The following is a 269,943-nucleotide window of genomic DNA, read 5'->3' as shown; positions in this document are numbered from 1 at the left end:
GTGTGGCTTTATTATTAGACAAAATAGACTTCAAGACAAGAAATATTATCAGAGATAAAGAGAAACATTTTATAATGATAACAGAGTTAGTTCATCAGAAAGACCTTACAATCCTAAATTTGTATATGCCTACTCACATAAACTTTAAAATATATAAAGCAAAATGAATAGAACTAAAGGAGAAATGAATAAAGCCACAATCACGGGTGGATAATAGACTTTGAGTCATAACAGATCACTGATAGTTTAGCTCGTAATCATCTCTGGATTGGCTAATAACATAGCCCAGAAAGAATGGGACACACACACACACAAATCTCCTTTGATTCTGGGAGAAGGTGAAGGACAGGCCTCAGATTTATATGGCAGTGAGAAATTGGTGGAAGTTGGGCCAACAGGTTAGTTCTAGGGCCATATGGGAGAGAAAGTCCAAAAGGAGAACTGATGACAACAAAGGGGTGGGGGGAGGTTTGAATGGAATTAGGAAGAGTATGACCTCAGTTTCAATACCCATTTCAACACTTATTCAGTAATCCTCAACCAGTCACTAAACTTCTAATATTTTGGCATTTTAAAAAATGGAGGAAATGATTTCTGCCTTATGTGTGGATATGGGAGTTAAACACATAATACATGTGAAGAGTGCTGGCAATCCAATATCTCCCCTCTTTCACACTGTTTCCTGATAGGGACCCACATACTCAAGATTTCTGCAAATAACCAGGAAATGAATTGGACAGGGATCCCAAGATCTAAATCACCGTAGAAGAAGGAAAAATAACTTACCTAGTCCCAACAAGGTATGGAGAACCCCAAAACAGCCCAGTCTCTAGGAGGCCTGGCTACTCTTTCCTTTGGCAAAGTGAAAACAGCTCCATGATAGTTCTTAGTTTCCTTCAATAGAACCTGTTCTAGTGTTCTCCCTACGGATCTACATGCATGTGCTGTCTCAAGGAATTAAAACCGTCTCAAGAAATTTACTAGAATTTTAATTACCCAGACCCTTTGGCGGCCATCAGTTCATTGACTGACCTCCAGACAAGACCTCATATAAAATTTCCCTCAAAGATGGATCTCTTTCTTCAAAACTTGCAGAGAAAGCTAAATTCTTCCCTCCTTCCTTGAAAGTACATTTCAGTGTCTCCTTTTCACAGGCAGAAAGTTCTTCCTGCCTTACCTAAATAGCTATGAAACAAGGCAGAGTCCTATAAAGCTGAAACAGAGTTACAATGCACTGTAGAGGCTGAGGGGAGGAAGAGCCTTTACAGGCTTTGGGAAACAGGGACAAATTATAAAGCGGCATTTATTCCTGGCCTTATAGAATGGGCAGGGTTTTGGCCCATGTGAGGAGGGGATTGCAAATGGATCAAAAGCTGGATAGGGAATGCAGAGCCTGCTGGAGAAGGACAGATGATGGTCAGGGCCATGGGGAACAGGAGGAAGGAGAGAAGGAAAGGTGACGCCATATTGTGGAGGACCCCACACACCAGAAAGAAAACTGTTGGCTTTATTTGGTAGGTAATGTGGCGCGATGTGGCGAGAGGGGGTTTGCAGAAATAGGTGGTGAGAGCTGAATTTCAGGGAGATTGATGTAGCAGAGAGATTCGAAAGGTGGAAGAAAGAAGTGGGGAGAGAGGTGAAAGGTCAGTTAGGAAGTCCTTTCAACCATTCAGAAAAGAGTTCCTGAGAGGCTGAATATTGGTGAAAATGCTGGAAACGAAGGTGAGAACCAGACTGAGGCCTTGAGCACAGAAAGCCTCCTAATTCATCTGTATGGACAGGGCCTGACTCTCAGTAACTATTTCTTGAATCCGAGTTGCTGTGCAGCTATGAGATTGTGGCTAAAAAGAGGTGAGGAGGAAAGAGGAATGAAAGGGGATAATGTAAAAAAGAAAGAGCGAATGTACAGTTGTCCCTGGGTATCCACATGGTATTAGTTCCAAGACCCAACTCCCCCACATACCAAAATCCATGGATGCTCAAGTCCCTGATATAAAATGGCATAGTATTTGCCTTTAACCTACGCACATCCTCTCTTATACTTTAAATCATCTCTAATTACTTATAATACCTAATACAATGTAAATGCTGTGTAAATAATTATTATACTGTATTGGGTTTTTATTTGTATTATTTTTTATTGTTGTATTGCTATTTTTTATTGTTTTTTTTTTTTTTCAAATATTTTTTTCTCTGTGGTTGGTTAAATCCTTGGCCACAGAACCCATGGACAGGGAAGACTGACTGTAATAGATAGTAATTAAATAGAGAGAGCTCTATCTCAAGACTCATTTCAACAGTTTCTGACTCAAGGCTCTTACAATCACTACTAGTTAAATAATTCTAAGCACGTGTCCAATTGATAGTGGGTCACATTCTATCTTTGCGCCTGAGGGACATTGCATTTACTTGATCTTATTATCCCAAAGAGCTGCCATACAGACCAAATTAAAGGAAACCTAGAGAAGTGTATTTTAAGCATATTGTCACAATGAACTCACTTTGTTGAGGATCTATATGTACCAAGCATTGTGTTAAACACTTTACGTGAATTATCTTATTTAATTTTTAACTACCCTAAAAGTAGATGCAACTATTCTCTTTTAACAGATTAAGAAACGGAGGTTTAGTTGAGTCACAAAGCCGGGATTTGAGGACAGGCAGTTTGATTCCAGAGCATGGACTATCTTCCCTAGCACTCCTTCTAAGCAAGAAAATGCACCACAACTGGAGCACTCCTCTGCCATTTATTTACAAACAAATGTCATGTCGTCAGAGAAGTCTTTTCTATGAGTGGTTGTTCCAAGTCAGAGCTTCCCCTTCAGACATTCTGCTCTAAGAAGGTGTAAAAGCACCCTTTCCTTCTGAAGGAGGGTTTGGTGGGAGAGCGCCAGCCTGCCATACCAGGAAGTACGTATTGGTGTGTCAATTTGGGTTTTTGTTGCAAGCAACAGAAGTGAATTAACAATGTTAACAAGGGGATAAAATAATTTAATGGGAGAAAAATTAGAAAAGCTGAAGGATTAGGACTGGAGTAGCTCCAGGCTCTAAGGGCAGTCTCTTCAGGGGGCCTCTGCCTAGGGGAATCAATAACCACCATCTTGGTTTTACAGACTCCACTCGAGAGAACACCTGATTGGCCAGGCTTGGGTCTTGTGGCCATCACTTAACTAGGGGATGGCAGGGCAGTCTCACCAAAAGGGCCCACCCATACGGAAGAGGGAATTCCCCCAAAGAGAAGCTGGTTCTGTTACCAGAAAAGAGGGGAATGAATGCTGGGCAGACAAAAACAGCAGGTGCCCATGACCTTGTGGGAAGTTTCACACATTTGAGCTGCAGCTGTGCCCAGGTGTATGCAAAAGCATCATCCTGATCCTTGTGGTACTACATGAAGAGTTGAAAAAGTGACTCTCCATGCTGCACTAGCAGCTCTAGATTTAGTTAAAGTCATCTATTACAGTGTCATTAGGCAAGTAGCACATGAAATCAACTAGGAACATTTCATTTTAAACTTTGCTGATTTTTCAAATTTGCTTTGCATTCTTGGTAATGATTTCTTGCTCCAGTTTTATGCCTTCTCAGATAAAGTGCCATCATACATGATGTTGGCCCCATTAAACATGAAGTAAGCATTATTTATGATATAATTAGAGTTATGAAGCATTAAAAATAGGAAAGAAAATTATTTCCATAGACCTTTTTCTAAAACTTAGAAGCTGAGGCTTGTCAGACTTTTCCTTTTCTCATGCCAGGAGGTAGTGAAGACTGTTGGGGCAAAACTGGTCAATAGCTGAGGAGTCTCTTGCTTGCATTATCACTTGGAAGTGCTTGGATATTTCCCAGATTCCACCTTAGAAGGATAGGGTCCTGGTCAAACTCAACCTTCTTTGACAAGTTGAATAGCAGTGAGGCCTCTTATATGTGGGTTTTAACCTTATGGGGAGGTTAAATGGGTCAGCCATTGTAAACTGGAATTCAAGGATAACTCAGGATACAGACCAGGTGGCAGACGACTAAGAAAGACTCAACTAGATTAGTGCAGTACTGTACTTTATCAGCATGTGAAACATATATTAATGCTTATGTAAAACCAGTGTGTTTTCCTTCCTTCCTTTTTTTCTTTCTTTCTTTCTTTTTGTCTAACCCTCCTTTATACTGACAAACATGGTACAGAGATGCTTAGGGAAAAGTTGCATTGAAATAGAGGTGGGAACTCAAGAAAAAAGTAAAACAGAAAGAAAATGGTAAGCAAATTTTAGATTTCCAAACAATGAAGTCACTTTAAGAATCATAATAACAATGAGATAAAACTTAAGTAAATAAAAAATTTTAAGGTTCAAATAATAAAAGTGATTTACTTTGTTTTTATCTCATATTTTTCAACTCAATAATAGTTATCCTGAAATGATTATAGTATTCACTTAGCACTTTTAAAAAGTCCTCTGCCCTTAGGCAGATTGCACTGGTCATCATGAAGATTGATACCTTAGACGCTGCTACCATTGACCAACATGGTTCCTGTTGACTGAGAGGCTAGGGGAAGACAGTAAGGAATAATGACCACACAGCAGGAGAGACAGTCATGTCTTAAGTGTTCCTACCTTTCACCCTTCACACTTTCCTGATGCTGACAACTGGAGGGCATTTCTCCAACTTTTACAGATATTTCCCTTGACCTGCTCCTTCAATAGGTCTTCCTGCTTGGGCTGAGGTACTTGGTACAAAGAAATTTTCCTTTGTCCTTGATCTGCAGCTAGAAATCATAACTAATGGTGATTAACATCCATGAGCTAAGAAGTGAATATATTCCACCTTACAATGAGGAAATGTATGCTCAGAAAAATTAGATAACTTTAATGAAGTCACATACCTGCTAACTGATAAAGACAGAACTTGAACTTAAGTCAATCTAACTCAAGAATCCATTATTAAATGTCATGCTTTACTTTTCTAGCTAAATTCTTCTATTTCCTCTAGCAAAATTCTCTCTAATTAGAAAGTATAGATAGGTCATTCTCAGGAAACCAGACCTCCAAGCCTTTCTGAGCATGGGCTCCAAATTGTATACTATCTTTGCCATTAAGAAACCCCAAACCGAAAAGTAAAACAAAAGTTGCATCAAGCCAGACATGGTGGCACATGCCTGTAGTTCTAGCTACTCAGAAGGCTGAGGCAGGGGGATTATTTGAGCCCAGGAGTTCAAAGTCCAGCCTGGGCAACATTAAAAAATAGAACTGGTGAATATAGGGCCCGAGCAGAGAACGCTATGAAACAACTCTAACGCACACATGTGACTCTCGTGGAAAAAGAGATTCAAGGAACCTAGCCCACAGACCTAAGAAATAGGATAATTCACACCCAACAAACTACAGATCGTAGAGTAATTTTAATTTGAAAATTGGTCTGAGGGACCCTCAAAATAAATGTTTAAAATGTTCAGAGAGATGAAGAAATAGAATTCACAAAGTAAGAACAAAAGAACAGGATGAGTTGGGGAAAAAACCAGTATGTATATATCCCAGACAATAACAAATATTCTCACTAAAATAAAAAAACTCAACAGACAAGTTAAACAATAGATTAAACATAGAAAATATGAACAAGAAGTTAAGAGACATGGAAAATAGATCTAAAAGTTCCTGAAGGAAAAAACAGAACGGCAGAAAATCAATATTAAAAGATATCCTGACTTGGAATTTCCCAGATTGTTTTAAAAGTTTTATCAGATTAAAAAAGCACATCAACTTCTCTTCAGGATAAATAAAAACAAATCTACAAAGAGACCCATGAGAGCAAAATAGCAGACCATCAAGGACAAATAGAAGAATCTTAAATGATACCAGAGAGAAAAGACAGATTATCAACAGAAAAACAACAATCAGACTGACCATGAATTTCTCATGAATAATAGATGCCAAAAGAAAATGAAATAAAATCTTTAAAGTGCTAAGAAAAAATAACTGCCAACCAAGAATTCTATGTCATAATGTGGCAGAGGTAATGCCGTGAATTCACTAAACATTCCTCCTGGGCAAACAGGATGACTACATTTCTCAACTTCTTTGGGGCTATGCAATTGGATTTCTGGCCAACATGATACAATAGAAGTAATGTGCACCACTTCTAGGTTTGTCTGAAAAAACACACACACATACACATACACACAAACATGCTAAATAGCCAATAGACTCCCTGGAAAGAACTCAGTGTGGCAGAATCATAAAATGAAAACAGCAAGGATCTCTGAGGCACTGGTTGGAGGGAAGCTACTCAAGAGAGCCACCTGACACGTTAGACTAAGACATGAATGAGAATTTCATTTTAATTGTGTTAAGCCACAGAGATTTAACAATGAAGGTGATAGAGAAGAAAAGGCAGGAACTGGGCACAGTTGACCATTGTGAAGACTGATCTGAACATTGAGACAGCAGCTAGACAGTGCTATTGATCTTTCTATTTATTTATTTATTTTTGAGACTGGGTCTCACTCTGTTGATCAGCCTGGAATGCAGTGGCACAGTCATGGCTCACTGTAACCTCAAGCTCCTAGGTTCAAGTCATCCTCCCACCTCAGCCTCCTGAGTAGCTGAGACTGCAGGTGCACACCAACTTGCCTGGCTAATTTTTTAAATTTTTTGTAGATATAGAGTCTTGCTATGTTGCCGAGTCTGGTCTCAAATTAATGGCTTCAAGCAATTTTCCTGCCTGGGCATCCCAAATTGCTGGGATTACAGGTGTGAGCCATCATGCCTGGCCTATTGATCTTAATATACTAGACAAACAATTATTCAAGGATGAAGGTAATAGCCAGGTGTGGTGGCATGCACCTGTAATCCCAGCTACTTGGGAGGCTGAGGCACGAGAATCATTTGAACCTGGGAGGTAGAAGTTGCGGTGAATCAAGATCATACCACTGCACTCCAGCCTGGATGACAGAACAAGACTGTCTCAAAAAAATAAAAATAAATAAATAAATAAAGTAAAAAACAAAAGAAGGTTAAATGTGACCAGATTCATTCCAAAAAAATTACTAATAAATATATCTCAGAAAAAAGGAAATGAATCCAGAAAAAAGGTAAGGGAAGCCAGTTGCAATAGTGAGCAAAGATATCAGTTGTTAAGTGTTACTAGTGCTAAATAAATATTGACTTATAAAACAAAGTAGAAATAAAACACTTGATTAAAATGTAGAAAATTGAAGAAGAGGATGCAGAAAGAAATTTAAGCATGCCTAGTTTCTTGTATTATTTAGGAGATGAGTAAAAATATTGATTGTCCTTAGACTTTGTTAGAGTGATGTTTGAAATTTGAGTTTTACCACCAAGAGAACACAGGGTAAGGCATAGGTCAACATGGCCCAGTGTGAGTTTCTATGTCCCAGGGAACCCTCATAACTGTTTATCTTGTTTTCTTCTTACTGTAATCCTCCAATACTGGCAACCGGCTCAGTAAACATTGAACAAATGAAACAATTGGGAATGGGGATGGGAAGGATAAAATACAACTGTGAACCAGCTGAATCAAATATGTGCTCTATACTCAAATCCCGATAACCCCCTGGCTAAAATGCCATAGTTATCACTCTTAAAGAGCAGAGAACAGGCCAGGTGCAGTGGCTCACACCTGGAATCCCAGCACTTTAGGAGGCTGAGGCAGGAGGATAACTTGAGCCCATGAGTTCAAGACCAGCCTGGGTAACATAAAGAGATCCCGTCTCTACGAAAATAATAAAAAATATTAGCCAGGCATGGTGGTGCGTGCCTGTGGTCCCAGCTACTTGGGAGACTGAGGCAGGAGGATTGCTTGAGCCTGGGAGGTTGAGGCTGCAATGAGCCATGATCACACCATTGCACTCCAGCCTGGGTGACAGAGCAAGACCCCATCTCCAAAAAAATAAAAAATTTTAAAAAGCAGAGAATGGTTTGGCAGCTTCTCAAAATGCTAAACCTACAGTTACCATATGAGATAGCATTTCCACTCAGGTATATACCCAAACACATGAAAACAAATATCCACACTAAAACTTGCACAAAAGTATTCCTAGCAGCATTTTTTCCCAATAGGCAAAAAGTGTAAACGACCCAAATGTTCATCATATGATGAATGGATAAACAAAGTGCAGTTATTCACACAGTGGAACGTTAGACAACCATCAAATGGCATAAAGTACTGACACATAATACAACATAATGAACCTTGAAAACATGCTAAGTGGAAGAAGCCAGACACAAAATACCATATATTGCATGACTCCATTTATCTGAAATATCTAGAATAGGCAAATCACAGAGTTAGAAACTAAATTCATGGTTGCCAAGGATTGGGGGAGTAGGCGAAATGGGGGGTAATTGCTCAATAGCATGACATTTCCTTTTGGGCTGATGAACATGTTCTAAAATTAGATTTTGGTGATGGTTGCACAACTCTGAAAATACTAAAAACCATTGAACTGTGCACTTTCAGTGGGTGAGCTGTATAAGAATCATATCTCAAAAAGCTGTTTTTAAAAAAGTACCTAGCCTGGCATGGTGGCTCAAGCCTGTAATCTCAGCCACTGGGGAGGCTGAGGCGAGAGGATTGCTTGAGGCAGGAGTTTGAGACCAGTCTGGGCAACGCTGTCTCTACAAATAATTTTTTTTTAATTAGCTGGGCATGGTGGTGTGCACCTGTATTCCCAACTACTTGGGAGTCTGAGGCAGGAAGGATTCCTTGAACCCTGGAGTTCAAGTCTGCAGTGAGCTATGATGGCACCACTGCACCCCAGCCTGGGCAACAGAGTGAGACCCTGAGACCCTGTCTCTAAAAAAGGAAAAAGAAAACAACCTAGATTTCCCCCTACCCAAAACACACTACAGAATATCTGAGATCAAACTGCAAAAAAGAAATAGAGGCCGGGCGCAGTGGCTTACACCTGTAATCCCAGCACTTTGGGAGGCCAAGGTGGGCGAATCACGAGGTCAAGAGTTTAAGACCAGCCTGGCCAACATGATGAAACCCCATCTCTACTAAAAATACAAAAAATTAGCGGGGCATGGTGGCACGTGCCTGTAGTCCCAGCTACTCGGGAAGCTGAGGTAGGAGAATTGCTTGAACCTGGGAGGCAGAGGTTGCAGTGAGCCGAGATCAAGCCACTGCACTCCAGCCTTGGTGACAGAGCGAGACTCTGTCTCAAAAAAAAAAAAAAAAAGAAAAAAGAAATAGAATATTGTTTTTGACTTTGAAATAAACATTACTAGTTTACTTCATGTATATGTTTTAATGTATCCTGAAATGTATTTAATGTATATTTTAAAATAAAAAAGCAAAGAAGACCTAAACTAATAGATATTTCTTTTCCCAGCAAACCATAGCTAATTCCAGTGGATACTCAGCCTGCCACTTACCTTGTGAAATCGAATGAGGCCGGGCTAGACCTGGCAGCAAGTACTATTCTATACGCCATATATTTTAACTGTGAGAGCTCAAGTCAAGTCATAAACCTACATTTCCATAGATCCCAGACAAAAATAAACACAGACTATTATTTCTAATCCTTCCTCTCTGCTTTTCTCAGAGTGCTGATTAGATTGCATATTCTATGAAAGGATGAGTTCAATCTTTTCTAAAGTATTTCCTCACGGGTTCATCTGTGATTAAGGGTATAAGTTTTTCCCATTTGAAAGATGCATGATCCAGCTGTTCTTTTTGTCTGCCGCAACTTCTTGTTAGCCTTTCTGGAACTAAAGAGAGAAAAATAATGTTTGACTATAGTGACCTGAACATGTCCCTCCCAAACGAGAAGAGGGTCTTTTGTATGTACACCCAAGATAATAGCTTTTTTTAACCAGTAGTGATCTGTCATTCTAATTCTCTGTTACAATTTCGAAAGTTGTTGCGTATTTTATCTTTTAGGTCTTTAAAAATTCCATCCGTTTTGGCTAATGTGAAATGTCATACATGGAGGCCTGATAAGTTGAGAGCTAAATGTTTTAAGACCTCTCAAGTAATAATCACTAAGTACTTCATTTTCAAACATACACCATTCATTTGCGGCTGCAGAATAAAATGCTCATCACAGAGTCACACCACTGGCCCCAGGCCAGATTTTTCATCTTGGACCTTTGGTACATTTGGACTCCTCAAGCAACTAGCTATCTCCCTGGGCCTCCCAGTTTTTGCCTTTCATGGTAGGTGGAGGACCACCGTATGTAAAAACGAGGCAGAAAAAGCCTTTCTCCCTCTGCACAGAAATCCAGAGGAGCCATTTCTCAATAAACATCTAGGTCACCTCCAGGGCAGTGGAGGGTGTGTGAGGAGCTGCGCCCGCCTGGGTCCCCTCCTGCAGCTCCTGCTGGAAAGGCTGTCCAGAACACCCTGGGGAATTCTTATTCAAAGGGTCCAGGTTAACACTGTCTGCATCCCCAGGGATCCCCCTACACTCACAGGCTGGCTGATTTCCAAGAACTACCAATCCTCAGCCCTGTCCTAGAGGCAACCAATTTAATTTATATCAAAAAGAAAATTTAAAAAGCTTGTCACATAATCCAAAATAATCAAATGACATATGGACTTGAGTCAATGAATAGCTCTCATACAGGAAACAAGGCAGGCAGACCTGCTGACTGGCTGGGGTCTGGCTGAAATCTGAATTCAAGTTTAACGGGAAAATCAACTTTTCTCCTGGTGAAAGGACAGGAAAGTCAGGCCAGTATTTACTAGGCTGCGGATCTCCAAGTTTCAACCACAGGAAAGGTTCAAACAGGAAGGCAAAAATCTTTCTAGACAGAAAAACTATTCTCATAATGCGTATAAGCTTAAATGAAAAAAAGGAAGGTGCTGAATGGTGTCTAAATGTGCCAACTTTTGGTTTTAAAAATTAGGAATAGAAATATATGTTCCTACTTGCTTGATTTTGCATAAAAAACTCTGAAAGGATACACTAATAACTGATAAAAGCAGTTACTTGATTTGGGAGTGAAGAACTAGGAGGACAGAGATCAGGAGTAAGAGCTGGACTTTTCATCTATATCTTTTGCGTATGTATTTTTATTACTGTTTAACCATGTGTGAGGAAATGCTCTAGGTGCTATAGGAAATATGAGCAAAGAAAATTGATCCCTTAAGGAGCTTACATTGTAGTGAAAGACAACAAGTGTAAACACATAAAAATAAGTACATTAGATGATCATAAAAATAAAAAAGTAGAGAAGGGTAAGGGGGCTAGGAGTTAGGAGAGGAACAGTTTGCAGTAATTAAAAAAGGTGATAGAGGAGGCTCATCACGGTTAGATCTGCAGTGATTTGTGGGAGGTGATGGGGTGGAAATATGAATCTTTAGGGGAAGAGTGTGTCAGGCAGAGGGAACAGCTTTGGTGGTGGCTCTCAACTGAGGACAATTTTGCCCTTTAAGGGGCAACCAGAGATGACTGAAAACATGTTTGATTGTCATGACTGCAGAGGATGCTACTGGCATCCAGCGGGTAGAGAGAGGACAGGATCCTGCTAAACATTCTACATTCCACAGGACAGCCCCCACAACAAAGAATTGTCCAGCCCAAAATGTCAGTAAGAGCTACTGCGAGGACATCTACCCAGTAACTGCCTATCCAGTGTCGGACTGACATCACCCTCGTTGTTGATCCTTGTAGCCAAAAATAATCATTTCAAAACAATTATGTAATCCTCTTCATTTTTCCTTTAAAACCTTTTATCTTATCTTACCTCCTTGAATACGCACGTAGTTTACTATGGCACACATATTCCCATTGCAATGCCCTATTTCCGAGTAAATATGATTTTTGTAACACCCTATTCTAAAGATACTTATTCAGGAGGAGGACATTGCAAGGGGGAATTGCAATGCCCTCTGTTTGTTATTTAGATTGACAGTTCACAAGGCTACTTCTTTACAACAGTGCTCATACTTCCTCTTATCATGCACAGCAGTATTTGAAAGGTCCTTCATTCCTCCTCTCCACCATCTCTAGCCTCATTACAAAGCATAGCTTCACAAAAATTGCAGAAACTACCATTGTTGGGGCTCTATTCTGTTCTTAGTTAAGAATGGAGGGCCGGGCACTGTGGCTCATGCCTGTAACCCCAGCACTTTGGGAGGCTAAGGCGGGAGAATCACGAGGTCAGAAGTTTGAGACCAGCCTGACCAATATGGTGAAATCCAGTCTCCACTAAAAATACAAAAATTAGCTGAGTGTGGTGGTATGTGCCTGTAATACCAGCTACTTAGGAGGCTGAGGCAGGAGAATTGCTTGAACCCAGGAGGTGGAGGTTGCAGTGAGCTGAGATCGCGCCACTGCACTCCAGCCTGGGTGACAGTCAGACTCTGTCTCAAAAAAAAAGAATGGAGAAAAAATCAAAAACAGAATATTATCTTGTTGATAACTAAACCTCAGGTTGTGGGGGTCAGGTCAAAAAGAAATGGGAAAGATGGAAGCAAATCGAAGTAATGAAGAGGGAGGTGGTTTTCTTTCCTTTTCAAGGAAAAAGAGGGATTGGTGTCTCTGCAGAGGTAGAGAGCAGAATGCAGACTTCAAGTCTCCCATCTCTGTTGACTCAGTCAGTGATCAGAGACTCTAGAAAAATCCTGGAGTTTCCTATCCTTTTTGTCTCCTTGTTACTGTTTTCCCATTTGTGGCTACCTAGTAATTGCTCTATAATTTTTTTTTTTTCTTTTGAGACTGAGTTTTGCTCTTGTTGCCCAGGCTGGAGTACAGGCATGCGCCACCACACCCAGCTAATTTTGTATTTTTTGTAGACATGGGGTTTCTCCATGTTTGTCAGGCTGGTCTCAAACTCCCAACCTCAGGTGATCCGCCCACCTTAGCCTCCCAAAGTGCTGGGATTACAGGCGTGAGCCGCCGCGCCTGGACTTGCTCTATAATTGTTTAGCAGAACCACTGCAAAACAGAACTGAATGACGTGAGGACTCTTCTCAGCATTTCTAGAACCAAAGTATCTACTGGTAGGCTGGAAAACACAAGGTTTATTTGAGTAAGAGTGACTGGTTTCGTTTAACTGGAATATCACTCAGGTTTGAGAGAGTAATGAACAATAAAATTGGTTGCTGGGGTGATATTAAAATATTTAATAACCACTATGGTTATAAAAATGAATACATAAACTGACATATTTCGGACACTTGAAAATATATCCCCTTGTAATCATAAGTGAACTAAATCAGATGTGTGTGTGGAGCCATATGGCAGTCGTTAAGAGCACAAGCTTTAGTGTCACATCAACCCAGGTTTCAATCCTGTCCCATACTAATTTTTACCAGCTTTGAGACCTCAGGCCAATTATTGAAGTGCTTGAGCCCCAATTTCTACAGCTGTAATATGGAGGTGATGACAACATATCACCTCAACAATATCACTCATAGAAATGCTGAGAGGATTAAAAATATAATGTAAGTAAAATACAAGGCCTAGCAATAGTAAGTGCTTAAGAAGGCCCATGTTATTAACATTAAAGTAATTATTTTGCATTCTTTCTATGCCAAGACAATAAACTTCTCAGTTATTTCTTATAATTTTTGTCATTACCACTGTCATTACCAATCTTTGCTTTTACAAAAATTACCTGAGTAAGGACTTTCTGTCTGAATCATCTGGATAACTGCATGGCTTTGGCTAGAATGGTCTGGTCAGAAAGAGAGGTTAGGAGGCAGCTCCCTGTCGGCTGTCTCAAGGTATGAGTAATAAAAGCCAGCGTCCAGATGAGGACACTGGTTTCCATAATGCTGGAAAATGGAAGTGTTCTATCTCTGTACAGAGACATAAATAAAGGGAGAAGATATATTTAATGAGCCATTTTAAAATGAAGTAAACATAAATAATAATGAATTGAAAAAAGGCTCCAAGATCTTGTGTTAAATCAGAAAAACAAGGTATGGAGCCATGTAGGTGTGTATGCACACATACACGTATGTTGTAGATGCATGGAATATCTCTGAAGGGATACATAAAAAATAGGTTCCTTCCCCCTGGGAAGGAAAACTAAGGGATAGGGTCAGAAATGGGGAGTGGACTCACTTTTCATTGAATGTGCTTTTCTACTTAGATTTTTTTATCACATACCTTTACTTTAATCAAAAATAATTTTTAAAATTATAAACAAAAAAATGGCATGTAAAATGCATCAACAAAAAAGCTCTACCTATACTAGTTAAAACATAAAATGCTAAGGTCTAGGAATATCAGGTGTTGACAAGAATTGGGAGAAATACAAACTCTTACCTTTTTCTCCTGGAAGTCTAAACTGGCACTCATTTTAAAAAGCAATTAAGCAATAACATAATGGTAAGGTTAATAATGTGCATGCCTTACAATTTCACTCTTAGACATATACCTAAAGAAATTCTCACATGGCCTGGTGCAGTGGCTCACTCCTGTAATCCCAGAACTTTGGGAGGCCAAGGTGGGTGGATCCCTTGAGCTCAGGAGTTATAGAGACAAGCTTGGGAAACGTGATGAAACCCATCTCTACAAAAAATACAAAAACTAGTCGGGTGTGGTGGGGCGTGCCTGTAGTCTCAGCTATTCAGGAGGCTGAGATGGGAAGATTGCTTGAGCCTGGGAAATATTGTGCCAATGTACTCCAGCCTGGGCAACAGAGCAAGACCCTGTCAAAAAGAAAAAAAGAAAACAAAATCATCAGTTGGGCGTGATGGCTCACACCTGTAATCCCAGCACTTTCGGAGGCTGAGATGGGCAGATTGCTTGAGGCCAGGAGTTCAAGACCAGCCTTGCCAACATGGTGAAACCCCATCTCTACTAAAAATACAAAAATTAGCCAGGCATGGTGGTGGGCGCCTGTAATCCCAGCTACTCAGGAGGCTGAGGCAGGAGAATCACTTGAACCTGGAAGGCGAAGGTTGCAGTGAGCTGAGATCACACCACTGCACTCCAGCCTGGGGAACAGAGTGAGTCCGTCTCAAAAACAAAAAAAGAAAGAAATTCTCACATATATATTGTATTTAAGGACATGTTAAATGTTCACAGCAGTATTGTTTATCAATAGGGGAAGTGACAAAAATAATCTATAGCATAATTATGTATTGTAATACTGTACAGCAGTTAAAATGAATGAACTAGGTGTACATAATCAATGTGAATTCAAAAATATAATGTTACAAACCACTGCTCAATGAAATAAAAGAAGATACAAACAAATGGAAGAACATTCCATGCTCCTGGGTAGGAAGAATCAATATTGTGAAAATGGCCATACTGCCCAAGGTAATTTATAGATTCAGTGCCATCCCCATCAAGCTACCAATGACTTTCTTCACAGAATTGGAAAAAACTACTTTAAAGTTCACATGGAACCAAAAAAGAGCCCGCATCGCCAAGTCAATCCTAAGCCAAAAGAACAAAGCTGGAGGCATCACGCTACCTGACTTCAAACTATACTAGAAGGCTACAGTAACCAAAACAGCATGGTACTGGTACCAAAACAGAGAGATAGATCAATGGAACAGAACAGAGCCCTAGAAATAACGCCACATATCTACAACTATCTGATCTTTGACAAACCTGACAAAAACAAGCAATGGGGAAAGGATGCCCTATTTAATAAATGGTGCTGGGAAAACTGGCTAGCCATATGTGGAAAGCTGAAACTGGATCCCTTCCTTACACCTTATACAAAATTAATTCAAGATGAATTAAAGACTTAAATGTTAGACCTAAAACCATAAAAACCCTAGAAGAAAACCTAGGCATTACCATTCAGGACATAGGCATGGGCAAGGACTTCATGTCCAAAACACCAAAAGCAATGGCAACAAAAGCCAAAATTGACAAATGGGATCTAATTAAACTAAAGAGCTTCTGCACAGCAAAAGAAACTACCATCAGAGTGAACAGGCAACCTACAAAATGGGAGAAAATTTTCGCAGCCTACTCGTCTGACAAAGGGCTAATATCCAGAATCTACAATGAACTCAAACAAATTTACAAGAAAAAAACAAACAACCCCATCAAAAAGTGGGCGAAGGACATGAACAGACACTTCTCAAAAGAAGACATTTATGCAGCCAAAAAACACATGAAAAAATGCTCATCATCACTGGCCATGAGAGAAATGCAAATCAAAACCACAATGAGATACCACCTCACACCAGTTAGAATGGCAATCATTCAAAAGTCAGGAAACAACAGGTGCTGGAGAGGATGTGGAGAAATAGGAACACTTTTACACTGTTGGTGGGACTGTAAACTAGTTCAACCATTGTGGAAGTCAGTGTGGCGATTCCTCAGGGATCTAGAACTAGAAATACCATTTGACCCAGCCATCCCATTACTGGGTATATACCCAAAGGACTATAAATCATGCTGCTATAAAGACACATGCACATGTATGTTTATTGCGGCATTATTCACAATAGCGAAGACTTGGAACCAACCCAAATGTCCAACAATGATAGACTGGCTTAAGAAAATGTGGCACAGATACACCATGGAATACTATGCAGCCATAAAAAAGGATAAGTTCATGTCCTTGGTAGGGACATGGATGAAATTGGAAATCATCATTCTCAGTAAACTATCACGAGAACAAAAAACCAAACACCGCATATTCTCACTCATAGGTGGGAATTGAACAATGAGAACACATGGACACAGGAAGGGGAACATCACACTCTGGGGACTGTTGTGGGATGGGGGGAGGTGGGAGGGATAGTTTAGGAGATATACCTAATGCTAAATGACGAGTTAATGGGTGCAGTGCACCAGCATGGCACATGTATACATATGTAACTAACCTGCACATTGTGCACATGTACCCTAAAACTTAAAGTATAATAATAATAAAAAAAAGAAAAAATACATATAATGTTTAATTTTTTTAAGTTGTAAAACAACCCATTGAGTATAGTACCATTTATGTACCATATAACACATAAACACCCCCAAATAATTCTATATATTATATGCAGGTACATGCATTTGTAGTTAAAATACAGAAATATTCAAGGGAAATATACATCCTAGGCCCCATGGCAGCAGCTACCTAAGGTGAGCGGGGCAGGAGGGAATAAATTGTGAAGAGGTGGGAATGGGGGCTAATTATGTCTGTAATTGTCTGTAATATGACATCAACCAGGATCTGTGAGGTTGGGCCAGGTTTGAACTCTGTTTTGAATGAACACCTGGTTGTTTTGCCCAGGAGCAGACACACAATTTGTGGATGAGACAGTGTTGTTCACTGCAGGGCATAGCTCTGGGAGTTGGAACCTGGCTTGAACCCCTGGGAGGGCACCCTGTCTCTTTAGTAGGTATTTAACTTCTGGGTGCCTCAATTTCTCCATCTGCAAAATGAAACTACTGATAATACCTAACTCATGGGATTGCTATGAAGATTCAAGGAGAAAATAAATGTAAAATACTTAAAGCAAAGCCTGGCACATAATACGTGCTCAGGAAGCATTAGCTATTCTTGTTAGACAGCTGTGAGCCAAGTCAAGAGCTCCTTCCTGCCCACCTCCTTCCTGGAGGAGACAGCAAACAGCAGATTTCCTAAGAGAGGCCCAAAGAGGGCTGATGTGTTGGACAGTGACGTTCCCTGAGAGAAAGCACAGACATCCCCAGGGGCCTGATGGAGTGCCACCACCTTCAAGGAAGGCTGTCTCAGGAAAGGACATTACAGGCAGTGAAGTCAGTAAATGAGAAGATAACACTTGCAGATAATGGCCCCGGGTTGTTCAAACATCTCTAACAGAAACTGAGCATCAAGACAGAATCTCTGTGATCTTAAGTATGCAGCTGGTTTATAAGGGAAACATTTTCAACTCTGTTTTAAAAATTTGGCTTTTAACTTATGTGATAATTGGAACCTAGGAGCAACCTGTTGGGATAATTTGTTCATGAGGTTTCTAAACCTCTGGAGGCTTTGAATATATGGAAAAATAAGATCATCACATCCCCCAAAAATACATCATACCCTCCCATTATAAGGCAGCTTCTGAGGTCCAGATTTGAGCATACTGTTGGTGACATAAGGACAGAGCCAGGTGCAATGAAGAGTGAAACTTAGCAACAAACGATCTGGGAAATAATAGTAATATCAGTAAATCAGTGGCTAATATTCATTCTGTGCCAGGCACTGTGCTAATTATTTTTGGATGAATTATCTCATCCAATCCTTAGAATCTCTGTGAGGAAACTGAGGCAATGAATCATCAGGTAACTTGCTTGAGACCTAGTAGAGCCAAGTCCCGACTGTGAGCTCCTGGGCCGGTCACCCCACCTGGATCTCAGTGGCTTCCTCTGTAAAATGAAGAGTGGACTAGATGATTTCAAAGGACCCTTGTAACACTTAGATTTCATGTTGCTATGAAATTGTCACCCCCTTCCATTAATTTTTGATGGGGAAAAAAAGCCTTTCATAATACAGTTTGCCTAAAAAGAGTAGGCTCCTTCCCTAATATTATTATTAAATAAAAATTTGAGTGTTTTGGTCAGAAAACATAAGGGCTCTGTACAGCCACATATACAACAGTGCTTGTGTTTAGGGGTTTTTAGGGGGTGCTGTTAGGGGGAGGGAAGGAGACAGAGCAGGCAATTGTGCAGGAGGAGTGAGGTACTGGTTTCTGGAAAATCAAGAAAGTATCTCCTGCTTAAAATCATCAGTTCCACTAAACCAGGATCCCTGAAAACCAACCTTGTGACCTTCTGCTGGGAATACTAAATGAGCCCCCAAGGTCTTTAGAAATATGGGACTTACAAATAAGGCCAAATATTTCACCTCTGATTCTGATGAAAGGTTTATGAGCCCCAGAATAGTTCAAGCACGACATGTCTGGATTGAATATTTGGTGCGCACTTAACACCAACGGGTTTCAGAGGCTTCGTGTTTCACAACCAAACTTTGGCAGAACTGTGTTAGTTACCTGATACCCATGGTAGGGGACATTTTCTCACTTCTTGGTGCCATAAATAGTGCAGGCTCCTGTCTGTGGCATATGTGAGTTAATTAGCCACATTAAGCTTCAGGATTTGCTGGCATTGCTGTCCCTTGATTTTGCGACCATAGAAAAGAAGGCTATGAAGATGATGACATGCAGCCGACTGAGGTTCTGACAGGGTAACTGTTGGGAGGAGGGTTCCAGAAATTTCAGTATAGGTGTTCTGGAGCTAGAGATGTGGCCAGTCAGGATCAGGTTTCAGAGATCAGACCCTCTTCATTCTGACATGCTGCTAAACAGGCCTTGGTCATAGGCTAGAACATGAAAATAGAGGACAGAGCCAGAAATAAAATCCCCTGGATCTCAGAGAAGAGTCCGTTCTCTTTGGACATAAAAGAGCAAAGCTGGCACTGATTTGTTCTCAAATCACTACTTCATCTCATGAGATCTATGTCTTTAGGAAACATACAAGTAGGAATTAAAGGCAAGCAACATGAAGGCCATCAACACAACTCCTTCTAAAAGAGAATGGCCTTGAAGATGAGTGGCAGATGACAGTTTACAAAGCCCTTCTTCACACATAAAGTACTTGTTTCATGTTCAACAGAGAGATGAGAGTCAGTCTCCTCACTCCAAGGTTGTTGATGTCAACTACTTCTGGCTGCTTTTATTCCCATTCACTGGGTATTTAAGTACCTACTGTGTATAAGAAGCCCGGAAGAAAACAGAGATGAATAAGACAATACAACCTCAGGCTTAAACTAACGATGAACCTGAAGCATGGAGGAGAGAGAGTAGAGGAGGAAATGGTTCTGCTGCTTGGGGGGTGGGGGCCTGAGAAGATTTCCCTTTGGAGCCCTTGTTCAGAGGCAATGGAAGAGTTGCCCAAATAAAGTTGGCAGGAGGGAAGTGTATGTGTCCAAGGAGGGAAGGTGAAAATGGAAGAACATTCTAAGAAGTGGAACTGGAAGCAAAGGCACACACCAAAACCACATGATACAGTCAGGACCAAGAAACCCAGGACAACTGGACATGGGCAGACTGGGAACGTGGTGGGAGAGAAAGTTTAACAGATCAGCCTGTGAATGCCATGCTAACAAGTTTCTACAACTCAAAAGAAGAACAGATTTAAAGAAGCCCTTTCTGGCTCCCTAAGACTTGTTTTGTTTTGTTTAAGTTTTTAAAATTTCTTTTCTTTCTTTCTTTTTTTTTTTTGTTTGAGATGGGGGCCTCACTGTGTTGCCCATGCTGGTCTTGAACTCTGGGCTCAAGCAGTCCTCCAGCCTCGGCCTCACAAAGTGCTGGAATTATAGGTGTGAACCACCATGCCTGGCCTAAAATTTCTTTTCAAACTGATAAATAATAATTTTTATATTTATGAGGTACAATGTGATATTATGATACATGTATACACTGTAGAATGACTAAATCAGGCTAATTAACATACTTATCACCTCACATACTTACCCTTTCTTTGTAGTGAGAACATTTAAAATCTACTCTTTATCAATTTTGAAATACACGATATATTATTATTTTTATTTTGTTGGTTTGCTTTTGTGACAGGGTCTCACTCTGTTACCCAAGCTGGAGTGCAGTGGCACAATTACAACTCACTACAGCCTCAACCTCCCAAGCTCAAGCAATCCTCCACCCTCAGCCTCCCAAGTAGCTGGGACCACTGGCTCATGTCCAGCTAATTTTTAAAATTTTTTGTAGAGACAGGATCTCACTATGTCGCCCAGGCTGGTCTCAAACTCCTGGACTCAGGCAATCCTCCCACCTCAACCTCTCAAGTAGCTGGGGCTACAGACACATGACACCACAGCCAGTTGATTTTTTACTTTTATTTTATGTAGAGACAGGGTATTCCTATGTCTCCCAGGCTGCTCTTGATCTCCTAGGCTCAAGTGATCTTCTTGCCTTGGCCTCCAAAAGTGCCAGGATTATAGGTGAGAGCCACTGTGTCCAGTCACAATACATTATTATTATCAACTATAGTCACCATGCTGTGCAATAGATCACTAGAACTCATTTCTCCTGTCTAACTGGCACTTTGTACCCTTTGACTAACCTCTCCCGTTTCCACATCCTCCCCATGCTCAGCCTCTGGTAACCACCATCCGCCTCTCTACTTCTGAGTTTGACTTTTTTAGACTCCACATGTAAGTGAGATTACATAGTATTTGTCTTTCTGCTCCTGGCTTATGTTACTTAGCATAATGTCCTCTAAATACATCCATGTCATAAGTAAAACATGTTTTTAAGGGTTTTCTTCCTTTCTTTCTTCTCCATTTTTTCAAGAAGTTGGCTTTCTAAAATTCTCAGAGACCAAAACATTTCTCAGAGGCCAGCAACTGCATAGATAATCTCACTTTAAGAAATAAATAAGGCTGGGCGCAGTGGCTTATGCCTGTAATCCCAGTACTTTGGGAGGCCGAGGCAGGTGGATCTCTTGAGGTCAAGAGTTCAAGACCAGCCTGGCCAATATGGTGAAACCCCGTCTCTACTAAAAATACAAAAATTAGCTGGGTGTGGTGGTGTGTGCCTGTAATCCCAGCTACTCACGAGGCTGAGGCAGGAGAATTGCTTGAACCCAGGAGGCAGAGGTTGCAGTGAGCCAAGATCACACCACTGCACTCCAGCCTGGACAACAGAGTGAGACTCTGTCTCAAAAAAAAAAAAAGATACTTTCAAAGAGCAAAAGCAAAAAGAATGAAAGGAAGGGCAGACATTTGTCTGACTTCTCCTTAACGCCCTCAGCCTGGTTTCATGCGGCATGGGCAAGCAGCCAGAATCCTTGTTCATGTTTAGACTTGTGTTCAGCAGAGATGCAGGCTGCCCTGTTTCTTCCTTACCAGGAGTATCACTCCCCATGGTGCCCTCCCTAGCTCAGAAAAATAGCTCCGGCACTGAAGATGCAGGCTCAAAGCCGAAGAGAGCTCTCCACCGGGGAGCCAGGGATCCTGGAATCCACCCAAGGGCTGGCTCCACTCCACATCTCACTGAAGGTTATAGCCTGATGGGCACTGAAGACCCCCGGTACAAGGAGGAGTTTCCTTCCCTGAGTGACCCATATCAGTCTCAGCTGAGTCCAGGCTTTAAACTAAGTATGTTCTGCCTGGGTTAGGGCTTCCAGGAGCACTCTGAAAGATATCAAATTATACCCATATCAAATTGTATCTGCATAAGCACTTGCTCTTCTTCAGAGCTCCTCCACATCTAGTACCTTTCATGATCCCAACGACAACCCTGGTGGCTGGCAGAGGTGTTACCATTCTAACTTGGAAAATGAGGCCCAGGTTATAGAATCTACCCAAAGTCACACAGCAGAATTCAAACCCAGCACGTCTCATTTTAAAAGCATTGCCATTTTAACATTGCTTTAAAGCAATAATCAGCAAACCATGACCTGGGCATGAGCCAAATCCAGCTCACTACCTGATTTTGCAAGTAAAGCTTTATCTGAGTATGGCCATGCCCATTCACTCTCGAATTGTCCATGGCTGCCTTCACAGTGCAGAATTGAGTAGTTCCAACAGAGACCATATGGTCCACAAAACCTGAACTATTTTCTTTTTGTTGTTGTTGTTGTTGAGAAACAGAGTTTTGCTCTTATCGCCCAGACTGGAGTGCAATGGTGTAATCTCGGCTCACTACAATCTCTGCCCCCTGGGTTCAAGCGATTCTCCAGCCTCAGCCTCCTGAGTAGCTAGTATTATAGGAGTATGCCACCAGGCCTGGCTAATTTTTGTATTTTTAGTAGAAATGGGGTTTCACCATGTTGGCCAGGCTGGTCTCAAACTCCTGACCTCTGGTGGTCCACCCACCTCAGCCTCCTAAACTGCTGGTATTACAGGCATGAGCCACTGTGCCCGGCCAACCTGAACTATTTTCTAGCTAGTTCTTTTCAGAAAAAATTTACTAACCACTGTTCTGAAGTATTATTTTACTACTTTAAAAAATTGAAATAATCTGGTATACACATATTAACAGGACTGACCACATATTGGCCACAAGGATGTTGTCTCTTGAAGAAAGGAAAAGTACCACTTACTAGCTGTGTGGCCTTGAGAATACTTAACTTTTCTAAGCTTCATTTTCCTCATTTGTAAAAGGGACATAATAATAGTATCTACTTCTCTTAGTCTGCTCGGGCTGCTGTAACAAAATACCACAGACTGGGTGGCTTAAACAACAGAAATCGATTTATCACAGTTTTGGAGACTGGGAAATGCAAGATTAAGGTGATGGCCAATTCAGGTTCTGGAGAGGAACCTCTTCCTGGCTTGTAGATGGCCAACTCATATGGTAGGGGTTGGAGAAGGTGTTCTCTGGTGTCTCTTCTTATAAGGACACTAATTCTATTAAATTATTGTCCCACCCTTATGATGTCATTTAACCTTAGTCACCTCTTAAAGGCCCTTTCTCCAAATACAGTCACACTGGAGGTTAGGGCTTCAACATATGAATCTTGGGGCCACAGAATTCAGTTAATAGCACTACTTCACAGGGCTTTTGTAAAGGTTAAATAAAGTAATGAATATAAAAAGATTAGCATAGACTCTGGCATTTAGTAAGAACACAATAACAGTAAAAAGTATCGACTCTGACTTGTTAACAAAATACATAGAAAAAGCACAGTGCTTAAAGTCAGAGGACTTGTTTGATCTTGAGCAAGTCACTCAACCACTCTCACTTCAGTTTCCTAATCCACAAAGTGGGATTGCACAAAACCTGAAGAATAGTGCCTTAACATATGAAATGTATTTTTTTAATTTATTTGGTGTGTTGGCTTCTATTCAATTGCTTGTCATTTCATGATTACAAGATGGCTGCAGCACCTCAAGCCATTTCATCTACATTCCACACAAGAAGATAGAAGTAAAGGCAAGGCACAGGCCAGCTGGATTTGTCTGTTTTTACCAGAAAAACAAAAGTTTTCCCAGAAACTGTGTCCAACAGACTTCCACTTATGTTATGGTCATAACAGTGTCACATGGCTACTCTAACTGGAAAATAACTATGGAGAAGGGGTTTCTGTCAGTGTTTGCCATAAAATAGGTTTTCTAAAGAAAAATCAGTATTCACATACCCATATTATTGTGGTTGCACTAGAGATGACAAGGAAGCCTTATTGTAGGGTCACCAAGGATGGTCACCTTCATCATATGTGGTCACTGGTAACCTCTACTAAGAGCAATCTGATCTACAAAAAGTATCAAGAACTGACTTGAGAAAGAGAGAAAAGGGACACTTAGCCAAATCTGAAAAGAAAAAAAAAAAAACCACTACAGCACATGCAATAGTAGACAGAGAGGCTGGCTTCCTCTGTTTAGGTAACGAGGATGTCTCCATCCTGTCCGCCTTCCTCCTAGCAGGCCTTATTTTCACAGAGAAAATTTGGGCAGTCTCAAGGGAAACATGACTCACCCCCGGTTCATATCACTCCTAACCAAGCCACAGTGAGAAGTCCCAAGCCCTGATCTGGTGCCTTGTCCTCCTCCAAAGGCTAAAAGGCTTTTTCATGAGTCAGGCAGGTGACTAGATCTCAGCCAGAAAATCTCATTCCCACAAAGGAAGGATCAAGGTCACAGAAGGCAGAATAAGCATTATGTAAAGCACGGAATCTAGGCAGAGTGGGGAGTCTTCATGCCATGGGGAGAGAAAATGTCTAAATAATGCTGCAGACATTCCAAAAATCTTCAGCTCCTGAGGGGTAGAGAAGAGGTGGCCAACTCAATGTTTTTCATGAGTCTTGTCATGAAGGATCAGTGGCTTCTTTTTTATCTACAAGCGAAAGCAAACCAATGACCGAGCCATGTTTATTCCGGGAGGTTTCATGCAAATATTTTAAAATTCAGCTTTTGTCAAGCTGGTTTAACTAGGAAAGCTTAGTTGGAAGAATATGCTAATAAGTCATTAAAGTGCACTCATATCATGCCATATGGTACACTTGAAACATAAAACACTGGGTTCTATTCTTTGGTCAGGGCCACTGATAAAAGAGAGCCCTGGGGAAAAGATTGTTGCCCTGTCAACCCACACTTTATATGCTAACTCTGATTCTAGGGGCTTGTTTGTTCTGAGGAGGCTTGGCAGATATCTGTAAATGGCACTCCATTTGAGAAAAGGATTGCAGATAATGTGTTCATCTAAAACCCAAGCTGGCAGAAATATGCTTGCATGAATTCAGTTTCTGGGGTGGCTTTTGTTTTGCTAATTATTCGTAAGCTTTTTGATAATTATACTCTAAGCTCCATATCTATTATTTCTGGTCTTTAAAATACAATCATTTAAAAATGAAATATACTTCAGAGGGGTACATATGACAGGTAAACAGATTATACATTGATAGTATGCGTTAGTGGATGTCTTTAATATGCAAGTCAGGCCTAGGGAGATGTACTGGATTCAGAAACTCAACTTGGCAGTTTGGGTGTTTAATTGCACTGTGGCCTGTGGACTGCATTTGAGGAAATGTGCAGATGCATGCAGAAACCCAATGCTCAATCCCTGGCTGCAGCCTCACTTCCGAACTCATCCCACAACCTGGCAATTCAGAGAGGGGAGATGAACTCAGTCCCCAGAAGTACCACCAAAGTTAAGACAGCTTCTGCTCAGCACTGGGTTATTTAGGAAAATATATATTTAGAAACTTCAGGACAGGGACTCTGCTTTTTACTTTTGCTTGAACCACAGTGTTCACTTCTGGCCCTGAGCACTTGGCACATGATTAATAAGTCAAATAGGTTTGTCACAATGTCTCACCTTGACATCCTATGGGGGAGTTTTTAAAAAAGTTATTTGGAAAGAAGATTCTGTCTTGTAGTCTATGGGAGCAAAAGATGAAAAGAAGAAAGAGAACCACTGCCAAGCACTTTGCCCATGATGGAAAGAGGTTTCCTGAGAAAGTCCACTGGCTGCAGGGCTTCCTGGACTGCACGCCGGCCAAATCCAGGCAGAGGATGGAGGCAGAACAAATTTAAAACAGGATTAAGACTTGGATCTTCTGGATTCCCAGAACGAAGCAGCATACCAATTATTTGTACTAATAAATTACATAAGCCTACCACTGATCAATTAATAAGAAGTATGCCTTCGATTTTTTTACCTCCATGATTACAATTTCTGAGCAATGCCTACATAGTAACTATAGTTATAAGAACTACTATAGGCCGGGCACAGTGGCTTATACCTGCAATCCCAGCACTTTGGGAGGCCGAAGTGGGCGGATCATGAGGTCAGAAGTTTGAGACAAGCCTGGCCAACATAGTGAAACTCCATCTCTACTAACAGTACAAAAAAATTAGCCAAGTGTTGGCCAGGTGTGGTGGCTCACACCTGTAATCCCAGCACTTTGGGAGGTCGACGTGGGCAGATCACGAGGTCAGGATATTGAGACCATCCTGGCTAACATGGTGAAACCCCAAACCCTGTCTCTACTAAAAAAAAAAATTAGCTGGGCATGGTGGCACGCGCCCGTAGTCCCAGCTACTCAGGAGGCTGAGGCAGGAGAATTGCTTGAACCCAGGAGGTGGAGGTTGCAGTGAACCGAGATCACGCCACCGTACTCCAGCTTGGGTGACAGAGACTCCGTCGCAAAAAAAAAAAAAAAAAATAGCCGGGCGTGGTATAAAACCAGCTACTTGGGAGACTAAGGCAAAGAGAATCGCTTGAACCTGGGAGGCAGAGGTTGCAGTGAGCTGAGATCGCGCCACTGCACTCCAGCCCAAGCGACAGTACAAGACTCCATCTCAAAAAAAAAAAAAAAAAAAAAAGAACTACCATAACTGCCTATACAATAATAACTCCACCTCCCTAGATATAGTGTTAAATTAAAAAGCAATTTGTAAAACCATGTCTAATATGGCGCCATTTTATTATGATTACTTTTCATCACATCCAAATTGGTTGGGTTTTGGGTGGGGAGTTCCCAATGACAAATAGACTACATGCTCAAACAAGTTCAAACACAAGAGTTAGCACTAAATGTCAGCTCCTGTGATCCCCTCCCCACACAACTACCAGAGATAACTAGAGGTAACAGTTTAGCAGATTTTCTTCCACACTTTATCTGTCAGGTAGGATTTTTATGGTAAGCATTTCTGAGATGGAGGGTGTGTGTATGTGTGTATGTGTGTGTCTTAATAAGCATGTGATGCTGTTATCTGAAACAACAGTAAGCCTATACAATTTAAGAAGAAAAATTTTTCCATCTTTTCCAAAATTTTCCAAAAATCCAAAAGGTGCAGTACAAAGAAATAAAGCATTTTTAAAGTCACCAAAATTCTCTGTTAACAGTTCTGCATAATTCTGATTCCTCTGTTATCCCCAAGAGTTCAGGTGAGCATTCAAAAATCACCAAAACCTAGAGGTTTCTGCATAACCAGGTACCTGGGACTCCTTTGAATATAATTACAGGAACCAAAATATGACCTGTGGTTTGCACCTTCCTCCTCAGAGAGATGACAGTCCCTGCGGTCACCCTTGTTGCTGCCTTCCTGGATCACTGCAACCGCTGCCTGCTGGAGCCCAGTGGAGTGTCCAGAACATCAATGTGGAGATGGATTCGTCTCCCTGCTCCCAGCTTCCATCCCCATGGACCCTTTCCGTCCTCCCGGCCAGATTAATCTCAGAGGGCGATGGGAGGAGACGGCTGGAGCGCAGGTTTGGAACCAGAGACCTCAGTGTCAACTTCTCAGTGCTCCTCCACTTCCTGGCTACAGAGTTGCTTAAATTAGATAAACTACAAAACGAGAGACAACCAGCCATTTTGTGCCTCCTCATGAAAATATACATCACGACCTCTAAGTATTGTCACCAAAAGATGGACTTGGAATGTGATCGAGCCCTTGTAAACAGCCAGCACTACCAGTTTACAGGAAAACAAAGGGGAGGGAAACACATTGCACTAAAGAAGGGCATGCATCAGCCAACTTCAGAATGTGCAAACACTCAGGACGGATCCTAGTTTCTTCAACAAATAATCTCCAAGGGAAAAAAGGAAACGGAGGAGGAGCTTTTCAATTAAAAGGGACTTAAGAGACATAACAACCACTTTCAATGTATACGCTTTATTTGGATTGTGATTGAAACAAAAGAAATTATTTGTTTTTAATATATGTGACAATCAAGCGAATGTGAACAATGGCTGGATATTTGATGACATAGATATTAAGGAATTATTATTAATTCAGCAACAATAATAGTACTGTGGTTTTTTTTTTTCTAAGACACAGTCTCGGTCTGTCAACCAGGCTGGAGTGCAGTGGCGCAATCTCGGCTCACTGCACCCTCCACCTTCTGGGTTCAAGCGACTCTCCTGCCTCAGGCTCCTGAGTAGCTGGGATTACAGGTACATGCCACCGCACCTGGCTAATTTTTATATTTTTAGTAGAGATGGGGTTTCACTATGTTGGTCAGGCTAGTCTCGAACTCCTGACCTTGTGATCTGCCCGCCTCGCCCTCCCAAACTGCTGGGATCACAAGCGTGAGCCGCTGTGCCCGGCTTCCCACTGTAGTTATTTTTTTTAAGAGTCTTTATCTTTTAAAGACATACATTGAAATATTTGTGGTTGAAGAGATGTGACAACTGGGATTTCCTTCAAAGTAATTACTGGAGGGATGATAAAGGGGATATCAATGAAACAAGATTGGCCATAAGTTGACAATTGCTGAAGCTAAGTGATGGATACATGGAGAGTTTATTATACTATTTTCTCTTTTTTTGTATATGTTTGTAATTTTCCAATTTTCTTAATCTTTTTTATTGTTTTCATCCTGTACTTTCTGGGATTCTGGATTGTATTTTTGTATTTCATGTATCATTTAACATGCTCCTCTGTTCTCTGCTGGCCTGTAACCTATTGGTAGTATTTAGAGACTTGACGCCATAGAAGCTCTATTTTTGGCAAGAATACTTTATGGGTGATTTTTGTACTTTTATCAAGAGGCACATAATAGTCCATAATAAAAACATTTCTTAAAGCTGAAAAATGAAGATGCTTCCTGGAGAGATAATTTTGAGATGAAATTATTTATGTAAGTAAAAGACCAAGCACAGAGCTTGGCACATCATGGGTGCTTTACAGGTGTCAGATTTCTTCCCTCAACCTATTAATAAGCTCTCTAATAATGTCCATGATCTATTGGATCAAGATTTAAGTACACATAGAATTCCAGATCTCCCATGATCTGTTCCTGGTTTACCTTTCTGTCTAGTCTTATTGCCTTCCTCTCTTTAAACACACACACACACACACACACACACACACACACACACACACACACACACACACTGCATTCATTAACCTCATTCCTTAGCTTACACCAGTTCCCCCACTTGAGATGTCCTCCTTGCCTACTCTCTGCCATCCTTCAAGACTCAGGTCAAGCCCCATCTCCTTCAGGAGAATATCGTGATCTTACAAGCCTGGTTATACCTCCCTTAATGCTGCCTTGAATTGTTGTTCAGCACTTACATTAATAAACTTCCCATGAAATGAGCTACTTCTCCAATAGCCCAGGGCAGGGCAGTTCACTGGCCCTGCTTATGTCTTTCATGACAGTCTGCACCATGCACACAGCAGCATGCCACACATGTTTGCCAAATTAAGAGAGGAAATAATTAACCAGGAAATAGCTTCAACTTTAATAGAGGAGGGCAAACTGCCCAGTCACACATAAACAGATGCTCAATTTGGGGAAGAGGAGGAATATACGAAGATGTTTTTATCTCACCTGAAAGAGAAAATACCTGCCAAAATGTCCATTTTTACTTCACTAATCTCATCCTAAATTTCATGTATGAAGAAGTCAGAAATTTCCCAGGCCCTAAAATTAGTGAGTTCAAGATTAGTGGACAAGATTGAATAAAATAAAGTGGCAAACTCAAGTGTCTGAACACACAGTTTGGGTCACCAACTATGACTGGATGGGGAGGGAAAGGGGGATTAAAGTGCATATACGGGTCCATATGAACCAACAGCCCCACAATCATTTCAGAGGACAGCTACCCCTGTTCCAGCAAGATGTGCCTTGAACCTACCTAAATGTTGAAGTCATGAAGAAGTCATGACTGCCTGAGTCATAAGGCGGCAAAGGGACTCTGGAACATTCTATGGTTAAGGAGTCAAAATCCAGCCTCTTCTCTTTTTCTCCCAAGACCCAGAGAGGTCTCCAGGCAGCCAACAGACCCCTGTTGGACAATAATGACCTTGAGATGACCCTGAAGTCTCCATAGCTCTTTGCCATATAATTAGGAGAGGTAGCTCTGGGAGGTTAGAATGTTTGTCTCACCTACAAAGAGACTTAGACTCCCACACAATAATAATGGGAGACTTTAACACCCCACTGTCAACATTAGACAAATCAACGAGACAGAAAGTTAACAAGGATATCCAGGAATTGAACTCAGCTCTGCACCAAGTGGACCTAATAGACATCTACAGAACTCTCCACCCCAAATCAACAGAATATACATTTTTCTCAGCACCACATCACACTCATTCCAAAATTAACCACATAGTTGGAAGTAAAGCAATCCTCAGCAAATGTAAAAGAACAGAAATTATAACAAACTGTCTCTCAGACCACAGTGCAATCAAACTAGAACTCAGGATTAAGAAACTCACTCAAAACCGCTCAACTACATGGAAACTGAACAACCTGCTCCTGAATGACTGCTGGGTACATAACGAAATGAAGGCAGAAATAAAGACGTTCTTTGAAACCAACGAGAACAAAGACACAACATACCAGAATCTCAGGGACACATTTAAAGCAGTGTGTAGAGGGAAATTTACAGCACTAAATGCCCACAAGAGAAAGTAGGAAAGATCTAAAACTGACATCCTAACATCTCAATTAAAAGAACTAGAGAAGCAAGAGCAAACAAATTCAAAAGCTAGCAGAAGGCAAGAAATAACTAAGATCAGAGCAGAACCGAAGGAGATAGAGACACAAAAAAACCCTTCAAAAAATCAATGAATCCAGGAGCTGGCTTTTTGAAAGGATCAACAAAATTGATAGACCACTAGCAAGACTAATAAAGAAGAAAATAGAAAAGAATCAAATAGACGCAATAAAAACTGATAAAGGGGATATCACCACCGATCCCACAGAAATACAAACTACCATCAGAGAGTAGTATAAACACCTCTATGCAAATAAACTAGAAAATCTAGAAGAAATGGATAAATTCCTTGACACATACAACCTCCCAAGACTAAAACAGGAAGAAGTTGAATCCCTGAATAGACCAATAACAGGCTCTGAAATTGAGGCAATAATTAATAGCTTACCAACCAAAAAAAGTCCAGGACCAGACGGATTCACAGCCGAATTCTACCAGAGATACAAAGAGGAGCTGGTACCATTCCTTCTGAAACTATTCCAATCAATAGAAAAGGAGGGAATCCTCCCTAACTCATTTTATGAGGCCAGCATCATCCTGATATCAAAGCCTGGCAGAGACACAACAAAAAAAGAGAATTTTAGACCAATATCCCTGATGAACATCGATGCAAAAATCCTCAATAAAATACTGGCAAACCAAATCCAGTAACACATCAAAAAGCTTATCCACCATGATCAAGTGGGCTTCATCCCTGGGATGCAAGGCTGGTTCAACATACGCAAATCAATAAATGTAATCCAGCATATAAACAGAACCAAAGGCAAAAACCACATGATTATCTCAATAGATGCAGAAAAGGCCTTCGACAAAATTCAACAGCCCTTCATGCTAAAAACTCTCAATAAATTAGGTATTGATGGGACGTATCTAAAAATAGTAAGAGCTATTTATGACAAACCCACAGCCAATATCATACTGAATGGGCAAAAACTGGAAGCATTCCCTTTTAAAACTGGCACAAGACAGGGATGCCCTCTCTCACCACTCCTATTCAACATAGTGTTGGAAGTTCTGGCCAGGGCAACAGGCAGGAGAAAGAAATAAAGGGTATTCAATTAGGAAAAGAGGAAGTCAAATTGTCCCTGTTTGCAGATGACATGATTGTATATTTAGAAAACCCCATCGTCTCAGCCCAACATCTCCTTAAGCTGATAAGCAACTTCAGCAAAGTCTCAGGATACAAAATCAATGTGCAAAAATCACAAGCATTCCTATACACCAATAACAGACAGACAGAGAGCCAAATCATGAGTGAACTCCCATTCACAATTTCTTCAAAGAGAATAAAATAACTAGGAATCCAACTTACAAGGGATGTGAAGGACCTCTTCAAGGAGAACTACAAACCACTGCTCAATGAAATAAAAGAGGACACAAACAAATGGAAGAACGTTCCATGTTTATGGATAGGAAGAATCAATATTGTGAAAATGGCCATACTGCCCAAGGTAATTTATAGATTCAACGCCATCCCCATCAAGCTACCAATGCCTTTCTTCACAGAATTGGAAAAAACTACTTTAAACTTCATATGGAACCAAAAAAGAGCCCGCATTGCCAAGACAATCCTAAGCCAAAAGAACAAAGCTGGAGGCATCATGCTAACTGACTTCAAACTATACTACAAGACTACAGTAACCAAAACAGCATGGTACTGGTACCAAAACAGAGATATAGACAAATGGAACAGAACAGAGCCCTCAGAAATAATACCACACATCTACAACCATCTGATCTTTGACAAACCTGACAAAAACAAAAAATGGGGAAAGGATTTCCTATTTAATAAATGGTGCTGAGAAAACTGGCTAGCCATATGTAGAAAGCTGAAATTGGATCCCTTCCTTACACCTTATACAAAAATTAATTCAAGATGGATTAAAGACTTAAATGTTAGACCTAAAACCATAAAAATCCTGGAAGAAAACCTAGGCAATACCATTAAGGATGTAGGCATGGGCAAGGACTTCATGTCTAAAACACCAAAAGCAATGGCAACAAAAGCCAAAATTGACAAATGGGATCTAATTAAACTCAAGAGCTTCTGCACAGCAAAAGAAACTACCATCAGAGTGAACAGGCAACCTACAGAATGGGAGAAAATTTTTGCAATCTACTCATCTGACAAAGGGCTAATATCCAGAATCTACAATGAACTCAAATAAATTTACAACAAAAAAACAACCCCATCAAAAAGTGGGCAAAGGATATGAACAGACACTTCTCAAAAGAAGACATTTATGCAGCCAACAGACACATGAAAAAATGCTCATCATCACTGGCCATGAAAGAAATGCAAATCAAAACCACAATCAGATACCATCTCACACCAGTTAGAATGGCGATCATTAAAAAGCCAGAAAACAACAGGTGCTGGAGAGGATGTGGAGAAATAGGAACACTTTTACACTGTTGGTGGGACTGTAAACTAGTTCAACCATTGTGGAAGACAGTGTGGTGATTCCTCAAGGATCTAGAACTAGAAATACCATTTGACCCAGCCATCCCATTACTGGGTATATACCCAAAGGATTATAAATCATGCTGCTATAAAGACACATGCACATGTATGTTTATTGCAGCACTATTCACAACAGCAAAGACTTGGAACCAACCCAAATGTCCAACAATGATAGACTGGCTTAAGAAAATGTGGCACATATACACCATGGAATATTATGCAGCCATAAAAAAGGATGAGTTCATGTCCTTTGTAGGGACATGGATGAAGCTGGAAACCATCATTCTGAGCAAACTATCTCAAGGATGGAAAGCCAAACACTGCATGTTCTCACTCATAGGTGGGAATTGAACAATGAGAACACTTGGACACAGGGTGGGAAGCATCACACACTGGGGCCTTTGTGGGGTAGGGGGAGGGGGGAGGGATAGCATTAGGAGATATACCTAATGTAAATGACGAGTTAATGGGTGCAGCACACCAACATGGCAGATGTATACATATGTAACAAACCTGCATGTTGTGTGCATGTACCCTAGAACTTAAAGTAGAATAATAATACTAATAAAAAATCAGACACAAGTTTGTTCCAACCAGAAACAGACTAGTGTTTGCCTGCAGTCCAAAAAAAAAAAAAAAAAAAAAAAGAACGTTTGTCTCAGCAGAGTCACGCAGTCACGCAGCAGAAGCATACTGGGCCCAAAAATGTTTGTCTCACCGGTTGAATTTTAGCTATGATTATTTTTTAGTAATACTAACAATAGAGCATCCTAAGTCTCTTACATGGTATCGTTCCATGGTGCCTGGCATGTAATGTGCATCTATGTCCCAGCTTACCAAAGGCTCAAGGGCAGAATCTGATGAAAGTGTAGCCCTTCCCCTAAGAAAAATATGCATATACATACAAAATGTCACATATCATTTTATATATGTTTCTGAAATGGCATTTAAGCAACTAGTTTACTCCCTCACAGTCCCACCAAATCTGCTTCTTACCATTTAGGAACAGTGAAATACTATTTCTTTACAAAAAAATGAAACCTCCCAAAAGCATATCACATTCCCTCGGAGAACATGTCACATTCCTTGCTTTCATGCTGTAACAATTCTCCAACATTTCAAGAACTATTTGAAACAATGGTCAGGGTCAAGTGGCCTTTGTAAGAACTTTGGGCAATCTTGGATGATTCTTAATAAAGCAGTCATTATTTTTTCATGAGGGCGAAAATCCACACCACTTAATAGAATATGTTGAGTAAAGGCCTAATAGATCACGGGGCTGTGAACGTGAGGCTGAAAATAGAGTGATATTGATTTGGGGGACTGATCTAAGGGAGCAGTTAAGGGACCCTCTATGAGTATATCTTACTCCAGGCTTGACCCCTTTTGCTTCCCTAGTACAGTCCAGAAGAAGTATTTTGGCAGTCACAGTCAGTTATTAATGGAGTGACAAAAAGAGGGCACAATTCGCAAAGTCACTTTCTGCTGTGCCAAATTCTCCATTGTTAAAATGGCTCCTTACTTCCTCAGGCACTAAATTCACAAAAGATTCATCCATTTCCCTGTAGCCATGTTTTTACTGCAGTTCCGAAACAAAATCATCATGATGTTCCCTATTATCTTAACTGCCCATAGTTGATAACTTTCCTAATTAGCACTACACATGTTTAAGTCTCTCTAATTACTTAATGATGGTCACCAGGTAATCCATAATAGCAATTACATATCTGAACTGTCATGGACTATTGGACAAATATGTAATGAGGCATTATAAAAGCATTTAAAATGTAACGCTAATTAGAAAGGTTATCAAATAAGATACCACAATAGGGAACATGTTGGGATTTTTATTGCCAAAAAGAAGGGAAATGGTTCTTATTAGGACTTAGATTCTGTGAATGTAAGAAGAAAATCAAAGGATGTGGAGAATTATCTGCAGCCAGATACATGGATTTAATGCAAGGTTCTTGTTTTATTTACCCATTTATTAGACAAGCAACAATTATGGGTAAATAAAACTGCATTTTTCTGAGTACTAAAAGCTAATACCAAAAAAATAAGGAAGACTATATTGCTTGCTTCTGCCCTTGGGAATCCTGATATCTGGTTGAAGAGACAGGTTGTAGAGAAATAGAATTACTGGAGGCCAACGAACTAATTGCAATTGATATTGTCACCATACAAAACAGTCTGTAGGCTGGGCACGGTGGCTCATGCCTGTAATTCCAGCACTTTGGGAGGCCGAGGTGGGTGGATCACGAGGTCAGGAGTTTGAGACCAGCCTCAGCAACATGATGAAACCCCGTCTCTACTAAAAATACAAAAAAATTGGCCAGGCATAGTGGCACATGCCTGTAATCCCAGCTGCTCAGGAGACTGAGGCACAAGATTTGCTTGAACCCTGGAGGTGGAGGTTGCAGTGAGCTGAGATCACACCATTGCACTCCAGCCTGGGTGACAGAGTGAGACTGTGTCTCAAAAAAAAAAAAAAAAAAAACAGTCTGTAATTCAACTATGTTCAAAGCATGAGAAAAAATGACAAAGACTTCCATATGAGACAAATTTCAAGAAAGTTCTTGAAAGGGTTGGAGAGTAGAAGTAGCTGTGCGTCAACAGAAAGCCAAAGAGAAAGTATCACAGATTGATACAATTGAGAGTTTGCAAGAGAAAAGCTCAAGAAAGGACACTGGGCATGGAATCAGAGAACTTAGGTTCAAATCCCAGCTCTGCTTCTTACTAGTTTTTTATCTTGAACAAGGAAACCCCTCTAACTCTTAGTTTCATATTAGAGAAATGAGGATAATAAAACCAATCTCATGGGTTGGTTGTAAAGATTAACTTAGTGAACACGGGCGAAAGCATCATGTTTAACAACATGTTTGACATAGAAGGCATAATGGATGCTTTTTAGATGAATAACCAAGCTGTTGCCAGAAGTTGAAATAAGTAGTGTTTAAAGACTAGTAAAGCCATATGCTTGTACAAGTAGAGTTGGTTCGTCTGATAGAATTCCTTGAATACAAGGCAGAATCACTTTGGTTTGTTCAGAATCCACCACCAGTTCTTGCATAGGGATGAGGGAAGGTAGCCACGATATTGTCCCGACAGTTATAGGAAGACTGGATGGAGAAAGGATCAGCCAAGGACTGGGAAACTAAAGGGCTCTTTGAGTGTTTAGACATGAGGAGATGCAACTGCAAGCAAATGGAGTTATTAATCAAAAGAGAGAGACAGAGGGAAGCAATCGCAGTTGAAGATTAAGTATGGTAGTAATCTGCATAAAGTTACTACTCAGCACTATCACCCTAGTCCAAGCCACCAACTCCTGTTTTTAAAAATTTTTGTGAGTACATAGTAGGTATATGTATTTATGGAGTACATGAGATATTCTGATACAGGCATGCAATGCATAATCATATCAGAGTAAATGGGATATCCATCACCTCAAGCATTTATCCTTTGTGTTACAAACAAGTCAGTTATACTCTTTCAGTTATTTTTAAATGTACAATTAAATTATTATTGACTGTAGTCACCCTGTTGCCTGCTGTGCTATCAAATACTAGGTCTTATTCATTCTTTTTTTTTTTTTTTTTTTTGAGGCTGAGTCTTGCTCTGTTGCCCAGGCTGGAATGCAGTGGCGCAATCTCTGCTCACTGCAACCTCCGCCTCCCAGGTTCAAGCAATTCTCCTGCCTCAGCCTCCCAAGTAGCTGGGATTACAGGCACATGCCACTGTGCCCTGCTAATTTTTGTATTTTTAGTAGAGACAGGGTTTCATCATGTTGGCCAGGCTGGTCTTGAACTCTTGACCTCAAGTGATCCACCTGCCTCAGCCTCCCAAAGTGCTGGGATTACAGGCATAAGTCACCACCCCTGGCCTTTATTCATTCTTTCTAACTATTTTTTGTACCCATTAACCATCCCTACCTCCCCCAACCCCCACCCCCACTAGCCTTCCCAGCCTGTGGTAATCAGCATTCTGCTCCCTATCACCATGAGTTCAATTGTTTTAATTTTTAGCTCCCATAAGTAAGTGAGAACCATGCAAAGTCTGTCTTTCTGTGCCTGGCTTATTCACTTAACATAATGGCATCCAGTTCCACCCATATTGTTGCAAATGACAGGATCTCATTCTTTTTAGGGTTGAATAGTACTCCATTATATATATGTACCATATTTTCTTTATTCATTCATTGTTAATAGACACTTAAGTTGCTTGCAGATCTCAAGCTACCAACTCCTGCCTTGACCCCATGAGAGCCTCCAGGTTAGTTAGAAATGCTTTCAGCTACAGGTAACAATTTAGGTGATTATTAGTGGCTTAAATAATAAAAGTATTTAAGTGTTTCTAGATCAAGAAGTATGGACAAGATGGCTCCAGTGTTTGTTCAGTGGTTCTGTGCCTGTGTCTCTAACTTTCTTGATCTTTCCCTTGTGGTCACAAAATGGCTGTCAGCTATTACTGTTTCAATGGCAGAAAGCAAGGGCACATGGCAATGGCGAGAAGGGCCAGCTCTCATATTATATCTGTTCCTTTTATCAAGAAACACAGACTCTTTTCCAGAAGGCTCCCAGTAGACTTGTTTTATGGTTCAGAGGTCAGATCTAGCTGCAGGGGAGGTTGGAAAAGTAAAAAGTAGGTTTCCAGGGCTGGGTGCCGTGGCTGCCTGTAATCCCAGCACTTTGGGAAGCTGAGGCAGGCGGATCATCTGAGGTCAGGAGTTTGAGACCAGCCTGACCAACATGGCGAAACCCTGTCTCAACTAAAAATACAAATAATAATAATAATAATAATAATAATAATAATAATAATAATTAGCCTGTAGTCCCAGCTACTCAGGAGACTGAGACAGGAGAATTGCTTGAACCCAGGAAGCGGAGGTTGCAGTGAGCCAAGATTGCTGCTGCACTCCAGCCTGGGCAACAGAGCAAGACTCTGTCTCAAAAAAACAGACAAACAAAACAAACAAACAAAACAAAACTAGATTTCCAGACAGTATGGTGGGAGGAGCAAAGAGACTAGGGATTACGTTTAGATAGCCAACCAACAGCATCTTCCAGAACAGGGGTGTCCAAACTTTTGGCTTCCCTGGGCCACATTGGAAGAAGAATTGTCTTGGGCCACACATAAAATACACTAACCCTAATGACAGCTGATAAGCTATAAAAAAATTGCAAAAAACTCTCATAATGTTTAAGAAAGTTTACAAATTTGTGTTGGTCCGCATTCAAAACTGTCCTGAAAAAAAAAAAAAAAAGCCGTCCCGACCCACATGTGGCCCATGGGCTACAGGTTGGGCAAACTTGTTCTAGAGCTTCCTAACTAGTTCCTTGCTTCCAGACTTGCTCCCCAAAGCCCATTTTCTACACAGCAGTCAAAGCATTCTTTTAAAAATGTACTCTGACCTTATTGTTCCCTTACTTAACACTATTCAAAGGTTCTCTTTTTACTTAGATTAAGTCTGAACTCCTTCCTCAGCCTACCATGCCCTGCACTATCATCTGAGCCCTGTCCTGTTCTTCTGACTGTACTTCTCATGCCCATCTCCTAACTCACTATTTCATGCCCATGATGACCTTCTGTCAGTCCCGCTTCAGAGACTCTGCACCTGTTTCCTCTTTGGGGATAATTTCCCTTCCCATATTTCACCCAGCAGCTCCTTCTTACAGCAGGTCTCACCTACAGACTACACTATTTAAAGTAGGGTTTGTGGACTCAAATCCCATTATTCTCTTTCACCAAATCTTGTTTATTTCCTTAGTTGCACTTATCACAATGCTTAATTTCACTTATTACAACTAGTCATTATTTTATGTTTGTATTCTTATTGTCTGCCTCCGCCACTAGGATGTGAGCTATAGGAAGATGAATATCACCTTCTTGTTCACCCTTTTATGACCACCTTTCAGCACAGTACTTGACACATCATAAGTGTTCAGTAAATATTAGCTGAATGAACAAACACATTCTCAAGAATTGGGGCCAAGTGCAGTGGCTCATGCCTGTAATCTTAGCACTCTGGGAGGCTGGGTGGGAGGATCACTCAAACTCAGGAGTTCAAGACCAGGCTGGGCAACATAGTGAGACCTCATCTCTACAAAAAGTTGAAAAATTAGCCAGGCATGGTGATACACACCTGTAGTCCCAGCTACTTGGGAGGCTGAGGTGGGAGGATCACTTGAGCCCAGGAGGTTGGGGCTGCAGTAAGCCCTAATCACTCCACTGCACTCCAGCCTGGGAAACAGAGCAAGACTCTGTCAAAAAAAAAAAAAAAAAAAAAAAAAGAACTGGTCTTAGATGATGAGAGGAGGAAAAAGAAGCAGAAGGTAATCAAAGGCATAAGAAGATATGCTCAAAGGAGTATATCTCATAGGCCAGGGGAAGATATGGCTTCAGGAGGGTAAGGGTAAGATTCACCAATATCAGATGCCATGAAAATATCAAAGAGAAGAAAGAGTTAACAACATCAATGGATTTGAGTTGGGGGAACAAGTGGTGAGTTGGGTCTAAAAGTTATATAGGCAGTGCATGTTGTATCTCTTGCTTAAAGAGCCTCAAAATCAAAGAGATAATGTAATGGCCCTGAAAGTAAATGGTTTGCTTTCCTTCTTGGATCCAAGAGACACTATATGTACCTTTTTTATGCTTCAATTTTCCGACTATGAAGCAGCAAAAGAAATTTTTAAAATCTTCCTCCCTACCTTGGTGGGATACCTTGAACATCAAGTAACAGACATAAAATAATTTAAGCACCCAGGATGCTAAAAAACAGAATGTTTTAATACTAATCCAGGAGACAGATGTGTAATTGGAAAAGGACCCAAAACAAGCATGTTCATTCTTCTCCATTGGAATAACCAGTCCCTCCATATTATTCCATAATCTTTACTGCACTCTAAATCTACTCCGCCTAATATAACTTCCATACTTAATTATTACTAGTAGGTTGGCACAAAAGCCACACAAGTTTTGAGTGGAGAGACTTTCAGAGTAATTGCCCATAAAGTTTTATCCTTTTCATTTAATTGTCATGTGGTATGATTCAAGTCATCACAAGAGGAGCAGAGACAATTCGGAGACACTGCCTATGAATCATATTAGAATGGAACTTGGTGAAATTTAGGAAAGAATATTTGAGGGAAATCAGAAATGTCTGATGGCCGTCCTTCCCGAGTTATCCTCATAGCACAAATTCATGTGGCTATTTCCATTATACATCCATGAACTCTAAAATATTATCCTACATACTTTTAGAAAAGTCAACAGAAATAAATGCCTTACCTTCAGATCTACAGAGTAGGTTTTATTTGCACAACATCAAAATTGTTTCTCGTGAATAGCCCCACAGATGGAGGAAAAGGTGGATCAGAGGTTAGGTGGCCAAGATTCCATCTACATCCTTAACTGTGACAAGACCAAAGAACTCCACTAGGTCTTAGTAAAAGTAAGGGTCTACCTAAATAGTCTGTTACTTAAGTCTATCTAAAAATTAATGAGAGCACAGCCTTTAATTATAGCATAAAATGACATTTTGGAAATTAAAGTATGCTTTTCTTCATTGAAAAATTTAGTAAATGAATTGAGGGAAAGGATAGCTGGTCACTGTGGAGGTATAAATTAGAGGCCAAAAGGAAGAAATGTCTCAATAACAAAAATATAAAGAGATAGAGGAAAAAAGATAAAAGGCATAACGGATATCTATTTTGTGAGTAATAGGAATTCTAAAGGGAGAAAAACCAATGAAAGAGAGGTAATGATTAAACAAATGGAAGGAATATTCCTTAGTCTGCAGCTTAAAAGGGCACACCAAGTTACTGGCAAGTTCAGTGATAGAAAGCACACACCTGGGAATATCACTCTAAGATTCCTGGACTCCAAGGATACAAAGGAAAGCTTGTCAGCTTTTAGACAGAATGAATAACTCACAAAGGACGCAGGCTGACACCGGATTTCTTTTCCTCAACACAGGAATCTGAAATAACATCACAGGTTTTCTAAGAAAGGCTATTGTCTTTCAAGATGTCATTCACCTATAGAGGCGAAAGGATGATATTTCCATTTATGGAAGGACTAAAAAATATATCACCCATGGGCCTCATCTGAGGATATTATGGTCTAGATTAGAACAGAAATCACTAAATACCTCAGCCTAACCTAGGAGATGAGAGCAGAGGATGAGTGGGAAGGGAAGAAAAAGACTTCAAAGACCTCATCTGGAAGAGGAAGGAAACAGAGAAAGAGGGATAGGAAAGTAAAGGTCTGATTTATGTTGAAGGAAATGGGGTCAGGGGGATATAACATCTTATCAAGGTACAAAGTAAGCTTTTTTTTTTTTTTTTTTTTTTTTGAGACGGAGTCTCACTCTTTCGCCCAAGCTGGACTGCAGTGGCGCTATCCCGGCTCACTGCAAGCTCCGCCTCTTGGGTTCATGCCATTCTCCTGCCTCAGCCTCCCGAGTAGCTGGGATTACAGGCGCCCACCACCACGCCCGGCTAATTTTTTGTATTTTTAGTAGAGACGGGGTTTCACCGTGTTAGCCAGGATGGTCTCGATCTCCTGACCTCGTGATCCGCCCGCCTCGGCCTCCCAAAGTGCTGGGATTACAGGCGTGAGCCACTGAGCCCAGCTGCTTTTCACTTTCTATATAGATTGATCTTTTTACTATAAGACATATTTTCTAAATTTTCATATTATCTAAAAAACTAGATAATTGAAAATGCACGGGCCAGGCACAGTGGCTCACACCTGTAATCCCAGCACTTTGGGAGGCCAAGGCAGGTGGATCACCTGAGGTCGGGAGTTTGAGACCAGCCTGACCAACATGGAGAAATCTTGTCTCTACTAAAAATACAAAATTAGCTGGGTGTGGTGGCACATGCCTGTAATCCCAGCTACTCAGGAGGCGAGGCAGGAGAATCAGTTGAACCAGGGAGGTGGAGGTTGTGGTGAGCCAAGATTGCGCCGCTGTACTCCAGCCTGGGCAACAAGAGTGAAACTCTGTCTCAAAAAAAAAAAAAAAAAAAAATGCACATGTCCTTTTACCTAGAGATTACATTCCTAGGAAGTTACCCAACCATCCAACACTATACCTGCACATGTGTGGAAAAATAATGGTGTAATGTGTGTCCTTGTACATAGGTTTACAATAGGAAAACAAAACGAAAGTAGAAACCACCAAAATATCCACCAGTAAGGAATTAGTTAAGTAAGTATTGGTACCTTCTTACAATGGCATATTATACAGCCACCAAAAAGAATGAAAGAGATCTATATGTACAGATGTAGAAAGATGAAGTTCAAGACATCATTTACTGAAAATAGCAAGTTGCTCAACAGTATTGCGATCACATTTGTAGAGCTTTTTAAAGGACATATATACATATGACAGTGAACATTGCTGGCAGGAAATTTTAACCCTGTTTACCTCTGGGTAGTATAATTGAACATTGAGAAGTAAGAAGGTGAACTTTTGTTTTTTTCCTTATCTACTTCTGTCTTTTGCATAGTTTTAATTTTTTCCCATGAACATAACCTTTTTAATTTAAAGTAACAGCTAACTTTTTAATAGTATAATAAATACGTGTGGGCCGGGCTTGGTGGCTCACGCCTGTAATCCCAGCACTTTGGGAGGCCGAGGTGGGTGGATCACGAGGTCAGGAGATCGAGACCATCCTGGCCAACATGGTGAAACCCTGTCTCTACTAAAAATACAAAAATTAGCTGGGCATGGTAGCGTATGCCTGTAATCTCAGCTACTTGGGAGGCTGAGGCAGTAGAATCGCTTGAACGAGGGAGTTGGAGGTTGCAGTGAGCCAAGATCGCGCCACTGCACTTCAGCCTGGCAACAGAGTGAGACTCTGTCTCAAAAAATAAATAAATAAATAAATATGTGTGTATACATGTGTATGTGCATGTATGTGTGTGTGTGCAACTGCACCTCATATATTAAAAATATCAGAGAATATAAAATATCAAATGCTGGTTACAAAAATATATTACTACATGGCATCTTTATTTTATTATTATTTTTTTTCGAGACGGAGTCTTGCTCTGTCTGCCCAGGCTGGAGTGCAGTGGCGTGATCTCAGCTCACTGCAACCTCCGCATCCCGGGTTCAAGTGATTCTCCTGCCTCAGCCTTCCGACTAGCTGGAATTACAGACACCCGCTACCACATCCAGCTAATTTTTGTATTTTTGGTAGAGACAGGATTTCACCCGTTTTAGCCAGGCTGGTCTCGAACTCCTGACCTCGTGAACCACCCGCCTTGGTCTCCCAAAGTGCTGGGATTACAGGCATGAGCCACTGCGCGCAGCCATGGCATCTTTATTCAATAACTTGCACTTAATTTTAAATTTTCAAGCATTTTTACCTTGGTATTCTTGGATACCTTTTTCCACCTCCTGCAACTAATTACTCCCACTGTTTCTCCCATAAAATGTATGGCCCCATTAGGAAGCCTGACTGTGGGGTACATGTACCGTCCCTGTCTTCTGAAATCTTCAATATCCTGCAAAGCATTTGAGAAACATTTAATCTGTAATATATAAAAATGAGAAAATCAATTTAATGTGCTATTTGTAAAGTAGAGCATTTTGAAAATCTACGGCTGAACAGTTTCATCAATTATATTGACGTAAATCAAATCTTTGAATAATAAGGATAGTTTTTAAATCTCATTGGGTCTGTTATAAGAACATTTTTATTTAAAAGGTGAACATCTGTTAATACAGCAATGTTACCTGCATATTCAAGAATCGGATGTCTTAGTATCTTTCTATTATAAAATATTTGCCTCATTTCTCTTTTGCAAGTTCATTAGAGTCCACAAATCTTGCTCATGTCTCTCTCCAATGGGACACTTATCTTCAGGGATGAGAGGTAAATTCATTAATACTAGAAGAAATTGTTCTCAGCACAGAAATGGAGGAGTCCTATAATGACATATTAAGCATAACATTCAGAATAGAGATAAATCTTTAGAATATTAGATTTTATCATCTAGTTAGTTTTCCAGGAGTATTTTTATGTTATCACAAATACAGAACAAGAAACTTCCTTCTTTCTTTTCACTTATGCACCTGCTTCTTGCTCTCATAAGTGAGGAGATAATGATCAAACTAAATCATTTATTTGCTATCATTAGACACCACCAAGTGCCTATAGAAATCACTGACCATTCAAACATCTTTCCAAATGGAAACTGCTCCTCAAAATAAAAACCAAGGTGGCTATAAGCTATGATTCAAGGGCAAGCTTTCAGGATTGAAGTCACAGAATCTGGGATCCAAATTCAAGTTTCTCATTTTCTGTTACTGGGAGCTTTAAAAAAACCACAGAGATTTTTCTGAGCAACATTTCCCTAGTTTGCCAAAGAGAAATGATAATTATGTCTATCTTCCATCAAAATCATTCAATAACTATTGATTCTAACAGCAGCAAGATTATATGGAGAGGTAGATGTCATAATATATTTGCAAACATGCACTAGGTATGACATTGAGGGTGAACTCTAGTTCCAGCACAGATCAGAACTTTCCTTGTGGGATGTGGAATTGCTGATGGTCTACACGTGCCACATTTAGCCACCTTGAGCAATGACCCCTCTGGCTCCTCCCACCACATACATCTAACAGAATCATGGAAATTAAAATGCTCCATGGTTGTCCAAAAGCCCTCAACTGCCTACATGCTATACAAGACACTCTGACCTAACCCTTTATAAGGACAATGAAATCCATTGCAGACTGAAAGATTAAAATACTGAGCCCTGGCATTGTTGGAGTAATGTACTGGCATCCCCCAAACCTCCTGGGAAAGTGCTTTCCTAGAGCAGTAGAAAAAAATATAATGCAAATTTACTGTGATTTAAAAAAAATGTTTGGAGTCACAGATTCTTTTGAGTATCTGATAGAAATTATTCCCCTCTCCCCAGAAAAAATACATATGCCCATATATACAATTTCACATACAATTTCAGGGAGTTTGGGTGCTCCCTGAAACCCACCCATAATTAACCTCAGTTTAAAATATAAGTGTGCAAGCCAGGCACGGTGGCTCATGCCTGTAATCCCAGCACTTTGGGAGGCCGAGGCGGGTGGATCACGAGGTCAGGAGATCGAGACCATCCTGGCTAACACGGTGAAACCCCATCTCTACTAAAAATACAAAAAATTAGCTGGGCGTGGTGGTGGGCGCCTGTGGCCCCAGCTACTCGGAGGCTGAGGCAGGAGAATGGCGTGAACCCGGGAGGCGGAGCTGGCAGTGAGCTGAGATTGCGCCACCATACTCTAGCCTAGGTGACAGGACGAGACTCCATCTCAAAAAAAAAAAAAAAAAAAGTGTGCAGATGACAGAATACAAATGTTTTAAAGATCAATAGATACAAAACATGTTTATATCTAAGAAAAAGTATGCCAAAAAAAAATTTTTTTGAGATGGTCTCACTCTATTGCCCAGGCTAGAGAGCAGTAGTGCAATCTCAGCTCACTGCAACCTCCACCTCCCTGGCTCAAGCAGTCCTCCCATCTCAGCCTCCTGAGTAGCTGGGACTATAGGCATGTACCACCACACCCAGCTAATTTTCGTTGTTTTTTGTTTTTTTGTTTTTTTTGTGAGACAGAGTCTCACTCTGTCGCCCAGGCTGGAGTGCAGTGGCGTGATGTCAGCTCACTACAACCTCCGCCTCCTGGGTTCAAGTGATTCTCCTGCCTCAGCCTCCTGAGTAGCTGGGATTATAGGCATGTGCAACCACACCTGGCTAATTTTTGTATTTTTAGTAGAGATGGGGTTTCACCATGTTGGTCAAGCTAATCTCGAACTCCTGACCTCATGATCTGCCCACCTCAGCTTCGCAAAGTTCTGGGATTACAGGCGTGAGCCACCGTGCCTGGCTAATTTTTGTATTTTTAGTAGAGACAGGATTTCGACATATTGCCCAGGCTGGTCTTGAACTCCTGGGCTCAGGTGATCCACCTACCTTGGCCTCCCAAAATGCTGGGATTACAGGCGTTAGCCACTGCATCCAGCCCAAAACATTAATTCTGGGGTTTTACATCCCTTTTGCCAGTTTTCACTGTTTCCCTTGATGGGCTTATATAACTTTTATGGTTAAAAATTCAAGTACATGAGGCTGGGTGCGGCGGCTCACACCTGTAATCCCAGCACTTTGGGAGGTCAAGGCAGGTGGATCATCTGAGGTCTGGAGTTCGAGACCAGCTTGACCAACACGGTGAAACCTCATCTGTACTAAAAATACAAAAAATCAGCCAGTTGTGATGGTGCACGCCTGTAATCCCAGCTACTTGGGAGGCTGAGGCAGGAGAATTGCTTGAACCTGGGCAGTGGAGGTTGCAGTGAGCTGAGATCATGCCACTGCACTCCAGCCTGGGCTACAGAGTCAGACTCTGTCTCAAAAAAAAAAAAAAAAAAAAAAATTCAAGTACATGAATATTCACACAACACAACACAGAAAAATTCAGTTTGTAACCTAAATTTGAACAATTATATTCAAAGGTAAAAATTCCTATTTGGTAGGTAGGTGATTTTGTTGATACAAATAGGGTGAAATTGAAGAGAAATTTCCAGGAAGTGAGTGAAGAGTTCACCACTTGTTTTTACTTGGTAAAAGACCTCTGGAGGAGGTAGGAGTCAGGTCTGTGAGGATGGAAGTTCCCTGATAATTTGTATCCATGGAGAGAGTAACCATAGCAATGGAGCCTGGTCTCCCCATTACCGACCCTGTTATCAACCCCAGTTCTGAAACAGACAGCACTGGGAAAGTCTGAGTGAGCAAAGAAAAAACACAGCACCCTGCCCAGCTTGGGATCCCAAGGACCTGGTGTTCAGCTAGTCTATGAGTCACAACCAGTCAGAAAGACAAGCAGAAGGTCAGGTTGGCCTTTGAGAGCAAAGCAAATCAGAACATGCATTTACTCACGGAGTTCACTGCCTTGTGACAGTGCCAATGTAGCTGGGGACTAGCCCAGGTAAAAGGTCAGTCTATAAATCAGCTGCTAGGGTGGAGAACAGGCATAGAAAGTTTGAATGAAATGACAACTGAAATGAACATAGGTACCTTTTGCCCAGAGTTTTTTTTTTTTTTTTTTTTTTGAGACGGAATCTCGCTCTGTCACCCAGGCTGGAGTGCAGTGGCGCGATCTCGGCTCACTGCAACCTCTGCCCCCCGGATTCAAGCAATTCTCCTGCCTCAGCCTCCCAAGTAGCTGGGATTACAGGCATGTGCCACCACACCTGGCTAATTTTTTTGTATTTTTAGTAGAGACGAGGTTTCACCATATTGGCCAGGCTGGTCTTGAACTCCTGACCTTGTGATCCACCCACCTCGATCTCCCAAAGTGCTGGGATTACAGGCGTGAGCCACCGCGCCTGGCCTTGCCCAGAGTTTTATAACAAAGTTCCTTTCCTAATAACTAATACTTAGGGTATCTTATTAGTTATTTGGTCCTAACCACAATCCTTCTGGATATTAATAGAATGCATGGTAATTCTCAACCTTCCTCATTAAATGTTCCCACTGGTGGAGGCTGAACTTTGATCCATGAAGTCCTGAAGAAGTAGCTCAAAACAGTACACAGAAGCCATGAAATTTCTTTGAAGTTCCTGTGTGCTTATACTTTGATCTTTTTTTTTTTTTTGAGACAGAGTCTTGCAGAGTGCAGTGGCATGATCTCGGCTCACTGCAACCTCCCTCTACCTCCAGGGTTCAAGAGATTCTCCTGCCTCAGCATCCTGAATAGCTGGGACTACAGGCACTCACCACCATGCTGTTACCGGGGGTCCTTGCTCCCAGAGCCCCCAAGATGGTGGCAGGCCACTTCCAAAATGGTGGTGGGCCACTTCCAAGATGGTGACAAGCCTCGTGTTCTCTGACCTGGGGTTCTTGGCCTCACAGATTCCAAGGAATGGAATCTTGAGCCATGTGGTGAGTGTTATAGCTCTATTAGAAGCCATGGGTCACGGAAGAGAACCATGGAACCCAGTGACTAGTGTTCAGCTCGATTAGGACGAACCCAGGCACTTAGCCCTGCAGGAACAATGGCAAGCCTCTAGCCCAATCGGGAGTGGCAATGGGCACCTCGCTGGATCAGGAGCACAGCGGACACCCTGCTGGATCTGGAGGGATGGAAGTCAGTGGCAGGTCTGCGACGGCGGCAAACAGCAGTGGTGGACGGTGAGCGAAAGCTCAGCTTGAGCCATAATAAACATGGACCAGAAGAGAGTGCAGTTGCAAGATTTAATAGAGTGAAAACAGAGCTCCCATACAAAGGGAGGGGACCCAAAGAGGGTAGCCGTTGCTGGCTCGAATGCCTGGATTTATATCCCGATCATTATTCCTCCTGCTGTGCTTTCAGGCAATAGATGATTGGCTATTTCTTTACCTCCTGTTTTTGCCTAATTAGCATTTTAGTGAGCTCGCTTTACTACCTGATTGGTGAGGTGTGAGCTAAGTTGCAAGCCCCGTGTTTAAAGATGGATGCGGTCACCTTCCCAGCTAGGCTTAGGGATTCTTAGTTGGCCTAGGAAATCCAGCTAGTCCTGTCTCTCAATGCCAGGCTAATTTTTGTATTTTTAGAAGAGACGGGGTTTCACCATATTGGCCAGGCTGGTCTCAAACTCTTGACCTCAAGTGATCTGCCTACCTCGGCCTCCCAAAGTGCTGGGATTACAGGCGTGAGCCACTGCGCCCGGCTGTTTGCTCTTAAAATCATGCAAATTTCACATTCTAGTCAGTAGCATATCTGTTTAATCATTCAAAATTATTGTTCCTAAATTTTCTAACAAAGTGAATGTTAGAACATTTCTGCTTACTTGAGGAGTAAAGAGTAAGGCATTACATTTTCTCCATTTTACAAATGAGGAACCATTTTACAAGTGAGGGCCACACAGCTATTTAGTAAAAGAGTTTTTTGTTTTATGTTGTTATTGTTGTTATTGTTTGAGATGGAGTCTCACTGTCGCCTGGGCTGGAGTGCAGTGGTGTGATCTTGGCTCACTGCAACCTCCGCCTCCCGGGTTCAAGTAAGTGATTCTCCTGCCTCAGTCTCCCAAGTAGCTGGGATTACAGGCGCCTGTCACTAGGCCCAGCTAATCTTTTGTATTTTTAGTAGAGACGGGTTTCACCATGTTGGTCAGGCTGGCCTCAAACTCCTGACTTTATAATTCGCCCGCCTTGGCCTCCCATAGTGCTGGGATTACAGGCATGAGCCACTGCGCCCGGCCAAGAGCTGAGTTTTAACAAGCATCTCCTTCAAAACCGGCAACATTCTTTATATGATTACATGTGGCAAATCAGGAAAAGGTGGAGGAATGGGGAAAGGTAAAAGACTTCTTGGTGGAAAGTTTACAGTCAGAAAATGAGATGGTAGATATGGAAATTTGTTGAAGGATTAAATAATGTAATAATCAGCCAAGTACATGAGAATTTCAAAACTCTCTGCACCTCAGTTTCCCCATATGTAAAATGGAGCCAATAACATCTACCTCATAAGGCTGTTGTTAGGGTTAAATGAGGTGATCTATGGAAATTCCTCAGCCCAGTACCTGACCCATGGTAGGCATTCATTAAACAAATGATAGTCTTAGTTATTCTTGGTCAAGAGGACATCTCTACTGTACATCTCTTGAGCACCTTAAATTGAACGTTCCCCAGGCCAAATGTATCACTCTTTTCCTTCCCCCTTCTCTTCCTTCTCCTAACCCACAAGAGAATGTGTTCCCCTTTCTGTGTAGTCTCAACTACTGTTAATGGCTCTACCATTCATCCAACTTAGACCTTCAAAGTCATCCTCAGTCCTCCCTTTTTCTTACCCATCACACCCACTCTGTTAATAACCTCAGAACATTCTATCTCTTACATAGATCTTGAATCCATTCCCTCCTCTTGTCCCCTTTGCTCCTGCCTTTCTCACCTGTCTCCCAGATAACTACAATAAGTCGCCAACTGATTTTTCTATTCTCTACACTGCAGACACAGTGATTGTTCTAACATATAAATCAGATAATCTCACTACCTGATGAAGACGGCCAAATTCTCTTCACAATCTGGCCCCGATGTATTTTCCCAAGTACTCAACCTCTCCACACACACACATACTCTCACACATGCACACACACGTATGCACACACACACACACATGCATGCGTGCAAACACATCAGAGCCCAGCCTTACAGGCCCTTTCAGCATTTCTCCTAAAACCTAGAATCTTCTTGCTCTCAATGATATGGGAAAATATCTACTTATCCTTCAAAACCCAGCTGAGCCAAGTGTTGTGGTGTGTGCCTGCAAGCCCTTCTACTCAGGAGGCTGAGGTAGGAGGATTGCTTGAGCCTGGGAGTTTGAGGCTGCAGTGAGCAATGATTGCACTACTGCACTCCAGCCTGGATGACAGAGTGAGACCCCAACTCAACAAAACAAAACAAAGCAAAACAAAAAAATCTGAAATGCCAACTCTTTGAGAAGCTTTTCAAATATTTTCCTTCTTGCCTGGTTCACCAAATTAGTCTTCTAATTGGTCTCCTGACATCCACCACTAACCTTTTCCAATCTGTTCCCCATGCTGTATCCAGAGTATTCTTTTCAAATGCAAATCTAATCCTGGGTCAGGCTGTCTCCTCAGCATAAACGGCTTCCCATTGCTAAACCCCAAATCTTTACCTCGACACACACACTACCTATCTCCATAGTCACATCTTGTGTCCCTTTCTCACCATTTCGCTGTGATCCAACCACACTGGCCTTCTTTCAGTTTTCACAAACATCAATCTCACTCACGCCTCAAGGTATTTAAATATGCATCTCCTTCTATCCCTACCCTTGTGCTAGTTAAAGCTTACTCATCGTTCAAAACCCAGATCAAATGTCACTGCCTCCAGAAGCCTTCCCAGATCCACCACCCTAGACCAGATTATGGTGTCCCCAGCACCTAGGGTAGTGTCTGGCACACAAGAAGTATTTAGTAGATATTGGTTAAAATCTCTCCCCTGCACACCCGCCACCCCCCAGCCTTTACTCGTACCTTGGCATTTAGCACACTGAAATAGAATTATTTGTACTGAACTGTGTCCATCTGTAGGGTCTGGAAAAAGGAAAAAGTTTTCTTTTTATTTTCTCTTTTATCCCTTTTTTTTTTTTTTTCGAGACAGAGTCTCGGTCTGTCGCCCAGGCTGGAGTGCAGTGCATGATCTCAGCTCACTGCAATCTCCGCCTCCCGGTTTCAAGCAATTCTCCTGCCTCAGCCTCCTGAGTAGCTGGGATTACAGGTGTGTGCCACCATGCCCAGCTAATTTTTGTATTTTTTTTTTTAGTAGAGACGGGGTTTCACCATGTTGGTCAGGCTGTTCTGGAACTCCTGACCTTGTGGTCTGCCTGCCTCAGCATCCCAAAGTGCTGGGATTACAGATGTAATCCAGCCTGTGTGACAGAGACTCCATCTCAAAAAAAAAAAAAAGAAAAAGAAAAGAAATTAAAAACACAGCCAGGTGCAGTGGCTCACGCCTGTAATCCCAACACTTTGGGAGGCCAAGGCAGGCGGATCATGAGGTCAAAAGATCAAGACTATCCTGGCCAACATGGTGAAAACCCATCTCTACTAAAAATACAAAAATTAGCTGGGCATGGTGGCATGCGCCTGTAGTCCCAGCTACTCGGGAGGCTGAGGCAGGAGAATCACTTGAATCTGGGAGGCGGAGGTTGCAGTGAGCTGAGATTGCACCACTGCACTCCAGCCTGGAGACACAGCGAGACTCCATCTAAAAAAAAAAAATAATAAAGAAATAAAAAACAAAAACAAAAAAATGGATAGACAAAAAATGATAAACATAAACTCAAGCATATTAATAACTATATTAAATGTAAATGGTCTAAACATACCAATTAAAAGACAGAGATTATCAAAATAGATTTTTTTAAACATGACCAAACAAACTGTACTCAATATATAAGAAACTCACTTTAAATGTAACTATATAGGTAAATTGAAAGTAAAAAGAAATAAATAAAATAAATAAAAGCATGTAAATACTAATCAAAAGAGGGCTGGAGTGGGATTATTAATAGTAATCCTACTATTATTTTTTTGGCATTTAGCACACTGAAATAGAATTATTTGTACTGAACTGTGTCCATCTGAAGGGTCTGGAAAAAGGTTTCTTTTTATCTTTTCTTTCTTCTTTATTATATCCTTTTTTTTCTCAGTATCCCCTCACACAACCCTGTGCCTGTTGGTTCATGGTTGACATTTCAAAAAATGTTTGTTGAAAGAATGAACTTTACTACAACATAGTCTATATATGGCATGGAGAAGGTCTAAGTCACCATTATTATTTATTCTAAATTAGGATGCATTTTACAAAACAGTCCTGTGGATCAAGGCTCTTTAAAATAGTATGCAAACATTCCATTATATTTCCTGGAGAAGGAGCGCAAACATGTAGAATGATTCTGTCACTTTGGACCATTCTGTTTCAATGTGCTAAATGCCAACTAAAAATAGAAAAAGTAGACTTCAGAGCAAAGAAAATTACCAAAGATAAAGAGAGACATTCTATAATAATGTAATAAAAGGGCCAATTCACCTAGAAAACATAATAATAATTCTATGATGAAAACATAATAATCCTAAATCCTGTTATTATGCACTTAATAACAGAGCTTCAAAATACATGAACTAAAAACTGACAGAATTAACAGGAAAAACAGGCAAATTCACAATTGTAGTTGGAGGCTTCAACATTCCTCTCAATGACTGAGCAAACAAGTAGACAGAAAATGAGCAAAGACCGAGAAGGCACAAATAACATCATGTATATCAATTGGACATATTTGACATTTATAGAACACTCTACCCAAGAGCCACAGAATACACATTGTTTTGAAATGCATATGAAATGGTCTTCTGACCTGTATCTTGGGTCATAAAGCAAACACTAACAATTTTAAAATAATTAAAAACATGCAAAATATGTTCTCTAGTCAAAATGGAATTTAACTAGAAATCAGTAATATAGAATAACTGAAAAATCACCAAGCATTTTAAAGTTACGCAACACACTTCTAAATAATCCATGAGTCAAAGAAGGAGTGTCAAGGGACATTAGAAAACAGTTTGAAATGGACAAAAATGAAAATACAACAAATCAAAATGTGTGGGATGCAACTAAAGCTGTGCTTTAAAAATGTATAGCATTAAATAATTGCATGCCTATAATCCCAGCACTGTGGGAGGCCAAGGTGGGCAGATCACTTGAGGTCAAGAATTTGAGACCAGCCTGGCCAACATGGCAAAACCCCATCTCTACTAAAAATACAAAAATTGGCTGGGCGTGGTGGCACACACCTGTAATCCCAGCTACCTGGGAGGCTGAGGCAGGAGAATTGCCTGAACCCAGGAGGTGGAGGTTGCAGTGAGCAAAGATTGCACCACTGCACTCCAGCCAAGACTCAGTCTCAAAAAAAAAAAAAGAAAATAATCAAATTATTCCACCTAAAGACACTAAAGAAGAGTAAAATAAACCCAATGCAAGAAGAATAGAGAAAATAACAAAAATAACAACACAGATCAATAAAATTTAAATCAGAAGAATAAAGAAAATCGATTAATTCAAAAGTTGGTTTTAAAAAAAAAATCAGTAAAAATGATAAGCCTCTAGCAAGACCAACAAAGAAAAAAACAGAGGAAACACAAATTACTAATATCAAGAATAAAAGAGGGACACCATAGATGTTGCAAACATTAAACGCATAATAAAGGAATGTAATGAATGACTCAATACACATAAATTCCACAACTTAGATGACATAGAATAATTCCTCAAACCAAAAATAATGAAGTTCATCTAAGATGAAACAGATACCCTGAATAGCCCTATATTTATTAAAGAAATTGAATCAGCAGTTGAAAAGCTTTTTATAGAAGAAGTCTCCAGGTCTGTATGGATTCACTGGTAAATTCTACCTAACATTTAAGGAAAAAAATAAGGCCAATTGCAGAGACTCATGCCTGTAATACCAACACTGGGAGGCGGAAGCAAGAAGATTGCTTGAGCCCAGGAGTTCAAGACCAGCCTAGGCAACAAAGCAAGAGATCCCATCTCTACAAAAAATTTAAAAATTAGCTGGGCATGGTAGCATACATCAGTGGGCTTAGGTCTTCAGGAGGCTAAGGTGGGAGGATCACTAGCCCAGGAGGTGGAGGGCTCCATTTTGCCACTGCACTCCAGCCTGGGTGACAGCATGAGACTCTGTCTAAAAAGTAAATAAAGAAAATAAAATTTAAGGCCAGGCGCTGTGGCTAACACCTGTAATCCGAGCACTTTGGGGGGCCGAGGCGGGTGGATCACGAGGTCAGGAGATCGAGACCATCCTGGCTAACACGGTGAAACCCCGCCTCTACTAAAAATACAAAAAATTAACCGGGCGTGGTGGCCGGCGCCTGTAGTCCCAGCTATCGGGAGGCTGAGGCAGGAGAAAGTCGTGAACCCGGGAGGCAGAGCTTGCAGTGAGCCAAGATGGCGCCACTGCACTCCAGCCTGAGTGACAGAGCGAGACTCCCTCTCAAAAAAAAAAAGAAAGAAAGAAAGAAAAGAAAATTTAAAAATATATACAAATTCTACATAATCTTTGTCAGAAACTAGAAGAGCAGGAATACTTCTCAACCTACTTTATGATTTTGCTAACAAAATCATACAAAGACAGTGAGACAATTATAAAACAGTATTGTAACCAACATAGATGCAAAAAATCCTCAATAAAATATTAGCAAATCAAATCCAGGAATATATAAAAAGAATAATACATCATGACCAAGCAGTTTGTCCCAGTAATACAAGGCTGACTTAATAGTCCACAGTTTAAAACATGTAATCCACCATATTAATAGTCTAGCTCTTTCCCTCAGAGCAGGCAGCGGCGGTGGCCTATGCAGCAATGGCCAAGATCAAGGCTCGAGACCTGCACGAGAAGGAGGAGCTGCTGAAACAGTTGGATGACCTGAAGGTGGAGCTGTCCCAGCTGCACGTCGCCAAAGTGACAGGCGGCGCGGCCTCCAAGCTCTCTAAGATTTGAGTCGTCCGCAAATTGGACGTGTTCTCACGGTTATTAACCAGACTCAGAAAGAGAAACTCAGGAAATTCTACAAGGGCAAGAAGTATAAGCCCCTGGACCTGTGGCCTAAGAAGACACGCGCCATGTGCTGCCGGTTCAACAAGCACAAGGAGAACCTGAAGACCAAGAAGCGGCAGCGGAAGGAGAGGCTGTGCCTCCTGCGGAAGTACGCAGTCAAGGCCCGAGTGGCGCGTTGTCAATAAAGCACAGCTGGCTGAGAAAAAAAAAGTCTAAAGAAGAAAAAACATAGGAACATAATAATTGATGCAGAAAAAGCATTTGGCAAAATTCAACATACATTTATGGTAAAAACCCTCAGCAAACTGGAAAAGAAGGGAACTTTCTCAAACTGATAAAGGGCATCTTAAAAAACCTACAGGTAATAACATATTACATATTACTTATATGTGACTATACAAGTCACATGATATTACTTAATAGTGAAAGACTGAATGTTCTTCCTCTAAGACTAGAAACAAGGCAATAATGTCTACTCCTACCTCACCTATTCCAAGTCACATTGAAGTCCCAGCCAGTGTAATATCATGAGAAAAAGGAATAAAAGTCATATAGATTGAGGGAAAAGATATAAAAGAGTCCCTATTCTCAGATTATGTGATTGTGTAGAAAATCTCAAGGAATTTGTATTAAAAAACAAATTTCAAGACATAATTTAATTTGGCAAGGTTACAAAGTTAATCGACAAAAATCAATAATATTTCTATATACTAGTAATAAACATTTGGAAATGAAAAATTTAAATAACATTTATAATAGTTTTTAAAATGAAATACATATACATGTATACATGATATAAGTGATATTTAATGGCATAAATCTAACAAAATAAGTACAGTATCTCTATCCTACATACAATATACCATTGAGGACAGAAATCAAAGAAAACCTAGATAAATGAAGACATATGCCGTGCCAATCAATTACAAGATTCAATACGGGCCAGGCACAGTGGCTCATGCCTGTAATCCCAGCATTATGGGAGGCCAAGGCAGGCAGATCACGAGGTCAGGGGTTTGAGACCAGCCTGGCCAACATGGTGAAACCCCGTCACTACTAAAAATGCAAAAAAAATTAGCCAGGTGTGGTGGCACACGCCTGTAGTCCCGGCTACTCGGGAGGCTGAGGCACGAGAATGGCTTGAACCCGGGAGGGAGAGGTTGCAGTGAGCCTAGACTGCGCCACTGCACTCCAACCTGGGCAAGAGAGCAAGACTCTGTCTCAAAAAAAAAAAAGATTCAATATAATAAAGATGTTATTTTTTGCAGGCCGGGCGCGGTGGCTCACGCCTGTAATCCCAGCACTTTGGGAGGCCGAGGTGGGCAGATCACGAGGTCAGGAGATCGAGACCATCCTGGCTAACATGGTGAAACCCCATCTCTACTAAAAATACAAAAAATTAGCTGGCAGTGGTGGCAGGTGCCTGTAGTCCCAGCTACTCCGGAGGCTGAGGCAGGAGAATGGTGTGAACCCGGGAGGTGGAGCTTGCAGTGAGCCGAGATCACACCACAGCCCTCCAGCCTGGGCAACAGAGCAAGACTCTTGTCTCAAAAAAAAAAAAAAAAAAAAAAAAGATGTTATTTTTTCCAAAGACAGTTATAGATTTAATGCATTTCATTTCCGGGTGGTCACAGTGGCTCACGCCTGTAATCCCAGCACTTTGGGAGGCCAAGGCGGGCAGATCGCCTGAGGTCAATCAGGAGTTCGAGACCAGCCTGGCCAACACGGCGAAACTCCGTCTCTACTAAAAATACAAAAATTGGCCAGGCACAATGGCTCATGCCTGTAACCCCAACACTTTGGGAGACCAGGGTGGGTGGATCACCTGAGGTCAGGAGTTCGAGACCAGCCTGACCAACATGGAGAAACCCCGTCTCTACTAAAAATACAAAATCAGCCGGGCGTGGTGGCACATGCCTGTAATCCCAGCTACTAGGAAGGCTGAGGCAGGAGAATCGCTTGAACCTGGGAGGCGGAGGTTGCAGTGAGCTGAGATCATGCCATTGCACTCCAGCCTGGGCAACAAGAGCAAAATCCCATCCCAATAATAATAATAATAATACAAAAATTAGGCGGGCATGGTAGTAATCAAGACAGTGTGGTATTGGAAAGAAATAGACAATAGATCAATGAAACAGAACAGACAGTCCCTGAATAGTACAACCCAAAAATATGGCCAATTGACTTTTGACAAAGGTGCAAATGAAGGAAGGATAGTCCTTTCAACAACTAGTGTTAGAATAATTGGACATCCTTATGCCAAAAACAAACAAAAAAACCCCAAAAAAACTGCAAACTAAACCTCACATCTTATTTTAAAACTTACCTCAAAATACACAAAATATAAAACATGAAAGTACAAATTCTTTTTCTTGTTGAGACGGAGTCTCGGTCTGTCGCCAAGACTGGAGTGCAGTGGCGCGATCTTGGCTCATTGCAACCTGCACCTCCCAGGTTCAAGCAATTCTCTGCCTCAGCCTCCCAAGTAGCTGGGATTACAGGTGCCCACCACCACGCCCAGATAATTTTTTGTATTTTTAGTAGAGGCAGCGTTTCACCATCTTGGCCAGGCTGGTCTTGAACTCCTGACCTCGTGATCCACCCACCTCGGCCTCCCAAAGTGCTGGGATTACAGGCATAAGCCACCGCACCCGGCCAAAAGTACAAAACTTTTAGAGGAAAATGTAGAAGAAAACCACTGTGACCTGGGTTTAGGGCAAAGAATTCTTAGACACGACACCAAAAGGACATTCATAAAATAAAAAATTGACATAAAATTAAAAAAAAATTGGACTTATCAAATTTTAAAACATTTGCTCTGAAAAAGACACTATTAAGAAAACGAGATGGATTGGACAGATGTTAGTCAATGGATTAAAAAAATAAATAGAACAAAATGAAAAGACAACCTACAGGCTAGGGGAGAAAATATTTGCAAATCACAAATATCCAACAATGAATATATGAAGAACCGTGGCCCAGGCATAGTGGTTCACACTTGTAATCCCACCACTTTGGAAGGCCAAGGTGGAATGATCACTTGAGGCCAGGAGTTCAAGACCAACCTGGACAACATGGCAAGACCCCGTCTCTACAAAAAAAATTTTTTTTTAGGTTGCCAGGCATGGTGATGCACATCTGTAGTCCCAGCTACTTGGGAGGCTGAGTTGGAAGAATCGCATGAGCCCAGGAATTTAAGGCTGCAGTGAGTTATGATTGCACCACTGCACTCCAGCCTGGGTGACAGGGTGAAACCCCGTCCCTAAAAATTTAAAAAAAAAAAAAATTAAAATGTATTTCTTAAAGGACTTGAACAGACACATCACCAAAAAGGATATACTAGTGGCAAATAAACATAGGAAAAGGTTTTTAACATCATTAGCCATTAGTGATATATAGATTAAAACCATAATGAGATACCACTATATACCTACTAGAATGGCTAAAATATTTTTTTAATTATTTTTAACTGATAATATCAAATGCTGGTGAGGATGTGGATCAACTGGAACTTTCATACATTGCTGGGAGGAATTCAAATAGTTTGGCAGTTTCTAATAAAGCTAAATATACACTAACCATAGGCCCTGCAATCTAACACCTAAGTATTTACTAGAGATGAAAACTTAAGTTCACATAAAAATCTGTACATGTTTATAGCAGCTCTTTTCATAATCGTCAAAAACTAGAAAAAACCCAAGTGTGCTTCAATAGGTAAATGGAGAAACAAACTATGGTACATTCGTCAGTGGAATACTACTCAGCAATCAAAAGAGATGACCCATTGACACACACAACTTGGATAAATCTCAAATTCATTATGCTGACTGCAAGAAACCCCTGGCCTCAGTTTCCTCCTCTATAAAAATGTGGGCCTCAAGAAGGTCTCTTCCTGGCCGGGTGCAGTAGCCCACGCCTGTAATCCCAGCACTTTGGGAGGGCAAGACGGGTGGATCACTTGAGCTCAGGAGTTTGAGACCAGCCTGGCCAACATGGTGAAACCCCGTCTCTACTAAAAGTACAAAAATTAGCTGGGCATGGTGGCACACGCCTGTAGTCCCAGCTACTAGGGGGGCTGAGGCAGGAGGATCGCTTGAACCCAGGAGGTGGAGGTTGCAGTGAGCCAAGATCATGCCACAGCACTCCAGCCTGGGCGACAGAGTGTGACTCTGTCTCAAAGACAAAAAAAAAAGAAAGTCCCTTCCAGTTCCATGTCCACAGATTTATGATCCAAATCAGCTATACTCTGAGAAGGGAGCTGGAAGTTCAGTCTGGAACCTTCTGGGACTCCCAAAACTGTAGAAAGCTCTCAAATGTCTACTCAAAGTCAGGCCCAGTTTGTGGTCCAGGTACAGTCTGAATACATGGTATGGGGCAGGATGGGGCCAGCGTGGGTAGGGAGAGTGAATCCAGGGCTGCTCTCTATTGTTGGAGTCTTCTAAAGCTCTCATATAACTGAGTATAACTCATTTAAGGCTAGGGCTTTGCAAACAATGGACCGACACCCTCTAAGGAGTAAAAAATTCAGCTGGTTACAACCAGCATGCTTTGTAATGAAATGGAATCAAATGGAATAGAGGAGAAACCATCAGAGTGTATAAGTAAGTGTAAATATTATTTCAGCAAGCTTTTATCTGGGGAGGAGGTTGTCATGTAAAACATTTGAAAACATTGAAACATTTGAAAATTAGTGAATATGTGGAGGGAGCGGGGTAGGAAAGAGGTGCCTTTCCAGGCCGGAAATAGCCTTGGGAGATGTTGAGAAACAGACCTGAATTAGAAGTGATCCCATGGCCCGAATCCCCAACCTGACCCTCTGCAAATGATCTGAGAATCCTTAAAAAAGGTAGGAGAAGAAGGGCTCTCATTCCCAGAAAACAGCCCTGGCCTCTTCCCTGAGTGCCCTGGGCACTGGCCCATGCAATAGCTTGGGTTTTCTCTGTGTGTGTGTGTGTGTGTGTGTGTGTGTGTGTGTGTGTGTGTCGTTTTGTTTTTTTTGTCTATTTGTTTGTTTGTTTTGAGACAGAATCTCACTCTGTCGCCCAGGCTGGAGTGCAGTGGTGCGATCTTGGCTCACTGCAACCTCTGCCTCCCTGGTTCAAGTGATTCTCCTGTCTCAGTTTCCCAAGTAGCTGGGATTACAGGCGTGCACCACCATGCCCAGCTAATTTTTTGTATTTTTAGTAGAGATGGGGTTTCACCATGTTGGCCAGGCTGGTTTCGAACTCCTGACCTCAGATGATCCACCCACCTCGGCCTCCCAAAGTGCTGGGATTACAGGCATGAGCCACTGTTCCTGGTCCTGTGTTTTTTTTTTTTTTTTTTACTGAACAACTCACCTCACCATCTTGGCGCCAGCCACTGTGCTTTGCATAGCCTTGATATTTCCAAGATTCAAAATGTTTCAAACAGGATTTTAGTGACACAATTTGCAATTCTCACTCCAAATAGATTTTATGTATACATCGCCTGCAGGGGAAGTAATCCCTGCTGATAAAGTCTGCACTTCAAAGCTTCCTGCCTTATCTTCAGGTAAGGGAATTGTTAGAAGGATGTGTGTTAGTAATTACTCAGTCTTTGGGGTAGGCAGGAAGTTTGTGGTATTGCTATCAGCTTTACATTCCTATTCAGGAGCTAGGTAAGTATTCTTCCTCAAGGAAGACCCTGAGGTTTAGGAGGTTAATTTTAACACACAGCCAATAAATGGTGAAAGGGGATTTGAACTCTGGTTTGCCTGGTTTCAAAGTCTAAACCTTTTCCCCTACAGTTACCTCTTTTATTACTGAGTGAGCAACCCCACTTCCTATGAAGCTGAATCTACTTCATTTTGAGCTGTTTTTTAAAAAATGTTCCTACCGTTCTCCCAGCTGAGGAGTTCAAATTATTCTACAGTGCAATAGCACAAACTAGTGTTTCACATGCTATGGAATTCTCAATGAACTGGGTTCATCGGTGAGTGTTGTATTTAGTAGGAATTGAAAATCATATAGGATGACTGTTCATTTGATCAGCTTCTTTGAAGAGACAGTAGGAGAAATAATTGCACAGAGACCAGGCATAGAGAATGTTGCTTGACACGAATACTGGAATTCTAAAGCTAGATTTCCAATATGTGTTAGATCAAAATAGTTTATATAAGAAAATATTTCCAGCCCAGGCATGGTGGCTCACGCCTGTAATCCTAGCACTTTGGGAGGCCGAGGCGGGCAGATCACTGGAGGTCAGGAGTTCGAGACCAGCCTGGCCAACATGGTGAAACCCTGTCTCTACTAAAAGTACAAAAATTAGCCGGGTGTGGTGGCGGTCGCCGGTAATCCCAGTTCCTCAGAAGGCTGAGGCAGGAGAATAGCTTGGCCAGGAGGCAGAAGTTGCAGTGAGCCGAGATCTTGCCACTGCACTCCAGCCTGGGCGACAAGAGCGAGACTCTGTCTCAAAAAAAAAAAAAAGAAAATATTTCCAAAATTATAACCAAAATCATTAGTAGAGTATGATTAAAACACAATTCCTTTTAATAGAGCTTTTTCATGGCCACACCAACTGCAGAAAATTAAGTCAAGTTATATCAACCCTTTATATATTTATGAGTGCTTATAACATACTGGAGGCTGGGTGTGGTGGCTCACACCTGTAATCCCAGCACTTTGGGAGGCCAAGGTGGACAGATCACCTGAGGTCAGGAGTTCGAGACCAGCCTGGCCAAAATGGTGAAACCCTGTCTCTACTAAAAATACAAACATTAGCCAGGCATGGTGGCAGGCGCTTATAATTCCAACTACTCAGGAGGATGAGGCAGGAGAGTCACTTGAAACCGGAAGGCGGAGGTTGCAGTGAGCCAAGATCACGCCACTACGCTCCAACCTAGGCAAAAGAGCAAAATTCTGTCTCAAAAAAAAAAAAAAAAAAAGCACACTGGAAATAAAATGTCCTTTGAAGATCTAACTCTTTGAAAGCCATTATGCACTCTTACATGAGTGTCATTTTACTTTGGCTAATTTTTGGCTTCTGAGATCATACATTTTCCCATTTTCCTCTGAGATAAGCCAGACTGAAGAAGCTTAATTTTTCATCTTTCAGAAAATCGATATATATACATTGACCTACTGTGCTAAGTAACTGATAAAATTTTGGAAATTAAGTATCCTCACTCCATCCACACAGCATTTTCAGGCCTCTGTGCCATTCACTATGACTGACTCATATTTCATGACTCAGTGTGATGGGAAGGGAGACATCCTGAAGAATGAAATGGGATCGAAGGCAGAGTGCTTATTTCAGACACCCCTTCTCCCAAGGATGTATTGCTTTGTCCTGAAATTGGAATAATTAAAGGAAGAAAGGAATATGGCACAGAACTTGTTCTAGGCCACGTACGTTAGCCAATATCCAAGGCAACTTCCTTTAACCAACGTGATTGTCCATTAACAGGCAGCACTCCACAAAGCATTCAAACATGATCTATGTCAAGGTAATTTCTTGGGCACAATTTGTCTAAGAATTACATTGTGGGAAAAGGGCCAAACTAACTCTTTATGTCATTGGGACTTAATTTCACAGGTAAGGAGAAAAATTAAGGGGTCCACAGCTGATCGTTGAAGATAGAAATCCATCTCAAAATCATCATTGGTGTAAAAGTACCATTCCACCACTAGACAAACCTATATCACACATCCAAAAATACACTATGTTAAAGTAGCGTTCAGTTAAATTCACAACAATCACTTCTTTACCAAAGTCTCAACTACCCATCAGCTGAAACTGCCTCTGGAAAGGCTACTAATAAACTTTAAAAAGTTTTATAAAGCTGGGCATGGTGGCAAGTGCCTGTAGTCCCCCACACTCAGGAGGTTGAGGCAGGAGAATCACTTGAGCCCAGGAGGTTGAGGCTGTAGTGAGCTATGATCATGCCACTGCACTCTAGCCTGGGTAACAGAGCTGGTCAAAAAAAAAAAAAAAAAGAAGTTTTATGAAACTCATCTAATCAGGTGGAGACTCCAATTGGAAGAGTGTTCCTCAGTAGAATTTTGGAGAGAGAGGTTGTGGAAATAGAATTTGAATCTCAGTTAACTGTAGGAATGTTATATGAAATGTAAAATTTTAGAAATTAAAAGTCTGAGTTGTGGGTGAATAGTCCGGGAAACCAGCCCAAGCCACAAACAAAACCAGAACTTCCCTCGGTGGCTTGCCAGATCGGTGTAAACCTCCCATTTCATCCTTTTCAACCAAAGAGAGGCCATCCTGTAACATACAAGCATGGAGTATTCCATTAAATGTCCATCCTCACATAGTCACGTGAAGTCATCTACACTTCTGCATTCCCCTTTATGTATACCCACATGCCTGTATCCAAGCCTGATTGGGAAAGTACAGTGAAATTAATTGAGGACCCCTTGTCACATCTTTCTAAAATGTGACATAAGATGAAATAAGGGTAAAATTTTTACCAGATCAAAATAATAATTCTAATTAACGAATTTATTAAAAAAGTATCAGATCTGGGATAGAGTTTCCAGTATAGGAGTATGATCAGTGACTTTCCCGTAGGTCACCTCCAAGTGATTTGGACCTTGTATACTTAACAACATGAGCTCAAATCCAAGTGTGGGTCTCCAAGACCCAAGCGATGATTCCTGTTTCCAATAGTTGGCTTTACAGCTTGAGTGATTTACCAAGATTTGTGGTTATATTCAACTCTCCCTTTCTTTTTTCTCTTCTCTCTTTATCTCCTTTGATCTAATGCAGACCTCTCAACTAATACAAGCCTCTGCCTTATGGCATCAGGGAGAAGACAACCTTATCAAGATAGCTCTGTTAGTTCAAGAATTACTACGTATGCATTGAATTAAATCTATTTCTTCAAAAAATAAAATGACCTTTTTTCTCTGCAGGAAGTAGAATTATTGGCTCTTTTGCAAGGGAGATCATGATAGCAGCAGACCTGTTCAGGAAGGGCTAAGAACACTTTCCTGGAATTTTAAAAATTCTCTTTGGAAGTGCCGGACTATTTTTGTACATATTTCTTCCACAGTCACCACTATCCCGAAAGATTATCTCTGATCTTAATCCTAATTCCCAAAGGCACCTGGCCAGTTCTGGCCATCTAGATAAGAAACTGGCAGGGCTCTCTAAACGTTTTTTCCCCTAAGGCACACTTAAGTCAACATGCAAGTTTATCTTCTGGAGTCCGCAACCTGAGCTTGCAACTCCTCCTTTGCACTTCCTTCCTGGTAGTTTAGAGGGGTAACATCTAGGTGAAAGTATGCCCGATTGCCCTTTTTTCTTGTTTGTGTTTTTTGGTTTTTTTTTTTTGAGACAAGAGTCTTGCTCTGTCGCCCAGGCTGGAGTGCAGTGGCGTGATGTGGGCTCACTGCAAGCTCCATCTCCCGGGTTCACGCCATTCTCCTGCCTCAGCCTCCGGAGTAGCTGGGACTACAGGCGCCCGCCACCACGCCCGGCTAATTTTTTGTATTTTTAGTAGAGACGGGGTTTCACCATGTTAGCCAGGATGGTCTCGATCCCCTGACCTCGTGATCTGCCCATCTCGGCCTCCCAAAGTGCTGGGATTACAGGCGTGAGCCACCGCGCCCAGCTCCCTGTTTTTCTCAATATTTGCATTTCACTAACTTCGGTTGCTGACCCCAGTGATGTACAACTGAAATGTCCACTTCCACTGAAGTTCCTAGACTGGCCATTAAGAAATGCAGCTTTGGGGCCACCATTTTGGGAGGCCGAGGTGGGAGGATCACCTGAGCCCAGGAATTTAAGACTAGCCTGGGAAACACAGAAAGACCCCATTGCTACCAAAAAAAAAAAAAAAAAAAAAGAAGAAGAAGAAGAAGAAAGATAGAAAGAAAGAAAGAAAAAAGAAAAAAATAATAACTGGATATGGTGGCATGCACCTGTAGTCCCAGCTACTGGGGAGGCTGAGGTGGGAGGCTGAGGTAGGAGGATCACCTGAGCTCAGGATGCCAACCAAGGCTGCAGTGAGCCTTGATCACGACACTGCACTCCAACCTGGGGGACAGATTGAGACCCAGTCTCAAAAAAAATGCAGCTTTGGCCTTTGGATCTGGACACATTATTGCAGCCCAAGTGAAATACAAAAGACACATAGGGCACCCAGCCTCTCCTCGCCATCAAAATAAGATGAATAGAAGTTGCGTATTTCCTGTGTAACATCCTGTGTCTTCTCTAAATCCACTGTAGGCATAGAAGGTCCATTTTACTCACAGAAAACTGAAAGACCAATAAAGTGAAGTAGATTGGCTAAACAATTGTGTTTTTTGTTTGTTTGTTTTTTTGAGACAAAGTTTTTCACTCTTGTTGCCCAGGCTGGAGTGCAATGGCATGATCTCAGTTCACTGCAACCTCCACTTCCCAGGTTCAAGCGATTCTCCTGCCTCAGCCTCCCAAGTAGCTGGGATTACAGGCGTGTGCCACCACGCCCAGCCAATTTGTGTATTTTTAGTAGAGACAGGGTTTCGCCATGTTGGGCAGGCTGGTCTCGAATTCCTGACCTCAGGTGATCCACTCGCCTCGGCCTCCCAAAGTGCTGGGATTACAGGTGTAAGCCACCGTGCATGGCCTACTAAACAATCTTGAATGTTGCTCCTGGCTCTAAAATGTCAGAGTGTCTCCAGTTACACAGTGTCTCTAAACTACTAAAACTTGAGTTAGTCAATAAATAATCTGAGTGGACCATGTGTATTTAAAGAAAATAAGGAGACCCAGATCCTTTCCCTATGAATCTCAATCTCATGTCAATTACAATGCATTGCATTACTGAGTACCCACCAGGTGCTAGGACATGCATCTCCTTTCCCTTCTCCAGCAGTTCTCAATTTTCACTGTACATCAGGATCACCTGGGGGAGCTTGGAAAAAGACTGATGTTCAGACTGCCCATGCCAAGACTTCAATTGATTTAGGGCAGAGTCTGTTGTAAAAATTAGCCCAAGTGATTCTAATACGGAGCCAACATTGAGACTTCCATAGCTAAGTCCGTCACCACCACCATATTCTGTGGCAAATTCCAACAGGCAGAATTTACATAAGTGGCCTCTATTTCCTTTCATACCAGAGAAGGTGAGACCGGGAATTAAGTCATATTCTCAGTCCAGGGGGTAAATGGAAGTTAGGATTAGGGGTAAAGAGTAAGAAAAAGAACAAAGAAGACAGAAGGGAATTAAAATGCTTTGTGCTTGTTATCTCATTTAATCATAACCACCACCCCTCAGATAAGCAAACCAAAGCTCAAGGGATTCAACAGTTCTCCAGATCACTCAGCCAGTAAGCAACAAAACAAGAATTTAAACCAGCCTCTTACCCCAAAACCTAGGTTCTACTCATGCTACCCTCCTCATCCTGCAAGTCTAACTTCAAGCTCCGGTACCATAAGCAACACCTCCTGTCTTCATTATCAACCAGATGTGAATCTGGGTGCCAGTGGTCACATCCCCCAAGTCCTGTCTCCTTGTGCAATCAATATTCAAAAATGTCTCCTGCTCACATTTGGCCTTCTTAGTCTTAAATACTGTATTAGTTAGGATTAGGTTCTACTCCATGGAACAGAAAATACAAAATGAGTGGCTCAATTAAGGTAGTTCTTTCTCATGTAAAGGAAGCCCAAAGGTAGGCGGGTCCAGGGGATTCGGCAGCATCAGGGACCTGTGCTGCTTTCATTTTGTCATTCTGCTTTGCTCAATCATGGCTTCCTCCAGGTGCAGGGTAGCTTCTTCAGTTTCATCCAATCTGACTGGTGGTGGTGGCTTATGCTATAATCCCAGCACTTTGGGAGGCCAAAGCAGGAGGATCACTTGAGGCCAGGAGTTGGAGACCAGCCTGGGCAACATAGTGAGGCCTTGTCTTTACTAAAAATTTTAAAAATTAGCCAGGCTTGGTGATGCACACTTGTAGTCCCAGCTACTCAGGAGGCTGAGACAACAGGATTGCTTGAGCCCAGGAGATTGAGGCCGCAGTGAGTTATGATTGCACCACTGTATTCTAGCCTGGGCTACAGAGTAAAACCCAGTCTCAAGAAAAAACAAGACAAAAACAACCATAAAAAAAAAAAAAAAAAGATGCTTCTGTAAGCCACACACACTCACCAGTTCCACTTACATTCCAGTGGCCATAACTTAGCCACATGGCTACAGTTAGCCAGCTGGGGAACAAGGCCTTTATTACAGGCGGCCATTTGCCCAGGCAAAAAAGGGGGCTCTTTTACTAAAGAAGAGAGGGACAGGACAGGAACAGTTAAGTCTCAGTCATGGTTTGCTGCCTGGCACTCCAGTGTTCCCCTCTAGGACTGCAGCCGTAACCTGGACACCATCAGCCTCGCAAGTCCAGGAGCCTGATTTACTCACTCTCCTTGCACCAGCTTCTCTTGCCAGTCCCACAGCTTTTCCCTTCATGTCAGACTTCCGGGTAATAATGTACCATCAGCTTCTGTGCCTTTTGCTACTGGGCTCCACGGCTCCACCTTCCTAATTGAGAAACCCGGTACTGAAAACTTGTGGAATCAGGACTGAGTCCCTTTAGATGCTGTGCCTTGAACTACTGACCTCCTGACCTCCTGGCCTCTGCCATTGGTTTTTTTTTTTTTTTTTTTTTTTTGAGACAGGGTGTCACTCTGTCGTCCAGGCTGGAATGCAGCCTTGACTTCCTAGATTCAAGCAATCCTCCCACCTCAGCTTCCTGAGTAGCTTTAACTACAGGCACACACTACCATGCTTGACTTATTTTTTTATTTTTATTTTCAGTAGAAATGAGGTCTCACTATGTTGACCAGGCTGGTTTCGATCTCCTGAGCTTAAGGGATCCACCCACCTCAACCTCCTAAAGTGCTGGGATCACAGGCATGAGCCATCGTTTCTGGCCCTGGTTTCCCATTTTTGAGTCAGCTTTTAGCTAAGTTGATTTTACTTTCTGGGCCAGGCAGGGCTAGAAGCCCTAACCCAGTATCTGACATATCGCCCCCACAGCATTATATTCATGCCATATGGCTTTCCATGACTCCAGCTGAAGCTGTAACTTCATGGGAAAGAAGTTGGGCAGCTAAGTCAGACTGCAACAGAAAGATTCAAGGGCATAGGGTAAGACAGCCCGGACTGGAGTCTTCGATTCCCTACTTAATAGCTGTATGACCTTTCTGGGCTTTCCACTTCATCTCTTTTTTTTTTTTTTTTTGAGACGGAGTTTTGCTGTTGTTGCCCAGGCTGGAGTGCAATGGCACAATCTCGGCTCACCACAACCTCCGCCTCCCGGGTTCAAGTAATTCTTCTGCCTCAGCCTCCCGAGTAGCTGGGATTATAGGCATGCGCCACCATGCCTGGCTAATTTTGTATTTTTAATAGAGACAGGGTTTCTCCATGTTGGTCAGGCTGGTCCCAAACTCCCAACCTCAGGCGGTCCGCCCACCTCAGCCTCCCAAAGTGCTGGGATTACAGGCATGAGCCACTGCACCTGGCCTCCCCTTCATCTCTAAAATAGAAATAACAATTTTTATTTCACATAGCTGTGGTGAGAATCAATATGATCATGTATGTGGAAATACTCTAAACAGTGTAAAGCTGGCCAGGCACAGTGGCTTATGCTTGTAGTCCCAGCACTTTGGGAGGCTGAAGTGGGCGAATCACTTGAGCCTAGGAGTTCAAGACCAGCCTGGGCAACATGGCAAAACCTGGTCTCTACCAATATACATATATACATACTCTCTCTCTCTCTCTCTCTCTCTCTATATATATATATATATATATATACATATATATATATATACGTACATATATATATATATATGAACTAGTTGAGTGTGGTGGCACATGCCTGTAGTCCCAGCTACTTAGGAGGCTGAGGCAGGAGGATTGCTTGAGCTCTGAAGGTGAAGGTTGCAGTGATTGGAGATCACACCACTATACTCCAGCCTGGGTTCTGGGTGACAGAGCAAGTCATTGTCTCAAAAAAAAAAAAAAGTGTAAAGCCCACCATAGGAGACAAGGGTCTCCTACTTTCCCTTTTGTCTCTAGGCACCCTCCCCCAGAGTTTTTCAGGATCTCCCATCCTATCCCCTTTCTATTCTGTTTCCTCAGCCTCTTTCCTTGCAGCAGTTACTGTCTTGCCTTTCCTACACTCTTTTACAGGGCTTTGCAGGAAAAAATTAGAACTGTTGACATAGGAGGGTCTAGATGAAGAAATGGGTGCTCCATTGGATCAGAAGGATCACTCATGCTGATGATCAGAGCAAACAGGTGCTGTCCTAAGCTCTTCATAAATATAAAACCATATAAGCCTCAGAGCTGTTATATAAAAGGGGTCTGGGCAGCAGCCTCTAAGACAGTCCCCAGTGATCCCTGCCTCCTGGATTTGATGCCTTCTGTAATCCCCTTTCCTTTAGTGTGGGCTGGATCTAGTGACTCACTTCTAACAAATATAATATGGCATAGTGATGGAAAGTCACTTCCAAGATTAGATGACCAAAAGAGTGTAGCTTCTGTCTTGGGTGCTTTCTCCCCCCTCCACTCTCACTCTTGCTTACTCAGTCTGAGGAAAGACAGCTGCCACTTTATAAGCTACCCTATAGAGAGGCTCATATGGTAAGGAACAGAGAAACCTCTGGCCAACCACCAAGAAGGAACTGAGGCCTTCAGCCAAATAGCCCACCAGCAAGGAACTGAATCCTGCCAAACAACCACATGAGTGAGCCCGGAACATATCCTCACCCAGCTGAGTCTTTAGATAAGACCACAACCCCAGTGGAATAGCCTGGAGCCAGGGACACACAGCTAAGCTCACTAGATTCCTGACTCACAGAAACTGAGACATGGTTTAGTGATTTAAGCATCATTGCCTTCCTTGAGGCTAAATGCCCATCACCCAGAAGCTTGAAGAGTCCCAGCCTAGCAGCCGAGTTTCCTGATTGGTGGATTCAGAAAGTAATGTTTCAAAATTAGCTAAAGAGTAAACTTCCTAGGCCGGGCACAGTGGCTCATTCCTGTAATCTCAACACTTTGGGACACCAGGGTGGGAGGGTTCATTGAGCCTAGAAGCTTGAGACCAGCCTGGGTAACACAGCAAGACCCCATCTGTACCCCTCAACCAAAAAAAAAAATTATCCAGGCATGGTGGCATATGCCTGTGGCCCTTGCTACTCGGGAGACTGAGATGAGAGGATCACTTGAGCCTGGGAGTTTAAGGCTGCAGTGAGCCTTGATGGGGCCACTGCACTCCAGCCTGAGCAACAGAGCAAGACCCCATCTCAAAAAGAAAAAGAGAGAGAGAGAGAGAGAGAGAAATTCCAACTACTGAAAGAATATATAAACCAAAAATTGGCAATATTAGATGCATACAACTTGGGCCTCCTAGTCAAATTCTGCAACCCTTACCCTTTTGTTCTCTGCCAAATCACCAGGATTCAGGAGGGGACCTTCTCTCTACTCTCCTACATAGTATCTCTGTTAAGGAGCTACTTCTGCAGTATTTATCCACTGACTTCCTTGCCAGTTCAACAAGTTCTTCACAGCTTTTGTCAATGCCTTTACCTTTACCTCCATAGTTTCTCTACCCTGTACATACATACCCATCCTATTCTATTCTCTTTGAAGTTCTTTCTCTTTCATCTTTTGTTATAAAACATTATATTTGAGAATAACAGGGGAATATGAACTGATATTCTGCTCTCAGTTAAAAAATACATACTGCACCATGACTGGTGCAGAGTAGGCCCTCAGATATTTGCTAAATAAAATTCTTTTTGACTGCATCCTGCAAGGTTTAGGGGAGACAGAGCATCTTATAAGGTGTTCAGTTCCCTAACTCTGGTGGGAAGCTGGACAAAAGAAGAAATGCTGTACATCATCTACATCAAGCCCCATCTCCTTTCTCTTACACAGTAGAAAAATGAAGCTGGGAGAATAATGTAATAAAAATTCTACAGTGATTTAGGGGCAGAACCCAGACTAGAAACCACATCTTCTGTCTTCTAATCCAATGCTAATCCCATGTAGGCACAAATTGCCAGATGCATGACATGTAAGGACTGGGAGGCAGGGGATGGCCACCCCTCCTCAAAAGGGGGCCTTTGGTTCAGACCCCAGATGCTCCATGTCTGCCCTCCAGCCAACTACTCCGAGGGTTTGACCTCCACACCTCATTGGGGCTGACTTCTATGTGGATTTTCTGTTTGACATGTGGAAGAGTTAGACCTGTCCTGGCATAGCAGGACACCCTGAAGAGGGAGACTAGACCTTGCCTCCTCTTCTACCCCGGGGCTCCTTGCAGACTGTGCTCCCATCTCCCTCCAGGCTCCAGTGAGCCAGGCGGCTCCAGCGCAGGTCTCTGCACCGCGCGGCTTCCAAGCGCCTTGATGAGACGTGTTTAATCTTCCACCCGGATTATTTAACCTCCGCATCCTTGTTAACAAACAGCCATTATTAACGAGATGGTAGACCACATGGGGTGGGTTTGTACAGACAATGAGAGCTCCCTAGGCCTTTCTGCGAGCAAATTCATAATCCTCAGCGACTCAGCCGGCCCGAACCCTCTTACACAGAAAACTGAGTCGAACCCGGTGGTCTGGGCCCTTCCCCACGACCCCCGGGGCTGGAGGCTCCGTCCTCTGCAAACAGCTGCATCTCTCCCTTTCTTCCCTGCCTCCCACTCTCTTTCGCTCTCCCAAGGGGTGGCCACAGTGTGTTATAAATTTTACCTTTCCAGTGTGCAGGAGAGGCGAGAGGAGGCTCTGTCCCAGCTCCGGGCCTGCCTGTCTCCGAGGACACCAATTAAAGGCACTAATTGGACAGCAATACATCAAAGTCGCTCCCGGGAGTGAGTCCTCAGAGCACCAGGAATCCGTTAGTTGGGCTTTTGTTTCAAACACAGAAATACAGAGGAAAACACACACACACACACACACACACACACACACACACACACACACACACCTCTACGCGGGCAAGAGTAGGGCTCGTGCTGTGCCGCGTGGGCTCCTCTGTCTCCGCGCTCGCTGGGAGCCTCTCCCTCTCCTCTCTTTTTCCGGCTCGGCACATCAAACGATCGTTCCCGCTTCTCTGTTCTGAGTTCACCTCACTTACTTCTCCAAAGAGTGCCGCCTAGAAGGCCCACTCTTCTGGGACACGCACACTAACAGAGCCCGCGTAGACGCGGCACGCGGTTTTACCCAAGAGCGCCAGTTTCGGGAGAAACAAAACCACCTCCCCGCGCACATCGTTCTGGTCTTTCCCTAAACAGGTTGAGGGAGGGCAAGTAGACACCTGGGGAGGCACCTGTCGCCTGGACTCAACTGCACGGGGTCCTCACGAGGCTCCCGGACGCCTGCGGGAGGAGGGCGACAGAGGGGAACTGGCCTCACCCAGGAGGGGTTATTTCAGGATACAGAAAGGGACACTTCGATGGGGGAAGGAAAGGATTCTTCTCTGAGGGAAGTAGACGCTGCTCACAGGCCCAAGGGCCCCCAGAGGAGCCAGCCATGGAAAGGGCTCCGGCCCAGAGGGACGTGAAGCGACCCGGGCGCGCTTCCCGTCCCCAAATGGCAAGCGGCGGGGGTCGGGGAAGCTGTGGAAACGAGGTTCTTTCCCCGCCATCGGCTTAGAAGGAAGGCCAAGCCTCCAGAGTCCAGAAGCTACCAGCAACCTGTGCCGCGCTCGCAACGAGGCCTTCCGACTTCAGCTACAAAGGCCTCAGCGCCCTGTGGGTCAGACCCAGGCCCGGGGGTACGAGCCCCGTACGGGGAGGGACGGAGACCCGGGCACAAACTGGGACGTCCTGCAGTCAGCGTCCGGGGGCTCGCTGTTCCTCGGCTTGCCCAGCCCGGGCCACACGCGCCCGCTGCCTGCGCGAGGGAGGCGGGAACCTGAAGCCGGCGAGAGCGAGGCCCGGCCCGAGTCGCCACCGCAGCCACAGCCACGGCGCAGGCTGGCGCGCCGGGGACCCTCGGCCTCACCTGGGTCTTGGGGAGGTCAGAAGCGCCCCTAATCCTACAGGGCCACGCCCGCTCCTTTCCCTCGGGGAGCCAGATTGGAATGGCTGCTTTTGATCCCATTTGTTACCAACCCCGGCATTTGTTTTCCATTTTACAAACGCTTCCCTTTAAGTAATTGTCCCTGTTAACAGCGTATACCTTTCAGCAGCGCTCACTGCGCTATAAATAATCTCGATGAAGACGCAAGGATATGACTTTCACAAGATTGGACAATTGATTCAATCTGTGACCCGCGATGGCGAATAATATTGGAAGGCTATTTAAACAGATGAAGGCCTAAATTGTCTTGCTTGTATCTGAATTAATTTCTCATTCATCATCATTATGAAGTGATTGGTCTATTCAAGCTCTTCAGCCTGCTGGAACGGAACGGGATTTAAATGAGATTGTAACACAATTTAAATGCTTGCCGACTTTAACGAGGCCAATTGAGCAGCTGCAATAAATATAAATATTTTTCTAAACAGCCGTGTTTTAAATTATTACTTAATGCTTTCATGTTTTTTTAAGTGGCAGTCTTTCTCTCCCTCCTGCTCCTGCTCAGAATATCACATACTTATTTGCTGAAAAGGTGATTTTGGAAACAACTTTGTGTTTCTGTTTGCTTTGTAGACAGTAGGATATGTTTTGTGATTGGGTTTTGTTTTGTTTTGTTTTGTTTTGTCTTTTTCTCAGAGTCAACATTTCCAGGGTCCCTCAAGCTGGCACAAATGGTGAGCTGAGCCTTAGTTTCACCCTAAAGCAGTCTTCTGTGCTGCCCCCGCAGAGCTTGGGAGGAGCTGAGTGATGGAAGAAATTTGTCGTTTGGATCTAGTCACTTATCCAGACGCAGTTTAGCTGGGTTTTGCAAATGAATCCGTGTTATTGCACTTACAAATGACACCCTGAAGAGTGGCATTGTTTCTGATTTGTACTGATGACCGTCATCATCTTGAACAAATCAGAATTCCAACATATCCCAAAGGTATCCCTTAGAAAGCTCAATCTGCTGGCAGTTTGGCTTCCTGCAAATCAAAAGGAGTAGGTGGAGGCTGACTGAGGATTTCTTTATTAGGGAAGGGGCACAGAAAGAGAACTTTGCCATAACAAATGGTGGCAGGATGGTGGAGGAGGGGGTTGATAATTAGAGAAATGCCAATTTTGTGGCCTCAACCTCCTTTCTCTCCTATCTGTAACCCCACTCCTACTCTTTCCTCTACCATTCTTGGGTGATGATGTATGGAGAGGATGCTAAGATCCCTACTTTGAGAATGCCATCCGTCTGGACACCTTTGGCGGCAACTGTCCACCGCGACACTCACGCTTATTCTCCGGCGGACATATGGTGGCTGGTGTTTCCGCAGTTGGGGAATAATGGAAGCAACCAAGCGGGAGAAGCCTGAGGAACAAAAGAATCTTTTAAACTTTAGTGAAAGGGCCGGGGTTGGGGATGTGGGGGGACACTCGACTTACTGTGAGGACCTGAGCCCAATTTCGGGGTGACTGTCTAAGGCCATGTCCCCCCCGAAAGGCCTAGGGCAAGGAGATGCATTCTGAATCTCTTCTCCCTCAATCCCTGGTCGAGGGAGAGGGACTTCCTGTCTGGAGAGTGCGGGTGCAGGGTTTGAAACTAGGAAGGTGGAGTCAACATAATCACTAAAGAAACCGTTCGTGGGGCATGCCACATTGGGAGACAGGATCAAACTGTAGGACAGAAAAAAAAAAAATACGGACAAGGATGCAGAAACCAAGTAGCGATTTGCTATGTAACTGAGCAATTTAATGCCATAGTTAGGGAGCTGCTAGCCAGAATCATTTTGTCTTCAAGGCTCTGCGGAGCTCATCCTCTTTATCCTGTTGTTTAAAATGAGCATTATCCCAAACATATGCAATGCAATCAGTTTGGTCACACTTACAAGAACACGCTTTAATAAGGCAATCAATCACACGCTAACAAGCCAGCAATTGCCGGGGGCCGGTGCACACTCGGGCTGCGGGGTGGCCAGCCTTGCCCAACTGGGCGAATCTGGGCTGGGCGCTGGACCGCGCTCCCAGGCCCTGCCGGCTGGCCGGGATTGAAGAGCCCTGGGAAAGCGTGAGTCGGGAGTGAGGTGTCAGGCTTCACTGGGGGTTACCTCAGAATCTGTGCCCCAGAACAGGGTAAGAGAAGAGGAAGTGGGAGCCCGGAGCTCATAGCTACATCGGCCACTAATAGCTGTGTAGACCTGGAGCCTCCGTTTTCCCTCCTGCAAAATGGAACCGAGATGAGGCAAAGCTAAGTAGAGACACTGAGAGAGTTGAAAAATGAAAACAACATCATGCTAGGCCCTGGTCTAGCCTTCTCATTTTACAGATAAGGAGGCTGTGATTGTGAAGGGGCAGTATCTTCTTCAAGTCAACTCCCACTTCCTCCCTGCCACCACCCAAATGGAACGTGTCATGCCAGATGGGGTAGCCTGATGCAAGTGGGCTAAGAATATTTGGGGGGAGAGGGGGAGTGAGAAGTCGTGCCTAGCGCCAAACCGCAAACCTTGGCAAAAGGGAAATTTCATTATGAAGTAATGAGTAATTCCTCCTGGCAAGATGTATTGTTATATCTTCCACTTCAATTTGGAGGAAGAGAGGCTCAATTACCCAGAAAATACAGTCAATTAAAGGCTGCTGATTGGACACGAAGCTGGATCATCGATCTTGTACTTTCCAATATCTCTGCAGACACCTCATTTTCCCTCCCTATTAACTGAAAATACGCCTGGCATTAAGGCAACATGCAGCCCATTTACCTGTCGCAAGCAATCTCTGCCCAATATGGAGCAACTGCAAAATTTACCAGGATTTGGCACTCAGGAGCTTTTGGCTGCAGGAGAGGGGGTGCTGGAAACCTCAGGGCACAATTTGCTTGGGAGGGCACCTGCTACTGTGTGCAGGAGGATTTGCTGTGGAACCCAAGGAGGGAGGAGGGCATTTGAGGAGTCTCTATGTGCTGGCAAAGACAGTGGCAGAGGACTCCTCGTGTCTATGCAATCCAGAGCCTCCTGGACTCCCAGAAGGCACCCATCTCTCCCCTGCTTAAGTGGAACTCCACAACCAGCCACATTTGGCTCTCCTGTGGGGGATGCAGGTGCGGGCTGGAAGGTAGCTGCTGAGCACTCCTTTCCTCTTGTCCTAACCCCTCAGAATCCCACCCTCAAGATGACTTCCAGTATGAGGACAATTCAGACCAAGATGATCCCAACCAAGGAGCCTTCCTCCCTGCTGTCCTCCACCCTCAAGTGCAGACCCAGTTTGACCAGAAAACTCAGGTCTCTGCAGTACTCAGGCTCTACTGCCACTGCCCCACTCACCTTCCCTTTGGGCTGGGGTGGAGGCAGGTTGCTCAGAGACCACAACCTGGGTCCCCTTTCTGTTGCTCAAAGGATTGGAACAACTGGAGAAGAAACCACAGGGGTGGGCCCCTGGCAGCACTCTGCTGCCACTTTACCAAGGAACTGTTCCCAACATACCCAAAATTAAGGAAACATGCACCCCAGGGCAGCTTGGAGCCTGTCTTCTCCACCTCCATGCAATGGCTGCTTGGAGCCTACCAGTGACAAACAGTGGCTTGGAAGACTCTGTGGGTCCATCTTTTGGTTCCTTCCCTATTCGAACCCATGGTGGCTGAAATAGCAACTTTAAAATTCAGTTAAGAGCTGCCTGCTGCCACAAAAACTAAAATGTAAAGTGAGAATTATGTCCAGCTTTTATTGCAATATGGTTAACGAATCATAACAGCAAGTTCTTTGGGCTTCAAAGGAAAACCCCAAATCAAACCAAATTCATTCCCTACAGGAAGAACCACTCCCTCTCAGTCAGGGTGAAGCTTGCATTGGGGTTACACGTTCTCCTCTTCCTCAAAAACTGGCTGCAAGGATGAGTGTGGGAGTGAGGATTTGGGAGTGGCTCTAAACAAACCCTGGTGGAGGCCACAGACAGGGTCCCCAAAAGGGACAGAAGGCTCCCACTGGTATCTGAAAGTCAAGCTCCAGTGGTAGCTTGGGAAGAAAATGAGAGAAAGTTGTAAAATACCCAATGCAAAGGGTAGGGCCAGAAAGTTCCTGGTGAAGTGAAGGTGAACAAGCAAAGGATGAAAATTGCCTCTAATTTACCGCCAGATACCGAGAGAGGGAGGTGAAGTTCCCACTCCCTAAGCTCTTCCCTGGGCGCCTTGTTAACAGCTCAGCTCTGGGGTCAGTGGCCAGCTCCATGGTGATCATTATTACACATTCAACATTCACAAACCCTCCTCGCACACATCACTTGCTAATCAGGGTGTGTGCTGGGCCCAGGGAAAAAAGGCTTGGCCTCATAGAAGCGGCAAAGGGCTCCTGGGGCATCTGCAGCCTCCCTGGCCAACAAAAAAGTGGGGGCAGGGAGAGATGGAGCCGCAAGTTGAGAAGTGTCACAAAGCTGGGAATGAGGAAAGAGATCAGGTGCTGGCAGACGCCAGACCCAGAAGATGCTGTGTAGTCGAGGCTCCAGGTCCCATGCCAAGGGGCTGGATTCTCCCTGGTAGTAAATCATCTCTCACTCTCTCCTCCAAATGACTGGTATGTTGCCATCCACCAGCCCCTTGTCATGCCTTGGAAAAGCTGGCAAAGATTAATCTCTACCTGCTCTGCATACACAGCATTTTGTTCAGAGAGACAGCAATTTCCCTTTCCAGTGCTTGGGCCTTGGCTGGGGAGAGGGGGCCCGGTGAGAAGGGAGTGTGAGGTGGAGGGTGAGGGGCCGAGGGGCCGAGGGACTGGATATTGGTTGCTGTTGCTGCTAAGTTTTGTTTAGCTTTGGAGCTACAGCCTCGACCCTGGTGGGGGGCGGTGGGTCCGGAGGCTGCCCCGGAGGAAGGTCTCTCAAGCTCTGCTTCCCTATCCCCACTCCTGCTCCCCAAACGCGCCAGCCACCGCCACTTCCTAGGCTTTCCAATTCTTGCGGCCGGATCCCGCTGGTCCTTTTCCGCCCTCTCCTTTCCCCCTTGGCGTCCTAGGGGCGAGGAGCGAGGAGCGAGGAGCGAGGCTGGCTGAGTCCCGGGGCCGGGGGGTGACCCCACGGGCGTCATGGAGCCGGCAGCCAGCCGGCGGCCCCTTATCTAGTGAGGGGCACCTCCTCCCTCTGGTCCAGCGCGACGGAGGAGGCCTTGCTGAGCACCGAGGGCGCGAAGGTGAGGAAGGAGTCCGAGCGGGAGGTGGAGGCACAGGTGAAGTCCGAGGCGGCGGCAGCCCGGGGCGCCAGCCCGTTGGCCGGGCCGCTGTGACAGGCGAGGCAGGAGCAGGGGCCGCCGGCAGAGGCGCCCAGTCCGTGCGCGGGCCCGGGGTAGAGCGGCGGGTGGCGGAAGGCGCACAGCAGTTCGGGCCGCGGGTAGGGCTGCGACAGCACGCGGAACGTGTCGAGCGGGCGCAGCGAGCCGCTGAAGGGCGAGGCGGCGGCGGAGGCGGCGGATGCGGCGCCCAGGCCCACCGGCGAGTAGTAGGGCAGGGGCAGGTGCGATGGGAAGGGGTAGGGCAGGCCGCCCGCGGCCGCCGCATGGCTCATCATGTAAGTGTAGAAGGCGGGGTCCGCCGGGTGCGGCCACGTCATGGCCAGGCGCTGCCGCTTGTCCTTCATGCGCCGGTTCTGGAACCACACCTGGGGAGAGGAGCGGAGCAGGTTCAGTAGCTGGACTTGGCCCGATGCTCAGAGGCCAGTAGTCTGGTCCCGCTCCGGGGACAGTGTTCGCAGGGCAGGAACAGCCAAAGCAGACACCAGCCGGGTAGAGACCGACCCCACCACCACCACCTGGAGCTGGAATCCCTCCGAGAGAGGTTTGGGGAGTGACTCCAGCCCGCTCCCTCCTTCCTTCTGCCCAGGTGGCCAGGCCCCCGGGGTGCCAGAGGCCAGTGTGTGTATGGGAGGAGCAGTGAAAGGACATGGACTCAATTGGTCTGCGGCCGCAGAGAGCGTGTCCCCAGAAACTTCCTTGTCACCCGCACAGGCACTCTATCCCCTTCCCCCACGCCCACCCCTTGTCTATTTAACCAGGAAAGGGACAGAGTCAGCCACATGGCAGCAATGCCTGCCTAGGAGCTGTCACGAGGGTCAATCTGCACGCGCCGGGCAGGGAGACCCCAGGCCCAGATTCCTGGCCTGCGTTTCAGGGAGTTGGCAGTTGGCATTTACTTCCCGCTAAATAGGTGCACACCCGCCTCCCCAGCCTGGACCCCGCATACCTTGATGGTGGTTTCCGGCAGGTTTAGGGCGGCCGCCAGCTCACATCTCCGCGGCCTGGATACGTAGTTCTCCCGGTAGAATTCCTTCTCCAGCCGCGCAATCTGCTCTCGGGTGAAGGCGGTGCGGTAACGACGCATCTGGTCACTGGCGCTGCACGCCAGGGTGCCTTGCGAGCCGCCCCCACCACTGCCGCCGTTGCTCTTGGGGGTCTCGCTCCCTCCGTTCGGACTGCCGACCAGCGCCTCGGAGCCGGACCCTGCACAGCGAGTCCAGAGCACAGGCGTGTACAGACACAGACACACAAACGCCATTGAAGTGGGGCTGTAGGCCTAAGGTGGGAGGGTGATTTGGGAAGGGACACCCTGTCAGCCACCTCAGTAACTGTTTCTGCTAGGGTACTGCGGCCTCTGGGGAACCCAAGAAGGGAAAATAAGGGCCTGCCCTTGATTGGGTAGGTAGAGGTCTTTGGGGAGGCCTTCCCTTCCTCTAAGGCATCCTGGGTACAGGGGTTCCCAGCCGCCCTTCCCACCTGCCCTGGAGCATAGGTGAGATTTCTGCCTCCCGTTGGCAGGGCGTGCACTTCTGACAGGCACATGAGTTGAGATGCACCTTTGTGCTAGAGGGTTGTAAACTCTGGGTCAAGTGCATTGTAGTATGCTGGGCATTCAGAGAGTTTCCTTGCTCTTATGTGTGACGGGCTGCCAGAACAGGTGTGGGAATGTGTACTAGGTTCCGTGTATTGCAGGGCTGGAGTGAGAATGCATGTTGAGTATCTTATTTATTACCTTAGTATATGTGAGTGGAGTCCAGGTTGTTCTGAGGGTTATGGGAAGGAGGCTGGGTGAAATCGGTGATAAGATAGTAAGGGGTAGGTGCAGGTATTCAACAAGGCGTTGGCTGCCAAGACCAGGGGGTGGTCTTTCTCCCCCCCGCCCCCAGGCTCTTTCCACCCACTCCTACAGTTCTGTGGAGGAGTGTCTGCTGGTGGGCTCCCCTCTCCTCCCCCCCACCAACCCGCGCCCAGTTTTCTACCCCCTTCTGGGGAGGTGATTGTTGGCACAGAGGGAAACTCCCTTCCGGGCTATCCACCCCTTTCCCATTAGCCTTTGGTGGGGAGGGGTTCTCCAGTTAAACCAGCCCCCCTTTGGGCCTACCTCTGAGAAGGGTGGGGCTCCAGCCCCCTGCAGCTCCTTTTCCTTTGGGTGGAGAAGTGGGACTAGGAAGGAAAGGGGAAGGGGGGAGGACCCGATCTCTGCCTTTTCAAATGCAACCGGAGACCAAAGGCAATTAGACCATTGGGACCATTTCCGACCTGGCGCCGCGAAGCCCGGGAAGTGACAAGGTAATTTGGACCTCTGACCGACGTGCAAACTGGTCGGAGGGCTGCAGCACCCGGGCTGCCCAAGTGGGCCGCAATTTTACGGTCCTTTATGGACTCCTGGCTTCCGCGCCTCCATGCCTCTTACACCCTGCCAGCCACAAACTGCCCGGATCGGCGTTTGATCTTGCCCTCGCCTGGGGAAAGTGTCTTCCCCGAGCAATTGAAGCATTCCCCGAGCAGTTGAAACACTGGGTGCTTGGGGTGAGCTTCGAATCCCCCAAGTCCAGGACTTGCATCCGCCCCCTCAGCACCCCGCACTCAAGGCACTGCTGTCACCCTCAGTCCCGCCAATGCCAGAACACAGTAGGAGACCCCCGCCAGAACGCAGATAGCAGAGAGAGTTGCTCAGGTGGGTCCCCCCAGCCATCCTGCCCTAGGGGAAGGGAGTGTCTTCCTCCTGGCCTGCGCCGAAGTGAAGGGTGGGCGCAGTGGGAGGCCCGGGGAGCGGAGGGGCACGGTGGCTACCTTTGCTGTGCTGGTACTCGGCGTTCCCGGTGGCGCAGTCCGGGGTGCAGCTCACCTCGATTTCTTCATAGAAATCCGACTCGGTGTCCGAGCTACTGGGTTGCCCCTGTCCGGAGAGGCTGTCGACTGAGGGGGCCGGGGGTCCTGGGCCGAGCATGGCCGCCCCAGCTACCTGGGGCTCGGCGCCCGGCCCCGCCGCGCTGCCTGCGAGTCCATCTACCGGCTCCTCCTCCGGGCCTCCCCCGCCGCGCTCCCGGGTGGCCGGAGGGACGGCCCGAGGGCTCAGGCAACCACGGGGCACCATTTTCTCGGGCGGCTCCGGCAGCGGGCTGCCCACGGCTTCGGACAAATTTGAGACTCTCTTGCCAACCAGAGTGCCAAGCTGACCCCCATCCAGAAACACAACCATGTCCTTTCGGCTCTCCATCCCGGGGCTCTCCGGTGGGGGAGGGGAAAGCCCCAAGTGAGTTCCTAACCCCGGCTCCCTGGGTCTCCAGCGGCCGGACGGATCTTGGTTGCAAGAGGGAGAAAGAAAGGCCGGGTGCCTGGGAGGGCGCGGAGCTGCTGGAGCGCGGTCTGGACCGCGACCGCGGCGGTGGCGGTGGGAGCTAGGGTCACCTTGTGAAGCGAGCGCTCCTCTGTGCCGCACCGCCTCTGGGAGGAAGCCCCATTGCCCTCTTCTTTCTAAGCTGTCATCCTCCTGCTGCAATCGTCATTACAGTACCGCTGGTGACGCCACTCGGCGAGCGCAAGTGGATAAATAGAAACGTCTGCCACAGCGAAGATGAAAGGAAACCCGCAGCTAATGGCTCGGCAGTGATGCGCCAGGTGTGGGCCTCGCTCGATTGGGGAGGAGAGTGTGAAAACAGACAGAGAGACACACACACTGAGAGAGGGAGACACCCAGGCAGAGGGGATGCAAATGGAATTCCGCAGAAAGAAAAGAGAGCTTAACGCGCGCGGCGAGTTCCGCAGGGGCAGCGGGACTCGGTAATTAAATAAGCTTTTGATTTTTTCTTTTATTGTTGTTTTGACTTTTGTTTTCTTAACTTGGTGCCTTGATCTAACACCGATGAAAGAATCCATAACTGCATTTTAGAAGTGTGAAGCCCGGCTTACAAGCCTCAATTCTGTCGGCATTATTACAACTGTCTGCCCCTGGCAGCTAACCTCAAACTGGCTGAAAAGTCTTTTTACAAGCTACGGAAAAATGTATTCCCCCGCCCCAAGTTGACTGGAGAGCTTGAGGCTGGGCCATCTTTTCCTCTTTTCTCCTCCCTCTCCCTACCCACCTCTGTCTCCTTACTCCTGCGAACCAAACTTTGCTATTTTTCTTCCCTAAGGGGCAAGAAATAAATACCTTATTATTATTTTTTAATTTAAAGACCCGCCTTGGCTTCTGTAAGAGTGTGTGCTGATTTCTTTTAAATACCTCCTTCCCATCTAGATGGCCTTAAGTTTTCCACAGCCTGGCTTCATCTTGAGATGGCTATTCGTACAAGAAGTCGCTTTCCCGTTTGCCTGGACCTCGCCTGCACTCCAGGTATGTTGGGTGGGGAGAGTTTCTAAGAGTTGTCTTTTTTTTTCCCTTGCCCATATTTTAAAGTATTCGTTCAGAATCAGCGAAGTCTCCTGGAAAGAGGTTTTTCGAATGAAGAGGCGCCAGGAATGCGGCCCCTGCTGTGGCAGTACTGGAGGCCCCTACTTGGGAGAAGGCAGTAGCTTTCACCGCGCTATTTTGGGCAGGGGTTCAGCCTCCCCGAGTACAAAAAGGTTGGGGTTCATAGAGGTTTGACTCATAAGGTCCTCTCCCAAGTCCCTGCCTAGGGGCAGTGGTACCTGTCTCCAAAAGTGGATGGCGTTTGAGGTAGAAGAGAGTGAAGTCGCTGAAAATGCCCTAAAACAGCAAGTAAGTAGGGACTCTGATGAAGGGCTGGAGGTGGGGGCAGGGGTTGTGGAACTTAATATCTGGAAGCTGCCATAGGCCTCTCTTGGCTCCTCTCCCAGGGAAGAAGCTGGTATAAAACTCCTTCAAACTGACCCTTTTTGAGCTCCAAGCAAGTGTGCTGGGGCCAGGTGGGTGGGCTGAGTCTATCCCCACATTGCTGAGAGCAGGAGGTGGGCACCTTCTATGCTCAACCCCCCTTTCTCCGCCTCCTCCCGAAGAGCTTCTAGCCCTAGGCAGCCAGCTGCAAAGGGCAGCCCAGCACCTCCCTCCTTTCTGTGTCCCTAGCAAAGCCCCAGCTTTTACAGGTAAGTCCTCTTCCGTGACCTTTTTATCTGTTATCTCCTACTTTTCTCTCCTCCTTTTTCTCTTTCTGTATTCTTCTCCTTCTTTGCTTCTCTCCTCCATCTTCCTATCCATAGGGTTAAGGAAGGTAGAGGAAGTAAGGGGTCCAAAGAAAGACAAAGTTTCCTCTTCACTCCGGCTTTCCACTTCTCTTTCAGTCTAAGACGATGTTCATTAATCTTGCCTGGGGGCGGAGGCAGCGGGATCCGGAAGGTAGTGTCCACATAGATATTTCTACTCCTTGGGACTCCTGAAGCCACTATATGCTGAGCACTGCTAGCCCCAAAATCCAGGGAAATGTTTTAGAGGTGAGAGGATCAATTGGGAGTGAGGGGAGTCAAATCCTAGAACCTTTTCCTGCCTTGGAGAGCTGTCCAGGTATTCTATCTTTCTCTGTCCTCCCTACCAGCAGCCACAGCCTGAGGGAGCACCTGGCTTGCTCTCTTTCCTGTCAATGGCAAGCCCCCTGGGCATCTGTCTTAGAGCTTCCAAGGTTGCCTACTCTCTATAGGGCCCTCCAGCACTGGGCCTTTGAGGTGCCCACCCTCCTTTCCTCCTTGAGCGCTTAACCTTCTCGTGAGTAGCCTGCTGCCCCCATCTCCTGGGGGCTGGGTCCTCAGAGGGACTCCTGGCTCCCCACCCCGCCCCCAGCTCTGCATTCAATGGGAATCCTCTGTTTGATCCGCTTTTCTTCTGGGTGAGATGAAAGCCGAGTAGGAGTGAGAGATCAAGGAGTGCCACTTAGTCTGCTTCCTGGGTCGGGCCCTACGGAGCAGGGCTTACATCCCGCGGAGAGGGCTGGATGGAGCTGAGGACCGGCTTTTCAGAGGGAGGTTGCCTCCCTTGGGCTCCAGATCTGAAGCTTCAGGGACACATCCCCTCAGCCCAAAGCCTTCCCCAGCCCTCTCCCGACTTCTGCCCCGCTCTTTCAAAGCTGACTGGCCAGTCTTAGGAGCCTAGGGAACCACACCCACCCCCGCCCCTTTCCACCGGCGCATTAGGGGGAAAACGTTTTAACCAAATGTCACTTCTTCCAAAAGCATCCTTTCATCAACCTCACATTAAGAGCGGTTGGGTTTTTAAAGGAAAGAAGACAAAAAAAGAGAGGACTGGATAAGAACACTGTTTTGGTTTTTTGGGCGGTGAATGTGGGGGGAGTATTTAATAACATCGTTATCACTGTGTCGTGAAGGTTATTCGCGGCACGGCTCGAGAAGGAAGGTAAATTCCGAGAGCAAGTGAAGCCCTGCACAACCCCATTAAGCCTGGGCAATCCCATGACAGCGGAGAGGGGGTGATAGCAGCTGAGGTGGAGGCCGCTCCAGGCCCGGCGGCTTCTCATTTCTCGCGGCGGGGGACACCCATCCCCCACCTGCCACACGGCAGGCCCCCCGTCCCTTCCCCCGCTGGGGCGACGGGCTCCGGTCCAGCCGGCTCCTCTCGGATTGAAATTCTCCGGACTTCAAAAGCTCCCAGCTTGGCTTCCGCCGGGGCTGGGCTGGCCTGGCCCGGGCCGGAGGGGGGTGGGTGGGAACCCCGGGGAGGCGACGGAGATAAGATGCGCGGGTCGTTTTAAATGGAATCGGAAGCCGGGCATAGGCCCCCAGACGCGCGGGTCAGCTGGAACAGCTTCGCTCCTGAAGAAAACCGGGCTCGGAAAAGCGGCGCGTGTGGGGCCTGCCTCCGCAGTCTGCCCGCCCGGCTCGGGGGAGATGGCCCGCGGCCCCGATCACCCTCCCCAGCCTGCAGCGGGCCTTTCAACGGCGACAGGGCCCCGAGAAGGGAGAGAGCGAGGAGTCCTGAGCCGGGGGCCAGGAGCTGGCTTGTCGGCTCAGGTGTCGGTGAAAATGTGATCAGGAAAAAAATGTTTTCGCTTCTCTTTGGTTAAAAAGTAAGAACAAAGGGAGCTTCCTTCTAAACAATAAGCGTGGTCTGGCTGTCGTGAATATTAGTCTTGGGCCCTCCGTCATCTTCCAGGCCGTGGTGGGGGCGCCAGACTGCTGGGTCCTCGCGGTGGGGACAGCCGGAGGTGGGTGGTTCTGGGACCCGCTTCCCCCTTCTGCCTTGGCAGCTGCTGATGCCCTTTTGGGAACCTAGTGCCACTGCTGGGTGCACCCCTGGGGAATAAGGTCGAGTGGATCTCACACTTGCAGGTAGATGAGGGTTGACCACTCCTGTCACCTCCTTGCACTGCAGTGGAATCTGCTGAGAAAGTCGGTGGCAGCTGTGTAACTGTGGCAGGCACCGTGGAACACTTTCTCCTTCAGACAGGGGGAAACTGCGGCTTCTGGAACTCTGATTTTGAAGAGTGCCCCCTCCTCTCCACCCTCCTGGAATGGAGGGCCAGGTCCTGGGAGGCAGCTGACCCTGCTGCACTCCTGCCTGTACACCTGTCTGCCTGGGCTCCTTAAGGCCAGCCTGGTAGCTTCCTGGCCCTGTGCTAAGGATGTCTGGTCCACATCCCCATTCCCACCACTGGCCCATCCTAGGGCTGGAGGACCCAGGGTGAGACTGGCAGCTGAAGACCTCCCCAAGCTCAAGGTTTGCTGCCACCTCAGCCACTGACTGGAAGGGCCCAGTGCAGTTTGTGTCCAAGAGCAATTCTCCAACACCCAAGCACCCAAAGGCTCAGACATCTCCCTCCTCAACCCTAGCAGAGATGCTATGGATTCTTCTTCTTCATTATTGTCCTGAAGTTTGCTTTTATTACAAAGAACATCAACACCCATTTCTCATTTAATCTAACAATCTCATTTAATTTAACAGTCCTTTAAAAGGCCTCAAGAGTCCACAGTGCATTTTTTCCTACAGTTGTAGAATGACTAGTGGTCTTGACTCAGATAGCTAGGTCAGGGCTGAGTGTCAAACCAAGCTCAGTCTCCCTTCCAAGGCCATGTCCCTCCCTGGCCTTCAGGGATGCCTCAACCCCCAGCAATGCTTTAACTCTCCATAAGGCAACCCTCCACAAAGCCTCAGCCTTTACTGGGGTTTAGGCAGGTCTGTGGGCCTCTCAGAGAGTGTCCCTCCTGCCCTTAGAAGCACCTGCATGGCTGGAAGGCTCAGGGCCCACACAGCTGGATGGACTAGTCCTCACCCTGCCACCCCCATCCCTCACCCACACCACACATACTTTTCCAGGAGGGCAAAGAGAAATCCCTCTTAGAAGTCTGGAGTTCCCACATGATAAGAGCAGTCACTGCTCTAAGCGTTTCACATGTATTAGCTCTCCAGCCTCACAACAGGCTCTGAGGAAGACAGCATGAATCATCTCTATTTTGTGGCTGAGAAACCCAAAGCACAGACAGAAAGCTGATGTGTAAATGAGCATCAGGATTCAACCCCTCCCTCCAGCTCAAAGGCCACTTTCACAATTTGAGAATTAGGAAGGTGCTAAGCATTGCCTTCTGAGACTTCTCTTCCAAAAATTTATCTTGTGATTTTTTGTGACCAAGGCCTCTTCTCTACCTCATTTCTAGATTAACTCATGGAGGGGGTTGGGAGAGCCACCCTCAGGAATGTAGGGTAGGAGAACTGCTCTGCCGAAGCATGTGGGAAGGGTCTCAGGGCCTGAGGCCAGAATGTCAGAAATATCAGTGCAGCTGCTGATCCTGGAGACCCTAAGAGACAAAGCCCAGTCCCTCTCTGACCATTGCAATCCACTGAGGCCCTGAGAACATTTCTGGAAAGGAGCAGGACTCACCAAGGTCACCCAGGCAGTTTTAACCTCTTAGGTATGGCCCCTTCACATAGCCATCAGCCCTCTTCCCACGAAAATGCAGAGGCAGAGAAGTTGGCCTTCAGTTCCCAGATCCCCCACACCCTTGGAGCCACCATACTCCAGGCACAATTCCCTGAGCCATTTCATAGAGTACCCTTTACCAGGGTATTTTCCCTTACATGGCTGCTACCCCCTTCAAATTGACCTCCAGGATTGATTGGTCCAAGGGGCAAAACCCAAGAGTCTGGCCAGGCCTGGTCACACCTGCAACCTGGCTGGGGACATCCTTTATGTTCTGCATGTGCCTCCATCCAAACCTCTAGGCTCTGGACCTGCATCAGGGAGAGAATCACCCCGCTGGGGTTTCTCCTGTAAAAGACAGGACTCGGCTTGGGCTGACCTTCCTTTGGGATAAAGGAAACCCAGAGTCCAGGGAACTGTCCTGTTATTATCACTGTATTACAACATTGCTTCATTTACATTATTGAGAAGAGATTGGAGTGGGGTCAGGGGAGGATATGTTTTCAGGATCTTTTGTTTGTTTTTAATAGATTTTGTCCAGGCACAAATCCTTTCCAAGCACTGGGCTATCCAAGGGCCAGACAAACCTGACCACCTTGCTCCCCCTACTCCCAGTCCCCTGCCATGGGGCACCATCTCCACCCTCTTCCACCCCTGCACTGTAAGAGGGAACCTGCCCACTGCAGCGCCTGTCAGGGCCACCCAACAAGGGCAATGCAGGACCACAAATCTGGGTGGAGGCATCATTTCGGGCTGTGGAGTAGTAGAGGACAACTCGATGGTCCCAAAATTCTTCCTCCAGGGTGCGGGTGTCTCTCTGTCTCTGTGTGCTCTCTGACCCTGTGTCTCTCTCAGTTCCCAAGCTGAGGAGGCCAAAGCCCCTTCCCCTCTCCTGGGCCCGGAAGACGGAAGACTCGGTGGCGCCTAATAAGGAGTAGAGGAGTCGGTTTACCAGGTGTGGGATGAGAGAACTGCCCCGACGCCCCCTTTCCCCACCCCAGGCAAGGAAGTCCAGCTGGTTGGGCTGGCTTAGCCTCTCCCTCCCGTGAAATGGAAAACTCTCTCTATGCGGAGTTCTGGGGACTGACTTGCCTAGAGACCCCTCCTGGCCCAGACTAGTCCCCACTCCCCTCCTACTGAGCTTCTGAGCGTCCGACGAGGCACAGTCCCTCCCGTCGTGCAGCGGGAAAACGGACTCCCCGAGAGGTTGAGGAATTTGCTCAGAGTTACACAGTGGGGAAGAGGCCAAGCCAGGATTTTAACGCAAGTTGTCCAGACTCCAAGGGCCAGATTCTCCTCTGACATTAACGCCGTGCCCCAGGACCATGGACTGCTTTCCCTAACACCCAGACAGAAAACTGCGATGCCTTGGGTATGATTGAAAGACCCAGATAGGGATCCCCCTTCCCAAGTGGGTTGGGCGGATGCGGCCGCTGTCCCCGCGGGCGGTGAGCGACGCGCGGGAGCCAGGTGAGGTTGGTATCCGGGGAGCAAGGCACGAAGGCCGGGTGGCTCACCGGGAGGGGCCTCAGGGCGCCGCGACGTGGAGGGACTGCGCGATCCCAGCCCAGAAGCCTGGCGGTGAGTCTGTGCGGGTGAGTTTCAGAGGGTGGGGGAGCGGCTATCAGGGGCGTGTTGCAGCGGGAGGAGGGTAGGACGGATGCCAGCCCAGAAGCCAGGGAGCCGCTGGCTCAGGACTGAAGCACGCGCCACAGGTTGGGCTCCGGCCGGGAGTATCAGTCCCTCCCCTTGCCCCAGGTGCTGCCTGGAGCCCCTTGAGGGTCCCTTTCCATCCTGGGAGCTGGTCGGCCGCCTTGTCCTTTCTCCGCGGCCCCTTTCTGCGCCCTCCGCCCCTCGCCGCCTCGGTGACAAAGCGCAGCTCCCGAACTGCTGTCTTGGTGCGCCCCCCACTGCCGATCGCCAGAGGCGGAAGTCGCGGCGAGTCCCAGCATCCTTGCTGGCTCGGATCCCGCGGCTCTGCCCGGAGCAGCGGCCCCAATCCCCCATCCCCAGAGGGCAGCCTGTTCCACCAGGCCCTATGCGCCCGCTCTCTGAGCTGGACCCTAAGCGGGATGGGTGATAGGTCAGAGCCACTTAACCTCGGCTTCTCTAGACAGTGATTAACCGCGGTGGGGCGGGAAGTATCAAGCAGTTCTCCTGCGAGCTCCTTCCTCCCAACCCCACCCCACCCCGCCCTGTCGTTTGAGAGGAAACGCTGAACACTTTCCCCCAAACTCCCCCCGCCACCACATATCAGCCAAGGTCTGGATAAGGAGAGTCTCATGGGTGAGAGTGCCTGGTCAGCCTATATGTTCAATCATGCCACCAACACACTAGTAGGCCCCATTTGTTGTGGCTCAGGAAGTCCAGGCTGTGGGAAGCCCCTGGACTCTCCTATCTCTGTAGCTCCTTGGACTCTTTCTTGGGCCTCACTTACGTCTGAGGACCATTTCTAATAAGACAGCCTTACAGCAACTCTTCTCAGATTCCCTATGACAGTGATTGTGGTCCCCACGTCACCTGGGAACTAACTAGAAATGCAATTCCTGAGGCCCCACTCTGGACCTATTGAATCAGAAATTTTGGGGGTGGGCCCAGCAATGTTTTAACAAGCCCTTCAAGTGATTCTAATGCACACTCAAGTTTAAGAACTGCAGCCCTACGAATTTCATTATTCGACTTGATAAGTTTCTGTGATTCTCCATTCTGCCTGGAATGGCTTTATTTTTTTTTTTATGTTATTTGTTTGAGATGGGGGTCTCACTGTATTGTCCAGGCTGGTCTCGAACTCCTGGGCTCAAGCATTCCTCCCACCTTGGCCTCCCAAGTGCTGTGATTACAGGCATGAGCCCCTGCACCCAGCCTGGAATGGCTTTTTGAAAGTGTATCTTTAAAAAAAAAAAAAATCCCTAGTACAGATTTATGCATCTGTTACCCCCTGCTCCTTCCACCTTATCACCTCCATGTAGATCTTTGTGCACTAACTTATTACCTAATGATGCCATTATCTAACTTAGCTTCTCACTCACCCTCTCATTCATCCACTGCCTAAGGACATGGAAATCCTCACTCTGTGACAGCAGGTTAGAAACTGCTCTGGAACTGCAGGAGCTGGAGGAGGGTGGAAAACTTGCCCTACCTAGAGATTTCTTTCACAAAAGGGGACCAGAGGCCTTGAAATATGATTGGCTTGCTGGCTCTAAAATGGAGAAGGCCAGGCATGGTGGCTCACGGCGGTAATCCCAGCACTTTGGGAGGCCGAGGCGGGCAGATCACCTGAGCTCAGGCATTCAAGACCAGCCTGGCCAACATGGTGAAACCCTGTCTCTATTAAAAATGCAAAAATTAGGCAGGCATGGTAGTGGGCACCTGTAATCCCAGCTACTCGGGAGGCTGAGGCGGGGAGAATTGCTTCAATCAGGGAGGTGGAGGTTGCAGCCAAGATCATGCCACTGCACTCCAGCCTGGGTGACAGAGCTAGAGTCTGTCTCAAAAAGAAAGCAAATGGTTTTAGTAGGAGCCAAAAGGGCCTCAGCCATGTAGCTGTAGATATAGATGCTTTTTCATTCAGTCATATTTTTCTAGTATCAGGCTTACTCTGGGATGCTATTTGATAAGTTAAAGTTACAGCAAATGTTGTAAATTAGGCAGTATGGGGCCAAGGTGCCACCAAGAATACCCGAGAGTAATACCCTATATCCAAGAATAAAGATACCTACAAATATCTTCTGTGTACTGGATAGCACACATGTATTATGGCACTTAATTCTTACAACTCCAGCAGGTAAGAGACTACATAATTATCATCCCCATTCTATGGATGGAGAAGCTAAGTCAAAGAAGGGTTAAATGCTTGCTCAGGATCACATAGCCTATTAGTGGCAGAGATGAAATTTGAATCCTAGCAGTGTCATGCCAGGAGCCAGGCTCCTACTCATTAGGCTCAGTCCCTGCCTGTGACTACCGTGTGATCTCAAAAGATAGATTTCATTTCCAAAGGTGACCAAACTAGTTGAAGCCCTGGAAGAACACTGGAACTTCTTCTAGGAGAACTACTATCAGTATTAATAATAATTAACAGTTAGATGGTCTCTTCCAAGTAACATTTTCACACTCACTGACCCATTTGATACAATAGTCTTATCAAATGGAAAGAGCAGCTATTATTATAATCCCCACTTTACAGATGAGGAAGCTGAGACCCAGAGAGATTAGGATCACTCAGCTAATACATGGCAAATCAGGGAACACCGTTACTCCTTTTGACTACGTTGTCTCTGTTTCTTATTTTTCTTTCATTTCCACTTCAGACACATATTCACAGATCATCATATTAATCCTTAACTTCCATCTATTACTTTAGGCTGCTCAGGTGGACTTCTGTGTCCAGCAGTTTTCTTGTTTGTTTGTTTTGTTTTGTTTTGTTTGAGACAGAGTCTCGCTCTGTCACCAGGCTGGAGTGCAATGGCATGATTTTGGCTCACTGCAACCTCCACCTCCCATCTTTAAGCAATTCTCCTGCCTCAGCCTCCCAAGTAGCTGGGACTACAGGTGTGCACCACCACCCCTGGCTAATTTTTGTATTTTTATTTTTTATTATTTATTTATTTATTTTTTGAGACAGAGTTTTGTTCTTGTTGCCCAGGCTGGAGTGCAATGGCACGATCTCAGCTCATTGCAACCTCCGCCTCCCGGCTTCAAGAGATTCTCCTGCCTCAGCCTCCCAAGTAGCTAGGATTACAGGCATGCGCCACTACACCCGGCTAATTTTTTGTATTTTTTTTAGTAGACACGGGGTTTCTCCATGTTGGTCAGGCTGGTCTTGAACTCCTGACCTCAGGTGATCCACGTGCCTCGGCCTCCCAAAGTGCTGGGATTACAAGCGTGAGCCACCGCACCTGGCCTATTAATTTGTGTATTTTAGTAGAGATGGGGTTTCACCATGTTGGCCAGGCTGGTCTTGAACTCCTGACCTTGTGATCTGCCTGCCTCATCCTACCCAAGTGCTGGGATTACAGGCGTGAGTCACCATGCCCGGCCATGTCCAGCATTTTATTAGCTCCTCTCCAGGTTCCTAATAAAGTTGGAGGGGCCAGAATTGTTCTTTTCAGTTTCCAGTTGAGGAAGCCAAGATTCAGAGAGTTCAGAGGACTTGGCCAAGTTCACAGAGCCATGACAAGAATCAGTCTCAGACTCTTCATGGAGCAAGAGTATGAATTTTGTAAAGAATTCTACAGAATGAATAAATTATTCTTAGTCCCTGCCTCATCCTTGAGGCCTGGAAATACTGATAGATGCACAAACAAAAGGCAGATGGTTGTGAAATGCTACCAACACTTTTAATTACACATGGCGTAACGTTTTTGTTTTTGTTTTTGTTTTGAGATGGTGTCTTGCTCTGTCACCCAGGCTGGAGTGCAATGGCATAATCTTGGCTCACTGCAATCTCCGCCTCCTGGGTTCAAGTGATTCTCCTGCCTCAGCCTCCCGAGTAGCTGGGACTACAGGCACGCACCACCGCACCTGGCTAATTTTTTTTTTTTTTTGAGACAGAGTCTTGCTCTGTCACCCAGGCTGGAGTGCAGTGGCACAATCTCGGCTCACTGCAAACTCCGCCTCCCGGGTTCAAGCAATTCCCTGCCTCAGCCTCCCCAGTAGCTGGGATTACAGGCGCCTGCCACCATGCCTGGCTAATTTTTGTATTTATTTTATTTTTTTTTTTAGAGACAGAGTTTCACTCTTATTGCCCAGGCTGGAGTGCAATGGTGCAATCTCAGCTCACCGCAACCTCCGCCTCCCAGGTTCAAGTGATTTTCCTGCCTCAGCCTCCCAAGTAGCTGGGATTACAGGGATGCACCACCATGACCAGCTAATTTTTTTTTTTTTTGTATTTTTAGTAGAGATGGGGTTTCTCCATGTTGATCAGGCTGGTCTCGAACTCCTGACCTCAGGTGATCCACCTGCCTTGGTCTCCCAAAGTGCTGGGATTACAGGTGTGAGCCATTGTGCCCAGCACTAATTTTTGTATTTTTAGTAGAGATGGGGTTTCACCATCTTGGCCAGGCTGGTCTTGAACTCCTGACCTCGTGATCCACCCCCCTCGGCCTCCCAAATTGCTGGGATTACAGGCGTGAGCCACCGCGCCTGGCCTAAATTTTTGTATTTTTGGTAGAGACAGGGTTTCACCATGTTGACCAGGCTGGTCTTGAACTCCTGACCTCAGGTGATCCACCCGCCTCAGCCTTTCAAAGTGCTAGGACTACAGGTGTGAGCCACCATGCCTGACCAATGTATTGTTAATGTATATTTTTATTATAATGGACTTAAAGTTGTTTCATAACTTCCATTATTGGCAATATAGTAACTTCGTTTTCCTAATTATTCTGGAGTTTACCTTACTATTCTTAGAAATAATTCAGGCCGGGTGCAGTGGCTCACGCCTGTAATGCCAGCACTTTGGGAAGCCAAGGCAGGTGGATCACCTGAGGTCAGGGGTTCGAGACCAGACTGGCCAACATGGTGAAACCTCATCTCTACCACAAATACAAAAAATTAGCGAGGTGTGGTGGTTGGTGCCTGTAATCCCAGCTACTCGGGAGGCTGAGGCAGGAGAATTGTTTGAATCCAGGAGGCGGAAGTTATAGTGAGCCGAGATTGTGCCACTGCACTCTAGCCTGGGCAACAAGAGCAAAACTTGAAAGAAAAGAAAGGAAGGAAGAAAGGGAGGGAGGGAGGGAGGAAGGAAGGAAGGAAGGAAGGAAGGAAGGAAGGAAGGAAGGAAGGAAGGAAGGAAGGAATCAAAGATGAAAGATAGGTCCTTGTTTCAAAAATAGGCATGAGGCTGGACACAGTGACTCACGCCTATAATCCCGGCATTTTTGGAAGACCAAAGCAGGAGGATTGCTTGAGGACAGGAGTTCAAAACCAGCATGGACAAAATAGCAAGATCCTGTTTCTACAAAACATTAAAAACAATTAGCCAGGCATGGTGGTGCACACCTATAGTCCTAGCTACTCAAGAGGTTGAGGTGGGAAGATCTCTTGAACCCAGATCCAGGATTTAACTCTGTCCTGGTCTTGAGCCCTGAGGAAAGGGTGGTATCACTTTTACAAGTGGCAACAGTCAGGTGATGATTTTCTCTTAGATATGGACCTTTAACAACTGAAAAGCCAGATTCACTCCAAAAATTGGCCAATTTTCCTTTTATTAGAACTGTCCTTCCCTCATAACCCTCACCTTTTCCCAGTACAGGCAATGGAAAAAGAAAAATCCCATGTGCTCTGGCTCTAAGTCTTATAACAACCCTCAGAGGGAGGTATGGGTCTCCCCACTTTACAAATGAGGAAACTGAAGCCTAAAGAACTTAAACAACTTGCCTGAGCTCACACAGATAGTAAGTGGGAGAGTCAAGGAAAAACCCATGCTTGTAAACACCAAATCTTACTTCCAATAGCCATGAATCCACTTTCTCTATGAATATATATTGTGAGATCTTCTGACCCAGCAGGAGAGGAGCAGCAAAAAGCTGGTGTGTGGTGGAATGAGGCCTGGATTTTGAGTCCAGCAGGAAGACAGACAGATCCCAGGGAAATTTGGGAAGATGGAAACTGGTCTGTAACAGCTAGGAGAACAGAATCAACGGTGGAGCAGTGCTCTCAAACTTGCCCAGCCAAGATTTCTGGTACTTCAGAGGTAGTTGATGACATGTCAAGAACCTGGACTTGGAAGCCAGACAGTCCTGAGCTTGAACCTCAGCTCTGGAGCTTACTCACCAGTGACCTTGGGCAGACCAAAGCTGCAGGATGTCAGATCTAAAATAATACAAGGCCTACCTTTCAGAGCCGTTCTAATGGAAAGGGCCTTGCACAGTGTCTGGCCTACAATGGGTACTCCGCAAATGCAAGTTACTGCTTCTCTCTCACCTTGACGGTCCCCCTACTTCACTCTCTACTATGTCTGTGATTCTTTTTCTCAACATTCCACTCTTCTGAGTGAAAAGCAGCTGTGGATGAGAAGTGAGGGTGAATGGTGCTCAGGGAATCACATCACATGTTTGCCCCCCTCTCCCTATGTGGTGGTTAACATATGCCCAGAAATAAATAACTACAGAGCAAAACTAGGGTGCATTAATGCATTTGTTGGAAAGCAGCAGATGTGGAGATGGTAAATGTGAAATTGAAATAAAGAATTATCTGGCTGCTATCTTTGCAGTGCTATAGTAAATGGCATCCAGGATTTTGTGTCCTTTTTGCAAAAGACATTCACTGGGATTTGGAATAGTGAGAAGAAAATCAAGGCATGCCCGGTGTGATAAGGGAATGTTCCTTTTGTAGTAAAGGCGTAAGATGATCCATAAATAATAACAGGGTACAATTGTTGCCGTCTTAATTATAGTGGCAATTTAGAATAATGGTTAAGTGCCCATACTTAAATTAGACTGCTTGGGTTCTAATTTGGCCCCATCTGTAAAACGGGGACATATGAGGGTAAAATGAGTTAGTACACACAGAGCACTTCCAAGAATATCTAGCACTCACTAATCCTCAATAAATGTTAGCTATTACTATTGTCGCATGTTACTTCCCTAAATGTGAGCCTAAGGAATTTCAGTAAGTTTATATACTGAAAGGAAGAGGAATGAAGCAACAACTCCATACCTGGAACAAATATACTAGTGGGTGGCCACTTATATTTAGAGCCAAATAAATTCTGGCCCATTGGAATGTCAGCAGAAATGTCCTGTAGCAAAATCCAGGCACACTCCTTAAAAGACAGAGATGTACAAGCTCTTTGCATGGTTTTTTTTCTTTCTTTTCTTTTTCTTTTTTTTTGAGACAAAGTCTCACTCTGTCACCCAGGCTGGAGTGCAGTGGCGCAATCTTGGCCCACTGCAACATCCACCTCCCCAGTTCAAGTGATTCTCCTGCCTTAGCCTCCTGAGTAGCTGTGACTATAGGTGCATGTCACATCCAGCTAATTTTTGTAGTTTTAGTACAGATGGGGTTTCGCCATGTTGGCCAGACTGGTCTCGAACTCCTGACCTCAGGTAATCCACCCACCTCAGCCTCCCAAAGTGCTGGGATTATAGGCCTGAGCTACCGCATCCGGCCAGTGGTTTTCTTTATCCCTCCATTCTGCCGCCTGGAGCTTGTCTACTGACATCCTGGGCCTGGATAAGGTAGAGCAACAAGATAGTAGCAGCTCAGATCTCTGACATCATGAAGCATCACACCAGCCCTGGAGCCCCTATCCAGGCTTTTAGGTGGAAAACTGTAAACTTTTATCCTGTTTAAGCCCTGGTTATTTTAAGTTTTCTAAGACTGGAAGCCAGAGCTATTCCTTACTAGCACTATTATCTGAGACCAAGTTCTTGGCCTATAGGTGATGAGAATATGGTATGCCTGTGCCGTACTCTGCCTTGCAAACATAAAGGTAAAGAGAACAGGGTCACAAGGACCGAAGGTCTACAAGAGAATGGGAAATGAAGGAGCCATGTTTTCCAAATGAGAGAGAGAGAAGAAGAAAATGTAAGTTTCCCAAGTCTTTCTGAGTGGTAATAAAGGGGTATGCATGTGTGTTCATATATATTTTTCACTGACAAATTATACATCTTCATAGAAATTTAGGCTACAGTAAACCTTTTTCCAGGCAGGCAGCTGAACCTTTTTCCAGGCCGGCAGACTCAATTATTTTTATGTGTACAACATGCCACTTTAAAAATAAATTATTTTACCTGCACAGTGATAACACCTAAGTGAGATATTAAGGAGGGATTGTGAAGAGGACAAATAAAACGTTTTTCTGGAGATAGAATTAAAATGAACAAGCCTTTCTCAGGAGACCAAATGAGAAAAACAGTTAACTCTTCTATTTCTGCTCCCAATGTGCTGTAAGACCTTAAGTGAGCTATTAAACATCTTGGACTTTATTAAAATGGGGTGGTAATTTCATACAGAGTGGGTGTTGTTAAGCCTTCTTGATTTCAGATCCAAATTGAGTTTCTCCCACAGAAACTGCAGCTTTTGTAAGCTGTTCACTTACTCCTAGGGAGGTAAGAAGATACGTCTGAAGAGCTAATGCAGTCACAGATAGATATTCCATATGTTAACATAAATGCCTCAAACTTTCATTTCCTTAAGGAGAAACATCAAAGTCTCTGGCCTGCTTTGCATGCTTTAGTCTTGGGTAGGGAATGCTCCCAAGTAAAATAAGAAGCCATTTCAGACGTACTTCTTTTCCCCACACTGGCTGTTATCTCCAGCCATTCATTTTCCCTTCACTGTGTTTCCCTGTACTGGTTTTAAGATAGGGAGTTTCCACCCCTATGGGCCTTCTGATAGTCTAGCCACTTCTTTCTGGCTCCCAAATGAAAAATGTAGGACAGAACTCAGAACTGTGACAAGGCTGGCAAGTGACATGGCTGTTTCTTTTCCAGTCTCCCTTTACCCTGGAGGTGGCAAGTATGAAGGTTTGGGAAACATTCCCCTAATAGCTAGATGCACTGATTTCCAATGGGATTGGATCAGTAAGTTCAAATACAATTGCTATAGTATGGCCAGGTGTATTTTTAGACTATGCAAGAAGATAAGGAATATCTGCCCACAGTTCGATGCAGTTGTTTCTTAGGCAAGAACCCAGAACCTGGAAGCTGACAGCAAGACACAAGCCAGCCCTCATGGACTCCCTCCATTCTATAGCTACAGACAGAGGCAGTGGAAGCTCAGTTGGTCTGACCAATGACTAGGTGTTGGGTCAAAGCCTGAGAGCCCAAGCAAGGGCTCTTTGGTCATAGGCTGTGTTTTACTGGGGCCCCTGTGCGGTCAGGAGAAGGGGCTAATGGTCAGAAACGTGGGCTCTAGGCGTGCCCCTGCCGCTCTCTGGCTGGGTGGTCCTGCAGAAGTCTCTTCCCTCCTCTGGGCTCTCATCAGTGAATAAAGTGCTAATCTCAACTCTGCCACACCCTGGGTAACCTTGACCAATTCACAGCATCAAATATCAGTGGGAGCTAAAGGGTCTATTTTTCTGAAATATATGAAAATATATTCTATTTTCATGCCCCCACCATGGTATTCTATGACTCCAACAGGGGACACACATCAATGCCTACAGGAGTGGGCTGGTAACAGAAATGTAACAGAAATGAGAGAAATGGCCATGGTCACATTTGGGAATTGAGAAGACTGGAGTCACAGAATTCAGCTCCAGCTGATATCATTGTTAGATATTTCATTTTCAAGTGTTTCTACATGTTGGCAACTAATTTGAATTATTATAAAATTCTGTATCAGCCAAAAAATGACTCTAGGACAGAAATGGCCCACTAGGCCAATTGGAGTCATCTGCAGTCCACTGACCCAAGGAAGAGACCAACTAGGTGGGAACCTGGGGGGCAGTGTCCCCCACGTGCAGTGGCCTCAGATACTGGCCAGAGCTGGGGGTCACCCATCTGAGATCCTCAGCCTCACTGCAACCACCCGGGCTTCAGTGTCCCCGGCTTCCTCTGCATTTCTGAGGTGGTGTACCCGGGCCTATTCTCTACACACAAGTAGGGGCCGACAGGCTTGAGCGCCCTCCTGGGGTCCCGACAAACCCGGGAGCAGCGCGAGTCGCCCGCGGACCGGGAAGCCAGGGCAGCGCGAGGGACTCTCCAAGCTGGCGACAGGTTCTGCTGCAGCCTGCGGATTAGCGGCGCTGGCTCAGATCCGAGGAAGTAGAGGCCGACGGGGCGCCAAGGCGCGCACTCTTGGCGGTGGCCTCTGCGGGCTCTGCGGGTTGCAAACTCCTGGGTGCAGGCAAATGCGGGATGACGCGACTTTGGCGGTTCAGGCTGCGCGCACGGCCCGCCAAGAAACCCCAGGGCGCGCGGCTTCCCGGGTTTGCGCGCCACGGAGGGAACTCCCTAAAGAGAATGTTTTGGATTTATGGGGAGGAAATTTGACCCTCTAGGAGCGGTGGTCTGATGTCTCAGCCCATTCCTTCCTGGGGGTTAAAAATGAATTCTCCATCTGCTGAGAAAAGCTCAGGCTTCGGGCGGCGGCCGCCGGCCCCTCTGAGTTACGGGGAGCCCTGCAGACACCCAGCCCCTGGGGATCCTCTCCCCGACCTGCCCTTCCCCTCCGACACTTGCCAGTACTCCCCGGCCTGGTATTCCTTTCGAGACCCCCTCACCTATTCCAGGCTGTCCTCCACTGAGGCGAAGCTCTATGAAGTAGCCCAATTTCAATATAATTCACGTTGTGTAAAAGAACTTTGAAGACGGACTACATCGTGCAAGGACACCGTCACCCGAAAACCATTGGTGGAACGTTAAAACAAACAAAAAACAAAACGGCAAAACCTTTTTGAAGGCAATTTTGACATTTATGAATTTACAGTTATTATTCGGTTTGTCCCTGAAATGTCACTTCTGAAAATTTGCATAGTTTTCATTATCACTAAAATAATCTAGTAAATATTCCCGAATGAATGCATTCAAGAATATTCACTAAATTATTTTAGTGATAAGGAAAAAGTGGAAATAGCTGACAGTCATCAATTTATAAATAAAATGATGGTTAAATAAAATGATGAACATTCATATAAAGGAATACTCTATATTCAGACGAGATCTGTGTGCTCACAGGCAAACAGGTCTAAGCTTACTTTAAATGAAAAAGGATAAATTGCAAAAAGAATAGTTTGTGTAATATGATTCCACATTTGTAAAAATGGAGAAAGAAATTGTAAGCAAATGTCTGCAAGCAATCAGATATGATTAGTGACTTAATTTCATGGATAGTTATATAGGAAATATATGTATATTTTATATGCACATAGATATGGAGGAATATACATTCAACTGTTACTTTGGGATTATGGGGGCATATGGGGCATTAACTTGCCACACTATTTCTTCAAAAACTGATTATCTTTTTAAATGAACATGCATTAGTTGTGTATTTCCTCCCACACAAAACAATAAAGGTTTTTAAAAATTATACCTCTTCCCCATCCCAAGGCCACCAGATTGTGATCACTTGACCACTTTTCTCTAATCTTTTCATTACTATGTTAATTTTCTTTTCAACCTCTCCCTCCCTGTACAGCATCCAAGAAATCTGCATTCCTTTCACTTAAATTTACAAGTTGCCTGTTTTATACATGCAAATAGTTTTAAATCACTTAAACCAAAAGAATGAAAGAAATGGGAATATTATTTTCACTTAATCTATACATATAATTTAAATGAAAAAATAGTGCAATATTTTTTGGGCCTTGGAAGCATTGAAATTTTTAATCCTTACTTTTCAAGTTCTGTATAGATATGACCTGTTTTTTCTTCTAGCTGCACACATATTCTTCCTCAATGCAGCAAACCAAAAGAATGGATCTTTAAGGCATAATTTTTCTATTCAATCCAGAAAGACTCCCTATTTCATGGAGAAAAGAGCATTGGAAGGGTAAAGAGGGACAGGAATGAGGCAAAGGGCACAGGGATGAAGGAGGCACCCGGAATGAGACTGGGGGAGGGGAAATGGAGCTTGGCAACATGGTCCAAGTAATTCTGAGATTGTTTACATCAGTCTGAATGTTGTTCCCAAAACGTGAGCTCAGTTCATACTCTGGGAAATGAGCATAGCCACACTTCAAACACAGAAGTGAAGGGATTGTCTGGCATTTTAAGATATTCATATACAAAAATGATATCCATGCTGCATATTATCCATGCAATAGATGGTGGAGCAAATCCACCCCCCCAGCAAGATATCTGGTGTGGTTCATATTTATATATAAAACAACATCACATTTTTAAAGCAAAGTCTCAGAATGTTCCAGGCTCACGCATCCACACAATGTAACTCCAGATTTTTGCCCAGAAACCTGACATTTCTCTCCTTCTTTTTATATGTATTAATAGCATCAGGGTAAAATGCAGGTGCTTTGGAACAAGCTACTTGGGTTCAAATCCTGACCCTGCCATATATTAGCTTATGACTGTGGTCAAGGTATTTACATTCTCTATGCTTCAAGTTCATCATCTCAAAAATGAAGATAATGACACTACTCATTTTATATTTTATGCAGAAAGCTTTTAGAACAGTGCCTGGGCACACACTGAGAGTTTAACAAAAGTTAGCCACAATTATTATTCACTCTTTTACACTCCCCCAAAAGCTTATTTCTCTCCATTCTTCCCTCTTTAAGAAACTACCACCTCCACATTCTCAGAATTGTCTTAGTTCCATTCTCTTATTTAACGGAGATTCTAACCATAGCTCCTCCCCTGCTGTTTGCCTTCTCTCTCCTACCCAATGGGAGGTAGCAGAGTCTAAAGAACACCTAATAGGAAACCTAGATTCTATTCCCCCTCTTCTCCTGTGATATTTTGGGTTTTTAAAACAACTTTATTGATGTATATGTTATGCATCATAACATTTACCCACTTCAGGTGTACAAAACAATGATTTTTAGTAGTAGCTTTACCAAGTGGTACAACCATCACGATAAATCCATTTCAGAACATTTTCATCTTCTCAACCCATGAGATCCCTCGTTTTTTTTTTAAGTTAATTCCCCTTTCCACGTCCAGCTTGAGGCAACCGCTAATGTTCTATCTTAATAAGTTTACCTTTTCTGGGCATTTTAGACAGACATAATCACACAACAGGTAGTCTGTTGGGTCTGGCTTCTTTCACTTAGCACAATTTTTGAGGTTCATCCATGCTATAGTAAATATCAGTAGTTCCATACGGTTTTATCACCTATAAAATCAGAATGAATTTTTTCTGCCATGTCTAAGAGAATCATATAAGAATATTGATAATATATATTGAAAGCTAACTAGTATTGCATCTACATTACTTTAGGCACTGAGCTAAGTGCTTTATTTGCATCATAGAAATTAAACTGCACAACAGCCTTATGGGCTAACTAGGTGATATTGTTACATCCATTTTCGAGTTGAGGAAGCTAAAGTTAAGAAAAATATAAACAGACTTGCCGAAGGTCACAAAGCAAATAGATGGCAGAGTGGTGGCTCAAATCTAGGTGTCTGTAACTCCAGAGCCAAAGACAGAGTCACCTTGCATTCAAAACACCAAAGGCTCTTTGCACTCAGTACCCTTCCATCATCACGAAAACAAACACACAAAACCCAGGGAAGTCTTCCTATCAACCCCACTAAACATGGAGAAATGGCCAGTGCTTTGTCAACTGTAAATCTCCACTCATATGGAAGGAATTCTTACTCCATCATTTTCTCCATACCTGACACTGCCCTTGTTAGAGAACTTTTAACCCCCTTGGGAAGGCACTGGTGGCCTGAAGGACTTAGGTCTGCTGATGAGGATTCTGATTTCTGATGAGGTTGCCTTAGGGAGTGCCCTGGTGCCTCTCCAGGCCAGGGAGCCCAGGAAGGGAGGTTGGACCTTTACCCAATCATCCTGTATTCACAAGGGATGAATGTGTAGGGAGAAAACTACTTAGGGATCTATGCCTCCTACTGTTAATTTTTAGGTTGGGATTCATGGCAGCACCTTATAACAATTAGGCTAGACCTTCCAACCTACTACCTCCTTTCTTAAAGAGGGAAGAATGGAGACAAATAAGCTTTTGGGGGAGTGTCAAAGAGTGAATAATAATTGTGGCTAACTTTTATTAAACTCTCAGTGTGTGCCCAGGCACTGTTCTAAAAGCTTTCTGCATAAAATATAAAATGAGTAGTGTTATTATCTTCATTTTTGAGATGACTGCTTTAGAAGACTGCTCAGTAGAAGGATTCTATTTGCACAAGAAGAAACGCTCTTCTCTAAAGCCACCTATGAGAACTTCTCAGTTGGTAAAGTAGTGAAACCTTCTTGGGATTTCATGATGAGTCACAGGCCTCACATTTCTTCCAGCAGCTCTGCCAAAGACATTCACCTGCAAATGTGTATTATCATGAATGTGTGGATAACATTTGTGTTAGTAATCATAAATACAAGAAGCCACACTCAAATTGTGTCCTATTATTTCTGAAATACACCCAAGCCACCCTCATCAGTCACAGGAAGTAGGGTCCTTAGTGTGAAGGCCAGCCGCCTCATTCCACTGAGGAGTTCCAGAGAGATCACAGGAGGTAGCCAGGGTGTTTAGTGACAGAATGGAGCCGAAAACCCATCTCCAGTCCCAGAAGAAGCAAGTACTCAGGTAAATTCATCCCAGATCAACAGCAGGTAATGTAGAGAAGAGGCCTCTTACTGACAACACTTTATTGCAGTGTGCAATACTCTCACACATTGCCAATAAGTTTTACAGAATCATTTATTTGTTGAATGAAAATAAATATTTGTTGGTGTTAGATGATCTTATGACTTTTGCACTTTTTGTACATAGTATTTCAATAAAGTATACCAAAAGGACACGATGCAAAATTAATATTTTAGAATGAATACAGAAGTGCCTAGCACAGCACCTGTCATATAGTAGGTGGGCATTAAAAGCGTGTTCATGGAATACATGATCTCGTTTGTTCCTGTCCCCTATGGGCAGGCAAGCACGTATGCTCCTGTCAGGGGTGTCATTCTTAAGCTTTCTTCACAGATGAGAAGTTCCCTGACTGCGAGGGTCACGCTGCTGGTTAGGGGCGCAAAGCCCCGGGTTCCTCCCACCGAGCGGAAGAGGGTGGATCACGGTTTGCACTGGGCCGCGGCCGCGCGGGGCGGGTCCACCCACATCCCCGGGCAAGCCGGGCAGGCGGGAGGCTGCTCTGCAAACACGAAGCCCCGAGCGAACTCTGAGGACGCGGCCAGGTCGGGAGGAGGCCTCACCGCACCTCGGCCCGGCCTGCAGGGTCCCCGCCAGCCCCGCGGCCCGGCCTCCTCCGTGGGGCTGTGGTTTCTCGCGGTCGCGGCCTGGCCCGGCCCCGCCCGACCGCCACACCAGGTCAGTCTGGCGGCGGTGTGTCCCTCGGTTCGTGCATCCTGCGCCTGGGGGCCCTTGCCCCAGGGATGGTGCCCTCTCACTCACCCCGGGGAGGAGGGGGGACTTCTCATCACTCGCGGATAACTTATAAGATGGGGCTGGCAGTGGCACGGGGGAAATACAGAAATGTAAGACGCATGCAGCTTTTCCTTATGAGAACCTTCTTAAAGCAAGCAAGGCCTCAATTCAAAATCAAAGCCTCCCAACTAAGTTTCCCCTTTACCAGGGCTTCACTGCAGGTGCTGGGCTTCCTCCTATGGACCGGTTCAGAGCAACTCACAGAGGCTCTCTGCCACCCAGCCACGGGACCTTGCCCAAGTCACTGACCCTCTCTGCCTGTTTCCTCATCTGTAGAATTTGGGTAACACAAGTACCTACCACATGGGGATATTGTGAGGGTTCGATGAGATCATCCCTGCAAAGCACAGCACCTGGTAGGTGCCAGACAATGCCTCCTTTACCCTCCCTTCCCCTCTAGCCCAAGAGCCAGAGTTTGTTCCCAGCATCCTCCTTGCATCTCCACCTGGGACGGCCCCTCTCCACCTGTCCAGGTCATTATCTCAGCCTCCTTGCTGCCCACCCTCAGCCAGACCCTGACACCCCACACCACTTGGCACCCGGTTCATACTGCTCCATCCCTAGGTTCTTATCTCAGCCTTTGGTGCAATCATTTATGTAGCTGTGTCACCCTCCATGTTTCCTTCACACGCAAACCCACGCATGTATGCACATTCTTATAGATGTGAAGGCTGCCTGAGGGTAAGGACCACCATGCTCACCTTAGTGCCAAGTGGGGCCAGGGACCTAGACCGCAGCATCGCACGTTACTAGCCCAGTGTCTGTTCTGAGGAGGCTGTGGGCTGTGGATAGAGAAGGCCAGCTCCACCTCCAGCCTCCCCTCCCCACCCCACCCTCCACAGCCCCTCCCCATCCCTGCAGCTGGTGGTGCTAAAGAGTAAACCTCCCCCCTTCCCCCAACTCAGAGGCCATATTCACCCTAGCCGTGGTGACAGGTTGATGACTCCTATTACAGGCCCCTTTCCTCTTCTGGGGGTTCCTGCCTGTATGGAGCCTGGTGGAGGGGCCACCAGCAGGGCCGGAAACCTGGGGAGAACGTCTCTGGCTGCCACTGATTTCTGTTCCTAGAACTGATGTTTTTCTGCAATTACAAACTTCCCTCCTTCATTATGTCTCCCTTGTTCCCGAGGCAGTAAATACCGGGGATATATATTACATTTCCCATAACTTACTTTCAATTATCAGAAAGGCTTATATTAATAGACACACTGTGGACAAGGAATCCGGCCCCAAAGCTCAGAATGAGGCTTCCAGAGCAGTGGCTACATCCTTAGAGATGCCCACCTCCCCAACAGCTGTCCCCTGGGCCACTGTCCCTACCCAGCATATTAACAATTGGCAGCAGAAATTAGTCATTGAAAATATGGACCCAGCTGGGTGAGGTGGCTCACGCCTGTAATCCCAGCACTTTGGGAGGCCGAGGTGGGCAGATCACCTGAGGTCGGAAGTTCGAGGCCAGCCTGACCAACATGGAGAAACCCTGTCTCTACTAAAAATACAAAAATTAGCCAGGCATGGTGTCGCATGCCTGTAATCCCAGCTACTCGGGAGGCTGAGGCAGGAGAATTGCTTGAATCCGGGAGGCGGAGGTTGCAGTGAGCCAAGATCGCACCATTGCACTCCAGCCTAGGCAACAAGAGTGAAACTCTGTATTGAGAAAGAAAAAAAAAAAAAAGGAAAGAAAGAAAGAAAATAGAAAATATGGACCCTAAATCCAATGCCTCAGTCCAATCCTAGTGTTGTCCCTTAGTAGCTGGATGACCTTGGGCAAGTTACTTAAGCTTTCTAGGCCTCTGTTTCACCATCTGTGAGATGAAGATGATTATAATAGTTCCTAGAGGTGTTCAACAGATTACATGAGTTAATATTTGTAAAGTGATGACCACTCTGTAAGCATTCGACCAGTGATTTTAGTCAAATACCTAAAGCTTAATTCATTTGGCAATGCTGACAGCTAAATATGCCTAGCCCTAAGTGACTATAACCCACTCTAGATGTGAAAAATATATATAGGGGTCACATAACTTAACCCTATTGTTATTGCTATTAATGCAATGCAAACTTGATAGAATTGTCTTTGTCAGTTAATCAGTTTCTCTTAATCTTTACCATCCTTCATTTGTGTTCTATGTGAACACATTCTGGAAAGAAAATGAAAGGAAGAAACAAAGGGAGGATGGGAGGGAGGGAGGGAAGAAGGGAGGTAGGTAAGGAGGGAGGGAGGGAAGGAGGGAAAGAAAGAAAGAAAAAGAGAGAGAAAGAAAGAAAGAAAAAGAGAAAGAGAAAGAGAGAAAGAGAGAAAGAAAGAGAAAAAGAAAGAAGAGAGAAAGAAAGAAGAGAGAAAGAAAAGGGATGGGTGGATCTGGTTGAGATGTCTGGATTGTGATAAAATTCTTTTTTTTTTTTTTTTTTTGAGATGGAGTCTCACTCTGTCCCCCAGGCTGGAGTGCAGTGGTGCAATCTCGGCTCACTGCAACCTCTGCCTCCTGGGTTCAAACAATTCTCCTGCCTCAGCCTCCCGAGTAGCTGGGACTACAGGCACCCGCCACCATGCCCAGCTAATTTTTGTATTTTTAGTAGGGACGGGGTTTCACCATATTGGCCAGGCTGGTCTCAAACTCCTGACATTGAGATCCACCTGCCTCTGCCTCCCAAAGTACTGGGATTGCAGGTGTGAGCCACCGTGCCCAGCCTCCTATTTTTTTAAATATTTTCAATCAGCATTATAATAGTAATACCAAGTGTTCAATAAATTATGTCAAGCTCCTACTTTCTAGGATCTTAACAGTTTCCAGAAAGCCTGTGTGAGAAGAGCTTGCTGAGAGTCAGAGCTAGAGGGAAGAGATGGGTAGGAGCTGTAAGACCACCTACTGCATAAGAATCTGGTAACAGCATCCTAGACACTACCTCTCACCTCAATATGTGTAATAGGCTTTCCATTCCCTGATAACCTCAACAACCATTTTATGAAAACCCAGCTGTTTCCCACTTCAAGGCCAAGTATGCCAAAGAAAGAGCTTTCAAAGCTGCAGGAAAAGGTGAGGCCTGGATCTCTTTTGCCTAGCATTTATCTTATACAGACCCATATATACACCTACCCACCCACCACCTTCCCCACACACACACACACACTTATCCTGGATTCAGTGTGTCTAAAGATTAGGATTATATGCCCTGGCAGCTATGTCCTTGCTCAAAGCCTTAATGAAGGTGTAGCACCTACAGTAAGGAGATCAAGACAGCCCTGGGAAGGAATTCATGATCTGCCCTGCTGGAGAGGTTCAAAGAAGGAGCGGGAGTACCCCGCCCTGCTCCCCTAGCTCTCTGAAACTATACAAAGATCATTTCAAGCAAAGCACTACACTTTTTTCCCAGAAATGCCTGCCTCACAGAGGTCTACACTGGTGGTTCTTAAGTGGGGGCAATTTTTGCCCCCCAGGGGACATTTGGCAGTGTCTGGAGACTTTTCTGGGTGTCACAACTGGGGTAGGCACTACTGACATCTGTAAGTAGAGGCCAAAGATACTGGTAAACATCTTACAACGCACAGGACAGCCTCCACGACAAGGAATTAATCATCCAGCCCAAAGCATCAATATTGTGGAGGTTTGAGAAATCCTAGCCTAGACCAAACCCCTGCTGCCTTGGAGAAAGCATTCCCTCAGAACTCCTCCAGCCACTTAGGCAGGCAGCAGACAGGAGCATCCAGAGGGGAGTCCAAGAGAATCCCTTCTCAGGCCCCAAACTAAGAATGGGGAGGTCTAGCAGACTTCTTCCTCCTTCTGCTTTGCTCCTAGAACACAAAACCCTGGCATCTGAAAAGATTAAATACAATCCATGATTCCCAGCCCGCCAGGCTGCATAACCCTGCCCCTCATATCCTATTTCCCTCCTGCATCCCCTCATTCTTGAAACACAGTTGGAAATTCAAATTGCAATCTTTACTGTCCAGCCCTCAAAGGCTCGGCCTGCTTCCTCTCCCAGGGACAAAGTCTCCTCAACGTCCTGCCTCCCTTTGAGATGAACCCCCAACCTGATTCTTTCACCAACTGTAAGTTTTTCTTCCCCACCTCCCTCTACCCCTCCTTCTCTTTCTAATTAAGCTACATCCAGGGGGCTAGGAGGGAGGGGAAAGGATTCTGAAGACTTCCGTGCTGCAGGTTCTGCGGGCCTACAGCCTCATGTTTTTTGTGAGGTGCCAACCATGCTGTGATCATTAAACCCAACAGTGGTGGTGGGGATTTTCTTGTTACTGTTAACCTGGGAGCCAGCTACATCTTGTTTATCAGACTTGTTTTAATTCAGCTTGGTCAGGTTCCAAGTGTTGAGGTGGAGATTAAAGGCAACTGAAGAATCCAATTAGCTGCCCAGTCTTCTTTAAGCCAAAAACTCAGGTCACAAACTAGATCAAAGTGAAATTATTTCTCGACAGCTCTGTTCATTAAGGGGAGGGTGGGAGCTCACACTGCTAAGCTGGGCTCATTACTGGGACTGGCATTTTAAATACAGTATCTCCCCCAAATTACATGTTTCAGAGGTCGGAGGGAGAAACCCAGATTATCTTACATGAGTCTCTGGCTAATAGAAAACAGAAAGCCAAAGAATGAGCACAAGACTTCTAGGAAAAGATTTAAATGAGGCTCCAATTTTCCTAGGCAGGCAAACCAAATCTGGAAACTGGAATTGGCACTGATCACTCCCAGTAGAGAATCCCTCCTCCAGGAGATGTAGAGTTGAGAAATCTAGGTCTTCGAGGTGGCCCTGCTTACCATCTTCTAGAGTCCTTCAAAAACTCTTTCCACCCCTTTCCCTGGTTGGGTGCAGCTGCAAGGGAGGCCCTCTCGCTGTGCAGGCAATCCCAGCCTCAGGACCCAGCAGCCTTTGAAGAAAAACCACTCACCATTTCTGGTCTCTGGGTCCCAGGCAGAGTCAGTCCCAGTGGCAAGAGACTCCTCATGGGTCTCTCTGTGTTTCTATGGGCTCTTTTGAATGAGCTGCAGAACAGAAGAGAAGGAGGAGGAGAGTGAAGAAGGCCCTGATCAGATTCACTTTCTATAGGGAGAATCAAACACTGGATTGCTGTGAGGGCACGGTTCTATGGGAGCAAGAGAGACAGAGAGAGAGAGACAAAAATTACATTCAAGAGAGCAGTCACAGGACACATGCCCTCTTCAGTGAGCCCTGATTTTGAACTGATCCTGGATATCTACAGAAACAATGGCCTTTTTCCCTGTCCCCTCTTGCTTGGGAAATTCTGCTCAGCCTCTCAGGCAACCAGCAACCTCTGAGTTAAAAGATCGCACATTTTAGGCCTTCAAAACTATAGGCTTGGGGGACGCTCGAATGTGGTTAAAGTTTATTTTTGCAGGCTTTAAGTTATAGCCACCTCTGAGGTGTCTGAAATCTGAACCAAGTGTGAGACCTGTCCTTAAACTTCCCAGTCTCTCTGGCCCATCCAGGTAGGGCCTCAGAGCAAAGCCACTTGCTCCTGGAGGCCTGAGTCTCTGGAAAGGTGGCAGAGAGAAAGGCAGACACAGGGGGTAGGAAAGAACAAGAGGTAGGAACCTGAAAGCTTTAGTCTGCACCTCCTGCCAGGGTCTTGCTGTTCCCAAACGTCTAGTTGCTGCATAACTAACCACCCCCCTCCAAGTCTGGGGGGCCTGGGAAACTTTGTTATGCAGAGGCACTCAAAGCATGGGGTTTACTTTGGGGCTGCAGCCACCCAGGAATCCTACTAGCCTCTTCCTCTCCTTTTCCCTTTGTAGCTACAGCTTGCACCTTCACGGGGGAGATTGGGAGTGCAAATTTCAGGGAACTACCCCCACCACTGGTGGATCTGAGGGCCCCAGACCCTAAGCCCCAGTAAATGTAGCCCAGAGGGATTCTCTTTAGATGATTCATTTGGAGCAGGAACAAATCACGTCTAGTGGGTTTTGTTTTTCCTCTCTGTGTGAGCGTTTCCCTCCCTGGGGTTTCATCATCCTCCCAGATCTTTCCATGTCCCCCTGTTCTCCATGCCCTGGGGCTGCAGCAGCGCTGCCAGGCCCCAGAAAATGCACCCTGGATCCCACACAAGTTTTTTTTTAAATGTGTCCCACACTACTCCTCGAGCGCCCAGTAGTTTGGTTTGGTTTTGTTTTAAATCATTGGCCTAAAACGAGTCTTAAAATCCAGTCTTTTTCTAAAGAGAAACGAGAGGACACAGGCCCGCGTTGCGCTGAGGGTCCCGGCAATGACTCCGGTGGGGTGCCTGCCCGCTTCCCGCAGAGAAGCCCTCGGGCAGGCGCCGGCAGCATCCTCTCCCCTGCGTCTCGAGGGCCGCCCTTGAGGAGTTTCATGCCCAGGGTCGCGGAACCAGTGGCTCCCCAGGCTGTCACCCGGGGTGAGCGCCTGCACCACTCTGCGGCCTTGTTGATTTTGTCCTAAAAGCCTGAGCGAAATGGAAATATGGGGGGCAGGGGTCTGCTGTTGGCTTGTGAATGCTCGCCTTTGTCCCTCAGGCGGTCGGCCACCAGCCTGGCATTCTGTCCCTGCACTGGTCACTCTCATTTGGCAGGCGGGGCCGCAGACTACATAGAGGAAGTGTGCCGCGAGTGGGGTTAGGTGCCAGCACGAGGCCTTACAAGGTTCCCGGATAGCCCTGGCGCACGCCTTGGCCATCATAGAGGAGGGAGGGGGACCTGACAGGGCGCGGACGTGCCGGCCCGAGGGTGGAGGCGGGGGTCCCCCATCCCAGCTGTTCTCCTGGCCCTGCAGCACCCGGGACCCGAAATAGCAAGTTCACCCTGGGTCACACTTGCGAGAACCAACCCGCACCCCACCCCAGAAAGGGCTCAGTCCGCACCTTTCGAGAACTGCTCGCGGGCCCAGGGAGTCGGCCTAGCGGTCACATTTCAACCTGGAGCAGCTTCGGAGGAGTTGAGTCTGGGGAGCAGGGGAGAGCGACCTGATTGGAAGGAGGGTGCCGAAGAGCCCTGGACAGCGGGAGTGCCCGACCCTGCCCAAGAAGGGGCCTGCCCGCGGCCGCGAGGGCTCCGGGCCACCAGCCTCAGCTGCCACCCAGTGCCTGGCCAAGACGCAGGGCCCGGCCTCCGAGGGCCGCGGGCACCGGGGACCTGCGTAGGCCTCTCCGCTGCGCTCCTCTGCGGGGCGCCCTCTCCCTGGCGCGCCTCTGAACCTGGCATCGAAGCCGCCCGATAGATACTTCGAACAATCCGGGAGAGAAAGAAAAAGAACTCAGTTTGCCCGCGTAAACGCTGCTAGTAACTCTCAGAAGTTTCCTGGTTTCTCGTAAAGGTGGCCGGGGCCGTTTACAGTAAGAACGGAATAATGTTTGCGACTGTACGACATAATTATCTCCAGACTTGCCTCTACCCCGCCCCCAGCTAGGGTTTTCACCAGCGAAAGCGGCTAATGCATTTGCACACATTAAACATCTTGAACGCATAATTACAGGCTGCAGACAGGCTGGACAATAAAATATCTCGGCTCGATATTTTTGGAAGCCTTTTGTGATGGTGCCTGGAATAAATAACAACCGCTTTCTATGTCCTCAGCCATCTAACTGCAGCCACCGTTATTTCAGAACACCCCCACCCCACCTCGGAGGGGCAGAAGTGGGGGACTTCAGCGGAAGGGTGCGGTCGCCTGAAGAGGTCTCCTGAGCCTCGGGTGCGTGTGGGCTTGGAGGACTGGAATAAGAAGAAAATATGTTCCAAGCCCTGAGGGCCCTCTTCCTCATTAGAGGCACACAAGTGGGGCCCTCTAGGCCCCACACCCTCTGGGCGCGTGCCCTCCCTGACTCCCTACGCCAAGACTAAAAAATTTGAAGACTCAGACCACATGTTCCTACCTCACAATCTCTCTAAAAAGAGCCTCTCTATACTGAACCGGCTCCTGTCACCTGAGAAATCTGCTGGAAAAGAAAGCTGGATATTGAAGCAGCAAGACCCAGAGGAAGAAGCTGCTGGTTAGTCTCTGGCTGGTTATTTTCTTCCACAGATGCCTGGGACCCTAGCTTCCCTTGAGTCTTAGTTGCTTTGTCTGTAAAATGGAGATGATTGTAATAACCTTGGGACCAACCTCACAGGTTGTTAGGAGGAAGCACTTAAAAATTTTTTTATTGCCATATAACTTACGTATAGCAAAGCATACAAATCTTAAGCCCCCAGTTCACTGAATTTTTATATATGTATACATTTGTGTAACTACTACAAAGATCAAGATAAAGAGTATTAGCAGCCCCCAGAAGGCCATGAAGAAGCACTATGAGAACTAATTTTAGACAGTGATAGTGTTATCTCTAAGTCAAGAGATCAACAGGTCAGTCTAGTATGTGGCCCTTGAAGACACTTGATAGTGTCTTCAAGACAAGAATTGACAAACCAAATATACATGTCAAGGGGCTGTGGGAATCTCTGGTCTGGAGGAGCATTTGTGGGCCTTTTCTGCAAACCCCTAGGCACTCAGGGATTGGGGGAAAATTGAAGATCAGGCTTTAATTCGTTTTGAGACAACGCATTCTCTTTTGTGAATGGCTGGGGCTGGCATGTTCATTTACAAGTTAGGGGTAAGCCCAGAGAGAGAGGCCTGAGAACCTCTCCCAGGGGATGGAAATCTGAGTTGATGTCCGTAAGACTAAGATTCAAGCCTTGGGGTAACTTATTTCAGTGTTCTCCCCTGAATCCAAGGCTGGTATGATGTGTGGAGGAAATTCCCCAAAGGAATATGTGGCCATGAGATACATAGGGTAACCAGTTTTCTGAAAAGTATAACCTCAATAGCTAATACATACAATTGGTGCACTTCACAAACACTACAAAAAGATTTTATAGAAAAAAAATTCTCTACTCAGATCCTCTGAACACCAGTTCTTCCCAGGGGAAGCACTGTTACTGATGACTTGTCTGTCCTTCTAGCCCTTTTGTACATTCCTTCTTTTTTAAAAGCACAGTGGTAAGCTCTCACTACATATGCTGCCCTGTTCTTGGAGCTTTTCCTAAATACTGCCCATGACAATTCTCCATGACAGGTATACTGGCTCAGAAAGATATGCTCATCCCAGATAAAATTGAAGCCAACCTTGTCTAGCCTGACACACAGAAGGGCTGCTTTAGCCTGGGTTCTAGATCCTGGCCCACAGTTAATGGGTTTGGTGACCTTAAAAACAGTCAGCTAACTTGGCCGCAACATCATTACCAGCACCCCCTTTCTCCCTAGGGGAGCAGAGCCATGGGGAGGAGGCAATAAGGCACTGACCATGACTAGACCTTCAACCAGTTTCTGGAGTCAGGGGAAATTGAAAGTGCTTCTTGGAATTTTTAACTATTCTGTCTAGCAGCTATAAAAACTGTGCTCAGGTCATTAGCCCACCCTGAGTGTCTACCTCCGATCCCATTTCCTTAGTCCTCTTTGGAGCTCGATGGGGTGGCCCTGGGCCTGGCCCCCACCCAGGCCTGACAGAGGCAGGAGGGTATGGCGGGGGCCTAGGGCTTTGCCCCAGACCTTGGACCCCGCAGCGTCTGCCAGGAGACGTCGGAGGAAACGCTTTTACCACCTGGGCGACCTTGACTGCAGCCGATTAAAGTTTAATCCGAGGTGTGTGCTCAGACTTGCCATGTTATTTAAACACATCAAAGGTCATAAAAAGATTCCAATGGCGTGAGCCGCTCCGACGCGGGCCCGCAGGGAGCCAGCATTTGATTCTGGTGGATTTCCAGAGCCAGGATTTAGAGCGCAGGGCGGGAAGGGGAGTATAGGAAAAAAAGGGAAAAGCCAGCTTTCACAGAGGAATGCTAGACTTCAAAAAGCGGCAGGGGAAACCGAGTCTCGGCCCGAGGAGCAGAGACAGCGCCCTTGAGTTCCGATTAACTGGGAAGACATCTAGTGGGAAGAGGTCGCAACTGCAGCGGTGTCCTGCGAGCATCCTCCGCCGCCGCCCACAGCGACTGCAACCTCCTGGATTGGATGGGGGTGGGAGGCCTCAAAGAGAAGCCTCTCTCTCCCTGGCCTCCCCGTCGACAGTGGAGTGCTTACTTTATTGCCTGCGTGATTGCAGGGCTGGGTCTGGGTTCCCACCCAGGGCAGAGACGCTATTTCCACCTTGACAAGAAAGATCTAGCTGTCCACCGAAAGCACAGGGCCCAGGATGCCTGGATTCCCATCTAACTCTTCCTGGGGCTCCTGATCCTAATGCGGGCAAATCCCTGGAGCGCCCATATGTAGGTTCTCCTGGAGGGTGCAGAGTGGCTCTGGGGACCAACAGATTGCTGCAGAAGTTAAGTGAGTCCAGAGGCTGGCATGCAAAACCGCTGGAGCTACAGACTGCTGCCCACGAGGCCTTTGGCAAAGCACAGGAGCCTAGCTTCTTAGGATTCGAAGGTGACATTTTCCCCATCTCTGCCGTGGGGCCATCTGGCCAGATCTGATCCTGGCTGCCTTCTTGCATCCAGATTCTAATTTCTGTGAAGGATTGGCCTCTCTCACAACCCCATGGAAATGAGCCCCACATATAGAGAGCTGGCTCTTATCTGAGCTCCTCTGGCCCCACCAGCACCTCCTAACCTTATGGCCAAAAGATAGAGAATTCTGTGCAGGCCTCTCCATGTGCCTCTGAGATGCTCACTGCAGGTTCTCTATTGGGTGCCTTCGCCTGCTTCAAATGGGGTCCGCCTTGTAGGGGTGTGCCTCCTTGCTGACCACTTTGGCTGAGTCTGAGTCTGAGTTCTCTCCTTCAGTCTTTTTTTTTTTTTTTTTTTTTTTTGAGACAGGGTCTCACTCTTTCGCCCAGGCTGGAACATAGTGGTACTATCATGGCTCACTGCAGCCTCAACTTGCTGGGGATCAAGCAATCCTCCCACCTCAGCCTCCCCAGTAGCTGGGACCACAGGCACATGCTACCACACCTGGCTAATTTTTGTGTTTTTTAAAGAGACTGGGTTTCTCCATGTTGCCCAGGCTCTCTCAGTCTATTAGTTGTGGCATTAGATCATCCTAGAATTGTCAGGAAGAGTGGCACCAGTATACTCCTTTTGGGAATGATATAGAAGGCCAAGGAACCATGCTCCACATTTCAATGTATGAATCCCAGGACATTGTGGAGCCCCCACAGGCAGCTCTACCGATAGAGTTTCCAGGGCTTCTGTAGGAGGCCCCCCACCCTGTCATGCTCAAGTCTCTGGGACCTAGCATCGGCCAGGCCTCTGGGAAGCGGCCTCTTCCTTTTCCATTTTACCCATCAAGTTGCCTACCCATACTCCTCCAGGGTTCGCACTCTCCCTGATTCTCAAATGAAGGCTTAAGGGACCCTGTTCTTTGGCTTTGTTACACAACCCCCTACAACCCCCACCCCCCTTGAAAAAATGGAAGAACTGGAAATAGTGGAAGAGGCCATTCTAGCAAATGCCTTGAAGCCCTTCACTGAGACATTAGCCGTCTCTTATCACTCACAGAAGTGTTTCCCCAAAGGGGTACAAGGGCTATGACTCCTTCTGTGCTCCCACCAATCACCTAATGGCTGGATAAACCTCAGGTAGGAAGACTCCGTTGTTTTATTTAATCAGCTACAGACTATTAAAGTAGCAGTGGGTAAGGGCTAGGGGAAGAAAGGACTGCAGGTGGGCTAACCAGATTTAGCTTCAGAAAAACTGAGACCCAGATCATGTCACAAGTGAACCTGGGATCCAAGGGCCTGGATCAGTCCAGGTCACATGCTGAGTTCCAATGGGCTGCTGTGTGAGCTTGGAGCAGAGCTGATCCCTTAATCCTCTCAACCTGAGACAGACAAACATACACACACACACACACACACACACACACACACACACACACACACGATCCAGAAAGTCCCCTCCCAGCTCACCTGGTTAGGCCCACACTGGACCCCTGTCTGGATTCCACACCCCCAGCCAAGCAACCCTGCTCTGCTCCCAGCAGAAATCACAGGGACTTCTATTCCTCAGGGTGACAAACGAGTCTGCTTGCTCTTGGTGACATCAAATTACTTTGCACCAGCCTAGGGTCCCATGACCTGACATAACCTCACATTAGATCCTAGAAATGTAAAGAAATATGGCCTTTTAAAAGTGGCTGAGAGCAGGTAATTGCTAGCAGGCTTGAAGGGTTGTCCCAAGCTCAGCTCGCGACCTCTGCCTCCGAAGCTGATACCAGCAGGAATTCATGCGTTTGGACTCTCTATGGGCAGAAGGTCGAGCCTGCATTTAACTCTGGACAATAATCAGGTTCTTAAAGCCCAGATTGTTTTTGTGCAGTTACAGAAATCACAGGGAGGCTTTGGACCTAAATGGCAAGGAACACTCGACAGTGGCACCGCCCCCACTGCCCCCCAGCCAGGCTTCCACAAAGAACAGGCTTCAGCGGAGAATGGGCTTCTGCTAAGCTTTAAAAACAGGCCTTCTTTGAGCTGCTGTAGCTTAAATTTTTGTGGAGAATTACAGTTTCATTGCTTCTTATTCTTCTCCCTCCCATCTCTCCCTTCCTCTTTGTCTCCTGGCTTGTCTGTGGCTTCTCTCTTCCCCTCTCCCTCTTCCTCCGAATTGTTTGACTTCTGCAGTCCCCACCCTTACCCTGACCCGAGCCCTCACCCCTGCGGTGAACTCCATCTTAGGATCTGGAGACATGGGACCCTTAAACCCACCACTGTGCCCAAGGCTTGGTAGGAGTCAATCTTGCTGATACCCCACAGACAGTGGGCAGAGAGCTCATGGCTTCTGCAACATATAGTTGGAGTCGTTCGAGATTATTGTAAAATATGTACACACACTTTCTTCTCTTTTTTAATTTACATACCCCTTATGAGTTTCATCAAATAGCTCTTTTCTAATACCATGAGAATTTATATGCTTAGTGTAAAAGCATCCCAGATATTTAATCACTACTCAAAAAAATTAATTAAGAAACCATAAACAACCCAAATACAAAATACTGCCATAGAAAAGATGATCAGTATCCACTCAGACAAGTGGGGTTAGAATTTATTAAGCAGCCGGGTAGTGTAAAAGTTGTCAAATTCAACCGTGTGCTATTTTCTGTTTTTACCTTTTTGCTTTCTGAAGTTGCCAAGCCTTTCAGTTAAGTCACTTTCAGAGTTCGACAGGGAGAATCATGCTCGTTGTAAATGAGACTACCAGATTAAAACAAAAGAAACCAGAACATCTTTATTCATTCTTTTTTAAAAATAATCCCTTATTGCTAGGGGGATATTTTCAACGCATGGCATTGAATTTCTTCCTGAAAACTGCGGTTGCTCTGATAAGCCATCAATTCAGTGCAAACTTTCCTAGTTTAATCATTAGAAATTTCTTTTGTGTTTCTACCAGGGGAGAAGTTGTGCTGAAATGAAATATAGTCATTTACCCACTAATAAGTGAATATGTGTTAATTTAGGACACACTAAGGACTGAGGTATGTTTTTTGTGTTCCTCCATAATTCTGATGCAGCAATAGAAATTTTCTATTAAAGGACGATTCTCTCATATAAAAAAGTAACATAAATCTTCCTCTTTCATATGTAATTTTTAGAAAGATGAGACAAGATTTTTAGGCAAGATGGGTCCACCCCTCAAACCCCTTTTTTGTCCAGCTTACTCCTGGGTGAACCCTCAAGCTTTTTCTAGAGTTTCATTGCAATAACCCAATTTCAAGCCCTTTTACTCAATCTTGAAATATAACAGATCTTTGAAATCCTATGGTGGGGGTGAAATGATGTGATGCTATCTGGGATTTACTTTAAAATACTAAAGATAGAGAGAGAGGAAGTGGATAATAAAACACTGAAGATGAAATTATAATAGGGGTCAAAACTTGGAGATGGGTACCTAGGGGTTTGTTATGCTTGTGTGTGTGTTTGACAAATTCCATAATAAAAGGATTTTTTTTTTTAAATTGTATCGGGCAAAGGTGGAAAAACTATCCCTGCCAAAGGGCTACCAAAAAACAAAAAAGTGGTCTGTTGGTTAGCACCTGTAGTTGCCCATTCCTAATTCTTGATTTCCAGAAACAGAAAACGACCTTGCTCCCTTTTCATTTCTCTGGAGTCAGCGGCCAACCTTGATGCTTTCTTTCCGGCAAACTCCCTCTCCCAACCCATAAACTGAATATCTAAACCCAAGGTTGGAGTATGATTAATGGAACTTCCGTACTCAGCTCCCCTCACCAGAGTGTAAATACCCATACAAACTAATATCAAAAGTTCTTACTGAGCGCTTCGTTTCCCTGAGAGCTGGGCCGAACGGGGCTGGAGCCGCGGGACAAAGGAACCGCGGCTGTTCCTTGAAAAGTGCTGGGTGCTCTAGACCCGCTCAGTGAGAGTCCCTGGAGCCAGACGGAGGTTCTGGGGAGGACATGCGAACCTGGCAACGCCAGTCCAGGACTCACCTTCCACGGAGGGCAGGTGTATTTACCAAGCCACAGGAGAGGGAATGGTGAGGGGTCGGAAAAGTAAGAGTGAGTAAGGAGATGCGCCAGCGAAGTATGTCACCAGCCTGGTCCGACAGGGTGAATTTTTTTTTCGTAGGGCTGGGTATGATGCTTGTATTTCACCCACATGACATTGGATGCGCACATTCACTCTGTGTGTGTATGCACGTTTGATGCGTGAATATGCGTGCATATCAAGGCACACACATCGTTATGATTACAGCATATAAAGTGCCCATAAAACTCTGATCACACCTCAGTGTGTACTTGAAGGGGTCCTGAGTTCCCCTTCCTCGTCGCTGCGCTGGTGAATTTCCTTCCCTCCGTCGCGTTGTGCATTAAGAATTCGCAGCTGGGAACAGGGCCGTGGGAGTTCTTAGGAGTCTAGGGCGAGATGGACCCCCGCGGGCCCAGGCCGCCTGGCTGCCTGCGCCGCTTTCTCAGCGAGAAAGCCGAGCCCGGCGGGGCCAGGCTTACGTGCAAACCCCCTCCTTCCTTCAAACGCTCGAAGTCTTCAGTGTATTTGTTGACTTAAAGAATGCACTGCCCAGTCCTGGTTTCCTGTTTTGTTGCGGGCGTAAGCATCAAGCTAGGGTGGGGTGGGCGCTCGCGGGTAAAATTCCTTTGGGCCAGTGGCAGCGTCGGGTACAGAGACCCCTCGTCCTTTTCCCGTCGCAGCCGCACGGAATTCTCCGGGCCGTCCCGCGCTCGCCCAGCGCCCCGGCTGAGTGACCCGCAGGTCACTTCCTGGGTGGCACGGGCCCCTGCAGTCCAGCAAGCCGGTGTCCCCCGCGGGCTGGCCGCGCACTGCGAGAAGGCGTTTCCTCCTTCCAGCCGAGCCCTTCACCAAGCTCCCTCTGCTTCTAACGCATGCTCCGGTCCTTTCCGCGAAGGCTGTTTCCAGCTCCAGTGAAGAGCGATCAGTGGCACTGTCGGGGAAAAGAGCTCTTCCACCACCACGGCCGCTGCCGCGGCTGCCGCCGGCTTCGGAGTCACTTAGGCCTCCCAGAGCCGAGTTTTGGAGGACGGAGTTTGCGCCAGCTCTGAGGAGTCCGGGCGCGGCTGGCCAAGGCTCTGCAGTGGGAGATGCTCCTCATGGGAGTCTGGAACCTGGTTGTTCTGAAATGGTGTGTGTGGGGTGGAGGTCTCCTTGCTCAGGGACTCTCTGGGGGAAACAAGGCAGGGCTGTACTCAAATTGGAGTTTTCCTTGGGCTCCTGCCGTCTTTTCTGAGTCCCTGTGCACTAGTGGCTTTGTGGTACCTGAAAAAACAAAACAAAACAAAAAACTCTACAGGCAGCAGGAGAGCTGCTCCTCCAAAAACCTGCTGTCCTTGAGATCCACCCCATGAAGGGATCTTAAAGGCAAAGTGGGGGTCCCTGTAGATCTTCCTGGACCTTGCACTTCCACTTTCACCATGTTAACATTTGGTCACCACAGTGACAATAGCCCAAAACTATCCCACAGCCTCAAGCCTTTTACTGCCTTATTATTGTTTCAAATGCACAAAAATCTGGAACAAAAGGTTGAGTGAGTGACTCGATGCACCATTTCCCTGTCCGCTGGCCAACTTCAGCCCAGATCTCAGGACCTACCAACCCTTTCCCCTTAAGAAAGAGGGTACAGCTTCTACCTGATGGGGACACTCAAAATTCCCTCCATAAGCAGAGCAGTCCCCCACTTGCTCCTTTCCCAAATGATCTGCTCAAGTTTGGCTTCAGAGGTGCTACACTGTTTGACGATTTCGTCTTTTCTCTTTCTCTCTCCTCAGCCCCTCAACCAGTTTTTCCTCTGGATCTTTCTTCCTTTGCCATTATCTCTGTGCCCCAGCCCACCTAGGGTGGGAGAGAGAGGGTTAAGATGTTCTGCAAAAGTGGCTTGTAAAGCTGCTTGGATACATTAAAAGCACATGAATATCCTGAAATACAAAGTGTCTTTAGAATCAACCAAGGAATGTTTATCCTAGTGCTGGATGGATGCAAAGAAATAGTGCCAGGGAGCAGTGCTGACAGCCTCCTCAGAGTTAAAGTGAGAGCAGGTAAATTTCATTTGCTAATGAAAATCAAGCTCGATTAAAACCTGGTTTCCCTTTTTCCTTTTCTTCTCCAATGCTGGGAGCCCAGAGCCGCGTGGACCAGGCTGGCATCCAGTTCCCCACCCAGAAAAACCTAGCTGCGGTTTTTTTCTTCAGTGAGAGGTTTTTGGGCAACCAGTCCCTGCAGGGCACCCTGGCCTACCCCAGGAAGTAAGAAGCCTTGTCAGCCAAGGCATTTTGGAACACTGAGAAAGGCTCTGGTGATTCCTGAAATAAAGGCCGTGCTGCAGAAACTACCCTCCGGTCCTGCCTGCACTGCCCTCTCAGGGCTCCTCCGGGGAAATCAGTGCACCAGACAGTACCTGGGAAGTGACTGCAGCCTCTCCCACCTCTCCCACCTCTACTCATGCAGCCCTCTGCTTGGCTGTCATGCCTAAGGTGCCACCGCTGCCGGCCGATCCTAGTGGGTGCCCTGGCTTCCCCAGTCTAACCCAGGAGGAGCCTGAGAATATAAAATTATCAGGTTGAAGGTGCCTCTGCAATCCTATAGGAATTCCTGAGCCTGGAGAACAAAAAATCAGAGGGACAGACAGCTCAGAAGATCAGGACCCACTACCTTGGCAGGCAAGCAAATCTTGACCTTGCCGTTGGGAAAAGAGGAAAAATGCTAGGAGGGTCTGTGCTTGCTTCCCAGAGCACACCCGTCTCAATCGTCCTCCAAACTTTCTTTTGCCACAGCAAGTCAGTTTGTTGGCTGCCTGGCAGGGAAAGAAATCATATTGGGAAACATTAATAAATATCTTATCTCCCTTAGCAGAAGACAGGGAAGGAAGATTATTCTTGCTTAAAAGTGAGTAGAAATTCTGAAACTCAGACCCAAATTATTCAGAGCTCGTTCTCCTTCTATAAACGACCTCCACTGATTGGTGGCTACAACTCAATACTGACAGGACATGCAGACATTTGAAAACAGTGGGGCATGCCAGGACGCCATGGACATGTCTGGTAGAAAAATAAGATACATGTTGAGATCCAAGACAAGAAGAGAACAAGCAGGGTGCCTTCCTCTAAATAAGCATGTCTTGAGAGGGGTTTTTTTTTTTTTTTTTTTTTTTTAATGATAGGGACACATCGGGGAACTAAAAAAAGTCCAGATAAATTTGATCAATAAGGTGCACCATAAATCTCAAGAATTCAGTCCCCAAGCTTTTTCTTGGCGAGAGCGCCACATTTAAGGAGCAAAGCTTAATTTGAGATGCAATCCAAAGCCTTCCCCCAGCACCATCCCTCTCAGACAAACCTGCTTGTGGCTCCTCGGCCGACAGATGAAATCTTGTCTCACCATTTTTGGTGAGGAGGGACCCAGTCGTCTGTGGAGCTGAGACCCTTTCTCTGCGCGCAGGGTTCGGGGCTACGGTGAAGTGGGAGGGGGAGGGAAGAATGTGGAGCTGGCCTTGGCCGCCGTGTGCACCGGCAGCTGCGCCATGGCCAGAGGTGAGCTGGCACAGGCGCCGGCTAGTGGGGGCTCCCCAAGCTGTGTTTTCGTTTTTCCGGGTCTGGCCGGAAAACCGAAGAGGCTCAAAGCCCTGGCTGAGCAGGGCGGAGGCAGAGAAGAGTCGGTAAACACCGCCCCAAAAACCCCACGAAGGCACCAAAAAATTCTGGGCAGCCGAACAGAGTCAGAGGCGAGAATTTTAAAAAGAGAGAGAAAATTAAGAGTGAGGGGATGTGGGCAATGGGCCTTTTGCTGCTGCCTGTGTCTCTACGCTCGCATGGCAGTTCTCATGCTGGCTGGACTGCAACTTTCAACTTGACCTTGGCCTCCAGCCGTGTCTGACCAGTATGTAAAACCGCCTTCAAGTCCCCAGGAACAGGGGCCTAGAACCCTACTCTGTCTCTTTGTCACTGTGAGTTTTACAATGCCACTTGGAGGGAGGAAGGGGGGTGGTGAAACGGCCAGAAAGTAACAGAAAAATCAAGTCCCTACAGAGGCTAGTTCCTGAGTCTGCAAATGGCCAGTCAGGGAGAAGGTAAACTGGGGGCAAATCAATATTTACCCAGAACTGCTAAAAAGTCAAGAAGGAAAGGGCACACTTGGTGGGGGGGTGGCTGGTGTGGGGGTCATAGAAGGTTTTATTGGGCGACACTTACATTGGTCAGGACAAATCCAGGATCAGGACAGATAAAAGCCCAAGCCCAGCCACATTGGTCTGGATCCTGCAGGAAGCCCAGGGGCCTTAGACAGCAGATGGTGGGGTGTGTGTGAGGGGTGGTATGCGTGCTGCTCTGAGTTTAGGGCTGAGTGTGCAAGCTAGGAGCAGAGGACAGGTCCAAGCCTGGCTTCTCACCAGTCCGCCTGGGGTGGAAAAGAATCCAGCACTCTCCCCAGCACTATTCCGGTAATGTGCCCACTTTCACTTTGAACGCTTGTTCCTCTTCTAGGCATCTGACCAGCTCACAGTAGTGAATCAGGAAGTGGAAGTATGTGGCTCTAAAGCAGCAGGACCCCCAGAACCCCTCGACAAAACATGGCAGCTACAAGACGGGTCGCTGCTTGGTTCTTCAGCACCAACACCCTACCATGCTCCCAAGAAAAGGTTGCATTTCCCAGGCACAGAGGAAAGGCTTCTTGGACTGGTTCTTGGGCAAAGAAGGACTAGGCACCCTCTGCAGGCTGGAGATCCTACTTGAGGGGAAGGCAGGAAGTGGCCCCAAAGAGCCCCTTTTTCTTGTCCCAAAATAGAGTGAAATAGCGGGTTCCCAGATTCCTGGAGAGTCAGGTCCGGTCCACAAAGAAGCGTGGCTTTAGGGCCCAGAAGGGGGGTTTAAGTCCCAGCCAGAAGCACAGCTGGGGCTTGTTCCTCTTAAGCCCCTTCCAGAACTAAGCCAGCCATACTGGCGAGGTGGGAGCATGGATGAATGGTGCACAGGGATCGCTCGCTCTATCTCAAAGTCTCTGGAGGAGGAAGCGTTGTTACCAGGTCAGAGCAAGGATCAGGCTGTATACCTAAGTGTGCGAATGTGAGTGTGTCAGTGTACACTGTGTGTGTGTGTGATGAGTCGTTCTGAGTCTATGGGTCTAAATGCAAACATATGAAATTGCTCACTAACAGTGTGGACAGGGAAGGGATAGGGGCTCCTAAATGCAGTCCAAGCCTCCAGTGGAATGTCCTGGGACCCAGGCATATCCGCAGGAACCGATAAGCAGCAAACACCCTGCCACTGTTTCCCTGGAAAGAGCAAAATCGCAACTCCATCGAAGCCGAAGGCGCCGATGTCCGTCCTGTGGTCTCACTGCAGAAATACGCGCCGGTTCCTGGAAAGAAAACAGTCCCAGAGGCTCCAAGAAACACCCATTCTGAGCTAGGCTGGTCCCGTCCTCCCCACTCTCCCATCCCTGACCGCCGGCAGAATTACCTGACCTGTCCCCACTGCTCCAGATCGCAACCCAATCGCGCGCCCACCTCCCCTCCCCGCCTGGTTGCGCGGGTCTGGGCCCCACTGGGATAAAGGAAGGGAAGGGGGGCGGAGATGGGGCCGCCTTCCTTCCCTGCCCCACCCGCACGTTCCTCCGCCTCTCCCCCGGGTGAATGGTGCGCGGCCGCGCGGCTGGCGCTGGGGACGGCGCGGGCCGCGGCGGGGACGACGGGTGCACCGTGCAGAGCTGGAGTCGGAGCCGCCCGCTTTGCATACGCCGTGGGCGGAGCGGGGGGGCCGGGCCAATGGGCGGCCGCCTGGCGCGACCCCGCGGGGCGCGATCCGCCCCCCTCGCTCGGGCCCCGGCCCCGCGCCGCGCGCTCTTCACTTCTTGGGGGCTTTTTAAAACAGCGCCACTGGGGTCTTCTCCATGCGGCTCGGGCTATGACAGCCTCCGTGCTCCTCCACCCCCGCTGGATCGAGCCCACCGTCATGTTTCTCTACGACAACGGCGGCGGCCTGGTGGCCGACGAGCTCAACAAGAACATGGAAGGGGCGGCGGCGGCTGCAGCAGCGGCTGCAGCGGCGGCGGCTGCCGGGGCCGGGGGCGGGGGCTTCCCCCACCCGGCGGCTGCGGCGGCAGGGGGCAACTTCTCGGTGGCGGCGGCGGCCGCGGCTGCGGCGGCGGCCGCGGCCAACCAGTGCCGCAACCTGATGGCGCACCCGGCGCCCTTGGCGCCAGGAGCCGCGTCCGCCTACAGCAGCGCCCCCGGGGAGGCGCCCCCGTCGGCTGCCGCCGCTGCTGCCGCGGCTGCCGCTGCAGCCGCCGCCGCCGCCGCCGCGTCGTCCTCGGGAGGTCCCGGCCCGGCGGGCCCGGCGGGCGCAGAGGCCGCCAAGCAATGCAGCCCCTGCTCGGCAGCGGCGCAGAGCTCGTCGGGGCCCGCGGCGCTGCCCTATGGCTACTTCGGCAGCGGCTACTACCCGTGCGCCCGCATGGGCCCGCACCCCAACGCCATCAAGTCGTGCGCGCAGCCCGCCTCGGCCGCCGCCGCCGCCGCCTTCGCGGACAAGTACATGGATACCGCCGGCCCAGCTGCCGAGGAGTTCAGCTCCCGCGCTAAGGAGTTCGCCTTCTACCACCAGGGCTACGCAGCCGGGCCTTACCACCACCATCAGCCCATGCCTGGCTACCTGGATATGCCAGTGGTGCCGGGCCTCGGGGGCCCCGGCGAGTCGCGCCACGAACCCTTGGGTCTTCCCATGGAAAGCTACCAGCCCTGGGCGCTGCCCAACGGCTGGAACGGCCAAATGTACTGCCCCAAAGAGCAGGCGCAGCCTCCCCACCTCTGGAAGTCCACTCTGCCCGGTAAATGACGACCTATTCCCAGCCCTGGTCTTCCGGCTCTGCTCCAGCTTCTTCTCCGCTCGCACCCGGGCGATCCCGGGTGCGTTTCTGTTCTCTTCCTGGTCTGCCCTAGCGGCTCTGCACCCCTGGGAGCCCGAGCATGGCTGGCTGGGTCTGCCTGCACTGCCTCGAGTTGAGCTGGTCCCTGGCTCTCCCTGGGTGAGGGGTGGCTTGTGGAGACCTCGGCTAGCTTCCCTCTCCCTCTGCGCCCCGCCCTCCCCAGCCCCTGACACCAATTTAAGGATGAGAAATTGACCAGAAAACAGCTCCCCAAATTGCCCCTCCCTATTCATTCTCTCAAAAATGGCTTCAGTGTAGAAGCTTCGAGTATTGGGACGGGCACCCAGAAAGGAGGCAGGCACAGAAGTGTTGTACCTTGAGCCTGGCGCTAAGGTGTGGGCCGTTGGACCAGGCTATCACTCGAGGCTGCCTACGCGCTGCTCCTGCAGGATGGCCGGGTTGGGGAAGTCACTGGAGCCCTGGGTGATTTCATTTCAGTTCAGAACTAACTACCTTCCCCACTGACCCTCTAGGCTTTAGCAGAAGACAGGATTGTACAGCGGGTGGCAAAGAGCAGCCGGGCGCTGCAAGGCGGGTGGCTCAGATCGAGCTGTCGCCTATGCCCTGGCTGGGGTCCGATCCCTGTGTAACTTGCCTTCTCCCTTGTCTTCTAGACGTGGTCTCCCATCCCTCGGATGCCAGCTCCTATAGGAGGGGGAGAAAGAAGCGCGTGCCTTATACCAAGGTGCAATTAAAAGAACTTGAACGGGAATACGCCACGAATAAATTCATTACTAAGGACAAACGGAGGCGGATATCAGCCACGACGAATCTCTCTGAGCGGCAGGTCACAATCTGGTTCCAGAACAGGAGGGTTAAAGAGAAAAAAGTCATCAACAAACTGAAAACCACTAGTTAATGGATTAAAAATAGAGCAAGAAGGCAACTTGAAGAAACGCTTCAGAACTCGTTGCTTTGCCCAGATAATGATAATAATGCTTAATAATAATTGAAGAATGGGAAAGAGAAAGAGACAGAGACTGGCATTTTCCTCTCCCGAAGGAGATCTCTTTCTCTTTAATGGAATCTACAACTGTTTTAAAACTTTAAGAAAGGTAAAGACTGCCAGTTCTTCCGCCAACCCCATCAGCCCAGCCCGTTAAATGTCAAACGTCAACCCCCAAAATACGCAATTTCAGATAAGTTACGCAGTTACTGAAATCTTGTAAGTATTTAAGTGATCGTTACATTTTAGGACACTGCGTTAGATGGTAATAATCTGGAAGTTGGTTACAAACGCAAGAGGCCATTGTAAACATCTGCTTGTCCTTCTTAGGTCGCCATTCCCTTTGCATGTTAAGCGTCTGCTCAGGTAAATCTTAGTGAAATTCCTACCGTTGTTGTACGTTCTGCAAAACATTTTATGTATAGATTTAGAGGGGAAACGAGAAGGTACTGAAATAATGATCTTGGAATATTTGCTGTGAAGGGAGAAAGGGAGAGAAAACTCTTCTGAGGATCATTTGTCTTGGTAGTATAGTAAAACCAACCAGCTGAACCTTTCAGGCTACAAGAGAACCCGGGTCGGTAATGTCTTTTTAAGAATAATTTTTAATTGCTTATAACAAGCATATTTTGTGGCATTTGAACTATATTTACTGCTCCAATATCCGTTATTTTCCAAAGGATTTTGTATCTTTTTGAAAATGTTTACATCATCAGATGATCCACAGAATTCACTTTATGTGAGATCTCCCGAGAGTTTCCATCCCAACATGATGGACTTTGGTTTGAACACAATTCGTTTTTTCATTTGAATTGGCATTTCCCAATATTTGCTAAACATTTGCTGGAGAAATCATTTTTCTTTTTTCTTTTTTAGAAAACTCAGAATGAAAATTCATTCCCCTGAAATATTTAGGTGTCTATATTCTATATTTTGATCTATTAAGGGATTAGTATTTTTCCATGTTTATTGTGTTATCAGAGTGCATTAGAAAGATTAGTGATTCATCTTCACAGCACATTTTTAATCAAGCAGTTATTTCAACCAGCACATTCGTTTTGTTCATATTCACTATAGAATGATATCTTGTAAATAAAGACATTCAGCACACTGTGAAAATGTATTTGTGCACCTGCTTTTTAAATATTTCTACTAAAAATGAAAAAAAAAAACCCTTAGACCTGTAGATAGTGATATCGTAATATTAATTGTTAATAAAATAGTCACTGCCATTAAAATCTGCAGAAAATACTCTTTACTTTCCTATGCTAAATGTGCACTGCACAGAAAGAAAAGGAGCAGGTTTATCTTATATAAACCAAGGACCATTCTTTATTATTATTCAGTACTTCTTTTGCTACCAAATTTTTAAGAAAAGGGAGAAATCCCTCATAACTAAAATCCTAAAAAATGATAAGTGCTTCAAGGAGATTAAAGTGTCAGGTATTACAAAAGGGAGAGAAAAGAAAGGAGGAAGAGATAGTATGAATTCCCAGGCTCCCTGTGGAAAATGAAAACCAGTTGTTTTGTAGCAGCAATGCCTAGGCTGTCGTATTTTAAAATCTGCTGTTGGGTCTGCATGTGTCTGAGAGGGCAGGTTTTGATATTTGTTGAAATGACAGGACTACGAAAGGCCTTAAACCTTGACCTTGACGAAAAAAAAGACAATTTGTGACCTTGACTTTTGACAGCTCATGAATTGGCCTTAGCTGGATTAGTAGATCAAGGGCGCCACCTCGCGTTGACAAGCCTCCTTGTAATTCTTCAACCAAGGGAATCAAGAGCTCTTACCTCCTTGACTTTAGAGATTCAGTACTCAATTATTTGGCTCCAGCTGGAGCAAATTTGAATATATGTAAATTATACATGTCCCTGTATATATGTAAATATATATAATATGTGTACACATGTATACATTTGCATATTAGTGCTTGTGTGTGCTTGTATATATATTTGTAGAATCTGTACAGATATCATATCATTAATTGCTAATGACGCAAGATATTGTAATTTAAGGTGATTTCTAGAATTGAGGTACAAAATGTACTTTACAAGATGAAGCCTTGTTCCTTTTCTCTAATGGCCAAATTTGATTTGTCTTCACAGTGGCTTGCTCTGCATCAGATTTCTGCAGATCTGCTTTAAAGCTGTACATTTTTGTTACAGTCTAAGATGTGTTCTTAAATCACCATTCCTTCCTGGTCCTCACCCTCCAGGGTGGTCTCACACTGTAATTAGAGCTATTGAGGAGTCTTTACAGCAAATTAAGATTCAGATGCCTTGCTAAGTCTAGAGTTCTAGAGTTATGTTTCAGAAAGTCTAAGAAACCCACCTCTTGAGAGGTCAGTAAAGAGGACTTAATATTTCATATCTACAAAATGACCACAGGATTGGATACAGAACGAGAGTTATCCTGGATAACTCAGAGCTGAGTACTGCTCCAGGGTGGTGTGCAATCTTATATTGATGCTTGTGAATCTGCCATTTGATTTGTAGGATAAATAAATATGTTTAATATTAACAACTTCCATCAAAACTATAATAATAATATTATATCTACTGTTGACCTCTAACAACAATCAGGTGCTGTATTCAGAGTCATAAAGAATACATATGTATGTTTGTATATTTAATATACACATAGGATAATGTGTTTTTGTCAAATCTATGCTATGCGCATATGTATTAAAATGTTGGTGGAATCAGTAGCCGTGGGATGCAGAATTGTGAGATGCAGGCTAATTTTATCTTTACGTTAGAGGAAAGTAATAGTGAATGGAAGAACCAGATTCATCATTTTATGGAAAATAATATTGATTGGTTACAAAAGTGGCTGCCGGAAACCTCTCCAACCTCTCCTGAGGACTCACAACTTCTTTATAGATGAGAATTACGAAAGAGTCTCTAAAGCTGTCTCAAAAACAGGCTGGTGTTGAAACATACATATCGAAAGGTCTCGAGAAATTCAATTATATTTTGCTGCCCTGAGGATTTTCACTCCACTTGTGGAAACAAATGATAATGTTGCTTCAGACCCACCTCTCCACCTCTTGTTCCAAACAGTACTCCATTTCCAAATGAGCTGCCATCAAGCCAAAGTAACAACTTTCTCCCAAAATGTTTAAAGTGGTGGAAAATCCCCTCAAAGCTGGATCAAACTGTGTGTTTAAGAACAGCTCCAAAAGGGACTCTTCTGTTGACAGGGGATATTTTTCTTTAGATGTAAGAAATATTCTGAGCCTCGAGCCTAGGAAGGAGGCCAACAGCAGCTCTCCAGCCGGGATCCCGCCCCTTTCGAAAGCCATCACCACTACAGGAACCCTGGGTAAAGTAGTAGCCTTCTTTTTTTCTCTCTCTAGTTTTTGAAACTGTAATGACAGAAGACATTTCAGGGTTGTTGTGGGGATTTTTTCCCCCCAGTTCTAAAATGGTCATTGATAGTGTCGATCTTACCTAACTCTCCTCCTATTTAAAATTTCTGTGGATCTACCAGATAACCTAAAGTGGGCATGGATTATTTATTATGGCTCCTTTAATGCCCAAATAGCAATCAGTCTAAAACCTTAAAACAAAAACAAAAACAAAAACAAAAATCAAGGAGAGACCAGCCACCTCCTGAAAAATAGGAATAATAGTATCAGCCACTGACCCATGGATAATGTTGTTGAAAGCCTGATTAAAGTATTTTTTTCTAAAAAGAAAACTCTTCCTGAATTAAGAAAATAAAAATGGGACTTTAAAAAAAAACGCTACTTTTTCTATCTGCTCTCAGTACTATCATATTTATTTACTTATTTTAAGTGGATGATTGTTAAATGTCGCTATGCATTTCACTCCTATTTGTGACTGATGCAGAGCTGAAGCCACCCATTCAAGTTATTCAAGTTGTGGGTTTTTAAAAAAAATTAACAGAAAAGGGAAGAAAAAAATTAAAACAACCTAGTTGAAATCTTTTCTTAAAAATTCACCACTAGGCAGTGAAATTCAGCTGCAGATGCAACATTTGTGTGCGGAGAGTTGACACAGATTTCACTTTGTAATACATGTAAGTGCAGATTGCACTCTGCTGCATGTGTTTGGAGGCCTTGGTGAAGATGCAGTGTCTTGCTTCCTCTGTGAATTCCCGAGTTCAGGAGCAGAGACGGAGGTTGCCCTGGACTGCTAATCCCCAGACCCGGTGGGTTCAGAGGCGCCCTCCTGGATTTGCGGACCTCTCCCAAGGAGACGCTAGGGGCTTGCTGATTTATGCGCATTCCTTTAAACTTGATCGAATGCGTGTCAGCCGACCAAGACCTGGAGAATCAGAGAAATGTGCAGCGAGTTGCTCACATCCCATTTCTCATAAGCAAAGATATAGCGTTATCCAAAAGGCAGAGGGAGATTTATGCCTAGGTTTTAGGACAGGCACGCTAATTAAGTTTTCATCTGCTAGGCCGCCGGTCTATAACAGCCGGCCTCATTCTTTATGAAAATGCCCACTCAATCCTCGTGCATCTATCTATCTCTGATGAATGCCTGAGAAGTGCTTGCTATTTTTAATTTTATTTTAAAGGGAAGGAAAAAGACACTGGCGCAGAAAAACTCCTCCGTGAAAGCAGCCAAGGCCTTGCCACAGTTGATTTCATTTCTGCCCGGCTCTCGTGACGCTGAAGAGCCGGATCCACTGGGCAGAAATAATTACAACGGGTCTCAGAGATTTCCAAACCTCTGCGGGCGGTTATGCGGCGACATAGGTCCTCCCCCAGGTACTGGGGTGTGAACTCGGAGAGCTACCTGATGTCGCGCCCCTCGGGGACAGAGGCGCGGCCCCAAACCCTCCACGCTTCTACAAGAACCCCCTACTCAAAATGGAGGCTCAGGCCGGTGTAAAGCGGGCCTCCCTCTGACGGCACGCGGGCCAGTCGGGGCTGCGGCAGGACGGCTGGCGGAGGTCCCGGCGCGGAACAGCAAGGGCCGTGTCTGTGCGGGTGAGTGGCCCCGCAACTGCAGGCTGACGTCACCGCAGGCCGCGCGGGCCTTCGTGGGGCTCCCCGGGCGCGGCTGGATCAGGACAAGCCTACTTCAAGGAATGTTTGGTGTGGGTGCCCACTTCCCGGCCCCGCCCCGCCCTCCCCAGGAGAATAATCGGGTATTTAATCTCTCCCGGTCTTAATTCTTGGCAGCGTGGAAGGTGGTTTGCAACGGGAAATAAAACTTGACAGGAGCATTTTCTCTAAAAGGGATTTTGAGACGAGCTGAAAAGAAACCGTGTTTTTCTCTACCAAATACTTCCGCTTTCTGAGCCCGGAGCCGAGCGGTGGGAGCTATCCGAGGGAACGGAGAGCGAGCCGGGCACGCGGGGCTACGCTGTGCACCCCAGCGGCCGCGCCGTCCGCCCGGGCGGGAGGCAGCCTCGGGCTGCGCTGCGCCCCGCGCCTCTGCCACGCTCCGCGCCGCTGGGCTGTAGGCCCCGAAGCCGCCCGCAGCCCGAGGCCGGGACCCGGCGCACGGGACCGTGGCACCGGCAGGTCCCGGTTGGCACCCAGAGTGGTACCCAGGAGCTGGCTGAGGGCGGCTGGGGTCAGGAGCTGGCTGAGGGCGGCTGGCGAGAGAAGAGGGCCCTGGAGAGGGCCTTAAGGGGCTTAGCGTTAGCTCTGAGCCTCTGGTCTGGGGGGTTGGCGACAGCAGCTTGCAAGAAGGGTGGTGAGAGCAGGGCTGGGGGCTTTGTTTCCGGCCGCGGGTCTGCGGACACTGCACAAAATGGAGGGGGAAAGGGGGTGAGCGCGCAGCTGGCGTGGGTCGAGCGGACTGCTATTGGGTGGAGGAGGCTGGAGAGAGCAGCGTCCCCCTCCCTGCGGCTCAGCCAGCGCCCTCCTCTCGTGCCGTAAAGGTCAAGTCCTCCGCGCCACGGCCGCCTCTATGGTCAGGGCCGATCGCTGCCGCCGCCTCAAGAAGGCACAGGACGCACAGTTACCTTGCTGCAAGCGGGTTCTGGTAGCCTGGGCTCTGGGCTCGTGCACTGGAGGCAGAGGTTCTTTCTTGATTTCCAACTCTCCCATCCCCAGCCCTGTTGGAAAGGAGTCCCGGCAGCCACGGGTGGCCCAGGCCGTGTCCCCGTCCCAGAAGAGCGGGGTTTGCCCCAGTCCAGCAGACTTCGGAGCCCGCTAAGGCCTAGCGGGGGCGAGAGGGAGCGCCTGCAAGCCCAGGGGAAAGGACGTGGCTGGATCGGAGTTCTGGGTCCTGGTAGGAACATAGGGCCGACTTGGCAGGGAAGAGGATAGGGGAGCCAAGACCCTGCTGGAGAGACTCTCCTGGGGTCCCAGAATCCAGGCCTCTCCCTCAGTGAGTGGCAAGCCTTTGGTGAGACCCTTGATGCTCTTCTCCTGCCTAAAATCCACACAGATGTGAGGCGCACTCTTCCAAGGTAAAAACTCCTGACTCCCAGCCCCCAAGAATCCTTCACTGCGCTCTGCGAGGGAGAGAGCCCCTTACCCCCTGCCTATAGCCTGCCTCCAGCAGATCAGAGCATCAGGCCCTGCGGTAAACGTTAGCTTAAGCGTGATCTGCCGCTGAGCCTATCTCTCCAGGTGAACCAAAGAGGACATGCAAAGGATTTCTTTTCGCGGAAGCCAAAAATCTGGATTGTACCCCTAGGGCTGCGTGGATGGGCTGGGCTGGGCTGTGGGGGCATATATAGCAGAAACAATGATCTGTGAATGGGTCCCATCGCAGAACTGCCTGGAAGGGTGTGTAGGGGAGGAGGGCTGGATGGGGTGATGGCTCTTCTCAAGCCTGGAATGTGAGCCAACATGAGCACTGAGTGGAAATGGAGCTGCCCTAGGAAGCAGTTGGAGCTTTGTGGCGTGGGGGCTTCCTGTGAGCTACGGCTGTAGAGACCGAGACCCAAGGACCAGAGCCAACCTTCGGGTTGGGCCACCCCCTTTTGTCTTCTTTATCTCAGACACACTCTGCTGGGAAACCTGTTTGGGCCAAAGCTGCATGGGGAATGGAAGGCAGACACTGAGAACTAGGGCTTCGCCCTTCAAAGTCTCCCCCACCCCATTTGTTCCCATGCTATAGGAAAAAGAAGTCTAATAATTGGCAACAATAAAAATAAAAATAGTTATTAAAGGAAGTAATCTTCTCTTCTCCCTTCAGTTTGGGATCCACTAAAGTAAATGATAACTAGATTGCTTAGGTACTTGAGACCCTCAGCTGAGCCCTGTGCCCCACTCTGCAGTGGCCAGGGGAAGGGTATGGGCCTTTTCAGATATTTAGGGGCTTTGAAGGATGACTGAAACTGCCAGTCAGACCAAGCAGAATTATGAGGTCCACTTCAGGGCATTACCTGTTTCTGAGCTTTTAGGAAGTGTTGGGGACCTTCGGGGAGGGTGAGGTGTCTCAACAAAGGGACAAATTAACCCCTGCCTCCACCTGGTAGTGATAGAGGTGATCTCTTGATTTTTTAATTGAAGCTTCAGTGCTGCCTCTGGGCAGCGCCTGGAAAATGTGATGGATTGTCTATGATCTGGCAATAAGCCATGCCCTGAGAACAAATACGTGGAGATCTCCTGGGCCTTCCCAGACAACCCATCTCCCCTAGCTCACCACATAAGACAGATGTGCCCACAGGAACCCTTTGATTTGGAAGGAGATATTCCTGTAATGGAGAAGAGCTCTGTTGCCATTTCTACCCGGGGCCTCCGGGCCAGTTCTTGCACCTGTGTGCAGTATGGTCACCAGGGTTGAAATACTCTTCTGTGTAGCTTTCTAGAAACAGTGTGACATTTGTGGACAGAGGAAAGTAAGGGATTAGGCAAGCAGGAGGAGGCAAAATAATGATGGTGCCCTAAGCAATCCACCAAGAGAGAAACTTAACTGTAGCCATCTGGGAGTGAGATTCAGTCTGTCAAGTGGGTCCTGACCCCTCCCAGGCCTATCCCATCTGGGTTGCCCAGCCTAGAAAAGCAGCAGCTGGGTCCGCAGAAGAGAAGGAGGAAGTGTTGGGGAAGAAAGGAGGGTAGAGAAGGGAGGGGAGAGGAAGGGAGATAAGCCAGACTTGGTGGGGCCTTGAGGTGGAGTATTCCTAAGAAGGAGGTGGGAGACTCAGTTCAGGCTCTGGTGGAAGCCCGAAGTTGGGGGAGAGTCAGGGACCTAACAGCCCCTCTTCTCTGCGCCTGAGTATTGGATGCCCTCCAGTGGCACCTCAGCTGTTGCTCAGTCTAGCAGAGGCATCAAAAGAGGTAGGGAAGAGACAGGAGGTCCCAGCAGGTGAGAATGGCTGGAAGGAGGCAGGGCAGGAGACAGGAACTGTAGGGGGGACAGGAGCAGGATCAGGAACTGTAGAGGGACAGGACCCCCTTGAGAAGGACAGTGGTGACTGGGGCAGCTTGGCATTGACATTGAGACTGTGGACAAATGCTGGGCATTTAAAGGGCTGCATGTGCAAGTACTGGGGACTTCGAATTCTCAGATTTCTGGGACAAGGAGCAGCTGCTGCCTCCCAAGCCAGCCCCAGGGAGAGAAGAGGGTGGCCCAGCAGCTTTGCCAGTTGGAGCTGGGAAGCCTGGAGTGTGGAGGTGCTCCCGGCCACCCAGCTGTATCCTCCCTTGGAGTGAGAGGGTGTTAAGCCGCCTGTCAAGTGACGATCCTTGCAGCTCACGTCCCTTGAATGACTGTGCTGGAAACGCCCCCAGCACAACAACCTCGGTAACAAGGCCTCGCATTGCCCGGTGCTCACCGACGGCCTCGAGGCGACCCCGCCTGGGCACTGCCCGCCGGCGCCCTCCCGCTGCCTCCCGGACCATTCAGGCTGCAAGAAGAAGCGGAGGCGGCAGAGGCGCCTGGACCCACTTTATTCCGATATTCCGCCTGCAAAGGCTGTGGAAAGAAGCGTAAGGCTCAGGGATGGTAGTCCCCAGAGAGGAGGGTCCCTGAGGCTCTGCGCAAGCCCCCCCTCCCCAACCTTTCGGGCCAAGTCAGACGAAGCCTCGGAAAGGCTGGGTCTGTTTTGCTGACCAAATCTCCTTGTTAGCCGTTTCCGCCTGACAAGCCTGGCGCAGGCGTTGGCCTTCTCCTCTCCGGGCGGCCACCTCCAATGCCGCGCGGGGAGCAATGGGGCCCGGCCCTGCAGAGGGCTGCCTGGACCTTGAAGTTTGGAAAAACAAGAAGAGACTGAGCCGGCTCCCTCCCTTCTCTGCAGACACACACGCACCGTCAGGCCGCCGCCACTTCCTGCCTTTGTTTTTCTTCCTCCAAACATTTTTTGGCCTCTTGCATTAGCCGCGGTGGGGCTCTGGGTTGACGATAAAAGGAAATACACTCTGAAGACAGTTTTCTGGAGATGGCCCGCGCTGTGGAGCTCCTGAGAAAGAACAGCTCCTGGGAAGCCAGTCGCCAGGGCCAATGTCACAGCCTTACGCGCGCCGGCCTCTTCAAGAAATGGAACTCGGACTTGGCCTTCCGGGGCGGCTTTAGCCTCAGTCGGGTCTTTCCCAGAGCCCGGTGGGCTAAGCTCGGCTGTTGGACCTCCTGCAAAGCGGAAGAGTCAATCATAGGCTCAGAGCAAAGTCAAAACCAAGGACCCGAAGGTCTGCCTCCCCTTTTTCCCCTAGATTTGGTCTGATCCTCAGAGCTGCGCCCACCCCTCGCCCCAGCCGCCTGCCTGGAGAAACCTTCACATTCACACCGCCAGCATATTCCGAACACGAGGGCAGGAGCGGGCAAAGCTGGGATATTGCGCAGCCTTGGGGAGCTGAGTACCCGTCTCCTATTCCTGCTGGGCAACTAAAAGTGTTCGGCCACTCCAGGCGTTTTCCCTTCTGCTGATATCAAAAACCTTTTCCCTCATCCATCTTCACGGCAGCGCCCCCACACACCCCCTTCCGGGCGGCAAGTCCCTCCGGGCACTCGGCTTCGGTGCAGCCTGCCGAATTGCCCTGCCAGCCGCTCCCGGAGCGCCTTTCTCAGCCCCAGCCTTTTCTCCGGAATTCGCCTTTGTCTCCTGCGGACACCCGTGGGATCCAGCCCTGCCAGCACCCTCTCGGTTCGGCCCTCGAGGAGGACATGGGAGGCAGTGGTTATGCGGAACAGCGCACACCCCCATACCGACCTTTCTGCCGGGACCGCTCTCCCGGACACCAGGGGAAAACCGATCTAATTAAGAGAGGGGCTGCGTGCCGCTGGGGGAGGTGGCCTGGCATCCCCCGCTGGCGGGCCACCACAACCCCGTCTGCTCAGGCACAAGCTGAAGTTGACTGCCAAAACTGCTATAAAACCGCAGGTCTGTCTAGAACTGTTTTCGGTTTTCCTAGACGCCCCCGGGTTCAATTATGGTCTTAAAAGCCCTAATACAAGTGCAAGAATTTGTTTGCCTTCACCCAGGGGCGGGGCGAGCCCCGCAATGGTGGCGCCTTTGTTATGGCAAAGTCACTGAAACCCTTCATGCATTCCTTTTGTTCGAAGGTAGGGGTGGCGTGGACTGGGTGGGCTGCAGAGAGAGAGCTTGGGATAGCCAAAATCAAGCCAGGGAACAGCTCGAATACCGCTGTTTGAAACCTCTCCTTCTGTCTTTTATATTCTGTCTCTAAAAAAGAGATGCTGTGGAGAAACAAACATTTTGCCTTGTTGGTCACTGCTGGAAATAGAAGTTTTTTCGCTGCAGGGCAATTCTGTAAATGTGCTTCCCAGCTTTAGGAGGTCTGAGGCTACTCTTCTCCAATAACCTTCCTTCCCACTGGACCTTCTCACTCACAGCACTGCTGCCCTCTGGACAAGCCACAGTGGACAAATATGTCAAGCTGAAGATGCACAAATAATTTCAAGTTCAGTTCTCAGGGATTCAAAGGACATGAAAATTCTTGTAGCAAATCTTGAATAAAGAGTTCATTAAACCAATGTGTCCAAGTAGCTTGATTTGTGATAAGCAATCCTTGTAAAGGTGGTGGTGGGGGGAGGTGGAGAGCCACATAAACATTAATGCTAATAAATTAGTTTACTCGACTACAGAGTAATTACTTCATATTATTGATATTTACAGCAGGTATTCAAATGCAATGGTAGGCCATTATTTGGAGAAAATACATAATAAGAATATTTCTTTTCCAGTGCAATACACGATTAGATTTGTTATTGAGTCAGTTACAGTCAGCTCAGCAATAAATAAATAAATCGATGTTGACACTTAAATACCAAAGATCTTAGAGTTTATACTCTAAATCTCCCCAAGATATGTAAATAACTTTGGCTATTTCCTGGAGAGGGAAAAACAAAAGGTTATCTTTTTACATATTTTTTTATTTTCCTTCAGCAACATCCCAGATCCTTCCAAGAAGAGAGTTGTTGGGAGGCCTCAGGTCTGGGCCCTTCTCAGCTCCTGGCTCTGCCTGGCTGCTCTGTGCTCTGTGTCCTCTCCTTTCTTTCGCTTCCTCCAAACATTGCTCCTTCAATCCTGCAGGATGGGGAGCATATTTTGCCTTCTTAATTTATTTTTTTTCCTCTTCTCAAGAAAGCTAGACTCAGAGTATTGCTATGGCCTCTCTCTATCCTTAGCACAAACCTAGCTTTTTAAAGACATCCCTGTTTCCCCAGGTGCAGGGAGTTCGGGAAGCACCTCTCCTTTCTCTGGTATTGTATTCCTCCTGTGGAATGAGCAGTAGGAAAGGCACAGAGCTCTCTGAGTTTTTGCCCTGCACATCCCTTGCTTTCACTCTCACACATTGCAAGGAAGGAGAGTAGGAGAGTAGGTGGGTTACCCCTTTCTCAGCCACCTCTCCTTGGCCCTCAGCCCGTCCTTTCCACCTCCATTCTCCCCACACCCCTGGAGCTCTGTAAGCAGCCTGATGGGCCCCCCACGAAGATGCAGCATACCCAGGAGAAGTCTCCTCGGATGTCAGCGCCTCTAAAGCAGCCCAAGGCTTGCCTCAATTGCATGGTTTCCCGAGTCCTCAGCTCCAGAAGACCAGGCAGATGGGTGGACCGGTGAGCAGCAGGGCAGCCCCTGTGCCTCTGTCTCTGCCGAGTCACTCCGAAGCCCGGCAGGCAGCGAGGAGGAGGGAGTTTCTCCAAGGACAGAAGGTGGGATGAAGAGGTAGGCAGGGAAGATGAGGGGAGAGGTGGATCCCGGGTAAGACGAAGGCCCTTCCGGGCCCTGCGGATCAGTGACAAACCGCGGGGAGAAGCCGTTCTGGCTGTTGGCGGTTTAGGGACGGAAGGCACTAAAGCGCTTCGGAAGTGACCATGAATGAGAGAGTGTAATCAAGTCACCGTGCAAATCGGACAAGCCACCAGGCAGGCACATCCACGGCTTCAAACTCTGGCCCCGAAGGGGTTCCGGCTAGGGTCGGAGGCAGAGGCGCTTCCCAGAGCAAGTCTATGGGAGGGGGACTGCGAAGAAGGGGGTGCAAATGCGAGACTCCAGGAGAACAGACTCCGAGACCACAGGCCACACAGCGACGGACTCCCACCTGGCTATCCCCAGTCCAGGGCATCCCTCACCCACCCGGGGAGCTGCGGGTGGGAGGTGGGGACGAGAGTTGAGCTCTCACCGCCCTCTGCACACTCGAGAACGAGGACCCTGCAATTGAGCACAAGCATGCTGCATGGGGGCGCACCCCAGCCTCTCCGCGCGCGCCGGGAGGCCCCCCAGCCAACATGAGTTACACCGGCGATTACGTGCTTTCGGTGAGAACACCGAGTGACGATCTGTTGCTTCCCCTGAGGTGGCTACAAAGAAAGGAAGCCGGGAGGGAGGGGAGAGGAGGAAAAAAAAAAAAGGAAAGGGGGGGGGAAAAGGCCCGGACTAGCTAGCAGCTTGTCAATTTCAACATCGGGTCACATGACCAGCACCTCCCTGCTAAGGATGGGGATAGATTTCCACGTCAGCTTACGTCTCCAAATTTCTACTTCACGGATCCGCTTCAAAGAGGCAGCTGCAGTGGAGAATCATGTTAAGCTCGGCTACTGCGGAGAGCCCAAGGTAGCCCAATAATGGATTTTGATGAGCGTGGTCCCTGCTCCTCTAACATGTATTTGCCAAGTTGTACTTACTACGTCTCGGGTCCAGATTTCTCCAGCCTCCCTTCTTTTCTGCCCCAGACCCCGTCTTCGCGCCCAATGACATACTCCTACTCCTCCAACCTGCCCCAGGTCCAACCCGTGCGCGAAGTGACCTTCAGAGAGTACGCCATTGAGCCCGCCACTAAATGGCACCCCCGCGGCAATCTGGCCCACTGCTACTCCGCGGAGGAGCTCGTGCACAGAGACTGCCTGCAGGCGCCCAGCGCGGCCGGCGTGCCTGGCGACGTGCTGGCCAAGAGCTCGGCCAACGTCTACCACCACCCCACCCCCGCAGTCTCGTCCAATTTCTATAGCACCGTGGGCAGGAACGGCGTCCTGCCACAGGCTTTCGACCAGTTTTTCGAGACAGCCTACGGCACCCCGGAAAACCTCGCCTCCTCCGACTACCCCGGGGACAAGAGCGCCGAGAAGGGGCCCCCGGCGGCCACGGCGACCTCCGCGGCGGCGGCGGCGGCTGCAACGGGCGCGCCGGCAACTTCAAGTTCGGACAGCGGCGGCGGCGGCGGCTGCCGGGAGACGGCGGCGGCAGCAGAGGAGAAAGAGCGGCGGCGGCGCCCCGAGAGCAGCAGCAGCCCCGAGTCGTCTTCCGGCCACACTGAGGACAAGGCCGGCGGCTCCAGTACGTATAAAGGCAGCGCCCTGCGCTTTATGAAAGGGGAGTTGGAAATCTAGCGCAGCACCGCTGTTAAATTTTTATATGCTGTTTTATAAGCATATAAGGTTTATGAAGGGCCTTTAGGTTTCCCCCAACAAAACTTTGTTATAAAAGGCGGGATCACGTGGCGAGTGCTGAAATTGGCCGTGAAATACCCACCGGCCAAGGCATGCCTGCAAAAAAAAACAACTCCCCTTTTCCCTTTTTTCCCTTCTCAGCTCCCAAGCCCAGCAGCTCGACCCCGCTCGGGGCCAGCTCCAGGCTGGGGAGCCGGAGGTGGGCGCCTGTAAATTCCCCCTGCAAGGGCTTCGGGAGCTTTTGATAGCGAGGTAATCCGGAGATTTTTATAAAAGCCATGTGTTGCGCCGGGACTCCAGTCCCGGCCGGGATTCAAAGGCGTCGCTGTTTAACGACGGCGCTAGGAGCGCGTTTAACAGATAAAGTAGCCCGCTTAGCTCTAGCAATATATTAAAAGAACAAATTAACCCAAAGTTGGCCTTTTTGTCCAAAGGAAGCCATTTTCCTCTGGCGTGGTGGCAATTACGTGCCTCCTTCTGCCCAACTGCATGTTATTCACAATTGTTATTCAATCTGTCAAAAGCGATTTTTTTTTTGTCTTGTGGGTCTTTTTTTTTTTTTTTTTTTTTTTTTTAAAGGGGGAGCAAGTAGAGCCTGCCCGCAGCTTCGGGAAGCCCCCTTTCCCTTCACCCTACCTAAGATAGAGCCGCTGCTCTGCCGTGTGCAGGATGGCCGTGTGGCCGTGGTGCTCAGCGAAGGCCTAGGGTAGGGGGCTTCCGCCGCCACCTCCCCACCTCGGCGGAGCCGGAAGGCTGGCCGGGGAGGCAGAAGCTGGTGGCCAGGACTCAGGCTGACAAAGACCCGGCAGCCGCCCCAGATGTTAAGGACTGCCCAGTCTTGGCCGCAGCCGGGAAAGACTGGGACTGGAGCCGCCTTTACTGCCTTGGGAAGGGGCAGCCCAGGTGCTGGAAGGTGAAATGTCCGCAGGCGGCTGTTTGTTTAGTCTGGCCTGCGAGAGGCAGCCGGCAACCCCCACTTGGCTGCTTTCAAAGAGGCTTAGGCAGCGCAAACTCGCCTGTTGCTGTGCGAAGCTCTCCTTTCTGTTCTGGGGGCAGCGGGAGCAGCTTCCCCGGGGGCCTATTTAGGGAGCTGGCTTTTATCTGTGGCTGAGCCTCCAACTGCGGCCGTTCCAAGCATGCAGTCGGAGCGTTAAAGGCAGGGGCCTGGGCAGACTTTGACGGGGCTTGGGCTGGACCACCAGTCCCCATGGCAGCCCTTCTCCTCAGCTATGGGCTCTGGGGTGGATTGCAGCCCCCACACCTGGCTCACCCCATGCCTTTTCTCCCTCCACAGGTGGCCAACGCACCCGCAAAAAGCGCTGCCCCTATACCAAGTACCAGATCCGAGAGCTGGAACGGGAGTTCTTCTTCAGCGTCTACATTAACAAAGAGAAGCGCCTGCAACTGTCCCGCATGCTCAACCTCACTGATCGTCAAGTCAAAATCTGGTTTCAGAACAGGAGAATGAAGGAAAAAAAAATTAACAGAGACCGTTTACAGTACTACTCAGCAAATCCACTCCTCTAAGACTCCAGCGGCTGGAATTGGGTGGGGGGCTTCATACACATGAGATAATATGCAGATTTTGCCCTTGACAAAGTCAAGCCACATGGTGACTTTTGAAAAGAGGTGTGCAAGAGAGGGATGCATGGAGATAGCCCCACAGGAGGTGGTCTGGGACTCTCTTGATTAAGATCTCAGTGGTTAAGATTCCTAATAATCATTGGATTCTGAGAGCTGTGCATCAGCTAGAATGACAGGTTTGGGACCCCTGGTGGTTCACTCTTGGAGCCTGCAGAGCTGCGGGCTGGGTGTGGTCTCCACTGGGGATTGGGCCCCTGCCAGACCCCCTGGAGACTAACCCCACCACACCCTCCCTCTACTGGGAGCCTACCCACCCCCAGGACCCCTGAGTAAAAAAGCTGTGTGCTCTCCAAGCCCAGTTCAGCTTGGGGACAGGGGCAGGAGGAAGGGGTAGGATTACTAGGTGCCCAGAATGAGGCTGCTTTCCAAAGCCAATGTGAACAGCGGCTGGACTTGGAGGTAGCTTTGAGGTGGAAGAGGGCTGCAAATCCTTGTGGGAAAAGAAATCTATGATTCCAGGTGGCATCAGTGTCTTTCCACTCCTCCTAGCCACCCACCACACTGATCCAGCCCTGAGTTCCTAGCCACCGCCTCCTACAGCCCACCTGGCTTTTCTTTCTACCAAATGAGGGTCTTGGTTCCAGCCTGCCACTCAGGCCCAAAGCCTCGACACAGAGTGGACTGTTCCCTGAGGTGGGAGATGTGGAAAAGCCAAGAGGCTGCAGCCAGGCCACTGGCCCCTGAGATCTCTGCAGGAAATGGCTGTGGAGTGTGGCAGTTTGGCAAACTCTCCACCACACGTAATGAAACTTGGATTTGCTCAGTGTCTGGCTGCAGAGCAGTGGGCCTGGCCAGCAGGTCCCCAGCTTTGGCTATGAGGGCCTTGAGTCCCCCAAAACACCGGGTTCCAGCACCACACTCAGCCCTCATTGGCTCTTGAACTGAGCTTGGAAGCTTCTGGTGACCTTCCAAGAGCCTGAGAGTGAGGTGGAATTATTTTAAAAGATAAATATTATATTATATATATATATATTTCCCTGAAGGAACCAAAGCGAATTTTAAAAGATGCAATGTAGAGGGGAAAAGAGATGATGAAAATATTTAAAGGCCCTATCTGTTTACAGTGTTCCGTGGTTAAACTCGCTCACTGCTAAGAATATTTGAATGTATGCTTCATACAGGGATGGTGTTCAAAAAACTTGTAAATAAAGGAACCATAATCAATTTTCTTTTCTTTCTTTCTCTTTTTCTTTTTTCTTTTGCCATTAGTTGATTTCCTTTAGGGTGTTGGAGGGGGTGGAAAAGGTATTGAGAATGGTCTTTTTAATCTCTTGCAACATTTGGAAAGAGTTAGGGAAATGCTCAGAGGCAGTCGGCCTGGCCGGCCTGGGGATCTCATCTGGGAAAGCCAGGCACCCTCCCATTGAATCTCCTTTGCCTCCCTGTGTTAAGAAATGTCTGTTGGCTCCATTTGTACTGGGAGTGTTGGCCTGTCCTCAATTCTGGTTCTTACCCACCGTGTGTGTTGCAGCACTTATACAGGCAACTGGGCACAAGGAAAATAAAGACGGTGGAAATTTGAGTATCCTGGTGTGACATTCCTCTCCCTGATCGCCTTTTACTACCAAATGTCTGCCCCCCTCCCCCCACCCCCCCAAAAAATGCCTTACCTAGTTGAGGAGCAAGTTATCAGGCCCCTGAGGGGGTGAGAAGGTGACTGAGTCAGGAATTGGCTACAACAGAAGCCAGGCTTAGGAAACCAAGGTGGTTGGCTACGTCCTTGTGGGAAGTGGGGACCTGGGTGGTATCTCAGGGCCTGGAATATAGGACTTTATCCCCTCAGACTGATCTCAGCCCTGGAGAGGGCCTTGGGGCCTGAGGTGGCCAACAGGTCAGACCCCAGGCTGCCCTCGCTCACCTCAGGACAGGTAGGCCTGCAGTGGGACCGTCCGGGGGCCCGTGGAGGCTTCAACAAGAGGGAGCCTGGTCTGGGTTCCAAGGCAGAGCAGACTCCCAGGAGCCTCTAAGGGTGCTTTCTCCCCAGCTCCCAGCTGAGGCTGCTTTTTCCCTTTGGGGGAAAAAAAAAGGATGCCGATTTCCTCTTTGTTTGCTGCCTTTGAACTTCTGCCTTAAAATTGGACATCACCCATAACCTTGAGGAGAAGGGCTGAAAGGACAGAGCCCTTTGTTGCCCACCCCACCCTCTCTTCAGCCACCCAGGCAGGGCCAGAGCAGCAGATAGGGTCGCATTTGGAGAGAGGCCCCAGACCCCACTCTGTTTATTTGTTTGTGTGTTTGTCTAACTGGCGCGACTGGGGAAATCGAGCTGAAAGGGTAGTGGGACAGATCTAGAGATGAATGTCTAGGTTGATAGGCAGACACGCAGACATGAACAAGGGCCCTCCTGGGGGGCAGGGAGGGGGCGGGCTGGGAAGCCTGGGTTTAGGGAAAGACTTCCTTTGGGATGGTTAAAGATTAACCAAAGTCTCTCAAGTTGCTAGAGAGAGTCTAGCCAGGAGGACTGCTCGCGGGCGGGCGGCGGGCGGGCGCGGGTTTGATTTCTGAGCCCTATAAAAGCCCATCCTCCGATGGCTGTGACAATGTGGTCGTAAACCCGTCCGGGGCCGGCCAATTTGCATATTTGGAATGCGCCGCTATAAACCCGGCTGGGGTTTTGCAGCGATTTCTTAGATGTAAAAATGAGATCTCAATAGCAGCGGGCTGGGCACATCCTCTCCTCTCTCCTTCTCTCTCTGCCCGGAGCTGGTTTCCGTCTCTCGGCTCGGGGCTGGAACTCCGGCCCAACCTAGGCGCGCAGCCGCCACGAGATGGCGCACTTCCGATCAATGTCAAAGCCGCCGGGGAGCCGGGAACCCCAGCATGATTCTTGGCCTTTGTTCGCTTCTGATACTAAGAGCAGCACGGTACATTATTTCACTTGTCCCGCTCCCCTTCATAACAGAAAAAGGGGACTCACCCTCAAGAAGTGATTGGTATGGTAATTTAAAGCAACGCGCATTCGCTAGGCCTCGCGAGCGTCGCCGCGCGGAGAAGCCAGCTGTCCCTTGGCAGTGATTTCGGAAATGTGTCAAGGTAAGAGGCCACAAGTTTAGCAATTTCAGTCTGGTGGGGCGGGAGTGGGGAGGTGGCCGATGTCTAAGCAGGGCTCTCGGGAACGTGGCTGGGTTTGTGGGGTGACGCGGTAGGGAGCCCCCACCCCATTGCTCCCTAAGGTTGGAAAGCAGGGGGAGGCCTAAGTAGAAAAGTTGAGGATTTTAGCTCCTTGCGCCAGCATTTCACTCAAGGCGAATCTTTCGATTTTGTAGAAATACACAGAATAGAATGGGCTAGGGATGAGAGGCATCTAGGCGAAAGTGTTCCAGCTGTGCTGCGATAGGGGGTTGTGGGAGGGCAAAAAAAAAAAAAAAGGTGATCGCGGGTTGAGGAAAACAAAGTTTCCATTCTAAACAATGGGGTGGTAGAAGTCTGCGGCCGCTAAGGCGAGCTTATTCCCAGGGGCAGAAGTCCTGGAGGTCACTGGTTTCCTACTAGGTGCATCTCTATGTCTGCCCGGCAGCTTGGAGAAAACCTTTGTTCCGAAAAAGGCCAATTCGGAGAAGTCGCATGTGATTTTTGAGAGTGCCAGACAAGTCTCTGTGTTGCATACTTGGAGTACGCTGTTATAAACCCAGCTGCAATTTCGCAGCAATTTCTTACATATGAAAATTAGATCTTTTGTAGAAGATATTTTGCAAATATGCAAAAATGTATTGGTAAATACTAATACTTTTTTAAAAAGCTGGAACCGAGGATAAATTTTGACGGAGCAATCACTCCATTGGGGTTGTCATCAAACACATTTTAAATGAAAAAATTCCATTACATTTTGAAGGATCGATTCAAATTCCCTCTTTCTCCTATATTTAATTTTTTCTACTATTTTTCCATTAGTTTCCCACATCTTTTTCTTTTCCCAAATATACAGTGCGTGGTGAGTGGGGTGAATCCCAGAGAAAGTAGGCACTGCCTGTTTGTTGCGTAAATTTTGCCTATCATAGTTACTAGTCTTTGTTGAAGGCTGGCTCCCAAACTATGACGGAGCAAAGCAACAAGGCAAGAAATGAGCGCCCACCCAGTGAGCTGCTCTCTGCAGCGGGAGCCCTCCCTACAATGCCAGAGCCGCCTCCAGTTCTAAGGCCAGAGGCTGTTTATTATGAACAAATCTAAGAATATTGCAATTCAAAGGGTGTGTGAAAAGGCCCCAACACTTCCCTAACAGGGGAAGGGCCATCTTAATGGTTGGATTTAGAAAACTTTAAAAGTATGTTGTTTAGTAATAGATTGCACCTGATAGATTCAAAACAGACACATCAAATATCCCTGAAAATGTTGACATTCTTAAAGATGAATGGGAAAAGAACATCATTGCTTGTGGAAAAATTTTCTAACTATGCATAAATGCATGGATATGAGAAGCTCTGATTTTTTTTTCTTTTTTTGCTAAAGCCAGATATGTAAAAGCAGCCTTTATTTTTCCTCTGTGGGACTGCAGCCCAACTCCACCGCTGGATAATTCAGAGTCTTGAAAGCATTGAGAGTGCCCTCCAGATATAAATTGTTTACTAGCAGTTTCGATCTCAGGACCTGGTATCTTTTCATTAGGAACTTGTTTTTCATAATAGTTTATTTCTCACTGCTTACAAGGGCCTACTCAGAAGGAGTACCTAGTGAACTGCAGCCTAATCCTTGCCGAAGGCCTTAATCCATGGGCCTGGTGTTTACTTTGGCCCCATAGGGCTGGCAGGTTATTACCCGGGTAGAAATGGGCAATATTTCCTCCTAAATAAAACATGGGCTCTGGAGGTGACTGTGTAACCGCTGCATAAGGCCTGGTTGAGGCAAGCAGGCACTGAAGATTTAGGTCAAAGTTACCCTGAGGGAGAGGGAGAAATTTAGTAGCTGGGAAGAATGGCAAAAAAGAAAGAAGGCAAATGAGCACGAGGGAGGAAAAGTGCTTGGAAGCCGACCCACACTACAACTGAATCGCTTTCTTCATCTCTTGGGGTGGGGAATCTCAGGAAAGCCGAGGCGCTCAATAAATGGAATATTTTATTGAGAAACCTAACACTCCAGTGTTAAAGTCTAGAGAGCATGGGAGCCTTGGGGGTCGGTCAGGGATGCTGGGGGCTAGGAGACCAACTGAGAGGGCCAAGGAGGCGTTTAACTTGAGCTTCTGCTGCGTTAGTATCCTCTCATTTGAACCAGCAGCAGCCGGCCCGCCTGCAGCCGGCCAGCTCACCGGCAGTGTCTCGCTGCGTTTCCCACTCAGCAAGCCCTGGTGGGAGTTGGAAGGCAGTCCTGGGCCAGAGAGGGGCTGCCATACATGAGCTTACACACTCTTTTTAAAAGCCAGAAGGAGCTCAAGCCCAACATCCCGTTTGGTTTATTACAAGGGGGAAAAAGTCATACTAAAGAAACACATCTGGCTCACCACAGAAAGGTCACTGAAGACCCAAGTGCCAACGCCACGGCTTGCGAGGCCCATAGCAGGCCTCCCAGCTCCTCTACTCTTCGGCTGGGGCAGCCTTTTGTAGCAGATGCGATACAAACTGACTTTTGTAACCTTGGTTGGCACGTGCAGGTCCCTGGATTCTATCCAGCCTAGAAGCCCATTTGGCTGCCCTACGGGGCCCTGACCTGAGCTGTCTGCTGCAGGGCACCCAGCTTGTCTTGCCAGCCAAATTGGCAGGGCCCCCAAGTCCCAGGACACTGGGGGACTCTGGAAGACCCAAGGAAAAGACTGAGGGGTGTGTGAACTCCTTCGAAATGATGGATCAAATTGTGGGAATATACAGATATGCATTTTTCACAGAATGAGTCAAAACTTACTTGGATTTTCCAGAAGGGTCCTGACTCCCTAAAAGGTTAGGAAAGATAGGTTAAGATCATTGTCTTTTACTTTATTTGTATAGCCTCCACTATCTCAAATATATACTGGACCTTCCCAGATGTCGGCCTGGGAAGTTGCTTTCTGCATTTAGCCTGGAGAGGCATGACTCTAGGCCCAGGTCCTGGCCCACTGACCTGCCACGGCTCATTATCCTTGAGGAAACCTCGAAGGTCTTGGGACCCACTTGCCAAATGACACAGCTTTTCTGAGAGGCATGGGCAGTGCTGAAGAGCAAAGCTTCCTTCCTAGGCAGCCCCCAGCTCTGTGGCATTTCCAGGTGGCATTGCTAAGGGCAACAGTCCCAGCCAGTTCCACCCTTCTGGTGAGCAGGGTAAGGACCAGGCAGATCCGGGAAGCTAAAGATAGGGCCACTGGCTGCGGTGCTCTGAAGCTTTTCTGCACTCAGGTTCGTCCGTCTCATGGGCCTAGAGGGTAGAGAATTTGCCTTGGCCTTGGGCGCAGGAGCATGCGAAGAGCGAAGGAGAGTTAATGATCTCTTGGCACAGACCCTGTCTTGATCCCTCTAAAGCCGCTGCTGCAGCTTCAAGACCCTGTCAGGCTGGAGAGAACTGGCTTTCTTATTCTCTCTCCCCTCCTGTTTCTCTCTCTTTTCTCTCCCTCTGTCCGTCTCTCCTTCTATCTCTCTCTTTTTCTCTCCATCCTCCTCCTCCGCACCCTGATGCTCAGTCCTTACGGCCGGGTCACCGTGGGGCGCCGAGGTTGAAGTGGCTGGAGCGCCGCGCTAGCGGTGGAGCGGCCTTCTGGGCCCGGAGCTCGGAGCAGCCACTGCCCGCAGCGACCGCAGCTGCTTGAATCTCAGAAGCCAGAGCTGGAGCTCTACCTAGCCAGCTCTCTCTGCGCTTTCAGGGTCCTCTCAGGCTCCTCTTCCACCTTGGGCTGGATTCACACTGGGAGGAAGGAGGCAAAGTGCCGCGTATGACCCGGATGCAAGAGTCTTTCCCAGCTGAAGGCAGCGGCCTGAGCGGTCTATTTCCTGGGATGCCGGCGTTCAGTAATGCCAGCTCCGACTGGGGCCGGAGGGGCGGGCAGGCCTAGAGTATCCTGGAGACCTGTAGCCCACGGGCCAGGGGCAAGGCAGCGACCTCCCGGGCTCCACTGGATCTGGCCGGAAAAGGTTGCATTTCCTGAGACTAGCATGAGGCTCACACTTGGGGGCTAGCACCCCAGGCCGGCCATTTCCAGTTGGCTAAAACAGAGCCCCTGAGCCTGCTGAGCAAAGGGCCTGACCTCCACATGCTCTTATAACAGGACCATGAGCCCAGCCCGGCCTTGCAGGGAAAGGATTTCCTCACCGAGGCCTCGTTAAAATGCACACACTGCAGGAGCAAGGACTGCCCTAGCTGAGGGTATGGGAGGGAGGGGAAGAGGGGAGGGGACAGAGAGGTAGGAGTGTAGTGACACTGGTTCTTGTTGTAGCCTCCAGGAGCATATGAGTGCCAAAGCTAACAGGAGAGCAGGAACATAAAGCAGCGGAGGTGTACACCGGGCACACCCCTCCAAGTCTCTCACTTTGGGCCAGCCAAGGACCCCAAGGCCAGCATTTTACTTCCCCGAAATGACTGTGGGCTTAGAGTCTTCCCTAGGTGATGAGGGGATGCTTGGATCTGGCTCTGGCCTTGGGAGTGGGAGTGGGGCCGTCTTTCCATCAAGGCTGGCAGCCGCTTCCCACCCCCAGTCCCGCCAGCCCACCAAAGTCCACTGACAGGAGTTGTAGAGAAGGCAAGCCGGGTGAGCACAACACCAGAGGAGAAGATCCTAACTGGATCAACGGACTAGGGGAGAAAAGTGTTGGGGGTTAGGGGCTAGGGAACAACCACTGCATTTTGGGGAAAAATCTGTGGATACTGGAAGTAGAGGCAAGTCAGCTTCTAGTTCACTCTGGGCTCCTGACACTCTGAGGATCCTGACGGCCATAGGGCCAGGTTCGCCACTTTTGAGGAGGCAGAATTCAGACAAGGGGCCAGTTCCAGATCCAGAGCTGAATGGGAAGCGCGTGAGTCCCCGACACGGCCGCTTCAGTGGTTAGAGTACACCGGGGACTAGTGGCAGCTTCTGCGACAGGGATGGTGAGCACCCAAGGCAGACTGGGCGCGCACCATAAACACCCCACTTGTTAACTGCGCGGGGCCCAAGGGCCCTTCTAAGGGACCCCGGTATGGGGCTCACGTCCGGGTAGGGGCGGGGCGAGCCCAATGGCCAGGCCCCCCACCAGCCACGTTGGGGCAGCCCCCACAGCTCCCGGCCTTCGGGCCAAGGTGTCGGGGTGCGTCTCCTGGCCCATCAATACAGATTACATATTTATATCAATCGCGGGCTCTGAGGGCGCCCTCGGAGAGCGGCCCCGCGCCTACGAAACCAAACTGGGAGTGGTCGCGCGGAAACTCTGGCTCGGGATTGGCTGCGGGCGCCCGCCGCGGTGCGGGGGGATTGCTAATCGTATTCAGCATGTTTTGCACAAGAAATGTCAGCCAGAAAGGGCTATCTGCTCCCTTCGCCAAATTATCCCACAACAATGTCATGCTCGGAGAGCCCCGCCGCGAACTCTTTTTTGGTCGACTCGCTCATCAGCTCGGGCAGAGGCGAGGCAGGCGGCGGTGGTGGTGGCGCGGGGGGCGGCGGCGGTGGCGGTTACTACGCCCACGGCGGGGTCTACCTGCCGCCCGCCGCCGACCTGCCCTACGGGCTGCAGAGCTGCGGGCTCTTCCCCACGCTGGGCGGCAAGCGCAATGAGGCAGCGTCGCCGGGCAGCGGTGGCGGTGGCGGGGGTCTAGGTCCCGGGGCGCACGGCTACGGGCCCTCGCCCATAGACCTGTGGCTAGACGCGCCCCGGTCTTGCCGGATGGAGCCGCCTGACGGGCCGCCGCCGCCGCCCCAGCAGCAGCCGCCGCCCCCGCCGCAACCACCCCAGCCAGCGCCGCAGGCCACCTCGTGCTCTTTCGCGCAGAACATCAAAGAAGAGAGCTCCTACTGCCTCTACGACTCGGCGGACAAATGCCCCAAAGTCTCGGCCACCGCCGCCGAACTGGCTCCCTTCCCGCGGGGCCCGCCGCCCGACGGCTGCGCCCTGGGCACCTCCAGCGGGGTGCCAGTGCCTGGCTACTTCCGCCTTTCTCAGGCCTACGGCACCGCCAAGGGCTATGGCAGCGGCGGCGGCGGCGCGCAGCAACTCGGGGCTGGCCCGTTCCCCGCGCAGCCCCCGGGGCGCGGTTTCGATCTCCCGCCCGCGCTAGCCTCCGGCTCGGCCGATGCGGCCCGGAAGGAGCGAGCCCTCGATTCGCCGCCGCCCCCCACGCTGGCTTGCGGCAGCGGCGGGGGCTCGCAGGGCGACGAGGAGGCGCACGCGTCGTCCTCGGCCGCGGAGGAGCTCTCCCCGGCCCCTTCCGAGAGCAGCAAAGCCTCGCCGGAGAAGGATTCCCTGGGTAAGCAGGGCTGCAGAGGGCTGCAGTCAGGCGGGCAGACAGGCAGACACAAGGAGGAGAAGGATCAGAAAACTAGGAGCCCGCGCAGCAGCCGGCCGGCCTTGGCCCAAGCTGCAGGCAGGCTGACCTTGTGAACTTGCTTTTTAATATTTGGGCGTGGGGACGCAGTAAAATTCATGTCCGGCTTAGCGCCCCACAGCAAGACGTCCTCGGCGCTGGCCTCAGCTCCCCCTGACTAGGGACGAGGACACCAGCGAGCAGGCCCCCTCCTGTGCGCTCTTTCCTGTGGCCGGGAGGACCCAGAGCCCTGGTCCCTGCCCAGCCTGCGCGGCGCGGCCCACGCGGGGGGAGGGGGAGGGAGGGAAAGTAGCTCGCCCGCAGATAGCGCGGATGTTTGTAAGGCATCCAAAATAAGCAGCCGCCAGCGCCAATAAATAAGCCCATTAACCGGCGAAGTTCGAGTTTACGATCCCCCATGCTTTTTTCAAAGTTGCTGAGGGGCGGGAATCTTCGTTGCGGGAAGAAGAAAAGGCAAATCCGGCCTGGAAGCGGGGGGCCCTGAGCTGAGAGCCAGAGAAGGGCCATTTCCCTTCCCCTGGACCTCGGAATCGCCCAGCTATCTATCCCTGGCTCCTGGAGAAACTTGAGGGAGGGCCCTTGACCCCCGAATCGGTTTTTCCTGCCTTCCCCATTGGACCAATGATGCCCTTCTTTCTCCCCTTATCGAGTCTTGGGCAATCAGGGCCCTGGGGTGAGACAGCCAAGCTGCCTGGCCCATCTTCCAAGTAAGCACCCCGCGCTCCTAGCCTGGGGGCTACAGGAAATGCTTGTCTGCCATATGGCAAGAGGCAAAGAAAAGCGTTAAGTTCAAGATGTACAGCCTGCCCTCCCAGGCCTTTCCTTCTGCAAGCATCTACGGCTTAGCGCTAAAACAGGTGTTTGGAAAAGTGGGGGAAATGTAAATTGGAAGGGTCATGTAGATTGAAGGCCCACTCAATTTTTGTCATGACTTTTGGAGGAACTGCTTGCTCTCAGCAAGCCAAAAACGGGGGCACGACTCTCTTCTCTGTGACTTGGGACATCTCTCTTATGGGAGAAACGGAGGCAATTCACCCCCGCGGGCAGCCCGTGTGGCCTCGACTTAATCATCCCCTCTTTATTCTCTTACATGCCAGGCAATTCCAAAGGTGAAAACGCAGCCAACTGGCTCACGGCAAAGAGTGGTCGGAAGAAGCGCTGCCCCTACACGAAGCACCAGACACTGGAGCTGGAGAAGGAGTTTCTGTTCAATATGTACCTTACTCGAGAGCGGCGCCTAGAGATTAGCCGCAGCGTCCACCTCACGGACAGACAAGTGAAAATCTGGTTTCAGAACCGCAGGATGAAACTGAAGAAAATGAATCGAGAAAACCGGATCCGGGAGCTCACAGCCAACTTTAATTTTTCCTGATGAATCTCCAGGCGACGCGGTTTTTTCACTTCCCGAGCGCTGGTCCCCTCCCTCTGTCTTCAGGCTCTGCCCAGGAACTCGCACCTGTGCTGGAGCCCTGTTCCTCCCTCCCACACTCGCCATCTCCTGGGCCGTTACATCTGTGCAGGGCTGGTTTGTTCTGACTTTTTGTTTCTTTGTGTTTGCTTGGTGCTGGTTTATTTGTTGTTTTCTGGGGGAAAAAGCCATATCATGCTAAAATTCTATAGAGATAGATATTGTCCTAAGTGTCAAGTCCTGACTGGGCTGGGTTTGCTGTCTTGGGGTCCCACTGCTCGAAATGGCCCCTGTCTTCGGCCGAGCTGGTTTCCTGCCCAGCCTGGGGCAAACCTAGCCGGAAGGCCGAGGTCCCATTGTTGGCGCTGAGGTGTCTGGCCTGAGGTCAATGGTGCAAAGGAGCCGCCACCGGGCATGTCTGCCTGGAGTGCTGTGCTGTGTTTAATCAGGGGATACAGGCCCCTGGGTTTCTTTTTTCTTTCTTCCTTTCTTCCTTGGCCAAGAGAAGGGCTTACAGGCATGGACATGCAGGTTGGCAAACGGGCTTGACTTTGGCTGATTTAAAAAGTGAGAAAGAAAGTAAAAAAGGTTAATTTTTCCTTCCTCTGTAAGATATCCCAGCTTTAAAAAGAAAAAAAAAGAATTACCAAGAGAAGGGGACTTCTCTTCCAGTTTCTGTAAGGTCTTACATTGCCTGACTAAAATGTTTCATTTACCTCTAAATTTCCATATCCTTCTGGCTGTAGATAAATAATGTAGTTTTGTTTATGCATTTGGAATTAGTGGATTTTTTTGTCATTAAAATTGTTACCACTGGTAACATGTGACAAGCACACCACAATTCTCCCTATCTTGTGAAGTTGTTTTTTTAAATCGCCTTGAACAAAAAGTTTTTTTTTTGTTTGTTTTTGCTTTCTGAAATTCACAGAAGCCTAGGAGGACTGGGGTAAGCGGAATAAACTAGAGAAGGGAGACATTGTTTGGATTTCCTTTATACTGTGAAGTTACATGCATAAAAGGGTCAAACCTGTAGATGCAGAAAAAGAAAAAAACTATAAATACAAATCTGTATAAATGTCTATTATTATGAAGAATTGCCAATCTTGTTTTAAGCAAATGCATTCTATCGTTATTATAAATGTTAGTTCTAGCTCTATTTACTTCTAATCTTAAATCAGAATAAATTAATATTGTATTGCTGCTGTGCGTGGAAAAAGACGATGTTTATGTTCTTATAGAATAAAAGCTGTGGAATGAAGCTTTTTAATTTTACCTCTTTTTTGACTTCTTATCTTCACCTTCCACTTTATCCCGTTCACCACTTTTACAACAGGAGGACTAACCCGAGCCCCTGCAATTACTTTAGGCATCTATTTAAATATTACCTAGACGGTCGTAATTTGTCTGGGCCCTATAGCCCTGGTGCCGTAAGGTTTGTCGGCTTTTGTTCAGTTTTATGGCTTGCTAGTATATCTGGATTGTGGCTGTCTTGGACCAGTGATTTCAGTTGAGAGGGGAGCTACATAGACAGAGGAAGCCAAACAGGATTTCTTTCGGGAGCCCCAGGGAGGCTTGCAGAGGCCGGTTATTTTGCGGGTGTCTGGGTCACAGATGACCCTCAATCTGAATCGGGGAGCAGGCCTGGCCCACAGCGCATCTCTAGCCGCTGGAGGCAGCGGTTAGGTGGACCCGGGCTGGACTGCATGGGGGCCTCCCCCTCCCCCAGTACGGCCTCCCCCACCTGGCGGCACTCCTTAGGGCCACGCGTTTCCTGCTTGCCAGAGTGGGGGGGGCGGGGGCTAAGGGGAGGGGGCGCAGGAGCGCGCGCCCCGGCGGGCGGGCAGCTAGGAGGGAGAGGGGGAGAGCGAGAGGCGGGAGGCCGGGGCCAGACAGGGAGCCGGGATCTGTACCGTCCCTGGCGCTTTCGAGCCTTCCACGGCTACCGCCTCTTGGCGCCGGCTCGCTGGGCTGCAAGATTTGGGAAAGCGGCGCGCACACTGCTTCTCGGAGCTGCTCTCGTCTCGCCTGCTCCCCGCCTTTATTCCTCTCTCCCTGCCTTTCCTCCCTCTCTTTTCCTCCCTCTCCCTCCCAGGAATACCTTACTGGGGCCTGTGGCTTCCCCTTCCTTGACGCATTTGCGGCCGCCTGGGGCACTCTGTTGCACTGGCGGGCGCAGGTTGCCTAGGGGCTGGGCTGGGCCGGGCCAGGCGCGATGGCAGGGTTCTCTCCTTGGCGGCGGCGGCAGCGGCGGAGGCGGCGGCGGCGGCGGGCGAGGCAGCCCTTCGCGGGCAGCACCAGAACTGGTCGGTGATTTAGGTAGTTTCCTGTTGTTGGGATCCACCTTTCTCTCGACAGCACGACACTGCCTTCATTACTTCAGTTGAAATCGTCTCCAGGTACCTCTGCGCGCGGGGGTCGGGCCGGGCGGGGCATCACGGCCCTGGTCGTGCCAGGCCTGCGGTGGCAACCTCGGCTTTCCCTGCTCAGGAGCCTCGTGTCTTTCTCCGCAGCGCTTTGCCAGCCGGCCGGCTTTCCCCTTCCACCACACACCTCCACCTGGTCACAGCAGGTAGGGTTAGGTTGGCTGCTCCTTCGCGGACGCCGGGGGCGTGGTAGGAATTCTGGGCTTTGGGCCATTCAAGGTCAGGGGCGCCCGCTTCCATCCTGAGCCTCCCACTGGAGGCCTGCGCCTGCCCAGGGACCTCCTGCCATTCTCTTGTAAGGCTGGAACACACACACACACACACACACACACACACACACACACACCAGTCCCGGGTGTGAGCTCAGGAAAGAACCTCCTTCCAGTGGAGACTCAGGCTGGACTAGGAAGGATAGGGCAGGCTGGGATCCTGGCCTTGTCACTTACCCTTCTCTCTGTAAGCTCGGCCGCTGCTAGGAGTCGCCTCTCTTTTCTTCCTTCTTTTCCCTGTCTTCCCTTCCTCTTTTATCTCTTCTTTCTTTTTTTCTTCTTTCCTTTGCTCCTTCCTGCTTTCTTTTCTTCCGTTGGTCTTTTTTTCATCTTCCGTCTCTGCCAGATTCTATCTCACCTCCTTATCTCCTTCCCAAAGCATCCTTGGGGAGGGGCCCAGAGCTGGCTTCAGGAGAGCCTAGGGGGTCTCACTTTCCTCTGCGGCTCAAGTAGAGGTTGGGAAGTCTGCCGAGGAAGGGCCCGCGTGGGGCGGCTGCCGAGGGCGGTGGGTTTGGGCCTGGTGTGTTACTCTGCAGACAAGGCCTCGGTTATGATCACGACCGGATGGCGGCAGCCTTGCGTTTCTTCGCCTGTCGCTAACGGCTGACTAGGAGATCTGATTAGGGGACATTCGCTGCAGCTTTGTGTGCCCATATCGAGGGCAGGGAGGCCTTCGCCAGCCTCACTGGGGACTGGAGCTGAGGCCCAACCAGCCTCGCTGGAGCCTGGCCATTCGCTGGGAAGCTCTTAGCTGGCTCTTCCCGGCCTGCCGGTCACAGCTTGGGGTTTGACCGCATTGAGGGAGACTGGCTAGGGCAAAGCTTGACTGCTTGCTTACTAGTGGCTTCCATTAGGTACAAAATATGTTCCATACAGCACCTTTGTGCAGCTGGGTGCTGGAGAAGGGGACCCTTCCAAGAGCCAGTATGTTTTAAATGGGCAAAAAGAATCCCAAATTCCAGAGCCATTGATATAAACTTGAGTCATCGTTCCAAATTGTAGTCTACAGATGGGAGCCAGTCTGACCATTTTCCCTACAGAAAACAGAAAACAAACTATCTCTCCCTACTCCCAACACACACAGTTACAGATTCGTGCCCACAAAGCTGTTTCCTTTCCCTGCCTGGACTGGAGGCCCAGGAACTCTTTCGTTGCACAGCCACCGACCTGCTGTCTGAAAGGACCACACACCCCATTCCCTTCAACTCCTCCCTGCCATTTTCTGGACCAGGGCATTGGATTTATTTCAGAGATCACAGTTTCAGAAATCTCAGTCGAGAAGGGGCCGCTTTAAATTATACTCATTTATTATTTCTTTATGCATACGCAATCTCTTTCACTTCGAAAATAAAAGCAGACAAAAAAGTCAGACTATTCTGGCTCCAAACCTTTGGGCTGAAGGAAGACAATATTTGGTTTTCTGATTTTTCTCCGCTTTCTAGGCACCAGTAACATCTGCTTAACACTCAACGCCTGCTAATTGTTCAGTAACTCTCTTATTTTGGGGCTAAGGCTGTTTAAAGGAACAGCTTTTTTACTTAAAAAATACTGAAATAATCAGTGTCTTCTCAGGCATAAAACGTGGAAAAGGCATCCAGACATGCCCAGCCCATTTGCAGACACTTAAAATTGGGAGCCAGGGTTTCCTCCAGGGTTAATTTTTTAAATGAAAATCTCAGAGGCCTGGCGGACTGCGGGGTATTTAGGACACGGTGGACTGTGGTGGGGGTGGGCATGACCTAGAGGAATTTATGGGGCAAGGAAAATATTAGGGGGAGGGAGATGAGGCGGACAGGACGGGGCCATTTCGGAGTTCATTGTGTCGGCCACTTCCCTCTTCCAGGCGCGGGTGCAGGAAGGGGCACCCAGTCGGTATCCGCGCGGCTTGGCAGCCTCGCTGGTATTTGGGAGTCCCAGCCGGAAGTGTGTCAGGGTGTTTGAGGGGGGGATTACTGGAACTGCTGGTGAGGATGAAGGCAAAAGAGAGAGAGAGAGATGGAAGCGCCCGAGGCCGCCAGCCTCGCCGCCAGGGAAGTGGGCTAATGAAAAACACACTGTTGCAGGCACAGTATCCACACGTGAATTTGATTACCCCTGTTCTAGGAGTCGCTGCTTTCTGTTAGGAATTGGGGGCAGGGGGAGTTTCCTTCCAATTAACGGAGTGGCGGCGACCTTTTAATTTACCCCCAACGGGTGAGAAATAAACTTCCCCAACGTGGCCAGGCCCAGGAATGGGACTGGAGTCGATGCCCTTTTACCCCTCCCCGTTCTAATTTCCAGCCCTGGCCTTGAGCTGTGGCTGCCTCTCTTTGGGCCTTGTACCTCTCCGCCGAGTCTCCGGGCCCCGTAGGTAACCAAGGCGAGGCCCGGAGTAGCAGCTGGAAAGGGAGGAAGGAGCCCTGAAAGGCTCACGCGGCCCCGGGACAGGCCACATCGGTGCGGGCCTCCCAGGTTCCGGAGCTGCGGGGTCTCTTAGGCGAGGCTGCCTTTTCCCAAACCGAACTTGCCTTCCATTCATGCCACTTGTAGTTTTTTCCCCAGCTGGGATTCACGGAGCGCAACCAGGCTTGCAGCGCTCATGGTTAGAGCCTCTGAGGCTGGAGCACAGGGCTGGGTCGCCAGCCGCCTGCGCCTGGGAATCCTGATTGCCAGCTGATGAGAAAGGCGGGCTGGGCGCGCGTGTGCGTGGGGTCGAGGGCCGGGGACCGAGCGCGCCGCACAACCAACCAGGCCCTCAAAACCTTCGCCCTGGTGGCGGCTGGCCGCTCCCTCCTGGCCAGCTCCTCCGTGGGGTCCTCGTAGCAAAGGCGAATTTAAGGGTTGCCCGGGCGCCCCTCGCTCCAGGCGGGTAGCTGTGGGGACCTACACCCGCGGTACTCCCTGAGCGGCCGGTCCCTGCCTGGAGTGCCCTGGTAGGGCCGGCGGCGGCTCCGTTTGGGACGGATCCTGCGTTGAATTTGACTTTTCGAGGGCGGCCGCGGGTAAACTCGCCTCTCCCGGGGACCGCAGGGATTATTTACAGGGAGCTCGCCAACCAAACACAACAGTCTAACCTTTCCAAGTCCTCGTAAATTTTTACAGCTGGGAGCCACGGCGAGGCAAACGAATCTGTTGGTCGTTTCCGACTTCCCGCCAGCCTGTGTGGCTTCTGAAACAATAACTCCTTATGAAATATCATAAATATAGATTTAAATACAGTAGAGCGACAATGCGATTTGGCTGCTTTTTTATGGCTTCAATTATTGTCTAATTTTATGTGAGGGGCTCCGCTGGCCGCACTCGCACGCGGGACCCGCGCCTTCTTGATGGCGTGATTAATTGTGATATAAAATAGTCCGCTTAAGAAGTGTGTGTATGGGGGGGGAGACGGGAGAGTACAGAGACAAGGCTAGATTTGATCTTTTAATCGTCGTTGGCCACAATTAAAACAAACCCCATCGTAGAGCGGCACGATCCCTTTACATAAAAACATATGGCTTTTGCTATAAAAATTATGACTGCAAAACATCGGACCATTAATAGCGTGCGGAGTGATTTACGCGTTATTGTTCTGCTGGACGGGCACGTGACGCGCACGGCCAATGGGGGCGCGGGCGCCGGCAACTTATTAGGTGACTGTACTTCCCCCCCGGTGCCACCAAGTTGTTACATGAAATCTGCAGTTTCATAATTTCCGTGGGTCGGGCCGGGCGGGCCAGGCGCTGGGCACGGTGATGGCCACCACTGGGGCCCTGGGCAACTACTACGTGGACTCGTTCCTGCTGGGCGCCGACGCCGCGGATGAGCTGAGCGTTGGCCGCTATGCGCCGGGGACCCTGGGCCAGCCTCCCCGGCAGGCGGCGACGCTGGCCGAGCACCCCGACTTCAGCCCGTGCAGCTTCCAGTCCAAGGCGACGGTGTTTGGCGCCTCGTGGAACCCAGTGCACGCGGCGGGCGCCAACGCTGTACCCGCTGCGGTGTACCACCACCATCACCACCACCCCTACGTGCACCCCCAGGCGCCCGTGGCGGCGGCGGCGCCGGACGGCAGGTACATGCGCTCCTGGCTGGAGCCCACGCCCGGTGCGCTCTCCTTCGCGGGCTTGCCCTCCAGCCGGCCTTATGGCATTAAACCTGAACCGCTGTCGGCCAGAAGGGGTGACTGTCCCACGCTTGACACTCACACTTTGTCCCTGACTGACTATGCTTGTGGTTCTCCTCCAGTTGATAGAGAAAAACAACCCAGCGAAGGCGCCTTCTCTGAAAACAATGCTGAGAATGAGAGCGGCGGAGACAAGCCCCCCATCGATCCCAGTAAGTGTCTCCTCCCTTCAAATCCGCCGCCGCCTCCACGCCGGCCTCCCGGATCTGCTGGCCCGCCAGGTTTCTCTCGAGCCTGCCTTCGTCCTCGCTGGAAGCCTCTCGAGTTGGGGCCAGGAGCCAGAAGTTGGTGTTTGGGACGCCTCAGATAGGGCCCCAAGTCTGGAGAGCAGTGAAGAGCGGCCCGCAGGGCTACGGGAGAGGAGGCGGCTGCTGCAGCGAGAGGGGGCGGGGCGGGCACTTCGGGACGAGCCAAGACTGGCCGCCCCTCTCCTTGGCTGCCCAGGCCCAGGACCGAGATACTTTGGGCCGTTCTTCGAAAGCAGTGCAGCCCAGAGAGCCTTTTGTACAACTAGATTGTCCGTGAGCGGCGGCAGCCAGGGCAGCCGGAGCTGGGACGCTGGGGGAGACGGCCGATTCCTTCCACTTCTTGCCTTCGGCCAGTGGCGGCGTAAATCCTGCCAAGATGAGGCTGCGGGCGACCCGGGCCACAAGGGTCCCCATGACAGATTATTCAAATAAGCCACAGACGTGATCAGCGGCCTTAGGGCGCCCTGACGGCTTGCCCAGCTCCGAAGGCCTTCCAGGAAGGTTAAATAAGGAGTGGGGGGCGTAGAGGGACAGGTTGGGAAAGAAAGACGAAGTCAGTGAACGGGACAGAGGAATCCTAATCTTGCTACAGAACACAAGGCAGCATGCTTTCCCTCTGCGTGGCAAGGAGACCTGTTTCCAAATTTCATTCTATACAGCGTTTTGAGAGTGGGAGGAAGGAGAAGGGGGACAAGAGGACAGAGTAGGAGAAAGGAAGGTCTCGGAGGGGAGGGCGAGCCAAAGTTTTACTGCGTGCAATTTTAAGTGACTGTCTGTGCGTCTGTCTGCCAGGGTTCCATTGTGTCCGAGGCCTGACTGCCTTTCCTAACCAGTTCAGCAGAGTTCTGCACTTCGGCCAGAGACCCCATGCAGGAGGCTCATTTGCCCCAGCGGGATGTGCGTCTTCTGCTCCTAAACCCAGTGTTTCTCTTCCCCGCAGATAACCCAGCAGCCAACTGGCTTCATGCGCGCTCCACTCGGAAAAAGCGGTGCCCCTATACAAAACACCAGACCCTGGAACTGGAGAAAGAGTTTCTGTTCAACATGTACCTCACCAGGGACCGCAGGTACGAGGTGGCTCGACTGCTCAACCTCACCGAGAGGCAGGTCAAGATCTGGTTCCAGAACCGCAGGATGAAAATGAAGAAAATCAACAAAGACCGAGCAAAAGACGAGTGATGCCATTTGGGCTTATTTAGAAAAAAGGGTAAGCTAGAGAGAAAAAGAAAGAACTGTCCGTCCCCCTTCCGCCTTCTCCCTTCTCTCACCCCCACCCTAGCCTCCACCATCCCCGCACAAAGCGGCTCTAAACCTCAGGCCACATCTTTTCCAAGGCAAACCCTGTTCAGGCTGGCTCGTAGGCCTGCCGCTTTGATGGAGGAGGTATTGTAAGCTTTCCATTTTCTATAAGAAAAAGGAAAAGTTGAGGGGGGGGCATTAGTGCTGATAGCTGTGTGTGTTAGCTTGTATATATATTTTTAAAAATCTACCTGTTCCTGACTTAAAACAAAAGGAAAGAAACTACCTTTTTATAATGCACAACTGTTGATGGTAGGCTGTATAGTTTTTAGTCTGTGTAGTTAATTTAATTTGCAGTTTGTGCGGCAGATTGCTCTGCCAAGATACTTGAACACTGTGTTTTATTGTGGTAATTATGTTTTGTGATTCAAACTTCTGTGTACTGGGTGATGCACCCATTGTGATTGTGGAAGATAGAATTCAATTTGAACTCAGGTTGTTTATGAGGGGAAAAAAACAGTTGCATAGAGTATAGCTCTGTAGTGGAATATGTCTTCTGTATAACTAGGCTGTTAACCTATGATTGTAAAGTAGCTGTAAGAATTTCCCAGTGAAATAAAAAAAAATTTTAAGTGTTCTCGGGGATGCATAGATTCATCATTTTCTCCACCTTAAAAATGCGGGCATTTAAGTCTGTCCATTATCTATATAGTCCTGTCTTGTCTATTGTATATATAATCTATATGATTAAAGAAAATATGCATAATCAGACAAGCTTGAATATTGTTTTTGCACCAGACGAACAGTGAGGAAATTCGGAGCTATACATATGTGCAGAAGGTTACTACCTAGGGTTTATGCTTAATTTTAATTGGAGGAAATGAATGCTGATTGTAACGGAGTTAATTTTATTGATAATAAATTATACACTATGAAACCGCCATTGGGCTACTGTAGATTTGTATCCTTGATGAATCTGGGGTTTCCATCAGACTGAACTTACACTGTATATTTTGCAATAGTTACCTCAAGGCCTACTGACCAAATTGTTGTGTTGAGATGATATTTAACTTTTTGCCAAATAAAATATATTGATTCTTTTCTATTTTTTGCGGGTCTGCTCTTTGCACCTTCTTCTCTGGGTCAGGGGAGCCTATGTAGAGTCTCTGGGTAGGGGCGGGTTGGGGTGGTGAGAAAGAGCCCCAATTTTGCCTCTGGCTGGCTTTCAGGAGCGGGACCTGCCACAACCAGTCCGCCGAGCTAAGCTCTCCCAAACAGGCCAGCTGCCTGGCGGCGAGAAAAAGCTGGGAAACCCGGCGGAGGAGCCAGGCTCCCGGCCTTGTGTCTATGTGCGGGACGGCGGAGAAGCCCCTGAGGAGCTGGTCTGGTCTGGCCAGTAGCAGTGGAAAGACCACTCTCACCTTGGTGCCCCCGAGAAAATTCCCAAACCTGGGCCTTCGTTAGCTTGGTGAGGAAAAGGGGGAGAGGGTGACAGGATAGAGAGCTGGGAGCCGCCTTCTAAGCAGGCTCTGAAGAGGGAAATAGGAGCCCCACCGGCCCAACGTGGCCATGCAGGCAAACATTTTGGGGGCTTGCAAAGGAACAAAGCCCTGCATCCTCGCACCGCCCGCCACCCCCGCGGAGTCCTGCCAGCCTGGCCCAAGAGAATCTGGGTCCTGCACTGCAAGCACCTCTCGAGCACAAGGCCTAACAGAGGCAGGGCTGAGGCAATTGACGAGCCCCTAAGCGCCATAAAAGAAAATGAGGGCTGTTACCGTTTATGGGGTGTAAAGGGCTACGAGGGGCGGGGGGGGGGGAACGGCCACAACTTCGGAGGCCTGAGCGCTTTCCAGATGTGGCCGGAGGGTTCGGCCTCGCTTCCACCCCCTTGCTTCCCTCGCCCGACCCCCTTCCCCCACTCCACGACTTCTGCAAAGTTGGATGTGTTCTAAGCTTAAAAGGGGAACCAGGGCGCGGGTGGATGAGGCGTCCCCTAACCCCCACCCCCACCCCGCCGCCAGGTTGGGACGCCCTCTGTTGTTGCAGACAGAAGGAACTTCAAAGAATAGGCAGTAAGAGTGTGCCATAAAGGCCGGGTCTGCGAACTGTCTGGAATTCGTCCCTTAATGAGTTTACAACTGTCCAGCCCCAATTAGGATATTCCACCAAAGCCCTTTCATTTGTTCATTTGTTCTGTCTGCCGCCGATAAAGCGGCTGCGGAAACACCTCTTTTATTGGCATTGCCTCCTCTGCAGTAGATTCCGGGCTCCACGCAGACTCCCCGGGACCTAGGCCCACGCCCCTCGTTTGGGAGTGGGGTGCGGTGGGCTAGCCGGCGGCTCCCAAAGCTCAGGCCGGCGGAGGTAGCTGAGGCTGCAGTACCAAACGGCGGCCAGCAGATGGCAGTGTGGCTCCATGCAAGAGGCTTCCGCGCCGCCATCTCCCGCCTCCGCGACCCTTGTGAAGTTCCTAAGATGTCGACTTGACACGAGCCTTTCTGGAATGGGAGCCCCAGATTTTAGTGAACAGCCGCCCTATATTTTCTGGGCTGCTCAAGCCTGGCTAGAAGCCTCGCTGGGAAACAAGGAATCGGCGGGGGCTTGCCCGACCCTCACCGCTCGCGCCTCCCTGACCCCATCCCGGGGGCCCAGTGCTGCCGGGCTGCAGCTGTCCGGGCGGCCGCGGGGCTGCAGCTCCAGGCGCGGGCGCGGCTCCAGGGTCACCGTCCTCAGCTGGGACAGGCCTGACACAGCCAGGCGCCAGAGAGCCCCGGCTGACTGGCGGACACAGGAGGAACGCCTGCAGCCCCAGAACTTGATGACCGCCCAGAGGGTGTGCACGGTGCGTGCCGAGGGCTCACACCGTGACCGCGGGGTCCGCGGCCGCCCAGGAGGCCCCCGAAACCTGCGACCTGGGTCAGGGCCCGGCGAGCCAGAACCCAAGACAGAGCCAGGACCCCGGGACTCGGCTGGCTTGAATCGAGACAATAAAATTAGGCGGTGAAAATTGGGCGTAAAGGCAATCTCGGTGTCTGACCACTGTAGGTATAGGGGCCGGGCCGAGTTGGCTGGGAGGAGAATCCTGGGGGACAAACCAGGGACTGCTTTGGTTATTTTTTTAATGTGATGTTTAATATAACAATCACACCGTAGCACCAAAAGTGTCGCACACAGTGTGGAAGCCGCCCGGGCTGTCTCTGGCCGCGGCATGCCCTCCGCTGTACAGGAACCGAGGCTGCTCTGGCGTTCACCCATCAGGAGGCCAGAAGGGAGGGGACCCCAATCCAGGCCCAGCCTCTCCCAGACCCTAGGCGGGGAACACGCTTCGGCCTCCTCTCGGGTGCGCGCATCAGCCACGGATGTCGAATGGTTCCAGAGGCAAAACGCAAAAGCAAACAGAGAACCTTTCGAAAGGCCCCGGAGCCCTGTGAACACGCTACACAGTGCATTTATTTGGGTCGTAATAGTCTCCGCCAAGCCCACAAAATGTTTACGACCCGCATCCCAGTGCTTTCACGCTGTAAAACTGGGGACTGGATTTTGGTTGATGTCTCTCCCGGGTGTTTGTTCTCTCTTTCCTTTCACACACACACAATATCTCTCCTTTCTCTCTCTCCCTCTCTGTCTCTCATCTCATATATACATATACATATATATATGGATAGATAGATAGATAGATACAGATATTACAGACACACACCTTCATTACATTTCCGTATATAATTTCACAACGTCTGATTGTAAGAAGGGTTTTATAGCTTCCCTGGGAGTCAACCGTGGCTTTGTATTCAAGCCGCAGATAGAGAGCTCAATTTATGTTAACTGCAAATAAATAGTGAAGTCGCAGATCCGTGGATGCAGAGAGAAAGCTCGATTTGTGTAACTACAAATAAATGAAGTCACAGATCGGTGGCGACTGCGTCTCTCCACTGATCACGGAGGCCTCAGGTAGGTGCAGGCCGCCCAGGGTCTCCCAGGCCTGGGTGGACTGTCCAAAGGCTCCTCCCTTGCCCTTGGCAGGCTGGTGGCTGGGAGTCTGCTTTTCCTCTGGGAAGCCTGGGAGTGGCTTCCCCGCTGCGGACCTTCACCCAGGCAAGACCCCGCACCAACCCAATCTCATTTGTACACGACAGGTACGAGTTTGTCTTTGCACCCAGGCTAGGGATCACTCACTCACTGGATGGGGAACAGATGCAGCTGGTGAGAGAGGCAAGGGTGGAAACCTTTAGGAAGCAATTTGCCTGCCACCCAAATCTCTGGAAGGCGCTGTTCCCTGCCTAGAGCTGGCTTTACCTTCATAATTGAATTTAAATATTGGTATTTGGTAACAAGAAGCAGAGTGAACACGCTCTGCCAGTAGGTAGGAAGGAAGCTCAGGGACGGCAGTGGAAAATGTCTATCTAAACATAGCTCTACTGATTAGAAACCCGCCTACATGTGCCTGCTTCAGGCTGAGGGTCAATGAGTATTTCTGTGAAAATTATCTCACATAACCTAGTGCATTTGTGTCTTTTCAGTCAAATAAGTAGAGAACCAATGAATAGAGAACACACAGTTAAAGAAGCCTTATTGAAAGCCTGATTTTATCCGACCTTTTCGTTTTAAATCAGACCACAGAGGGCAAGAGGGGAGAAGGAAGCCTGGAAACGAAAGGGAGGTTTCGGTGTCCGCAGGACTCGGCCCAGTTGGCTGACTTGGGTCCATAAAGGCCGAAGCCTTGCGGGCAGTATCCGCATCCTCCTTGGCCGGGGCAGAGGGGCAGTGCGTCCTGCCAGAACCTCCTGGACGCGCATCGGGCAAAACCGGAGCAGGAATGAGCCGGTGGCGAGGGCACCCGGCCCTCCCTTGGCGAAGTGCGTTCCTTCCCGCGATCCCCGAAATCGCTCCCTGCTCGGGCTGTTGGACTGGGCAGGTTCTACTTTAAACACCAGCTCTGTTGGCCCCTTCAGTCGCTTGAGTCTAGACAGACGGCGGCGGCGGGGGCCTTGGTCTTTTCTCTTTGCGTCTTGCTGTGTGTCACCCCAGGAAAAATTTATTGGTCTAAAACGGTCTAATTCTGCCTCTTTGATCTCCTAGCCTTCTTGTTTGCTTCATCTTCCTTTAACTTTCTTGGGTTTTTATTTCCTTCCAGAAGGCGATGCGACTGGGATTATTTAGGTCTTTTCTTTTTGTCTTACTCCCTCTATTCTCCATCGGAGACAAGGTATCATCTGATCCGCCATAAAGGCGTCCCCGGATGTTGTCCCTCACTCCACACCCCTACCCCCAGGCTTCCGTGGCCCGGGAGGAGACAGCCCAGCGCCCACCTGCCCCACCAGCCCCCGCCTTCCTACCCAAGCCCCGGTGGTTCACTGCGCAGGAACTGGGGCTCCGTGGCGTCCCGATCTGAACCCTCCCTCCACCTTTTGTATTCCTGGGGCCCCCTGAGAGGGTGCGGTAAACGGGGACGGCCTGGACCCTCTGAAAGTGATGGGAAGTGCTCAGTACACAAGGAACTAAACTCTACAATTTACAGGAGAATTTCCGGGGCAATTCCATTGTGAGGTCGGGTTTATGGTGTGTAATCGAGCTGAGCAGTAAAAGGTGGCCGGGCTTCCAGCGCAGCCGGGCAGTTTATGAGGCGTTTAGGGGAAGGGTTCTCCCCACCATCCTCCACCGAGCGGTGGGCGGCAGGGGCTTCAGCTGGTGCAACATGGTGCAGGGGTCGGAGGCCTGGAAGGTAGGAATTGGAGGCCTGGATGGGAGGAAGTGAGACCACTGTGCGCTCAGCTCCATGTGAGCTGGTACTTGGATAGGTGAAGCCTCCACAGCTGGGTGGCCTTTAGGGGGTGGTTTCCCCTATTTGTTTTCGGTGTCTTCAAAAGAAAAGGAAGTCCACAGTGGGTTGCAGTCCCTAGACGCCAGAGCCCCCTCTCCAAATCCGCTCTAAAGCATGTATTGTTCCCAGGCACCCCGGCCTACCCCAGAAACCTTCCAGTATTGGGAGTGCCTGGAAGGGTGCAGGCCCGAGATTTTTCCAAGCTGGGGGAAACAGCCCTGGCTCCCCATGCGCCAGAGGGGAACCAGAAGTTGTGGAAAGGACAAAGGAATCTTTAGCAATTTATCGGACTGCTGGAGCCAGCCAGGTGCCCAGGAGCGAAGGCACAGAGCCTGCAGCACTACAGCGTCCGGGAGGAGGGAGGGGAACCCCACGTTAATAAATCTGTTGGCAAATGAGTCTCATTAATAGATAAATATTTCACTGCTTCCTTTAGGGCGGATAAACAGTGTGCCTCCGATTAAGGAAAGGAAGCTGGGAGACGTTGACTTTATTCGAACCACATGGCTCCAGTTTGCGGTGGCAATCTCTCTGCAGCTGCAAGAGATGCTGCGCCTTCCCCGTCTGGATCCGAGTCTAAGTCCGGCCTGTCGCCCACTGGACCTGGGTGAGAGAAGACTTGGGCAGAGTCGATCTGCTCATAGCTGAGTCCTGCCCACAAGGCCACCGCGGGGCAGGCTGTTGCGGGGGACAGAGACCCTTCCAGGGTCTGGGCAGGCGGACAGGAGAGGGATGGGGAGGATCCCAAGCTTGGTCCAGGGCTCACTAGCAGGAGTCGGCGGGGGGGCGGGGTGGGGGGTGCTGCGTGGGGCCGGGCCGCCTGGCGTCCGCAGACCCCAGTGCGGAGGTTGGCCGCCAGCTGGGCGCTCCCGCGGAGCCTCCAGGTCTTTTTCCGCGGGACGCGCCAGGCCCGCCGGGCGCGGGCGGATTCTTTGGCCGCATATTTGAGCCTCTTGCCCTTCCATTCTAGGCGGCTGCGGGCCCTGCGGAGCGAGACCACCTGTGAGGACTGCTGAGATTGGCGGAGGCGGTCATGTGGGCGGTCACGTGCTGCGGCGAGCTCCGTCCAAAAGAAAATGGGGTTTGGTGTAAATCTGGGGGTGTAATGTTATCATATATCACTCTACCTCGTAAAACCGACACTGAAAGCTGCCGGACAACAAATCACAGGTCAAAATTATGAGTTCTTCGTATTATGTGAACGCGCTTTTTAGCAAATATACGGCGGGGGCTTCTCTGTTCCAAAATGCCGAGCCGACTTCTTGCTCCTTTGCTCCCAACTCACAGAGAAGCGGCTACGGGGCGGGCGCCGGCGCCTTCGCCTCGACCGTTCCGGGCTTATACAATGTCAACAGCCCCCTTTATCAGAGCCCCTTTGCGTCCGGCTACGGCCTGGGCGCCGACGCCTACGGCAACCTGCCCTGCGCCTCCTACGACCAAAACATCCCCGGGCTCTGCAGTGACCTCGCCAAAGGCGCCTGCGACAAGACGGACGAGGGCGCGCTGCATGGCGCGGCTGAGGCCAATTTCCGCATCTACCCCTGGATGCGGTCTTCAGGTAGGCGCAGTCGCTAGGCGGGCCAGGCTGGCGGAGCGGGACCGGGAGCGGGGAGCGCAGCGCTGGGGAGCGCGGAGCGCGGGGCGCGGGGCCGGAAGAGCGGAGCCAGGCTGTTGCGAGCCGGTAGCCCCGTGACTCCCGGCGCAGCCTTTCTGGTTTTAATTGGAGCGGAGGCGCCATTGCGTGGAGCCCATAGCATTGTATGTAAATGAGGCTCATAAAACTTTTTATGGCCCAATTAATGGGTTCGATCCTCGTAAATTTATTTAACTCCATTTGTCTTGGAATTTTAACATTAAGTTTGTTCGCTATTCTGTCTCTCTTTCTCCCTCCTCTGTCACCCTCCCTCCCTTTCTTCTTCTCTCTCTCCTCATTTTCCTTGCTGCCTGACATTTCTTTCTCAAAAGCTAGGAGAGCCAAGCCCTCCAGGGCCTCTCACCCGACCCTGTGCCAGGGTCCATTTCAAGATGGGGGCGAGGGAATGAGGACAGAGGGTCGGGGTGCCCTAGGAAGGTCCTGGGGATGAGGGCTCAGGCTGCTGGGAAGAGTCGCCCACTTGCCTAGCAAGGCAGGGGAATGGCCGGGCTCATCTTTGAATGGCAAAAGTGCAGCGTTTCCCACTTGCTCACACTCTATATTTACAGTTTTCCTTTGTCAGAGGAAGCAGGACATTGTGGAAGCTTAGCCGGCTGGAAAGGTCGGTTGTAAAGTTGAGATTCTGTGCCTTTGCTCATTACAGAGCTGCCTGCGCGTCTGGCACTGCAGTTGGGGTCTTTCCCTAACACTCCCCCTCCTCCCCTAGCTCAGTTCGGGGCCTGGGGCAGAGGGGGATGCTCGCTGGGGACTAGGCCAGGAGGAAGGTGCGGGCTCTGGGACAGCAGCCTAACGAGTGCCCTGTCTACTTGTCTGTCCTTGTGTTCATGTGTCTGCATGTCTGTTCTCAGGACCTGACAGGAAGCGGGGCCGCCAGACCTACACGCGCTACCAGACGCTGGAGCTGGAGAAGGAGTTCCACTTCAACCGCTACCTGACGCGGCGCCGCCGCATTGAAATCGCCCACGCGCTCTGCCTCACCGAGCGCCAGATTAAGATCTGGTTCCAGAACCGCCGCATGAAGTGGAAGAAAGAGCATAAGGACGAAGGTCCGACTGCCGCCGCAGCTCCCGAGGGCGCCGTGCCCTCTGCCGCCGCCACTGCTGCCGCGGACAAGGCCGACGAGGAGGACGATGATGAAGAAGAGGAAGACGAGGAGGAATGAGGGGCCGATCCGGGGCCCTCTCTGCACCGGACAGTCGGAAAAGCGTCTTTAAGAGACTCACTGGTTTTACTTACAAAAATGGGAAAAATAAAAGAAAATGTAAAAAACAAAAACAAAAACAAAAAAGCAACCCAGTCCCCAACCTGCACTCTACCCACCCCCATCACCTACTCCAGCTCCCAACTTTTGTGGACTGAGCGGCCGCAGAGACTGGGTCGCCTTGGATTCCCTCTGCCTCCGAGGACCCCAAAAGACACCCCCAACCCCAGGCCAGCCGGCCCTGCTCTGGCGCGTCCAAAATACTACCTAGCACAGGCCTCTGCTCGAGGCACCCCCAAACTACCTATGTATCCAGCCCCAGAGGGCCTCCATTCCCAGGAAGTCCCTATGTATCCCAACACTGGCAGACACCCAGCACCACCCTCCCAGACCCGCAAGAAAGTGAATCTCACTACTACCTACTCCCCTAAAACTACCTATTTTGTGCTGGCTGGCTTGCCTGCTACCTAGTGCCGACTGCTCCCAGGCAAGTCCCCTGCTGCTTACAGCCCGCAGCTTTTGGGGTCCCTGAGGCTGCCCTGAGAATGTGCTGAGGTCCAGGATCAGGGTATTGGCATCTATTTAAATCGAAAAATAATATATTTATTCCAAAAAGCATCCTAAGTGCTTGCACCCTAGAATCAATCCCTCCTTCTCTGGCTTGGCACCCACAGCTCAGGCCCATCAACCCCCACTTCTGGAGGGGAATGTTCCTGAGCTGGCTGCAGATCTGTGGGTTAGCTTCTGCTTAGCAGGACTGTGGAGATGCTTCCAGCTTCGCTGTCCTTTCCTCTGGCTCCTGTATCTTACTGTTCAGCTGTGTTAAATATGTACGCCCTGATGTTTCCTATAATAGCAGATACTGTATATTTGAACAAGATTTTTTTTTATCATTTCTATAGTCTTGGAGTTCATTTGTAAGGCAGTGTCTTGACTTGGAAAGGATGTGTTAATGGGGTGACTTTGTAGCATGGTATGTTGTCTTGAGTTAACTGTAGTGGGTGGGGAGGTCCAATGCCCTCCGCAATGCCCTTCATCTCCTGTGTTGTCCTGTACCCTGCTCAGCTCCATCCTGGGGTTCAGGGAAGGCACACTTCCCAGCCCAGCTGTGTTTTATGTAACCGAAAATAAAGATGCGTGGTGACAAAGAAAAATGTGGACTGCCTTATCCAGAGGGGACTGGGAAAGGGGAGGTGAGTATGGCTGGAGGGCAGGGGGCAGTGGGGAAGCAAAAGTGGGGTGGCTGTCCTTGTGATGGTCCAAGTGTTGGGTACCCATGTATTGGTGTCATGTATCTTTTTAATGTATTTTTATGTGTGTATTTGTATGAGTATGTGCTTATTTTTCTGTGTATGTATTTCTGTGTGTGTGTTTTTACCTAATTCCACAATTGTATATATTTTGGTGTCCATAATTGGGTGCATGTGTTTTTGTGTGTCCATAATTGCATGTCATTCTGTGCCCACAATAGAGTGTATGCCCTTCCCTGTGTGCATAATTGTATATGTGCCTTTATCCGTGTAGAGACGTTTGTCTGGTTTTTGCGTGTGCACTAACATCTTCTAGATCCCTTGAAAACGGAATCTTTGGTAGATACGTTATATTCTATGAATCTACCTAAAAACCTCCATCAATTCCATGAGGAAATTTCAAATCCACACTTTCCTCTAAGGCTGAGCAGTGGGCTTGGAAAGGGGCATTACCCAGAGCTGATTCCGGATTCGCATGCGCCCTGAACCCAGCCCCAGGCTAGGAAATGGGATTTAAGGTCCCCACCCCGCCTGCAGACCAGGCGAGGGGGCCCCAGGGTCCGGCACTGCAGTAGGTGGCGCGGGGAGGGGCTAGGACCGCAGACCCCCGCTAGGCTACGCAGCCTGGGCAGGGGCTGGGGCAGCTGGATGCGGGGAAGGGGCGAGGGGTGAAGGTCCAGGGGTTGTGCGGGCAGCTCAGAGCATCCTGAGTTCCGCCTGCAAGACCTCGTCTCCAGTCTCCTGCCTGGGCTGGGCCCGCTTCTTATGGCTCTTTTAGTAAAACCTGGCCCAAAAGGGTCTGTAAAACCTGAGGCCCCAAGTCGGGGCGGCCTCGGTGGTAAGATGGCGCCGGTGTAAGAGCTGCCTCCTCTCAGTGATGGGGAAAGGGTCATAAATCCGTTGTTGTTTATGAAAATTTACAACTTTGCAATACAACTTTATGAGTTGTTCGGCCCTTCCATTGGCCGCTGTCGGTCATGTGGATGAGAACCGTGAACATGAACTTTTTTATAATTTCCCTTGCGAGAATAGAGCCGCATTCTTTTGCTCCGCTCCGTCCTGCCTGCTTCGGAGCTCTGCCTTCCAGCCGGGCTCGGCTGTGCTTTGTCCGGAGATGGCGAGCGAAGGGAAGCCCCGGCCAGGCCAGGCCTGGCGGCTCCCGCTGGAGATTGGGCGCGCTCCGTTCCCGGCGCCGCGGCAGCAGCTTTGCAACTCGCAACCTGGCTAATTTCCTGCGTCCTCTGGCACCAGGAAAGAGGACAATTCTTCTCTCGGGCTGCCCAAGCGACAGCTGTCAGAGGGGCAGGAGCTTCTGGGAGCCACCGTCTGAAGGTGAGACATGTGGGGAGGAGATAGGAGCAAAGGTGGTGAGGCGACAGCCGGCGGCGGTAGCGGTGGGAGAGGGCACCCAGGGAGGCTTTAAGAGGGGCATACTCCCCCTTACCCATACTCACCCATTCACACTTGCCCCCATCACACACTACAGCCCACACACGTCACACACACAGGCACACACGCGCGCACGCACACACACACACACACCACTCCCTTTCTCTCCCCTCCCTGGCTCGCCTTGGCAGTAAGTGCCCGCCTTCCTTCGGCCCTCCGTGGCACAGCGCCAAGGCACAGGGCAGCATCCCTTGGGTCGTCTCTCTCCCCTTCCCTAGCGACCCCGTGAAGCCCAAAAGGAAGTGGCCCGGCACACTGTGTTCCCCGCCAGCCCTTTGGGTTTGGATTTTTGTGTTTTCATTCATGGCCCTATTTGGTTTTGTTGGATTCCCCAACAAGAGGAGACCATCCTTGACCTGGGAAGGTGGGAAGAGGTGAGGGCAAAGTGCATTAATCCACAGGCATTTTATTAGCATCAGCACAGCACTTTCTACTCCGTGGGAATTGGTTTCAGAGAGAAAGGTAGAAGGGGGAAACAGAAAAACTTACTAATTCAGCCAGAGTTCTCCGCTCGTTGCCGGCTTCCCTTCGCCCGGTTTTTCGATGAGAGAGGTGTCTGAAGCGCTGGGAGGGGGAATAGGTGCGTGGGTGGAATTCTGTGTTGGAGGAGAGGATGGGATTAATTGGGTGTTACTTGGTGGGAAGTTTCGGTGCAGAGGACATAATGCTGTTAGCGCGCGTGGCAGGGTCCCGCAGCTAAGGTTGAAGGAAGGACGCAAACCGAGTCTGGGCGATAGGGGGACCCCCCAATCCACCTTGGCGCAACGGACTGGCGACCGCACTCCCCACCTTCCGCGAGCGGGGAGAGGATGGTGGAGCTGCCCGGGAGGAAGCGCAGAGCGTGCTGCTGGCGGTGGCTTTGCGTAGCGCGGTGGCTCGAACTGTAGCTCGGCCTAAGTGCACATCAGACCAGATTTGCCCCGAGAACTCCTCGGACAGCGACAAGAAAAGAGTCCGAGGTTCTTTTTGTTTGTTTTTTGTTTGGGTTGTTGTTTCCCCAACTTGAGACAATATCTTGGTATGGATTCGATAAATAGGAAGGGGCTGTGGATGTTTAGGACGTTAGCCCGTGCTCTGCGTGCGCTCGGGGCGGATAAAGCGGCGCATTTGCATCCTAGGTCCGCCGCCTTCCTGACTGCGGCTGCCGCGGGCCGATTATTTATTGCGACCGTGCTGGCGCTCGCTGCTGCCACGCCGTGGCCGTCGCCGGGACCGGCGCCAGCTGCAGCCCGCCTCTTGCAGCCTGGCGCGACTGCTGTACTGGCCCCTCAGAGATTTCCCAGCAAGCAGGGTAGAGGGGGACGCAAGGGGACCTGGGGGGCGATCACCCAGAGCCTATATGGCCGGGAAATCTCCCCGCCTCGGCTACCCCTGACCGGAGCTGGACGCCGTTATAGACTCGGGTCCTCCCCCACCCCCACTCCAGCACCATGGAGACTGGTTGCACAGGCCGCCTGGCACGTCATGGCTGCTTCTGTCCAAACTGCGCGTCCCAAGGCGTTCTGGGGGCGCACGCTGGTTCAGGGAACACTCTGGCTTTGGGATTCTGCAATCGGAGAGACTACCTGTAGTCCTGAGGCCTGTAGGCCTGGCTGCTCTGAGGAGGATTGGCTATGGCAAAGAAGGACGGCTTTGGCTCCAGGAGAGGGCTGTGAAGGGCAGAGGCCGCACCTGTGTGCTTTGGGCTCTGGTCTGGGCTAGCGAGCTGGCTGGACCGAGGTGGCCTTCAAGGTCCCACACCTACATACTCCCAGACCACCCTCCAGGCTGGCAGAGGTGGAGCTGTTCAATGGGCAGCCCAGGGCAAGGGCAGACAGTGGGGCCCAGCTCGCCGTCCTGCCCCCCTTGGAGAGAAACTGAAAGGTAAGTCGCTTTCTGCGTGGCTTTGGCAGGGAGGAGAGAGAGCCCTGGGGTGGCCATTCTCACCATCGCAGGAGAGGCCCTTTGGAGGGTCTGGGGTGCCTATTCTTGCCGGAATAGCCCTCTCTCTCTAGAGAGAGAGAGAGAGAGAGAATATCTGGTTGGAGAAATGATATGCACTAGCCTTGGCTAACATGTAAAGATTCCAATGTAATATATGTTTTTCCATCTTAGTGCCTATAGAAGCTAGAAATATAATGTTTTCTGGTTCTTAGCTGAGAAATCAAATTCTCTTGTTAGCTGGAACAATAATTAGATCGAGAATCCTGGTCAAGGCATGACAAATAATAATAATAGTAAATTGACACTGACCCACCACTATGTGGGACATGGCGGAATGAAAAGGAAATCATAAATGTAAACATTGATTGTCATCTCCAAACGGTTGTTTTCATTTTAAATAATAACTTGCTTAAAATCACTGTTGTCTGATAATTTTGTTTAAGAAAAAAATAACACAAACATGTTTTTCTTCAAACAGCTATTTTTAAAAGTCCCTTTTAATTTTTTGACTCGAGTTTTCATTTTCACCTATTGAATTCTTTCCCTGAAGTAATGTGTGGGAAATGCCCAATTCTATCCTCTCATTCGAGGCCCTGCTTTATATGCAAAGTAAACCCTTTCCAGGACGGATCGACTGGGGAACAGGCATCCGGCTTCCAGGGGTAGCCCCCGTTGCCGGGCTAGCAGCCGCCTTCCAGGAGTGCCTCTTGGGCTCTTCGGAGGTCGACCTTAGGCCAGTCCTTTCCCAATTTTTTCCCTTTGTGGGAGGAGAGTTCAGGAAAAAAATTGAAAAGCAAGGAAGAGACTAAGTCATTACTAGATTCCTACTGGAACACTGCCAATTGCCACCTCCCCACTAAGTCCTGAACCGGGTGAGCCTGCATTGGCCAGGGTTTTACAGATCTTGTAAACAGTCTCCAGAAATCCATCCAAATCACGTAAATAGTCTTTCTTCAACCTCCACAGAATTGAGGATTTTAAAGCTAATTCAAGGGGTTTTACAAGCCCAACAAACACAGTTGTAAAAATGCCATTGGGCTGCTATCACATTTTACAAAACGAGATTGATCCATGTGTTGTAAAAGTCAACTATCTCGAAGGCACACCTCTCAGGCAAGAGTGAGCAGCTCAGGACAGGCTTTTAATGTCCTGTCTGGGGACCGCCAGGCCTGGGACAGCAGTGAAAGCAATTCAGGATTTCTGGAGCCGGTGAGACTATTCCCGGTTCCGGAGCGACTGAGGGGCGGCAGCCCTCCCTGCGGTCCCAGGAAGGGCAGTAAAGAGGGCGGCCCCAGGACAGTGCCGGTTGTCGGGCGCCCCGGAAACCGAGCCCATCAATTATCCCGCGGCCTTGGGCCCTGCAGAGCTGCCCTCTGTGCCCAGCTTGGCCAGGGCCTCTGCGTCTTCTGTGCCTCTGGAATGTGGACAGAGAGATTCCACATCTGGATTTTTATCTGCCTCAGCTCTGAGCGGTTCTCGCAGTGGATGCTGAGTCCCCAGGCGCTAGGCAGGGGAGCAGGTCCCTCGGCTGTCTTAGGAGCCCAGTCTCACGGCCACTGCTCTGTCGGTCCTTTCTTGTTGAAACCAGTGGTTTCTGGCCTTTCAATTCCCTGGGTTCAAAGGTGGGATGGGGACGCCCAGCTGGAAGGAGTGCTTTGACACCAGGCAGGCGCGGGCCATTGAGCCCCTTGGGACTCAAACAGGATGTGTATGTGGGAGGAGGGAATGGGTGGGAAGAACCTACGTTTGGCTGAGTCCTGGTCAGCTCGAGGTGATCCTTCAGCTCTGGGCTGCAAGGCCCAGGCCCCTGGTGCTAGCGGAGAAGGAGAGAATGAGGGAGTTCACCGATTCCTAAGGCGCACGAGTGAAGAGCATAGAGTGAAGGCCTGGTTTCTCATGGCCCTTGCTCCAGCTCAAGAACTCGCACCCACGAATAGGGGAGCGCTAGGGGAGGGGCAACTCTGGGCCGTGCCTGGAGTGCAGGCCGGCAGGGAGCAAAGCCACCTTTGTCACTGCCCCTCCTGGAGCAGGACCTTCAGGTTTCCTGTTTGGAGGAGGAGGGGCGGGGAACCCGCAAAATTCAATAAAGCAAAAAGGGGAGGAGGAAGGAGGGGACCTGGCGGGGCCTTTGAGGCGGCCCAAGCATTAGTGTCCCTACTCTGGCCTGATCTGCTCGCCACTGAAAGGGCCGTGCCCGCCGCTGGCGTTCGGGAAGAGAGCCGGGCCGGCTAGCTGTGCGCGCCCATTAATCTGCCGGGCGGGCGGCGGGCGGGCGGGCTGGGGGCTGTTTGTAACTTTGCTGCCTCGGTCGCCGCGGTCCCCGGGGAGCGGGCTCCGGCGTTCGCTCCCATTGGCCGCCGCCGCGTCAGCTGGTGCGATTTGCTGCTGTCGCTTTTGGCGTTCGGCCATCCAGAAACAAACCAGTTCGATGACTACTAATAGTTATAGCCAGATGTACTAATACACAACAAATCACAGTCCTGCAGAGGGGCGCGCAAATGAGTTCCTATTTTGTGAATCCCACTTTCCCCGGGAGCCTTCCCAGCGGCCAGGACTCCTTCTTGGGCCAGCTGCCCCTCTACCAGGCTGGCTATGACGCGCTGAGGCCCTTCCCGGCCTCGTACGGGGCGTCGAGTCTCCCGGACAAGACGTACACCTCACCTTGTTTCTACCAACAGTCCAACTCGGTCCTGGCCTGCAACCGGGCGTCCTACGAGTACGGGGCCTCGTGTTTCTATTCTGATAAGGACCTCAGTGGCGCCTCGCCCTCGGGCAGTGGCAAGCAGAGGGGCCCCGGGGACTACCTGCACTTTTCTCCCGAGCAGCAGTACAAACCCGACAGCAGCAGCGGGCAGGGCAAAGCACTCCATGACGAAGGCGCCGACCGGAAGTACACGAGCCCGGTTTACCCTTGGATGCAGCGGATGAACTCCTGCGCGGGTAAGACATATCCCAAGACAGTGGAGGGAGAGGGGAAAGGAGGCAGGAAAAGAAAGAAAGAAGGAGGAAACAGAGTAGAAAGAGGAATAGAGAGAAAGAAAGGATGAAAGAACCAGCAAAGTTTCTTTGGCTTCTTAAAAGAGAAGAAAAAATCAGTTCCCAATGGGGCTATCAGGCCATGGCAGAGGAAGGGCAAGGCCCCAGTGTCCATGTAAGCTGACACCTTAGGGGAGGATGGGGGCACTGGCACGTATATGAGACCTGTGACAGGGACAGCCTGAAGAGAGAGAGAGGCTGGTGGGGAGGGACAGCCTGTCCATGCACCCTGAGTACCCTGCTCAGCTTCCCAAGCCAGAGGGCCTTTTGCACTGCGTCACTGATAAATACCCTTTGCTTCCCAACCCCCTCTCCTTTCTGCCCTTCAGAAACCCGTACAGAGAGGTGGCCATTTGGCCTCTTCCAGTGTCTCCCCAAAGCCTTGGAGGGCCACAGCCCCAGACTCAGGATTTTTTTCTCTCTCCTCCCTCATCTCCCCCGGCTTCTACTCAACTGCCCACTCTTAGCCAACTTCTGCCCTCTTCTGAGCCCATGCCTGAGCTTCATACACCTGTCTTGGAGGGACCCCCCACCACCCTTGGGGAACTTTGGCACCAGATCAGACAGCCCAACACAATCCTACATTGCCAGAAATCCTAGACTACCTATAGCTCCATCTCTTAGCCTCTGGTTTCCAAGGACTCCACAGGGAATCCCAAAGACTCCTAGGAATTCCCTAGGACAGAGCCTAATGCGGATTGTTAAAATTATAATGTTTTCCATTAACATCCACTTTATCCTTGGGGGAGTTCTGCATTTCTCAGAAGGGTCATATAATTTGGGAGAATGTGTAAAGATTCAAGAGGGCTGACCATTTTTAACTCTTCAAAAAATGTGTTGAGTTCCGACATGGCTGGTCACAGTAGCATCCTCAGAGAGACCACTATGAATTCAGAGTGTGTACACTACTTACATGGTTCCACACCACCCACCCCAGACACACACACACACACACACACAAACACACACACACACCCTGCATCCCCACAAAAACACGACCTGGGCATCCCAAATTAAGAATGCTCATTCTGTTATTTTGCTTGTAATGGTTTTCCTATGAGGCAGATTTTTCAAAAACGATAATGTCCACCCCAAGTCGTTATAGGTGGAAAACATCTCGCTTGGTATGAAATAATCTCCCATTCAGTATGCTTTGGGCCCCAGACATAGTGGGAGAGGCTGGAGTGGAGGCGGGGTGGTTTCTAGTCTGGGTGCCTCTTGTGGGAGGCACTGGGCTGACTGGGTCAACCCTCCAGGCCCTGGCTTACCGGCGCCCGGCCGTTTCTGCTCGTAGGTGCTGTGTATGGGAGCCATGGGCGCCGAGGCCGCCAGACCTACACGCGCTACCAGACACTGGAGCTGGAGAAGGAGTTCCACTTCAACCGCTACCTGACACGGCGCCGCCGCATCGAGATCGCCAACGCGCTCTGCCTCACCGAGCGCCAGATCAAGATCTGGTTCCAGAACCGCCGCATGAAGTGGAAAAAGGAAAACAAGCTCATCAATTCCACGCAGCCCAGCGGGGAGGACTCAGAGGCAAAGGCGGGCGAGTAGATGCCTGGGCAGGGACCAGGCCAGCGCTGCAACCTCCTTCGGCTTTGCCCCCTTGCCCTCGCCTGTTCCCCAACTTTTCTCCCCGCCTGCTCCCATCTGGGGGCTTCCGCAGCTTCAGGGGAGCCCGGAGCTTTGCAAGCGTCTGTGCATTTATTTCTTACAAAACAAAACAAAACAAAACAAAACAAAACAAAACAAAACAAAACAAAACCTCACACACAGCCAATACCAGCGGTGGAGCGGGGCGCACTGCACACACCCAGTCCCGCTCCACAAGGATGCCCAAACCGGCTCCGGAGTTCTGGGGTGCGCCCTGAATGCGTCTGGGGCTCCTGTGCTAGTGTCTCTGAGCTCCCCGACCTCGGGACGCGGGGCTGCTGGGGAGGAAAGAGCCCTGGGCCGAGCCCCGTTTCGTGTCTGGGCGTCTCTGCCTAAGTCCCTCGCCAGTAAGTCCCGAAGGGCATCATCAAATCATCTCTGGCCAGTGGAAAGAGGGGGTCTAAGAGCTGGAGCCCGGCCTTGTCGCGGCCTCCCAAGCCGCCTCCCAGAACAGGAAGGAAGCTCGAGGAACAAAGGGGGCCCCAACAGAGCCCAGTCTCTCGGTCCCGCGTGTGCAACCGTCAGTGGAAGAGAAGCAGCCTCAGCCGAGGCGAGTTAACCTGGGCGCGGGTGGAACATTACAGCCCGGGGTAGGCTCCCGGCTCCGGATTCCCGCTCCCAGCCTCCGATAGCGCCCGCGTCGCCGCCACAGCAGCGTTCAGGACCCAACGAGGGGCCCAGGGCCATGGGAGCCGCCAGAGTCCTGGCTTCCAGACGTGCCAGGGGCGCCTGCAACGCCGGGCCTCCAGCGGGGAGACTCCACTTGCCTCTCAGCTATATTTGTGATTTACTTGAGTCTTTCGGAGCCGTGGAAAATAACTACAGAGATACTAGGCACTGCCAAGGAATGCTTCCATTATCGCCCTCATTTTACTCCTGGAGGTCTAAGCAAGACCCCAGTAACCCGCCCCACGGATCCCCAGACCCCAGGCAGCCTCTGTGGCTGCAGGGAGCCTGGGCCCACTCGCTGGGTTCAAGGAGAACCCTCCGACTTGGGGCCCGGCTGGCTCGAGGAACCGGACCCTGTGATGAAGATTTTCCAGGCTGGATACGTAAGCAAATCAAATCGCAAACTAATGACACGAAAACCATATTCACACGAAAGAAAAATCGACTACGGTTATAAAAGTGTATGGAATTTGACCTCGCCTTGGAGAAACACTACACAAAAGCTATCTTTAATAGACGCCTGTCATTTAAGAGCGGCAGGGACACTGTCCCTCATGCGCTCGCAAAAACAGAGCCGTAATTGTAGCTGCTGCTGCTGCGGGCAGGATTTATTTCTCCAATTGGCTAAATGGCTTTCCCCCTTCCCCGAAGGTGATATCTGTATTTTCAAAATTCAGAGCTGCTGGCAGGACGGTCAGTACCGACCCCAACCTCGACACAAAAATAAGAGGGGCTGCAAAACGGGGGAAATAAAGTTGTTGTAAATAAAATGCAAGTCACCACCTCCCCCCAATCCTCTGCATCCTCGCCGGGCGCGCGATCGGCAGCTGACGGCCTAACAATTGGTACATCCTAATGGAACTGCGAGGGAAATGCAATAATTTTGCCATAATGGGCTGTAACCTCAATTCGACCCCGGCCCTTGCAGCCCCCGGTCGGAAGCTGGGCGATGAGCCCTGCCTCCAGCGGGTGGCGCTCGAGTCCGGCTGAACGGCGGCAACTGGCGGCGGGCACGCGCCCGGGGCGCGCGCGCCACCCCCCTCGCCTCCACCCAACTCCCCTATTAGTGCACGAGTTTACCTCTAGAGGTCATCAGGCAGGATTTACGACTGGACAACAAAAGCACGTGATTCGAAGTCGTACCCCATATTTGGGTGCCTACGTAGGAGGGAACCAAGTACATGTCCCAGTCATTTCCATAATTCATCATAAATTGTGCAAGGGTGCTATAGACGCACAAACGACCGCGAGCCACAAATCAAGCACACATATCAAAAAACAAATGAGCTCTTATTTTGTAAACTCATTTTGCGGTCGCTATCCAAATGGCCCGGACTACCAGTTGCATAATTATGGAGATCATAGTTCCGTGAGCGAGCAATTCAGGGACTCGGCGAGCATGCACTCCGGCAGGTACGGCTACGGCTACAATGGCATGGATCTCAGCGTCGGCCGCTCGGGCTCCGGCCACTTTGGCTCCGGAGAGCGCGCCCGCAGCTACGCTGCCAGCGCCAGCGCGGCGCCCGCCGAGCCCAGGTACAGCCAGCCGGCCACGTCCACGCACTCTCCTCAGCCCGATCCGCTGCCCTGCTCCGCCGTGGCCCCCTCGCCCGGCAGCGACAGCCACCACGGCGGGAAAAACTCCCTAAGCAACTCCAGCGGCGCCTCGGCCGACGCCGGCAGCACCCACATCAGCAGCAGAGAGGGGGTTGGCACGGCGTCCGGAGCCGAGGAGGACGCCCCTGCCAGCAGCGAGCAGGCGAGTGCGCAGAGCGAGCCGAGCCCGGCGCCGCCCGCCCAACCCCAGATCTACCCCTGGATGCGCAAGCTGCACATAAGTCATGGTAAAGCCAGCCTTTTTCTAAATCCACGCGACCGCGGGGACGCGGCTCTCGGTCCCCCCTCTCTTCTCTGCCGCCCTCTCCCAGTCTCTCTTGGTCTCATTTCTCCCAGCCCTGCGGAGCTCTCCTTGCCGTTCTCCCTCCCCTGCCTTCCTCCTTCCTCCTCTTCTTTGCGAGCACCCTGCGCTCACAAATAGTGGGGGAAATGGGCGTTCTCTGGGACAGTTTAGACGTTGGAAGGGGGAGGAAGCAAAAAACCCCTCTGGAACCCCACGCCTTGGGACGCGCTCCCGGGTCAGGCCAGCCGAGCAAGGCGCAGAGAGGTAGAGGATGGCTGTAGCAGCCGTGAATCGGGCTTGTCACGGCGGATAATTTATGAGGAGGGCTACGCTGGGGAAACAGCGTTACTAATTACAGCCCCCGAAAAGGGGCTTGGGGGAAAGAATCGAGGCGAGAGCCTGCAGGATTCTGAATTTTGGGGGCAGGAGGGAGAGAGAAGGAAAGGGAAGAAAAAGAAAACAGGCTCCCCAACCCTGCAGGCTGGAAACGGGAGGCGGCTCTCGGGGCTGGAACTTTGAGGGAGGGTGACCCGAAGGCCACTTGGGCGCTCAGGAAAGGGCCTTGCTTCCTGGGTTTCTGTGCGGTGGGCAGCCTGGGAGGGCTGTGCCTCCCGATCGGGGCGCCCGGGGCAGGGCGGAGGGGGCAGGAGAGGGGCCAGGGAAAGCCGGAGTCCGCCGGGACACGGCCCCAGCCTCAGATGGGCAGATTGTTCCCAGGGTCCAAATCGTATTGTTTTCTTTCTAGAAAGGAAGAGAGAAGGAAATTCGGGAGGGGTGTGCGGGCTGGTAGGCAGAACTTGTTGAGCTTTTCGCCTGGGTTCCCTGCTCATGACCCAAGCTTGTCCCCCTGGCGGACTTTGGAAGACAGGAGTTGGTGGCTAAACCGCTGACTTTTCTATTGCAGACAACATAGGCGGCCCGGAAGGCAAAAGGGCCCGGACGGCCTACACGCGCTACCAGACCCTGGAGCTGGAGAAGGAGTTCCACTTCAACCGTTACCTGACCCGCAGAAGGAGGATTGAAATAGCACATGCTCTTTGCCTCTCCGAGAGACAAATTAAAATCTGGTTCCAAAACCGGAGAATGAAGTGGAAAAAAGATAATAAGCTGAAAAGCATGAGCATGGCCGCGGCAGGAGGGGCCTTCCGTCCCTGAGTATCTGAGCGTTTAAAGTACTGAGCAGTATTAGCGGATCCCGCGTAGTGTCAGTACTAAGGTGACTTTCTGAAACTCCCTTGTGTTCCTTCTGTGAAGAAGCCCTGTTCTCGTTGCCCTAATTCATCTTTTAATCATGAGCCTGTTTATTGCCATTATAGCGCCTGTATAAGTAGATCTGCTTTCTGTTCATCTCTTTGTCCTGAATGGCTTTGTCTTGAAAAAAAATAGATGTTTTAACTTATTTATATGAAGCAAGCTGTGTTACTTGAAGTAACTATAACAAAAAAAGAAAAGAGAAAAAAAAACACACAAAAAGTCCCCCTTCAATCTCGTTTAGTGCCAATGTTGTGTGTTGCACTCAAGTTGTTTAACTGTGCATGTGCGTGGAAGTGTTCCTGTCTCAATAGCTCCAAGCTGTTAAAGATATTTTTATTCAAACTACCTATATTCCTTGTGTAATTAATGCTGTTGTAGAGGTGACTTGATGAGACACAACTTGTTCGACGTGTAGTGACTAGTGACTCTGTGATGAAAACTGTGACTCCAAGCGGTGTGTCCCTGCGTGCCTTTATAGGACCCTTTGCACGAACTCTGGAAGTGGCTCTTATAAGCGCAGCTTCAGTGATGTATGTTTTTGTGAACAAAGTTACAAATATTGTCCAAGTCTGGCTGTTTTAAGCAAACTGTGATCAGCTTTTTTTTTTTTTTTTTTTTTTTTGTATTTGTTTTTAAGGAAAAAATACTGACTGGAACAAAAAATAAACTTTCTATTGTAAGTTCTCTTGGTCTGGTTTGTGCCAAATAGTGAGCGGCTCTGTCTGCTTTTCTGTCTGTCTGTGCAGTCTTGGAAGCTGTTGGGTCTGAGGCTACCTGAGCAGATGACCTGTGCAGGGAGACCTCATACCAACACTGTCCCATCGCTTCCCTACCTCTGACCCATTGCAAAGTTCAGGGCAGAAGGTGGAAAAAGCTGTAGGCTGTTCCAAAGCCCCAGAACACCCTGTCCATCTCTGAGGAAACCAAGTTAACTTGCTGGGTACAAAAAAGAGAGAAAGAGCAAGAAAAAAGGAGAAAAAACCCAGGGCTTTGTTAGCCGCCCTCAGGCCACACAGATCCTGCCTCTTTCCTAAGGCTGTCCTAGGCCTCCACTTGCTGAAGACGCTGCTATGTCTGTCTGTGGACCCCAAACCCTCTGCCCTTAACCCATCCCAGCACCCCTTCCCCACTCTTCACCCGGGACCCAGTTGGCTTCTTTTGCTACAATTAATTTGCTACAAATTGAAGGTACTTACCCCATCCTAGCTCGATTGGGAAACTCCTCAGAGCAGCTAAAGCGCAACTAGAGATTTGCACATTTACCGACTGCTTACACTGATGCCGTCTTTCCTTTTAAAAGTTATAAAACAGTAAACTTTATAAGCCCCAGTTCCGGCTATATGACATTTGGGTGCCAAATGAATAGGGTTTTGTCTATGAATTAGATCGTAAAATCATCCATAGCACAGACAGATCGGCTCACTGGCTATAAAACGTCACGTGGGGCCATTAAAGTAAGTTTTATGGTTTTGGGGAGTTGACATCCAACATTATATACCACATAACATATAATCTCACTAACGCTGGACTCCATTTGACTCTTTTGCAGGCTACGTGTGCCGCCTGGCCATTCAAACTGTCAATTTTAGGTCCAGAAGTGTCCAAACCACAAGTTCTCAAAACTCTCTGAAAAATGGCTCCCTCCGAGTTAAGGTAAGCTCGCCTCCTGAGCGCTTTCAAGTTTATTTGTACTTTGGAAACTTTCTCTCTCTCTCTCTCTCTCTCTCTCTCTCTGGTTCAATAACTCAGGCTGCCTCTGAATTCGAAAAGGCAGAGCAAACTTTCCCTCTGCCCAAAAGAGCAGCGCCAGGAGCCAACTCTGCGGAGGCAGCAGAGTGAGCAGCGCCTGTGGCCGCGCCGCATCCCCAGGCCTAACTTTAATTGCAGCACAACCGCGGATGTTAATGACTTCCGCTGCTCCCGCCGGCGTGCAAAAAGATGATTTTTGTGTGCGAATGGGCCTGTGTGTGGGGACCTGGCAGGGCCGCACCCCCAGTCCCCCGCGCAATTGCTGGGCCGGCCGGGGCCAGCTCCTGGGGGTCGCGGAGCCCTGGGGTCGGGGCTGGGAGACAGTGGGGCGCCGGCCGCGGGCGCCGAGGGCCGCGCTGCGCTCAGGAGTTTGAAAGAAAGGCCGGGGCAGGGCCGAGGCGGACTCTGGCGGGATTCCTTACGGGGCTGTGGCAATATGTCTTCGCGGGCCGGGGTCATTTGGCAGGGCTGAATTGAGGCGGCGGCCTTCGGGGCCGGGTTTCAGGCTAGCTCGCGAGAGCGGGAGGGTGGCAGAGGCCGGCGAGGCTGGGGCTGCACCTCCAGGCTGGGCCCCCGGGTTGCAAGGTGGATCCTGGGCTGCTAGCGCCCACTGGACCCTGAGGACCAAGGATCCCCACCCTGGTGTGGGGGGGTGTTCAGGACCCCCTCCCCCGCACCCGGGACCAGGCCCTGAACCCTGTTTGCCTGCATGTTCTTTTTATTTCGGCGGGACTGTTCTCAGCCGCTTGTGAGTCTGAAGCAATAAACTTTATGGCCGGATTTAACTTTAGTCTTTGAATCCCCAGGCTAATTGAAAGGGGTTAAAGCGCTTTCTTTTCTTCCGCTTTGCCTTTCTTCTCCCTCTCTTCTTTCCTGTTCCTCTCCTTCTTTGTAGAATTAAAAACATCTACGCACAGGACCCTCAGAAGGCAACTTAGGCGGCCCCCTGGATAACATTAAGATTGGAGAAATTCACTCCCCCTCAACATACAGGCGAATTCTCTGTTCCAAACTGTGCTCTAAAGTTTTGGGGGAAATTGAGGTGTCTTCAGTGCCCAACTTAAAAGTCCCCAGAGCCATTAGGTTGTTTTTCCTGACACATCATAAACGGTAGTTTAGGGAAGAAATTGGTCCTTTGTCAGTAGGAGATTTCCGCCTTTCTTTTGTTAGTTGCTCTTTCTGTTTGATCCCAGGAAATTTACATAATCTATGATTTCCAGAACAGTCTCCAAAATTGCACCAATGGGTGAAGTAAGGTGAAATAAGTTTATCCTGGGCACAATTCCATATTGGCCCCAGTCACCCCTTCTGGCCCCAACCCCCCATATTCTTCAATGGCAAAACCCAAGCCCAGTGACTGGGGACTGTGGCCTGTCCTGGGATCTTTTTCTGGATGGGTACCCACAAGGGACCCAGTAGATTTCCTCCAATCCTATTTTAGGAATTAAGCCAAATTCTCCTACTGCATTCAGAAATGAAACAAAAAATAGGATCTGCTTTTCTCCTTAGGAGCTGGGCAGTTTTCAGCAAGTATTAATTGGTAAAGATACCTATTAAGTGCTTAAAGTGAAAAAATTGAAAGTATAGATTTGGAATTTCAATAAACTTATTGTGCAGAGGCCACCTACACTCAACATAAGTCCAACAGATGTCCCTAAAGTCAGAGGTCCAGAAAGCAAAACCTAGAAAGTTTTTTTGAAAAATCAAAACCCTCCCACAAGTGCTACTTCTCATGAATAGTGGCAAGGTGAAGAATCCTGAAGTCATTGTGTGTAACCTATTAAAGTAAACATTGGTATTTCAGCATTCAAGAAGATGTGTCCACATCTTAGTGGGAACAAGGATATAAACTCTACATGGGTATGGGTTCTCTTTTATAATGTTATGTGTCTGTGAGAATACTGGATTCCTTGTTTTGCTGCTCTGAATTTTGGGCTCCTTATTGGAAAATATTGCGTTATGGTTCCATTTTAGTTACTGATTTGGTGATCTTGCTTGAGTGATTTCTTGGTGATTGAAATTAGAAAAAAAAAAGAGTGACGGGGATTCTGCCAGTTTAATTTGAGTTACTTACACAGAAAATATCCACACTACTTCATGGCCATATTCCACCCTGGGGTGTGGGAATGAGCAGAAAGCCTGTTGAAGTCATATCCAGTACCACAGAACATAGAGAATCTTTCCAAGGAATGAGAAAAATTACAGGCTGTAAATATTGTCAGCTTGCTTATTTCTGTCTGTTTTAATCTTCACAAAACTTAAGTAGAATTTAAGAGAGCAGGCAAACCCACATGGCCACATGGAATTAAAATGACTTTAAAAATACATCATGCAGTCAGACCTATGTGTTACTGGAAGATTTTTTTCTTTCTTCCTATTTTCATAGGAAGCATAATAAAGAGGATGGCTGGTTTTCTGCTCATTCTGTAGATAAGTTATTTCTTTTGTGGATTCTTTTGGGTTGTTCTTGCAGAGGAACTTACTAAGAAAAAATATGTCTGTCACTGAGGGCTTTATGAAGACATCCAGCCTCAGCCGGTGGCAGAAGTGCGTGTCTGTGCTCCTCCTCAGCGGCAATGTGCGGGGGCTCGTTTGTTCCCACAAGCTGAAGAGACAATATTTCTGAACTATAAATACAACAGGAAGCTTCTGGTCACACTTACTTAGTGGTTTGTTAGGGTTTCCATGGTCTAATTTCACAACATTATGCCAAGATTCCCTTTCTCCTGCTCTTTCCCCTGCTTCATTGTTGGCGGCTCTGAGAGAGCAAGACAGAATTTCCCACCAAAAAACAGAGTCCTGTTCATTTGTTGAGATTCTGAGAGTATTATATCGAAATAATTAGTGAGTGGAAAGCAAATCACATCTTAAAAGATAGGCAATTAAAGAGGAAAACAATCCTTTTAGCTTAAAAGATGCCCTTCTCAGCCTCCCCCCTGCCTTGGCTGGGGGTCTGTCCATGGCTTGCCCACCATGGAGAGTGCAGAGCATTGTGGGCTCCCTCCCTTTGGTTTCTGAGGAGGAGTTTCCTTCTAGTCAATGGCAAAACTATAAACGGGGCTCCCAGGCAGGGCTGAGGGGGTCAGCCTAAGCTCCCACCCAAGTAGGGGAGGGGATCCACAGCCCCAGCCATTCTAAGCCCCAGAACTTGAAGGTCTGCCCAGGTTTGTTTTGTTTGTTGTTGTTCACAAATAAATTTGTTCTCCCACCAGGTCCCCTCCCCACAAACCAGTCTTTTCAATAATAATATTTGTTATGAAGGTTATTAGATAATTATTGCGATTTTGTGAAGCAGCCCTTGCTGGAGGTGAAGTCTGTCATCGCCTAACAAATGACGCCCGCGCAGTTCACTGCCGGGTTAAGTAAATGCAGAGAAGATAAATCTGCACACCCTAGGAATCGCCAGCAGAGCACGCTTTAGTACAAGTTCACAGTCAATTCACCCGCTTGGGCCAGCTCTCCCAACAATTAGGGCTGCGTCTTTAGTTTTAAATAAAGGGAAAAAGTGTCTCCACCTCCCATTGCCTGCTTTCCCCCATCTTCTCTTTTCTTTCACTTTTTGCAAGGTTCTCCCATTCTGCTCCAAATTTTCCTTGTAAAATAGAATCACGAGTGATTTCAAGTTAATCTAGTTCCTAGGTGCTAACGAAGAGGTCATAGGCTGATTTAACAAAAAGTACAGTCACAAACACACAAAAATATCCATTTCACCCTCTAATTTCAAATGGCAGTGGCAGAAGCAGGGCATCCTGAGATGCTGGGGGGCCCCTTCCCCCTGAAAGAAGAGGCTCGGCTTTGTGTATCTTTGCGGTTAGTGCGTTACAACTGCAGGTCAAAAAGTTGAGGGTCAAAAGTTTACATTGTGCAGTGCTCTTAGTCATCTGCCCAGACAGAGTTTGATGTCAATGTTAGAGCTGTGATCTTGACTATCAGCACAAAAGATAAAATGGCTCAGAGTGACGCGTGTATCACGGTATGGACTCCAGGTGAACCCTAGTGGTTGAATGACCTCAATTACGGAGGAAAGGATAGAAAATTCCTCTTTTCAAGAGTAATACATGCTGTATCTCATCTTGAATTATCGCTCCCATTCTGAGGGAATAGCAGCAGGTAAATAGGCATAGATTACTGAAACATCAACACCTTAGGTGTTGGAGAACCAGGAGTCTGTGGGTTTGTCACAAAATAAAAATGCTAAAAACTCATCTGTGGAGCTTTAAAAACTAATGTCACAAGTTTCCAATATTTCATTATGCCTTCAAAGGCAACAGAATGGTGCAGGAAACCTCCTTTATTTGAAAAGAGGGATTCTGATTGGCCGGTTTTTTGTCTTTTTAGTACACATGATGACCCCTAAAGTGTGTAAGAATAAATGCAAACACAGACACTTCTTGCAAAATATAATCTTTGCAGTTTTCAAACACAGAATATGCTTTTTCTGAAACTACAGTCCGCTGAATGCAAAGCGTTCTGAGATCTGAGAAGGGGAAGGAAGGAAGTGGAAACCCTCCTGAAAGACACAGAATTCTCCCTTCACCCCTTCCACCACCACTGCCAGTGACAAAATGCTTACTGGTGCCATGAAAATGTTCCTGTTTGGAAATTTTTTTAATGTTTATTATTAAACCACAATTGAATGTAAGAGAAATGCTACAAGCTATAAGTGAATAACTAGACTGTAGGGAATGCAGAAAGGTGAAATCCACAAATAACAGGCTACTCTGTAAGACCACCAGGACAGAATAGAATATTTTCTATTCTTCAGAATGTACTTTTTAATGATACACGTGGAATTAAAAAAAAAAGCCAAGGAGAAGATAAAGCAACCTAAGAAGAAGGGTGGGAGAGCAGAAAAGAAAGAGAATAGTGTATTAAGGAAGCCGACTAGAACCATGCCTCATGTGTGAGTTGCAACTGAAGAGCTAAACAATATTTTATTTTTCATGCATCTAGAATGGCTTTAAGTGTTGGTGCTGTAAGAATCTATTTTCCAGAGGACATATTTCCCTTTTCTATGAATTGACCTTCAAGGGATCAGTATAGGAAAACAGAGAAGAGAAAAGTGAAATATTTTCCCTAGGTTTTTCTTTTTTAACTTTGGAAATAATTCATCTACTCAGAATGTGGACTCTTGCAGGAATGTTTAAGATCATCCCAATATTTTGGTTGATTGGATTTAATGGTGCCAGGTATGTTCAGTGGTAAAGTAAATATTTTCCAAACACTGCCTTCATGGAAGTAATCAGGGTGCTTCTGTGCAATGTGTAAAGTTTTCACTCTGGCCAAGAGCTTGAAGCCAAATGGGGGTTTGCCAGATGAAACAGAAGAAAGGAAACAACTGTGGTGATTGCTGTTGCAGCAGTGAACATTTCACCACATTTGGGCTAGTGAAATGAGGAAAACTGAAACCCCTCGATGAGTCAACAAGACAATTACGTGTCTCTTTGGGAAAAACCTTTTTATTGTGCTTTTTGGTTAAAAACATGTGACACACCTTATAGACATGTCAGCTTCAAAAACCATAGATACCTCTTAGCTAGTCTTCAAAGTAAAAGAAAAGAGTACTTGCAGAATTTATTGCTTTTAGTGTGCTTGCTTTATCTGGAGGATTTTGAACCTCAGGCCTCTCAAACAATCCCAGTTAAAATTCATGTGTAATCCCAATATGAATATCAGTCCTCATCCCTGCGTTGTGTGCATTATTTTAAACTACTACAAGAAAATTATCCCCAAAGAATTAATTGGTCAAATGGCTGGTAAAGTGTTGTTCCTCTCAAATCTTGTGTCTAGTGTAGGTGGTGGGGAAGCCTTCAAATGCCACCATCAGGCGTTTTGAAATTCTGCCATTCCACTGTTCAGCTCTAGAGACATGCATCAGATAGAGAACAGTCTGGGGGACTCTCGCTCTAAAGAACAAAGGACAAATACAGTCAATACATTCCATAACGTTTACATTTCCTTTGGCTTTTCCCCTTGGTTTTTCCTGAGAAGGAGTGACCTGGGCAAAGCACCCTGCTCTCTAAAAGACACTGTATAGACCTTTTAGAAGCGCAAAGTCCAAGGCCGAGGTGAACTTCAGGTCAGTGCGTCTAACAAATATGAAAATGTCGGCTAGTGAAGGGCGCGCCTTGTGATTTAACAAAGACTGTCAATGTGTAAGATTAATAAGAAACAAAATGCACACGGTGTCACTGTTCGGTCACTTTGAAACTTGGGACAGGGTTGCATTCAAGAGGGAATGCTGTTACAAATATATTCAAAATGATTCAAATCAGATTCAAACCAAGCTGCAAAACATTGCCTCCCTTGCACCCTCCCTCTCCCTCCGACTCCCTTCACTCTTCTCCATCTGGGATTCGAGGACATGATGAAAAGTTATTTCACCTAATGGGATTTTAAGAAAGCTTTTGTTGGGAATATATGTTATCCCTGCACGTGGAAATGAGCAAACGTGCTCACCAGTTTCCTAAGGAAAGGATAACGCTTTCACCCCGCTTGGGACTGGAGCCAGTTGGTGTGTGAGGATTAGCATGCTCCCTCTCTGCTACATTTCAGGGCATCCCATCTTTTCTCAGGCGAGATGCTGCTGGTAAACTTCAGTTTGTTTATTAATTGAGTTAGTTTCTTCCTGGCTTTACTTTGGTGTCTTGGATATTGTGTAAAGGCAAGAGGTATTTTTTTTAAATGTTTTTCAAAAGATTATTTGATTCAATGGAATGATGCTATGGTTTGCAAAGGGAGATTGAGGAAGGTTCAGAAAAGGTACTGAGATTGTTTATTACAGCCATAAATCTTGCAGTAAAATGTCAAAATGTCGGTGTTGAGATAACACTTGGTGGTCCTGGCTCCGTTTGTGTTTATGATACGAACCACAAAGACAAGTTACAGGCCTTGGGGGATTCTGTGTAAGGCCATCTTCCTAAAGTAATAGAATCACACAAAACACAGGCACAGCTAACTCGTTTGGGTTAACCGTATACAAAACAGTGTTTATGTCTCGTTAATACTTAAAAATAGAAACTTGGTACAAGGTTCTGAGGCTAAACAACAGAATTTTGTGTTTTAGTGTCTGTAAATATTAAACAGATATGGTTAAGACCCTAGTACTCAAGGCTGATGACATGAGAAGGAGGGAAGATTTCCTTGTCATGCTTTTTGTCCCCCTGAAACTTATAGGGTTCAGATTTGTAATACGTATGTCTATATATTATTTATATTACATTTTATATAACCTATGTGTATATTATTTTTTCTTGCTAGGGAGAGATATTGGTTCAGGTAGATGTATCACATTCTAAATTTTTCCTCCAGTCTAGAGAGGATGGCTAAAGATTACACTCAGTGTTGATTTCTGTCTGTGGCTCAAATTTCTTTAAAAACAAATTTTCAGGGTGCCTCATGTGAATGGACAGCACTCTTCACACTCATATACACCTAACGTGGAAAATCTCTTTGTACCTCTTCAGGGTGATTCCAGTTAGAAAGCTAATATGATCCCCTTTTTAACCTCTTTTCCTAAATTAGTTTAAAGATTAGTCCCATATAATAGGCTTTATGTGGCTAAGCATTAAGTGACTATCCATCAAATGGATATATTCCAGCATTTAGTAACTCATATGAGTAACCAGTATGAATGAAGATAGAATTGACATTCCTTTTCAAGTGTCTCCAGGCTTAGGAAATAATTTTCCTTGTCTGCGTTCCAGACTCAGTTGTGAGAAGGCTGTTTATACTGCTCTTTGAAAAATCAACTAAGGTGCACCAGCTGAAAAATCCTTGCTTTTGCATGCCAATATGAAAATATTTTTAGAATGGTGACTATGCTAGTTTACACTGCTTTAATTTAGGCTGAAAAGTAGAGGATCTAGATATGTCTACTACTCAGAAAAGAAAGGGAGAAAGCACACAGCACAAATAAGGCATCAGTATTTACTTCAAAGATCAACATTAGGTGGAATTAATAAGTAATTTATTTGTTAATAATGGCGTAATTAGTGTACCCATCAAATTTCAATTACCAAATAGCAGGCAACAGTCTCCTCTCCCTCCTTTCCGGAGCTTCTGATATCGTTAATACGCTAATTTTCAGCAATTCAGAAATTATAGACTGTCCTGCAAATATAACTCTAGCCTCAGATACTGCCTGAGAAAGCAGGATCTAAAAGAGAAAACATGAAATTCTTAGCTGGAAAAGACCCATCAGCGATCAGACCCGGCAAGGTGTTTATTCTACCCTTAGCTTGTTTTTGTTTGGGGATAGTTCTGAAATAGGAAGTTATTGTTTTCAAAGCTCGGTTCTGTGGAGGTGTTGCTTCTATCCATTCCCATCCTTGGGCCACCTTCTCTCTCACAATCGCACCTAGTAAATGCGGGCATATTTAGCTCTCACATCGACAACCCCCGTCAAATTAGATGCTATTACGAAGGTTCCAATTTTTCTTAGGAAAACACGAAACAGATTGTCTCTGAAAGAAGGAAAAAATGAAAAGTGTCCATCCAGTTATAATGGAATGGCCTCGATTTACATCCTTGGGTCGATTTCTCTTAGCTGCCCGCCCACCCTTTGCAGCTTCTGCCAAGCTTCTCAAAGCAAGGGCTCTCAGGCTGACACGCAAGGAGCAGGGTGTGGGGAAGGGGGATCTGCGGTTGAGAAAATGTGTCTGGTGGCCTCTCAGTGGCGTACATAAAAACCAGGATGCCCCTCGGTCCCAACGCCCTTCCTTTCGCCTGTTAGCCTAGAACCCCTGAAGGACACGAAGCCTGACTGGGTTGCGCCCGAGGTCAGCGCTGAGTCGCGGCCGCCAGACAGCCCGAGGCCTAGGCCAGCAGTAGGGCAGGCAGAGGGCTCCCGAGAGGACCTACAGCCTGACAGGGCCTGAATTCCCAGCGGGAACCAAAGCTGGGGGGCTGGGGTCCAAAGCTCCTGCTCCCTCCCCCAGCCCAGGGGCCGGACAGCAGCATCCATCACGCACCCGCGCGTTTCCTGATCCGGGTCCGCGCGCGCGGTGCGCCCATTGGTGGGGGCGCTGCACGTGGGGCACGGGGCGGGGCGCGCGCTGGGCTGGGGAGGAGCGGCTCGAACTTTGGTGGCGGCGTCTGCGGGAGGGGGAGGAGTGGGCACTTGACAGCGGGGGGAGGGGAAGGGCGCAGAGGAAAGGGGGATGGGAAGCGAGGCAGGAGGGGGAGGGGCCTCGGCAAGCCCAGAAAAAACGACAACGCGAGAAAAATTAGTATTTTTGCACTTCACAAATTAATGACCATGAGCTCGTTTTTGATAAACTCCAACTACATCGAGCCCAAGTTCCCTCCCTTCGAGGAGTACGCGCAGCACAGCGGCTCGGGCGGCGCAGACGGCGGCCCGGGCGGGGGCCCCGGCTACCAGCAGCCCCCAGCGCCCCCGACCCAGCACCTGCCGCTGCAGCAGCCCCAGCTCCCTCACGCGGGCGGCGGCCGAGAGCCCACTGCCTCCTACTACGCGCCGCGGACCGCCCGCGAGCCCGCCTACCCTGCTGCCGCGCTGTACCCCGCGCATGGGGCCGCGGACACCGCCTACCCCTATGGCTACCGCGGCGGCGCCAGCCCCGGGCGGCCGCCCCAGCCCGAGCAGCCCCCGGCGCAAGCCAAGGGCCCAGCGCACGGCCTGCATGCGAGCCACGTCCTGCAGCCCCAGCTGCCGCCGCCCCTGCAGCCTCGCGCCGTGCCCCCAGCGGCCCCGCGGCGCTGCGAGGCGGCCCCCGCCACCCCAGGCGTCCCGGCAGGGGGCAGCGCCCCCGCGTGCCCGCTGCTCTTGGCCGACAAGAGCCCGCTGGGCCTGAAGGGCAAGGAGCCCGTGGTGTACCCCTGGATGAAGAAGATCCATGTCAGCGCCGGTACGTGGCGCCGCTTGGGAGGCGCGGGAGGTGGGCCGGGGCTGGGCCTGGGTTCGAGGGTCGGGGTCAGGAGGGAGAGGCTCAGGGGAAGGGGGCCTCGGGAGGGGAGCCCCCATCTGACCCGGGCTGCGGTGAGATGTGGGTATGTGCGCGCCAGCCAGCCGCCTGATCCCAACATGAGAACCCTTTTGTACCCAGGGTCCCTTTATCAGGAGATTTACGAGACGCCAAACTGTTAGGGCAGTAATTATAGCCCCCATAAATTTAATTGCCCTGGCAGAGGCTTCAGGCCATGTGTCTTTGAAGCTTTTCTTCAGCCCCAATGCCCAGCACCATTCTTTATGGCTCTCGGGTGTTTCCCGTTGTCAATAGCCTGTGAAACATTTTCTTTGCCGTTTTATGTATCTTGCGTGAACTTGGTGTCAGGTTATTATATAATGATGATGTCCAATTGCTCTTCCCCACCCCACCTTCTCTCTCCTCCTCCTTTCCCTCTCTTCCGCTCCCTCCTCCTTGGCCTTCTATTTCGGGGTTCTGGGTTTTCAGTTAACCCCAGTTATAACGGAGGGGAGCCTAAGCGCTCTCGAACCGCCTACACCCGGCAGCAGGTCTTGGAGCTGGAGAAGGAGTTCCACTTCAATCGATACCTGACCCGGCGGCGCCGCATCGAGATCGCCCACACGCTCTGTTTGTCTGAGCGCCAGGTCAAGATCTGGTTTCAGAACCGGAGGATGAAGTGGAAGAAAGACCACAAACTGCCCAACACCAAGATGCGATCCTCCAATTCGGCCTCGGCCTCTGCCGGCCCACCAGGGAAAGCACAAACTCAGAGCCCACACCTCCATCCCCACCCCCACCCGAGCACCTCCACACCCGTTCCCTCCTCCATATAATCTTCTAGAGATCTTAACCAGTTTCTATCCCTTACCTGCTTTTCTCTTCTCTTCTCCTGCTCCGTTCCTCATCCACCCCTCCCCATCTGGACCATAATAGACACCAAAACAAACCCAAATTGGTGAAAAGAATAATCAAAAAGAAGACATTATCCGGTTAAGAGTCTGTGCTGGTTGCCACCCAAGAGAGAACAGTTGTCCAGGATGCTGGCTGGTGGAACAACCTGCTGGCCCGAAACAAGGCTGCCAGGTGTGGATACCTGAGAAGGACTACTTGGTATCAAATACTTTTGAGATGGCTACAGTCAGCTAGCTGGACAGCCCATGCTGAGTGGGGACATACACTTGCATCTTTGTTGAAAGCAGAAGAAGACAGACCCTTTCCCCACCTTCCTTACCTCCTCTTCCCCCATTAAGGCAGCTCATCCAAGCTTGTATTTAACTGAATAAATGAGTAGACATTGTGGACCTCACAAGATTATTTAATTCTTAAGATGTGTAGACCTTGATGGTAGGTGTGACATGTTAGTTTTTCTTACTTGCATTTATTTAAGACACTGTTACAGAGATACTGTTGTCCCCTTCTGGGGCACGGTCTTTGGGGAGAGGGGAGTGCATTTAGACTTATGTGGAACTGTACAAATTGTGATGTGGCTACATAGAAAGCCATGTGCTAAGAATAAACTCCATTTAAAAAACATTAAAAATCTAAGATTCATGTGTTTTCTAAGCTTTTCATTAAGAAAACAAAAGTCCTCTGGATTGAGATACTTGACCTTGCATGTAAAAACCTTGTAGATAGCTTGAGCTGGATTCACTTGGATTCTGACGGCTCACATAATTTGTGTGTGAGAGTGTGTGTATGTATGTTCAACTTGAGCTGAACTCTTGTCAAGCTTGGCCTACTGTGGAAAAGTTCCAAAGAGTAGGAAGGCTCTTGAGCTCTGAGAGGGCTCCTCTTCTTCCCAAACTTGGCCAGGCTTTCAGGCTTCAAGTCTCTGTAAGGCATAGAAACGTGTCCTTCCCTGCAATGAAAGTTGAAACCATGCAGTGCTGTGGGCCCAGGAGTTTCTGCAGCTGTTCTACACACTGAACTCTGAGCACACTTGGAAAGAAGTGGTCTCTTTGGTATTTGGTATTTGTTGCACCTTCACACTTAATCTGCCTGTTTCCCAGGAGATAAAAAATAGTTTGTGCAAAGGGTTGAGATTAGTTTTTGTTTCCTGGCTGTTCTTAAGGTCCTCTTCACTAACTACAGACTGGGAATTTTTGTTTGTTTGCTTGTTTGTTTCTCTTTTTTGAAGAAAGAGCTTTCAAATAAACTGAATTTTACAAGTACACTCTCCAATGTCTCTTCTGAGGAAAAAGCATAATATACCCCTAAAGTTCACCCCATGCAAAGTAGACCTGGGAGAGTTTACTGCTGGAAAATAGCCAAACTGGGTCACTTTCCTCAAATGCTTTGTGAATTTTCTGCTCGATTCCAGAGATCTAGATCCAAAAGGCTGAAAATCAAAACCCACTTCTCGATCTCTATAACCCTAGTATTTGTTTACTGATTTAGATTTGATGCTTACTGCAGGGAGTTCCCTACAATAAGACCACAAAAACCTGTGCACACTAGCCCCAGAATATTAGAACTGTCACCTGGCCTTGAAAAAGTGCAACTTTTAAGTAATGTAGTAATTTTAGCATAGATGGGAGTAAGTGCTCACCTGCCTCTGCAATATCAGAGAATTTTTAAACACATTTCTCTCATTAGTGGCAAAACCCTTTAGCCAGTGTCAGAGCTGGTACCCCTTTCACCCCTGCTGCCCTGTGTGTGATACAAACAAGGGTGATCCGTTCTATACCTACAAATCAGATTTGAGAGGAAAGTGATAGATACCAGTCTCTGAAGAGCCAAGAAAATTCGGGAGCAATCAAATACACACTTACCTTCCCAAATCAGGATAAACCTGGCATAAAGTGCATTTTATAAGGTGTGAACGGGTGCCAGGGATTTCTGGAGGCAATGCAACTGCTGCTGAAACTTATTAACCCTCCCCCTACTACACACACTTGTAAAACAAAATTAAATCACGCTGAAAATAGCAATTTTCCCAGGAATCATTAATCACCTCAAACAATAAATACTTCTTTGTAATTCAACAGCAATTCTGAAAGGCATTCTCTGGGAAAAGTCTGTGGAGGAGAGAGGGATCTTCTTGCAAATAATGTGGTCTCAGGCAAGGACACAGCATCTTGGCTGTCTGCTAAAAAAAAAAAATGCCTAGACTCTCAGTGGAAATTGAGTGTCAAGCTGCAAAATCTCAAATGGCAGACTATCATCATTTAAGGTAAATTCTTATATTTCTCCTTTGTGGGAAAAGAGGGGTATGGGAATATTCATTAGCTTCATGCTGCAGGCAGTTGTATGAGGATGAAAGGGGTGACTTTCTTTCACTTGCACTTATAAGTCCATCCAGAAAGGGAAGAGAGAGGATTGAGATCATTTTTCTGATATTCCAGGACAAGATGGCATTTTTGTCCCAACTGTATTGATTATTAAGGTATTGGTGAGTTTTACAAAACCCAGATTATAGAAAATGATCCAAATGATTGCCATTTCTTAAGTGTTGTTTTGCCTGCTTCAAATTGGCCTTTAAGGGAGCTTGTTATAAGAGATTAGAAAATCCCACTTTGTGCTTCAAAATCATGCATTGTCTGCCCTTTGCTAGGGCAACCATAAGAGTTCACCGAGAGGACAAATTTTCTATCTCATTAATTGTTTTTTTTTTTTAAGCAAACCCTACTGGCCCCTCAAATCCTTGACCTTTAAAGACAGTATTTTGTGTAAGCTCTATAATTTTACCAAAATGAGCCTTACACATACTCTCCTTTTCTCTCTTTCTCCCTCCCTCCAATACACACTCATCTGCTTTAGTCACAGAGCCAAGTTGTGCATGACTCCGGAGACAAAAGTTTTGTCAACATCTGAAATCGACCTAAATCGGATAGGAGACACTTTAATGGTCACAGTTTGAATTAAGTACTTAACACTCTCCCCCTTGAAGAAAAATGGCACTTTGCAGGCTTCCTTCCCTAGTTTTGCTGAAATCTATGATATACCCGGTGTTTTATTACAGCAGGAATTCAACTGTGACAGGCATAGTAGAGTACTTAATACCCAGGATGGAGCCATGGGAAGATTACCTAGATAGATGGGGGAGGAGGGAAGTCCCTTCGCATAGCATCTCTGACTTCATACCCAGTTGTCCCAGCGGGCCCCATTCCCCTATATCTCAGCCTCCTCCCTATGGGGTGGGGTGGGGTGGATATCACCATCTTTCCTCTGTCCCCCTGTTCCCCTAAGCTTCCAAACTCTGCTCTCCTCACTGTTGCCTTCCCTCTAGCAGTTCCCACATAGAAACAGATCAATGACTCTTTAGAATGAAAGAGAAGAAAAACCCAAAGAATCAATGTAGCAAAAAAGCCTGGGGCTTCCCCTCTGAATGAGTGGGTTCTGTGCAGGCAGTAGGCTGCCCTTGGCACTCCCCTGGTCTCTGCATCCCTAAACACAGTCTTGTATAGCAGAACACAGGCTCACCTTTCTCAACTGCTGCTGTGTTGCCCCTTCCCTATATTATACACTGTCCCAAGAATAATTCTGCTTCGTGTTCCAAAGAAACACATGGGCTGGAAACAATAGGAGGAAGAGACGTGTGTTCTGTTCCCTTGATGGTATGAGGGAGGCTGCTGTGGCTGTCTTGAAACCCTCTAGGCTGCAACTTACAGAACTCTGGCACCTCTTCTGAAGACTCCAAAATCACGGGGCAACCCCTTCCCTTTCAAGCCAGCCCTACTTTCTCTGGGATTGTTTCCTGGGGCTGAAAGAGATTCCCAGATTGAAAGACTGTCCAAAGTGAAGGAGACCTGGAGGCCATTTTGGTTCAATCTTCTTAATTTACAGATGAGAAAACTGAGGCAGCCGAATGATCCTCCCTCCACCGTTCCTTAAGTTAATGAGTACGAGGGTGGAATGCAACCTTTAGTCTCACTCTAGAGAGCAATAAGAGCACAGACATCTTTCCTCTTAGGAAGATATTCTGCCAGGAATGGAGGTATGCATCTAAGCTTACACTTGACCTGGACGGTCACAGGTGTGTACAGCCAGAGAAGAAGGATGGGTTCTTGCCTCATGGGCCATCAAAGCTGCTTGGGGAGATTTTGTAACCAAGCCACCCTAGTCATAGAGCTCAGACAGGTGGACTGGCCACTGGGCTCAGGAGGGGACAGATGTCAGGGCATCTCGGAGAGCAGTGGACTCCCCACTATCCACAACGGTCATAATCCCAGGATGACTAATTCTGTCATGCTTGCCCTGCTATTTCCATGGTGGTGGCTTGCCTCAGACCAGGGCAAGGATGAATGTGCCCCGGAGGCCGGCAGAGCCAAAAAAAGGACCCTGGTTGCAGCTGATAAAGGTGTAGCGCCTGTGCAAGGGAGATATTGAAATTGTAATCTTTGAGGTCACGTGACTCATTAAATAATTAATGCAGATCGTCAGGAATGGATCGGAGTCGTCAGGGCCTCACTAGGAATGAATCTCTCAGAAGTGAGATTCCAACTTACCATTTGATTTTTAAAAACACACACCCTCAGATTTATCTCCAAAGGCTTTTAACTCCTTCAGGAAGGCAGGAGAGAGCCCTCGGCAGGGAGGACGGAGCTGGCAGGCCCTCACCAGATCTTGGGGCCTTTTCCGCAGGGTTTCTGCGAGTCCAGGGAGCGCGCCGCGTCCGGGGAAACGTGAGTTCGGGCTTGGGTTTTCTGCGGTCACATCCTGGCTTTGGTGATGAAGTGGGACGGATGCGCAGACAGTTGGTAATGTTCTGATTCACGCTGGGGAAGGCTGCAGAGATACCACAGGACGGGCGCGCGGCTTTGTTCAATTTTCCCGGCGTTCATAAATCACCCGCGCCGGGCGAGCGAGGGAGCAAGCGAGCGCCAAAAACGCGGAGAGAGAGGCCACGGCGGCGGCGGCAGCCATTGTAAAGTGAGAGACCTGGGCAGCATCTCTCTGTGACTCATTAGTCTGAACGATTTATGGGGTACAGCAGCCATGAATATTAGACTTGGAGATAAGGAAACAGCAAAAATAATAACCATAATAATTACATACTCCTAAGTGTCACGCAGGGGAGTGGTGGGTGGCGGCATAGCGGATCTTTCTGGAATGAAATTGAGAGGCAAAGTGCAGGATGGCTGAGTCCACCTTGCTCATGGTCATGCCAGGAGCCCCAAGACCAGGGGGCACTCCCTTTGGGGACACAGAAAGCAAGTTTGAACAAGAGAAAGGGGGCGCAGCGCGCAGCGTGGATCCTGGGTCCTTTTCCTTTGGTTTGTGGGGGCTACGGGTCGAACTGTGGCAGAGCGCAGCTACCGGTGTGCGGCCACTTGTTCCACGTGCTAGGGGGCTCCGAAGCCAGGGGTCAGGGGACTCCTCAGCTATTTGATATCCCCTCTTAGCGCTATCTACAGAATTGCGTGAAGGCAGACAGACAGCGGAGGGCTGGTTTGGGGCAGGCTGGGGTAAGAGGTTACCTGGGTCTGAGTGAAGGGGTAGTCGGGGCAGGGATAGGTCTGTAGACGCAAAGGGCCCGCAGAGTCCCAGCGGAGCGCAGAACTTCTCCAAGCCAGGGTCCGGCGAGCGGACGATTCTTTCCTCTTTCCCCATCATCTCCCACTCCCAGAAAGCTGACTGCCGGCTCGGTGACCATTTGCTGGTTAGAGGGCAAGAGAGGGTTGCAAATACTGTGAGGGACGAGATTTGAGCAGAATCAAGGCATCAGATCGGCTTGTGGCCGTTGCGCAAGGCCAGGCAGGAGCAGGGCCCCTGAGCAGGTATTGTACCAGCCGGCGTCCCTCTCAGTTTCCAGCAGCCTTAGCTGGCCTGCTCTGAGGGACTAGGTGCTGCGGTAGCCCCGCCAGCCCACTAGGACCTAAAAGGAACGCACCCAGAGTTGAATAAACCAGAACACAAATCCTCCCAAGACTGCCTCTGGCCAGTGGAATGAACCCGGGTCTGATTTCGCGCCTACAGAAATGAACACATATTAGTGAGGTTTCAGGAGAGTCCGTGATTGAATGCTCCCAGACAAGGCTTCCTTTTGTTAGGAAAGGAAAATAAAGCAAGCATTCACATTCTCCAAGTTGTGGTGCCTGAGGAGAGAGCTCTCTGAAAGCAGCCCACACCACCAGCAAAGCCACTTCCACCTTCTCAGCTTCCTCTGTTTGCTTCATGTCCTTTCCTTCCCCACTCCCCCGCCAAAAAAAAGAAAGAAAAAGGAGAAAGTATGGGTGTGGAGATGGAGTATGTATTTATTTTACAAAAATAAATCACCATCTTCGGACCATTTGTAGACTGGAACATTTCGAGCAATGAGTGCGCCACACGGACGAGTGCCCTGGTGACTCCCTGATGTTCGCGTCACCCCCAGGGCCACCTTGGCGCCCGCATGAGCCTCGCTTCCCACTCCCGGCCTCCAACTCCCTTCCCTCGCAGCCGCCATTCACCTTCTGCTGTTTATTTGTCTGCAGAGCGCCTGGACACCGGAAAAGGCGATTCCCTGAGCGCCTGGAGTTGGAGACAATTCCTGGTTCAGAATTTAAACATCTTTCTAGGTAAGCGCTGCTCCAAAACTCTTCGCCGCGTGGGACTTTGCACCAGGGCGGTTGGGAGGAGTTGGCCCTCCACGGTTCCTGGCAACCGCGGCCTGTTGAAAGAGGTTCTGGTCAATATTTAACTTCGGAGGAGTTTGGAGTTGGATTCCTTTAAGCTTCTTGCCCTGCGAGTGCGGGGCCTCAGGCAGACAAAGAGCCTACCCCAAAACCAGCGATGGGCAGGAGAAGCGGTTGCAGAAGGCAAAGATGGGTTGTGGAGAGTCAGAGGGAGTGTGTTTGTTTCTTCCTGCAAGCCCCAAACAAACCACTACACTGAACTTCAGGGCAAAAGCAAGTAAAGGCCACGGGCACGGGCGCGGCGGCCGCTGCGTGGGCTGCTCTCTTTGTCGACTAAGGCGACTGCGGAGGCTGTGAGTTAAGAAATTGTCGCCAGTCCCAGCTCGCTGTTGAGGAAAACTTGTATCACACTCTTGCAGTTTCTTAGACCATTTTGCCTTTCCTTCGGCATGAGAAAAATTGCTGTATTTCTAACCTTTAGGCCTTCGCAGACAGCGGGTCTTCTTCCTTCTTTCATCAGGGCTCATCATCGGTTCTTCCTACGGGAAAAGCGTGGTTTTCTATGTCTTGGCGTTTCCTTTTCCTATTTGAAACAAGGGAAAACTCTTTTAAATTATTTTCAAGTTCTGACTTAATTTGTCCTCTTAGTTTGGGATGCAGGGAGGTAATTACTGTGGTTTATTACCTTGTAAAAGATCCATAAATTACATGCCTGTTTGGGGGAGGGGCTGCTGGAATAGCTTTCAGAAGCATGGTATGAAGGAATGAGTTTGCTTTGTTCTTTCAGGAATTACTTCTTTTTAAAAAGTTTTGAGATTTTGTATTCTATTTCCTAGGCCTCCAGTCTTCCCTTAAATTTGCTCCCAAATAGATATCAGGTTGTTAATTAATTGCAACATGATATTCAGTCGTGCTATAAGGCTGATATGGTGTTCTGGATACAATTATTTTTTCCAATAGAAGGTAAACAGAGCAATAGTCAAGCTGTGTTACTTTCTCAGCTACTGTATGTCTGTTTATATCAAATATAGATGGAACATTTCAGGAATTTGTAACTCTGTGTATATGATTTCCATCTCAGCAAACAACAGAACAATTGCATGTATAAATAGTTGCAGGAATTTGGGGCCTTGTGTATAACACAATATACACATCCACACGTGTCCAGAGAACTTGGCCCATTTCTCTACTGCACTTGCACCCACAGGAAATATCTCATGTTAAATAAGAATCTATCATACACACACACACACACACACACACACACACACACACACACACGCACACAGTGGGCTAAGAGAGCCTTACCTGATGCTGAGTAGAAAATCCACTAGATTTAAGTAATGGGACAAAAATGTTAAGTGTACTTTTGACAGAGAAATCAGATTGCAGTGTTTGAGTACAGATATATCTAATCTGCCAACAGCCTTGCAAATATTGGCTAACGGTGTGTACCCTTGGTTGCCTGCTTTTTCCAAGCCAGCTTTCCCCCTATTTTGGCTCTGGTGACCAGGACCACAGTATCAGTCCCAGCGCAGGCCAAGTTGGAGGCCGGTGAAGTGAGTGAAGAGGGACTGGCAGCTGGGTTTTTAAAAGGCCCGTAGCTTTGCTCCAGGAAACTGGATTGCAGAGTGGCAAAGGAGGACTGTCAGCTGCTGGTTCCCCAGATAGGCTGCCCAGGCCAAGATCTCTCATAGAGAAGCTGTTTTTTAACCTCAAAAGTTAAATGTCTTTTGACTTTTCAGATTTTTCCCTTCTCATCCCACCAAATCACCCATCCCACCCCAAGTCATTAATGTTAATTGTTAAACAGCAGTTGGAGCATTAACTGGATGTTAGCAGCCGTTTGGAGGCCCCAGGCTGGAGCTGAGATGCCTCTGAGCTTTGCTGGCGTTAAGGCATTTCTCTGAAGCAGTACCAATGACTTATTTCATTGATTTATGGCTTTTTTTTTTTTTTTTTTTTGACAGAGTCGCGCTCTGTCCCAGGCTGGAGTGCAGTGGTACGATCTCAGCTCACTGCAACCTCTGCCTTCTGGTTTCAAGTGATTTTCCCACCTCAGCCTCCCGACTAGCTGGGATTACAGGCATGCACCACCATGCCTGGCTAATTTTTGTATTTTTAGTACAGACGGGGTTGCACCATGTTGTTCAGGCTGGTCTCGAACTGCTGACCTCATGATCCACCCACCTCGGCCTCCCAAAGTGCTGGGATTACAGGCATGAGCCACCGCACCCGGACAATTTATGGCTTTAAGAGTTTTCATTTGCTCGACTGTTCCAAGAGCTTTGAAGGGGGCCCCTTCTCATCTTTGAGTTGATGCCTCTTCAGAAACTTGGGGGTAGGGAGGAATTTGCCAGCAATACCTCCAGGTCCCTTTCTAGGGTATCTGGAGAGCTCAGTGTGAATGATTGGTGAGGGGTATGAGGCAGGCAGCAGTAAGAATGAGAGGAGTGAGTTCTTGGGGGTCAGGAGAACGCTTTTTGGAAACCAGCTTCTACTCCTGTCCTCTATCCCCCAAACCTGAGAGAGGCAGGTTTTCACTTGGAGTTCTTACTTTCCAGCTTGTAACTTAGATAGGAGCTGGAAAAGTTCACATGGAGGTTCTCTTCCAGCTACACCACAGATTGAACCTTACTGAAATATTGTCACCAGCTTAGGCCAGGACTTGCTTCCAGGGGATTAGGTCTCTTCTTTTATTGCCTTTCTGATTTGGACAACCCATGAACAAGTTCTCTTATGAAAGGCCTTACATTTTCATCAGACCCCTTCTGTTCCTCTGCAGGGGAGGAGTGAAGGGGAGGAATCATGCACAGCCTCCTGCAGCTGCTATAAGTGAGTCCTCACACTCAGGCATAGCCAGCTGAAGACCCATTCTCCAGGAAAAAAAGAATATGGCCTGAGGATCTCACTAGCCTCAGAGCACTCTCAGAAGTTCAGAAACTAAGACCAGAAAAGAGAAGATTTTTAGACAGCTCATGAAACGGTACAATGTTGAAATTAGTGGGCAATGTCATCAGGCAGAAGGCAGGAGTAGGGGTGGAACCAAGGGTGGGAGCAGCTTATTTGTTTCAGTTAGGTTCTTCCTGAGCACAGTTGGTTCTCTACTGGTTTTCTGCTCAAGATTATTTTGAGAGTTCTGAAGGGGGCTCTTTCTCATCTTTGAGTTGATATCTCTATAGGAACTTGTGTGGGGGTGGGGAGAGAATTTGCTGGTGGACACAGAATTGTCTTGGAAAAGTGGGTGGACAGACCTGCCTGTGGAGAGGGTCCCAGATTGCCTTGTTAACTTAAGGCACTCCAGTGAAGGTTGATTCTTTTTCTTTTTTTTCTTATTTTTTTTGGGGGGGGGGGTCTCTTGCAGAGCAATTAGATCATTTCCTCTGATATTTTTTATGTTTAGAAACTTATAATTCCATGTATCACTCAGTTGTGCACTGAGGAAATGCTTAAGTGCAAGTTTAGTCAGGGCACTAGGTTTCTCTAGATTTTGCAAAACCCGGACCCACCACTCTATAGCCAAGCACATCTTTCCTAGTGGGCTCCCACTGAACAAAACCAACTGGACTTGGAGGAGATGCTTTAACCTTTTGTCAGGTAATTATGTGCCTTTTTGGTGTTTCTTGCGTCTGTAGTGTATGGTGTGGGTGTTAGCAAACTCCATACAATGGCAGGCTGTGAGGAAGTCCGCTGTCCAGGCCAGTTATTTCTGGGCCTGCCCCTTGCCTTTTGATATACTGGCCTGTGGGCCAGAGGAGACTGGGGTGCATGGGTGTGCAGGATCCAGCTTGTCCGTGGGTGGGAGGCTGTAAGGAAAGTTAAATGGATTCTAAAAATGTGAATAGCATTGCTGTAACCCTTGTGTTTGGAGGGTGTGTAAAGAAATATAAGTGGAGATAAGCTTGTATGTCTTATATGGCATTCATGGGAGGATGGCTCCAAGCATCCTATTGCTTAGACAGAACTCTTAAACTCAAAACTGCTGGTCAAGGTTCCCCACCTACCCTCCCCCAAAGCTAAATATTCTGTTTGGAAACCTAGTTCCTTCAGTGGTTCCCTATTTCAAATAAAAGGATTTAAGTTGACGTATGACCACGTGAGCACATAATACAGCGCATTATTGTGGCATTTGGAGCGGAGACCCAGACAGGCTTCGCCTGTGATTACGTTTTCTAGATTCTCTACAGAGCCAGAGCTTTCCCCCAACCCCCACGCACCCACCTCCTCCTTCTCCTTCCCCTTCTCCGGAGAGCGCTCTCTGAGCCGATTGCAGTTTTCAGCACTCATGGAGCGGTTCTGGGCGAGCTAGCCGATGGAAGTCGAGGCTATACCAGGAGGATGGAATTTATTTTAAGGTATTTCCGCCGATTGTTCATATCTAGAGTGAGTTATGGCTGTGAGAGACAAAGGTCAGGCGAGGAGACCCTGGCTCATGGACAGGACCCTCAGCCTCTCTCTTCCTTTGTTTCTCTTTTAGAACCGAAACCATTTGAAAGATTCCCAGTAGCGCCTCAGACTCTGAATTTAATTCCCTGGAAAGTGTTGGGGGTGTAAAGGAGGGGGCACTAGGGGGGCTCCTAGGTGGGCCCAGTGGCCCCCAGTGCAAGGGTGGCTTTGTCCACTGCAGCAGGGCAGGGCTGGAGTCTCAGGAGCTGATCCCCAGGCGGAAAGAGGGTCCAGAAGCCAGGTGCAGGCAGAGGTGGACCGGCTTGCAGGGCTAGATTGCCTGGGAGGGGTGGGGGATGGGTGGGTGAGAAGGGGAATCTCTCCCAGGATGGCGGTGTTTTCAGGCAGGGGATGGAGGATTAGGGGCTGACCTGAGCAGCCGGAGCAGCTGGAAGAGGGAAATCGATGAGGGAAATGTGCAGATGCGCTGCCATTTTATTGATGATGCTTCCAGGCACTTTGTTTAGTGCCAGATTGCAGAGCATGCTTCCCCACAAGCCGGACCCAAGAAGCCAGACCCAAGGATCTGAACCGGAGGGCCCGCCATTGTTTCCCTGAGCACCCTCTGCCCCAGAGGGTTGAAGAAAGACAGCTCAGACCTAGGAGAGCCTTGGGGTGGGGTGAGCATGCTGGATGCCCAGGGGCTCCTTATTCTAACATTCGGGAGACAGAGGAAGGAGGGAGCCAGGATTAGGTTTGGACTTCATCAGTGCGCCTGGTCTGGGCATTCCTTGTGTACCCCCAGCTGGCTTGGAGAGTTCCAGAACTGGCCAGTGGGCCCTGGGTTGGAGGGAAGTCCAGAGACAAGAGTCCTCAGGAAGCAGAGGCAGACATCTCTCCAGCTTCAGAGCCTCCAAAACAGAGCTGTAGCCAGGGTGGAGGCAGATGAAAGTTAAACTGCATGTTTCCAGATTATTGGGAAAGCCCCAGCTAATTGGGCTTTGGGGACCCCACACTCCTGGGAAGGGTGGGAACTCCCTGGAAAGGTGCAGGAAACTCTATTATGCTCCTTGCAGTAGGGAAAGGGATGCTTATAAGGAGTCAGAGGTCGGATGTGCCCCTTTCACTTCTTAAAATATAGATTATTTCTTTCTGTACGTGAAAAAAAAATCAAATCAGGCATCCCCTACTTGAGTGGGATTTACTACCCCAGAACGAAAGGGCCCTTCTGCCCTCCCCAGTGCCGGCCTCGGCAGTAACCAAGTGTTTAACTGAGGCCCTTTCAAGTGCTCTAAAACACCCCTTGGAAATAAAATGTAAGCTTTAATTGCTGTTCAATTACTTGTCAGCATTTCATATGATTTATGACCTAGTTCTGGCGCATTTTTGACCCAGTTAAAGACTCATAAATAATATAGTTTTGCTAGAAAGAATGAGAGAGGGAATAGAGGTTTGTTAGAGGCATCTTTTTATTGTTGCTTCAGTGCCAGCAAGCTGAATAAATATCTAAGGATGGACTCTGGTTCTACATAAAAGCATGCACAGTGAGAAGCCAAGAGCCACATTTATAGAGCTCAGATTGGTTTTTCCTCCCATGAAAGTGCTAAAGTGAGTCCATTACGTATAATGCTAAACTATTAGATATCAAAAAAGGCTAGTCCCCTTCTACCTCGAAATGCCAGCTTCACCCTCACAGGCAAGTACATTTCCTCAATAATTTTCCTCTCTATTCTGTGATTTTGGTGCCTCTTCTTACCCACGATATTCCTCACCTTCCTCCCCGGCTGCACAGCCTTGGAACCGCCAGAGGCCCTCTCAGACGCCTTCAGGAGGACACCCCTTGAATGGTAGAAAGACACCACGGGCACCTTTGCTGCTCCAAGTATTCTTCTAGTGCTGAGAAAATCTTTTCTTCTAGTCCCCCTGGATGAGAGATCGGGAGCCACGGGGATTTGGGGGAATTGGTGGAACCAAGGGGTCCTCTCAGTAAAGAAAAGCTCTGCGGTTTTGGGGGAGCCGGGTGAACTGCTGTGGGATTTGTCTAGAAAGGGCGCAGCGGCGGCGGCTGGTAATTTCTGGAGGTGGAAATCAACAATCGGCATTTTCGCTTAAAAAACAAAACACCAATAGCAAACCAACAAATAAAAACCTTCCGCCAGCATAAATTATTATTTTAAAATAATCTCGCCTACGCTTGCTCCAAAGCCAGTCCTTTGGATTTAAGCAGAGCGGCTTGAGGCTGGGGCACCGACCATCTGCATGCCAGGACGCTGGACCTTCATCTTGAGGTCGGAGCCCCACTTCTGCCCGCTGAGGCCCGCGGCCCAGGAGCCACGTATCGGGGCGGATAGAGGCCCTGGCCGGAACGAAGCTCCCGCCCCAGATCTCCCTGGGCTCCCACGGCTCCTCAGGTCTGGTCCCCGCGTTTTGCCCGGCAGGGTCTTGGCGCCAGTGGAAAGGTATGCTTTCAGGGCGCCCCAGCCCTTGCTCGGGAGCCCTCGGTCCCCTTGGCCCAGAGAATCCCTTCCCCTGGCAGGTTCTTACGGAGAGCTGGCCTTCCCGGCAGCTGGCTTAGCTGAGAAGGCGGTGAGAGTCGCGTCAGCAGTTTGGAGGAGAAAGTGCGGGTTGATTATTGACCCACGCCTTCTTTCTTCAAATGCCACATCCGACCGGGCGGGTTTGAAGAGAAAATGCCGCCGAACGGATTTTTGCGGCTGGCTCTCACCTCCTACGCGGCCAGCTCCCCCTTTCAAGTTGCTCTGCAATATGCCATAAGGAGCAAGTGTTTGCTGTTTTGTGCTCTGTTTACAGCTTTGGGGCGCCGAGTCATAAATCTTGCCCAGCCATAAATGACAAAAACCATTGGTATGCATGAGGCCACCCTGGCCCGGAGTGCTTTTTGATTTCTCCCTTTTCCCCTGGCTTTGTTTTTGCTCTAAGGTGACACTTTGGCTCCTTGACAGTTTAAACATACTACTTATATTTTTAACACCTTCCTTTGAGAAGGACCCGCCGTTGACGCCTTGGGATTGCAGCAAAAGAGAGAAATCTCCATTTCTCTTTTTGCCACACTCGTACCCTTGCAGAGTTTGCTTCTGAAGCTGGGAGCAAAGGAGGCTTTAGGAGGAAAATCATCCACTTTCAAGTTGTGGCAATATTACCAGGCAAATTCGGACCTTTCTTTTGCCCAGCTCAGCGTTACTCCATCCCACTAATGAGGAAAATATGTATATACATATATATAATATATATTATATATATAATATATATTATATATATAATATATATTATATATATATGTATGTTTTAGGAATCCGTTTGAGAAACCACATATTCCTCTGCCCTGCGTGTGTGTGTGTGTGTGTGTGTGTATGATGTCGGTTTCTCTTGGGGTCAGAGCTTTCTCTGTCTTCCCTGTGGGTGAGCTGCGTGTCTGCACTCTGAAATGGGCACATGAGCCCTGGAGATCCGCGTTTCTAAACACCCTTGTTTGTACCTGAGCCCAGAGCATCCCATTTCACTGCTGGAACAAGTACCTGTCTCTCCCAGGACATTTTTCTCCTGGCTGCTAGGATGTCAGCAGTTTCTGCCTGAAAATTTAACCAAAGAGAGCCCAGTTGGCTCTTGAGGGTCTCTAGAGAAAAGCCTTATCCCAGCTCCCCACACCCCCACCCAAAGATCTGTTTGGGAGTTGCAGGTGAAGTAAACTGGGCAAAGTCTGGGAAACTCACTTTTCTTGGTTCTCTTTCCCCTCACCCCACAATTGGAAGTGTCCAGGGCAGAGGAATACGAAGTTTCTCAAACGAATTCCTAAGAAATAGAGCCCAGCAAGAGAGCCCCTTTGTGAGAGCCGTTTGTCCTCATTAGCATAATTTTCCTGGACTTTCGTGACGCCTGGGAGCAGGAGAGGGAGGGCGTTGGGGGGTGGGGGGAGGCTGCCCTCCTCCCGCCACCGCCGAGCTCCCCTTCTCCCTCCGGTCCCTCCCCTCGCCTCAGCCCCATCCCCCACACCAGCCCGCGCTTCCCCAGCCGCCTTGGTCTCCCCTCCCGCCCGCCCCAACACCCCCCACCGCACCCCCGGACCAGACGCTGCTCCGCGTGTAATATTCATAAGAAACATACCCAAGTCGGTGCCACTAGCCCAGGCAGAGCCCGGCGCCGCACTAGCGCTTATCTCCGGGCCGCGGCTGCTGCCCTCGGGAAGGGCAGGGGGCGGGGGTGTGGGGGAGGGGTGGGTGGGTGGGGTGGGTGGGAGGGGGGTCCAAGCCGCCCCAGTCGGCCCTGGGCGAGCCGTGCTGGAGCAGCGAGGCGGCCACGCTCTGCGCGGCGGTGACCGGGCCTCGGGGTCTCCAGCCCGCCTGCCATCTCGGCTGATGCTGAGGGTCCGTGCCCATCCCGCGCCGAGGGGACCCGGCCGGGCCGCCAAGCCAGGCCGGGGGCCAGAGCCCGTGTCGGAGCCTGAGCCCGAGCCTGCGCTCGTCAGAAGTTAAGGTAAGCAGGGCCGCAACCGGCCGCTCCCGGCGCTGAATGGCGGAGTTTACGTCTCGGTGATTTATGGCTGCAGACTTAAATCTCGGTTCAAGAAGAGTTCACAAGCCGGAGCTTCCTTCCCGGCAGTGACTGATACCCTTACACTTCGAGTTCAGGCCGCTTTCCCATCCCCGCCCCCACCTCTTGCCTCTCCCCTAGCCCAGCCTTAACTTTTCTGGGTTGCAGAGGGAAGGAGAGGTGGGCAGGGGACTCGGGGCTCCTATCCGACGAACCCGCTCAGATTTGGGGTGAGGGAAGGCTAAGAAAGAGGAGGGAATGGGAAGAGGGAGCGATGTCTGAAGGACGGAGGTTGAATTTGGGCACATCTTCCAGAGAGACAATAGGGCTTGCTTCTTGCACTCAATTTAGCCTCTTCAACTCTCTTTCGGCTCTTGCACCTGGGGATTATTGTCCAGAAACAGATCTTTGTGGAGGAATCTCCCCTCATCCCCAGCCCTTGCTTGGCGGTACAGAGCAAAGTTTCCTGGCTGGCAAATCTCCAACTTCTTTACTAGGTTGCAAACTTTGGGGGCTGGGTTGGGGTGGGGGGATGTATGAGCTCCAAGGTGGTGGTCTGCTGACCTCGAACAATAGGAAGGATTTTGGTGGGATCCCAGAATCGAATTTATATTTTAAGTTTACGAGGGCTGTTGTATGCTCTTTGATTTTCAAAGATATTTTTGTTATTTTGTAAGACAATGCACAACTTGATAAAAAGGCTTAACTAAGTAGCAGGCTGGTATAACGTGATAATGGATTAGCAAGTCACTAGAAATATTGCATGTGCAAAATCAGCTTAATTTTGTTTTATCTAATATCTTGCTGTTCGAGTGTCTAATTTTCTTAACCTGACATTTTATTTTACACAAGCCTGGTATCTAAAAAATTTGTAATGGCAGACATTGACACTGCCAAATGTAATAGGAACTGTTTTCAGTAAAAGAAAAGGAAACGGATACACTAAATTGCTATTCAGTTTTAAGTTTTACTTTATCCTTTATTTACTTTCAACCATGGTATGTGTAGCTTCCTATTTCCAAAAGAGAAACAATGCTCCAGGGCTCATGATCACTGACAATAACTCTGGATAAGCGATGCTGTAATTTTTAATCGAGGTTCTGGAAAATTAATTGTGCCTGTTTTGCAGATGTTGGTAAGATTGTTGGCTTAATAATGAAATCTAAAGGAGTCCATTATCAACAATGGAATTATAATCATCTACTGGTAGATGCAATACATTATCTTTTTTTTTCTAGTTAACAAAGCATCTAATATTCCTGGAAAACTTGAATAACTCTGGGACTCAATATACATAGTTGGATTGCATGTTAACCATTTTCTTTTGAATTTGTTATAATTTTCTTGAGTGGTCAGAGGGACTAAGATTCTGAGTGTGTGTGTGGGTGAATATTTGAAACTCACATGGAACTTTTCTGTGCTGAGAACTAGAGGTTGACCATGCAGTGGTTGAAAACAAAAAGAAAACAGATTTAACTTTTGCAAACTGCTTTCTAAATGAAAGAGGGTTGAGGAGGTTTTCAACTGCTTTTTAGATTTTCAGGGTTATCCTTTACTTGGTATTTCTGAAGCAGGTAAATAGGCCAAGTAACAAAATATCAACAACAACAACAGCACACAAAGATCAGGAAACTCTGGCAGGATTTTATGGCTTGTGCTTCCATCCCTCGTCGGGAGCCAAATGACCCCCATACATCAAATTACATAGCAGTTTCTAAGACAGAACCTATTATCGTTAAGTTGGAAGGAGAGTTCAAACTGTGGTCATGGAGATGAACGCTGGTTTTTCAGGTTCCTGGAGGGGTTTTTTTTCCCCCTCTAATCCATCATGTTTTAACAGGTAGAATTTGATAGTTGCCCCGAATAACAGCACCTTAGAAAGTCCAAGACAGGAGGTTCTGGGAACCTTCTGTAACTGGGGGAAAGAAGTAAAGAAGTGGGGGTGGCTTGCTGGGAAGTGCCTGAGAAACAGGGAGAGGAAAGGAGTAAAGAACTCTCCAGGATTTTAGTTGTGACTTGCTGGGTGGGGTGTTACTGTTGGTCCCTCACCCTAAACACACACACACACACACACACACACACGCAATGTGTTCCACACAAAGTTTTCCCTCCCCCCTTGGCTTGGCCACAAGGGGTTCATTTGGAGGAGGTGAGTCATATCCCCAACAAGGTGGATTAACTTCCTAACAAGCTCAGCTTCTGAAATCCAGCATGGTTGGATGGGGCAAATTGCCTGAAATTTTTTGTGCAAACCTCTCTTGGGAGCAGGAAGGTCCAAGAAGGAGCTGGGTGGGAAGTTACCCCATCTCAGGGCTCTTTTGGCAAACATCAGTCCTAAAGCGGAGAAAACATTGGCGACCCAAGCTCCCCTTTGCCTCCTCGTTCCCTTCCCAACATTCCCAGAGTGGAGGAGTCTTGGGCCCTCTGGAGGAGGCCAAGGAGCAGAAACTAAGCGACACCCCAAGTTTCTTCTTCCCTGGAAAAGAAAGATCCCAGCCTTTTTCCTTTCTAGCCTATCAAGCCTTTCTCCTTTTGGATCCCGGCTCCTGAGAATCAGCTTGCAGCCCTCACTCATTCTCCTTCTCCCCGGAAAATCCCCCAACTCCAGACGCAAGTTAAGCAAATATTTGTAGCTGCCAGTAAATTCCAGCGGTTTTTTATAGCACGGCTCCCTGCGCCCGGGGCCAAGTCGTGCTGCTAAATATTGCTGACCACTTTTTCTTTTATGGCTTTCATGTCACTTAGCTATTGAGAGTAAGATGGATTTGCGCGGAGCCCTCACCGCGCTGCGCTTCTCGCCCCACCAGGTCTGCGCGGGGCGGCCATTGGCGGCGGAGTGTCACGTGACCGCGGGGGCGTGCCAATGTGCGCCCTCACGGGTGTCAAACCCCTGTCAGAGTGTGCGATCAAGATCGTGAAACAACGCGATGCAAAAAGCGACCTACTACGACAGCTCGGCGATCTACGGTGGCTACCCCTACCAGGCAGCCAACGGGTTCGCTTATAATGCCAATCAGCAGCCGTACCCGGCGTCCGCCGCTTTGGGCGCCGACGGCGAGTACCACCGACCCGCCTGCTCCCTCCAGTCTCCCTCCAGCGCCGGGGGCCACCCCAAGGCACACGAACTGAGTGAGGCGTGCCTGCGCACCCTGAGCGCCCCACCTAGCCAGCCTCCAAGCCTGGGAGAGCCGCCCCTGCACCCGCCGCCGCCCCAGGCCGCGCCCCCTGCCCCACAGCCGCCTCAGCCCGCACCTCAGCCCCCTGCACCTACCCCTGCCGCGCCCCCGCCTCCCTCTTCTGCCTCCCCTCCTCAGAATGCCAGCAACAACCCTACCCCTGCCAACGCGGCCAAGAGCCCCCTGCTCAACTCACCCACAGTGGCCAAACAAATCTTCCCCTGGATGAAAGAGTCTCGACAAAACACAAAGCAGAAAACCAGCAGCTCCAGCTCAGGTAAAGGAGTGCCTTCTGGAAGAGGGTCCTCTGGCCTGGCTCCTGGTCCCCAAGCTACTGCCCACGACATCCAGCACAGCCTAGGAGCGATGGAGCATGTCTGGAATTCACTGCTCCCACACCACTGCCCACCAAAAAGGTTTTCATAGTCTTTGCAACTTAGGGAGGTGATAGGCCTCTGTAGGCTGGAAAACACCAGAGACCTGCTGGGAGTCCCTCTGGACTTCTCCAAGGGCAAGTAGGGTCTAGTGCAGTTGGAATCTCTTCTTGCTCCACTCTTGGAGTTAGGACCTCTGTGCAGAAACAACCTGAGCTCCACTGTCTATCTTTTTAGCACAGCTCTTCTAATGAAACAGTGACATCCTCCCCTTACTGAAATGTGGCAGAATAAAAACAGGCCTAATCACCCTCCAAGACAGAATCAATGCTTTGCCTATAATCAGAGCCAATTTTTGCTCCAGCAGATGGAGTGGCTGCCTTACCTCTGGGAAGACCCTACTCAGACTTAGTACAATGAAAGCAGCCAAAGATCTCCTGGGGGAGGGGGATGCAGACTTATCATCCTAATGGGAACCACATGGGCCTCCTGAAAGCGGGCTCCAGTAGAGGAAAGGCCCCAGGCTTTAGGCTTCCTAGCATTTTGGTTACCTTTGCCCCTGCCTTCTCCAGTTGCCAGTGCCCTGCTCTGAGCCTGAGCATCTGGGACTTCCAGAGCTAGGATCTGGGGGGCCAGGGAAGACAGAAGGGTACAAGATTAGTGGACAAAAGCTGGGGCTGGCTGCTTGATGACATAGGGAACCCTAAAGAATAGGACCTAGCATGAAGGGCCTAGGCCTCCCCACCAGAAATACCTTCAATGGGATCTCTTCTTTGGGCAGAGAAGGCCTTCCAGTTTGAGGTTTCCAGTCTGCCCATCTCCTCTGGGTAGAGAGAAAAAAGTGGCCAGTTGAAGCTACTGCCTAATTATTGTCAGACAGTGTGGGAGGGAAATGAGTGTGTACATTAGGTTTCCCACATTTCAGTTACTGTGAAGAGAATGGAGATGCTGAGACCGGCCCACAGGGAGGCTGTTGTCCGATAGGCCAAAGGGACCAGTAAATGAGTCAGAAAGTTAATAGCTCTAAACAGAAAATCCAGACCAGGAAGGCAAACCGGGGGTTCTACTTCTCTGTCCTTTCCCCCGAGAAGGCTGTGATTTGCTCCTTGGCTAAATGAGGGAGTATCACTGTTTTACCCACCAGGAGAGAGGATAGCACCTAGTTCCTACTTCTCTCTGGGACCTGACGGATGCAGGAACCTTTGGGGCCTGGTGGAAGGAGGGGCCGGGCTGGGTCAGGGGCTGGGCGGGGCCGCGGCAGCCCCTGACGCCGCTCTTCCTCTCTCTGTCCTCGCAGGCGAAAGCTGCGCTGGCGACAAGAGCCCGCCGGGGCAGGCTTCGTCCAAGCGCGCGCGCACGGCCTACACGAGCGCGCAGCTGGTGGAGCTGGAGAAAGAGTTCCACTTCAACCGCTACCTGTGCCGGCCGCGCCGGGTGGAGATGGCCAATCTGCTGAACCTCACTGAGCGCCAGATCAAGATCTGGTTCCAGAATCGCCGCATGAAGTACAAAAAGGATCAGAAGGGCAAGGGCATGCTAACGTCATCGGGGGGCCAGTCTCCAAGTCGCAGCCCCGTGCCCCCCGGAGCCGGTGGCTATCTGAACTCTATGCATTCGCTGGTCAACAGCGTCCCGTATGAGCCCCAGTCGCCCCCGCCCTTCTCCAAGCCCCCCCAGGGTACCTACGGGCTGCCCCCCGCCTCCTACCCTGCGTCCCTGCCCAGCTGCGCACCCCCGCCACCCCCACAGAAGCGCTACACGGCGGCAGGGGCGGGCGCAGGGGGCACCCCCGACTATGACCCGCACGCTCATGGCCTGCAGGGCAACGGCAGCTATGGGACCCCACACATACAGGGAAGCCCCGTCTTCGTGGGGGGCAGCTATGTGGAGCCCATGAGCAACTCCGGGCCAGCCCTCTTTGGTCTAACTCACCTCCCCCACGCTGCCTCGGGCGCCATGGACTATGGGGGTGCCGGGCCGCTGGGCAGCGGCCACCACCACGGGCCGGGGCCTGGGGAGCCGCACCCCACCTACACGGACCTTACCGGCCACCATCCTTCTCAGGGAAGAATTCAGGAAGCACCCAAGCTCACCCACCTGTGATAGTGGGCTTGGGGCTACGCGCCAGGAGAGTCTCCCCCCACCCACCTTTTTTCTTTGGTTGCTTTTTTTTTTTTTTTTTTTTAGGTTCTTCCTGCCCTTTCCTTCCTTCCTTTTCTCTCTTCTCCGCCCCGCACTCCGTTTCCCGGTTTCCCCCCTCGTTGGTAAGGCGTTTTTATAGTTTATGTGACGTAGCAATCTTGGTTGCTGGAATGGCTGTATCATAGCGATATTTATCTCTTCCTGCTCCTCGATAGGCCACTGGCCCTGCACCCTTTACCTTCTCCACTCTTTGATCAGAAACAGGGTATATGAACAAATTTTCTAGTCGAGTTTTCAATGTGAATTTGTTCTTACATTATGGCTCCCGAGGGGAAGCGATTACTTTTTTTAATTTTAAATTTTTTTTTTAATTGCACTTCTTGTAAAGAGTGAGAAAAAAAATCAAAGGCGCTTTGAAACAGGGGCTCTCTGTGCAAGGATGACTAAGTGTACGTCTTTCCGTGTGTGTATGCTGGTGAACAGTCAGATTTATTTATATTTTTTTGCAAGCATTGAATAATCTAAGTTTTAAATATTATTTATCCCCATCCGTTCGTATTTATATTAAAGAATTCTGTACCCTGATGGTTCAGAAGGGTTCTTGGGCCTTTTGTTCAATTGTGTATTGGCGTACTTAGAATTTTTTTTATTTGAAAGAGAAATATAATTCCTTTAAACGGTAACGATACAATAAAACCAGAGAAGATCCAGCTTTTGAAAACAGTGATTTAGGTTTGTAACATCCGGCAAAACTGAAAAAAAAAATCTGTAAACGCGAAAAATACTAGATTTGTTTTGAGAGTTCTTCATTCCTTGCTGCTCACATTCTGAGAAACAAAAAGAAATAAAGTTTTTATTCTGAATAATATCCGTGTTAAGAAGGGGTTCTTTGGCCGAAGACGTGGGTCTGCGTGGAATTCAGGCCGAGGCGAGCCGGCAGAGCAGGCCGGACGCAGCAGCCCTCTGGCTCCAGCATGGGGCCTGGCCAGGCTATTCGCCTGGAAGCTCGGCGAATTCTCAGGATGGCGGCTGGGGCTCCAGGCGGCTGCGGCAGCTCTGGTAACGCCGTGCGGCGGGCCAGCTGGGCTGCCCGGTTCCCAGCTGCTGCGGAGGCAGGCTGAGGGCGCAGGGGCTGCCGAGTGCTGTGCACGGAAGAAACAAAGACATCCCGGCCCAAGGCGCAGCGGGAGCGCACAGGTGCCCCGCGGCCCAGCCGGGGGATAACGCAGGGCGGTCTTCTGCTCCATGCTCTTCCTCGGGTCAAAGCGGACCAACTAACGCCTAAACCTCGGTATTAGCCAGCCGCGCAGAGGATGCCGAGCACTTTCCGGGAGCAATCGGACTCCTGGTCTCCTCCGGGGATGCTTCGCGGTCTGTTATCGCGTCAGGAGGAAAGAATTGCTCCAAAAATCTGCACGCGGAGCGAAACAGTTTGAAAGGGACTGAGGCTCACCCAGGTCTCCAGCAAACGGAGGACTGAACTGGGGAGAGTCACCCTGAGCCAGCCCTTCCCTGGACTGCCGGAATCCCAGCATTAGCTTCCTGCTGAATGTAGTATTTGGCATTCTCTGAATTTATTTCCTCTCCTTCCCCCACCCAGCTTTCTTTTTATGGCCCCAGGGGGAGGGGGAGAGAGCAAGGAGATCGGTATCTTTGTAATAAAACTGCAATTTTATAAATTTTTCATTTGATGTTGTAGGAGCTAAATATTACATTTCCACTCCTGGATTTAAGATAGGGCTGCTTACTGACTGGCTAGAAGAGGCAAAAGAAGGCACAGTAAAGGGAAATATTTTCATCTTCAGATTTAAGGATTCCTCGAGAAAGGAATCAAATTCAGAAAATGCAGACCTCAGACCTGCATCCCCATCATCACCCCCTTCAGAGCTAGAAGCGAGGAACTGCTTTCGTCTGGGGATCAGGAGCATCGGATGTGAGAAATAAATCCCTATTCTCCCTGGATTGTATCTTTCAGAGACAGAAGTGGAAAATGTCGCCATTTTGTTTGCAATCCAAAATATCCATCATCATGGCCTTTATCTTCCCCCTGTGAAGCTCCCTCAGATTATCCTTAGAAGCAGGCACTGGAGCCATTTCTGGGTACCTGCTGGGTCCCAACGAGCTGCTTTTAGAGAAACTCCTCATGGTTTAAGGAAAAGGCTCGGAGGATGCCAAGCCAGGCTGCTGTGGAGAGCTCAGTGTTTCTCTCACACCCAGAGGTGCTTTCCCCATATCTGTCCTAAGGCTGCTGATATATATATCCTTTTTAAAGGGTTTGGGCTATGGGAGAAATAGATTTCCTCTCCGCACCTCAACCTCTGCGCCAAAATATGGCGCACCTCAGAAATGCAGAGGCTGCAAAACCAGGCTTTGTGAAGACTAGAGCTTCCACCTCTTCGTCACGCTAAGCAGATACAGGAGTCTTCTTTTAAGTAATCAGCTTAGAGACACGTGTAAAATTACCTGGAAAAATAAGGAACAGCTAGGGGAGAGATTCACCTAAGGATGAAGATCCTTCAGGGATATCACTATTTGAACACGTTTCTGAAATCTACTCTTTAGCTGAGGGAGGGGTGGTTTGGAGGCTTCCTCCTTCCCCCAGGGCTAAGATTTTAAAATGAGATTCTAATGTGATTTCCCGCATCTTACCAGTCAAGACATTCATTTTGGCTTTCAAAGAAAAAAGTATTGACTTCACCCCCCAGTTTCCTAGATATTAAAAAGAAATCCTTATTAAAATATCTCATAAGTTAAAGTAATAGATTTGGGGAAGATTTCAGTGTTGAGTGGTCAAAGAAAAGGGTTTTCTTCCAGATGGTATTTGAATTAAGGCGGCTGAGGCAGCAGAAAGCTCTCACCCACGCAGCCCCTGACAAAGCCTCAGAGATATGGGGGCAGCGCTGCTCCCTCTCTGCACCCCCCGCCCACGTTCCCTTAAGCCTGTAATATTTTCTGGTAAAAGCAGATGCCAAAAGCTGCCATCCCAGGGTTCGCAAAGCACCCTTCCTAAAAGGAGCCCTATAACCCTTTTCACTGCCAAAATATATTTTTTAAAAGACTAGTTTTCCTTATTTACTTGCATTTCCTGCTCTCCTCTTTGCTCGGCCACATTTTATCTTGGAAGGAGCTGGAAGCTGAAATGTGTTCTTAAGGGCTAGAAGCTGTCAAGGCTTTTGGTGAGCAAGATTGATCGCGCCCAGACTTCCTTTGGAGCTTTGTTTGGAATAAAAGCAAGAAAACTAAAAAACCTCACATTTTCCAAAATAGCATCTCTATCTGCAAGGCAATGCTCTGGGCTGGTCAATGATATAGGCCACTTATGTCTAATTTCCACCCCAAACCCTCTTTGACGCTGGCCTCAGAGATGGGGTCCTGCCTTTGCTCCTTGGTTGGCCTTTCTTGTTTTCTACGTAGATTTTTCTCCCCCTCCAACCTCTCTCTCCCTGACCATCAGAATGATTTATTTTCCTGCCATTGATGCCTGCCGGCCTGGGGGAGTCTGATCAGTTAGTCTATTTCAAAGGAAGCAAAAGCGAATCACCATCCTCAGGGTTTGGGGGGGAAAGAGGTACCTCCAGATCTACCTCTCAGCCTCCTCACCTCTTTCTGGCTTGGTGGATTTTTTAAAAATTATTTTTTGGTACCTAAAGGTGTTATCTTTTGAACCCTCTAGCACTGTCCAAGATGCGCTCAGTCTCAAGTCTCCGAATTGGAAAAAAGATAATGAAGGAGAACGAAAACCTTTATAATTCCTCCTTGGGTCGCCTCCTCTCCCCCGCAGTGCTGTTTCCCACAACAGAACCCGGAAGCAAACATCCCCGGTGCCCAAGGATCAGGAAGGTGTGGGAGGCAGTTCAGGCTGCCAGGGAGCACTCGCTGTATCTAAACCAACCAGCCCCCAACCAGAGCGACAAGGACAAGAAGAAGGGTAGAAAAAAAAGAGAGAGGGAGGGAAAGAGAGGAGCAAGCATCTTCTCTTTCCCTGCTGGTAACTTCCAACAGACTTCCTGGAAATCGGAAATACTCACCGCACCCGAGCCCTACGGGTATGAAACCCAGAATGCCAGGAGCCGCACGCGCCTGCTCGGGGCGGCATTTCTTTGGCTGGCCGCCGCCCTGGCTACGGGGATTTGGACACATGGACCTGGGGTTGTTGTCTCGCTTGGCACATGCATCTTTCTCCAGCCACTCCTGAGAAGTTGATGGCGCAGGAAGGTCGGGAAGCTTCGAGAGCCGCCTCCCGTTTTCCGCTTCCCGCCGGAGCCAGATGCAAAGCTGCCGTGGAATAGCCTGCTAACAATGGGCCCGGGGCGCAGACTCTGGGCTGGACACTGGGAGGGGGGCGAGAGGCTGAGGGGAGAAGGGGAGGCGGACAGAAGAGAGAGGGAGGGAGAAAGGGGGAGAAGAGGAAAAAGAGGGAAAGGGACAGACAGGAAGGAAAACAGACCGAGAGAGATCAGTTTTGAGATCCAGGAACTGCTTTTAGGAAAAGTGAAGGAGGAAAAGGGAAAGAAAAGGAAGACCCCTTCCCAACCAAAATCTTTCCTTTCTTCTCTCTTTTCTGTCTTCTCTTTCTCCATCTCTCAAACTCTCTCTTCTTCCCTCTCTCTTTATTCTCCCTCTCTCATCTCCTCTCTTCCTCTGCTCCTTTCTCCTGCTTTAACAGAACTTATGTGGCTGGGACGCAGGGCCCTCGGGTGTCAAAACTTTGAAGATTAATGGATTACTTTGTTAATGACTGCAGGCGTCAGACTGAGGTGCTTAAATGATTTGTGAGGTGCGAGGCGTCTTCCCGACAGTCCCAAACAATGCGCGGAGTGTGCGGGGGAGGCAGAGGGCAGCCACCGGCGGGACCGACAGCAGGGCTTACACTCGCGCACATTCACACACACACACACACACTCCCAGGCACACACACTAGATAGATCCTTGCAGATCAGGAGGCACGCAGGCACCCTCGCCCCCACGTACTCCGGGACATCCCCACCCACACCAACATATATGTATTTTTGCTCTGAAAAAAGTGTAAATAAAGCCTCGCTGGCCCCCAATGAGGCGTTCCTTCCCGACTTTTTTGGATCAATCAAACAGACAGTGGCTTCTTTTGATTAAAGCCCAAATTGTCATTGGGCAGAAGCAATCATGTGACAGCCAATTCGGTCCAATTTCAACCTTGTCTCCATGAATTCAATAGTTTAATAGTAGCGCGGTCCCCATACGGCTGTAATCAGTGAATTAGAAAAAAAACACCCTAGCAGCGATATTCTATGATAGATTTTTTTTCCTCTGCGCTCGCCTTTTTCCTAGGCCTTGCCCCCCCAAAGCCCCTCCAAAAGAGGGAACTTTTTCTCTGAGGGGGCTCCAAGGAGAAGGCCATGAATTACGAATTTGAGCGAGAGATTGGTTTTATCAATAGCCAGCCGTCGCTCGCTGAGTGCCTGACATCTTTTCCCCCTGTCGCTGATACATTTCAAAGTTCATCAATCAAGACCTCGACGCTTTCACACTCGACACTGATTCCTCCTCCTTTTGAGCAGACCATTCCCAGCCTGAACCCCGGCAGTCACCCTCGCCACGGCGCTGGCGGCCGCCCCAAGCCGAGCCCCGCGGGCAGCCGCGGCAGCCCGGTGCCCGCCGGCGCCCTGCAGCCGCCCGAGTACCCCTGGATGAAGGAGAAGAAGGCGGCCAAGAAAACCGCACTTCTGCCGGCCGCCGCCGCCGCCGCCACCGCCGCAGCCACCGGCCCTGCTTGCCTCAGCCACAAAGGTCAGTCCAAAGACTTGGCCCCAGGTCTCTGGGACCCTCTTCCTTCTCCGGGCTGCCCCGAGAGTGGCTGTGGGGGGAGGGGAGAGTGGGCTGGGAGAGAAGGAGGAGAGGGAGAGATGCTTGGTTGCCTTGTCCCTGCCCCTGTGGGTTCAGGAGTGGGTTTGATGGAGAGGAAAGGGGATCCTGCGCTCTACAATGAGACATATATATTTTTAGGAAGTGGGGGGAAACTTTCCCGAACTTGTGTAATGTGGGATGATTTATTTGAGTTGGAACTGACCTCCTCCTGTCTAGTTGTCCTAGAGTTTGGCTTTTTGACAGTAATGAAGAGTGATAGATCGCTCTTGCTCAGCTAAGCAGCTGACGCATTAATTATAAATTGTGTTGTGGCTAATATAAAGTTTGCTCCCGGATGAAGAGGTTGGGGGGAGCCACAGGCATGAATTCGATAGAGATGGAGGAGACGGGGTCTGCCCAGGCTGGGCTCCCAGGAAAGGCAGCACAATAGCTCTACTGCATCCAGGGGCGGCCATTTTGTTGCAGTTGATCTTTTCTGCTATATTTATTCTCCAGTGGAATAACCCCGCTCGGACCCCTCCACCTCCAACTGTGCGTGTGTCTCTTGTTGGTTTCCCTTTCCGCAGAATCCCTGGAAATCGCCGATGGCAGCGGCGGGGGATCGCGGCGCCTGAGAACTGCTTACACCAACACACAGCTTCTAGAGCTGGAAAAAGAATTTCATTTCAACAAGTACCTTTGCAGACCCCGAAGGGTGGAGATTGCAGCGCTGCTGGATTTGACTGAGAGACAAGTGAAAGTGTGGTTTCAGAACCGGAGGATGAAGCACAAGAGGCAGACCCAGTGCAAGGAAAACCAAAACAGCGAAGGGAAATGTAAAAGCCTTGAGGACTCCGAGAAAGTAGAGGAGGACGAGGAAGAGAAGACGCTCTTTGAGCAAGCCCTTAGCGTCTCTGGGGCCCTTCTGGAGAGGGAAGGCTACACTTTTCAGCAAAATGCCCTCTCTCAGCAGCAGGCTCCCAATGGACACAATGGCGACTCCCAAAGTTTCCCAGTCTCGCCTTTAACCAGCAATGAGAAAAATCTGAAACATTTTCAGCACCAGTCACCCACTGTTCCCAACTGCTTGTCAACAATGGGCCAGAACTGTGGAGCTGGCCTAAACAATGACAGTCCTGAGGCCCTTGAGGTCCCCTCTTTGCAGGACTTTAGCGTTTTCTCCACAGATTCCTGCCTGCAGCTTTCAGATGCAGTTTCACCCAGTTTGCCAGGTTCCCTCGACAGTCCCGTAGATATTTCAGCTGACAGCTTAGACTTTTTTACAGACACACTCACCACAATCGACTTGCAGCATCTGAATTACTAAAAACATTAAAGCAAAACAAAGCATCACCAAACAAAAACTCCTTTGACCAGGTGGTTTTGCCTTCTTTTATTTGGGAGTTTATTTTTTATTTTCTTCTTGACCTACCCCTTCCCTCCTTTAAGTGTTGAGGATTTTCTGTTTAGTGATTCCCTGACCCAGTTTCAAACAGAGCCATCTTTTACAGATTATTTTGGAGTTTTAGTTGTTTTAAACCTAACTCAACAACCCTTTATGTGATTCCTGAGAGCAGTATGAGGCCTGCAAGAAAGTGATCATATAATTGTATCTTCACTTTCTTTTTATTTTTGTATTACATTGGGATGCATTGTCATGCATATTTTTTGTAGAATAAATTCTCCTTTGCTATAAGTAGCTTATTTTTCTCCCCCTCTTTTTTCAAGGCTCATAACGGGTTCTTTTTCTTCTTTTAGTCTAACTTCGTAAATAAAATTCGTCACAATTTATCCTCTTTTTTCAATTTTAATACATTTATTAAGGCGGCATGTTCAAAGTCTTCAATGGACAGCAACAAAACAGAAAGCCAAAAAATGACTAGGGCTTCTAATAAGTGTTTTTTCTTTCTTTTTTGCTTCTTCTTCTCCTCTTTCTTTTTAAAGGATTTGATTTTCAGTGCACAGGTTCAAGCCATAGATTTAAATTGGTAATAGAGGCAGAATTGGACAGTCTAAGATTTGGGCCAAGCCCAAGCTCTTGAAAGTGGAGAAATAAAGTGCCTACAGAAACCCCCAACTCCAGGAATGAGTAACACGGAGTTTCTTTAATAAGCTACCAGTCTCCAGGTCAATAACTAAGTTATCAACAATTCATTTGTTTATACACTTTTGTTTCAAACACCCACATTTCAACCCCCTCCCCCATAAATCCCTCCACATTTTCAGTGTGGTTGATTAATCTCCCAGCTGTTGATGGGTTCAGGCAAAACAGACCTAAAAGATAGAGAAAAACAAAAATAAAACAAAACAGTGATTACTATCTGGAAAATGCACCCTAGAAAATGTTCTTTCCAATCCTCTGGTTCAGTCACTCTAGGATTTTTTTTTTTTTTTCAGGGTCAGAAAAATCAATATTTCATTCTTAAACCTGTTTACATTGCTAATAATAGATCGTTAATGCTTCGAAGTCAGGTTAGCAAGTTGAGATTTAAAATGGTGTGTTTCTACACCCTAGGTTATAAATTAACGCAGGTTCTAGAGAGAGAGAAAAGCACTTTAAATGAAATATCAATAAAATGTGATCTAGGGTGTGTCACTGGGTTGTTGCTTTTCCCCCCTCCCTTGTTAGGTCTCCCCATGTTTATTTTTCCCTTTCTGAGCTCTCTTCTGATGCCTACTTACTTACCGTGAGAAAACGCAGCATGTAAGCAACATGTGTGTGGGGCGGGTTGATTTAAGAACCTGGCTCTTAACAGCAAAGGCTTGGAAGTTCCAATGACAACGCGATGTTTCTTCATAGGTTTGCTCCCTACCTTCCCTCGCCCCTTCCTCCGCTAAATCTCAGCTGCGGCGGCGGAGTGTGGGGACTATGGCTGGTTTCTGGCCCCAAGCTCAGCGCGGAGCAGGGCGTCCCGGCAGCGGCCAGGGCTGCGCAGCTCCTGGATGCGATTCGTCCTACGCTCATAAATCAAACGCTTTCTATGAATGAGAATGTCATCAAAGAGATCAATTGCAGGAACACATGCACAAATAAAAATCCTCTTACGTTATTTGCCGGGGATCCCCGTCCGAAAGCATTAAGTTAGAAGGCGTTTAGTCATAATTCATTTTTATTGCTCTTTTAAAACAACAGCTTGGCTGAGCCGCGGATGCCATGAACAGTTCAGGGCCTCGGCGTCATTTTATCTCCTCCTTATTCCTTTCCTTTCTAGCATAAGAGCCCTGAAAGAGGCGTTTTGAGCCAAGAGAACCGCTTGTAGGCGATCATTTTAAGCGTAACCAAGCTCGCCTTTCACCCAGTCTCCCAAGGCGTTGAAAGAGACCAGCTCCAGTCTTGGGGCGCTGACCTACTTGCCTAGAGGGCCAAGGATCTCCTACTCGGTGGAACGGCCCCCAGAATTTCTTGGGGGAGGGGTGTGGGGAAAGAACTGAGCTACAGAAGCCTAAGGGCTAGAGGCCAGGGGAGGCTGCCTTTGTGTGCTGTTCCCGGGGAGCGGCGCTCTGGGCTGCCAGGCGAGGCATAGCCAGCCCGGCTGCGAGCACCCGGCCTGCGGGGAGCCGGGAACAGTAAGCGGAGAAGGGCGGCCGCCGGGCCTGTGTGTCTGCGGGCCTGTGTGCGAGTGCAAGCTCGTGATCCCAAGAAAAACACTCCACCCAGGATGCCCCAGAAAAGAGGCCAGGAGAGAAGAAGAGAGGCTGAGGGAGAGCAGGGCCGAGGCAGCGAACTAGCAGAGAGAGTGGCTCCTGCCGGGGTCGGCTTTGTGGCAGGCGCCCTGCAGCCGAGGGGGTCCTGCAAACCCAGGCTGAGGAGGGCAACCAAGGTACAGGAATGAGGCAGCGGGGGAAAATGTACCGACTTGCTCAGGCTTGGAGGGAGGATTGCTCGCATAGCCAGCACCGACCTACTCACATCCTGCCCCCTCTCCCACAGGAGCTCCTTCTCTCCCCGCCGCTGGAAGCTGGTGCTCCCAAGGAAGCCGCCTCCAGGAGGACTGCCTTGCCTTTCCCCTTCTCCAGTCGGAGGATTCCCAGGAGCCGAAACTGGGGCAGGGGTGGCTGCCCAACCCCAGAAAGTGGGCCTTTCCTGCCCGTGCTCCCTCTTAACCATGCTTGGGATGGATCAAAGTCACAAATACTATTCTGAAAGGAAATGTTTGGGGAGAATGTTTCATTGTTACTGAGGGAGTCCAGAGTCAGCATGGGTTTTTTCTCTTGAGAGGACAGGTTTGGGGGAACTTCGGTACGTGGAGAACAGAATACAGAAGACTGAAAGGGTGACTAACATATTTGAAATGTACCTTCCTTGAAAAAAAAAAAACCTTCCTTGTTCTAACGGGAGGAAAGGCTGAAGAGGAGTGGAAACCCCAAACCCACATACATTCATTCACTATAAATTTCATCTGATTCCAACATTGTACACATGGTTGGAGTAAAATTTATACAGCATTGCTTATAATTTATACAGCAAAGCTTCCTGGACAAGCTCTCGATTTCTCCTACCCAAGACTGCATCAATTCTTGGTCTCCGTTTGGCTTTTTCTCTCTACAAGCCCAGGGTTGACGTGAAACCTAATAGTAAACAACAATTTAACGACCTCAGCAGCCTCAGGGAAGTAGGGTGATGAGGAACAGGACCCCTGGCCTGGGATGAGGCTCAGATTTGCATGTGTCTCTCTAGGGAAGGACTTGAAGGTTCTCATAAGCAACTACACAGCCAGTTGGAAAGGGGAGGAGGTGTCGTTGGGGTAAAGTGTCCCGTCCACCATCAGCCATTTGTCCACCGCCCCTCCCACCTGCCAGCCCCCACACCCACTCTAGACGTGCAGCAGAATGAGGAAGGTTATAAAAGGAAGCTCTCTCTCTCTTCTAACATTCCCCTCCAGAAAAAGAGGAACGCAACGAAGGGAGTTCAGCTACTATGTTGGAGCTGTGGACCGGCCCTGTGAGGCCCACGCGGGAGCGCGGAGGCTCCTGGGTCTCAGGGCGCCGGCAGATGGCCTGCAGCGCACCGCCCGGCCCCCGCGCTGGCCACGTCCGCCAGCGTCATCTCTCTCCCCCGCCTCCTACCCCTAAAAATCCGGCGGTCGAGTAGCTCCGCATCCCGGAGGGCTCCCGGTGCAAAACTGAGTGGGAAAGAGAAAGGGGCGGAGAGCGACGAGAGAGGGAAGGTGGGGAAGAAGAGCCCGGCCGCCCCCGGCCTTTTCCGGCGAGCTCTGAGTTTCCAGGGCTCATCCGCCCCTCCAAGTCGAATTACAGAAACTCCTCATTGCCATGCTAATGACGAGAGGGGCTGTGGGGAGAGGGTTTCGAAGACCCTCCTGGAAGAAGGGAAGTTTCTTTTCTTGCCCTCGTCTCCTTCACGCCCACCCGAGTTCCTCCCAGCCAGCCCTCTGCGCTCTTCCCCCTCCATTCCGAGCTTGAAGAGCCGGTGGCCCAGCCTCGCCCTCCACCACGGTTCTATGCGCTCCTCACAGCCCCACGGTCTCCCAGCCCAGCCTCAGAACAGAGGAGGTGGCCTGGGAACCCGGGGCGCGGTGTCAGCCGGATTCCCCGCCTTCCGGCTGGGCGCGCTGCGGGCTGGGCCGGCGTACTTGCGGCCACCCGGCGAGCTCTGGCCCACTGATTCCCGCCCCGAGAGAGCCGGGAGCCCTCTTCCCTTCTCACCTCTCGCCAGTTCATCTTTCATTGAACGGTGGGGAGGGGGCGGGAGCGGGGGACGCCTCCCAGCCCCCACCTCCCGGAGGCCTGGCGGGGCGGGCAGCGGAGTCGGGCGCGCGCAGAACGCAGCTTTTGCTCTTCTTCGCTCCAGCACTCCAAATCGGCCTTTGCAGTCGCCGCAGCAGCTGCCGCCGCCTAGGCTGCCTGGGGGGGCGACTGCGCGTCACCTAGACGGCGGAGCGCCGGGGATTTAAATGCCACTAAAACGGTGATCCATCACTGCGGAAGCCGGCAAACTTTTGCAGGAGGCTCAGCCATTGGCTGACACCGTCACGTGCCCCTCCTCCAGCGTCCTCCGCCCTCCCGCCCCCCCTCTTGCGCACTGTACATTCATATCATTTTTCTTCTCCGGCCCCATGGAGGAAGTGAGAAAGTTGGCACAGTCACGCCGGGCTTCGCAGGACCAGGTCACTCAGTGACAGATGGACAATGCAAGAATGAACTCCTTCCTGGAATACCCCATACTTAGCAGTGGCGACTCGGGGACCTGCTCAGCCCGAGCCTACCCCTCGGACCATAGGATTACAACTTTCCAGTCGTGCGCGGTCAGCGCCAACAGTTGCGGCGGCGACGACCGCTTCCTAGTGGGCAGGGGGGTGCAGATCGGTTCGCCCCACCACCACCACCACCACCACCATCGCCACCCCCAGCCGGCTACCTACCAGACTTCCGGGAACCTGGGGGTGTCCTACTCCCACTCAAGTTGTGGTCCAAGCTATGGCTCACAGAACTTCAGTGCGCCTTACAGCCCCTACGCGTTAAATCAGGAAGCAGACGTAAGTGGTGGGTACCCCCAGTGCGCTCCCGCTGTTTACTCTGGAAATCTCTCATCTCCCATGGTCCAGCATCACCACCACCACCAGGGTTATGCTGGGGGCGCGGTGGGCTCGCCTCAATACATTCACCACTCATATGGACAGGAGCACCAGAGCCTGGCCCTGGCTACGTATAATAACTCCTTGTCCCCTCTCCACGCCAGCCACCAAGAAGCCTGTCGCTCCCCCGCATCGGAGACATCTTCTCCAGCGCAGACTTTTGACTGGATGAAAGTCAAAAGAAACCCTCCCAAAACAGGTCAGTCCTGCTGGTTGGTGGATGCTCCTTGATTATTCTGGAAGGAGCTGGTATGCTTAATTTCCAAGGAAATTAATAATGATCTTTTTTTTAAAAGGCTTTTGTATCAGACTAGTGTTGTAGTGCATGGAGAGGGTGCCCAGAGGTGTTGGGGCAAAGAAGTCTCAGGGATTGGTGTGTTTTCAAGGATTTTATACATTTGGGAAATAGGAAGTATGTGGGGGTGGTTATTGTGACGGTAGTGTTCTGTTAATATCTTGAGGCTCCATTAATCACCGGTCTGACCATGCTAATGGTTTACATCAGGTTAACACTTTACACCTCATCACTCACCCTCCACAGCCCGATTTGTGCTGAGTTCTTGATCTTTTCTTTACCTGAGTGTTGCCATGAAGCGTGTGGGGAATCTCAAGTCGATTTAAAAATTTTTACATTTCCGTCTCATGGCTTCCCACTTTGCCCCAGGGAAAGTTGGAGAGTACGGCTACCTGGGTCAACCCAACGCGGTGCGCACCAACTTCACTACCAAGCAGCTCACGGAACTGGAGAAGGAGTTCCACTTCAACAAGTACCTGACGCGCGCCCGCAGGGTGGAGATCGCTGCATCCCTGCAGCTCAACGAGACCCAAGTGAAGATCTGGTTCCAGAACCGCCGAATGAAGCAAAAGAAACGTGAGAAGGAGGGTCTCTTGCCCATCTCTCCGGCCACCCCGCCAGGAAACGACGAGAAGGCCGAGGAATCCTCAGAGAAGTCCAGCTCTTCGCCCTGCGTTCCTTCCCCGGGGTCTTCTACCTCAGACACTCTGACTACCTCCCACTGAGGCGGCTCCAGCCCCAGACAACAGCCCAGGCATCTCCTTGGGCTGGGACTTCTTACCCAAAGCACATGCTTAGCTTATCTTTCTTTCCATTTACAGTCTCTTTCTTCCTTTCTAATCCTATCTGGGGAGCTCCTGGCCAGGATAATATATTTGCAGATAATTCTGGACCAGAGACTTGGTGCGGGGTTAACACCTTCATCCAGATTGGGTGCCAGCATACATTTTCTGGTGGGCCTTAACATCCCTCCTGCTTTTAGGAGAATTCACAGAACCTACTGTTCCTTTCAGATGACCTTTTGGAAAATAGTTCCCTTTGCCAACAGAAACATGCCAGAAGGAATCTTCTCATCTTTTATCTAACTATATGTACAGCTCTCCCCTCCCTTGTCCTTGAAAGTAGGATATAGCGAAAGGCGAGTCCAGGAGCTCAGGAAGAAGAGATGCACTATATGTTTACACAATTAATTCATCCCTTAATTTAAGTCATTTTCATGTGTGTGAGTTTGCTGGTTGTAAATACTTTGTCCTAAGAGATTTATCTTTATACAGATTTTCTAGAAATGTTTAGGTTACTAAAACAGGGTGGGCAAACTCTCTAAACTGGTACAATTTTATAGGTGAAAGAAAAAATTCCCTCATTTAAACCCAATCAGATGCCTCAGAGGGTAGCCTTGATTTGTTCTTACAGTTAAGAAGCCCTGCAGAGCACAAACTTCAGAAACCCGGCTTCCTGTGCTAAGTCTTTCCCAATCTCTACCCCTTTCTTCTCGGGCCACCCTCTGTTTAAAATTTGTGCTGGGTTATTCAGAACCTAAAAGTATTATTCAAACCAATTTCTTCCTTCCACAGTTATCTTAGCTGGATATAATGTATTTTCAGCTCAATTGTTAATGTGATGGATGGCACAATGAATGTATATTTTGTGTTATTCGTGAATAGTCTTTTGCATGTCGCACAATGTTTGATGTCCCCAAAGTACCACACTGAGTTCTATCAGTTATCCTTTGTGAGCCTATGATATTCCCCATTTCCTGTACAATCATGAACAGCTCTGAGATCCTGGAGTGATATGATCCAGAGCAGAGTTTACGGGTCTTAGGATGTCTGTAATAAATAAATATACTCAAGTTTCAGGTATGCTTAAGCATCCGTGTATTTGGCTGGGCTACAATTTGTTAATTCCTATGAAGTTGGCACATTTCATGAGGGGAAAGGGAGAAGGGTGGTAAATATTTTCAAAGAGATGGGCCTTTTCTTGAATAAAAGTTAATAACAGCTCCTTTATTATAATCAAAGCTCATAATGGAAAAAAAGACTGATGAAGAAATTTATGAAGCAGATTTATTTTTGAAACAAACATGGATACTTCCTGGGTCAAGTGCTAACCTTTTCACCTCCAACTGGATGTTGACGTATATATAAACAGAACTCCCTTCAAAAGCCAAAACTGTCTTCAGTCAGTCTTTCCTCACATCAGTGAACCAAGAGCTAAGAGATTCACATTTAATTAGCTCCAGTATAAAGTTGTTGTGAGGATGGGGCCCTTATTCCACTCCTCTTCCTTCTTTTTGGATTGTCAGGCAGAGTTCTGATATATTCCACCCTTGAAATGGAGTGTTTTTAGTAAACCCTTGCATCCCTTCCCCCATTCTTCCTGTCAACATCCATCCCTTCCTGCGGCTCTTCACCCCTTCTTCCCCATCTCTGGGTTGCACATCTTATTCCCTTCAGACTCAGCTTTGATTTCATAGCCGTCATGGCTGTAAAGGATCCACAGTTCTAATTCCATGCCACATAACCCAGAAAAAAAAAGTCATTTTCTTCTCTGGGCTCCACAGGTACTTCCAGGTGAACTTGTGGAAGCTACCCTGAAGTCTTTCAATATCCAAGTTGTTTCTGACCAAGGTATGTATCTGCTCTCAAAAGAGGAAGCCAGCAAATGATAGAGTTCAAAGTGGCTCTCCTCCCAGGCCTCTTTATTGCTTTCCTTTACTTTCACACATTTTTGGAGGCATTTTATTTAGCCCAACAGTACAGCAGAAAATTTACAGCATTGAAAACAAACACAGACAGATGACTTCCTTCCTCCCCAAAGGGTGTTTTACAAAGGACGGGCTGGAGGAGAAAAACCCTACAAAAATTTGGAATTTGCAGGCCGTCTAGGGCACTTGTGAGAATTCCTGCACTTCCCTGTCAAAGAAGAGAAGGCTGAACTTTGCGGTGCAGTTGCTGCGGCCATATCAAGGGCACCGGGTGCCCTCCCCTCAGCTGCTGGGTTCTGAGGTTGCCTGTAAAAGACTCAAGTGGATGGAGAAGAACTTCAAAGACGGTCAACCCTTTCTTTCATTTCCTGCCTGGCCTTATACTGTATCTTTTGTTTATTAGTGTAGGGCCACACAGCAAAACAGATGGCTGGCTTCCAAATACTTTAATGTGTTAAAGTGTCATTTGCATGCCATTGACTCCATTTCAATATCTAAAAGCAGGGCGAGATCCACTGGAATCCCAGAGATTCCAGTCTTTAAGATGCTGGTTTTAATGTAGCAGCAAGAGAGAACAATAAATTATGGCTAACCATCTCTAGCTTTCTCTAGGTCATGGAATAAATCAGTTAACAAGCAATGCATTTAGGAAACATTAATACACCTTTCAACAAGGAAAACATTTGTATCTTTTTAGCTGTCTCAATCGATTAAATCAAAGGCGCTTAACACATCCTATTTCAAGGTCTCTCTGCTTTGGTCTCTAAGGAGCACAGTTAGCTACTTGAAAAATGACAGCAATGGTAACTGAAACAACACAGAGTGGGAAAACTGAAAATAACATTTTATTGATACATTTACAAAGGAAACAAGGGTCTCAGTTAGGCACCTGGGATAACTGCGATACAAAATTCTAGTTTTCCAATGTTTTTTTCCTCACTTCCTCTACATTTATCCACAGTACTCCCCAAATACAGAGTGTTCCCAAACTAGGCTGAGTTGAGGTCTTGCTTTGGCTCTGAAGTCTGCTCTGGGTTTCACCTTTTAAAGTTTACTTTTGGAGGCTATTCAAATGCGGTGGTGTTTTCCTCTGGGGCAATCAGATTCAAACCGATCAATATTTACTCAGTCTGAAAGGGTTGTTGAAAAGGCTGCTAACAACAAACTGCTTAGCTGCTCACCCCTGTTTAATCTCAGGTTCACCGAAAGTTCAAGAAGAGATGAATGCAGTGATGGGTCACTTTAGAATGAGTCCCAGCAGTTTATCTGAGCTCTCAACTAAAGGCAACAATTATAGTTCCATCCCTCTTTGGAAAAGGGGCAACTTTCCTATTATTCTTTTGCTAAACAATGTTTACTAGAAACTTAAAACACTTTCCTCTCCCCTCTTGGTTCTTTTCTTTTCTTCCTTTTTTTCTTTTTTGTTTTTTGTTTTTTGGAAGCTTCCAGCTGCCCTTCTCCTGCCCCCTCCTCTAGTTTTCTGCCAATCCATTCAGTTTCATTTGACTTTAAATAAATCACATCAAATATTGTTAAAATGTTAAATTAGTCTGACAGAAGATATCTGATTTATTTCAGATGCCACAAGCTATGAAATGAAGCTCTTTGGGCCATTAGAGTTTATCTTTGTGAAAGTACAGGGCAAGATTGAATTGAAATCCATTTGTGTTTGAGTAATATTGACAATCAGAGCCCCAATATCCATCTGAGATGGCTGTTGAGTGGGAAAGGGGGGAGGGAGAATTGGCTTGCGCAGAAGCAAATACCTCAGGTGGAAAGTCAACTTTTAAATTTTACGCCTTCTTAATGCATGAAGTATTGAGAGATGAAAAAGGAAGACACAAGGAAGCCAGTGGGGAATGGTGAGTAGAAGATGCTAGACACTGAAGCTAATTGCTACAGCTCTTCAGAGGTCAAAGTTCATGTAATCACTGCATAAATGCATACTAAATAGGGATTTATTAAGCTTTCCTGATGGCTGAGCACGTCTGTGAAAAATGGTCACTGCTGTTTGTGTTTCCTCCTTAAGAATAATCATTCTTAAAGCAGAAGCTCTAGGCATTTCAGGCTTTAATTTATTTTGAGAGACAGGCAACTCCTGTGCTTAAAAATACTGAAATTAGTGCATGAACAACATCTTTCTTTATATTGGATGGGGCTGTAAAAGAAACGCTATGGCTTTTTCAGTACATACAAGAACACCCTTTAGTTAGCATGCCACTATTGGGATAAGCTAGTCACTGGTCAACTTTGGTGACCCTCTGCCTTAGATAAGTCCCCTTTGTGCCTGCATTTGTGAGAACACACAAAAATTCTGCCTTAGGACTCCTTGTGCCTAAATGACCAGAATTGAATGGGACCCACATCCCTAATCTCTCACTCTATGGATCAGAAAAAGGCACCCAGAGGTGGATTGGTTTGACTGAGAGCACAGTCAGTATCCATACTCTTACTTCCTAAATAAAAAAACAGGGCAGCTTAGAACCTGAGTCCAGTGCACTTTTAAATTCTAAAGTCCTGATTCAATTTTGTCCCTCCCTGATTTATTCCATGTAATTTGTTTCAGACTAGATATGATTTATTTTTCCATTTCTGCTTTACTGGCCACCCACTCAGTCAAGTCCTTGACTTTGAGGCCATTAGGAATACCGAATCTTTGAAACAACCTCTGAGTTGAATGCTTCTGCCATCTTGTTTGAATAATAAAATGTGCTACTTACCTTTAAATACATATGTTCTTAAAATATAAAAATAAAAATCTGGAGGGCAAGTAAAATTCAACACACACACATATATTTCTGTTTTGTTTTTAAACTTGGATGGGAAAGAATAAATGAAAGAGGAGTTGCCTACACACAAATTCGACCTCCATTAAATTGTCAAGAAGTATCATCTAGAAGGGGCTTCAAGATGCAAGGGACATTCCAGGAGGGGTTCTAACTCTGAACCTTTTAAAAATGTGTTTGCTTTTTCTGGCTAGTTTGTGGCGCAGCATACCTTCTAAATTGTTCTGACTCACATATCTTAATTTTTTCCAAGACTCACTCATGTACCTAACACACACACACACACCCAAGCCCAAACTATTAACATAAAGTCTCCTTGCAATACAACTTTCCACATTCTCCTCCATCTCATCCCCATGGGGTCCTACTGATCTCAGCAGAACCTGATGCCCAAAGGGACATCAATGGTTGTCAGTGTTTGAAGAGGTGAGCTGGAATCCTCAGCGTTTTAGTGCCTTATTTTTAATAGCACCAGCCATCAAATACAGCTAGCTGACCTTTGATAGCAGAACTACAAACAAAATATCAATTAAACAAGTATGTTCAGTAGGCGCTAGCCTCTAAACACCTTTTTTTTTTTTCCTTAGGCAACTCTAAACCCTCATCATATCCTGCAAAACATCCTTAAATGACTGCATTTTGAGTTTACTGGAAAAAATGAAAAGACCAATGTCTCTTTTTGCAACATGTTCAAACACAACTAAAACACGTGTCTCTATTTTTAATCAGCCCATTACATTTTACTCTTGTATTAAAAACCTGTTGGTAAAACGTCTAATCACAAGGTTAATCTATAGAAATCAGATTTTTTATATTTTCATTTAGGCTTGTGTGGTTAATCGGTTGGGAAAAAATACACAAATGCTTGCAACAGAAAATAAAAGAAAAATTATTGAGCGACTTTTCTTTTCAAACTGGGACACGTTTTAGCCGCGTTGGACAATTTTACGATTTACGACCCACTTCGTTCTAAGTCGCCACAGAACCGTAACAAGAATGCAGAAAGCCACGATTTAAAATGGTAACCCCAACCCCCGAAATATCAGCAACACGGTTCTGGCAAAGTATGCACGGGAATTTTCCCATTCTGAGGAACAGATGGGGTCTTTCCTTTAGGATGCGCAGGGGTCAGCTGTCCAAGGCTTGGGAAGAGGTCGGCTCGGGCGATCGAGTCGCTCGGGCAGCGGCGGCCGCGGGAACTCCGGCTCTGCTGGGGCTGCGGGGAGCGGGCGGGGGGCACCAGCGCCTGCCCCCGGCCGGCTAGGCTGCGGCAACTGCGAGAGGAGATGCCGCAGGACCTTCGCGACCCTGCGGGGTTGTAGAGGAGCCCCGACGCCGAGGTCAGGACGGCTTTCCTTCCTTGGCTTCCCAGCCTTCACCCTCTGAGTTCTTGACCCAACGTCGCCGTTCCGTTTCTCCTGCTTCCTGGGCCCCAGGCAGAGCACGAAGGGAGCAGCATCCGGGCTCTTCCCTGGCCTGCAGGCTTCGCGCCTCTGGATGGACCTGCGCCGGTCCGGGGCGGGAAAGGAGCAGCATCCGGGCTCTTCCCTGGTTCGCGCTCAGAGCCCATCTTGGGCCTGAGCGTTTCCCGGCCCGCGTCGGTGGGTGGTTTCGGAGGGAAGGGAAAGTGAGTCCGGACAGGTCCCCGAGGCTGCGAAGAGCTCCGCTTTGTCTCGGGGGACAATGAGGCCTCGCGTTTCTTTCTGCCAGCGTCGCCCAGCTTCGAGGGCTCCTGAGGCGCGGTCTGAGCTGCCCCGGGCCGCCACCTGACTCTCCCGAAGAGGGCTTCGGGACCCAACACTTCCTCAGAGAAGGAAACCCAGGTCAGAGGCCTCGCCCCTCGTCTGTCTCTAAGATTTGAAAGGGGAAAGGAGATTTGATTCCCTGTCCGCCCCATGCCCCAGATATCTTCAGAATGTACTTAATTAAGTAACATATTCATTCTCCTCCTAGTTCAATTGAGTTGTTTTCAACAGTAGCGGTGCGGGTTTCTGAATATTGGATGTTCAGGGACGCATCCTTGCCTTTCCTCTCAGATCAGATGCCTTCTGCTACTCCAATTGCTGAGTCGAATGCCTTAACACCTTGCCTCGTCTCACTTCTTTCTAGAAAGTTTCCAAGTACTGCTTCCTACTCTTTCGGCTTCCCCCTCCTAACAATAGCACTTTTTTTTTTCTTTTGAGACGGAGTCTAGGTCTGTCGCCCAGGCTGGAGTGCAGTGGCGCGTTCTCGGCTCACTGCAACCTCTGCCTCCCGGGTTCTAGCGATTCTCCTGCCTCAGCCTCCCGAGTAGCTGGGATTACATGCACCTGCCACCACGCCTGGCTAATTTTTGTATTTTTAGTAGAGACGGGGTTCCACCATATTGGCCAGGCTGGTCTCAAACTCCTGACCTCAAGTGATCCGCCTGCCTTGGCCTCCCAAAGTGCTGGGATTACAGGCATGAGCCACTGCACCCAGCCTCCCGCCCCCCGCCAGCTTTTTTTTTAAACTTGCATAAGTGAACAAGGACTTGGGATAATTATCGACATTAGAAATTACTGACATTGGCCGGGCGCGGTGGTTCACACTTCTAATCCCAGCACTTTGGGAGGCCGAGGCGGGCAGATTTCCTGAGGTCAGAAGTTCAAGACCAGCTTGGCCAACATGGTGAATCCTTGTCTCTACTAAAAATACAAAAATTAGCTGTACGTGGTGGCAGGCGCCTGTAATTCCAGCTCCTCGGGAGGGTGAGGCAGGAGAATCGCTTGAACCTGAGAGGCAGAGGTTGCAGTGAGCTGAGACCATGCCATTGCACTCCCGCCTGGGAAACAAGAGCAAAACTCCCACTCAAAAAAAAAAAAAAAAAAATTACTGACATTAATTAATTATATCTACAATCACAGAATCAAATAAGAGACTTTTAAAATAATCTAATCTGGCTTCTCCATGGTACAGGTGAAGAAACTGAGGCCCAGAAGGGTGTTAGCAGCAATAATGGTGAGAAAAAAAATTTAGTTATATCTTTAATATGTACTTTAAGTACGTATTTAATAAAACAGGCAAAAATTAATTCCAGGCTAGATATATTAATAACATTAATAATTAATTACTATATTAAGCATGCTAATTATAGTTATCATTAAATATTGAAGAACTTAAAGTTATTAAAAATAAGCAAGTTTGAATAAGCAGATATTTGGCCAGAGGGTTTTTTCCTTCCTGTTTACTTTCATGAACCCTATAGGAAGGGTAACAGCTTAGATCTCTCCTGCCCAATGGGTAAAGAGAAACTGGTTGATCTATTTTATGTCTTCCATTTCACAAATTCCTTACATGATTTGCCAGACGAGACAGACAAAAAAATCAAGAGAGCAAGCTTTATAATTGCCCTGCCCAAGCTGCTCAGATGGCATGTTAGCTCCCTAGTCAACTGTTTGATTCAAGAATCTTGGAAATTGAGGGCATTCTGGCTACGTGGATGAACCATAAAGACTTTACTTGCAGTTCATTATCTTACATAAAATATACTCTTCCCTGTTGGGGGCACGGTGGCTCATGCCTATAATCACAGCACTTTGGGAGGCCAAGGCAGGAGGATCACTTGACCTCAGGAGTTCAAGACCAGTTTGGGCAACATGGAGAAACCCTGTCTCTACAAAAAATACAGAAAATTAGCTGGATGTGGTGGCACATGCCTGTAGTCCCAGCTACCCAGGAGGCTTAGGTGGGAGAATCACCTGAGCCTGGTGATCAAGGCTGCAGTGAGCTGTGATTGTGCCACTGCACTCCAGCCTGGGCAACAGAGTGAGACCCTGTCTCAAAAAAAAAAAAAGTACTCTTTCTATGAGAAAAATCTAGACTTCAGAAAATTATGACAACTTATATTTTTATGTTAACATTTACTGAAGACTTTTTTTTGGCACTAGATGCTGAGCTAAGGGTTTTATATGAATTATCTTGTTTTTCCTCACAGCAACCTTATTATATGGGTTTTATTATTCCCATTTACACATGGAGAAACTGAGACTTAGGGAAGTTCTGTAAGTTTCTCACCATTACACAGTGAGTGATTAGCAAAGTTGGAATTTGCAGCCCATGCATTTCATTCAGTTATCACATGTTGAAATCTCATATTTTAGGACTGCAAAAGTAGAAATGTAATTAAAACTAATCCTAAATTTAACTTCATATTTAAAATACATTTATATTTTAGAAGCCTGGTGTTAGGTTGTTAAAATCTATACAGATGGAGCATCCCTAATCCAAAAATCCAAAATCTGAAATACTGCCAAATCTTGAACTTTTTGTGTCAACATGGCACCACAAGTGGAAAATTCCATATGTAAGTACTTAACAAAAACTTTGTTTCACACAAAAGTTATTTAAAATATTGCACAAAATTACCTTTAGGCTTATGTGTATAATATGTACATGAAACATAAATGAATTTCGTGTTTAGATGTGGGTTCCATCCTCAAGATATCTCGTTAGGCATATGCAAATGTTCCAAAATCTAAAAAAATCTGAAATCTGAAACACTTTTGTCCCAAGCATCTCAGATATGTAATACTCAACCTGTGTATACAATATGATCTTAGTTTTGTACAATAAAACATATATGACTATATACACACATAGAATAAAGTTCATTTTTATTTTTTTGAGATGGAGTTTCTCGTCACCCAGGCTGGAGTGCAATGGCCTGATCTTGGCTCACTGCAACCTCGCTCCCTGGGTTCAAGTGATTCTCCTGTCTCAGCCTCCTGAGTAGCTGGGATTACAGAAGTCCACCACCACGCCTGGCTAATTTTTGTATTTTTGGTAGAGATGGGGTTTCACCATGTTGGCCAGGATGGTCTTGAACTCCTGATCTCAGGCAACCCACCCACCTCAGCCTCCCAAAGTGCTGGGATTACAGGCATGAGCCACTGCCCCCGGCTTCTTTTTTCTTTTTTGATGAGGTTTGCTACTGTCTGAACCTTTTATGTTTAGATAATTTTTCATTATAAGTCTGAGAAGTCCATATCCTCTCTTTCTCAGCAGAGTCACCTATTTCTAGCACAGCCATGATAAAGGAGCTAAAGATGGCATCCAGTAGTGACCAGGTCTAGTGGCTTGACAGTGCAGGTGACAGCATGAGGTTTGGGGCAGAAGCAGTTGTCTACTCACCAGCCTGGCTTTGTGGTAACAGTTAGCCCTAGATCTGACTGCCACGCTTTTCATTTTTCAAGCTTGATTCCCAGTCTTTGTAGCAATGTTCTGAGCTACCCATCTGTTCCTGTTCCAATTAAAACACCCATAGTCAGTTGCTGTTGCTTACAACTAAGAAACCTGATATGTGTACCATATAATATACCAAATTTGAGCTTTGAAATGTTTTGGGGCCTGTGGACTGTGGTCTGGAATTATGGGAGGAAAATTGGACTATATGATTTAGTAAGTATCTATAGAAGGTGGACCAGAAGCCAGCTTCTTCATATTCCATTTTTTCTCTTTGCCTAGCTTTGGTTTATTTTGATGCATACTCTCTTGCCTTGTTAAACCTATACAAATATATAAAAAGAGTGAATGATGGCCCTTTTCTTTACCCACCAAGAAAACACAAATTTATCCAGCTGAGTTGGAGAGCATAATTTATTTTCTATTTTATTTTAAAGCCTTCCCATCGTATCAGCTTGAGTATTTATTCTTCTGAAGCTCCTATATGTATAGCAGTAGTTGACACTTGTTGATCACTTACATTGTGCTGGGCACTGTGCTAAGTACTTCACATGGATTGACTCATTTAAATCCTCTTCACAACCTTATGAGGTGTAGGTGCCATTATAACCCACATTTTACAGAAGAGGAAACCAAAGATGAGAGGTCACCCAGCTGTGAAATGTCAAAGTCCACTTTTAAACTCAGCTGCCTGACTCCCAAGCGCTCATTCTTAATAACACTCTCTACTCTTTTCCCTAACTGGTTTGATTGACTAGAAATTTCTTTTTTTTTCTTACCTTTCCTCTTTCTTCTCTTCTCTCTCTCTACTTTCTTTCTTTATTTGAGAATGTCATGAAGGCATCTGTGGAGACCCTGATTGAGCATCTATAATTGTGTTAGGTGAGTGGTTGAGCTTGATTCAAAGAGCCAAGCTCTTTCTTGCCTTGGGTCTTTCTTTGCATGCTAGAATGGACTCCCTCTCTCCATTTCTTTCTATGACCTTGAGGCCTTAGCTAAATGATGCTTCCTCAGGGAGGCCTTAGTGGACTATTCTACTCAGAATGTATCCTTCTCTGTTATATTCTACTTCAGCATTCTCTTTGTTTCCTTTTCATACTTAGCGCAGTTTAAAAATTTAGTTTTACATTTTTTGTTAATATCACTTTCTAGAGCAAGCTTGTCTAACCCATGGCCTATGGGCTGCATGTAGCACAGGATGGCTTTGAATGTGGCCCAATACAAATTTGTAAACTTTCTTAAAACATTATGAGTTTTTTTTGTGATATATATTTTTAGCTCATCAGGTATCATTAGTGTTAGTGTATTTTATGTGTGGCCCAAGACAATTCTTCTTCTTCCAATGTGACCCCAGGAAGCCAAAAGATTGGACACCCCTGTTCTAGACTATAAGCAACCTGTGTTCTGGGAGCTTTTCCGCTTATTCGCCACTTTATGTTTACCCAGAAGACAGTTCTTGTCACATAGTAAACGCTCAAAAGACATTGAATAAATGTTTATATTAACTAGGGTCCAGCTAAGCTACTGTGACAAAGAAACCAAAAAATTAAGTGGCTTAAATATGGCTGAAGTTTAATTCTCTTGTATGTAACATGTTAGAGGAATGTAAGCATCTACACTGGTGGGGTACCTCAGCATGTGAAGTCATTCAGAATCTGTTTCTTTCACTGTGCTGCTCTGACATTCCCTAGTCTTTTCTACATGGTTGAAGCTGTGTCAGCTCCACATCCCTATTTCAGTTTTTAGGAAGAGGAGTAGAGCAAAAATGGAGAGCAAGCAATTTCCTGTGAAGTAAATGATTTGTAAGTTGTACACATTACTTCCATTTACATTCTATTCTTTTTCATGTTTCTAGAATCATAAAATTTATTTCTGATGCAAAATATATAGTATAGATGAAACATTAGTCAAGATAAAAAGCTAGATCAACAAACATTTATTAACATAATACTGGATGGGTACTGTTGGAAATAAAATATATGTTAGACAGGGTTTCTGATCATCAGGAATTTACAATATAGTTGGAGATTTCACTGACATTCCATTCTGATAAATGTAGTCATGTGGCCACACCTAGGATACTAGGAAATACCATCTGTGGGTGGGTGGCCATGAGCCCAGCTAAAGTGGAAGAAGGAGACAATGGGCATTGAGGGGATAACTAACCCGTTGCCTCACTGTTGGATAAATGCTGTTGAAAGAATGAATATATTTTTAAAAAGAATAAAGAATGGATATTCATTGTTAACATTGTCAGAGTTTGGAATAATGTAGGGGTTTGAGGGCTATTTTGTTTTTGTTTTTGTTTTTGTTTTTTGTGACAGAGTTTCACTCTTGTTGCCTAGGCTGGAATGCAGTGGTGTGATCTTGGCTCACTGCAACCTCTGCCTCCCAGGTTCAAGTGATTCTCCTGCCTCAGCCTCCCAAGTAGCTGGGATTATAGGCGTGTGCCACCACGCCTGGCTAATTTTTGTATTTTTAGTAGAGAGAGGGTTTTGCCATGTTGGCCAGGCTGGTCTTGAACTCCTGACCTCAGGTGATCCATCCACCTTGGTGTCCCAAAGTGCTAGGATTACAGGCGTGAGCCACAGTGCCCAGCCTTGAGGGCTATATTTTAGAACTCTAAGAAATACGGTTGTGATACAAAAATATTAGACACTGACTAAAATAACATCAAATATGCTTTATGACAACCTATTCATCTGCACATTTTGGGGCAAGGGAGGGTTAAAGACCTAAGAAAGTTGCTTAGGCCAAGAAATTGTGCAAAAGAGGTCAGCACTGGATATTGTAGAGACACACCTGGCTTTGCTAGAATTTGGGGAGGAGGGAATAGGAGCTTCTCTGCCTTCAGCAAGCTTCCAGGAATAAGCCTTTATCTGCTATAGCTAGGCAAGACCCCCTCTAATACTTCCCTGGCTAGAAGGAAGCTATTTTGAGGCAAGGACGTTGTTTGATTACAAACCTTTGTGATCCTAAATTCAACACCAACAAAGGCTTTGAAATTCTTAGGCCAAAAACAGGGCAAAACCAAATTGTAACTATTTTAAAGGATGTGGATAAAATTTATGTTCCAATGATATATCCTGATACAAACATAACTTTTTAAAGAGTGTAGGCTGAGTATGGAGTTATATGAAAATGTTTGCACCTGTCCTCCCCTAAAGTGGCTAAGGGCATGTTGGCAAGGCTTGTCATCAACTGTGTTCTCTGTGTGACTACAGATAAGAGGAAGGGGCCCAGCTGCTGCCACAGCCCTTTTTCTTTGTGGCTGCGGTGGACACTGGGCTTGTCATTAGCTTCTCTGGCCTTAAATTCCCTCTGTGCAAAGAAAGGTAACCCATTCCCCTCCTCCTGTCTCCTTTCATATTTGGCTGAAAGTTTGGGAAACCCATTTCAACCCTTTCTTTGCCTTTCAACATGTCACATTCCTTCAAGCTGAGCTCACAGGTCTGTCCGTATGAAACCTGCTCTGACTCTCCCCAGGGCAAGTGAATCCCATCTCTCCTGTTCTTTTTCAGTGTTTTCTACTTGTCAGAGCGCTTCTCACTTTTGGGCTTTAAATATTTTTAATCTGTTTGCGACTCCTCCTTGCAAACTACTTCAGGATAGAGACCATATCTTATAATTCTGTCTGCCTTGTACAATACCTGGCACGTGGTAGACCCTTGGTAAATGTTTACTGAATGCACGAATGAGTGAGTAAATGAGCAAATGATCCTTTGGGTTCTTTCTTTATAGCCTCTCAGCTATTCTTTTTGTTGTTGTTGTTTTTTTGAGACAGAGTCTTGCTCTGTCGCCCAGGCTGGAATCCAGTGGCGAGATCTTGGCTCATCGCAACCTCCGCCTCCCGGGTTCAAGAGATTCTCCTGCCTCAGCCTCCTGAGTAGCTGGGACTACTGGCACATGCCACCACGCCGAGCTAATTTTTTGTGTTTTTAGTAGAGATGGGGTTTCACCATGTTAGCCAGGACGGTCTTGATCTCCTGACCTCATGATCCGCCTGCCTCGGCCTCCCAAAGTGCTGGGATTACAGGCGTGAGCTACCGCGCCCAGCTCCTCTCAGCTATTCTAATGTGGTTCATGACTCCCCAAGACTAGGAATACAAAGTGTAGTTGCAAGTTCTTCCTTGTTTCCAAAATATTTCTCACTTGCTTACTGAAGTTAAATTGAAGGTCAGAATTCTTTAATGGAGAAGCAATTGGCCTTTCATTATGCAATAAGGGATAAAATGGCTTAAAATGTAAATATTGCTTGAATTAACATACTGCTAAAACTTACTAGAACTAAAGTGGGCCAGGTGCGGTGGCTCATGCCTGTAATCCTAGCACTTTGGGAGGTTGAGGGGGATGGATTAGTTGAGCACAGAAGTTGGAGACCAGCCTGGGCAGCAGAATGTTACCTCATCTCTACTAAAAATTAAAAAAAAAAAAAAATTAGCAGAGTGTAGTGGTACACACCCATTGTCCCAGCTACTTGGGAGGCTGAGGCAAGAGGATTGCTTGAGGCTGGGAAGTCAAGGCTGCAGTGAGCAGTGACTGAACCACTGCACTCCAGGCTAGGTGACAGAATGAAACTCTGTCTCAACAACAACAACAACAACAGGAACTTAAGTGTAACTAGTCAGTCAATCAAAAAGTGTAAATAACATACTAGTTTCTTTTCTGTTTTGCAGGGGGTGGAGGTCAGAGAGAAGTTAGTGTTTGGGTTTTAGTGAGGGATGGGAGGGGAAGGGGGTCAAAAGGTCATTTAGATAGCTACAGAGCATAGAAAGAGAAACTAGAGATCACTGATTTAGCACTTCCTTAATGTTTCAATTTTCAAGAGAAGTATGGCATAACTGCTCTTGTTTGCAATTTTATGAGAATATTGTTAGGAACTATGTAGCACAATGAACACCATCTTATATTATAGAATTTGATAAGATCTGGGGTGTTTGTGAATGTGTGGACTTAAAAATGTTGACTTTGTTTCAGAGGAACTGAATTTTCAGAGGAGTTAATAAAGGAGTCATATAATCTGGATTGTACCTAAAATACCTCTCCCAGTGGTAGAGCAGTTTGGGTACTTTGTATGACTAAGTGACATTGGAGATGGCCCCAGACAGGAAGGGGTAGATGGTATGCCAAGATTTAGCTGGAGCTTCCTAAATAGAGGCTGTCATAATCTGCATTTTTGGGTAAATTGCTATTATCAAATGATCACGGATAACTCATATATATAACAATAATTTTTTTTTTCTTAGAGACAGGATTTTACTCTCTCACCTAGGCTGGAGTACAGTGGCATTTGGGAAGTGAAAAGCAAATGTAGTCATATGTTGCTTAATGACAGGACTATGTTCTGATAAATGTGTCGTTAGATTATTTCATCTTTGTGCAAACATCATAGAGTGTATTTACAGTAATATAGATGGTATATAACCTAGTACACACATAGGCTATATGGTATAGATGTTCCTAGGCTACAAACTTGTACAACTTATTACTATGCTGAATACCGTAGGCAATTGTAATACAGTGGTAAGTATTTGTGTATCTAAATGTTGAAAAGATACAATAAAAATACGTATAAAAGATAAAAATGGTATGCCTGTATAGGACACTTACCATGAATGGAGCTTGTAGGACTGGAAGTTGCTCTGGATGAGTCAGGAGTGAGTGGTGGGTGAATGAGAAGGCCCAGGTCATTATTATCCACTGTTGTAAACTTAATAAACACTGTACACTGGCCAGGCGCAGTGGCTCAGGGCTGTAATCCCAGCACTTTGGGAGGCCAGGGCGGGTGGATCACCTGAGGTCAGGAGTTTAAGACCAGCCTAGCCAACATGGTGAAACCCCATCTCTACTAAAAATACAAAAATTAGCCAGTCATGGTGGCAGGCACCTGTAATCCCAGCTACTCAGGAGGCTGAGGCAGGAGAATCACTTGAACCCGGGAGGCGGAGGTTGCGGTGAGCCGAGATCATGCCGCTGCACTCCAGCCTGGGTGACAGGCAAAACTCCATCTCAAAAAAAACAAAAAACAAAACAAAACAAAACAAAAGCCATTGTACACTTAGTCTACACTAAATTTATTTATTTTTAAAGTTTTTTTTTTTTTTGAGACGGAGATTCACTCTCGTTGCCCGGGCTGGAGTGCAATGGTGCAATCTGGGCTCACTGCAACCTCCACCTCCCGGGTTCAAATGATTCTCCTGCCTCAGCCTCCTGAGTAGCTGGGATTATAGGTGTGTGCCACCACGCCTGGCTAATTTTTGTATTTTTAGTAGAGACGGAGTTTCGCCATGTTTTTGAGATAGAGTCTCACTCTGTAGCCCAAGCTGGAGTGCAGTGACGTGATCTTGGCTGTCTGCAACCTCTACCTCCCGGGCTCAAGCGTTCCTTGTGCCTCAGCCTCCTGAGTAGCTGGGACTACAGGCATGTGCCGTTATGTCCAGCTCATTTTTTGTGTTTTAGTAGAGATGGGGTTTCACCATGTTGCCCAGGGTGGTTTCGAACTCCTGAGCTCAGGCGATCCGCCCCGCTCAGCCTCCCAAAGTTCTGAGATTACAGGCCCAAGCCACCGCGCCCAGCCCACTAAATTTATCTTTTAAAAATTAGTTTCATTATATCCTGACAGCTATGACATCACTAGGTGATAGTAATTTTTCAGCTCCATTATAATCTTATAGGACCACCATTGTATATGTGGTCTATTGTTGACCAAAATATCTTTTTTTTTTTTTGAGACAAAATTTCGCTCTTGTCCCCCAGGCTGGAGTGCGATGGCGCCATCTCGGCTCACTGCAACCTCCTCCTCCCGGGTTCAAGTGATTCTCCTGCCTCGGCCCCCCGAGTAGCAGGGATTACAGGCGCCTGCCACCACGCCTGGCTAATTTTTGTATTTTTAGTAGAGATGGGGTTTCACCATGTTGGCCAGGCTGGTCTCGACCTCCTGACCTCAGGTGATCCACCCGCCCTGGCCTCCCAAAGTGCTGGGATTACAGGCATGAGCCACCGTGCCCGACCATTGTTGACCAAAACATCTTATGTGGCACATGACTGTATGTGCAAACAGGGGCCCAGTATTACACAATTAGTTGAAAATTTGCTACTTCTTTATTATCAAATGATCAGTTTGACTTTTTAAAAATCTCGCTTGAACTGGAATTGAACCAGAGTCTGAGAGTCAGTTGTCCTAGGTTTTCATTTCTGCCTCCACAACTGACTAGCTGTGTGATATTTCAGAGATCATTACTCCTCGGTAGATCAAAGTGAGATTATGTGAGTTTCAGGGCCCATTCCAGGCCTAACACTTTCTGTATTTTTATTCAGTAGCAACAATTAAAGCATTTCACATAACACACCAGTAGCAAAGTCTGGACTGGAATGCATGCCTTACAACCCACTTAACCTCCTTTTTTTTTCTTTACTTTTCAAACTTTTTAAAATTAAAATATAATATACACATAGTATAGGAAGTACACACAGTATACTAATCTTTGTTTTGAGACAGAATTTTACTCATGTTGCCCAGGCTGGAGTGCAGTGGTGCCATCTTGGCTCACTGCAACATCCACCTCCCGGGTTCAAGTGATTCTCCTGCCTCAGCCTCCCGAGTAGCTGGGATTACAGGCATGTGCCACCACGCCCGGCTAATTTTTGTATTTTTAGTAGAGATGGGGTTTCTCCATGTTGGTCAGGCTGGTCTCGAACTCCCGACCTCAGGTGATCCGCCTGCCTCTGCTTCCCAAAGTGCTGGGATTACAGGTGTGAGCCACCGTGCCCAGCCAAAGTATACTAATCTTAAGTGTTTAGATTGTTGAATATTTTCAAACTAGGCAACAAATTATAATTGAGCTATAAGATTCATCCTTTTAAATGTATAATTTGATGAATGTTGATAACTATGTAGAGTCAGATTACCACAACCACAGTCAAAATATAGACTGTTTCTATCATCCCCAAAAGTTTGCTTGTAACCCTTTGCAGTTCCCTCCTTTTACCCAAATCTTCTGGTAACCACTGACCTATTGTCTATCCCTCCAGTTTTGTCCTTTCCAAAATGAAATCATACTACATATAGACTTTTGTGTCTTTTTTCTATAACGCTTTTAAGATTGATCACATACCTGTATTTGATGTGTATCTCGATCATACTTGATGTGATGTGTATCTGATGTGTATCTTGATTACTTAGATCAAGATATAGAACTTTTCTAGCATCCCAGAAGATTCTTTTGTGTCCTTTTCCAGTCAATTCCCACCCCTCATGCCTCACCCCCACTATTCTGACTTCTACTGCTGGATTAGTTTTCCTATTTTTGTATTTCATATAAATGGATTCATACGGTAGATACTGTGTGTCTATTTTCTTAATGTAATATCCGTAGGATTTATTCATGTTATAGCTAGTAATAATAGTTGTCCTTTAAAAAAATAACTGTGTAATATTCCATTGTATGAATATACCATGTTTCATTTATCTCTTCTACTGTGGTGACATTTTGGTTGTTTTGTATTTTTGGCTATTTTGAGTAAATCTTTTCCTTTTTAGACATGGAGTCTCACTATGTTGCCCAGGGTGGCCTTGATCTCCTGGGCTCAAGTAATCATTCCACTTCAGCCTCCTGAGTAGCTGGGACTGCAGACACATGCCACCACACCTGGCTTTGAGTAAGTCTTATAAAAAACTTATAAGAACACTCTTCTTAATGTCTTTTGGTGAGAATATGTATCCATATCTCTTGGCTATGTTCCTAAGAGTGGAATTGTTAGATCATAGGCTAGGTATGTGTTTAGCTTTCATAGAGGCTGCCAAACACTTTTCTAAAGTGGTTGCACCAATTTGTTTATTTATTTATTTACTTATTTATTATTATTTTTTTGAGATGGAGTCTTGCTCTGTCACCCAGGCAAGAGTGCCGTGGCATGATCTCAGCTCACTGCAAGCTCCACCTCCCAGGTTCAAGCAATTCTCCTGTCTCAGCCTGCTGAGTAGCTGGGACTATAGGCGCCCCCCACCACGCCCAGCCAATTTTTGTATTTTTTTTAGTAGAGACGGGGTTTCACCATATTAATCAGGCTAGTCTTGAACTCCTGACCTCAGGTGATCCGTCTGCCTTGGCATCCCAAAGTGCTGGGATTACAGGCGTGAGCCACTGTACCCAGCCGGTTGTATCAATTTAATACTCTCACCATCAATGTATGAGAGTTCCAGTTACTCCACATCCTTGCCAACACTTGGTATTGCCAGTCTTACTAATTTTAGCTTTTTGGAGAGTGTACTGTAACCACTGCTTTTGGAGTGAAATTGCATGTACACCACCAATAGTGTCATTTAGAGATGTAGAGAATCAGGAGTGATCAGTCAGGTTCCTTATGTTTCTGGGCAGAGACTTAACAAGGCAACCAGTAAGGATGAACAGTGGTAGAGCCACCTTATATTGCCAAGAAGACCTGAGTCCTTAATTACCATTCCACCATAGTGATAGTACTGGGGAGCCTTCCCTCCCTAATTCTGTAACCCTAATCCTCTCCTTTAATATTTATTTAATAGCAGTTTCCCTGGAAGAAAAAATATGGGGGATTGGTTGGTGAGGACTGCCCTTGTTCAACCTTCTTAAATGAAATCAGTGAGCTTATTGCTCCTTCATTTGAGATGGCCTTTGGAAGCCTGTATCAAATCTCCACTGCAATCAGGGTAATTAATCATCAAGAATGGCAAGGTGATTGTAGAGAATCCAGGAATGGACTGTGGATCCATGTGCATGTGTAGAGCAAAAATCTGCTTTTTATTTGCAAAGATAGTAGTCTCCAGGAAACATAGTGGGGCTGAAAGGTCCATTTAAGGTTTGGCTGTTATCCTTGATGTTGATAGTAGCAGTTGGGTTTGAGCTGGTGGGTTTTGGGTGTGCACTGCAATGTGGTTGTTTATCTAATAATAATATGCCTATGAAAATAAAGCCAAAACTGCCAGATGTTTTTTACTCTAAACCTGATGTGGACTGTATAATGGGGTTTTTATGTGTACCTAAGAATCACTATGCTTTTAGAGTACTTCTGGCCACTCTACAAATACATGAATCAGATTAAAGAACAGTCAATCAGACTTGAATTAAATATATATTCCCATAATGGTGATTATCTTTTTTCTTGGCTTGGCATTATTATAGCAAGCTAAAGTAATAGGAGATAAGTAGCTATTATAAATGAACCATTAAAAGCAGCAGTAAGCCAAAGTTCTCATTGATCTCTCCCTGTCTCTTACTTTATAAAAACTAATGTGAATTGCGATGGAGTTACCTACTTTAATAATAAATCTGTTGTGTCAGGGTAGTGACCTGATTTTTTTTTTTTTGCATATAATTTATAGCCTATTGATTTAATCCTCTGAATATCTCATCCTATTGGCATAGCATAAACCATTTCTTAATTGAAAGACAAAAGTAGCTTGGAAAAATATTTTTATTGAAGATATCCATTTGATCAATAGTCAAATAAATATGAGCTTATTTGAATGACAGTTTCAAGTTTAAAAGACTAAAAAGGAGGCTGGGCATGGTGGCTCACGCCTGTAATCCTAGCACTTTGGGAGGCCGAGGTGGGCGGATCACGATGTCAGGAGGTGGAGACCATCCTGGCTAACACAGTGAAACCCTGTCTCTACTAAAAATGCAAAAAATTATCCGGGCGTGATGGCACATGCCTGTAGTTCCAGCTACTCGGGAGGCTGAGACAGGAGAATCGCTTGAACCCAGGAGGCGGAGGTTGCAGTGAGCTGAGATTGCACCACTGCACTCCAGACTGGGCAAAAGAGCAAGACTCTGTCTCAAAAAAAAAAAAAAAAAAAAAAAGACCAAAAAGGAGATGCTTTGATTCATCACCTATTTGGGTGATAGATTTATAGGTGTATTTAGAAATTTAGATTTTTTTCTTCATGAGCAGGGGTGTGAGGCTTATGGAGACATTTTAAGAAGACACTAGCTTTTTGAAAAGTAAGTCATAAACTAGAATGTGGAAAATGAACTCAAGTAGCAGATAGTTTAATGTGACTACATAAAACATTGATGCTGTGCTGCTAAAACTCTTCCTTCCCTTAATTTATGGAAGAGAAAATCAGTAGTTTATGCTCTTCCAGCCAATACCTGGCACCTTTCCATTTGGCTATACATGCCAGGATGCCAAGAACCACACCACTGCTTTGTCACTTGAATAGAGCTGCTGACTTCCTCTTAATGCCAGTTTCAAATTTCTGGCAATGACTGACTGTTACCATAGTCCTCTCATCCCTCCTGTTCATCTGTACATATCTTAAGCTTAGTGTTCAGCTCCTGAACTTTTATTACCTGTCTCAGGCAAAAGTGTAATGAATATCTTTAAATATCACTGAGAAAAAACTGAGAAACAGAACATGTAATTAACACATGAATAATTAATTTGGGAGAGTGCTTTTCTCTAATTTTTTCCACTTGCCTACTTATTCATTTGTTGCTTTTCTTTAGATGTCACAGATCTAACCCAGTTAGTCTAAACAAATGACCATGCATCACTGTCATATCATAAACATAACTCAACTTGGAAGGAAGCAATTTGAGGGTGGCTATCCTATTACTATGCTTTATTTTTTTCTTCACCTAATGCATGTAGCCATAGAGAATATGGAAGATCTTAATACTCACTCTTTGAAGAGAAAGCAGTGATTTTTTTTTCTTTTTCTTTTTTTTTCGAGACAGAGTCTTACTCTGTTGCCTAGCCTGGAGTGCAGTGGCGTGATCTCAGCTCACTGCAACCTCCACCTCCTGAGTTCAAGTGATTCTCCTGCCTCAGCCTCCCAAATAGCTGGGATTACAGGCAGGCACCACCACACCTGGCTAATTTTTGTATTTTTTGTAGAGATGGGGTTTCACCATGTTGGCCAGGCTGGTTTCAAACTCCTGACCTCAGGTGATCCACCCACCTTGGCCTCCCAAAGTGCTGGGATTACAGGCGTGAGCCACTGTGCCTGGCCAGAAAGCAGTGATTTTTTTTTTTTATGGTCCTTATTACTCATGCTATCAATTTTATCTGTAATAGGTCCCTGTCAAAATCAGAGTAATTAAATGGAATGACAATCCTGTTAAATGTGTTCATGCCATTGCATTGGCAATAAAGCATGCACATATTTACAATTAAGCCTTGTCTTTTTCCTTTGCCATGGAGAATTGTGATGAACATTAAGTTGCACAGGCATGGGGATCCAAAAGGGTATTCATAAAAATCAAAACACCAGGTGTATACGCTCAGGACTATAATCTCTTCTTATGCAATTACTTATTTTCACTGCATATTTTTTCACTGAATAATAATTACCTTTGCACTGAGAAGAGGCAGGATCAGCTAGTTTCAACCTTTTATTATAACCTCCCTTTTAAAAATGTGTAGCACAGCATAGAACCATAACTATTTATTCAAATATATTTGTTCCAGTTCTTAGTTTTTAAAGGGTAGCCGACTTTCACATAACAGCACACTGAGCTTTTAACACAGTCACTTTGGTGCTACACAACAAAACATTAAGATGCATACTGATAGTATGGTTAATTTCTTAACCACTGGGAATCATCAATATAACAGAGATAAAGGAGACTTGAAACCTAGCCCAAGCAGTGAATTGACAGCCGTCTTTAACCACTATGACCTAAGAATGACCCTGAGCTCTGCTGGGTGCAGGAGATAGATCTGTTGCAGAGCACAGGAATCAGATATCTTAGAGGCCTAGAAACTCCCATTGTGCAACAACTGCGGAATCACTTGCAAAGTCTGATAGACACATAAGTGATAAACAGCGATACAAACGCCATGCTCTTTTAGTATATATTTTGAAATAAGCAGAGTTGTGAGTGGTTAATATTTTATTTGCTTCTTGCTTCATAAAGCTAACATTATAAAAGAACAATTAATAAGTTTTAAAGTATTATTTGAAATTTTCTAATTTAACCATGTTTTCAAATATTGGTACTATATGTAAATATATATATATATATTTATTTGAGATGGAGTCTCGGTCTGTCGCCCAGGCTGGAGTGCAGTGGTGCAATCTCGGCTCACTGCAACCTCTGCCTCCCAGGTTCAAGCGATTCTCCTGCCTCAGCCTTCTGAGTAGCTGGGATTACAGGCACGTACCACCACGCCCAGATAATTTTTGTATTTTTAGTACAGATGGGGTTTCACCATGTTGGTCAGGCTGGTCTCGAACTCCTGACCTTGTGATCTGCCCACCTCTGCCTCCCAAAGTGCTGGGATTACAGGCGTGAGCCACCGCACCCAGCCAATATATGTAAATATATATATATATACGTATATATATATATACATATATATATATACGTATATATATACACATATATATATACATATATATACACATATATATGTATATATATGTGTATGTATATACGTATATATATATATCTTTCTTTTCTTTCTTCTTTCTTCCTTTCTTTCTTTTGTTTTCTTTTCTTTCTTTCTTTTTGAGAAAGAGTCGTACTCTGCAATCTCGGCTCACTGCAACCTCCACCTCCCAAGTTCAAGTGATTCTTGTGCCTCAGCCTCCAGAGTAGCTGGGATTACAGACGTGCACCACCATGCCTGGCTAATTTTCATATTTTTAGTAGAGATGGGGTTTCACCATGTTGGTCAGGCTAGTCTCGACCTTCTGACCTCAAGTGATCCACCTGCCTTGGCCTCCCAAAGTGCTGGGATTACAGGTGTGAGCCACCATGCTTGGCCTGTAAATACATTTTGTACACCTACACATACATATCAATAATTAATTTTATGTCAGTGGAATGATATACTCTAAAGTGCTTAAAGTCACATGTGGCATTTTATGATAAAATATACCTTTGCTTTGTTTTGGTAGCTCTTTAACCATAAGATGTGCTTACATTTAAACTTTCTCACATCTTTCCAACTGGATTAATGATGATAGTTTAGTAGCGGAAGCGCACAAACATATATATATATATTTAGATATATATTTAGCACGATAGCACGAATTTAGGGTCATATACCCCCAAAAGACATACATATATATATATTTAGATATATATTTAGCACTAATTTAGGGTCATATACCCCCTCAAAAAAAAGTTTTTTTTTGTTTTTTTTTTTTTTTAGACGGAGTCTCGGTCTGTTGCCTAGGCTGGAGTGCAGTGGCGCAATCTTGGCTCACTGCAACCTCCACCTCCTGGGTTCAAGCAATTCTCCTGCCTCAGCCTCCCGAGTAGCTGGAATTACAGGTGCCCACCACCATGCCCAGCTAATTTTTGTGTTTTTAGTAGTGGCAGGGTTTCACCATGTTAGCCAGGCTGCTCTTGAACTCCCGACCTCAGGTGATCCACCCACCTCAGCCTCCCAAAGTGCTGGGATTACAGGTGTCAGCCACCATGCCCGGCCGAGACAGTTATTTTAATAAAGCAGAGTTATTAATAAGGGAATAGACATTTAGAGGAACTAAGTAATAGGAATGCAGCCTACTTCATTAGCTTTTATTCGTTAAAGTAGAGATTTTGGGGGGTGTTTTCTTTTTTGTAACACTTTTTCCTCTAGGGTTCTCACAAATGAAAAGTAGATATACTAAAAAAATATATAAACAATCTTTTTATACTTTCAGCTTATATATAATGACTAAAATGTTTATATGTCATTCACTGAAAATGCAAATGGATGATTTTGGTACAATCTTCTCCAAGTGTAAAATGCATTTAAAAATTATTCAACCCTGGCCTGGCGTGGTGGCTCACGCTTGTAATCCCAGCACTTAGGGAGGCCGAGGCGGGCGGATCACGAGGTCAGGAGATCGAGACTATCCTGGCTAACGCAGTGAAACCCCGTCTCTACTAAAAATACAAAAGAAAAAAAAAAGTTAGCCAGGCGTGGTGGCAGGTGCCTGTAGTCCCAGCTACTTGGGAAGCTGTGGCAGGAGAATGGCATGAACCCGGGAGGCGGAGTTTGCAGCGAGCCGAGATGGCGCCACTGCATTCCAGCCTGGGCGATAGAGCGAGACTCTGTCTCAAAAAAAAAAAAAAAAAAAAAAGCATTCAACCCTGGGAAACATAGTGAGATCCCATCTCTACAAAAAATTTAAATATTAGCCAGGCATGGTGGTGTGCGCCTGTGGTCCCAGCTACTTGGGAGACTGAGGCTGGAGAATCACTTGAGCCCAGGAGATCAAGGCTGCAGTGAGCTATGATTATGCCACTGCACTCCAGCCTGCATGACAGAAGAGAACCCTATCTTAAAAAAGAAAAAAGAAAGAAAAAAAAACTAATAACCCTCTGCTCCTCAAGTTTCTCTTTCAGTTTTTCAAAGGCTACTGCAGCTTGCAGGTAGATCCTGCATTGGGAATTTGCTGGAGTCACTTTGGGAGTTCCATGGGCAGTTCCATGGGAACTGGACTCCCAGGTCTTTTGGGGGTATATGACCCTAAATTAGTGCTAAACACAGGATAGAGCTGGAGCTCCCAGCCTGACTCCACTAGGGGAAGAAAAAGCCCTTACCTCATACTTGTAGCACTGAAAAGTGATTAGAGGTTTTTAATTAAATCCTAACAAATACCAGTATTAGCTGAATCACCTTTCTTCCAGGGTCATTAGAGAATGCTAAGTTCAACTTTCATATTTACCTTCAAGCCCATCCTTTTCCCAGCATAGCATTTTGTGGTTTTTTATTCCTTGCTGTGCTTTTTATGAGAGAAACAGGTAGTGATCTGCGTATTCTAATTGGTAATGCTTTCTAATAATATTGTAATTATTATAACAGTTCTATAATAGTTCTTCTCTGAAAAGTGTGGAGGGATCTGTGGCTAAGGGAAGAGCATTGCCTCCCTTGCTCTGTGACAAATGAGGATTTTAATCTGATTCATAACCTTTTACAAACAGCTACATCTTGACCAGACCACTGTATTTGGTGACCTATTCAATTCATTAATGTTTCACATTGGGCCTAAGTGCCTACAATGGGGAAATGACAACAAGTGAGTACCAGTGACCTCATTAACTTGGGTAACACTGCTAAACAAATGGCTTGGCATTATGGAAATTTGCCCCATAGAAACCTGTCTACCTGAGGACAGTACACAGTCTTACTATTGGCTGCTTCAGAGATTTATATGCTCTGCCGCTTTGCTCACTTGCATATACCCCAATGCTTTTTCCAAGTAATTTTTTTTTGTGTCCAACTGACACCTCCCTGTAAATGAGATGCATCTTTGGTTTGACTTGTTTATCATCACATATCTATAATGCTTTAGAAAGTAGAATGCTTCAGCATTTAGTTTCAGGAAACAGAAATCATTCTAGATCTTCTATGAAGAAAGAGATTTAAATATAGGGAATTAGGTCCTCATAAAATTGGAGTAGTGAGCTCAAGGTTGGGCTTGCAGGAGTGACTCCCAGAATAATACTGATAAACTGGCCTGACATTTTAGCTGCTACTTGATCATGAAGGTGAGGAATCAGGAGGCTGCCATGGAACTGTAGAATATAAGAACTCACCACAGTAGCTTCACAAAGCTAGTGACAGTATGCTGGAACTCTGCTGCAGAAAAACCCAGCATCTCTCCTCCCTAACCATACAGAGAGGGCAGCAGGGTGATTGCCATCATGTCTCTTCCACCTTTCAGATCTCACGTGATTGCATCTTATTGGTAGGTCCTAATTCTAGAACTCTTGCTGCGGGGGAGTATAGGGAAAATATGAATTTAGCGTTCCAGCTTCTGCAGTACTGAAAGGCATTTTGGAAGGTTGTTGGAATGGTGTGGCTAATTTGTCATTTCCATCGAAAGAAGAAGTATGTAACAGTAAAATCTGTAGCCAGTGCAGTGGCTCACGCCTGTAATCCCAGCACTTTGGGAGGCTGAAGCGGGCAGATCACCTGAGGTCGGGAGTTTGAGACCAGCCTGACCAACATGGAGAGACCCCGTCTCTACTAAAAATACAAAATTAGCCAGGCATGGTAGCGTATGCCTATAATCCCAGCTACTTGGGAGGCTGAGGCAGGAGAATCGCTTGAACCTGGGAGGCGGAGGTTGCCATGAGCCAAGATTGCACCATTGCACTCTAGCCTGGGCAACCAGAGTGAAACTCTGTCTTCAAAAAAAAAAAAAAGGAAATCTGTGGGTTCTCTTCCTCTTCCTATGACCTTTGATTTTCATTTAGATGAGTACATTTTTTCACTAAAGTAGTAAAAGTTTAAAAATGGCTCTCCAATATTTTTCTACTATTATCTGAAACAGCTTAGCACCTCCATAGCCCTTTCCCAAGTATTGATTGAAGATGTGATAACCAGGGTCTCAGAGGTTCTCCGTCTTCTTCCATCTTCTCTTCCAACCAGTTGCTCCCAATTTCTCCACTGACTCCCATTTATTTCTCTCTTACCCTATGTATAGTCCCCTCATATTATTGCTTTGGTGGGATTGTGTTGCTTGTTCTCAGCTTTCTTTCCAGAAGCTATCTTTGGGATCTTCATAGTTTCTAGACTTAGCAGCCGTAGAGTTTCTTACTCAAATTCCCACCCCTGTTCTTAAAAACCTAGACTGAGTATGTCACCTGGACCCCCAAATATCTAGGAGGATGTCTGACTAGTAACAGTTATGTTACTGAAATGCTCTTAAAATGTTTCATTATAGGCTGGACGCGGCAGCTCACACCTGTAATCCCAGCATTTTCAGAGGCCAAGGAAGGTGGATCACAAGGTCAGGAGATCGAGACCATCCTGGCTAACACGGTGAAACCCCGTCTCTACTAAAAATACAAAAAGTTAGCCAGGCGTGGTGGCGGGTGCCTTTAGTCCCAGCTACTTGGGAGGCTGAGGCAGGAGAATGGCGTGAACCTGGGAGGCAGAGCTTGCAGTGAGCCTAGATTACGCCACTGCACTCTAGCCTGGGCGGCAGAGCGAGACTCCGTCTCAAAAAAAAAAAGTTTCATTACAAAAATTTCAAAAATAACTAGATATGTCAGTTGAGCAAATTAAAACATTTAGGGACTGCATTTATCTTCCGTTGCTGAGCTGCCCTTATCTTGCTAGAATCAGCACTTAGCACAGTCACACAATAGGCATGCAATATTGGTTGAATTAATCACAGAATTTAATGACCATGACGCCACAGTTCCAGAACTCATTCATGTATTTTGATAAGTAAGAATTATGCTTTAAGTTTATGCATCTTGTTTTGGCATGCAAACCTTAGAAAGTGCTATATTATCAAGCTATCTGACTATACAGTGTGGCTTAATTATAAGAGGAAGTGATTAAACTATGGATTAGCCAGCACTCAGGTAATTTATTGGCTCACATAACAGAAAGGACAGGAACAGTCTTCAAGGGCAGCTGGTCAGAGCTCACATGTTGTCTTTAGAACCTATCGTCTTTTCACATCCATTGGCTATATTGCTACTTTCTGCTGTATTTAATTAATTGGCAGGCCATCCATGGTGGCTTCAAGCCCTACAAGAACACATTAACCCAATACCAAATCACATGAGAAAGAGAGTTCACTTCCTGGCAGCACAAACATAGGTTTAAGTCTAAGACCTGAACCTCCCTTAATTCTGATTGGCCTGACTTAGGTCAGGTGCCCATCTATGAAAAAGTCAGTGTCTGGGGGAATGGGATGCTCTGACTTACTCTTGATCTTAAACTCCACCCCCACATCCAAAGGTAGAATCGGCCTCATCATGGACTGAGAATGGGGCTAGGGTGAATCCCCAAATGGAAATCTAGGGATTTTTTTAAATTACGGGAAGCAGTGTAAATCCTGGACAGCAAAAGCAACACATGTCCACCACAAATAGAAAGCAAGCTACCTCTACCAAGAAGATACTGTGTCCGCAGAAACTTAGAAATGAGATATGAAGTCATGAACCATCCTGAAATTTCTGACTGTGTTTTGGTGCCCTGGACCACAGGCACATCTCACTTGGTTGAGTTAGACTTTCGGAGAAAACATTTTAAAAATTTATTATTATTATTATTATTAGAGATAGAATCTTGCTCTGTCACCCAGGCTAGAGTGCAGTGGCACAATCATAGCTCACTGTAGCCTCTGTCCTGGGTCAGGAGATCCTTGCACCTCAGCCTCCCTAGTAGCTGGGACTATAGGCATGTGCCATCATGCCTTGCTAAAAAAGACACCTTTTTTTTCTTCCCTGAGATGGAGTCTTGCTCTGTTGCCCAGGCTGGAGTGCAGTGGCGTGATCTCGGCTCACTGCAACCTCCACCTCCTAGGTTCAAGTGATTCTCCTGCCTCAGCCTCCTGAGTAAGCTGGGATTACAGGTGCACGCCACCACGCCTGGCTAATTTTTGTATTTTTAATAGATACAGGGTTTCACCATGTAGGGCAGGCTGGTTTCGAACCCTGACCTCAGGTGATCCGCCTGCCTCAGTCTCCCAAAGTGCTGGGATTACAGGCGTGAGCCACGACACCCAGTGAACCCTTTTTTTTTTTTAAAGGAAACAGCAAAGCTGAGAGCCAACATGCAAGCTTTAAGGACATGAGTCTAGAATTAAACTAAGATACACTAAGATGGAATACACCCTGCAGTTCTCAAGAATGATTCAGGACTCTAGGCACTGTTTGTCCAGATTTCTGTTTTTAATTTAAAATTGTTATTGCAATAAAGTAACACTCAAAAAGAAAAAATCCAAACATACACAAATGTTAGAGAAGTAGTACAATGAACTGCCATCTACTCACCACACAAATGAAATTACTGTCTAGACTTTGTCATTTTCTTCATCTGTCATCTCCTTTTCCCCCTTTGCTGAAGTATTTTAAAGCAAGTCCCAGATACCATGCCATTTTACCCCTACATACCACAGTATCAACTTTTTTTTTAAAGAAAAAATGGCCTTGTTTTGTTAGTTATTTAATACAGCTAGAAAGGATTCAGCTACAAATCCAAATATGCTGGGGTATCAGAAGCTTAAACTCATTTTTCCTAAAACCCTAGAAGCCAAATACACCTTTGACCCAGTATCAGGCCTAGAGAGCATTCACAATACAGCAGTATTACAGTATTCCACACAGTAAGAAAGGAATTAAAAGGGTAAGTTTGTTCTATGCCTGAATGGACAGAACTTTGGCTGGCTTCCTGTTGAAGCAGTTTAGACATTTTGAAAACTGCTGCAGCTGCCAGTTTTGTGGATCTGATTGTCTTTAACGGTTGTCTTTTTTTTTTTTGAAATTAATGTTTTCTCTCTTGGGATTTCAACATGATTGTTTTCTGGAAACGGAATTCCTTAGAAAACTACTTATAAATTGCATGTGAAGCTCAAAATTTATTTTAATGTTTTAAAATGCTATCTTGAGTTTCAATACAGGCAACCCAGTCAGTCTGGTTAGCTTGAGCTAATTTCTTTCTTTCTTTCTTTCTTTTTTTTTTTTTTTTGAAACGGAGTCTCACTCTGTCCCCCAGGCTGTAGTGCAATGGTGCGATCTTGGCTCACCGCAACCTCCGCCTCCCGGGTTCAAGCGAGTCTCCTGTCTCAGCCTCCCAAGTAGCTGGGATTACAGGTCCGTGCCACCACGCTGGGCTAATTTTTGTACTTTTAGTGGAGACGGGGTTTCACTATGTTGGTCAGGCTGGTCTCGAACTCCTGAGCTCGTGATCCGCCCGCCTCAGCCTCCCAAAGTGCTGGGATTATAGGCATGAGCCACCATGCCCAGCCCAGCCTGCATCAATTTCTTATGTACGGATTGATATGCTGGGATAACCAGGTTCCAAGATAAACTGGTGATTGGAATTTTTACACTAAAAATTTCAATTAGGACGGTTGTTAGACAGATTATAAATCAAAGTTTAGACCTGTGGCTTAACAGTATCTTTTTTTTTTTTTTAGAAGGAGTTTCACTCTTGTTGCCCAAGCTGGAGTGCAATGGTGCGATTTCGGCTCACTGCAACTTCCACTTCCAGGGTTCAAGTGATTCTCCTGCCTCAGCCTCCCGAGTAGCTGGGATTACAGGTGGCTGCCACCATGCCCGACAAATTTTTTGTATTTTTAGTAGAGATGAGATTTCACTACGTTGGCCAGGCTGGCCTCGAACTCCTGACTTCAGGTTATCCGCCTGCCTTGGCCTCCCAAAGTGCTGGGATTACAGGCGGGAGCCGCTGCACCTGCCCAACAGTATCTTTTTAAGTAAAATATCTGGCATAGTTTCTACCAAGTTGTCAGTGAGCCTTCCACTCCCCCGCAGCCTATAATTCAAAAGGTCCCATTGAGGTTTTGATCTCTAGCAGCATGTCTATCGTGATCAGCATGTCCACTGATGTTGAAACAAGGCAGGGTGGAAAGAGCAGCTGGAAATAGCTATTGATGTATTCATTTGATAAATATTTTTGGAGCTTTTGTTACATGCCAAGTGCTGCCAAGTTCTGTGGGTAACTTAAAGTGGAAATGACAAGAACCCTGGTTACAAGATGCTTACCATCTACTGGAGATAAGCCCTTACACTAAGTAGAATATGAAGTGCCATAAGAGGAAAATGGGAATTCTGAAAAGGAGAAAATTTGTTACTCCCAGATTCTGGGATCTGGGAGGCTGCATGGGGTTGAAATAAGCTGAGGAATATATACTGGATTTGGATATGCAGAAATATGCAGGAAAGAACATAAAGGCCTTGCAATTATTATGAAGCATTGCATTGTTTTTTTTTTGTTGTTGTTGTTGTTGTTTTTAAAGACAGAGTCTCGCTCTGTCACGCAGGCTGGAGTGCAGTGGCTCGATTCCAGCTCACTGAAACCTCTGCCTCCCAGGTTCAAGCGATTCTCCTACCTCAGCCTCCTGAGTAGCTGGGACTACAGGCGTGTGCCACCATGCCCAGGTAATTTTTGTATTTTTAGTAGAGACAAGGTTTCACCATGTTGGCCAAGCTGGTCTCGAACCCCTGACCTCAAGTGATCTGCCTGCCTCAGCCTCCCAAAGTGCTGGGATTACAGGTGTGAGCCACCACACCTGGCCTGCATTGCATTTTTTAGGGAAGAGCCATAGGGAGGCTGGTGCCTGAACAAGTGATATTGTTGTTTGTCAGCTTGCCTATGTCTTCTTCTTCTCCTTTTTTTTTTTTTTTTTTTTTTTTTTTTTGAGACAGGGTCTCATTCTGTCACCCAGGCTGGAGTATAGTGGCATGATCATGGTTACTTCAGCCTCTACCTCCTAGGCTCAAGTGATCCTCCCACCTCAGCCTCCTGAGTAGCTGGGGCTATAAACGTGTGCCACTCCTGGCTAGTATTTTTTGTATTTTTCTTTGTAGAGACAGGATTTTGCCATGTTGCCCAGGCTGGTCTCAAACTCCTGGGCTCCAGCAGTCTTCCTGCCTCAGCCTCCCAAAGTGCTGGGATTACAGGTGTGAGCTACTGCACCTGGCTGTCAACTTATGTCTTATATAATACATATGTATCATGTATAAGTTATCTCTAAGTTATGTCTTACTAGTTGTAAAAGGGACAAAAGAAATGACATGACAATAGCCAGGCATGGTAGCACATGCCTGTAGTCAGAGCCACTTGGGAGGCTGAGGTGGGAGCATCCCTTGAGTTTGAGGCTGCAGTGTGCTATGATTATGCCACTGCACTGGGTGACAGAGCGAGACCCTGTCCCTAAATGTTAAAAAATGGGCTGGGCTTAGTGGCTCACGCCTACCAGCACTTTGGGAGGCTGAGGTGGGTGGATCACTTGAGGTCAGGAGTTCGAGACCAGCCTGACCAAACTGGTGAAACCCCATCTCTAGTAAAAATATAAAAATTAGCCAGGCATGGTGGTGCACGCTTGTAACCCCAGCTACTCAGGAGGCTGAGGCAGGAGAACTACTTGAACCTGGGAGGTGGAGTTCTGCAGTGAGCCAAGATCATGCTGCTGCACTCCAGCCTGGGCGATAGAGGAGACTCCATCTCAAACAAAAGTAAACAAAACCAAAAAAAAAAAAAAAAAACCAACAAAGAAACAAAAAGACAAAAAAAGTAATAAAAAGAAATTACATGGTGAATATTCTTTTATTTATTTAAATTTACACATGGTAATTGTACATATTTATGGGGTGTATGTGATGTTTCAGTACATACAATGTATAGTGATCAGATCAGGGCAATTAGCATTCCATCATATCAAACATTTATTATTTCTTCTTGTTGGGACATTTCACATCTTCTCTTCTAGCTATTTGAAAATACATACGATTGCGAATTATAGTCATCTTAAGGTGCTATAGAACACTAGAACTTATCCTCCTATCTAGCTGTAATTTTGTAGCCTTTAAGGAGTCTCTCCTTATCCTTTTCTTCCCCATGCTCTTTCCAGTCTCCAGTAACCTCTGTTCTACTTATTATTTCTAGGAGATCTTTTTTTTTTTTTTTTAAAGCTTTTCTACATATGAGTGAGAAAATGTGGTGTTTAACTTTCTGTTTCTGGCTGATTTCACTTAACGTAATTTTCCTTCAGTTCCATTCATGTTGCTGTGAATGACGGGATTCCATATTTTCCTTATCCATTCATCTGTTGTTGGACATTTAGGTTGATTCTATATCTTGGCAATTTTGAATAGTGCTGCAGTAAACATGGAGTGTAGATATCTCTTCAATATACTGATTTCCTTTCCTTTGGATAAACGCCCAGTAGTGGAATTGCTGGATCACTTGGTCGTTCTACTGGTAATTTTTTGAGGAACCTCCATACTGTTCTCCATAGTAGCTGTACTAGTTTACATTTCCACCAACAATGTATGAGTTCCTTTTTCTCTGCATTCTCACCTGCATTTGTTATTTTTTGTCTTTTTGATAACAGCCATCCTAACTGGGGTGAGATAATATTTCATTGTAGTTTTGATCTTCATTTCATTGATGATTAGTGACGTTGGGCATTTTTTTCATGTATTTGTTAACCATTTGTATATCTTCTTTTGAGAAATGTCTATTCAGATTGTTTGCCCATCTTTAAATTGGATTCTTTGTTTTATTTTGTTTTTCTGTTGAGATGTTTGATTTTCCTGCATATTCTGGCTATTAATCTCCCTGCAGGATGAATAGTTGGCAAATATTTTCCCCCATTCTGTAGGTTGTCTTTTCACTCTCTTGGTTGTTTCTTTTGCTGTACAGGAGCTTTTTAGTTTGATATAATCTCATCTGTTTATTTTTGCTTTTGTTGCCTGTGTTTTTAAAGTCATATTCATAAAATCTTTTCCCAGACCAATGTCCTGAAGTGTGTCCCTTATGTTTTCTTCTAGCAATTTTATGCTTTGGGTCTTTAAGCCATTTTGAGTTGAGTTTTGTATAAGGTGAGACGTGAAAGTCTAGTTTCATTCTTTTGCGTGTGAACATCCAGTTTTCCCAGCACCATTTATTGAAGACACTGTCCTTTCCTCGGTGATTGTTCTTGGCATACATGGTAAATAGTTTGATGCTACATCTAATCAGTATTCTGTGAATCTGTTGAAAGCTTTGCTTCCATAAATCCCCTAAGATTTTGAAATGAATAGAAACAAGATATTATTTCCACCAGTATTTAATGTGAACTAGCTTTAGTTTGTAAACTTTGAATCCCCTCCCTATATGTAAAATGCACAAAAAGTATAAGTAGAAGGGGACAAGATATAATAAACAGTGCTAATTAATTTCTGTTTTACCTCTTAAGTCTTTCTAGAATCTGCTTGCTTTTTCTCACGTTCATTGCCACTATTCTACTTTAGGTGGGTAGCTAGCTCTCATTTGCGACTCCCTGTCTTGAGCCCTGATATCTTTCACTCCATTCTCCATCCTGCAGAGTGAAATTTCTAAAATACCAAATCTAATAGTTTCTCGTTTTAGAATGCTTGTTCAATGGCATTGCATTGCTCTTAAGATTTGAATTCTATTACATGATTTGCAAAGTTCTCTATAATCATTTTATCAGGGTTGATGTGTGTGATCGAAGAGTATCTAAATATAATGCAAGCCACTCAAAAAAGTCAGTTAAATGTTATGGTATGAGTAGTAGGCAGTAATAGATACCACATGATAATACATTTACTCCATCTTGTTTGATACTTTTCTTATCCTGTTTCTTACATGAGCCGTTAGCTGAAGCTTACTTTACGGAATAGATGGATTCTTTAAATATTCTCTATAAAGTGAATTTCTGTATTTTAAGTCTTTTCCACACTAAATTTCATTATATATAGAATTAGAAATTGATCCTTCTGTAAGGACTGTTGACCTTTTAAGATAAAAAAATTGAAACTTTCTAGCATATATTGAAAGGAAATGAAAATATGATATACTAATTTAACTCGTTTTAATATATAAACATATATTTAATATATGAATTTAAATAAAGATTATTTCTATTTCTAATCTAATGAAATAAAGGTTAAACTAAAAAGATGTCAGTAACTTTATTAAATATAATACAGCAGAATGAATAATCTTCATACTTTATCAACATCCAAGTCCCAATAATTTTCAGCAGGATAGCATGTGATTTTCATATCTTGCTGAAAATTATTGAGACTTGTTCTTTAGTACCTTTAGAAATTGTTGACCTTGGCTGGGCACAGTGGTTCACACTTGTAATCCCAGCACTTTGGGAGGCCAAGGCAGGTGGATCATAAGGTCAGGAGATCGAGACCATCCCGGCTAACACAGGGAAACCCTGTCTCTACTAAAAATACAAATATATATATATATATTAGCTGGGCATGGTGGCAGGCAGCTGTAGTCCCACCTACTCGGGAGGCTGAGACAGGAGAATGACGTGAACCCAGGAGGCGAAGCTTGCAGTGAGCCGAGAACACGCCACTGCACTCCAGCCTGGGTGACAGAATGAGACTCCATCTCAAAAAAAAGAAATTGTTGACTTTGGGAAACATAAGTTGATCTTGGTAGATGATGTAAAATCGACATTGACTTTAACAAATGGCACAGAACATTTATTGGCACATATTCAAAGAGAAATAGGGTGATCAGAGAGTAATATCATACATATGTTACTAAAAGGTCAGGGTGTTCTTGAACTTTTCAGTAGTCTATCATTCATTCATTTAAATGCTTATTCACATTAATTCAGAAATAATTACTGAGGCCCTGTGTGGTCATTCACATCTGCAATCCTAGCACTTTGGAAGGGCCAGGAGGGAGGATCACTTGAGCTCAGGAGTTTGAGAACATCTTGGGCAACATGGCAAAAACTCATCTCTACCAAAACAACAACAATAACAACAACAACAACAAAAATTAGCCAGGTGTGGTGGTGCATGCCTGTGGTCCCAGCTACTTGGGAGGCTGAGATGAGAGGATTGCTGGAGCCCAGGAGTTCAAGACCAGCCTGGGCAACATTGATACAAAAAATTTAAAAATTAACTGGACATGGTGGCACGTGCCTGTAGTCTCAGCTACCTGGGAGGCTGAGGTGAGAGGATTACTTGAGACCTGGAGATCAAGGCTGCAGTGAGCCATGATTGCACCACTGTACTCGGGCCTGTGTGACAGAGCAAGCCCTGTCTCAGAAAAAAAAAAAAAGTGATTTCCACATTTTATCAATGATTCTCCGTTCTGACTCTCTTAGAATTTGCAATCTAGTGTGGAGGTGGTTGGGAACAGACAATAAATAAGTAGATAATAAATAAGAAAGTTAATATCTGGTAGAGGTAAGTTCCATGAAGGAAATAAGACAGTAGGAGGTGAGAGAGACCATAAAGGGAGTGGTTATTTTTACATAGGCTGGTCAGGAAAGGACTTTTCTAAGTACAGAGTAAAGACTTCTGTGATGAAAATGAGCCAGAGAGGGCGGGCACAGTGGCTCATGCTTGTAATCCCAGCACTTTGGGAGGCCGAGGCAGGCGGATCATGAGGTCAGGAGTTCAAGACCAGCCTGGCCAACACAGTGAAACCCTGTCTCTACTAAAATACAAAAATTAGCTGGGCATGGTGGCAGGCACCTGTAATCCCAGCTACTCAGGATGCTGAGGCAGGAAAATAGCTTGAACCCGGGAGGTGGAGGTTGCAGTGAGCTGAGATCATGCCACTGCACCCCAGCCTGGGTGACAGAGCCAGACTCTGTCTCAAAAAAAAAAAAAAAAAAGAGCCAGAGAAATAAAGGACTGGGAGAAGTGTTTCTTGTAGAGGGGATGATAAATGCAAAGGCCTAGAGGTAGGAATAAATTTGGCATGTTTGCAAGACACTCAGGGGGCAGTGGGGAGGTATAAGGTGGACAGGCTGGGGAAAGATCACAGTGGGCCATTAGGCCATGGTATGGAGTTTGGATTTTTATTTTATTTTGTTATTTTATTTATTTATTTATGTTTTTTGAGTTGGAGATTCACTCTTGTTGCCCAGGCTGGAGTGCAATGGCGCGATCTCAGCTCACTGCATCCTCTGCTTCCCAGGTTCAAGTGATTCTTCTGCCTCAGCCTCCCAAGTAGCTGGGATTACAGGCTCCTGCTACCATGCCTGGCTAATTTTTGTATTTTTAGTAGAGATGGAGTTTTGTCATGTTGGCCCGGCTGGTCTTGAACTCCTGACATCAGGTGATCCGCCTGCCTCAGCCTCCCAAAGTGCTGGGATTACAGGCGTGAGCCACCTCACCCGGCTTTTATTGTTTTATTTTTTTGAGACAGGATCTTGCTCTGTCACCCAGGCTGAAGTGCGGTGGCGCGATTACAGCTCATTGCACCCTCGACTTCCCAGGCTCAAGCAATCCTCCCAAAGTGCTGGGATTACAGGTGTGAGCCAACTTGCTTGGCCTGGGTTTTTATTTTTAATGAAATTATTGGGTACCTGCTATGGTTTACCAGAAATACAGAGAAATAATACAGAGAAATAATGTCAAGTCAATGTGATAAATTTGGAAATAACTGATTTCTACCTATTATCAGTAGTTCTCAGTTTTGGCTGCAAAGTAGAGAAAGTTAGGAACTATACATTTCTGGGTGCCATCACCAAAATTTCTGATTTTAATTGAGTCGGGCTGGGGTCAGGCCTCCGTATGTTTAAGAAGCTGCATGGGGATGGTAATGCCATCGAAGTTGCTAACTGCTGAGGACAAAAGCTTGATTCCAGGGGCAGATGGTAGTTTCCAGACAGGTTCACTCAAGGAACCACAAATGCAGCACCCTGAAAAGTTTATTTGAAGATCAAGGCTGGAACCAGACAGCACATGCAACGTCTACAAGTTAATGTTTATAAAAATGTATTCAAGTCCAGGCGCGGTGGCTCATGCCTGTAATCCCAGCACTTTGGGAGGCTGAGGCGGGTGGATCACCTGAGGTCAGGAGTTTGAGACCAGCCTGACCCACTTGGAGAAACCCCGCCTCTACTAAAAATACAAAATTAGCCGGGCGTGGTGGTGCATCCCTGTAATCCCAGCTACTCAGGAGGCTGAGTTAGGAGAATCGCTTGAACCCGGGAGGCAGAGGTTGCGGTGAGCCGAGATTGCGCCATTGCACTCTAGCCTGGGCAACAAGAGTGAAACTCCGTCTCAAAAAAAAAAGTATTCAAAAGATAATCACAGAGGTGGGGATGGTTGTGGTGGCTCATGCCTATAATCCCAACACTTTTTGGGAGGCCCGGGGTGGGAGGATTGTTTGATGCCAGGAGCTCAAGACCAGCCTGGACAGCAAAGTGAGACCCTGTCTTTCAAAAAAAAAAAATTAGCCGGGCATGGTGGTGTGTACCTGTAGTCTCAGCTACTGTGGAGACTGGGACAAGAAGATCTCTTAAACCCAGGAGTTCCAGGCTGCAGTGAGCTATGATCACACCACTGCATTCCAGCCTGGGTGACAGAGTGAGATCCTGTCTCTAAAAATAAATCAATAAAATATTAAATAACTATATTAATGAAAATTTAGAGGCAACACTTCAAGAATGACTCTTTAGGCTGGGTGCGGTGGCTCATGGCTGTAATCCCAGCACTTTGTGAGGCTGAGGCAGATGCTTGAGTCCAGGAGTTCGAGACCAGCCTGGCCAACATGGTGAAACCCCATCTTTACTAAAAATACAAAAATTAGCCCGGCTTGGTGGAGGGTGCCTGTAGTCCCAGCTGTTGCAGGAGGCTGAGGCACAAGAATTACTTGAACCCAGAAAGCAGAGGTTGCAGTAAGTCGAGATAGCACCACTGTACTCCAGCCTGGAGGACAGAGTGAGACTGTCTCAAAAAAAAAAAAAAAAAAAAAAAGAGAATGACTTTTTAACCTTAGATTTTGACAATAGAATTTAACAGAATATACTTAATGTATTGAGTTGATTCTGATATCTCAGTTCAGTACAAACACACTAACCTTATTAGTTTTACAATCTCTGTGTTATATAGGTATGTGTATGTGTTTGGGAATAGTTTGGACCATTTAAACTTATATCCTGCTCATTCTGTTTGTATTTCATATTTTCTCTATTAAATCACTCTATTCAATAGTTTCTCCTATGCAATAGTTTATCCTACTTATTTTTATTTTTTGCTTTTTCCAAGACAGGGTCTCGT

General features: G+C 47.4%; 13 protein-coding genes, 7 long non-coding RNA genes, 1 other non-coding gene and 1 pseudogene across 40 annotated transcripts, besides 54 other annotated features; 15 read left to right on the top strand and 7 right to left on the bottom strand.

Moving 5' to 3' along the window:
- Positions 4,339 to 4,840: an enhancer, noted in NCBI's record as "NANOG hESC enhancer chr7:27359724-27360225 (GRCh37/hg19 assembly coordinates)". NCBI's record gives its function as "activates a minimal SCP1, AML or CMV promoter by ChIP-STARR-seq in naive H9 embryonic stem cells {active_cell/tissue: H9 hESC(naive)}" and the evidence as "EXISTENCE:reporter gene assay evidence [ECO:0000049][PMID:30033119]".
- Positions 29,417 to 29,646: a silencer, noted in NCBI's record as "fragment chr7:27334918-27335147 (GRCh37/hg19 assembly coordinates)". NCBI's record gives its function as "represses an EF-1alpha promoter that drives an FKBP-Casp9 reporter gene in an ReSE screen in phorbol 12-myristate 13-acetate-treated (for megakaryocytic differentiation) K562 erythroleukemia cells {active_cell/tissue: K562(+PMA)}" and the evidence as "EXISTENCE:reporter gene assay evidence [ECO:0000049][PMID:32094911]".
- Positions 55,192 to 55,630, top strand: RPL35P4 (ribosomal protein L35 pseudogene 4; annotated as a pseudogene).
- Positions 72,912 to 73,615: an enhancer, noted in NCBI's record as "H3K27ac-H3K4me1 hESC enhancer chr7:27290949-27291652 (GRCh37/hg19 assembly coordinates)". NCBI's record gives its function as "activates a minimal SCP1, AML or CMV promoter by ChIP-STARR-seq in naive H9 embryonic stem cells {active_cell/tissue: H9 hESC(naive)}" and the evidence as "EXISTENCE:reporter gene assay evidence [ECO:0000049][PMID:30033119]".
- Positions 75,073 to 76,296: an enhancer, noted in NCBI's record as "VISTA enhancer hs629". NCBI's record gives its function as "enhancer in: dorsal root ganglion[4/8]" and the evidence as "EXISTENCE:transgenic organism evidence [ECO:0001131][PMID:17130149]".
- Positions 77,115 to 82,143, bottom strand: EVX1 (even-skipped homeobox 1). Of its 3 annotated transcripts, NM_001304520.2 has the most exons (4): positions 81,543 to 82,143; positions 80,427 to 80,478; positions 79,641 to 79,897; positions 77,115 to 79,059 (listed from the first exon to the last, which is right to left on the bottom strand). In NM_001304520.2, the coding sequence occupies exons 3-4, from the start codon at positions 79,776 to 79,778 to the stop codon at positions 78,520 to 78,522; spliced, it is 678 nt and encodes a 225-aa protein (NP_001291449.1). In that variant the 5' UTR covers positions 79,779 to 79,897; positions 80,427 to 80,478; positions 81,543 to 82,143; the 3' UTR covers positions 77,115 to 78,519. The 3 variants fall into 3 exon arrangements, with proteins under 3 accessions (NP_001291449.1, NP_001980.1, NP_001291448.1); NM_001989.5 differs by lacking the exon at positions 80,427 to 80,478 and having other exon boundaries at positions 81,488 to 82,143; NM_001304519.2 differs by lacking the exon at positions 80,427 to 80,478.
- Positions 77,716 to 83,516, top strand: EVX1-AS (EVX1 antisense RNA). The gene is made up of 4 exons (NR_120507.1): positions 77,716 to 77,984; positions 82,935 to 83,030; positions 83,304 to 83,396; positions 83,495 to 83,516. It is a non-coding gene; the product is annotated as an EVX1 antisense RNA (long non-coding RNA).
- Positions 78,508 to 79,117: an enhancer, noted in NCBI's record as "H3K27ac-H3K4me1 hESC enhancer chr7:27285447-27286056 (GRCh37/hg19 assembly coordinates)". NCBI's record gives its function as "activates a minimal SCP1, AML or CMV promoter by ChIP-STARR-seq in naive and primed H9 embryonic stem cells {active_cell/tissue: H9 hESC(naive and primed)}" and the evidence as "EXISTENCE:reporter gene assay evidence [ECO:0000049][PMID:30033119]".
- Positions 79,118 to 79,726: an enhancer, noted in NCBI's record as "H3K4me1 hESC enhancer chr7:27284838-27285446 (GRCh37/hg19 assembly coordinates)". NCBI's record gives its function as "activates a minimal SCP1, AML or CMV promoter by ChIP-STARR-seq in primed H9 embryonic stem cells {active_cell/tissue: H9 hESC(primed)}" and the evidence as "EXISTENCE:reporter gene assay evidence [ECO:0000049][PMID:30033119]".
- Positions 81,648 to 82,525: an enhancer, noted in NCBI's record as "H3K27ac-H3K4me1 hESC enhancer chr7:27282039-27282916 (GRCh37/hg19 assembly coordinates)". NCBI's record gives its function as "activates a minimal SCP1, AML or CMV promoter by ChIP-STARR-seq in naive and primed H9 embryonic stem cells {active_cell/tissue: H9 hESC(naive and primed)}" and the evidence as "EXISTENCE:reporter gene assay evidence [ECO:0000049][PMID:30033119]".
- Positions 99,384 to 100,067: an enhancer, noted in NCBI's record as "H3K4me1 hESC enhancer chr7:27264497-27265180 (GRCh37/hg19 assembly coordinates)". NCBI's record gives its function as "activates a minimal SCP1, AML or CMV promoter by ChIP-STARR-seq in naive and primed H9 embryonic stem cells {active_cell/tissue: H9 hESC(naive and primed)}" and the evidence as "EXISTENCE:reporter gene assay evidence [ECO:0000049][PMID:30033119]".
- Positions 104,274 to 104,835: an enhancer, noted in NCBI's record as "H3K27ac-H3K4me1 hESC enhancer chr7:27259729-27260290 (GRCh37/hg19 assembly coordinates)". NCBI's record gives its function as "activates a minimal SCP1, AML or CMV promoter by ChIP-STARR-seq in naive H9 embryonic stem cells {active_cell/tissue: H9 hESC(naive)}" and the evidence as "EXISTENCE:reporter gene assay evidence [ECO:0000049][PMID:30033119]".
- Positions 110,543 to 111,291: an enhancer, noted in NCBI's record as "H3K27ac-H3K4me1 hESC enhancer chr7:27253273-27254021 (GRCh37/hg19 assembly coordinates)". NCBI's record gives its function as "activates a minimal SCP1, AML or CMV promoter by ChIP-STARR-seq in naive H9 embryonic stem cells {active_cell/tissue: H9 hESC(naive)}" and the evidence as "EXISTENCE:reporter gene assay evidence [ECO:0000049][PMID:30033119]".
- Positions 111,292 to 112,041: an enhancer, noted in NCBI's record as "H3K27ac-H3K4me1 hESC enhancer chr7:27252523-27253272 (GRCh37/hg19 assembly coordinates)". NCBI's record gives its function as "activates a minimal SCP1, AML or CMV promoter by ChIP-STARR-seq in naive H9 embryonic stem cells {active_cell/tissue: H9 hESC(naive)}" and the evidence as "EXISTENCE:reporter gene assay evidence [ECO:0000049][PMID:30033119]".
- Positions 113,597 to 114,097: an enhancer, noted in NCBI's record as "H3K4me1 hESC enhancer chr7:27250467-27250967 (GRCh37/hg19 assembly coordinates)". NCBI's record gives its function as "activates a minimal SCP1, AML or CMV promoter by ChIP-STARR-seq in primed H9 embryonic stem cells {active_cell/tissue: H9 hESC(primed)}" and the evidence as "EXISTENCE:reporter gene assay evidence [ECO:0000049][PMID:30033119]".
- Positions 114,098 to 114,598: an enhancer, noted in NCBI's record as "H3K4me1 hESC enhancer chr7:27249966-27250466 (GRCh37/hg19 assembly coordinates)". NCBI's record gives its function as "activates a minimal SCP1, AML or CMV promoter by ChIP-STARR-seq in primed H9 embryonic stem cells {active_cell/tissue: H9 hESC(primed)}" and the evidence as "EXISTENCE:reporter gene assay evidence [ECO:0000049][PMID:30033119]".
- On the bottom strand, positions 117,686 to 124,524 carry HOTTIP (HOXA distal transcript antisense RNA). Its single transcript, NR_037843.3, has 3 exons — positions 124,424 to 124,524; positions 122,307 to 124,322; positions 117,686 to 120,233 (listed from the first exon to the last, which is right to left on the bottom strand). It is a non-coding gene; the product is annotated as an HOXA distal transcript antisense RNA (long non-coding RNA).
- Positions 119,041 to 119,763: an enhancer, noted in NCBI's record as "H3K27ac-H3K4me1 hESC enhancer chr7:27244801-27245523 (GRCh37/hg19 assembly coordinates)". NCBI's record gives its function as "activates a minimal SCP1, AML or CMV promoter by ChIP-STARR-seq in naive H9 embryonic stem cells {active_cell/tissue: H9 hESC(naive)}" and the evidence as "EXISTENCE:reporter gene assay evidence [ECO:0000049][PMID:30033119]".
- Positions 119,764 to 120,488: an enhancer, noted in NCBI's record as "H3K27ac-H3K4me1 hESC enhancer chr7:27244076-27244800 (GRCh37/hg19 assembly coordinates)". NCBI's record gives its function as "activates a minimal SCP1, AML or CMV promoter by ChIP-STARR-seq in naive H9 embryonic stem cells {active_cell/tissue: H9 hESC(naive)}" and the evidence as "EXISTENCE:reporter gene assay evidence [ECO:0000049][PMID:30033119]".
- Positions 121,983 to 122,507: an enhancer, noted in NCBI's record as "H3K4me1 hESC enhancer chr7:27242057-27242581 (GRCh37/hg19 assembly coordinates)". NCBI's record gives its function as "activates a minimal SCP1, AML or CMV promoter by ChIP-STARR-seq in naive H9 embryonic stem cells {active_cell/tissue: H9 hESC(naive)}" and the evidence as "EXISTENCE:reporter gene assay evidence [ECO:0000049][PMID:30033119]".
- Positions 122,202 to 126,502: a mitotic recombination region, noted in NCBI's record as "NUP98-HOXA13 recombination region recombines with sequences near or within NUP98 intron 12 of the nucleoporin 98kDa recombination region, but the exact location has not been determined". NCBI's record gives the evidence for it as "EXISTENCE:nucleotide sequencing assay evidence [ECO:0000219][PMID:11830496]" and "EXISTENCE:Southern hybridization evidence [ECO:0000078][PMID:11830496]".
- HOXA13 (homeobox A13) lies at positions 124,854 to 130,581 on the top strand. Its single transcript, NM_000522.5, has 2 exons — positions 124,854 to 125,789; positions 126,503 to 130,581. Exons 1-2 carry the CDS (start codon positions 124,868 to 124,870, stop codon positions 126,745 to 126,747), a joined length of 1,167 nt encoding a protein of 388 aa, NP_000513.2. The 5' UTR covers positions 124,854 to 124,867; the 3' UTR covers positions 126,748 to 130,581.
- Positions 131,700 to 132,257: an enhancer, noted in NCBI's record as "H3K27ac-H3K4me1 hESC enhancer chr7:27232307-27232864 (GRCh37/hg19 assembly coordinates)". NCBI's record gives its function as "activates a minimal SCP1, AML or CMV promoter by ChIP-STARR-seq in naive H9 embryonic stem cells {active_cell/tissue: H9 hESC(naive)}" and the evidence as "EXISTENCE:reporter gene assay evidence [ECO:0000049][PMID:30033119]".
- Positions 132,258 to 132,815: an enhancer, noted in NCBI's record as "H3K27ac-H3K4me1 hESC enhancer chr7:27231749-27232306 (GRCh37/hg19 assembly coordinates)". NCBI's record gives its function as "activates a minimal SCP1, AML or CMV promoter by ChIP-STARR-seq in primed H9 embryonic stem cells {active_cell/tissue: H9 hESC(primed)}" and the evidence as "EXISTENCE:reporter gene assay evidence [ECO:0000049][PMID:30033119]".
- On the bottom strand, positions 135,652 to 139,537 carry HOXA11-AS (HOXA11 antisense RNA). Its single transcript, NR_002795.2, has 2 exons — positions 138,682 to 139,537; positions 135,652 to 136,344 (listed from the first exon to the last, which is right to left on the bottom strand). It is a non-coding gene; the product is annotated as an HOXA11 antisense RNA (long non-coding RNA).
- Positions 138,586 to 139,467: an enhancer, noted in NCBI's record as "H3K4me1 hESC enhancer chr7:27225097-27225978 (GRCh37/hg19 assembly coordinates)". NCBI's record gives its function as "activates a minimal SCP1, AML or CMV promoter by ChIP-STARR-seq in primed H9 embryonic stem cells {active_cell/tissue: H9 hESC(primed)}" and the evidence as "EXISTENCE:reporter gene assay evidence [ECO:0000049][PMID:30033119]".
- Positions 139,713 to 143,788, top strand: HOXA11 (homeobox A11). Its single transcript, NM_005523.6, has 2 exons — positions 139,713 to 140,509; positions 141,917 to 143,788. The coding sequence occupies exons 1-2, from the start codon at positions 139,801 to 139,803 to the stop codon at positions 142,147 to 142,149; spliced, it is 942 nt and encodes a 313-aa protein (NP_005514.1). The 5' UTR covers positions 139,713 to 139,800; the 3' UTR covers positions 142,150 to 143,788.
- Positions 139,727 to 141,916: a mitotic recombination region, noted in NCBI's record as "NUP98-HOXA11 recombination region recombines with the NUP98 intron 12 (HOXA11 intron) recombination sub-region within the nucleoporin 98kDa recombination region". NCBI's record gives the evidence for it as "EXISTENCE:nucleotide sequencing assay evidence [ECO:0000219][PMID:11830496, PMID:19338047]" and "EXISTENCE:Southern hybridization evidence [ECO:0000078][PMID:11830496, PMID:11841413]".
- Positions 140,350 to 141,231: an enhancer, noted in NCBI's record as "H3K27ac-H3K4me1 hESC enhancer chr7:27223333-27224214 (GRCh37/hg19 assembly coordinates)". NCBI's record gives its function as "activates a minimal SCP1, AML or CMV promoter by ChIP-STARR-seq in primed H9 embryonic stem cells {active_cell/tissue: H9 hESC(primed)}" and the evidence as "EXISTENCE:reporter gene assay evidence [ECO:0000049][PMID:30033119]".
- Positions 141,232 to 142,114: an enhancer, noted in NCBI's record as "H3K4me1 hESC enhancer chr7:27222450-27223332 (GRCh37/hg19 assembly coordinates)". NCBI's record gives its function as "activates a minimal SCP1, AML or CMV promoter by ChIP-STARR-seq in primed H9 embryonic stem cells {active_cell/tissue: H9 hESC(primed)}" and the evidence as "EXISTENCE:reporter gene assay evidence [ECO:0000049][PMID:30033119]".
- Positions 144,602 to 145,203: an enhancer, noted in NCBI's record as "H3K4me1 hESC enhancer chr7:27219361-27219962 (GRCh37/hg19 assembly coordinates)". NCBI's record gives its function as "activates a minimal SCP1, AML or CMV promoter by ChIP-STARR-seq in naive H9 embryonic stem cells {active_cell/tissue: H9 hESC(naive)}" and the evidence as "EXISTENCE:reporter gene assay evidence [ECO:0000049][PMID:30033119]".
- HOXA10-HOXA9 (HOXA10-HOXA9 readthrough) lies at positions 144,706 to 162,507 on the top strand. The gene is made up of 3 exons (NM_001433944.1): positions 144,706 to 145,299; positions 159,978 to 160,067; positions 161,104 to 162,507. The coding sequence occupies exons 1-3, from the start codon at positions 145,290 to 145,292 to the stop codon at positions 161,340 to 161,342; spliced, it is 339 nt and encodes a 112-aa protein (NP_001420873.1). The 5' UTR covers positions 144,706 to 145,289; the 3' UTR covers positions 161,343 to 162,507.
- On the top strand, positions 145,084 to 154,340 carry HOXA10 (homeobox A10). Of its 2 annotated transcripts, none has more exons than NR_037939.2 (2): positions 145,084 to 145,299; positions 152,772 to 154,340. NR_037939.2 is itself a non-coding variant. In NM_018951.4 (2 exons), exons 1-2 carry the CDS (start codon positions 150,639 to 150,641, stop codon positions 153,044 to 153,046), a joined length of 1,233 nt encoding a protein of 410 aa, NP_061824.3. In that variant the 5' UTR covers positions 150,625 to 150,638; the 3' UTR covers positions 153,047 to 154,340. The 2 variants fall into 2 exon arrangements, 1 of the variants encoding a protein (NP_061824.3); NM_018951.4 differs by lacking the exon at positions 145,084 to 145,299 and adding an exon at positions 150,625 to 151,596.
- Positions 145,204 to 145,806: an enhancer, noted in NCBI's record as "H3K4me1 hESC enhancer chr7:27218758-27219360 (GRCh37/hg19 assembly coordinates)". NCBI's record gives its function as "activates a minimal SCP1, AML or CMV promoter by ChIP-STARR-seq in naive H9 embryonic stem cells {active_cell/tissue: H9 hESC(naive)}" and the evidence as "EXISTENCE:reporter gene assay evidence [ECO:0000049][PMID:30033119]".
- Positions 149,925 to 150,570: an enhancer, noted in NCBI's record as "H3K4me1 hESC enhancer chr7:27213994-27214639 (GRCh37/hg19 assembly coordinates)". NCBI's record gives its function as "activates a minimal SCP1, AML or CMV promoter by ChIP-STARR-seq in naive and primed H9 embryonic stem cells {active_cell/tissue: H9 hESC(naive and primed)}" and the evidence as "EXISTENCE:reporter gene assay evidence [ECO:0000049][PMID:30033119]".
- Positions 150,571 to 151,217: an enhancer, noted in NCBI's record as "H3K4me1 hESC enhancer chr7:27213347-27213993 (GRCh37/hg19 assembly coordinates)". NCBI's record gives its function as "activates a minimal SCP1, AML or CMV promoter by ChIP-STARR-seq in naive H9 embryonic stem cells {active_cell/tissue: H9 hESC(naive)}" and the evidence as "EXISTENCE:reporter gene assay evidence [ECO:0000049][PMID:30033119]".
- Positions 152,926 to 153,425: an enhancer, noted in NCBI's record as "H3K4me1 hESC enhancer chr7:27211139-27211638 (GRCh37/hg19 assembly coordinates)". NCBI's record gives its function as "activates a minimal SCP1, AML or CMV promoter by ChIP-STARR-seq in naive H9 embryonic stem cells {active_cell/tissue: H9 hESC(naive)}" and the evidence as "EXISTENCE:reporter gene assay evidence [ECO:0000049][PMID:30033119]".
- HOXA10-AS (HOXA10 antisense RNA) lies at positions 153,030 to 156,046 on the bottom strand. The gene is made up of 3 exons (NR_046609.1): positions 155,952 to 156,046; positions 155,181 to 155,638; positions 153,030 to 153,637 (listed from the first exon to the last, which is right to left on the bottom strand). It is a non-coding gene; the product is annotated as an HOXA10 antisense RNA (long non-coding RNA).
- Positions 155,180 to 155,770: an enhancer, noted in NCBI's record as "H3K4me1 hESC enhancer chr7:27208794-27209384 (GRCh37/hg19 assembly coordinates)". NCBI's record gives its function as "activates a minimal SCP1, AML or CMV promoter by ChIP-STARR-seq in naive H9 embryonic stem cells {active_cell/tissue: H9 hESC(naive)}" and the evidence as "EXISTENCE:reporter gene assay evidence [ECO:0000049][PMID:30033119]".
- On the top strand, positions 155,382 to 155,465 carry MIR196B (microRNA 196b). Its single transcript, NR_029911.1, has one exon. It is a non-coding gene; the product is annotated as a microRNA 196b (primary transcript).
- Positions 155,704 to 161,883: a mitotic recombination region, noted in NCBI's record as "NUP98-HOXA9 recombination region recombines with the NUP98 intron 12 (HOXA9) recombination sub-region of the nucleoporin 98kDa recombination region". NCBI's record gives the evidence for it as "EXISTENCE:Southern hybridization evidence [ECO:0000078][PMID:8563754]".
- Positions 155,771 to 156,361: an enhancer, noted in NCBI's record as "H3K4me1 hESC enhancer chr7:27208203-27208793 (GRCh37/hg19 assembly coordinates)". NCBI's record gives its function as "activates a minimal SCP1, AML or CMV promoter by ChIP-STARR-seq in naive H9 embryonic stem cells {active_cell/tissue: H9 hESC(naive)}" and the evidence as "EXISTENCE:reporter gene assay evidence [ECO:0000049][PMID:30033119]".
- Positions 157,551 to 158,269: an enhancer, noted in NCBI's record as "H3K4me1 hESC enhancer chr7:27206295-27207013 (GRCh37/hg19 assembly coordinates)". NCBI's record gives its function as "activates a minimal SCP1, AML or CMV promoter by ChIP-STARR-seq in naive H9 embryonic stem cells {active_cell/tissue: H9 hESC(naive)}" and the evidence as "EXISTENCE:reporter gene assay evidence [ECO:0000049][PMID:30033119]".
- Positions 159,118 to 159,994: an enhancer, noted in NCBI's record as "H3K27ac-H3K4me1 hESC enhancer chr7:27204570-27205446 (GRCh37/hg19 assembly coordinates)". NCBI's record gives its function as "activates a minimal SCP1, AML or CMV promoter by ChIP-STARR-seq in naive H9 embryonic stem cells {active_cell/tissue: H9 hESC(naive)}" and the evidence as "EXISTENCE:reporter gene assay evidence [ECO:0000049][PMID:30033119]".
- On the top strand, positions 159,408 to 162,507 carry HOXA9 (homeobox A9). The gene is made up of 2 exons (NM_152739.4): positions 159,408 to 160,067; positions 161,104 to 162,507. The coding sequence occupies exons 1-2, from the start codon at positions 159,488 to 159,490 to the stop codon at positions 161,340 to 161,342; spliced, it is 819 nt and encodes a 272-aa protein (NP_689952.1). The 5' UTR covers positions 159,408 to 159,487; the 3' UTR covers positions 161,343 to 162,507.
- Positions 159,995 to 160,872: an enhancer, noted in NCBI's record as "H3K27ac-H3K4me1 hESC enhancer chr7:27203692-27204569 (GRCh37/hg19 assembly coordinates)". NCBI's record gives its function as "activates a minimal SCP1, AML or CMV promoter by ChIP-STARR-seq in naive H9 embryonic stem cells {active_cell/tissue: H9 hESC(naive)}" and the evidence as "EXISTENCE:reporter gene assay evidence [ECO:0000049][PMID:30033119]".
- Positions 162,384 to 162,883: an enhancer, noted in NCBI's record as "H3K4me1 hESC enhancer chr7:27201681-27202180 (GRCh37/hg19 assembly coordinates)". NCBI's record gives its function as "activates a minimal SCP1, AML or CMV promoter by ChIP-STARR-seq in primed H9 embryonic stem cells {active_cell/tissue: H9 hESC(primed)}" and the evidence as "EXISTENCE:reporter gene assay evidence [ECO:0000049][PMID:30033119]".
- Positions 163,758 to 164,443: an enhancer, noted in NCBI's record as "H3K4me1 hESC enhancer chr7:27200121-27200806 (GRCh37/hg19 assembly coordinates)". NCBI's record gives its function as "activates a minimal SCP1, AML or CMV promoter by ChIP-STARR-seq in primed H9 embryonic stem cells {active_cell/tissue: H9 hESC(primed)}" and the evidence as "EXISTENCE:reporter gene assay evidence [ECO:0000049][PMID:30033119]".
- HOXA7 (homeobox A7) lies at positions 168,270 to 171,229 on the top strand. Its single transcript, NM_006896.4, has 2 exons — positions 168,270 to 168,778; positions 169,723 to 171,229. The coding sequence occupies exons 1-2, from the start codon at positions 168,400 to 168,402 to the stop codon at positions 170,034 to 170,036; spliced, it is 693 nt and encodes a 230-aa protein (NP_008827.2). The 5' UTR covers positions 168,270 to 168,399; the 3' UTR covers positions 170,037 to 171,229.
- Positions 169,017 to 184,581, bottom strand: HOXA-AS3 (HOXA cluster antisense RNA 3). 2 transcript variants are annotated; one of them, NR_038832.1, is made up of 3 exons: positions 184,406 to 184,581; positions 173,264 to 173,370; positions 169,017 to 172,651 (listed from the first exon to the last, which is right to left on the bottom strand). It is a non-coding gene; the product is annotated as an HOXA cluster antisense RNA 3 (long non-coding RNA). The 2 variants fall into 2 exon arrangements; NR_038831.1 differs by lacking the exon at positions 184,406 to 184,581 and adding an exon at positions 177,533 to 177,782.
- Positions 169,842 to 170,426: an enhancer, noted in NCBI's record as "H3K4me1 hESC enhancer chr7:27194138-27194722 (GRCh37/hg19 assembly coordinates)". NCBI's record gives its function as "activates a minimal SCP1, AML or CMV promoter by ChIP-STARR-seq in naive H9 embryonic stem cells {active_cell/tissue: H9 hESC(naive)}" and the evidence as "EXISTENCE:reporter gene assay evidence [ECO:0000049][PMID:30033119]".
- HOXA3 (homeobox A3) lies at positions 172,362 to 217,935 on the top strand. Of its 14 annotated transcripts, NM_001384335.1 has the most exons (7): positions 172,362 to 172,657; positions 184,759 to 184,862; positions 197,875 to 198,059; positions 200,396 to 200,511; positions 202,303 to 202,386; positions 214,185 to 214,830; positions 216,225 to 217,935. In NM_001384335.1, the coding sequence occupies exons 6-7, from the start codon at positions 214,305 to 214,307 to the stop codon at positions 217,028 to 217,030; spliced, it is 1,332 nt and encodes a 443-aa protein (NP_001371264.1). In that variant the 5' UTR covers positions 172,362 to 172,657; positions 184,759 to 184,862; positions 197,875 to 198,059; positions 200,396 to 200,511; positions 202,303 to 202,386; positions 214,185 to 214,304; the 3' UTR covers positions 217,031 to 217,935. The 14 variants fall into 14 exon arrangements, with proteins under 14 accessions (NP_001371264.1, NP_705895.1, NP_001371265.1 ...); NM_153631.3 differs by lacking the exon at positions 200,396 to 200,511; NM_001384337.1 differs by lacking the exon at positions 172,362 to 172,657 and having other exon boundaries at positions 184,706 to 184,862; positions 200,471 to 200,758.
- Positions 177,171 to 179,549, top strand: HOXA6 (homeobox A6). Its single transcript, NM_024014.4, has 2 exons — positions 177,171 to 177,637; positions 179,028 to 179,549. Exons 1-2 carry the CDS (start codon positions 177,196 to 177,198, stop codon positions 179,285 to 179,287), a joined length of 702 nt encoding a protein of 233 aa, NP_076919.1. The 5' UTR covers positions 177,171 to 177,195; the 3' UTR covers positions 179,288 to 179,549.
- HOXA5 (homeobox A5) lies at positions 181,264 to 183,893 on the top strand. The gene is made up of 2 exons (NM_019102.4): positions 181,264 to 181,899; positions 182,860 to 183,893. Exons 1-2 carry the CDS (start codon positions 181,338 to 181,340, stop codon positions 183,108 to 183,110), a joined length of 813 nt encoding a protein of 270 aa, NP_061975.2. The 5' UTR covers positions 181,264 to 181,337; the 3' UTR covers positions 183,111 to 183,893.
- Positions 184,857 to 185,435: an enhancer, noted in NCBI's record as "H3K27ac-H3K4me1 hESC enhancer chr7:27179129-27179707 (GRCh37/hg19 assembly coordinates)". NCBI's record gives its function as "activates a minimal SCP1, AML or CMV promoter by ChIP-STARR-seq in naive H9 embryonic stem cells {active_cell/tissue: H9 hESC(naive)}" and the evidence as "EXISTENCE:reporter gene assay evidence [ECO:0000049][PMID:30033119]".
- Positions 193,961 to 194,030: a silencer, noted in NCBI's record as "silent region_18042". NCBI's record gives its function as "represses an Ori minimal core promoter by ATAC-STARR-seq in GM12878 lymphoblastoid cells {active_cell/tissue: GM12878}" and the evidence as "EXISTENCE:reporter gene assay evidence [ECO:0000049][PMID:35858748]".
- Positions 194,188 to 196,420, top strand: HOXA4 (homeobox A4). Its single transcript, NM_002141.5, has 2 exons — positions 194,188 to 194,827; positions 195,374 to 196,420. The coding sequence occupies exons 1-2, from the start codon at positions 194,212 to 194,214 to the stop codon at positions 195,718 to 195,720; spliced, it is 963 nt and encodes a 320-aa protein (NP_002132.3). The 5' UTR covers positions 194,188 to 194,211; the 3' UTR covers positions 195,721 to 196,420.
- On the bottom strand, positions 196,185 to 203,026 carry HOXA-AS2 (HOXA cluster antisense RNA 2). The gene is made up of 4 exons (NR_122069.1): positions 202,919 to 203,026; positions 202,279 to 202,478; positions 201,307 to 201,485; positions 196,185 to 196,745 (listed from the first exon to the last, which is right to left on the bottom strand). It is a non-coding gene; the product is annotated as an HOXA cluster antisense RNA 2 (long non-coding RNA).
- Positions 200,077 to 200,874: an enhancer, noted in NCBI's record as "H3K4me1 hESC enhancer chr7:27163690-27164487 (GRCh37/hg19 assembly coordinates)". NCBI's record gives its function as "activates a minimal SCP1, AML or CMV promoter by ChIP-STARR-seq in primed H9 embryonic stem cells {active_cell/tissue: H9 hESC(primed)}" and the evidence as "EXISTENCE:reporter gene assay evidence [ECO:0000049][PMID:30033119]".
- Positions 201,674 to 202,471: an enhancer, noted in NCBI's record as "H3K4me1 hESC enhancer chr7:27162093-27162890 (GRCh37/hg19 assembly coordinates)". NCBI's record gives its function as "activates a minimal SCP1, AML or CMV promoter by ChIP-STARR-seq in primed H9 embryonic stem cells {active_cell/tissue: H9 hESC(primed)}" and the evidence as "EXISTENCE:reporter gene assay evidence [ECO:0000049][PMID:30033119]".
- Positions 201,674 to 203,249: a biological region, named in NCBI's record as "CDK7 strongly-dependent group 2 enhancer GRCh37_chr7:27161315-27162514".
- Positions 202,050 to 203,249: an enhancer, noted in NCBI's record as "CDK7 strongly-dependent group 2 enhancer chr7:27161315-27162514 (GRCh37/hg19 assembly coordinates)". NCBI's record gives its function as "activates an origin of replication core promoter dependent on BRD2, BRD4, P300/CBP, MED14 and CDK7 cofactors, with strong dependence on CDK7, by STARR-seq in HCT116 cells {active_cell/tissue: HCT116}" and the evidence as "EXISTENCE:reporter gene assay evidence [ECO:0000049][PMID:35650434]".
- Positions 209,214 to 209,429: a silencer, noted in NCBI's record as "fragment chr7:27155135-27155350 (GRCh37/hg19 assembly coordinates)". NCBI's record gives its function as "represses an EF-1alpha promoter that drives an FKBP-Casp9 reporter gene in an ReSE screen in K562 erythroleukemia cells {active_cell/tissue: K562}" and the evidence as "EXISTENCE:reporter gene assay evidence [ECO:0000049][PMID:32094911]".
- Positions 211,332 to 211,833: an enhancer, noted in NCBI's record as "NANOG hESC enhancer chr7:27152731-27153232 (GRCh37/hg19 assembly coordinates)". NCBI's record gives its function as "activates a minimal SCP1, AML or CMV promoter by ChIP-STARR-seq in naive H9 embryonic stem cells {active_cell/tissue: H9 hESC(naive)}" and the evidence as "EXISTENCE:reporter gene assay evidence [ECO:0000049][PMID:30033119]".
- Positions 213,381 to 213,675: an enhancer, noted in NCBI's record as "tiled region #6231; K562 Activating non-DNase unmatched - State 20:ReprD". NCBI's record gives its function as "activates a minimal TATA promoter and a strong SV40 promoter by Sharpr-MPRA in K562 cells {active_cell/tissue: K562}" and the evidence as "EXISTENCE:reporter gene assay evidence [ECO:0000049][PMID:27701403]".
- Positions 221,588 to 222,427: an enhancer, noted in NCBI's record as "H3K4me1 hESC enhancer chr7:27142137-27142976 (GRCh37/hg19 assembly coordinates)". NCBI's record gives its function as "activates a minimal SCP1, AML or CMV promoter by ChIP-STARR-seq in naive H9 embryonic stem cells {active_cell/tissue: H9 hESC(naive)}" and the evidence as "EXISTENCE:reporter gene assay evidence [ECO:0000049][PMID:30033119]".
- HOXA2 (homeobox A2) lies at positions 222,262 to 224,591 on the top strand. Its single transcript, NM_006735.4, has 2 exons — positions 222,262 to 222,835; positions 223,480 to 224,591. Exons 1-2 carry the CDS (start codon positions 222,445 to 222,447, stop codon positions 224,217 to 224,219), a joined length of 1,131 nt encoding a protein of 376 aa, NP_006726.1. The 5' UTR covers positions 222,262 to 222,444; the 3' UTR covers positions 224,220 to 224,591.
- Positions 224,687 to 228,851, bottom strand: HOTAIRM1 (HOXA transcript antisense RNA, myeloid-specific 1). 2 transcript variants are annotated; one of them, NR_038366.1, is made up of 3 exons: positions 228,557 to 228,851; positions 225,579 to 225,847; positions 224,687 to 225,166 (listed from the first exon to the last, which is right to left on the bottom strand). It is a non-coding gene; the product is annotated as an HOXA transcript antisense RNA, myeloid-specific 1 (long non-coding RNA). The 2 variants fall into 2 exon arrangements; NR_038367.1 differs by lacking the exon at positions 225,579 to 225,847.
- Positions 227,983 to 228,555: an enhancer, noted in NCBI's record as "NANOG-H3K27ac-H3K4me1 hESC enhancer chr7:27136009-27136581 (GRCh37/hg19 assembly coordinates)". NCBI's record gives its function as "activates a minimal SCP1, AML or CMV promoter by ChIP-STARR-seq in naive H9 embryonic stem cells {active_cell/tissue: H9 hESC(naive)}" and the evidence as "EXISTENCE:reporter gene assay evidence [ECO:0000049][PMID:30033119]".
- Positions 227,983 to 228,628: a biological region, named in NCBI's record as "NANOG-H3K27ac-H3K4me1 hESC enhancer GRCh37_chr7:27136009-27136581".
- Positions 228,459 to 228,628: a silencer, noted in NCBI's record as "silent region_18041". NCBI's record gives its function as "represses an Ori minimal core promoter by ATAC-STARR-seq in GM12878 lymphoblastoid cells {active_cell/tissue: GM12878}" and the evidence as "EXISTENCE:reporter gene assay evidence [ECO:0000049][PMID:35858748]".
- Positions 228,681 to 228,975: an enhancer, noted in NCBI's record as "tiled region #2148; HepG2 Activating DNase matched - State 4:PromP, and K562 Activating non-DNase unmatched - State 20:ReprD". NCBI's record gives its function as "activates a minimal TATA promoter and a strong SV40 promoter by Sharpr-MPRA in HepG2 and K562 cells {active_cell/tissue: HepG2 | K562}" and the evidence as "EXISTENCE:reporter gene assay evidence [ECO:0000049][PMID:27701403]".
- On the top strand, positions 228,945 to 231,952 carry HOXA1 (homeobox A1). 2 transcript variants are annotated; one of them, NM_153620.3, is made up of 3 exons: positions 228,945 to 229,386; positions 229,590 to 229,684; positions 230,150 to 231,952. In NM_153620.3, the coding sequence occupies exons 1-2, from the start codon at positions 229,033 to 229,035 to the stop codon at positions 229,647 to 229,649; spliced, it is 414 nt and encodes a 137-aa protein (NP_705873.3). In that variant the 5' UTR covers positions 228,945 to 229,032; the 3' UTR covers positions 229,650 to 229,684; positions 230,150 to 231,952. The 2 variants fall into 2 exon arrangements, with proteins under 2 accessions (NP_705873.3, NP_005513.2); NM_005522.5 differs by having other exon boundaries at positions 228,945 to 229,684.
- Positions 229,857 to 230,357: an enhancer, noted in NCBI's record as "H3K4me1 hESC enhancer chr7:27134207-27134707 (GRCh37/hg19 assembly coordinates)". NCBI's record gives its function as "activates a minimal SCP1, AML or CMV promoter by ChIP-STARR-seq in naive H9 embryonic stem cells {active_cell/tissue: H9 hESC(naive)}" and the evidence as "EXISTENCE:reporter gene assay evidence [ECO:0000049][PMID:30033119]".
- Positions 230,358 to 230,858: an enhancer, noted in NCBI's record as "H3K4me1 hESC enhancer chr7:27133706-27134206 (GRCh37/hg19 assembly coordinates)". NCBI's record gives its function as "activates a minimal SCP1, AML or CMV promoter by ChIP-STARR-seq in primed H9 embryonic stem cells {active_cell/tissue: H9 hESC(primed)}" and the evidence as "EXISTENCE:reporter gene assay evidence [ECO:0000049][PMID:30033119]".
- Positions 232,447 to 233,357: an enhancer, noted in NCBI's record as "OCT4-NANOG hESC enhancer chr7:27131207-27132117 (GRCh37/hg19 assembly coordinates)". NCBI's record gives its function as "activates a minimal SCP1, AML or CMV promoter by ChIP-STARR-seq in naive H9 embryonic stem cells {active_cell/tissue: H9 hESC(naive)}" and the evidence as "EXISTENCE:reporter gene assay evidence [ECO:0000049][PMID:30033119]".

The sequence above is a fragment of the Homo sapiens genome, chromosome 7 (genome assembly GCF_000001405.40).
Source record: "Homo sapiens chromosome 7, GRCh38.p14 Primary Assembly".
Classification (NCBI taxonomy): domain Eukaryota; kingdom Metazoa; phylum Chordata; class Mammalia; order Primates; family Hominidae; genus Homo; species Homo sapiens.
This window is presented reverse-complemented; position numbering and strand designations above follow the sequence as displayed.

Excerpts from the sequence above, each read along its gene's own strand:
- EVX1 (NM_001989.5), bottom strand. The coding sequence starts at position 81,914 with ATGGAGAGCCGAAAGGACATGGTTGTGTTTCTGGATGGGGGTCAGCTT. Across the intron at positions 79,898-81,487 it reads CGAGTACCAGCACAGCAAAG|GGTCCGGCTCCGAGGCGCTG; the intron begins GTAGCCACCGTG and ends CTCGCTGTGCAG. Across the intron at positions 79,060-79,640 it reads TGCCGGAAACCACCATCAAG|GTGTGGTTCCAGAACCGGCG; the intron begins GTATGCGGGGTC and ends TCCTCTCCCCAG.
- HOXA13 (NM_000522.5), top strand. The coding sequence starts at position 124,868 with ATGACAGCCTCCGTGCTCCTCCACCCCCGCTGGATCGAGCCCACCGTC. Across the intron at positions 125,790-126,502 it reads CTGGAAGTCCACTCTGCCCG|ACGTGGTCTCCCATCCCTCG; the intron begins GTAAATGACGAC and ends CTTGTCTTCTAG.
- HOXA11 (NM_005523.6), top strand. The coding sequence starts at position 139,801 with ATGGATTTTGATGAGCGTGGTCCCTGCTCCTCTAACATGTATTTGCCA. Across the intron at positions 140,510-141,916 it reads GGACAAGGCCGGCGGCTCCA|GTGGCCAACGCACCCGCAAA; the intron begins GTACGTATAAAG and ends CTCCCTCCACAG.
- HOXA10-HOXA9 (NM_001433944.1), top strand. Across the intron at positions 160,068-161,103 it reads CAAGCCCCCCATCGATCCCA|ATAACCCAGCAGCCAACTGG; the intron begins GTAAGTGTCTCC and ends TCTTCCCCGCAG.
- HOXA10 (NM_018951.4), top strand. The coding sequence starts at position 150,639 with ATGTCAGCCAGAAAGGGCTATCTGCTCCCTTCGCCAAATTATCCCACA. Across the intron at positions 151,597-152,771 it reads GCCGGAGAAGGATTCCCTGG|GCAATTCCAAAGGTGAAAAC; the intron begins GTAAGCAGGGCT and ends CTTACATGCCAG.
- HOXA9 (NM_152739.4), top strand. The coding sequence starts at position 159,488 with ATGGCCACCACTGGGGCCCTGGGCAACTACTACGTGGACTCGTTCCTG. Across the intron at positions 160,068-161,103 it reads CAAGCCCCCCATCGATCCCA|ATAACCCAGCAGCCAACTGG; the intron begins GTAAGTGTCTCC and ends TCTTCCCCGCAG.
- HOXA7 (NM_006896.4), top strand. The coding sequence starts at position 168,400 with ATGAGTTCTTCGTATTATGTGAACGCGCTTTTTAGCAAATATACGGCG. Across the intron at positions 168,779-169,722 it reads CCCCTGGATGCGGTCTTCAG|GACCTGACAGGAAGCGGGGC; the intron begins GTAGGCGCAGTC and ends GTCTGTTCTCAG.
- HOXA6 (NM_024014.4), top strand. The coding sequence starts at position 177,196 with ATGAGTTCCTATTTTGTGAATCCCACTTTCCCCGGGAGCCTTCCCAGC. Across the intron at positions 177,638-179,027 it reads GCGGATGAACTCCTGCGCGG|GTGCTGTGTATGGGAGCCAT; the intron begins GTAAGACATATC and ends TTCTGCTCGTAG.
- HOXA5 (NM_019102.4), top strand. The coding sequence starts at position 181,338 with ATGAGCTCTTATTTTGTAAACTCATTTTGCGGTCGCTATCCAAATGGC. Across the intron at positions 181,900-182,859 it reads CAAGCTGCACATAAGTCATG|ACAACATAGGCGGCCCGGAA; the intron begins GTAAAGCCAGCC and ends TTTCTATTGCAG.
- HOXA4 (NM_002141.5), top strand. The coding sequence starts at position 194,212 with ATGACCATGAGCTCGTTTTTGATAAACTCCAACTACATCGAGCCCAAG. Across the intron at positions 194,828-195,373 it reads GAAGATCCATGTCAGCGCCG|TTAACCCCAGTTATAACGGA; the intron begins GTACGTGGCGCC and ends CTGGGTTTTCAG.
- HOXA3 (NM_153631.3), top strand. The coding sequence starts at position 214,305 with ATGCAAAAAGCGACCTACTACGACAGCTCGGCGATCTACGGTGGCTAC. Across the intron at positions 214,831-216,224 it reads AACCAGCAGCTCCAGCTCAG|GCGAAAGCTGCGCTGGCGAC; the intron begins GTAAAGGAGTGC and ends CTGTCCTCGCAG.
- HOXA2 (NM_006735.4), top strand. The coding sequence starts at position 222,445 with ATGAATTACGAATTTGAGCGAGAGATTGGTTTTATCAATAGCCAGCCG. Across the intron at positions 222,836-223,479 it reads TGCTTGCCTCAGCCACAAAG|AATCCCTGGAAATCGCCGAT; the intron begins GTCAGTCCAAAG and ends CCCTTTCCGCAG.
- HOXA1 (NM_005522.5), top strand. The coding sequence starts at position 229,033 with ATGGACAATGCAAGAATGAACTCCTTCCTGGAATACCCCATACTTAGC. Across the intron at positions 229,685-230,149 it reads AAGAAACCCTCCCAAAACAG|GGAAAGTTGGAGAGTACGGC; the intron begins GTCAGTCCTGCT and ends ACTTTGCCCCAG.